Source organism: Amyelois transitella, chromosome 5 (genome assembly GCF_032362555.1).
Source record: "Amyelois transitella isolate CPQ chromosome 5, ilAmyTran1.1, whole genome shotgun sequence".
NCBI classification, from domain to species: Eukaryota; Metazoa; Arthropoda; class Insecta; order Lepidoptera; family Pyralidae; genus Amyelois; species Amyelois transitella.
Genome location: NC_083508.1, coordinates 143,805 through 387,597, shown reverse-complemented (window position 1 = coordinate 387,597; position 243,793 = coordinate 143,805). Strand labels below are relative to the sequence as shown.

Below are 243,793 nucleotides of genomic sequence, written 5' to 3'. Positions count from 1 at the left end.
GTATATTTAAAAAAAAACCTTTTCTTTAAAGTATTCGCCTCGTTTTTGCTAACGGTACAATACCGTCAGCCGCAGAAGCCGTCTTCCACCTGTCGGCGTTTCCGAGTAAAAACAGACAAACGAACACACACTTTGTTGTTGTTATCATTCAGACCGCATTTTGGCTGAATGTACGCAATTTGCGTAATCTGTACCCCGGTCTCGGGATCTTTGCATTATTTTGTCAAATTAGATTTGCTCCCGACTTCGCTCGTGTGTAAATATTGACTATTATTTATAATGATGGAATTGAGATTCAAATAGTACATATATATTTTTTAATATTAAAATCTCATATATTAATCTGAACAATGTATTCTCTCGTCCACATTCTATTCTAAATTTGGATGATTGTGAAGTTGACGTTGTTGAAGAAAATGCTGCAGTGCAATTTGTTACCGCTTCTTCTGCACTGACGCCTTGGAAGCAGCAGTAAACTTAGTTTTAAGTAATTTATTTGACGTCAACCAATGTTGTTAAACCATACGTTTTGATAATTATTAAGCGATATGAAGTATCCTATAATAATGATAAATGAATAACGACGGTTGTTAGCTGATGTACTTAGCTGTATTCAATAGATTATATGATAAGTTAAAAACGTTTTTAAGTAAGCAAGACTATGGAGTCGGAAACCATGAAACAAAACAACTTAAGATGTATTTAGATGAAGTTGAATGTGATTCTGTCTGTAAAAATTAAAGATTTAAAAGAAAATGCGATTGCGACGTTTTTTCAAGCCTAGATAGTTAACATAACCACCTGAAGCTATCATCATACATATCATTACGTGGCCTTTCAGTGGCCTTTTTTGCTCTGATTACCTCGTAAGGGAGAAAGACGTGATAAGTATCAGAAAAATCTGATCTGTATTCTGTCCTAGTTAGTCAAAATGTTTTTAACCAAGTATTATACTAAAGTTTTGAGGAGATGAAATTGGGAAAGCAACCCGAAGTATGCGAAATTACCGATACCCTTGAAGTCTAAAACCGATAATTTTTTAAATTGATTGTCTTCAAATTTCAGTTCGTATCTGAAAAGCGCCATAACAATAATTCACCATAATTTTGACACCCATACAATCTGAAACCGCAAATAAAAGAGAAATACCTCATTGAGCAAGAAAGTATAAATTAGGGATTCTTTTCAAACGGAACAGCTATCAATTTTTCGTTTTCATTGCAAATTTGTAGATATTTTCAGACGCCTATAAAGAACTCCCACGGAAGGGAACAAAAGCTCTCGATTAAACCTTTGTTGTAGTAAAAAAGGAAATTATTTGAGGAATTGGTACGAAACTGACGAGCTTGCATGAAGAGAGTTATGAATGTGGATGAAGCGAAAGAAGTATGCAGGGATCGTGGCAATTGGAAAGATGTGGTCTCTGCCTACCCCTCCGGGAAAGAGGCGTGATTTATGTATTGTATGCATTGTCATGAACTGAATTTGTTTTGTACTTAAAGTGGACATGTATGCGCGTATTGAGTTTTAGGATACAAAAAAATACAATACAATAACTCTTTTTGCACCACAATCAATTACAGCAAATATACAATCATCTATTAAAAACATAGCAGCAAAAGGCAACATTATCACTAAAAGCAATCTCTTTCAGGTAACCTGTAAATTGTGTATAAAACTTTACCCAGAGAAAATATAAGCAGGTGGCGCTGAGTTAACTTATAGCCTATTGTCAATATACCTACACAAATATGTTATTAATAATTATAAACCTACATGAACATACCTGAGATAAATCACATACCCAGGATGGAAACTGAACCAGAGTTGTGAGAAGTTACGAAGAAAGAAAATGACAAGATTTTTAAAGCTATTTAGGGTTTCCGCACGCCGAATAGGAATCGGTAAGGCATTCCAAAGCCGTATAGCTTGGGCCGTATAAGATAGGATAAGAAGAGAATTACCAAAAATAGCTACGAAATTCATATTAAGTGTGAACAAGTCTCGAACATGGGAACTTTGAAAGGAAAGATCTAGACGAACAGAACATACCTGTCAATCAGTCAGTTGTCTGGTCAGTTAAGAGTACCCTCAATCGACATAAGGCTCGCAAAAGGCAAGTTATGAATATGGAAGAAGGGAAAGAAGTATGAATTGATTGGACAAGTATGAAATGGTAGTCTGCCTATCTCTTTTGAAAAGAGGCGTGTTTTTTTTGTATGTATTTCGGATTATCATCCTCATGATTCTTTGCGTCTTTTTTGGATAGAAAACCTCCAATGAGCCTTTGGGAGTGAAAGAGCAGGCAATTAATTACGCGCGTAAAAATAGGTTCATTGTATTTAACGGCCTCTGTGTCGCAGCGGTAGTGCGCTTGTCTGTGACACAGGGGGTCCCGGGTTCGAATCCCGGCCAGGGCATGATGAGAAATAAACTTTCTCCGATTAACCTGGGTCTTGGATGTTTATCTATATAAGTATTTATTATAAAATATAGTATCACTGAGTTAGTATCTCGTAACACAAGTTTCGAACTTACTTCGAGGCTAACTCAATCTGTGTAATTTGTCCCGTATATATTTATTGTATTATTTATTGTAAAATATTTTTTTTTTCAGTGACTCACTAAATTTAAAAATAAGCTTTGTCTTCCTCCTCCGGTTACATCCTCACCACTCTGGAGAGCAGCCAGGGTTATGCCCATAAAAAAATCTATAGTATTGTATCACAAAACTACTCCCATCTTACCTTCGCAACTTTGCCGGGAAACCTAATCCATATTAGATCGATCGCGGTTACTCATCCAGTTTCCTGAATGCAAGTTTCATCACTATATTTTCCCTCACCGTAAAAGCATCGGTTAGCACTCAAACTAATGTACATAACTAAGAAAAGAGTTGGTACATCGCCGAGATAGGAATCAAATTTAAAAATAGCCCCCCACCGCAATTAAAAGCCAGTTTGCAAGATCAAAACAAACCGTTTTCTAATCGGTAAGCTACGAGGCGCTGTGAAAATTAAAACATCGTCTACGAGTCGTAGGCGTGCTACGAGCTACACGGTCGTAGCGACCCGTAGTCACTGATAGTCCGTGCTTCAGTCGGCGCGACGCGCTCCAACCGAGTGGATGTGTGGTCCTTGCCGATCTCCGCGCTGAAACTTTTCCGAATACGATTTCGTAAGGATTTTTTTTGTTTGTGAGTTGCATTGTTAGTTCTTTGGAGTTTATGGTGATGTGAGCGGTTTCGAGGAACATTGAGGTAAGTTTTGTTTTTAATTTCATGTATTTTTGAAATAAAGTAGGTATTTTATTAGTTAAAATAATTCTGTTGTGTCTTTCAACATATCTTAATAATTTATTCATCATTATTATTTGAAATGGCGTTCTCATAAAATAAATCTATTATTATATTAAAATATAAGGAAAATTTACCATAAAAGTTTTTCACTGTAACCGTTTAGTAAATCAGTGAATTTCACAACATTTATCTTATATAGCTCATATACTTTTGAAACACGAGAACATCTATTCAAAACAATGAAATAATTAATTCACGTGAACTTCATTCACGTGCAGATAGTATAGTGTTTGCTTGCACCTGTGCAACTATCTTATCAGGCATTAGTTTGTTAGTCGACTAACAATATTAGTCGACTAACATGCGCTGTTTAACTTGGATGGCAACGTGGGATTAGTTTGTTTACACATCTTCTGTCGACTTGATGAGTTTAAACTTTTATGCGGGTAGGACGCGATAACCTGTTCCATAATATTTCCTTTTGTATTTTGTATTTGTGCCGTGTGGTTCCCGGCACCAATATTAAAAAAGAATAGGACCACTCCATCACATTTTCCGTGGAAGTTGTAAGAGGCGACTAAGGGATAGGCTTATAAACTTGGGATTCTTATTTTAGACGATGGGCTAGCAACCTGTCATAATGTGAATCTCAATTCTATCATAAAGCCAAACAGCTGAATGTGGCCTGTCAGTCTCTTTAGGACTGTTGGCTCTGTCTACCGCAAGGCATAAAGACGTGACTATATGTATGTATGTATTTTGTATATCCAAATACACATAAATATATCACTTACGGGATAGATAGAGCCTACATTCGACAGGTAAGAAACTAAAAGGCCACATTTTTTGCATATACAAAGGATGAGACGATACTATTAATCTGACCGACTAACATATCAACACTCCACCCAAATAGACTCTTGTTTTTTTTTAAATTAGTCATGTTTATTTCATTTAAAATTGCACTAAGATGTTATTTTGCGGAACTCCCGTGAGAAGGGAGATTAACAGCATGATTTGCTTTACGCTGGTAATAAAATTATTAAATCGGAACAAATTAATTAATTCAAAAATAAATTGTAGCTATGAAGTTATTTGTAAGCATATAAATTTTCCTTTTCATGGGTGACGTAAAAGGCGACTAAAGAATAGGCTAATAAACTTGGAATTCTTCTTTCAATTATATCAAACTGAACGTGCCCTATCAATCTTTTCAAGACATTTGGCTCTGTCTACCCCGCAAGGGCTATACACGTGATTATATTTATTATAGAAATAAGGAGGCAGGAATATGAAAAGTAATGTATTTGGCAGCTGTCAAAGCAGGCTTATTATTTCTGAACGACTTCAGCGACACGCCGGCACTGAATATCTTTCGCAGATTTTTAATATCAGATTTCATAACAGTTATTGAATATTTTATATGTATAATATATGTGTGTACAATTGTACATATATCAATCAATTTATATATCACCGAAACCGCCAAGCTTTGCATAAAGAGAGTTATGTAATGTGGATGAAGCGAAAGAAGTGTGAAGAGATCGTGGTAATGGAAAGATGTAGTCTCTGCCTACCCCTTCGGGAAAAAGGTGTAATTATATGTATGTTTTCTATCACAGTATGGCTGCAATATACTCGTATTTCGATTGAAATTTTATTTTATAATCTAGTGAAAGATTTCGACAATAGGTAAGTTTTTTTGGAAATTCTCACAAATGATAAGAAATAAATTAGATCTTTATTTATTTATTTATGTACACAAAAATATATAGAAGAATTTACATAGAAATTGAAGTACAAAGGTGCTACTTATTTCAATAGAAATATCTTCTAGTAAACCCGTGACAGTATTTATTCTCGTATAAATGGTAAATTCTTTCACTTTATAATTTTGTCTCAAAACAAAGGTAATGAATATTTTCTACTTTAAACTCTACTTTATAAAAAAAATATATGGAATACTCCGTGCTGTTCCCGACACCAATAGAAAAAAATTTGAACACTTTCTTTCCCGTGGATGTCGTAAAAGGCGACTAAGATATTGTATTTTAAACAGCTGAACATTGCCTATTAGTTTATACAATAACACCGAAGCAGACAAATGTTCCTATTCACGGTCGTAAAAAAATAATATTTTATCTTTATGATAATAAACTGGAGCCGGCCTATCTTTACGACATATATTACGTGTATGTTTGTCTGCTAATCCGTCTATGCTCAAACCCTTCCCAAATAGGCTTACCTTCCGCTAAAGGATTATAGGGGTTTAGTAGGGGTACTTTTATTGAAAAATATGTATTAATAATTAATAAATCTAGGATACTAGTCGATCCATTCTTTCGCTTATTTATTTTGGGTATGGATAAACTCTTTCCTTCACAATGTATTCTCTCGTCCACATTCTATTTTAATTTGGATAATTGTGAAGTTGACGTTGTTGGAGAAAATGCTGCAGTGTAGTTTGTTACCGCTTCTACTGCACTGACGCCTTGGAAGCGGCAGTAAACTTAGTTTTAAGTAATTTATTTGACGTCAACCAATGTTGTGAAACCAAACGTTTTGACAATTATTAAGCGATATGAAGTATCCTATAATTATGAATAAAACTTTTGAATTTGAATTTTCATCGTAGTGTTGTCCTTAGCTGTAGCTAACTATCCCTTACATTGATATAATTCTTTCAGATACCTGTTGAGTGGAAGAAATTCCACCTAGGGATAAGTCCGCCGTTGTCCATTATTGCAATACTATGTTTTCCGTAACTTTGTTACGTACGATAAAGTATTTACAAACAAATACACATAGTGTATTTAAAGCCAGTTTGTAAATTAAGAAATTTTTGATGGACAAATCATACAGATGTTGCTTACCACAGAGTAAATTTAAGACTTGTGTTACGGAATCAAAACTAGCTTCTGCCTGCGCCATTGCTCGTGCACATTGTCATTTATCCTAAAACCTGTCACTATTTGAATCACAATTCTATCATTAAGACATACGGCTGAATTTAACATTTCAGTTTTTTTTTTGGAACTGTTGACTCTGTCACCATTCTATTATTGTATACTCCCCGCAATCTTCTTTCGCTTCATCTTCATTCAGTTATTCCATATCATACATACATACATATAATCACGTCTATATCCCTTGCGGGGTAGACAGAGCCAACGGTCCTGAGCGAACTGATAGGCCACGTTCAGCTATTTGGCTTTAATATGGAGTTGAGATTCGAATAGTGACAAGTTGCTAGCCTATGGCCTAAAAAAAGAATTTCAATTCTCATCCATGGGAAAAAGATGGAGTGGTCCTATTCTTTTTTGTATTGGTGCCGGAACCACACGGCACTGTATTGGTGCCGGGAACCACACGGCATATATTCCATATCAATTTACAAAATCCGCTTTATTTTATAAATAGCAGCAAATAGTATCAGACAAACACAGCAATATTCCTATAAATATCTCAGTTAAAACATATTTAATCCCTTTTGATCGACACATAGCATGCATGGGGCGACGCCGTGGGAGTGTGTCGAGCGGCTTACAATATCATATCTTTCATCACGTATTTCAAAAAATTAAAATATAACAGTACGTACTAGTAAAATAAACTGGATTTGTGAAATTAATTCTGATGTACTTGGGATTGTATGTGGCTTATGGTGTGTGGTTATAGTAGAGTAGATATATTTGTTTTTGTGTATTTCCCTATTAAAGGCGACTAAAGGATGAAATGTGAAAATATCTGATGACTAAGCTCTCGAAATTTCCTAGCCCGCAAGTTGAAAGACGTGATATGTGTATCCCACATTTACTTTTCAATACCTTCTACCTCCTATTCTTTTAGTATTGGTGCCGTGTGGTTCCCGGCACCAATAGCAAAAAGAATAGGACCACTCCATCTCTTTTCCGTGGATTTCGTAAAAGGCGACTAAGTGATAGGTTTATAAACTTGGGATTCTTCCTTTAGGCGGCAGGCTAGAAACCTGTCACTATTTGAATCTCAATTCTATCGTTAGGCCAAGCAGCCGAACGTGGCCTATTAGTCTTTTTAAGACTGTCGGCTCTGCCTACCCGCAAGGGACATAGACGTGATTATAAGTGTGTATGTATGTACCACGTCTTCAACAAGACTATAGACGTATTAATGTTTACGATTCAACGTGTCAACACCATAGCCCGACACAGCCGCGTCTGAGGGTGTAATGAGACCGCAATCGAGGTCGGCCCACCCTCTCATTCACAGCCCGTCCCGATTCCAATCATCCTGCCCTAATTTCATATATTGTGTGCCGGTGATCTAAGTGGAAATGTTGACAAACACTGGACAAGGATACAAGTTTAGGTATTCAGAAAAAAAATCGTTCTGAATTTGAAATATAATTGTAGGATTATTGCCGAATCGGGTCAGGAGTGTTTTTGTATAAAGTTATGTTCTGAATAATGAAGTCTGAAGATGAAAATCTCTTGTCCTTATTATTATTAAATTGAGTATTAGCCACAAAACAGATTAAGTCTTTCAAAATTTTATTGTGAGTAATTTTAGTGACCACTGTTTTAAGAAAGCTTCCATTTGGTGTATAGCGAAAAAAATATATAGAATGTGCCGGCTACTTCTTTTCCCGTGGGAATTGTAAGACTCAATCAAAAGGAAAGCTTAAAAAACTTGGAATTCTTCTTTTGGCATATAGCTGAACATGGTCATAGTCTATTCAAAAGTCTGTCAGCTCTATCTTCCCCATAAGACATAAAGACGTGATAATATGTATTTATAGCTTAAAATAAAGTTGCCGTGTGGTTCCCGGCACCAATACAAAAAAGAACCACTCCATCTCTTTCCCGTGGATGTCGCAAGAGGCGACTAAGGGATATGCTTACAAACTTGGGATTCTTTTTAAGGCGATGGGCTAGCAACCTGTCACTATTTGAATCTCAATTTTCTATCATTAAGCCAAATAGCTGAACGTGGCCATTCAGTCTTTTCAAGACTGTTGGCTCTGTCTACCCCGCAAGGAATATAGACGTGACCATATGTATGTATGTATGTAATAAAGTTATTCTACCTAAATGAAACGAATAACCTAAGTCTATATTTTTTCGTAAAAACTACATCGTTAACATAAAATCCCAGTGACATCATCACAAAACCCGAGGCGGCACTGTCTTAGCTGTTAGTTTAGGCCGCACTCCATCAACGTCGCCAAAATAACACGACACGCATCATAAGTCATATACTCTTATCTGTAGATGGGTTTAGTGTCTATGGGAATAGGGTGCATTTTGTTATGCGATAAAAACATGGATGTACGAGTATTGAGAGTAATCGTGATTTGTATTCGGATTAAACAAGAATTATGTGGTCCGTTTGATTCACAGCACTATGCGAATATTAACACTGCATCTTCTTCCTGTGAACTGATTACAAGGTTCATTAATAGTAGAAAAAAACGATCATTGAACTATATTTTAGGTGAAAAATATTTAGTGAAGTTTTATCTCAATAATTTTTGTAGAAAAAGAGAACCGACTTCAATCGAAATTAAATTAAATTTTTTTGAAGTCTGTTAAATTTCTAAAACGTTTTCTAAAGTGTAACATACACTTTCCTGAAACTGTTCATAGGTAGTTTCAAAACTTCTTTTACGAATTGACTTTTATTTCTTGGTGTAGTCTTGAAATGGCACGGTGTTTAGTTTTTTATCATATCGTAAAATTATAGTCTGAATTTATATATAGTTCAGGCTATAATTTTACGAGGATGTTTCTGCCAGGAGTCGAAGGTTGCTAATAAAATTTAAATTTTATTTCCATTTCCATAAAGTTGTTTTTTATCCTCACTTTCTAGTTATATTTACTAACTTTACGGCGGGTGGTATAAAACTCTAAACGAACTCATAATTCCGAGGTCCTCATATTCCGTGAAGTGACTATATGACAACAAAGACCATTTTTTCATGGCGTCATCAAAACTTTATTAATAAAAGTCGGACATATTGCATTTTATAGAGTAATAGGTAATTTTTTTAATTGTAGGTTCTTTTGGACCGAATTCCATGGGAATCATTTCTTTATAATTTAACGGCCTCTGTGGCGCAGCGGTAGTACGCTTCTCTGTGTCACCGGAGGTCCCGGGTTCGAATCCCGGCCAGGGCATGATGAGAAAAGAACTTTTTCTGATTGGCCTGGGTCTTGGATGTTTATTTATATAAGTATTTATTATAAAATATAGTTTCGTTGAGTTAGTATCTCGTAACACAAGTCTCGAACTTACTTCGAGGCTAACTCAATCTGTGCAATTTGTCAAGTATATATTTAAAAAAAAAAAAAATATTAGTCGAAAAAATAAAAACTGATGTTTTACTACAATCTGTTATCTCAATCAGAAAAACTGGTGTATGTCTGCCTGCATTACTGAATTTGTATGAAATAAGTTGACCCGTTGTAATTTATTGCAATTAAATTTCTGACACCTATAGAACGGTTATGAAAGAACTTCAACATACATACATACGTATGGTTAAGTCTATATCCCTTGCGGGGTAGACAGAGCCAAAAGACTGATAGGCCACGCTCAGCTACTTCAAAAACTTTAACTCGAGAGGCTGTTTGTTTAATCTCCAAAGGCCGTTTTATTCGTATGAACGCCGCTGAATAACTCCGAAACACGAAAGTAATCAAATCCGGCGTGTACCAAAGGTTTCCTTTCGGCGGACAGCGCCACGGTTTCGGAGATATTAAACTTGATTAAATGGCGGAAAATGGCGACTCAATACGGCTTCCGATTTTGTTTACATTGATGACATTGAGCGAAATATAAATGTAGGTATAACTCCGGCTAATTTTTTGAAACAAGATACTTCCCGTTCACGTTTAAAGTCGAAGTTTACTTAATACATACAAATGGTCACGTCTATATCCCTTGCGGGGTAGACAGAGCCATCAGTCTTGAAAATACTGAATGGCCACGTTCAGCTATTTGGCTTAATGATAGAATTGAGATTCAAATAGTGACAGGTTGCTAGCCCATCGCCTAAAAAAGAATCCCAAGTTTGTAAGCCTATCCCTTAATCGCCTTTTGCGACATCCATGGGAAAGAGATGGAATGGTCCTATTATTTTTTCACACTTTTTTCAAAGCCGTGAACCACATGGCAAGTTTACTTAATTGTCATTAATTTAATTGCACTTTATTTGAATTTGAACAGTCAAATTATAGGTTAGTCTATGTATGTACCACGAGTAATATTGTGGCGGACTGGGTTGCTGATTAATAGTAGGAGCTTAAAAAATAACACATTAATTCATTCATATGATCACGTCTTTGTACCTTACGGGGTTGACAGAGCCAACAGTCTTGAATTAAGGCCACGTTCAGCAGTATGGCTTTTTGGTGAAATTGAGATTCAAATAGTGGTAGGTTGCTAGCCCATCGCCTAAAAGAAGTATCCTAAAAATAACACAAACTGAAGAGTTGAAAATGTTTAAGAATAATCACGAAATTCTACAACGAAAGCTTAAGAAACATCTCGTTAAATAAATTAATTTTTACACACATTATTATTATGGCAGTTGGCATTTTCAACTCTTCACATATTAATTTGCTCAAGTCACAAAGCAATACCTAAATTACAATCGTGACAATGCGAATAATTAACAGGTTGTAATGAAGATTGGTTCACACGAACGACGGGTAATCAAACTGACACACGCATTGAATTGGTTCCGTTTTGGTGACTACTTGCCATTGGGTTATTTAGAAGGTACATATCCCTTGCGGGGTAGTCAAAGCCAACTAAAGACGTGATATAGATATAAATATATGATATAAAATGTTAGCCGTGTGGTTCCCGGCACCAATACAAAATAGAATAGGACCACTCCATCTCTTTCCCATGGATGTCGTAAAAGGCGACTAAGGGATAGGCTTACAAACTTCGGATTCTTTTTTAGGCGATGGGCTAGCAACCTGTCACTATTTGAATCTCATTTCCATCATAAAGCTAAACAGCTGAACGTGGCCATTCAGTCTTTTCAAAAAACTGTTGGCTTTATCTACACCGTAAATGATATAGACGTGACTATATGTTTGTATGTATGTTTGGATTAATTATTTTCATTTCCTTGGCCTGGCAGGGAATTAATCGCCATGTTTTAGGGCCTGTTCCCATGTCCCCATTACGGGTCGCACTATCCCGTAAATCTTGGCCCGTCTATCGGAAGCCAATTATATCGCCGCAGATTTATTTAGGACTCCTGAGAGATACAATCCAATTTTGCGGTTTCGGGAGTCGTGATTTGGGGCAGTATTCATCATGCACATGCTCTATCATTTGCCCGTAAGAGATGAGTAAAGGAATAGGCACTTCAGGCCTATGTCTAAGTGATATATAAAATTTATATACATAAAGGCACCAATATTAAAAAATAGCATCACTCCCCATCTCTTTCCCATAGATGTCGTAAAAGGCGACTAAGGGATAGGCTTATAAACTGAGGATTCTGCTTATAGGTGATGAGCTAGCAACCTCACTATTGCAACCTCACTATTTGAATCTCAATTCTATCAATAAGCCCAACAGCTGAACGTGGCCTGCCAGTCTTTTAAGACTGCTGGCTCTGTCTACCACTCAAGGGATATAGACGTAATTATATGAATGAATGATACACACATAGATCCTGACGACTATGTACTTTTCAGGGTTGTCAGAGCCTACAGCGTTGAAAAGACCAAAAGCCACGTTGGCCAAAGGAACAAACATTTACCCATCTTGAGAGTATTCAATGTACTAAATCTTCAGTCACCTCTGTTTTCTTTTCTTTTTTTTTTGTATATCCTATAAACAATATTCTCGTGTTACAATGTTCGTTCCCGTACTCCGCCGAAACGGCTTGACCAATCATGGCATTTTGTGAGCATATTGAGTTGCTCTGAGAATCGGCCAACATCTATTTTTCATACCTACATACATATAATCACGTCTTTATCCCTTGCGGGGTAGACAGAGGCAACAATCTTGTAAAGACTGATAGGCCACGTTCAGCTATTTGGCTTTAAGATAGAATTGAAATTCAAATAGTGACAGATTGCTAGCCCATCGCCTAAAAAAGAATCCCAAGTATGTAAGCCTATCCCTTAGTCGCGTTTTACGACATCCATGGGAAAGAGATGGAGTGGTCCCATTCTTTTTGTATTGGTGCCGGGAACCACACGGCATTTTTCATACCCCTTAGTGATAAAGGTTGTAACATTTTTTTTTAACTTGCATGATTTATAATCATACGCAGAAGCACTCTGAAGAATAAGGATAATCTCTGAGAGTAGCCGAGTTGACCAACCAAAAAAAGCGAACAAAGTAATCATATTTGCTCGCATTCCTAAATTCACTTACAGCTGAATAGCAAGTAATTACCGTTGGTACCGGATGCCATTTTTAATTTAGTAAGTGGCGCAACATTATTGGCTTTATATGGCGGCACAAATTAAAGATGGTAGCAGATGTTTTCCTTGTGCGACATATTATTATGTTCTATACACGAATATCTTAGGTGATTATTCTATTTTTTGTTTGTATCTCATATATACGTGTAATACATCAAACACGGGAGAGAACAGTCTAAAATGTGATTAGTACAATATACTTTTGTTCTAATCACCTTCAAACGATACAATAGATCTACATAGCTTTCAAACGAGAATTTATGTCTCTTATAGAGTGAATGAGGTCTTTCAATCTTACTAATATTATAAATACAAAAGTTTGTATGTCAGGATGGATGTTTGTTACTCTTTCACGCAAAAACTACTGAACTGAATACCATGGAATTTGGTATGTAGGTAGCTGAAGACCCAGAATAACATATAGACTATTTTTATCCCGGAGTTCCCGCGGGATTGATTCCACGCGGACGAAGTCGCGGGCGACCTCTAGTTATACATACATATGGTCACGTCTATATCCCTTGCGGGATAGACAGAGCCAACAGTCTTAAAAAGACTGAATGGCCACGTTCAGCTATTTGGCTTAATGATAGAATTGAGATTCAAATAGTGACAGGTTGCTAGCCCATTGCCTAAAAAAGAATCCCAAGTTGGTAAGCCTATCCCTTAGTCGCCTTTTACGACATCCATGGGAAATACATGGAGTGGTCCTACTCTTTTTTTCATTGGTGCCGAGAACCACACGGCTCTAGTTATATTCTCAAAATAAAGTCAGTGAGACAAAAGGTATAGTATTTCGTTGTAAGTCCGCACAAGTTTAATTTATTTATCGTCTAAATTGATGATATTACGTAAAATTATTTTATATTACATACATATTTTGTAACGATATATTAAATAAATGACTCCCTACTGCACCATTTATATTAAATAAAAGAAAATACAATACATACATAAAGTCACGTCTATACTATTTGCGGGGTAGACTAGAGCCAACAGACTCGAAAAGACTGGCCACGTACGGCTTAATGATGAATTTGAGATTCCAATAGTGACAGGTTGCTAGACCAACAAGAGGAATCCCAAGTTTTAAAGCCCATCCCTTGGCATCCCTCCCGTCGCCTTTTACGACAACCATGGGAAAGATATACTACTCTGTCAAGAAAGTAGCAGGAAAAGATCAATAATACACAAACTGTTTGTTATTCATCCAAATTTATTTTATCACCTTCAAAATATGCTCCTTTAGAAACGATACACTTACGCCAACGAATAATCCAATCATCAAAACATTTTTTAAACGTTGTTTCCGGAATTGAGGTCAGTTCTCGCCGCGAATTCTCTTTTATGTCTTCTACCGATTGAAAACGGGTGCCATGAAGTGGTAATTTGAGTTTAGGAAAAAGAAAAAAGTCGGCTGGAGCCATATCTGGTGAATATGGTGGTTGCTCGATGGTATTTGTTGAGTGTTTGGTTAAAAATTCGTTCACAATGATGGCCTTGTGCGAAGGTGCATTATCATGGTGCAAAATCCAAGAATTTTCTTTCCACAAATCTGGCCTTTTTCGTCGGATTTGCTCTCTTAAACGCCGCATAACACTCAAATAATATTCCTTATTTACCGTTTGACCTTCCGGCAAGAATTCCGAGTGCACAACACCGCGATAGTCAAAGAAAACAGTCAACATGACTTTGACTTTTGAACGACTTTGGCGTGGTTTTTTCGGTTTCGGTTCAGTTGGAAGGCGCCACTCCGAAGCTTGTTGACTAGTTTGCATGTCAAACTCGTAAACCCACGTCTCGTCACCAGTAACAATGCGTTTCATGAATGTTGGGTCGGAATTGACTCGTTCTAGCATGTCCTCAGCAACTCTCATGCGATTAAGTTTTTGAAAAAAAATCAGGTCTTTTGGGACTAGCCGAGCGGCAACATGTTTCATACCCAAATTATTAGTTAAAATGGTACGGATCGACTCGTGAGATACAGAAAGTTCGGTGGCTATCTCTCTCAAAGTTGAATGAGGATTTTCAGTCACTATTTCCTTCACTTTTGCGATGTTAACTTCAGTTGCAGACGTTGATGGCCTACCAGAGCGAGGCAAATCTTCCATCACATCTCGACCGCTTTTGAACGCTTTGTACCACTCATAAGCACGAGTTTTTGATAAAGTCGATTCACCGTAAGCCTTCTGTAACATTTTCAGTGACTCCGAACACGATATTCCATTGGCAATGCAAAATTTAAGACAAACTCTTTGTTCGATGTTTTTATCCATTATGAAATTAGCAATACACACTAGATATGATATAACTAAAAATAGCACTGTATTTAATGTAAACAACAGATGCAACTCAAACTCCGCGCCAAAATGGAAAACAGTTGTGCCAATCTAACAACAACAAAAAAAACAAAAATTTGAATTTGGAACCATAAATAAATAATCCATTCCCGATACTTTTCTGACTGAATGTAGAATGGTTCTATCCTAAAGGGCATAAAACGCACATTTTTTTCTTAAAGACATTACATTTAATTTTAAAGCTTTTAAACGATTTTTCCTAAATATGACCCTGAAACCTTTCCACCCCTGGCTCAATAGATAGCCCATTAACTTTTTACACCACCAACCTGCGCGTTATGAGTTTGTCCTCTCTTCATGGCCACATATTGAGATAGGCACTACTTTATTACCCGGAAAATTCGCGATGAAATGAGTTCAGATACTGATCTTGATGGGCATTCCATTCCGCATTCATTTTTGGCCGAATTAAAAAGAGGTGTGTGTTTATTTGGTAAATCAATTAAATGTAATTCAATATGTAGTCAAACTGTTAGATTACTTCAAGAACTACGTTTTCATTGCACCGTGAATTTAGTGCCACCCATAAAAAAATGTGTTTGCTGTGTAGTTCCCGGCACCAAAAAAAAGAATAGGACTACTCCATCTCGTTTCCGTGGATGTCGTAAAGGGCTTCTATAGGATATGCTTATAAACTTGGGATTCTTCCATTAGGCGATGGACTAGCAACCTGTCACTATTTGGTTGCTTCAAATAGTGACAAGTTGCTAGCCCATCGCGTGATTTCATTTTTTTTTCACAAAATTGTGAATACCTCAAAAAATCTTTAAAGATATACACAATGCCTTAAAAATTGTAAGTGTTCGCGAGCTTTTAGATCACGACAAATAACTTCTTCTTCTTAAATTTAAGAGCTGACTCATGTCGGTAGAGTTTAGTGGAGCTTTCTCCATTCATCTCTTTATCTGTTAATTTTTTTAACTTGTTGGTATGTTGTAACTAAACGAACAACTTTTTATATAGTACTTCTGGTGGACCTGACACGCTTCCTCCAAAACAAGGACACGATTAGGACTAAACTAATAAAAAATAAATTATTTTTTTTTGAGTCACTCCATAATGGGCTTCTTTACCATAATTTTACCGCAAATATGAATTTAAAATGCAAATATTTCCATGTTTTATAGCTTTTTAAAAATTCTAACGAGCTCAGCGTAACAAGCCTCCTGTAATGACTACAAATATTTTAATTTAGTGACATGCAAATAAATAATTTCACCGACAATGAAAAGCAGAAAATTTTCAAAGCTTTCATTTGCGTGTCTTGGGGCAGTTAAGTAATTAATTAATTCATTATTTTAATTGCTGAGAACAAAACTTTCCTATTAAAGAATTATATTATTAAGAAATAAATATTTATATATTTTTTTTCATTCAAATCGTCGGTGGTAGAATCGGTAAGGTGACGGTAAGGTTGAAATGGACGTTACGCATTAGCGCGCCGGTTCGAATCCCACCTCAGCCATGTACAAATGAAATATTGAATGAATTAATTATTAATATTTTAGAAATTATGTAGTTTGAATACTAACGAGTGTCGTGTGGTTCCCGGCACCAATAGAATAGGACCTCTCCATCTCTTTGTCTCATCATCATCAACCATGATCTATAACTGGTTTGGTTTAGACTTCTATGAAATCTCATCCCATCGGATGAGATTTCATAGAAGTCGTTTTCTTGAAAAGCTGACTCACTTTCTCCAAGATCCATGATCAGTAGCTTTTCCCCAGTTTCTCTTCTAAGTGGTGAGGATACAACCAAGACTATAACTAGAAAGAAGAAGGAGAACCTTATCCTCGCCAGGAAAAAGTAAACTTGGTCAATATCAAGTTCATAAATTGAATACAAAAGTGAGATTCGAACCTACAACGCTGTCGATGTCTAAGCCTAACTTTTATCTCTCTTATTTTATTTTCCCCAAATTATTCTCATATATAATGTACATATATTTACGTATAGTTGGAAACTTTTATTTTCCTGGTAATGAATAAGTGATACCCGCAATCCGGGGCGGGTGTGATGAATTGGAGGCACATTGAGTGATGTATACCCAGGACTTGGATAAATCACACTGGAACTTCGTAAGGTAATAATTAATTACTTTGTAGCTGTTGCAACTACTTGTATATTGACATACATACATATATATAATCACGTCTATATTCTATCTGTCGTTCTTTCTAATAAACCAAAGGATCAATTTGAATATAATTAGTATAGATATTTATCCGAGATTAGATTTTCGCTAATATTTTTAATTTTTATTCGGGAGCAATGTTTGAAATAAGCTAGTAAAAATAAAATTTAAGATTTAATTAATTATATCTTTGTCCTATAATTGTCTGTACGACATCTACAAGCAACGATTGGTTCCATTAAACTCTGATAACTAAAACTTTTTCAATTAAATAGGTAATATATACATACATACATAAAATCACGCCTCTTTCCCGGAGGGGTAGGCAGAGACTAACTCTTTCCACTTGCAACGATCTCTGCATACTTCCTTCGCTTCATCCACATTTCGGGTGCTTTTGACCACGGTTTCGGGTACTTTTGACCTGACCCTTTACCAGGAAGTCCATCGACGTCATAGGTAATAGCCATAAAATTCGTATATGTATATGTGTGAAGCCGGGACGAGAGAGTATGTGATGCAATAATTTTCAGGACATTCGTACGGACGTAATGAAGTTTTATTGAAGCGTTGCGGAGTCCTGATTTAATGAACATAATGCGACATTAACGTCTAAGAGATGATTATTAATGTAAATTAGTGAATGAACTATGACGTAAAATAAAAATAGTACAGATAAGTTGCAAAATGGCTTTTATTTTCAATGTATAGATAACTAGCGACGAGCACACATACCCATATAGTTTCGTTTCTCTATTCTCTACGGGACAGACAGAGCCAAGATAACAAGAAGTCCAAATATGAGTTCAAAGATATAAAAGAATATTATGGAATAAAAGGAAATATGAAAAAGATGGATACTATCAATTTCACTGCAAACATACGTAAAATAACATCTCTCTCCCGGGTGTATAGGCAGAGACTACATCTTTCTACTTGTCACGATCCCTATGTTCTATTGTTTCATACTAGCTTTAGAATACCTTTAACAGTCCACTGATTGAGCTAAAAAGTTTAATTCGTTAGTTTTTCAAAATCAAATAAACAAAGGTATTTGTAACGTAATCAAATTCAAAAGTACCTAATGTTCAAAATTTGATTTTATGTTCCTCAATACAAACTTAGGAACTTTTAAACCAAGAGTGAAAATTTGAGGTTGTATATACCTACTTAAGAGTTCATCTCGCTTACCATTATCTCATTGACGACAAACGCAACTTGTAACCTGAATTCCGTTCTACTGCCTCGTTATTTTGTGGCTACTATGATTATGAATGTTAATGATGTTAACTAGTCTAGTTCGCTAATGGTTTTCGTAGTGGCGAAAATGGTCTGTGAATAAATTAATCTAAATGTAAAATTTGATGATGAAATAAAATTGAGGATGCTGGCGGCTGGACCAATGCCGGAGGAAAAAGAAACTGATGCACACTTTGTTTTTTTTAAATACTCGTATATTTAAAAAAATAATGTTTATAATACTTTTTATGGTCACAAATAGTTGGATAAACTAGTGAGAAAAGAATTTAATGATCATCGTTTATCGGCTTTGAATCCATTGAATCCACTTCTAGAACTTGTGTCTAGACAGTATTAAAGACTAGGATAAGTTAAGCACCTGCGTAACGATCATGGACACGGAGAGATCTGGCGATTTCACATTTCGTATAAAGTTAAGTACGTGGCCTATCAGTCTCTTCAGGACTATTGGCTCTGTCTACCCTGCAAGGGATAAAGACGTGACTATATGTTTGCATGTATAAGGTTTAGTTAGATTGGTAAAATATTTTTATTTGGTCATAAGCGGGTCTTGGGCTCCTGTCGAGAGATGTGATGACGCAACTCTGTAATTATTTTATAATATACGTTTCGAGACTTCTTTTGTATCTACATCATTATATTTCACGCTCCCTAAACCAGGGCAAGACACCAATATTTATATTTTACGCAAACTTGTTGATTTAACTGGAGTTCGTTTGCCTTTGAAGCTATATAAACACGTGTGTATGAGTTTGCAGTTTGTATGCAAATGCAATTAGTGCTTGGATGAAATTACCACTCAACTAAATTACTAGAAAGCAACATACAGGTTAATTATAGATATAATATTTTATTATAGCTCCACGTCTTGTCGACGTCATTGGTGATAAAATTCACCAGCTCTTATCTTGCGCAAAGGATAGCGGTTCCCATCCAGCGCGGGATGTAGACGGAGTTTTTGGCAAAATGCCACAAAAGCACCACATTTTTATAGATTATATAGTAATTATTATTTTATTTTCTTTTTTTAAGATTAGTTTGGTTTTATAATTGGTTTTAATTCATTTTAATTAGTTTGTAATGATATTATTATATTATGACGCGAAACTATTACTGTTTAAGAAAAATGGCATCAGAATGTTATTTGGTTTGCAATTGAGATTTAAATCAAGTTTTACAAATTCCAAATTTCATTTAAATTATTCCTGCAGGACTTAACCTGATCTCGTAATATAAATACCTATAAAATATCGGTATCGTATTTTCAAGAGTTAAAAATTGATGCTAGCAAAAATTTGTAAGAACTGCATATACTACACTATAACCATATCTACTTAGTTCTCTGATCTGAGGACTGATAGATGGTGGTTGGACAATGACAAATGTCCCGGCGACGCGTTTTTCTGGACGTCCCGGGCAAAGTACCCGCACTCGGGAAACAGACCGTGATTCCAAGAGGCGTTGCTTGTGACAAAATGTTTAATGGAACTTGTAAAACTAAATTCTTTTTTTGGGGGAAACTCGTGCGCTAATGGGGAAAATTGCATAGTTCTTAGTATAAGCGCATGCGAAACTAATTGATTTGATCAGCTAAGTATCAGGTACAAAGACATTTCCAATTGACTGGATAACCATTACTATAGTATGCTATATATGATAGTATGGTAAATTTACAGTTTTGAATAAGTAGGTACATGTGTGGCACATTTTTCACTAAATAAAAATAAAGAAACAAAAGCCACTGATTTTTGTGATATACTCGGTGAATAAATTAAACCTAATATACATATATTTCATGTCATTTTCATTTTTTTTAACAGTTTATACCGGGATGGAAAATACGCTATATCCTTCTCCACACTCCCAATTATAACTCTTACATATGCAAAATTTAAAGAAAATTGGTTTAGTAAATAACTCGTGAAGAGAATATAAACCAATAAACTTGTTTTCGCATCTATAATATTAATGAAGTGATTGGGATGAATATTCCGAAATATAATAACATTTCCTCTAAAAATTATTCTTATTTAAACATTCCTTGTAATTATTAAACAGTTTGCTTTAAGTATCGCGAGTTGGACGTATAAAATGTTGTTAAAATTTTCTTACTCTCGTCGGAGGAAGCCCGAGTTGGCAGAGAAGCTCCACGAGTTCCATTGTTACATGTTCTTTATCATGTAAGAAAAGAGGAAATAGAATGCAATTGTTCTTGTCTGGAATACACGTATTTCAGAATAACACACAAACATATATATATATATGTGGGAATGGGGCTCAACTTGATGCAAACACTTTTCAAAAACTCACAATCTTTATTTTTTCTTCTTGACAAACCAACAACGACAAATCTTTCTTTCAGATCCTCTTTTGACATTGACATCTAGTCAGATGTCAATAGACATAATCATATCCGACATTGACAATTAACTTTAGTGTTGCTATACAAACTACTTAAGAATTACTACAAAAAAAAAACAAAAATAAATCATAATTATTCCCACACGGTCATCCTGTTATTCATCTGACTCAGATGAATCATCTTCGAGTGAGATCCAGGGCTTCATGTAATCTGCTGAGGAAGTTGTATTAAACGGACCTTCGCTGTTGCCAATCTTCCTAACAGAATAGCGATCGTTTTGATTTCTTTTAACAATCTCATACGGTCCTAAGTATTTTGGATATAGTTTACTTCCTTGTGCGAATTGGGTCCTCTTAATCGCGACCAAATCGCCTGGTTTATAGGTATTGGCTTTCTTTCGCTTCTTATTAAATGATTTCACATTTTCTTCCTGCGTTTTTCCAATGGATTCTTTTGCCTTCTGTCTGAGCTCTTGTCTTTTCTCGTTAAATATTTCTATATCTTCTTCATCTATTAATTTTTGCAGTTCTATGTCTTTATCCTTCATTTTTGTACCAAAAAGTAATTCGAACGGCGTCATTTTAATAGCTCTTTGATATGTTCCATTTAGACATCTTTGAACATTGGAGACATGGCGATACCATTTATTAGGATCATCAACACTTAGTTTGCTTAATACCGCTATTATGATCTGGTGTATACGCTCAACTTGACCGTTTCCTCTGGGTTGTCCAGTAGTAATCGTATAAAGTGCAATATTCTCCCTTTTGCAATATTCTTGGAAATCTTTTGATGTAAAAGCAGCGTTTCGATCCGTAATAATTCTTTCAGGTGCACCAAACGTTTGTTGTTGCAGCCTTAGTTTCTCTAGAGTCTCTTCAGTAGTCAGCGTCTTGACAGGATAAATCCATGTGAACTTCGTATACGCATCTACGACAGTTAAGATGCATTTATAATTTTTGGAAGTGGATGTCATTGGCCCCAAATGATCTACGTGATACGTCGACAATGGGACGTCTCCTTTGTCGATCGGATGTAAATACCCTTCCTTTTTACCAGCTTTGTGTGATAGAATAATGCATTCAACGCAATTATTTATTGTCTTTTTAACCTTTTCTGTTAAGTTATCTATAAAATATTCTCTTTTAATCAATTCTTCTGTTTTTACAGTTCCAAAGTGTCCTCTTTCATGATTCTTCCTTATTATTTCATATTGCATTTTCTTTGGCACAACAATCAGTCTGTTTCCATCTTTAATCTTATATAAAATTTCGTTTTGTAAAATATAGTCTTCGTAATTCTGTGTCTCTAAGATATTTTTTATTAGTCTTATATGGGCATCTTCATTCTGAGCTTTTCTAATACGGGCTGTAGTTTCAGTGAGTATAAGGCAAACAGGATTTCTGCTTAAGGCTGCTGCATGTTTCATCCTTGTTCCTGGTCGGTGTTCAATCTTGTAGTCATATTCTTCTAAGAGAAGCGCCCAGCGATCAACTCTCGGAGGTAAGTCCTTTACGTGTAGGAAGCCGTTTTTGAGGTCGAGGGAAGTGAAAACCTTTGCTTCCTTTAACTTATCAATCTGATCTTCTGTTGTTGGTAGTGGAAATCGTTCTTTAATCACTTTTAATCTTCGGTAATCAGTACACATTCGTCGAGAACCATCTTTCTTATCAGCCAAAACCACGGGACTGGCAAAATCAGATTTGCTAGGTTTGATTTTGCCACCATCTAGCCATTCGTTCACTTGCGCGTTAACAGCAGTCATCTCCAAAGGTGATAGTCGTCGAGGATTTTGATATACTGGATCTTCATTTGTTAATACTATTTTTAATTCAACTTTGCTTTCTTTCTTCATTTCATTTGGTCTATATTCTTCGCACATCTTATGAACTTTTTCTTTATATTTAGAATCTTCTATGTCGTAAATCCGGTCAGTGTGTTTTTCTTCTGTTAAAAGCGTAAGGTGGGTTATCTTTTCCATGAAAATTCCTTCTGGGGTAAAGCAGACTTTAAAATCATGTAAAATAGGGTTTCCAATTATTATGTTTACTGGTATATCATTATCCTTGACCACGTGAAACTTGATGTCTGTAAAGTATTGATCAATCTGTATATTAGCTACAAACATTCCTTCGGTATAAACTTTGTTTTTTGCTATTCCAGTTATGCACGTAGATTCAATCTTATAGTCTTTAACATCTTCTTTAATTTTCTCAAATTCTGATTCTTTAATTAGGTTTATGTCACTTCCGGTATCAATAAGGGCTATAACGTCTTTGCCTGTGATCTTTATATTTTTGTACGGAACTTTATCTTCTTTTTTATTTTGAATATTAAGAGTCTTTGTCTGTTTAAGGCATTCAGTAGATTTGTGGCCAAAGTCATTACATTTAAAACATTTTACTCCTTTCGAGCAATTGGATGACACATGATCTAAATCACCACAGTTATAGCATCTATGAACGCGAGTCTTCTTTTGAAATGAAGTATTTCCAGATGATTGGACAGTATTAGTTGAATTTACTGGCTTATTAGAACTCTTTTTTTTAAAGTCACTGTAAATTTCCAACTTCTTGCGAAATTCTTTTATGTCCGAGGCTCCATACAAAATAGCTTTATTAGTATCCAAGTCACGAATACCATCAATCACATATTCGATCAATGCGGCATCTTCAACCTTGCCATGAAGCGCCAATTCTTTCATAGACAGAAAGTACTGCTGATATGTCTCCTCATTTTTCATTTTCCGCGAAGCAAGTTTTTTATGCACCACTGCGCTATTAATCTTTGGGCCAAATTCTTCTTTGAGTGCCTTCTTTAAACCTGGATAATCTTTAACTCGTCCCAAAGAGCGTAAAAACAACTTCGCTGTTCCATCTAAAAGCCGCTTCGCATAGATTAACTTTTCAACTTTAGTCCACTTCATAATCTGTGCAGTATCTTCAAACTCATCAATAAATGTCTCAATCGGGTAGGTGTCATCTCCGGTAAAAATAGTCATAGATTTCTCCAAGTCCTTAAATGAAATCTTAACTTCATACTCCTGTTCTTCATCTTCACTTTCGTACTTATCATCTTTCTTCGGCGGCATTGTTGCTATCAAGCTAGAACTCTTCAAACTTGAATTGCTCTTTAAATTGCGTCTTCTCTTGGTAGTCGTGCAAAATGATGGCTTATTTGGACTCATTTAGTCTTTCGTCTTAAATAAATCTTTAATCCAAATTCCAAAAAAAACTACCATTTTAGTATAATTATTTTGTAGCTTGCAACATTTTGTTTGAAGTGAAGTCTGAACAGTTCGTAGGGTCGGTAAAACAGTAGAGGTGTGATTCGTACCTATGTTCAGTCCGGACCGGCAAAATTGTCGGTAAAACAGTCCGCGTCCACGGCGTGGCTTGCAATTTTTTAATCTCGTCTTGCGTCTTCGGCTAGCATCAAATTTTACACCATCCCGGACGAGCCCCCAAAAAAGATGTGGGAATGGGGCTCAACTTGATGCAAACACTTTTCAAAAACTCACAATCTTTATTTTTTCTTCTTGACAAACCAACAACGACAAATCTTTCTTTCAGATCCTCTTTTGACATTGACATCTAGTCAGATGTCAATAGACATAATCATATCCGACATTGACAATTAACTTTAGTGTTGCTATACAAACTACTTAAGAATTACTACAAAAAAAAAAACAAAAATAAATCATAATTATTCCCACATATATATACCTACGTATATAGGTTCCCTTGCAGACAAAGACAACAGTTTTAAAGACTGACAGGCCATGTTCAGCTGTTCGGCTTAATGATAGAATTGAGATTCAAATAGTGACAGGTTGCTAGCCCATCGCCTTAATGAAGATTCTCAAGTTTATAAGCCTATTCCTTAGTCGCCTTTTATGACATCCTTGGGAAAGAGATGGAGTGGTCTTTCTCTTTTGCTTTTGGTGCCGGGAACCATTCGGCACAATATTATTAGATGTATTGATATCATTAATGATACCTATTGTTAAAATAAATCTAATTCTATTGATATAATGTACTAAGGATAAATTATGTAGCTATCAAAAATTTGTAAGGTGGTAACAGCGAAAAAAGTATTTTTGACATAAATTATATATATATAGATTTTTAAAAAGGAATATGTCAAATACGTGTTCAGCATCAGTTAAAGAAGTAAGGTTCAGTTTCACGATTCGAAGTAAAATATTTGAAACTAATGAAAGCTTTCATTTCGTGAGCTTTGAGGTTGTAGCGCCACTTCACGGAGCTTGCGCGAGACGGGGCGCCTAATTAGTACTTTGGCGGCTTCAGACTTGCCCCGGACGCTGAGTCATTTGGATGGCCTCATCCAATTTTGGTATTAATACATATAATAAATAAGAGCTAGGTATTACAAACAAAAATGAAAGCCATTCAAAATGGCATTGCTGCCAGCCTTCTGGGCTCACTTCCGCAAATAGATGCAATGCAGGGACTGTACAATTTGTTATTTTTTTAATTTAAGTTCGTAATCATCTTTTTTTATAAGTAGTTTTATTTTGTTATTATTAAGATGTTTTATTAAATAATCTTATTGACTTTGACATAGGTAACATGCGTATTGAAATCATTAGACTAAGTGGATAATAAAAGCTTCAGAATAAAATGATATATTTGCTGTTTCGGTTAAAATAAGAGTTAGGAATGTCAATTCAGATTATGTTTCTCAATTTCACAAATCATTGGGTTATCCAACAACTTGTTTTGGGCAAAAGCACAATGGGCTCACAGGTGGAACAAACCTCAGCTTTTTAGCAATCCAAACGAGAGTGGATGTATAGATACATATATATCTATATATGTATTTGTATATATTTATCTTTTTTGTATTGGTGCCGGGTACCACACGGCACCAATACAAAAAAGATAAACTCACCACTCCATCTCTCTCCCATGGATGTCGTTAAAGGCGCTTAAGGGATAGGCTTACAAACTTGGTATTCTTTTTTAGGCGATGGTTTAGCAACTTGTCACTATTTGAATCTCAATTCTATCATTAAGCCAAATAGCTGAACGTGGCTATTCAGTCTTTTTCAAGACTGTTGCCTCTGTCTACTCTGCAAGCGATATAGACGTGACCATATGTATGTATTTGCAACTTAATGTTTATTCTTTTCAAAAACAACGATAAATTGACGCATTAATTTCAAAGCTAACACAACTTATATACTACATCACACTACTAGGGCGTGCCCTGAATGGGAACCACGCTAACTGTAGCTTTTATTGCTAACTGCCAGTTTTATGGAACTATAACGCGTCGGTTAAAAGGTAATCTTTGTTTTAGTGACGTGTTTTAATGGTTCCTCCTAGAGGCAATATGATTGACATTTACTATGTACGAGTACGTAAAAACATCGATTTTTTTTTCTGATTTTCCGTCTGTATGTATGTTTGTAATAGAAAAACGCGAAAACTACTGCTTTGATTCGAATGCTTCTTGAATGTGCAAGACTTGGTCCGATTCAGAAACTGGTTAACATAATAAAATAAAACCCTCTAAGGTGGAATACATACAAGCGAACGTTTACAGTGAACTTTCACGGCGAACGAACTCGCGGCCTAATAGAGAATAATAACTGTAGTGATTCCTTCTGAAGGGAACCCGAAATGTACAAAAGATATTATATGTACTCGATAGCAATAATTTGGATGAAGTAGGAATTGATTTTACTAAGAGCCCATATCAATAATCGAACAACCCTGTTATATAATCTGTGGCTCGGTGGATCAAAATAATATCCTTTGATGTGTAAGCTTTGATTATACCTTGATAACAGGCTTTCATCTTATTTGTGTTCTAAGTGGTCTAAAATCTTCTGAACGCAAAATATCAAAAAAATTGGTTAAAGTTATAACGCATGAAAAGATATAACAAACAAATAAATTTTATTATTTAGATACATATTTATAATATTAGTTGTGTTAAATGTTCCATAGTAATTAATTAATATTTTAATTTGAAGTAAGGTACCCGAGTCGAATATGGCCACCTTAAGGTTTAGAGTAATTTTTTTTAATGATTATGCGATAAAGGCCTGACTTTGCATATTTTCCTAAAAACCTTATCTATTTAGCTTTCATAACATAGAAAAAAAATTGCTAAATTATTGATCATTTCTATATAATATTCATTTTTTTAAAAAGGGGTAAATTGGCCATATTTCCGACCGTGTATGTAAATATGCCCACGGTGTGGCCATATTTACAGTATGGATAATTTTGTTATGAAATAAAATAAAATAATTTGTAAATTTCAAGTATTTTTATTAAACCAGTCCAGATATGTATTATCTTACGTTTAATAATCAAAAATCGTATAGGTACGAGTACTCTCTATAAAATATTTTAAGACAAATCTAGCGAAAAACAACAATATTTAAATTTCTGTGCTAAATGTATTGGCTCAGCCTGAGATCCATTTAATACCTATCTAAACTTATTCTAACATCAGTCTCTGACTTCAGTTCACAAAAATTAAAACAAAACACTTAAGAATTACTTGTCTTATTAATTAGATAAATTGGCTTGCTCTGAGATCAACTTAATTGTCAATAACAATAACAATAGAAGACTAAATCTGTGAGACATTAACTTCAAATCACATAAATTCTAAAGAGTGATAACTTAAATCTAGAGACAACATGCATGTGCATTAGACAATGCACAAAAGATACTTGAACGATCAATAAAGATACTTGAGTATCTTGTTTTTAATCATCATAACATTGGGGACATATAAAATTTTCTGTATCTTCGGCAGACAAACCAACGCACTCTTCATGGACATAGGAACCACATTTAAAACAAGATCGCATGTCAGTAACTCTATCTTGATCACAAACGAAGCAATACCAAGACTCACCAAGTTTTCTAGCTTTTCCTTTACCACTTTTCGGTTTTGAAGGAATCTTGTTTGATGAGGCTCTATTCCTTTTTGAAGGATCTTGTTTTCTTTTTGGTAAAGTAATGTTGGATGGTCCAGGAATATCATTCTTTTTTTGAGAGGCAGCTGAGGATGACTTTGATGTACTTTTCTTCTTTTTTGAAGTTTTATTCGATGACCCTGGCAAAGTGTTTCTTTTCTGAGAAGCTGCTCCGGACGGACCTGGCAATTTTTTTTGTACAAAAGTTGCTTTCGTTAGTTCTTGAGCCAGACTATTAATGGCTTTTGCCCTCGGAGCAGTCTTTGGGCTAGATGTTGTCTTTACCGGAGTTTTTAACATAGCACTGAAAGATTCATATGATTCATTAAGTAAATCCGAAACTGCCTTTACAGCTTCTATGTTCTGGCTGTTCTGTTTCAAGCTTGCTAATGGGACGTCATCGTCGCTATCGTCACCTTCAGTACGAATATTTTCACAGAGCTTAAGTTGATCATTTCTCGAAGGTGAAGAAGGTGCAGTAGCTATGTTATTATTGTCTTGTGACAAGGCACGTACTGGTGATTTAGCATTGGTGCCAGAGGGACCACTTTGAACTGGAGTGTAACGATCACCGCTGATGTTCAAATTAGGATGAGAACAAGCTAAAATACTTTCACTGTCAACACTTGAATCAGTAATATCATTAGGATCTTCATTTTCGTTTTGTCCAGTATTAGATTCAGTTATTGTGGGATCGTATGTTGGGATACTTGGAGCATACGCTTCTTCGGGAATCTTTTGCGGATCAAATGGAAAAATCCCAGTAGCCTCGAAACCAGCTCTGATATTTGCCGGCGTTGCAGCCTTGTCCCACACCTTTGAAAATATAATTCCAAATCTTTGTTTCGTTATTTTACGATCCTGGTTGATAGACCAGTACCTCAGAACCTCCTCATCCCAATAATACTCATACGAATGAAAAACCGATTTGTCCATCGGCTGCAGCTCATGTGTTGTGTTGCTGGGAAGACAGAAAAGTTTTATATTGAATTTCTCTGCAACTTCAACTATGGTATAGTCCAGATGGCATTTAGCACCGTCAAAGATAAGAACACAAGGTCCTGATAGTTTAAATTTGGCGAAGTGGTGTAACCAGTTCACGAACGTTTCAGTATTCATACTGCCTTTGGGAGTCATTTGAGCTATTGACCCTGTAGGTAAAGAATCAATCCATTCAGGTTTCATTCTTTTGCCCTTGAACAAAATCATTGGGGGGATAGCGTGGCCTAAAGCGCTGCCACATGAGACTACAGTCACATTTTCACCATGTTCCGGCGCCACTAGGTGTACTCTTTTTGTTCCACGTTCCGCTAAAACTTGTGGTGCTTTATGTAAATTAAGCTGACAGCCTTTCTCATCGACATTGAAAATTCTCTCAGGTTTATTCAAAACGTCGTTTTCTTCCATAGTCTTTTTTAATTTGGCAAAATAGTCAGCAACTACGACTTTATTCAGCTTTGCGGCGCGTGCCGGGTTCAGATTTTGAGATTTTCTTCTACTGATATTTTTATGTCGATTTAGAAAACCTCTTAGCCAATCTCGTCCAACCATTAAGCCTCGACTCGATACTGAAACATTGTTTTGAATGCAAAACGTCTTGACACAAGTGCGTAGTACCCGTTGTGTTAGCGGATACCCCACATGGCATAAACGGATAATACGGGAAGCCAAATCTCTCTCTTGTGCTTCGTTTAAAAGCGGCTTTCTGCCTAAAGTAGACTTCGTAGTCTTTTTCTCTAATAAATAACGTCTTAACGTGCGCCTTGGGATGTTATAGTTTTTGGCAGCCGTGTATATCTTCACACCACGTTTGACAGCGGCAATTGCTCATTTCATGTCATCTTCTGACCAATTACTCCGAATACCTTTACTTTTGTATCGCGGCATATCTAAAAAAGAAAATGTTACTAAGAATGAAAAAAATCATACATGCAATATGGCCAGTTGCTGGATATATTTTCAGTCATAGGATTTTTATGCTTAACCTCACTCTGACCAAAAACACATGGATACTTTCATAAATGACAAAGAAAATATCGAAATACGATAACTGTGCCACCTGACAACGTGAATAAATATGCACTAAATCGAAAAACTAAAGAAATATAGCAAAAAACTTACTTGCGATTTTTAAGAGCAGCGATGCACCTTTCCACTGTGATGCCCGTTGAGCGACTGTGGAGAGGGTGGGGCGCCCTGCGGGTGCGCCGTTCAAATACGACCTTGGGCCACCAACATGGCGCGCAACGATCAGATTCTAACTATGTTTCGTATTTGTAATATTAGGATGTGGCCATATTTTTCGGCTGGCCATATTCGACACAGGTACCTTATGTTTTAATCTTGTGTGTGTGTTGTGCCGTGTGGTTCCCGGCACCATTAGAAAAAAAGAATAGGACCACTCCATCTCGTTCCCATAGATGTCATAAAAGGCGACTAAGGGATATGCTTATAAACTTGGGATTTTCCTTTAAGGCGTTGGGCTAGCAATCTGTCACTATTTGAATGTCAATTCTTTCATCAAGCCAAAAAGCTGAACGTGGCTTATCAGTCTTTTTATGACTGTTGACTGTGTCTACCCCGCAAGGGATATAGACGTGATTATATGCATGTAGGCATGTATGTATAACCCATATTCTTACCTTACCTGAGGACACGAGCAGACTCGTATCAAATTATCGAAGCTCACACTTCGAACATTGTTCTCAGGTGAACTATTTATAAATTAATTTGTGAGTTTAATAATAACGCCGAGGCTGATATAGAGATTGATTGTCGAATATCTGTTTGACGGGGAAACTTCGCTGTATTTGATTAAACTCCGGTGTGGGAAGGTAGATTTATGGCACAACTTTGATATTCTACTCGTAGTTAAGAAATGTAACCGCTCTGCGAACAATGTGTTTGTTTATTTGTATCTTTATTGCACAGAAATTTACACAGTTAGGTACTAGAATAAGAAATAGTACATAGTTATAAAAGAAATAATAAATTAGTCTCTTCAAGACTGTTGACTCTGTCTACCCCGCAAGGTATATAGACGTGACTATATGTATGTAAGTATGTTGTTTATTCGGGTACATGTGATTCTAAAAAGCTCAACAATTTTTTGTACAAAGCAAGTTTTTCTATAGAAAATTCCGTTGTGGGATCCCGTATCGACTATGATTCAGATACTTTACGAAACATAGACATACATACATCGAATTTTGATGCCTTTTGAGGTTGACGAATTCGCAAAGTCAAAAGATTCGAAGGCTACGTTTAGCTAACAACATCTCCGCAAAAAAGATGAATTCCATACTCATCACCGTATATATTATATCTCATATTCCATATATTACATATCTCTGTCAATACGACATATAAATTTCAAATGGCGGTTATTGTAAAACTAAGTTGGCAATAACTGTAAAAGCTAAGCTACCTAGGTATCAACATTTGAAGCTCTGAATGAAATATTTCTAAAGATGGCGTCGTATAAATTCTTCTATTGGTCTTTCGCCAAGTAAAATATTGTAAAACTAAGTTGACAGCAGCAATGAAAGCCAGGTGACCGTATCAACATTACGGACTAACCGTTTAAGTTACCTGCTAGCGGTGAGCGCTGCCAACTTTTAAAACGCAATGGTCGGTGACTTCAATGAGCTATGTTACTAGAAGCGCTAAAGCAAATATATTTTATAAATAAATATATACGGGATAAATAACATAGATTGAGTTAGCCTCGAAGTAAGTTCGAGACTTGTGTTACGAGATACTGACTCAACGATACTATATTTTATAATAAATACGGTATATAGATAAACATCCAAAACCCAGGCCAATCAGAAAAAGTTCTTTTCTCATTATGGCCTGGCCGGGATTCGAACCCGGGACCTCCGGTGACACAGACAAGCGTACTACCGCTGCGCCACAGAGGCCGTCAAAAGTATAGACTGAAATTTAATTCAATTTAACAAAAGGGTGAGATTTGGTTTATGAGGCGTCGGCGATCGAATGGTTATGGTACCATAAGAAAACAGTGTGATGCTTCGTTCAAATCTTAGTTTTTCGCTAAAAACCCTTTTCGGAGTCACATATAAACTTTGATTGTTAATTAATGTGCCATGTGATTCCCGGCACCAATACAAAAAAGAATAGGACCGCTCCATCTCTTTCCCATGGATGTCGTAAAAGGCGACTAAGGGATAGACTTAAAAACTTGGGATTCTTTTTTAGGCGATGGGCTAGCAACCTGTCACTATTTGGATCTCAATTCTATCATTAAGCCAAATAGCTGAACGTGGCTGAACGTCTTTTCGAGACTGTTTGCTCTGTCTACCCCACGAAGAATATAGACGTGACCATATGTATGTATGCAAACGTCTTAAAATCGGGAGGTAAGCCTATGTGTGTATATATGTATGTATATGTGTATGTATATGTGTATATGTTAATTAATGCTCTTACAGCCAAACAAACCATCGTGAAACAAGCAAATTTAGGAAATTTAATTTGTAATGATCTTATACCTGCCTTTGTTTGTGATTTGGAATTCCCTCCCCGCATCTCTCTATCCCGTTACATACTCGTACAACTTAAATTTCAAGGCATAAGTGAATATGCACTATTTGAGCTTGTTACCTTAGGCCTCATCTTACCATCAAGCGGATTTAGGTCAAGCGCATTTTTATTACTTTAAAAAATTAATTTTATTTTTTAGCTAGGTCAAACTTTGACCAAGTTAAGAAAAAAGGTTGCGTCTTCACAAATACCACATCCAGTCGTGTGACATCTATTGCGTCATTGGCCCGTGTTTGCAAGCGCATCGTTGTAGAACTATTTTCTAATCTGGCGGTCACCCAAACAGCCATTGTCTGTTTTTGTTATTTATACATACATACATATGATCACGTCTATATCCCTTACGGGGTAGACAGAGCCAACAGTCTTGAAAAGACTGAATGGCCACGTTCGGCTATTTGGCTTAATGAAAGAATTGAGATTCAAATAGTGACAGGTTGCTCACCCATCGCCTAAAAAAGAATCCCAAGTTTGTAAGCCTATCCCTTAGTCGCCTTTTACGACATCCATGGGAAAGAGATGGAGTGGTCCTATTCTTTTTGTATTGATGCCGGGAACCACACGGCTGTTATTTATCAAAGTACATAAAAGTAGATTTTATTTGAGTGCCTAAGGAATGTTAAGAAAGCTGGATGTGTAACCATAGACTTCCTTACGAAGTTGAGGAGTTAAGACGGCAGTCGTTTCGTGTAAAAACCTGTAATGATTAAGCCATTTCGCGTCACAGACGTTTTTTATATAAAATTTGTGTTTGCTCGAAGTATCGCTAGGCCTTTGTTTGAGGCTAGCTCAGACTATGTGATTTTGTCTGGTTATATTAAATAGATAAATGTTTATATTATATGCCGTGCCGTGTGGTTCCCGGCAGTGCCGTGTGGTTCCCGGCACTAATACAAAAAAGAATAGGACCACTCCATCTCTTTCCCATGGATGTCGTAAAAGGCGACTAAGGGATAGGCTTACAAACTTGGGATTCTTTTTTTAGGCGATGGGCTAGCAACCTGTCACTATTTGAATCTCAATTCTATCATTAAGCCAAATAGCTGAACGTGGCCATTTAGTCTTCAAAACTGTTGGCTCTGTCTACCCCGCATGGGATATAGACGTGACCATATATACCATATGTATGTATGTATTAAATAGATAAATGTGTATATTATATGTACATCTTTTCCCGTAATCGACTTAGTTCAATCAGTTTTAATCTCTATCACAGCCCCTGACATAGTTTGCAATAAATACGCTGAGCGTACGATGCTTAGATTAAAGAAAATCTGCCCTAGTAAATGACAAGCGTGACGCCGTGCGCCTAAAACGGGACAGCGATAGTTTTTCGCGCGATAAAAACGGCATCGCGCGTGCTTTGCTACAGGGCTGCCCTTAAAATCCTACGGATGGTGAAACGATGAAAATAAAAATGAAAGAAACATATTTATTGGATACAAAATGTGACAGCGAAACCCTTTTAGGCATAATGTTATCCTGTGTCAGAGCTTTTTATATGTATATTAAGTTAGACAAAATCATAATTTCAGGGCTGTTAAAATAATCACGTTACAGTATATCCCGCGTCGGGTTTTTGTTCAGTTAATTGTTATAATAAAATTTAATTGTTGTTATGTCGTATTATACCGGTGGTGGGTCGCATTTTAGTAATTATGGCATATAACTATAATATATTATCTACATATATGAAGGTGTATAGAATACGAATATAATATTATACATACATACATATACATACAGGTATACATAAATACATATAATCACGTCTATATCTCTTGCGGATAGGCCACGTAGACGGACAATTTATAGTTTCATATGATATTTTCGGTAAAAGGTATAATAAAAAAAATGTTTATTTAGGTAACCAAAGGTAAGTTCATATCACAAGTTGTGGGAGTCTCCTTTTAAGCAAAATTTGCTTGTGCCAGGAGGCACCGCTCTTTCATAACATAGCAATTATTATTACTACTAAATAAACTGTTTACAAACTTAAGCTAAATAAAGGTTTGAAAGTACTTTGAACTTAATTAATTATAGGTATACTTGACCTGATCTTTAATCGGGAGGTAACCAATTCAAAGTCAAGTTTTTTCACGAAGCGAATTCCATCTGACCTTCGTTACCTTCACAGGGAAACCTTACACGTATTGGATCATTGTAACACATCATATTGTCAAAATGTGTAGCGTTTCTTTCATCGTAAAAGCATCGGATGCTGAATAATTATTCGAATTAACTCCGCAATCGTTAGTATACCGACGTGTGAGGAGTAGCACTCATTATCCCTCACTCTGGTTCCTAATTAATGAAGGGATATCGTGTTACACGATTCTCAGAACTATTGTGAGCGTGCTTTTGTTGGAAACGTTAAGGAATTGTTGTGTTTAACGGAGGAACGACCTCAGGTATTAAACTTTGAAGATTAAGAGCTGAGCACTTTTTCTGACTTACAAAAGAAGAATGGATAAAAAAGATCTTCTATCATACCATGGATGTTATAAAGGATATAAACTTGGAATTCTTCTTTTAGGCGATGGGCTTGCAATCTGACACTATTTCAATCTCAATTCTATCATTAAGCCAAACAGCTGAATGTGGCTTATCAGTCTTTTAAAGGCTGTTGGCTCTGTCTACCCCGCAAGGGATATAGACGTGATTATATGTATGTATGAATCATAAACATATTCAAATTTTAAAGGAAATAGTATAGTCACTAGGCATATTCATGAATATTTATAAAGAAAACAGCATTTGTATTTTGTTATTTTTGTATTTAGATTAAAGAACCAAAATGGAAATTCTCACAGCAGTGAAGTTTCGGGTAAACCTTAGCAATGTACCTCCATCATTGTTTATGCGGGCCATGATTCACCAAATTTTAATATCTATTAAATTAATACTACGTTAGATGTTTGAAATTCATATTGAGTACTGTGTTCAGCAATTTCTTCAATGTTTAAAGTATTCTGAAGAATTATCTCCTAATTTGACGGTGCGGTGAAAGTTCTGAGAAATTTGGCAGTAGAGAATTTACGGCATAAATTAATTTTGGATAATTTTCTTGGACGAAATTCGAAACTTTCTGATTATGTCGAGTTGATATTGTTACCGGGAATACGTGGAAGTTAATATGGATCCAAAATGGCGTTATAATTATTAATTAGCGGGGAATTGATAAATATTAAGTGAGATAATTATCTCGCTAACACAATGAATGTGTTTATGAGTTATGAATACACATACACAGCTTTTTTCATTAGATATAGCCGATGACGCGACTTGAAAAACGCTTAAGTACTGTGATTTAGACTTACGTTATTATTTAATTTTTATTCACATACAGATCCTAGCTATGAGCTATACTGGACCATATAGAGAATTGGACGAGATTTGTCAAACATCTGAGTCTATTAATGTGATTGGAAAAATAAAAAAATACTTGGTGACTACATTCTTCTGTAAAATTTACTCGCACAATGATCATTCCGTATGGTTCCCGGAACTAATAAAAAAAAGAATAGGAAGACTCCATATCTTTCCCATGGCTGTCGTAAACGGCGACGAAGGCAAGTTTAGGCTTATAAACTTATAATATAAAATACTATTTCAATCTCAATTATACGAATATCATAAAGCGAAACAATTGAACGTGGCCTATCAGTCTTTTCAAGACTTTTGGCTCTGTCTATCCCGAAAAGGCTAAAACCGTGATTCTATGTCTGATCACAGCATGCTCTATAAAAGCAAACTCAACTTAAACATCTCTTAAGTAAAATGTAACCCTAAAGAGAAGCAATAAGAGAAATGAGCAGGCTCTATGAATACTCCAGCAACTAAACATTAAAGTTTAAATGCAGTTCGTCAACTGAGCGTCGCGAAATCTATCCAAGGCTGTAACCCCCACCAGGCTGGGCCACGAAAACGACGGGGAAGTGAGGATTTTAACAAAATAGTGAATTTGGAAACGGTAGTAGTTATAATTAGATGTAGTGATGTGACGTCAATAAGTGATAACTTGTATCCAATTTTGAAAATAAATCTATTCTATTCTAATACGTTTAATGTGAGCTACATCTTTTTGTGCAAATTTTAGATGTGGCAATCCTAAAAATCAAAGCAATTCTTTGAATATTGAGATTCTTCTTTTGTAGGTGATGGACTGTTAACCTCAATTCAAATCGCAATCTATATTCTACATACATACATACATATGGTCACGTCTATATCCCTTGCGGGGTAGACAGAGCCAACGGTCTTGAAAAGACTGAATGCCCACGTTCAGCTATTTGGCTTAATGATAGAATTTAGATTCAAATAACAATCTGTATTCAATAAAGTTCAATTTCACCTTTGATTCTTGTGTTAATTACTAATTGGAATCTTTTTCCTCCTGATTCCGGTTACATCCTGATCTTCCTGGAGAGGTAAGCCTTAGATGTGATTCTGTGTTGGATTAGTCAGATTTTTACACGAAGCTGCGCGCTGTCAGACCTCCGCAACCTTTTCAATGAAAGGGAACCCAGTCCATATTGGATGATGGCTAATACATTTGCCTTATTGTGTGTGCGATTGTTTCCTCTTGTAGGCAACCTTCTTGGTATACGCCATAGCAACGGTTGCCATGGTTGCCATGTTAGTGAGTGAATGTCAAAAATAATTTTTATTATCAAATCTTAATTTTTACGTTGAATAATATAGACATTTTAAACTGATTATTTTCTCCCCTTTGCTCCTTCTATCTTCTGTAGGAATAAATAACTTAATAACTATACTTCCTACACCTCTCTAGGTTTTTCTTCACCATTCGAGCATCGGTATAAATATAAATCAAGTTCGCCGGTCTCGTGGCCGCACCGTGAGCGCCTGACGTTTGCCAAACAGAATGGCTAACTCGGGCAAGGCGGGCGAGCAATCGCGTCCTCAAATATTTGCGCCTCGTTGCCATGAATCCGATCGGATGTTATTATGTTGATATCCGAATAATCTGCACTAAGTATCGAGTTTAATGGTATTACACAAAAGTGTGCTATATTAAAAAACAGAGAGAGTATAAATAATACAGGTATTAAACGCGCACGTAACGTAAAAAGAGTATGTTTGTTGCATTAAGCCATCCAGTTTACTCTTAAGACGTGTTTGTTCTAGAAATTTGTTTTTTTTTTTTAATATATGTACTTTTGCCAATGTTTTTATCTCCGAAAAATAAAGTCCTGTAAGACTTGTGGCAAACAACTAACTAACTGCAGACGAGTGGAACTGCTTACCCATATAAGAAGGATAATTTTAGCCCGAGGGGGACATTGTTTCCAAAAACCTTACCTCTTTAATTGATTTTAAACTATCGCGTTGCATTATACATACCATTTATAAATAATACAGGTATTTAACTCGCACGTAACGTACCTTAAATTTTTCTAAGACGTTTCGAATCCTGTTACAATGATACCTGTATTATATTAAATGTCACGTTTTGCAAGTAAACTAGATTAATAGTTCTATCGATAAAACATGGTTAATCACAATAGTGGCATCGTTAGAATCGATATTATTATCATAGTTTAGCTGTTACTATCTCAAGGCTAACTGAACGATTATCGAAAGTTGGGAATTTTATCACAATTTAATACAAATGTCAGACAGATTTGATACGAGCGATGGCGTCAATGGCCACTATTATAAGGCTTGAAAATATTTACACAACTATTTTTCACCACTTTTTTTCTAGCCTCAGTTCTCAATCGGAAACAAAACTATCGTACCAAAAATAGAATTTATCGTTAAATCAGTCTACGAGCAGGAAAAAGTAAGATATTAGTGTCCCCTCGGTGTCATTAGTGTGCCTCAAATATTTGGCGGAATCCTAAACAAAGTCGGATTATTTTCATTGACTAGCTGATGCGTGTGTGCGTCAGCTAAATATATCCAGTCCAGCAAATATTGGAGCCTTGAAGTCCTTGAGACTGATGGAAATATAGAGATATACAAGTTTGATTTGTTCTTTTAAGCAGATATTGTTATTTGCATACGTTTTTTTTTTATTTAGTATTTAATCGTCTAAAGACTAAGGGATAGGCTTTTAAACTTGGAATTCCTCTTGTAGGCGATTGAAAAGCAACCTGTCACTATTTAAATCTACACAGCTGAACGTGGCCTTACAGTCCTTTAAAGGCTGTTGTGTGTGGGACTCTGTCTACCCTGAAAGAATAAAAACGTTATTTGTATGTACATAATAAAATTACTATAATTCTTGATTTTGATAGATATATTACCACTAGGGGCTTATATTATATATAATCCTGTGACCTGTAAATAACATTGCATTAAAACAAAAAGGATCCAAATTGACAATAAACATGGTTATAGTTTCCAGTTTAAAAAACGTTAATGTAAGCAAAATAAAACAGTAGAAAAATGCTAGGAGAGCGAGACGGCTCATTTGTGTTGCAAAGTTTCTGGGTTTTGCTTGCCGTGCCTGCCATTGAAGCGGTTCCAAACTGAATTAAACATCGGCCGATTAGTAATTTGAATTTAAAAAATAGTGTCCTTATGAGTTTGTCACTAGAATGGGCGCAATAAATAAATTAATAACTATACATACATACATATAGTCACGTCTATATCCCTTACGGGGTAGACAGAGCCAATAGTCCCGAAAAGACTGAATGGCCACGTTCAGCTGCTCGGCTTAATGACGGAATTGAGATCCAAATAGTGACAGGTTGCTAGCCCATCGCCTAAAAAGGGGATCGCAATTTTATAAGCCTATCCCTTTGTCGCCTTTTACGACATCCATAGGAAAGAGATTGAGTGGTCTTTTTTGTATTGATGCCGGGACCACACGGCACATTAATAAATATATACGTGACAATTGCACATATAGAGTTAAACTCGAAAGTATTGAATGTATTGAAGTATAGAATGAAAATGAAAAATTGCTTAAATTAAACAGATGAACTAATTAAATGTCCAAATATTCTTTATTTAGACATTTAATTAGTCCATCTATTTAACTTTCTCCTCTTAATAACGTGAGCGTAAGCTGAACGTGGTCTATCAGTATTTTCAAGACTGTTGGCTCTGTCTACCCCGCAAGGGATATAGACGTGATTATATATATGTATAAATAAAATAATATAAATATAAATAAATAAATATATACGGGACAAATTACACTATGTAGCATGTTTGCAGCTATGTATAAGCAGATCTCAAATTGATTACAATTGTGAAGTAAAATATGAGCGAAAATTAAGTGAGGCGATCCTGGAAAGTGGTAAAAATAGCGGCCTACCCCCAGGGACGGGGTGGATAACCAAGTAACGCAAAGATAATGGATTAAGGGGTGGGGGTAAAAAACGGGTGAACCAACAAAGATATGACGAAGTTTTGTGACGCCGAGCAAGTATAAGAAAAATATCACGCAGATAAGGAATGGCGAAAACAATAGGCGGAGACTGGAGTTAAGACTATTTCAAATGACTTCTTTTCACTATATGTAGTTTATTTCTTAAAAAACTTAATTCATACTAATTATAAAGCTATAATATTTGCATTTGTATATAAATAAATAAATATATATATGTATATACGGGACATATGACACAGATTGAGTTAGCCTCGAAGTAAGTTCGAAACTTGTGTTACGAAATACTAATTCAACGATACTTACTATATTTTGTAATAAATATTTTTATATACAAACATCCAAGACCCAGGCCAATCACAGAAAGTTCGATTCTCATCATGCCGGCTGGGATTCGAACCCGGGACCACACGCAAGCAAACTACCGCAGCGCCTTGTTTTAAGTAATTTATTTGGCGTCAACCAATGTTGTGAAACCAAAAGAAAGATATGACTGATGTTGAAGTGTCCCATAAATGAATAAAAGTTCTGAATTTGAATTTTTGAATTTTGTGAACATCATCGTTCTTTTTTTGAAATAACATATTTCATCTGCGCCGCCCGGTAATTCCCATTTAAAAGGATACAGATTAAAAAGGTATTTACTGTAATGTTTTGCGGCCGCCATAAATTTTGTTTGTAATTGTTTCAGCTGAGCCGAGTGGCCGCGGGGATTATCAGGTGAGTTCAATACCAAGTGGATTGTTATGAGGGTCTAGAGCAATTCCAGGGAAGTAGCCTTTTAGCCCATATATATTCTCATTTTCAATTTGAATACATTAAGGAAAGAAGTTAGTTTATAGGGTATTAAGTACACACTTAGAGTAGACCAAGGAGTTATTTATTTATTTTAACTATATGCACGTAAAATATACAACTATATAAAGCATAAAAAGCAAGTTAAATTCTATACTAGTAACACATTTTTTTTCACAGTCAATACGTCAATTCACCACCAAGTCTACTAAGATATTCCTTTTAATTCCTACTGGCTGATAATACTTCAAGTGTACCCACTAATTGACGGCCTCAGTGGTAGTGCGCTTGTCTGTGACACCGGAGGACCCGGGTTCGAATCCCGGCCAGGGCATGATGAGAAACGAACTTTCTCTGATTGGCCTGGGTCTTGGATGTTTATCTATATGAGTATTTATTATAAAATATAGTATCATTGAGTTAGTATCTCGTTACACAAGTCTCGAACTTACTTCGGGGCTAACTCAATCTGTGTAATTTGTCCCGTATATATTTATTTATATTTATTTACTAATACTTACAAAACCACGTACAACAGTTAGTCGTTTAACACAACACCTCGATTAAACTACAAATCGGTAATTTTCCGGGCCGCAATGCGATTTTATCAGTAAACAGTGCATTATTATGCAAGTGCACGTATGTTTGTCCTGCCTGTGTGCCGAATGCTGCAAACTTGCTTTCTATATCAAAGCCAAGGTCTATTTCTAGACTAGCCTTCGTCTCTGGCTTTGTCAATATGAAATCCATTGAAGATTTTTGAACCGGGAAAATGAAGTTAAATATCTTTTTTATAGTAAAAAGTCGAGTGCGTTTGACATCAATCTACCTGATGGTAAGTAAGATTAGGTCTAAGGTAGTACAATCAAGTTCAAATAATGCTTATTCACTCTTGCCTTGAACTTATCTAAATTGTAGGTATAGTTGTTAAGGATTACTCCATTTAAGAACGAAAACTATTCAGATTATATCTCAATTCTATCATTAAGCCAAATAGCTGAACGTGGCCTTTCAGTCTTTTCAAGACTGTTGGCTCTGTCTACCCCGTAAGGGATATAGACGTGATGATATGTATGTATGTATGTACTATTCAGATAGGATAGATTTTACTTACATACATAAATAAAATCACGCCTTGTTGCCGGAGGGGTAGGCAGATACTACATCTTTCTACTTGCCACGATCTCTGCATACTTCATTCGCTTCATCCACATTCGCAATTCTCTTCAAGCAAGCAATTCATAAGTATAATCTTAAAAAAGAAAATTTGCCTGCCACACAAATCATTGGCTGATTATACCTTTCTAATAACCTATATTTTTATCAAAACTGTAAAGTTGAAACTACTATGCAATGATACAAATACCACCTAGAAACCTCTAGACCACAGAGGCACAAAGAGCAGTTAGTAATATGTATTGCAGCCGAGAAGGGACTAGATTATTTGGCTCGGAATAATGTGATCTTTTACCACTGATATCAAATAATTGAATGTTACATTGTCCGAGAAACCAAAGGATCTAAGACTTTATCTTGATGTATTGTTCAATTCTGGTAGATTTTATTTTAGTCTGCTCCTCATCAATCTATAAATAACTAAATCTCTCATTACAGAGTGATTGAAAAACAATGTACTATCAGAACTATTTGAGAAGAATTTCAAAATTCGGAGGTTTTTTGTATTGTTCGGAACTGACTTTCTGAACTTATCCCTGCGCAAACGCAAATGGAAGGAAAGTACAATCATTAAGTTGGTTTGAAAAATTAGCATATACCTGTAGACCTCAGAAACCTCTTTCTTTTTAAGTCGTATGAAAAGATATACATATATATAAGCGAAAATTACTTTTATTCAGAATAGGAGAGAATAGAATAGATTTATTTCAAAAATCGGATACAACGTATCAGTTATTGACATTACGATTGGTGCGAATTGAAAGCTGGCGTCCCACAAGGCGGTATTTTGTCTCCTATTTTGTTCTCAGTTTTCATAAACTTGCTTTCATCATATATTAACTGTTTCTATCACTTCTATGCTGACGACTTGCAGCTTTATGTACAGACGAATATTGATAACATGAAACAGGCCATTGATTTGCTGAATCAAAACTTAAATGGAGTTCTAGACTGGTCTAATCGATTTGGCATTTCTGTTAATGTTAAAAAGTGTCAGGCTATAGTAGTTGGCAGTTTCTATCAGATTAATAATATTGACATTAACACTTTGCCACCGCTGATCTTTGACGGAACTATAATTGAATTTAGTACGACTGTTAAAAACCTTGGCTTACATATTGATACCAACTTACATTGGGATACACGTTGTTGCAACCAGTCGGAAAGTTTACAGTGTTCTGCATTATCTGCAACGCTTAAAACATTTTCTTCCAACAAAGACGAAGATTTTGCTTACCCATGCACTTCTTCTGCCTATAATTGATTATGCTGATGTGTGTTATCTGGATTTAACTGAAGAGCATCTCAACAAATTAGAACGTCTTCTAAACAATTGTATCAGGTTTGTTTTCTGCCTTCGGAAGTACGATCATATTTCTGAATACCGTTCTCAGCTAAAATGGCTCCCCATCCGTAACCGTAGAAATCTTCACATTTTATGTCAGCTCTATACCATTCTCAATAATCAGCTTGCCCCAGACTATCTTAAAAAAGACTTCCAACTATTAAGTTCTACTCACGAAAAAGTCCTACGTTCTTCAAATAAGTTAACTCTTACTATCCCTTTTCACCGTACAGGTATTGCCTCCAATTCTTTCGCCGTTATGGCTGTTAGGCTCTGGAATTCACTTCCTGAGTCCATCAGGACATCCCCAAGTCGTTCTAGTTTCAAATCGCGGGTATACAGGTTTTTCTTGAGTCGCGAGGGTATTTAATATCGCCTTTTCACTCATTTCGGTAATCGCTGCACCTATTTATTTATGTATATTGTTTATCTATTGTAGTTTTTATGTATATATATACTATATATACATATATATATATACTATATTATATTTATAATTACCTATTTTATTTTATTTTATATTTTGTGTAGGTATAAATATATTTATTTAGTTTAACCCCACATTAAGTTCTCTGTAAGACCCAATGGTTGACTGGTAGATAATGCTTCTAGCATTAAGTCCGCCAATTGTGCTATACATTTGTATTTTGTGCAATGAAGTTTAAATAAATAAATAAATAATAAATAAATCATTTAAATCTAATTATAACAACAAACAACAAAGCGGAATCAACTACACGGCAGTATTCACCGGACGTCAATTTACAAATATATGTAGATCTCATAAATCTAAATCTTAGACGAATGCATATTCTCTACATTACAAAAAATAGTGAATTTCTCTAAAATAAGCTTTCAAACGAGCGTCGAAACCAGTAAAAGATTTTTTACTGCTATAGAATGCAATTTGCTTGGCATCAAGTATCTACTGTACGTTTCGTGCATTTCTTTTCTCCAAAACTAGCATCGGAAATAAAATAAACAGAAGAAGAGAGAATTTAGTGCTGCGGTCGTAAAAAATAAATAGCCACTAGCAAAGACTCAATTCAGCAACGTTGGAACTGGCCTCGTCTGAAGAATCGCCCGCCCGGCCAACTAGCGCCATCCATTGCCAATGGATCTCGGGACGCCATTTTTAAATTTCTTTTTCAGACGAAAATGAAATCGTATTCGAGAATATTCTACTTTTGAAATCTATAGAATTTAAAGTTATTGATTGCAGAATTTTGAGTGAGCAGAAAATGATTTTAAACAGCATGAGATGGAAAAAGAAAGATTGAAAGAATGTTGGTCTTTCCAAAAAGTTTCAAACGTGTCAAATAATAAATTATTCTAACTAGCTTGTATTAAATAATAATCATGAACGTAATAAGAAAGTGAGATATAACTTCACTATTGAGATATAATTTGTAAATCTAAAAAGAAGGATTAAAGTATAAGAAAACAGAATTATCTTACTTTTCTGATACATATTGATTTTAAGACAAAAAATGCATCAATCTTAAATTAATGATTTGATGACAGAGCAGAATGACAACACTTTCACTTTCCACGTAAGCATATCATTTGAGGCAAATAGCAGTAAGACACTTACAAAAGAAATCAAAATGAAGAACCTGTACGCATTTAATTGTTCACGACATATCTGAGTAAAATAAAAATTTAACGTTCGCTTTAATCTTTGTTGACATTTGAAATGTTAAAGCATACTAAAAAACGTTGCTGCTCGTAAATTTTCAAGTGAATGGTGGATACAAGAATAGACTCCTATCGCCATTTGATATACGCCCGATACAAACCTCGTTTGATTTACACAGTCGTTTCACCCAGACTGACCGACAAAAAGCCAGACTGATCTCGAAGAGAACCTAGGACTTTGCACTGACTTCCACCAAAATGTACTAGAGAAATAATAAGTTCAAATAATTTTGAAATAGCTTAATTAATGTTAATGTTTTTACTTTTTCTCTTATTTTCTTATATTTCATTTTGTATTTTGAATAGATCGTTTGTGACATAGATCCAATAGTTTTAACTTAATAACCACAAACACTTATCACATTTTTATCCCTTAGGGGATAGACAGACTCAGTCTTCAGTTCGATGGCATTATGATAGAATTGAGATTCGGAATGGCAAGTTACCAAAGTGAAGCATTCCAATAAATAAATATATCTTTTCCTTCGCTTACAAACCATCGTAGAAAAAATGGGATTATAAATTGGAGATTCTTTTTTAAGGCGATGAGCTAGCAACCTGTCACTATTTGAATCTCAATTTTGTCATAAAACCAATCAGCTGAACGGTCTTTTCAAGATTGGCGGCTCTGTCTACCCCGCAAGGGATATAGACGTGTATATATGTATGTATACGTATAGAAAAAATGCAAACGCTCAATCTGCCAACAGACAGACGGCATCAACACAATGAATAGCTAACAATAAACAAATCTAATTGCTGCAGCTCATAATTTCAAAATATCTTTCAGCGATAAACAGTTATTTATGCAATTCCAGTGCATCGCGTGATTGTTCATCGTGTTGTTCGTGCCGGGAATGGAACCCGGCACATCGCGGAAGGAAACGAGACAATGCACGGCTCGAGCTGACGCGACAATTACTTGTTAAGTGACACGGGTAATTAAACTTGGCTAATGCCAATGACAGGTTAAAGGAAAATTAACTCAAGATTTTATGCTGTTGTAGACAAGCGTTGCAATATGAAAGTACAAGTTAGTAAAGTACAATAAAGTAGTTAGTTAATAATGTACAAGTTGTACGTTTGTTTGTGTCTTTGAAAAAAATATTGAATTACTATTTTTTGCACCCGGCTTCGTTCACCTAAACACTAGCTTGTTTGTTTGTTTGTTTGTAATATCTTTATTGCATAGAAATTTACACAGTAACAAGAAAAAAGTACAAAGTTATAAAATAAACAAATCACTAGCAATGGCGGACTTATCCCATAAAGGGATCTCTTCCAGTCAACCGGCAAAACAATAAAGGAACTAGATAATTCAGTAAAAAGCGGCAAGCCACTAGCTGTTTATCGAACACACAGAAAACGTATGCGGACGTAAATAAAGTATTTTTTCGAGTTGAAAAAAAGCTTTCGGTCGTTTCAAGACTGCTGGCTCTACTATCTATCTTAAGGCCCGTTATTATTTGTTATTGTCTACCCGGCAGGGGATAAAGACAGGTTGTCATTTGTTTGCCATTGTCTATTAGAGCTAGCCCATCGCTTAGTCGCTATTCACAACATCCATGTCCTAAGTGAATTATCTTTTTTATATTTATATCTCACGCGAATTCTCCGACTTGTATTATCATAATTGGCTCACGTATATACCTATAACTTCTCACAAACAGTGCTAAATCCTGATTTTATCATAATTATGATATGTTGTCGACAACAAGGGGTCACTGACCTGATTCTATTAATCTCCATCGGAAAGAGTTTACAGCGCAACTCAATTTCAATTTGTACGCGCTCAGAGATGCCGATTTATAGCAGCGCTACCATTGTTAATTTGATGGTACCTTGGTTTTATCGAGCGGATTGTTTATTTATATTTTCGTAGCTTATTGTATATTTAATATATAAAACAAAACAAATTATTTTTATTGTCAAAAAAATTGTTTATGTAGTAGAAACTTACATTAAGAAAATGTTGAGCAAAAGCGGACTTATCTAGGCGGAATTATATATTCCCTTCCAGCCAACCTTTGGGTAGTGAAAGGCAAAACATGGAATCGGGTACATACATCAAGTTACGATTTAGTTGAAGACCACGTGTAGCTGAATAGATTATTATATGGTCTTTGACTTTCAATGCATATAAAAAGATGTTTAGTTTCTGGAAACTAATAAGTGCTTAAGTACGTCTAAGAGATCTTGAAAAACATACATACATACATACATAAAATCACGCCTCTTTCCCGGAGGGGTAGGCAGAGACTACCTCTTTCCACTTGCCACGATCTCTGCATACTTCTTTCGCTTCGTCCACATTCATAACTCTCTTCATACAAGCTCGGCGGTTTCGGGTACTTTTGACCTGACCCTTTACCAGGACGTCCTTAATTTGATCAAGATACGTTCGTCTAGGTCTTCCCACTCCGACCTTTCCCTCCACACTCTCCTTGTATATCTGCTTAGTCAACCTGCTTTCATTCATCCTCTCCACATGACCGAACCATCTTAACATACCCTTTTCTATTCCTGTAACTACATCTTCTTTCACATCACAACATTCCCTTATCACGCTGTTCCTTATCCTGTCACTCAATTTCACACCCATCATACTCCTTAACGCTCTCATTTCCACTGCATTTATTCTGCTTTCATGCTTCTTTTGCCATACCCAACTTTCACTCCCATACATTAATGTCGGGACCAACACGCCCCTGTGCACAGCCAGTCGAGCCTTTTTGGATAGTTTCTGACTGCTCATAAAGGCATGCAAAGCTCCATTCACCATGTTCCCCGCGTTCACTCTCCTTTCAATATCACTATCATACTTGCCATCTGATGTAAACTTTGATCCTAGATATACAAACTCTTTCACTTGCTCCACTTTTTCTCCTCCAATCAAAATATTACATGCTGTCATTTCTTTCTCCATTTCAAAAACCAGTGTTTTAGTTTTACTTACGTTCACTTTCATTCCTTTCTCTTTTAAAGCTTCATGCATACAGTTTACCATCTCCTGTAACTCCTCCGCTGATGACGCCAGTATAACCTGATCGTCGGCATAGAGCAGACATTTGACGAGTAACTCATTCATCCTTAATCCACTTTTAGACTCTTTCAAATCTGTCAAACAGCTATCCATAAATAGGTTGAACAGCCACGGTGACGCAACACATCCTTGCCTAACGCCTTTCTCAATCTTAAACCACTCAGTGTGCGCTCCGTTTATCCTGACACAAGCACTCGAATCCTCATATAAGGATTTCAGTGCTCGTATTAAGAGACTGCTCACCCCATGCATAGAAAGTGCTGACCACAATTCATTCCTCTCAACTCTGTCATAGGCCTTTTCCAGATCTACGAATGTGCAATAGACTTTTTGACTCTTGGCCAAAAACTTTTCGGCTATGCACCGCAAGGAAAAGACCTGATCAGTACATCTCATTCCCTTTCGAAATCCCGCTTGAGCATCCCATATTTTGTCATCAGTTTCATTCCTGACTCTATTAATCAATACCTTAGCATACAATTTGCCGACGACGCTAAGCAGGCTTATACCACGATAATTTTTGCAGTCCAGCTGTGACCCTTTTCCTTTGTAAAGTGGCACGATAACAGCCTTACACCAATCTTTTGGTACTCGGCCGCTTCTCCAACACAAATTGAAAAGGCAGTACAACTGACTAGCTACTACGCCTTTTCCTGCTTTAAGCATCTCGACCGACACTCTATCACACCCAGCAGCCTTTCCCGCTTTCATACTCTTAAGTGCTTCCACAATTTCGAACATTTCAATTTCGCCTTCCATCTCATTCTCTTTTTCTTCGCTATAGCAGAAATCTTTCTTATTTCCTTCCTTTTTTTCAAATAAACTTTCAAAATAGTCCTTCCATATCTTTAGTACACATTCTTCTCCTTTCACAACGCTACCATCCTGGCATCTGATCCTAGTCAGCTCTCTGAATCTTGAAAAAAGGTCTTACAATCCATAAATTTCTAAAAAACGTTCATACACAACGGATTAAGATCAAGCGATCAAACTCCCAATCTCACTTAGCTCCACGAACTTAGTTACGAGTTTCAAGTGAGTATCATTCCGATAGTAGGCCCTTAGGGTAAGAATATGTGTGTCGGAGTAGTAGTAACTGAATTAAATGGAAGTCACGCGAGAGGCTGCAGTGTGCAATATTCTTGTTTTATCTACGAAGATGCAACGATAAACAGAATTATTAACAAGCTAGGCCCGTTATTACTTGTTATTATCAAATAGGTAGGTATGAATGCAGGTTTAAATTATTAATGCAAAAAAGGTCACTTAGTTCCGTGAAGGAAAATTATTAACATACATATAGTCACGTCTATATCCCTTGCGGGGCAGACAAAGCTAACAGTATTATTAAAATACATACATACATATAATCACGTCTATATGTCTTGCGGGGTAGACAGAGCCAACAGTCTTGTAAACACTGATAGTCTGTAACTGTATGTTATTAACATACATACATACATACATAAAATCACGCCTCTTTCCCGGAGGGGTAGGCAGAGACTACCTCTTTCCACTTGCCACGATCTCTGCATACTTCTTTCGCTTCGTCCACATTCATAACTCTCTTCATACAAGCTCGGCGGTTTCGGGTACTTTTGACCTGACCCTTTACCAGGACGTCCTTAATTTGATCAAGATACGTTCGTCTAGGTCTTCCCACTCCGACCTTTCCCTCCACACTCTCCTTGTATATCTGCTTAGTCAACCTGCTTTCATTCATCCTCTCCACATGACCGAACCATCTTAACATACCCTTTTCTATTCCTGTAACTACATCTTCTTTCACATCACAACATTCCCTTATCACGCTGTTCCTTATCCTGTCACTCAATTTCACACCCATCATACTCCTTAACGCTCTCATTTCCACTGCATTTATTCTGCTTTCATGCTTCTTTTGCCATACCCAACTTTCACTCCCATACATTAATGTCGGGACCAACACGCCCCTGTGCACAGCCAGTCGAGCCTTTTTGGATAGTTTCTGACTGCTCATAAAGGCATGCAAAGCTCCATTCACCATGTTCCCCGCGTTCACTCTCCTTTCAATATCACTATCATACTTGCCATCTGATGTAAACTTTGATCCTAGATATACAAACTCTTTCACTTGCTCCACTTTTTCTCCTCCAATCAAAATATTACATGCTGTCATTTCTTTCTCCATTTCAAAAACCAGTGTTTTAGTTTTACTTACGTTCACTTTCATTCCTTTCTCTTTTAAAGCTTCATGCATACAGTTTACCATCTCCTGTAACTCCTCCGCTGATGACGCCAGTATAACCTGATCGTCGGCATAGAGCAGACATTTGACGAGTAACTCATTCATCCTTAATCCACTTTTAGACTCTTTCAAATCTGTCAAACAGCTATCCATAAATAGGTTGAACAGCCACGGTGACGCAACACATCCTTGCCTAACGCCTTTCTCAATCTTAAACCACTCAGTGTGCGCTCCGTTTATCCTGACACAAGCACTCGAATCCTCATATAAGGATTTCAGTGCTCGTATTAAGAGACTGCTCACCCCATGCATAGAAAGTGCTGACCACAATTCATTCCTCTCAACTCTGTCTGATGTTATTAACATCTGTATCATTTATGTCTTCTGATGTATCATTATGTCTTCTATCTTTTAAAAGTGTTTTGTGCGAGTATTATATATAGTCTTCATTTAAGTAAGTATTTCATAACATAAGTTTTGGCCAGTTCCATCTAGAATTGTGGTGTCTAAGGTCGGGCATATAATTTCGCCTGTCGGTCAGTAACTGAAAATCGTTTTTATAAAAAAAAGAAAAACTACACATATGTATATCACGTCGTTTTCCACAACGGTGTACCGCAACCAGCCCGCATGATGCTGGATAAAAAATACATTTCATCAAGTATAGTACATATATGCTCCAATACAATAATTATCAATGAAATTACAATGAATATCGTAATACAGAAACGACTTAATATTTCCTTTGAAACTGCTTGCGTAATAGAACTCCTGCGACCATATATTCCTAGCTACAAGCTTTTGAGCTAGCACCAGTCAATTAAGATTTGTCGACGGAAATACGAGATTTGCAAATGGTCGTACATCCAGAAGCAATTCCCGCTCGCCATGTTGCGGGAACCGGGCGGGAACCGGGTGGGAATCGGGCGGGAACCGGACCGCAACCGGAACGTTTCCAGAGAGCGGCAACTTAGCTCCATGGGATGGGGTTTAAATTACACCATTGTGTTATTATGAGATTGGTCGGGTTTAAGTTAGAAGCTGATGGCATGAACTGACACTCGAAGTAGGTACTACCAAAATGAATTAGCTGGGATTAATTATTTATTTAGGTTAAACAAATAATAATTTAAATGGACTCACTAAAGCTAAAACTACTTATAAAAAAGAAGGAAAAAAAAGATAATTAAAGCGTGGATAAGTTTGTTGTGTATAATTCCACTTAGTGGGCAAAAAGACAGTGAATAGATATAAGAATAGCTTAAGGAACTTTTTGAAATTTAAAATCATTAATAATAATTTATTCGTTACATACTTATTTAAAACTAAATAACGCCACCTACGTAAATGAGAAATCTCGTTTCTTTTTGTACCCGTGGAATATCCTGCAATATCCTTTCTTCCTTACACGTCTTAGGATATATTAACACATCAAAACGTACACACGGTATTTATGAAAGAAAATAATGTTTATATCTGTTTAAAAAAATCTTCATTTTAAAAAGTGAACTTGATTCTAAAAGCATTATCTACTTGCTCTCTGTTAGTAGCTGAACCAAAAGACACGATATATTTTGCTGTAAGTATCTTTAGCAAACTATATGAGAGTCGAGCATAAATTTAATTATATCAAAATGCTGATTCCTCTGCCCGCTTATGACTTAGACTGTCTTTTCACAAGAAACCGCTCACTTGTTTGGAATGAATTAAATTCAGCGGCGATTACAAACGCGGTGATAAATCTGAGAGCCTGATGAACTCTGTTTATACAAGTCGCATAGAGTTAGATCTTATGATAAGAAGTCAAGTACAAGTACACAATGTATTTGAATGATAATGTTCATGTTTATATTTTGAATATATTAGCCGTGTTGAGTGTCATGATAAGGATTTACGATATAAAGGGACAGGATTATTTGAGTGAACACTTTCATTTATAAATGGTTTGGCCATGTAGAAAAGATGAATGAAAATTTCGTTGATTTGTCCATTTAAAAAATGTTGTCTCTGCCTGTTTGAATGGATTTTCAGCTATCATTATTACTTCAATATGCCATAAATTTCCTCAATCATTATAAATTCTTCCCACTTCACATTGGTTGCAAAATGTTTCCTATTTTCCGTTATCTGCGATCTCATTTCCATACCTCTGTTGTGACAATCTACCTACGGATCTCCTTAAAGCAACACTCCTCATCTTTATTGTGGGTTATTGTTACAAAGCCAAGCTTGTATTGTATTCGTTGAGCTGATGTTGTTTATATAATATTCGTGTCGTAGTTCTGGTTTCGAAATTATTTGTCATATTATGTCGTTATATATTATGTTATATAGTGCCGTGTGGTTCCCGGCACCAATACAAAAAAGAATAGGACCACTCCATCTCTTTCCTTTCTTTGGACGTCATAAAAGGTGACTAAGGGATAGGCTTACAAACTTGGGATTCTTTTTTAGGCGATGGGTTAACAACCTGTCACTATTTGAATCTCAATTCTATCATTAAGCCAAATAGCTGAACGTAGCCATTCAGTCTTTTCAAGACTGTTGGCTCTGTCTACCCCGCAAGGGATATAGACCGTGACCATATGTATGTATGTATGTAATTTATGTTCCTTTTAAAAGGTGAGAAATAATCAATGAAATAATTTTAAGAAATACCTACGTCTAGAAATACCATGTTAAGAAATACTGAGGAGCAACCTAACACAAGTAGTCCAACCTATCCATATCATAAGCAGCATATTATTATATTAGCATGAACGGTATAATCTAATGCAGCTTGCAATTTCACTTACGTTGTCATTGTTATTTTGTTATTGCATTAAATTCCAGTTGCGTAGTTTGACAGAACACACATTGAATTCATTCTACAATAATAAGTTATTCATAGCAATAATGTTTAATTAGTAATCATATTTGTAATCAAAATGCTATTGAATCCAAACCGAATAGCGAAACACAATCAGTATGGTGAATTGTGATTGATAATTTTGAAACATGTTTGAACACGTCTGTTTGATAAACCAGCCGTAGTTTGATTTGGAATTAATTGAAATTGATGGATTACTTAATCAAAAAGTAGATATAGTTAGTTATATTTGCATGTTTCTCACATAGGTTTCTCATCACGACAATTTTTTCTAGTCAAGGTCTTGTACTCTTAGAAGAATTGAGTTACTAAGTCTCGGAAAACGTTCTCAGGGACGTTGAGAATATACTGATGGCACTAAGAATGTTATCTTTTTACCCGCCTTAAAAATATGGTTCTCAGTTTGATCTGTATTTGTGTATGAATGTGGTTTTCAGGAAAGTGTTTGTTACACTAAAGAGATTGCGGAGTTACACTAAGTTGCGGAAATTAAAAACTTCAAAAAAAGGAAGATAAATAAGTTTTTAGTTGAAAGTTATTGGAGTTAATCAGGGAAAGATGATACCCATCATTATCTGAATCTCAATGTCATCATCAAGACATCCAAATAAACCTAAGTATTTTCGAGATATATTTCTTTTCTTTTATTATTAGAAAAATACAAGGAATTTTGGTAATAAACGAAGTTTCATGTAATCCTTTTTCATCCAAACGTCTCGAATTAAAATAGTCATCACACCTTTAAATATTATAATGTTTTAGTCGTCATACATCAACATAGATCTATTTACACTGAAATGCGACCATGCAGGTAATTGATTAAAAGACACCGTGCCGGCATAGACAAAGACTCCATAGAGCAGCCGCGCCCCGCTCTAAATACATAACAAACACATCACTTTCTGTTTAATCACATTGTTTTCATGGAATGAGCTGACAACTTAGATTGAGGACTTGTTAAGCTATGATTAATGGGCTAAGACCTACCTATATGATGTATAAAATGGTGTAGCGGGAGCGATGATTGGGGCTCGACCGCCACAAAGGAATTTTTTTTATAATGTGGTTGCTAAAATTATATGAAGATCAAAAAGATCAAAGAAGATCTTCAATATTTGCTCTTTGAAAGTGGTAATAGTTTCAATTTTAAGTTATGTTATCTCTCTCCGATAGATGTCGTAAAAGGCAGCTAAATAATAGGGTTATAAGCTTGGAATTCTTCAAATAGGCGATGGGCAAACTATCACTATTTGAATTCTAATTCTATAATTAAATCTTTTCAAGACTGTTGTTTCTGTCTACCCCGCAACGGATATAGACGTGATTATATGCATGTATGTAATGTTAATTTAAAATGGATAACTGGCAACAGGCACAACATTAATACCTAAACGAATTAAAATTTTAATTTGAAAGCCGTTGTAAGTGGTATTTATTTCGCTCGTATTTTGATTTCACATGTATAGTAATTTTGTGAAAGCATTCCATTTACATTTCGTATTTGTTGTATGGATAATTAATCAATATTATAATGTTTATATCTCTTATAATATTAAGAGCATAGAGTTGTTCTTGAAATGAGTAAGAATTGAGTTTGTAGTTAGATGTGAGAGAACAAACTGTTCATACTAACATGAACACTATCACTTACCTACCTACTACACACTTACAAGTCATATTCCTAATAATTTTTCTAACAAATAATCGTAAATAATACTGTACAAAGCCAAATAGAATTGAAAATATTTATCTCCGGTCAGATTTAATTACACACTAGGTCAGTTCTGTCTGCGGTGTGGAATTCATTGCTGGCCCAGTGAGGGACGACCTCGTGTTGTATTTGGAATATCCACTATCATTGTGCAAATTCCTATGGGCGAGATAATGTCATTGAGGTCATAAAACCGTGCCGTGTGGTTCCCGGCACCAATACAAAAAAGAATAGGACCACTCCATCTCTTTCCCATGGATGTCGTAAAAGGCGACTAAGGGATAGGCTTACAAAGTTGGGATCCTTTTTTAGGCGATGGGCTAGCAACCTGTCACTAGTTGAATCTCAATTCTATCATTAAGCCAAATAGCTGAACGTGGCCATTCAGTCTTTTCAAGACTGTTGGCTCTGTCTACCCCGCAAGGGATATAGACGTGACCATATGTATGTATGTAGGTCATAAAACCAATGACAAATCGAAAATGTATAGTGGTTGACTATACATTTACTACGAGTAACCATACATATATACATCACGCTTCTTTCCCGGAGGGGTAGGCAGAGACCACATCTTTCCACTTGCCACGATCCCTGCATACTTCTTTCGCTTCCTCCACATTCATAACTCTCTTCATGCAAGCTCGTCGGTTTCGGGTAACCATTTATTACGAACTCTACGGCGTGGTAATAAAGTCGAATTTACCAGTGAATTTGGAAAGATTTTATGCTGTTAACTGTATATATATATAGAAAGGCTATAGAAACGAAGGTGTAAAGAGGGGTGAAATGGAACAAAATTCATCACTTCTTTGGAGAGGAGCCTGGGTACCGTCTATGACGACAATCTGAATAGCATAATCATGCATAATATCATTACTATTAGTTATTTATAATCAGCCCTCACAAAAAAATCTAAGTAACAAATTCCACATTTTTATTATCAAAATAGATTAACTATCAGTTTTTAAACATACATACATATGGTAACGTCTATATCCCTTGTGGGCTAGACAGAGCCAACAGTCTTGAAAAGACTGAATGGTCACGTTCAGCTATTTGGCTTAATGATAGAATTGAGATTCAAATAGTGACAGGTTGCTAGCCCATCGGCTAAAAAAGGAATCCCAAGTTTGTAAGCCTATCCCTTAGTCGCCTTTTACGACATCCATGGGAAAGAGATGGAGTGGTCCTATTCTTTAAAATACGAGTTAAAAGCAGTTCCGCATTAAATCTGTTCCTATTACGGCACTATATGCTGTAACAGCGGAACAGATTTAATTACTAGGTCAGACTCCCCCGGGAACCCACGATTTATCGCGCCGGTCCTGTGAGGGACGACCTCATCGCGACTACTCTATTGGAAAATTATCTTCCCTTTTTTTTGCTTCGATTTTCTACTGTATTATTAGAGAGTTTAATGAGACTGAAGACTTGCTCTCTTTGACTGTTTCTTATATTTTTCGTTTATGCATAAAGTCACGACTCAGTTTGGGAGTAGTAGACAGAGACTACATCTTTCCACTTGCCACGATCTCTGTATATTTCTTTCATTCACATTCATAAGTCATTTTAAGAAAGCCTGTCGGTTTCAGGTACTCTTGACCTGACTTTTTGTCACCAGAGACGTATTTAAGACTGCAATACCTTAATTGGTTCATGCGATTCGCTAACCGTGGTTAAACATGATTATTATTCAATGTGCGTGTGAAAAGATTTTATAATGTTATTTGATTGAGTCAACAAGTTTTGGTAATGTACTCGTACATATAATATGTATGTCACGGCTCACCTTTGTATGATTTTCACAGATTACTATAGTATTTTACATACATACATATACTAATCACGTCTATATCCCTTTCGGGGTCGATAGAGTCAACAGTCTTGAAAAGACTGATGGGCCAGGTTTAGCTGGTAGGTTTGAGATAGAATTGAGATTTAAATACGAGTTGTGACAGGTGGCTAGCCCATTGCCTAAAAGAAAAATTTCACGTTTATAAGCCTATTCTTTAGTCGCCTTTTACGACTTCAACGATTCTTTTTTTTATCGTGCTGGGAACCACATGCCACTAGTTTTTTAGTTTTGGCAGATGGTATTTCAGTTTTGTTTTGTGTTTGAAATCACGACCTCTTTCCTAAGGGGGTAGGCAGAGTCACAAGAGACAGTCACAAGATTCAATGACCAAGTTCGACGGCTTAATGATAAAAAAAATAATTTCTATGTGAAAAAGACTTACTTCAAAATTTCTTTAAATTTTATTCAGATAACCAAACTAACACATTGCATTTGAAGTGAAAAATGCAATCAGCAATTTTATTTTGCGGACATTGTGAATGAAAGTGGCTGAACAAATTTAATTACACGCTAGGTCAGTGGTTGTGGTGCTGTAAATTTATTGCCTCCGATCGGTACGAGATGAGGCGCTGCTAGTCTATCGGAAAATTAGCTTCGCGATTTTCTTAGTATGGTCCCGTTTAAATGACCATGACCAAGAACATACATATAGTTACGTCTATATCCCTTGCGGGGTAGACAGAGCCAACAGTCTTGACTGAATGGCCACGTTCAGCTATTTGGCTTAGTGATAGAATTGAGAATCAAATAGTGACAGGTTGCTAGCCCCTCGCCTATAAAAAGAATCCCAAATTAATCTGCCTTTCCCTTAGTCGCCTTTACCGACATCCATGATACACGGCACACACAAAAAATCAGTGAAAGATAAAATATGTTACATCATAGATTAAATATCATGCTATCCCTTGGTAATAAGGATATCAAATCCTGCTAGAGATTCCCACACATCACTCGGGACGTAACGGGATTCATACAGGGGCGCTTATCCGGACAAACAGGAGTGAAATCCCCTGGAGTATCCGTCTGTGAAATCCTGTGACCAATTTTCGATTCAATAACGTGGAAATCTGTGTGCCGTGTGGTTCCCGGCACCAACAGAAAAAAGAATAGCCGCTTTTTTACGAACGACTAAGGAATCGGCTTACAGTATATCTCAGCGGTTTTTGAGGTATACTCACTATTTCGTTCATATAATCACGTCTATGTCCCTTGCGGGGTAGACAGAGCCAACAGTCTTGAAAAGACTGACAGTCCATGCAATACATATCTATACTCAAAAGATCAAATTTAATATTTATTCATTTTCTATGTCTATTTAATTCTGTTATCTGGGACACAACAAATAAAACCCTCTAACCGAGAAACTCTTCTGGAAGTGAATATCCGCGGAAACACTACTAGAAAGTTCGACAATCCGTTTTCCGACAATTAGATTGACGACGGATAGCAAATAGATCTAATCTTCTGATGTAATCCAGAAGAGTATGTTTGGCAAGATTAACTCGTAACGTTGTTATGAAGGAATCGGCGGTCGTAAGGCTTTTATATCCGTCGAAGAAAGCGTAATACGCAGGTGCAAATTCATTCATTCAAAAGAGAATCGGTGGCCGAATTGGTAAGGTGTCCGGTTAAAACGGAGATACGTATAAAGGCACCGGTTCGAATCCCAACGCGGTTATGTACCAATGACTATTTTCGAAGTTATGTACATTAGTTTGATTACTAACCCATGACCTTACAGTGAGGGAAAACATCGTGAGGAAACCTGCACATTCAAACAACTGGATGCATAACCATATGATCCAACACGGGTCAGATTTCAGACCCTCCTGGTATGATTTCAAGTAGGTATAAAGCCTCCTTAAACCAAATAATCTCGCCTCCATTTAAAATTAATTGGCAATAAGGAGCACTCACCTCGACTCGTTAAAAATTAATTGCCGTAGTAAACAGGCAGGTTAAGCTGTTCTGTGTAATATACACTTGCTGCGCACGAGCACAATGATAAGGACTTGTTAGCTGATCTCATTAAACCGGTGTAATGCAAACATATTCGTTTTCCGACGATTTTGACGGCCTCTGTGGCGCAGCGGTAGTGCGCTTGTATGTGATACCGGAGGTCCCGGGTTCGAATTCCGGTCAAGGCATGATGAGAAAAGAAGTTTTTCTGATTGGCCTGGGTCTTGGATGTTTATCTATATAAGTATTTATTATAAAATATAGTATCGTTGAGTTAGTATCTCGTAACACAAGTCTCGAACTTACTTCGAGGCTAACTCAATCTGTGTAATTTGTCCCGTATATATTTATTTATTATTTATTTATATTGATCATTAGAATTTTTCGCCTTAGACTTCGGTCCCGTTAAAATTCGTGAAAGAAATATGTGTACTATTTTTTCTGTGCGCCTATGTGGCATGAGGGCATATGTTGTTGTAATAGAGGGGAATACACAAAAAAAAAACATTAATATCACTAAACTTTTGTATAAAGTCCCAGATATAACTGCTGGGCGTGAGTATAAAGTAAATGGTGGAAATGGTGAATCGGAACTTGAGTGATGTACCAAGATATCTATAAATTCTCATAGGAATTGAAAATAAACGAGATTTTTGAGAGTACAATTAAACCGACGAACTTAAATACATATACATATATACATCACGTCTTTATTCCTGACGGGGTAGACAGATCCAACAGTCTTGCAAAGACTGGAAAGCCACGTTCAGCTGTATGGTTTCATTATAAAATTGAGCTTCAATTAGTGACAGGTTGCCAGCCCATCGCCTACAATAAGAATATTTTTGCATTTATTAGACATTGTTGCCTTATCAGCCATTCTCTAAGTCGCCTTTTACGACTGTTAACATTAAATCATTATCTACCGTTTCACCTTTGCGATAAAGGCTTATGGAGTATAGGCAGTCTAGTGTGAAATCTACAATAAAACAATTTTTTTACTACATCCATAGAAATTATATGGAGTAGTCCTATTCTGAAGTGTCCGGAACCACACGGCACCAGAAATACGGAAAGGGATGCAGGGATCGTGACAAGTAGAAGTATGTAATCTCTGCCTACCCCTATTAGATTTATATTTTAGCTTCTATAACTAACCTAACGCAGAATGCCTCCACTTCATTTCAATTAACGTTTACGATATTTTAAGATTTTTTTTATACACAGGAAATACTCAACAGTTTTTCCGAAATTTCCTAATTAATTAGCGAATTAAGGAACGGCGAAGTAATAACGAAGAATTTATAAAACCTTCGTCAAATACTGAATTATACAAAAGATTTACCGAGATCATAGGGATCTAAAAATAATTTTCAAAATGGCGGCGACAGGCTTTTTAACTGCCATTCCTTTAATCTACGGTTTCCAAGGTCTTATTTGAAGTGTGAACGAGAAGAGAGGAGGGGGTGGGGGGGGGGGGGATACTTCGAGAATGTCTAATAAGGCAACTATGTCCAGGAAAAGTTGGGAAAATCGTGCTGTGAATGCACAAATAACATGACAATGTGATACTTTACTAATTGGGTAAGGAAGTCATTACATAATTAAGTTTCTCTTATTATTAGTGAGTGACTCAGAAATAATTGAATTAGAGGTACCATTGAACGTGGATAGACAGAGGTGCGTATTCGAATTCTACAGACCTGTCGTTTATCAATTATATTTTTCGTTTCTTATCCTATACATAATTATATAATATATATACAATCATGTCTTTAACCCTTGCGGGGTAGGCAGAACCAATAGTTGAAAAGACTGATAGGCCACTGTCAGCTGTTAAGCCTATCCCTTGGTCGCCCTTTACGAAATCAATAGGAACTAGATGGAATTATCCTATTCTTTTTTGTATTGGTGCCGGGAACCACACGGCACCTTTAACTACCAAAATCCAGACCCCTAGGCTGAAATGTTCGTTTGAAAGGCGAGACTTGTTCAAAATTACAGCTTCGGAAAGCCTTACTTTGATTTATTGCGAAATAACGGCAGCGCTACTCCGCCATTTTGAATAATAACCGGTATTTTTCCTAAAAGAAATGAGATCATCTGAATTGGGCCTAATTAATCATTTTATCAAGTAATTACTCTCGAGGGTATTCATTATTTTTTGATTGTGAAAAACGAAACGTTTAATCTTGTAGCCTGAATAACAATACCTTATCAATTTTGAGTTAAAATTCAAGTTAACTATTGGCACTATAGCATTGTTGCGATAACTATTCATATAAATAACGTTTATGTAAATAATTAACGCAATTATAATTAACTAGAGGCCGCCGGCGACTTTGCCCGCGTGGAATCAATCCCGCGGGAACTCTGGGGTAAAAGTAGCATACATACATACATACATAAAATCACGCCTCTTTCCCGGAGGGGTAGGCAGAGACTACCTCTTTCCACTTGCCACGATCTCTGCATACTTCTTTCGCTTCGTCCACATTCATAACTCTCTTCATACAAGCTCGGCGGTTTCGGGTACTTTTGACCTGACCCTTTACCAGGACGTCCTTAATTTGATCAAGATACGTTCGTCTAGGTCTTCCCACTCCGACCTTTCCCTCCACACTCTCCTTGTATATCTGCTTAGTCAACCTGCTTTCATTCATCCTCTCCACATGACCGAACCATCTTAACATACCCTTTTCTATTCCTGTAACTACATCTTCTTTCACATCACAACATTCCCTTATCACGCTGTTCCTTATCCTGTCACTCAATTTCACACCCATCATACTCCTTAACGCTCTCATTTCCACTGCATTTATTCTGCTTTCATGCTTCTTTTGCCATACCCAACTTTCACTCCCATACATTAATGTCGGGACCAACACGCCCCTGTGCACAGCCAGTCGAGCCTTTTTGGATAGTTTCTGACTGCTCATAAAGGCATGCAAAGCTCCATTCACCATGTTCCCCGCGTTCACTCTCCTTTCAATATCACTATCATACTTGCCATCTGATGTAAACTTTGATCCTAGATATACAAACTCTTTCACTTGCTCCACTTTTTCTCCTCCAATCAAAATATTACATGCTGTCATTTCTTTCTCCATTTCAAAAACCAGTGTTTTAGTTTTACTTACGTTCACTTTCATTCCTTTCTCTTTTAAAGCTTCATGCATACAGTTTACCATCTCCTGTAACTCCTCCGCTGATGACGCCAGTATAACCTGATCGTCGGCATAGAGCAGACATTTGACGAGTAACTCATTCATCCTTACTCCACTTTTAGACTCTTTCAAATCTGTCAAGCAGCTATCCATAAATAGGTTGAACAGCCACGGTGACGCAACACATCCTTGCCTAACGCCTTTCTCAATCTTAAACCACTCAGTGTGCGCTCCGTTTATCCTGACACAAGCACTCGAATCCTCATATAAGGATTTCAGTGCTCGTATCAAGAGACTGCTCACCCCATGCATAGAAAGTGCTGACCACAATTCATTCCTCTCAACTCTGTCATAGGCCTTTTCCAGATCTACGAATGTGCAATAGACTTTTTGACTCTTGGCCAAAAACTTTTCGGCTATGCACCGCAAGGAAAAGACCTGATCAGTACATCCCATTCCCTTTCGAAATCCCGCTTGAGCATCCCATATTTTGTCATCAGTTTCATTCCTGACTCTATTAATCAATACCTTAGCATACAATTTGCCGACGACGCTAAGCAGGCTTATACCACGATAATTTTTGCAGTCCAGCTGTGACCCTTTTCCTTTGTAAAGTGGCACGATAACAGCCTTACACCAATCTTTTGGTACTCGGCCGCTTCTCCAACACAAATTGAAAAGGCAGTACAACTGACTAGCTACTACGCCTTTTCCTGCTTTAAGCATCTCGACCGACACTCTATCACACCCAGCAGCCTTTCCCGCTTTCATACTCTTAAGTGCTTCCACAATTTCGAACATTTCAATTTCGCCTTCCATCTCATTCTCTTTTTCTTCGCTATAGCAGAAATCTTTCTTATTTCCTTCCTTTTTTTTAAATAAACTTTCAAAATAGTCCTTCCATATCTTTAGTACACATTCTTCTCCTTTCACAACGCTACCATCCTGGCATCTGATCCTAGTCAGCTCTCTGGTTATAGTATTTCCTCGGGCTGACCTTACGGATTTCCAGAATACTTTCAGATTTGACTGAAAGTCTTCTGATAGCCTTTTATCAAAATCCTCTTTATACTCTTCTTTCTTTCTAATCACAGCTTTCTTAACCAAATCTTTCATTTTCTTATATTCCTTACGTGCTTCATTCACATCTTCATCTATAACCTCTTGCATTCTTAAGTTAGCTTTTGCTGCTAACAAATCCAGCCATGCTTTCTTCTTTAATCGCACAAGTTCTTGCACATCTTTACTCATCCACGCATTTTTGTGATTTTTTCCTTTCCTTCTTCTACTTACACCACACACTTCAAGAGCTACTTTCACAATTCTTTCTTTAAATTCCTTCCATCCATCTTCAATATCGCTCATTTCCTCTAAATCTTCAAATTCATCCTTCAGTCTATTAATATACTTCTTACCTACATCCATATCTTGCAAATTTTCTACTTTTACTCTTTCCAAAGCGCTGGTTTGCTCCCTTACCCTGTGCCGCCAGCGATTGAAGATACCCCTTATCCGGGATATCACCAGTAAATGGTCCGAGTCAATGCCAGCACCGCGATATGCACGGGTATCCAGCACTTTGTTCTTCAATCTTTCATCTACAATCACAAAGTCTATCATACTTTTTAAAATACCTTCCACTCTTGTGTAGGTGTGGATCTCTTTATGTTGAAACATTGAGTTCGACACAAAAAGATCCCACTCTAGACAAATTTCTAATACACTTCTTCCATTATCATTCACCTTTTCGTCACCAAACGCACCAAGCACCTTTTCATATCCATCACGCTTTACACCCACCCATCCATTAAAATCACCTAACATAATAATCTTCTCAGTAAAAGTAGCCTATATGTTATTCTGAGTCTTCAGCGACCTACATACCAAATTTCATCGCAATCGGTTAAGTCGTTTTTGCGTGAAAGAGTAACAAACATCCATACTGACATACTCAGTTTCGCATTTATAATATTAGTAGGATATAGCTGCTATGCTGATCTGGCAACAAAGAAATATATAGTGTCCGCCGACTGTTCTCATGCAGACTGTAAAAATCAATCAAGGGAGAAGCTTATAAATTTGGGATTATTCTTTTAGGCGATGGTTTACCGACCTGGGAAGACCTAGACGAACGTATCTTGATCAAATTAAGGACGTCCTGGTAAAGGGTCAGGCCAAGAGTACCCGAAACCGCCGAGCTTGCATGAAGACTGTTATGAATGTGGATGAAGCGAAGGAAGTATGCAGAGGTCGTGGCAAATGGAAAGGTAGTCTCTGCCTACCCCTCCGGGAAAGAGGCGTGATTTTATGTATGTATGTAAAGACACAGCTGTATATAATTTGAAGGAGCGTACTAAGGCAGCTCGCATCTCATTACGATGCGAAGTTCGCGCCGTATGTACGGATTCTAGCGAGTTCCCGACTGGGGCCATATGGATTACAGACTTAGATATTGCTGTTAGATGTGTATATTTTAACCCACGATCGAAATAGAGGTAATAATAAAATTGTTGAAAAAGCGTAATATTATGTTTATACTATAATAAACATAATATTACGCTTTTTCTCCGGAGTGGTAAGCAGAGTACATCTTTCCACTTGCCACGATAACTTTAATAAACTTAATTGTATTCTAGCTTACATTAAAAAAGTGATGGCAAATATGGATTTATTGTAATAAAATAAATTTGATGATTGATACTGATGGTCATTGTGATAGGATTGAATTAGAAACTCTGTTGAGCGAAGACAGTTATCTAAAACTTGTTATTTTAATTCTGAGAGCTCATTTAGTGTTGCATTGTAAAGTTACCATACATACGTCTATATCTCTTGCGGTGTAGACAGAGCCAACAGTCTTGAAAAGACTGATAGGCCACGCCATTTGGCTTTAAGCTAGAATTGAGATTCAAATTGTGACAGGTTGCTAGCCCATCCCCTAAAAGAAGAATCCCAAGTTTATAAGCCTACCCCTTAGTCGCCTTTTACGACATCCATGGGAGAGAGATGGAGCGGTCCTATTATTTTTTCTATTGGTGCCGAGAACCACACGGCGCCGATGCGATTTATTACAACAAACAAGGTGGAATTTATTAGGGGAGGCCTATGCTCAGCAGAGGACGTTCTACGGTCTAAATGAGATCTATTCCTTCAAGATATACTTTATAACTCGCGAATCTGTCGCAGATGACAATGTCAACATGATATCAAAAGGCTATCAGCTCGCAGCCGATCGATATGTGACTAATTGATAAAGTGACATAATCCAGGTCTGAAACGCGACTCCCACGCAACCTGGTGTTTTATCTCTACATGTGCTAATCTTGACAGATTTGTTTTGTTAGCTGATGAAACAATGTGCCAAATTTAGCGTGTTGTTTTAAATTAAGATTGCAATGAGTTATTCTCTTCTTCTGTGTCTAAATATCTATAGGAAGCGTAAAAAGACGTTGAGTGTATGAATAAGCCATGTAAAATGGTGAGTATGAGGCCAGGATACGTCTGACAAAACTTATCTGCTGATATTGTACGTCCATATGGGCAGGACACAGTGATACCTATAATTTTATTGTTGACCTATTTTTTTGTTTTTACCTGTGTTTCACAATAAAGATGTTTGATTTGATTTAACATCTGTAAATATGTTAGTAATAATTTACAATGCCGTCCTGAATTTTACTAGGACTGGTACCTGGGATGTTTATATCTTAACTAGTTTTCTCAACTTTTAGGATCTTAAATAAAACAATTTTAAACGATACCAAACAAACCATAAAAATTTGGTATATGTTTGACACAAAACTGTAAATATATTCGCACCAAAAGCCAGTAAATATGCCAAAAATCGGAAATCCGCCGTCCTAAAGAACCGCGAAATATTTGAGTTTGAACACGAAATAGCTTGTCAATTATAAACAAGCGTTGGAAAACAGCGGTGTTTATTTTACCGGTTGGTATTCTGCCAAGTCCTCTATTCTTTGTCGTTCTTCAGAGACCTGTTGAAATATTGTTTGATTTGCACTTTGCTGAACAATGGAAACGCGCTTTATCATGACAGAGTGGCAGATCGCACGCCGCCTCGGTCAAAAACATGTTTGTAAATATAAATACCTATTTGGATAACTCCTTTGTGTAGAAAGAGACAGAATGATAGGTACGTAAATTAAATTTAACTGGGTGTTTTTTTTTTTAATTCAGCAACACGTATAAATAAAATAGTTGTGTATTATGTTTTTTATATTCATTTGGTGCAATCAACACTAAGTACATATTTAATAAATTTTGATTTAAATTTTTCTCTAAGCCTATTTATTGCTACACATCTGTGGTAACACTTAGTCATCCCGTTCTATCAATCATCGACAGCATTCTTCTGACAATTTTTTATGCTATTTCGTACCGACATTGTTATTGAGTAGACTTTAACCGGCACTTAATTTCTCCATGATTCATATGATGCGTAATTAAGAATTTAGTGCTCGTGGCAAATAAAAAGATTTAGTCTCTGCCTACTCCGAGAATGAGACATGATTTTATGTATAATCCAATACAAACTGATTAACGACTTCCTACATTCTCTGTAATGCGAAACAAGAGAGTGATTCAATCCCATTGTTGGGAACCTACGTTAAAGTAAATACGTTAACAATAGGAATCTAGCATACAAATGTCGGATACGAAACATATTAGTGAAGTCCATTGTATTAGTAGTAATTAATCTTCTCAAAGAGCATTGTCCGTATTCATTCGTTTCTAACAATCCACTTCGACTGCTTGTATATAATAGGAACAATATGTAATTTATACATATATGAGAGATATGTCATAATGCCAGTGCCGTGTGGTTCCCGGCACAAATGCAAAACAAAAAAGAATAAGACCACTCCATCTCTTTCCCATGGATTTTGTAAAAGGCGACTAAGGGATAGGCTTATAAAATTGCGATCCTTTTTTTTGTAGGCGATGGGCTAGCGACCTGTCACTATTTGGATCTCAATTCCATCATTAAGCCGAGCAGCTGAACGTGGCCATTCAGTCTTTTCTTGACTATTGGCTCTGTCTACCCCGTAAGGGATATAGACGTGACTATATGTATGTATGTAGATATGTCATAATCCGGGTGAGGTTCTCCTGCATAGGTTGCGGAGAACAGACAGGAGTCGCTTCGTGTAAAAACCTGTCTCATCCAACGCAGTATCATGGTTAAAGGCGCAGGGCTCCACTCCAGAGAGGTGAGGATGTAACCTAATGCCAGGAGGTAGAAGAACAGCAATCTTCTTTGTGTAGTAAGTTTAGGAGAAGAGAATATAGCACACTTTAACTGTGGCACTATAACATTGTTACCCATAATATTGGCTTTCCAAGATCTCTGCAAGGAAGTGAGATTTTATTTATTTAAACTTCATTGCACAATATACAAATATAAAGCACTATATATATAGAAGCATTATCTACCAGTCAACCATTGGGTCTGACAGAGAACTTTATGTGGGGTCAAACTAAATAAATATATTTATACCTACACAAAATATAAAATAAAATAATTATTATATAGCATACTATCTACATCAAATCTTTTTTTATTTGGCAAGTTTTATCGATCGGAAACTAGAGAACATACCTACCCATACATAAAATCATGCCTCTGGGAGGGGTAGGCTGAGACTATATCGTTTCATACTTTTTTCGCTTATATAATATGTCCAAATGGACATTCAGCCTTGTCGACACTGCTGGCACTGTCTTATCCGTTTCGGATAAAGATGCCGTATATGTGGTTGTCGCTTATCGCGGCAGGAAGAATTAAACCCATTTTATACTTTCCGACAAAAACATGGTAAATTACATTTTGTCATTATTATTGTAAATGTACTCAATATTATTGTAGCGGCGTTTAAGCCTACCCAACATGCTTGCTCAACAAATTGGATGTACCTACATATGTAAATAGAGGTAATTTGTGAGGCACGAGCGTGGAGGCATTAAAAATGATCCTCTTTTCGTGTTCAGACACAATAAGCTCAAAGTTTTGTTTTGATAACAGCTTTCTAGAATATTAATACCGATGCCTACGCTTACAAGTTGATGATAAAAGCCTAAGATTTATTGTATACTAGCGATCTGTCCCAGCTTCGCACGGATAGCATTTATAGACATAAACCTTTCTCAGAAAACATTATTTCCAAAGTTCAAACAGGATAAAAATCCGGTTACAACTGTCTGAGATTAGCGCATACATACATTTTTTGGCGGATTTTATTATATGTAGTAAAGCGCTAATGATAATTTTTTAGATAATTATACCAATATGTATAGTATAGTAATAGGCACTTTATACTTTATACCTCACAATATCTGCAATTTAAGTTATTCATGGCAATTACAATTATAGTGCTTATTTATGTTCAAAAATGTTTCTAAGACGCCCTTTGTTTGAAGTTTTTATTAAATTACCTGCCTATCCCCCCGGGAAAGGGGCGTAATTATTTCTAAATCCTAAAGGAATTTTTTTTGGTTCCAATTTATCAGTAACTAAACGGCGTGGTTCCATTTTTGTAATTATATATTATCCACTTTTTAAAAATTAATGTATTAATTATAAAAATAAATCTTCTTTGATCCAGTTATGATACAGAAAAGAAAAATGGGAATTATTTTTCAAATTGATCAATTTCCTCGCATCCAAGTTCAAACAGAGAACGGTAAACCAACCCGCATATCGTTGCACCGGGATTTATACGCCGCTTGCGGGGATCACGCGGGATTGGCGGGATTGGCGGGATCGGGGGATTCCAGGAGATACGGCCGCCCTAGGCTGTGTTATGTGGCATCCGAAACAAATTGTACTGCAGAGGTATTTGGGGGTTAACCGTGGTTGCAATGAGGGATTAAGCGTGTTTGTGACGATTGATGCCAACTGTTTAAGACTGCCTACTACCATTTTGTTTATATTCCATGGTGATTACTGTTAGAAATTAGTCTGTCTGTTAAGGTTTGGCGCCTAAACCGCTTGAAAGAATTTTATGCAGCTTTGAATATATTAATGAATTATTTGAAATCAGGGAAATCCGTTTCCGGAAGCTAGTTGTATGATTATCTTTTATAATATTCTGTAGAACTAGACTAATTTTTTTTTTGCGATATTCCAAGAAGATTTTGCGCAAAAATGTGAAAATCAAACACTCTTTCTTTTTTAAATTATTAAGGATTGATATTATCAAACGCACGATTCACGTTTTTATTTCTTACGGGATAGACTGGAAATAATAGTCTCGAAGCGACTAGCGAAGTTACAAATTTATTTTAAATTCGCTTTTATATTTTCAGTTTTCAGACCATTCGTCAAACGAATAATCTTGCATCAGGACCTGACCGGGGTTCGAACCAAGCATTACTGCACCAAAAGACAAACCCACCAATTCACAGACGAAGTTAAAAAATATAAATTAAAAAAAACAATTATAAACTATTAGTTATTTTTAACGATGTTCCTTTTTCACGAATAGATACCGGATAAACATCGTTAAAATTTTATAATTGAAACATCACGGGAATAAAACAAGTCAGTGTAAAAATATAAGCTGCAGAGAATAAATAAATACCTACTGCTGTTACAAAAACTTTTTGTACAAGTGGTAAAAAAAACCGCAAAAATATATATTTAAATACAAAGTTTTAAGAAAGTTTATCAAAAGCCGCCTAGAATTACCGGAGATAACAGAACAGAAGAGATACAGCAAAGATATCTTGTTTCAAATTTAGGAAAAAACTAGGCTTAATAGACTTTTTCATTCATTTTGGTAACTGCATCACCTTATGTCTTGTGGTTCCCGGCACATACTACATACATAAAATCACGTCTTTTTCCCGGAGGGGTAGGCAGAGACTACATCTTTCCACTTGCCATGATCTCTGCATACTTCCTTCGCTTTTCATAACTCTATCTCTCATGCAAGCTCGGCGGTTTCGGGTACTCTTGACGTGACCCTTTGCCAGGACGGCACCGATAAAAAAAATAGGACCACTCCATCTCTTTTCCATGGATCTCGTAAAAGGCAACTAATGGATAGACTTTTTAACTTGGGATTCTTCTTGCGATGGGCTAGCCACCTGACACTATTTGAATATCATTTCTATCATTTAGCCAAACAGCTCATCGTGGCCTATTGGTTTTTCAAGTCTGTTGGCACCGTCTTCCCCGCAACGGATACAGACGTGATTGTATGTAGAATGCCAGATGCACCATAATAGATGAGTCACACAAAGTCGCGGGTAGCAGTTAGCATCACAACAACATCTGTTATGATGGTGGGCGTGTGCTCTCCGACTGTCTCTTATCAAAGATGATAAAACACTAATATTTGACAGACGTGTTATAAGGTCGTGTGGTTCCCGGCACCAATAAAAAAAGAATAGGACCACTCCATCTCGTTCCCATGGATGTCGTAAAAGGCGACTAATTGATAGGCTTAAAAACTTGGGATTCTTCTTTTAGGCGATGGGCTAGCAACCTGTCACTATTTGAATCTCAATTCTATCATTAAGCCCAATAGCTGAACGTGGTCTATCAGTCTTTTCAAGACTGTTGGCTCTGTCTACCCCGTAAGGGATAAAGACGTGATCATATGTATGTGTTATAAGGTCGCGTGATGTTAACATTAGTATAATAATTGTGCGTTATCGTTCAACGCATGTCTGTTTCATAATGAAACTACATGACGTGCGGGTTTTCATCTATGTATAGGTAAACGAACGTATCTTGATCAAATTAAGGACGTCCTGGTAAAGGGTCAGGTCAAAAGTACCCGAAACCGCCGAGCTTGCATGAAGAGAGTTATGAATGTGGATGAAGCGAAGGAAGTATGCAGAGATCGTGGCAAGTGGAAGGAAGTAGCCTCTGCCTACTCCTCCGGGAAAGAGGCGTGATTTTATGTATGTATGTATGTATGTATAGGTACATAGAGTCAACAACGCATTTAGAGTCGCAAATTTAATAAATGCTTTTATCAACATATTGAGCTTTATGAGCTTGAATGAATAGAATGATGAATGTGGATGAAGCCAAATAAATATTCAGGGATCGTGACAAGTGAAATGATGTAGTCATGATGACCCTGCCTACTGCTCCGAGTTATAGTTTTATGTAAATATGTTTATCGGAAGGTAATTCGTACTTCCACACTCGCTAATTATAAATTACGAAACTGTGTTTATTTCTTTGTCGTCTCTTCACAATTTACGGTCAAATAATTTGAGGAAATTGATCATTAGGAAATTTATTGAGAAACACCTCTATTCAAGTACCTATATCTATATTTGGCCTATATCTATATCTATTTTTGCCGTATGGTTACCGGCACGAATGGAAAAAAGAATAGGACCACTCCATCTCTTTCCCATGGATGTCGTAAAAGGCGACTAAGGGGTAGGCTTATAAACTTGGGTTTCTTCTTTTAGGCGATGGGCTAGCAACCTGTCACTATTTGAATCTCAATTCCATCTTAAAGCCAAACAGCTGAACGTGGCCTATTAGTCTATATAAGACTGTTGGCTCTGTCTACCCCGCAAGGGATATAGAGGTGATTATATGTATGTATATCTATATTTGGCAGACAAAATAAAATTGGTCTTCAGCTCTTAAGAATAGAACTGCCTCATATCTTTCCCATGGATGTCGTAAAAGGCGACTAAGGGATAGGCTTACAGACTGGGAATTTAAATCTCAATTCGATCATGAAACCATACAGCTGAACTTGGCCTTTCAGTCTTTACGAGACTGTCGATTCTGTCTTCCCGGCAAGGGATATAGACGTGACGTAATATATATATATATGTGACGTAAAATAAAAATGTATTTTGTGAACTGTGATAGTGAAACCGCGTAATAAAGCAAGCTGGCACGTAATTGCATGTTCAAACTTCTATGAATGGAACATTTAACCTCTTTGTGTTGCTGTTTGTTTGTTGCTAGCCAAGTGCTGGCCAGTTATAAAAACAATACTTCATTTATTATTTGATGCATGCCTTTTCATAGCTAATCTTGAATATGAGCGGAATTAATGTTGCTCAGCTGAATGTCGCTAGGTGACTCCCACAGATATTGACCACGCTAGATACCGCATCATCCATCTCTATAACAACCAAAGATGTCAAGTTCTTGCTGACTAATAAGAAGTTAAGTCCCTTTCAATCAAGTTTTTTTTAGTAATTTGTCTAAAAGGTAGTACAGCTTAATACGTTTTTCGATTAATGACAACCACGCTAGATATGAATATAGTACATTTTTTAAAAGGGGCTGGAATTTATGAACTTTTAACGACATAAATTAAAATTAGCGTTATAATTATTTTCTATAATTATCATCGTTTCACTTAACTTTACATAATACAGTAAGTAAATTTTTTGTGACCGAAATTTATGCTAAATAATGTTTTGTTTCAAATCTCAAATACATACACACATGCATATATACATAGGGTCACGTCTATATCCCTTGCGGGGTAGGCAGAGCCAACAAACTTGAAAAGACTGAATGGCCACGTTCAGCTATTTAGCTTAATGATAGAATTGAGATTCAAATAGTGACAGGTTGTTGACCCATCGCCTAAAAAAGAATCCCAAGTTTGTAAGCCTATCCCTTAGTCGCCTTTTACGACATCTGTGGGAAAGAGATGGAGTGATCCTATTCTTTTTTTTTATTGGTGCCGGGAAATAATTGTTTTAAAAGACATTCGTTACAATTTTGTCATGCGATTTTGTTTGAGTTGCAAAGTGCTTACACTCGCTGGGTCTAGCTAGACATTAGTCTTTGTTACTCGTACTAGTGGCTGGGATCAATTACATTTTACAGCTGCTCACGATTTTGGCTGGTGATTGGCTTCAGAATTGCTTTGCCCTGTGATGTGCGAATTTGATGGATAGACTTTAGCATTGTAATTAAAGATGTTTGAAACACAGTTCGGGGCTGTTTGTGTGTCTGTCAGTTACTTAATAAATGATTCGAGTTTGACTTTGGAGAAACTGTTTAGGTATATAAAAAGGTGACGTATATATCTTATAATGTATACCTGAATCTGATAAATAGAATGAATTTCAATTAACTAGTGGATCGCCGCGAACTTAGAAATTGCGAACACTTTCATTTAAAAAAATTGAAAATATCTCAAAAACTGCTTATCCGATTTTGTTTTTCCGCAAACATAAGAATTTATTAACTGATCCTACGTACTTTTTAAGTTTAACCAAATGAGACCTTTGGTTCAGAAGATATCGCGGTACAAATATGCAGTGGCGCTCATACGCTGAAACATCACAAAATAATAAATTACTCCGTTATTTTTATTAAAAAAAAAAAAAAAAATCTTTTATTGACTCATTTCAGCAACATATTATGTACATACATCGTTCATATACAAGGTATTAATACATTTTCTAATCTGGTCCAACGCTCAGCCATCCACCATCAAACTAAGAATAAACCTGTATCTTGATTGGTAGAAGAGATCACGGAAGATCCGGTAGGATGTAATGATGTTTGTTTATTTAAGTTGAAGTAAAATGTACACTGATTTAATAATTCCCAAACTAGACGAATCTGTATTCTGGGAATTATTTTGAGTTAACACAATAGTTAACTAAGGATAGAGTTTTATTAATATGTATAATTCAAGATAAACTTAAAACTATTGCAATAACGCTCTAGACCGCCTTGTGGTAACAATTTATGTACAACGATGTGAACATCGTATATATTAATAAGAAAAGATACGTGGACTAAGTATATTAAATAAATTTCATTAATTATTGATATTATTTAGGCAATAGATTTTCCGTGTCAGAGTAATTTAATGTCAAAAGCCACTCTTTAATTTTGAATTTGACAACACGTTTTGTGCAAGGGTATATTTTTAATATTTTATTGGCCTTATTATAAATAATACAGCTAATTACTTCAAAATGCCGTGCAGCAAAAACAGTCCTATGTGGTGGTGTAGAACATACTAGGTCCCATCTACGCTTTCGGGTATGTAGTGTCGGATCATACACCAACTGTGAGTGCTTACGAAGCAGCAACATGGAGATAAATAGTTGCCTGACTGTCATGATTGATATCTCTGAAAATAGTTGTTGAGTAGGGAACCGAAAAGGCTTTTTGATCATAACCTTAAGGACCGCTCTTTGCGCTCGCTCAAGCGGTAGCAGCGTTGTTTTTACAGCTCCACCCCATACTGCGATACAGTACGTTAAAATGGATTGGCATAGCGCAAAGTATACGACCTTAAGGGTACTTAAATCGGCAACAGAGTTTAAATTTCGGAAAACATAAATAAGTTTCCTTACTTTGTTTTTCAAAAAAGCAATATGTTGGTCCCACTTAAGATATTGATCTACAAATATTCCAAGATATTTAGCGGTTGTGGTCCTTGATATGACTGTGCATGTGCACAGGGAGTTATTATTGAATGCTCGGCATTTATGAGCTTTAAGTGAGAATTCATTATCTAAAGGTAGGGTAGAAGCATTTATAGCAAAGGTTATATAGTTGCTTTTGGCTAAGTTTAGAGTTAATAAATTTGAATCAAGCCAGGACATAACTGTGGACAGAGCAAAATCTGCATTTGAAAAGGCTTCACTCCAATCCCGACCGTTTATAACAAGTGCTGTGTCATCTGCATACGTGTATATTTGACAATTAGGTATGCTTAGTCTACAAAGGTCGTTAATATATACTAAAAAGAGGGTGGGACCGGGAATTGAGCCCTGCGGTACGCCGAAAACTAGTTCCTGTTGATCACTTACAATATCGTCTATTTTGACACATTGTGTACGATTTAGAAGGTAATCACGAAATATGGAGAGAGGGAGGCCACGTATTCCAATGCATTCCAGTTTTGTTAAGAGAAGTGGGATGGAAACGGTGTCGAATGCTTTCGAGAGATCGAGAAACACGCTGAGACATCTTTGCTGGTTATCTAAATATTTTATGACATTATTCAGTAAGCCATGCAAAGCGTCTTTTGTACTAAGGCCTCGTCTAAAACCAAATTGGTTATGCGCAATGATGTTTTTGGATTCCAGGTAGTTGACCAGTCGTTTATTTAGAACTTTCTCTAGTATTTTGGATAGAGTAGAAAGTACAGATATAGGTCGATAGTTTGAGACATCATCTACATCCCCGGACTTAAAGACAGGAGTAACTACTGCCCTCTTAAAGGCAGCTGGAAATACTCCTGATGATAAAGCAAGTTGGCAGATGTGTGTAACTACCGGAATAAAGATTTGTCGTGAATCTTGCAGAATTCTCGCAGATATGCCATCCCAGCCAACAGAACTGTCCCTACGAAGGCTTAATAATAAAAGTTCGATCTCGCCTTCATCGACGTCTGTTAGGAAAATTGAGTCGCTCTCATATTGAGTGGTTTTAGAGGTTTTAGGTGGCTGTCTGCTGAGTATTTTGTCTGCCAAATCCTTACCGATGTTTACAAAAAATCTATTTACCTTATTAACAGAGACTCTTGGGTCTAAATGCAGTTTTAGAAGCCGTCGTGCACCGGATTTAGATTTATTAATATTTGAAATTTCTTTAATAGCCGTCCATGTATTCTTGGGATTATTTTTCGCATCTTGTAAAATCTTTCTGTGATAATTAATTTTAGTAGTTTTAAGGAGCTTGTTAATAAAGTTTCTGTATCTCGCGTATGTCACTTTCAAAATGATGTTCTCTGGATCTCGCTTAAGTTGACTGTGCATTTTGTCACGGTTTCTTATACATCGGATCAAACCAGGCGTTACCCATGGCTTAATGTGTTTCTTACTACGTGTTATTTTAACTTTATGAGTATTTTGTTTAACAATGTAAGAGATAGTGGAGATGAGGTAACTAACGGCAACATTTACGTCTTGTGTAGAGAATAGAGGTGTAAAGTCTAATTGAGATATTGCAGCATTTATTGCGTTATAATTTACAATTGATCGTACATATTGAGAGCTTTGGTGTTTATAATTTAACTTCAAATACTAATATACAATGTTTGACGTCAAAGCTCAATAAAAATCTACAGATATAATAAGCTAGACTGTTTTCAATATTTTGCGGACAATAAGTAATTGAAAACCATTTTGTATGCTCGAGATTTGTATTACGGGGCCTAGATTTATTACTTTCCTCACTCCTCATGAAAAACCGGCTTGCGTATCCCCACTGCAAACTATATTTATGTCTTTTGCCAATATCCATGGAAAACATAACGCCCGCAGCCGCCCATCTGCCGAAGCACTCCATCTTTATAGCCTCGTGGCGTGTCACTCTCGTTCTGTTCCGCCATTTTACGACGTCCCTGGAAGCTGTGCGGTCATATCGGAAATCGTTCCCGGGGGAGAGTTAAAAATATTTCCCTCTTCCTTGTATGGAACTACGCCTGTATGCACACCATTTTATTTAAAAAAAAAAACAGTTAAGCACGATAAAATTTCAAGACTTATTTCTTACCTACGTTTCTACAAACATAGAATTACGTACACTTCCCATACGGGGTAGACAGGGCCACGAAAAAATAAGCAACTATAAAGACATTTCAGTTTTTTTATTTAAAAATTGATTTTTTGCCTTGACAACAAACTGATTATCTGATGCACTCGTTATTACTGCTTTTGTCATTTAGTTGATTTCTACAACTTCCATGCAAAAGATAGCAGATCCTTTTTTTGGACACTTCCAAAATCCACACGGCTTACTTTAATAACGATAACAATTCAAATAGAAGTTATTATTCCTCTGATAGAAGACATAAAACCCGAAGTCTTATTTTTACAACAGCACAACAGCCTTGAACTCGTAATTATGGCGTCGATACAAAATGAATATCCCCAACGCATAAAATCCTGTCCTTTGGGAACTGGCAGTAACTCTGTTATGAAAAAAAAACCATCTGAGAGAACACTAAGGACGGCGTAAAATGTTTATATTGATATTACGAGCCAGGAAATAATGGCAATCTGATGGGGGCGTCGCGGCACTAAAGATTTTATTCCTGTACTCTGCTTGAATAGTGATTTGTATGTTTTGTTCGAGACGAGACGCTATAGAATTATAGCGGATGAGTGGTTTAGGTAGTCAAGTCTGTAACTCTGCGGCAGTATACATTAAAATTAAAAAGTATTTTAATTTATTTTATAATTGACGCAAGTGCATTGATGGTAAGATGTAAAACATCGTGAAGAAATTTACATACACGTTCATTTAACATATACACTCTCAATTCTATCAGTAAGCCAAACAGCTGATCGTGGCCTATCAATATTTTCAAGACTACTATAGACGTCATTATATGTATGTATGTATGTATATACCCTTGCGAGGTAGCCCGAGTCAAGTCTTGAAAATACTGAAAGGCGACGTTTAGCTGTATAGCTTAATGAATTAAAAATCAAATAGTGACAGGACTAATAGGCCACGTTCGGTTGCTTGGCTTAACGATAGAATTGAGATTCAAATAGTGATAGGTTGCTAGAATGTCGCCTAAAGGAAGGATCCCAAGTTTGTTAGGCTTTCCCTTAGTCGCCTTTTATGACATCCATGGGAAAGAGATGGAGTGGTCCTATTCTTTTTCGTATTAGTGCCGGGAACCACACGGCTGGTAACAGACAGATAACCTTTTAATAAAATGATAAACTTAAAGAATTAAAAAAAATATAAAGCAATAAAAACAAAATGGCGACTGTTCAGCTGAAGCGCTCAACTCTTAAATTTAATATTTTATTATTCACAATTTGAACTGTTATATTATTGACGGCTTGCCGGCTGGGCCAAGATTACAAAGGGCAATATTTACATACATTTACTCAGCGATTTTTATCAAATCATTTGTGTTTCACAAAAGCTAAAGAGGACATTGTTATACAGAATTCCCATCGCGACATAATTTTCGAGGGGTTTCTAACAAAAGAGCTGAAAATGTCCGAACACAATAGTTTCGTATCTTTTTAGTCTGACAAGATATAAATATTTTTTATCTAGCCTTTGCTGCCAGGATGGCGCACACTACGTTTTAGTTTTATCTCATACATACATAAATCACGCCTCTTTCCCGGAGGGGTAGACAGAACCAACAGTCTTGAAAAGACTGCTAGGCCACGTTCAGCTTGTTTGGCTGAATGATAGAATTCTGATTCATATAGTAACCTGTCACAGGTTACTAGCCCATCGCCTAAAAGAAGTCGCTTTTTACAACATCCACGGGAACGATATGGATTGGTCTTATTCTTTTTTTTATTGGTGCCAGGAACCACACGGCACTAAATTACATTTGCGCTTAATTGAATCACAACTAATATTATAAATGCGAAAGTAATTATGTCTGTTTGTTTTTGACTTCTTAACGCGTTTTTAACTTAATCAATCTTCTATAAATTCTCATATATATAATTAAGTGTCCGGAGATGGACGAAGGGTATCTTGCACTCCATAAGATCTTCACAAGATATTCACAACTATGCATAAATTAATACTAAATATTAATAATAGTGCCGTGTGGTTCCCGGCACCAATACAAAAAAGATTAGGACCACTCCATCTCTTTCCCATGGATGTCGTAAAAGGCGACTAAGGGATAGGCTTACAAACTTGGGATTCTTTTTTAGACGATGGGCTAGCAACCTGTCACTATTTGAATCTCAATTCTATCATTAAGCCAAATAGCTGAAGGTGGCCATTCAGTCTTTTCAAGACTGTTGGCTCTGTCTACCCCGCAAGGGATATAGACGTGACCATATGTATGTATGTGTGTGTATGTAAATTCGCGGCGAACTTCTTAGTTATGTTGTTTGTCACGTCCTCAGCCACGGACCACCTCAACCATCGACCTTCACTCTCAGCCTTCTAATTACTGGAAATCAGGGTCGGCCCGCGATAAGATAGCGATTTAATTAGCGATGGGGCCTGGAGTGGGCAGCTCTCGATAGTGGGCGATTTGCGCTAATTGTATCGATGTGGGGGGATACCGCTGTGGACGATATAGCCTGATTGTTTGACTGTTCAATGACAGTAAACAGGCTCTGGTTTTATTGAGCATGTTGCGATATAAACAAGAATTACAGGCATGAGAGTGTATGTGGGTATATTGGTAATCTTGGAATAAATGAAGAAACTAAGGTTTCTCGCGTTGCCTTCAGGATAGTTAAGAAAGCCTACAAATTCACCCTCTTGCTTATATTCTCTTGCAGAGAGCTGCAATATTTAACACCTACAGAACTGTCAGAAAATTTCTTTCTCTTGACAAAAATTCTGCTCCTTGCTCCACTTATTTTTATTCAAAATTTTTGCTTGGCCAAAAGCCCGTAAAATTATTTGATTCCCCTGAAATGGGTGTAAAAAATTGCATAAAAACATAGTGACTGATTTGAGGGGCCCATTTAATGAGAGGCGAGTCACCACCTGCCACATAATAGTCACGTATTCATGATTATGGCAGGTGTCCGAACTTCTCCAGCAATAGCCCAGTTTAAATCCATCCAAACGTCAACTCCATAACCCATCATCCTTTTTCTTATTTTGTAATAGCTCCACCTGCTGCCGAGACCTGTTCATAGACATATTGTCTATTGATATGGCCGGGAACGGGTTTTGGCAGGAGAACAACATAACATCACCTTCTCCGAAGGGCCTCTACGTGTTGGATTTATATCCCCACGCAAGCCTCTCAAAAATCCGGGGTGTATAGACCCGTGAAATCCAAGAGGAGAAACATAATATTTGTAAAAATCCTTATGAGAAAAAATAAACTTTGTAAACACTTAGGTTTGGTCCATGAGGTTACCACCAGTTTTCTGAACGATTATTTGTTCCGATAGTTTTGACTACGAACAGACTTATAGCGATGAGTCTCGACCGTCATCTAGAGAGTCTCCTGCTTGGAAGTTGGGTCAAGGGTCAGATACAGAATGCAAGTAAGATAAGGTTCTCATTCTCGAGCTCTGAACACCGACAGTCAGGGTCATTACCTCCTGTTGATGGGTTTCCTTCTACAATATTTTAAAATGTTTTTTTTTTTTCATATATTAAATTTTTATTTTAAATATTGTAAAAAGGAAAATAAGCTGAATAAAGGAATAATATTCGTAATAGGAATATAATTAAGCACGTTAACAGAGACCCTTGAATATTACTTTCCATAAATCATTCTTGTGTATTTTTGTTAAGCAAACCCAATCAGCGCTAACAGTTATCTCTTCAACTAATACAGGCTACCTACTTATTAATTTGAAATATCCGTAAGCTTTGGTAAAAGCTGCCTTAAATAAAATGTGAATGTTATAATCGCAATTCAAATGTTATTTAGCGAAATCTCCAAATCCTTACAACCCATTAACAAACGGAATTAATTACACCGGCGAAAACAGACTGCTAATTACTAAATGAGGGTAAATGGAGGGTAAATTACGGGGTAGGCGACGTCCTGGCAGCGGTCCAGGAGGCCTAGAGTTCATTGCCGAGATACCTCGACCCCGTTAAGCGGAACTTGGCAACAATTTAAATACCTTTTGGTAATGAACAATTTTTAATTTGAAATTGGGCTTGTGATAAACGAATGCTGAGCATTAATAAATAAACTTTTCTCATCATGCCCTGGCCGGGATTCGAACCCGAGACCTTCGGTGTCACAGACAAGCGTACTACCGCTGCGCCACTGAGGCCGTCAAAGTATGAGCATTATGATTTTTGAGTGTCTATTAATTTAATTTAATTAAATTTGTTATTCGCTTTATTTACAGTAGTTTATATATTTTATACTTAAGCATTAAGAAGATATTAAATTTTATGTACGAAATTTTGTGTGATAACGCGCAATTTGTTTGATACAAATAAAGGCTTTGCTAATAACCACGTTTTGTCTCTATAAAATAGTAAATAACAAGACCAGTAAGATGTCCCACGGCTGGCAATTCCGTCTGCATACAAACAGTTTCATTAAGGCCCTGAGTTCAGGCCTGGCCTCAACTAAAAGACGTACTTAACGGAGGCTTAAGACAACGGCCGAGCCGGTCGCGCACTTAAATTGTAATTATGAGAACTTGAAGTTTGCCTCACGTCGCCTTGTAAGGATGGTTTTCGTTTCTTTAAATGATTTTATAAGTATAAAGGTGGGTTAAGTTGAAATGTTTCAATTGTTTAGAAGTTTATAATATCTTTCATTTTACATCATACATATAATCACGTCTATATCCCTTGCGGGGTAGACAGAGCCAACAGTCTTGAAGTGACTGATAGGCCACATTGAGCTATTTGCCTTAATGATAGGATTGAGATTCAAATAGTGACAGGTTGCTAGCCCGTCGCCTTAAAGAAGAATCCCAAGTTTGTAAGCCTATCCCTTAGTCGCCTTTTACGACATCCACGGGAACGGGATGGAGTGGTCCTATTCTTTATTTGTATTGGTGCCAGGAACCTCACGGCACTTTACGATTTTACATCATCATTCTTTCTTGATCATTGTTACATGATTCTAAAGGTAAAATAAAGGTACATTACGTTTTATACTTGTAGGTATTATTTTATAGATATTTATAATGCTACATACATACATATAGTCACGTCGTTATCCCTTGCAGGGTAGACAGAGCCGACAGTCTTGAAAAGACTGAAAAGCCACGTTCAGTATAATGTATGTTAAAATGATGGAATTGAGATTCAAATAGTGACAGGTTACTAGCCCATAGTCTTAAAGAAGAATTCTAAGTTTATACATTTTCATTCAACTTTTTTTCGATTTCATTTTCAAATGCCCCGTGAAGTATAAAGATATTATATAGGTATTATTATTTTGTGTGCCGTTATCTTGAACAAAAACATCTTAGGTATACCTAAGATGGATATAGGTGATACCTAAGATGTTTTTGTTCAAGATAACGGCACGAACTTTGATGTGAACTTTGATTTTATACAAACTGAGAGCGTGGGCAGCGATTTGGGTTTCTTACTTTGTCATGTCAAAGAGGTTTGTCGCCTCTGATTACTTAAAGTTGGAATTTTCTGAGAATATTTTGGGACTGGCTTTTTCCAGAAATATTTTGTTACTTCTAGAAATCTTTTGTGAAAGATAAATGTTTCAACTACATACTACTCTGTCAAGAAAGTAGCAGGAAAAGATCAATAATACACAAACTGTTTGTTATTCATCCAAATTTATTTTATCACCTTCAAAATATGCTCCTTTAGAAACGATACACTTACGCCAACGAATAATCCAATCATCAAAACATTTTTTAAACGCTGTTTCCGGAATTGAGGTCAGTTCTCGCCGCGAATTCTCTTTTATGTCTTCTACCGATTGAAAACGGGTGCCACGAAGTGGTAATTTGAGTTTAGGAAAAAGAAAAAAGTCGGCTGGAGCCATATCTGGTGAATATGGTGGTTGCTCGATGGTATTTGTTGAGTGTTTGATTAAAAATTCGTTCACAATGATGGCCTTGTGCGAAGGTGCATTATCATGGTGCAAAATCCAAGAATTTTCTTTCCACAAATCTGGCCTTTTTCGTCGGATTTGCTCTCTTAAACGCCGCATATCACTCAAATAATATTCCTTATTTACCGTTTGACCTTCCGGCAAGAATTCCGAGTGCACAACACCGCGATAGTCAAATAAAACAGTCAACATGACTTTGACTTTTGAACGACTTTGGCGTGGTTTTTTCGGTTTCGGTTCAGTTGGAAGGCGCCCCTCCGAAGCTTGTTGACTAGTTTGCATGTCAAACTCGTAAACCCACGTCTCGTCACCAGTAACAATGCGTTTCATGAATGTTGGGTCGGAATTGACTCGTTCTAGCATGTCCTCAGCGACTCTCATGCGATTGAGTTTTTGAAAAAAATTCAGGTCTTTTGGGACTAGCCGAGCGGCAACATGTTTCATACCCAAATTATTAGTTAAAATGGTACGGATCGACTCGTGAGATACAGAAAGTTCGGTGGCTATCTCTCTCAAAGTTGAATGAGGATTTTCAGTCACTATTTCCTTCACTTTTGCGATGTTAACTTCAGTTGCAGACGTTGATGGCCTACCAGAGCGAGGCAAATCTTCCATCACATCTCGACCGCTTTTGAACGCTTTGTACCACTCATAAGCACGAGTTTTTGATAAAGTCGATTCACCGTAAGCCTTCTGTAACATTTTCAGTGACTCCGAACACGATATTCCATTGGCAATGCAAAATTGAAGACAAACTCTTTGTTCGATGTTTTTATCCATTATGAAATTAGCAATACACACTAGATATGATATAACTAAAAATAGCACTGTATTTAATGTAAACAACAGATGCAACTCAAACTCCGCGCCAAAATGGAAAACAGTTGTGCCAATCTAACAACAACAAAAAAAACAAAAATTTGAATTTGGAACCATAAATAAATAATCCATTCCCGATACTTTTCTGACAGAATGTATATAAAAGCCAAATTTAAAAAAAATCTATAATATAATTAGAGCACGCTGACTTACTGACTCACTGGCTTATCAGCGCACAGCCGCAGCCGCTTGGGCTTGCGTTGAGTTAATTAATTTTATTTAACTAGCGAATATTCCGAAATTCCCGTTGGTGTAAAAAGTAATGAGAAATTAGTAAGAAATGTCTTTATTCTTAACAAGGTTATATAGATCGCAAAACCAACAGCCATGAGACTCGAAGTTCTATTTTCTTAACCTCCGACGGAAAAACAGGAGTGTTATAAGTTTGATGTGTCTGTATGTTTGTGTCATCATAGCTTACAAACGGATGAAGCTTTTTTTTTGGATAATAGACGATTTTTGTGTTCTTACGCATATTAAATATAGATTGAACTTGTTTAAAAGTGGTGGGAGTTAAAAGTGGTGAAAGAAAACCAAATAATAACTGAATCCTATTTATTTCACCGAAACCGTGGACGAATATATTGGAGAGTAAGCGCACTGATAGGGAATATTGATGATTTAATCTAGAGTGCTATTCGCTTAACAAGAGTGCACAACAGTAATGTGTTATGAATAAAATTTGTGACGGGCTAATTAATTTTTAATTTACTTTTAATGCAGTATAGGTTGCGAATCCATCACCTGAAATAATATACAAAGCTACATCGAAACAACTAACAAAATTTACTATAAAAAAAGCAAAAAGAAACTACAATACGTGTCTCGACGTTTAGCCTTCTTAAAATGCCACCAGCGCCCAAATCTGGCCCATAATTCACAGTTCATTGCAACAGACTTGTTCATGTCCCGGCCAAATGGCATTTTTTCCATCGTCTGAATTCGTAATACTAAATAGGTTGCGCGAACGAGGCTTGCTTGAGCTTCGAATAAGACACGACACGACTTAGTTCCACTGAACGTGGCCTTTCAGTCTTTTCAAGACTGCCACCTCTGACTATATCATGTTCACTACCATCATTGCTCTGTTAAAAGAATATGACAAAAAAAACAACACGCTCTAAAAAGTATGAAACAAGAAAATGGTCTCCGCTGAAATTATAATCTACTAACTGTTAACCCGCCGTGTGTTTCCCGGCACCAATACAAAAAAGAATAGGACCACTCCATCTTTTTCCCAGGGATGTAGTAAAAGGCGACTAAGGGATAGGCTTACAAACTTGGGATTATTTTTTAGGCGATTGGCTAGCAACCTGTCACTATTTGAATCTCAATTCTATCATTAAGCCAAATAGCTGAACGTGGCCATTCAGTCCTTTCAAGACTGTTGGCTCTGTCTACCCCGCAAGGGATATAGACGTGAACATATGTATGTATGTAACTGTTAATTATACGTCCTATTGACAGAGTTATGTTTAAAGAATAGTCGTGGTTGTATGATATGATGCCTAGAGGGCGCTGTAATCAATTTAAAGTGACGTTATGTAGTCTATAACCAGCGGCCGATGAAGCAATACCACATTTATCCAATGATAACTAGTTAAGACGTTATGAGAGAGCAGATGAACATACATACCAACAAACACACATACATAACCTTCCTTTTAGCTTTGTCGTAGTCGGGTAAACAGAAGAATGACTAATCAACGTTCGTAGGCTTTAAACTTTGGGTCATATATATCCTACTACTATTATAAAGGCGAAAGTTTGTATGGATGTTTGTTACTCTTTCACGCAAAAACTACTGAACCGATTACCATGAAATTTGGTATGTAGGTAGCTGAAGACCCAGAATAACACATAGGCTACTTTTTATCCCAGAGTTCCCGCGGGATTGATAGGGTTTCCATGCGGACGAAGTCGCGGGCGGCCTCTAGTCTTAAATGTTTTAAAACTTTAGCGTTAGGGGCCAAATTTAATCATCTATTGGAAAAAGGTAGTCTCTGTCTACTCCTCCGGGAAAGAGGCGTGATTTTATGTATGTATGTATGATGAACGGTAATGGGCGATGACGTCATGATCAGGTTCAGTGTTATTTTACTTATAAGTATTATTTGTTAGCTTTACTAACTGAGTCGCAAAGCGGCTTTCAGCAGACCGCATACCGCTCCCGCCGGGAACGAGACGTGATGGGGTGCGGACACCATCGCCGCCATTTAGGTGCTCTTTCAAAAAATTTGCATCCATGCGATTCCCACGAGACGCAAGGGAACAATTTTGTCCGCCCCAGCAGAGCCCCGCATGCCAGGGTAAGGCTAGCCATTACCTGGGGGTCGCCCAACCCCATGGCGGAAGTGGCACGCTCGAGACTAGGCTCGCCCCTAGCCATGCATCCATCGGCGCGGCAGACCTTAGATTGGCATAACCGCCGAGCTTGCATGAAGAGAGTTATGAATGTGGATGAAGCAAAGGAAGTATGCAGGGATCGTGGCAAGTGGAAAGAGGTAGTCTCTGCCTACCCCTCCGGAAAAGAGGCGTGAGTTTATGTATGTATGTATGTACTAACTGAAGAGCAACTGTGAAATTTTACACAAAATTGAATTAGAAACTTTGTTGAAAAATTTGTCAAACATTTTCATGAGGTAAGTAATCTAGAACCTGAATGTTAATTCAAGTAAGTAGGTTGTCTAGCGTCCAGCGGTAACGATCATAGAGTCAGCATAGCGTTGTTTTAGCGACAGTACGAGAGTGCGTTATATAAAAATTTCGAAAATTCTGTGCCAGAAATTTTAATATATTCGTGGAACATAAATTTAAATTTGGTCACTGTACGTATCAGTTGGGTGGAAAACCCTTCTGAATTTTGTCGTTAAGAACAACAGTAATACCTAAAGACCACATTAAAATAAAATAAAATTAAACATACATACATATGCTTACGGGGTAGACAGAGCCAACAGTCTTGAAAAGACTGAATGGCCACGTTCAACTATTTGGCTTAATGAATTGAGATTCAAATAGTGACAGGTTGCTAGCCTATCGCCTAAAAAAGAATCCCAAGTTTGTTAGCCTATCCCAAAGTCGCCTTTTACGGCATCCATGGGAAAGTGGTCCTATTATTTTTTGTATTGGTGCCGGGAACCACACGGCAATAAAAATAAAATTTGAATTAATTGATAAAAATAAGCGATGGTAAAAAGTCAATTCATCCCGTTACCACTGAGGATAGTTTAGAAAGCCAAGATAAAAATGCGCACTCTGTAAATTATTTCACCACTTTCTCTCAGTACTCTAGCATAGTTTATGATGCACTCTGAGGAAACGTTGCTTGTAGTAATGAGAAAATTTTAGCTTGTTCCATTTTTATTAAAATTAATACAAACGCAAAACCAGGTTAGACATTATCTAACTTTTGTGTTGCTTGTTGGTTAAAGAAATATATTAAGGAAGCGTAAAAGGGAACGTTGGAGTGGGGAGGCCTAGAAGAACGTTCTTTGATCAAATCGGCGACGTTCTGGTAAAAGGTCAGGTATACCCGAAACCGACGAGCTTATATGAAGAGAGTTATGAATGTGGATGAATCGTAAAAAGTATGCAGAGATCCACATTCATAACTCTCTTCATGTAAGCTTGTCGGTTTCAGGTTCTCATAACCCCGATCTTTATATACATTCAGTCAGAAAAGTATCGGGAATGGATTATTTATGTATGGTTCCAAATTCAAATTTTTGTTTTTTTTGTTGTTGTTAGATTGGCACAACTGTTTTCCATTTTGGCGCGGAGTTTGAGTTGCATCTGTTGTTTACATTAAATACAGTGCTATTTTTAGTTATATCATATCTAGTGTGTATTGCTAATTTCATAATGGATAAAAACATCGAACAAAGAGTTTGTCTTAAATTTTGCATTGCCAATGGAATATCGTGTTCGGAGTCACTGAAAATGTTACAGAAGGCTTACGGTGAATCGACTTTATCAAAAACTCGTGCTTATGAGTGGTACAAAGCGTTCAAAAGCGGTCGAGATGTGATGGAAGATTTGCCTCGCTCTGGTAGGCCATCAACGTCTGCAACTGAAGTTAACATCGCAAAAGTGAAGGAAATAGTGACTGAAAATCCTCATTCAACTTTGAGAGAGATAGCCACCGAACTTTCTGTATCTCACGAGTCGATCCGTACCATTTTAACTAATAATTTGGGTATGAAACATGTTGCCGCTCGGCTAGTCCCAAAAGACCTGAATTTTTTTCAAAAACTCAATCGCATGAGAGTCGCTGTGGACATGCTAGAACGAGTCAATTCCGACCCAACATTCATGAAAGGCATTGTTACTGGTGACGAGACGTGGGTTTACGAGTTTGACATGCAAACTAGTCAACAAGCTTCGGAGTGGCGCCTTCCAACTGAACCGAAACCGAAAAAACCACGCCAAAGTCGTTCAAAAGTCAAAGTCATGTTGACTGTTTTCTTTGACTATCGCGGTGTTGTGCACTCGGAATTCTTGCCGGAAGGTCAAACGGTAAATAAGGAATATTATTTGAGTGTTATGCGGCGTTTAAGAGAGCAAATCCGACGAAAAAGGCCAGATTTGTGGAAAGAAAATTCTTGGATTTTGCACCATGATAATGCACCTTCGCACAAGGCCATCATTGTGAACGAATTTTTAACCAAACACTCAACAAATACCATCGAGCAACCACCATATTCACCAGATATGGCTCCAGCCGACTTTTTTCTTTTTCCTAAACTCAAATTACCACTTCGTGGCACCTGTTTTCAATCGGTAGAAGACATAAAAGAGAATTCGCGGCGAGAACTGACCTCAATTCCGGAAACAGCGTTTAAAAAATGTTTTGATGATTGGATTATTCGTTGGCGTAAGTGTATCGTTTCTAAAGGAGCATATTTTGAAGGTGATAAAATAAATTTGGATGAATAACAAACAGTTTGTGTATTATTGATCTTTTCCTGCTACTTTCTTGACAGAGTAGTATAACTTATATGTATATGTATCATGTCATTATTCCCTATGGGGTAGACAGAGTAAACAAGCTCCAAAAAACTCAATGGAAAGGTCATTTCAATTGGATAGCTTAGTAATAATAATTGAGATTTAAGATTCACATAGTGACAGGATGTCTTTATATTAGGTATATAAGGTCGAGTTTATTAGTTTTATGGTGATTAATTTTAAATTTATACGTCTTATTAAATTAATCTCATATATAAAATTCTCGTTTCACAATGTTCGTTCCCGTACTCCTCCGGCTTGACCGATTCTCATGAAATTTTGTGAGCATTTCATGAGAATCGGTCAAGCCGTTTCGAATCGAGTAGGTCTGAGAATCGGCTAACATCGATTTTTCATACCCCTTAGTGATAAGGTCCACCCATCAAATTCTTTTTAACAGAATTTCCTTTAATAAATATTTATATGGTAAAACAACGTTTGCCGGGACAGCTAGTGTAATATAACAATATATTATTTCAGTCGACCAAATAATCAATTATACATTTTACAAGATCGACGAACGCCCGAAGTACCTATTGAATTTATATTGACTCTCTGCGCTTAATAATGCGTGTTCACATTAAATATATTTCAAAACAAGATTGAATCATGCAAAGCCTCATACCTACATATTGTGGCCTTATGAACCACCTGTGCTTTCAACCACAAAATTCATCATATATATTAATGACTATCCCATCGACGTTCCCAAGGATACGACAATGATATCTTTGGAAATAGATGACACACATGTAAGGATAGAAACATCTATTGGAGCTGAAATAGGCTCTGAAGGCATCGTAATTTGAGAATTGTGACTGGAGGCTTAATCTATAAAGAGGGGCTAGAAAGTGATATGTGTGTACAATATATTATAGTATTATGGTGCAATAAAGTGTTTTATCTATCTATATCATATTAAATCTATAATAGGTATTTAAGCAAACCAAATATTATAGATATAATGAGTTCATGGCGTGCCGTGTGGTTCCCGGCACCTACATATATAAAAAAGAAAAGCATCGCTCCATATCCTTCCCATGGATGTCGTAAAAGGCTACTAAGGGATAGGCTTAAAAATGTGTTCTTTAAGGCGATGGGCTAGCAACGTGTCACTATTTCAATCTATCTATAAGCCTTACAGCTGAACGTGACCTGTTAGTCTTTCAAGACTGATGCCTCTGTCTTCCCCGCGAAGGATATAGACGTTATTATATGAATGAGCTACGTGGCATTTGCCTTTAAAAAATATGTCCAGATACTTCTGCAAATAATTACATCACAGAAAAACATTTGTCAAAAACAAATTTGAATTCATTTAAATAACTACTTTGTACATCATATCTCGTATTTGTTTTAAATTATTTTCTATGCTTTTAATTACTGTCAAATCAAATTGAATAAATTCACATAATATTGTGCAGACTCTTGTATAGTCTTCTTAAATGTTGGTCTGTGAAACAAGTCGCTCGTGGTACGGAATTATTTGAAATCTAGGTTAGTGTCTGAACATACTTTATGACTGAAATTAATGATGTTCGTGTCTTCATAGCGCTTTCATTTCTACGACTGCTGTCATATTTAAATTAATAGATTAAGGACAACTACTAAAAAATCTGTGATTAATGTTGAATTCGAAATATGATATATTCTAAAACACATCACGTCTTTATCACTTACGGGTAAGACTGAAACAATAGTCATAAGCCTAATTGGGACCTTGAACTCGCCCATATGTCGTGTGGTTCCCAACACTTAAAAACAAGACCACTCCATCTACACCAAAGATGTCGTAAAAAGCGACTAAGGTTAAGGCGTATAAACTTGGGAATCTGTTTTGAAGCGGCGGGCTAGCAACCTGTCTCTATCTAAATCTCAATTTCATCATTAAGCCATTAAGTTGAAGGTGATCTTTTAATCTTTTCAAAACAAATAGGTATGTCTACCCCGGGAGGGATATAGACGTGATGATATGTATATATAGAACGTATTTAAGCTTATTTCATTACAAAAATGAGAGTTTCATTTACATTTGTTCAAAAAAGTAAGTAAAAACAAGATGTGAATCACCAGTTATTTTTGTGAATTTTGTTTTCAATCGGTTAATATTTTTCTCTTGTTAGTGTTATAACTGAGATACGGGTGTTTGGACAATGGAAAGCGAATTATGTCCTTGCGATTAGCTGTTCATTGAACTTCCAGAGTATATTCGAATGTATTTTATGCGCGGCAAATAGCCCTATTAGCAATATCGGCTCATAATATTTGGAATAGCATTACTATGTTACGCATTTCTCAGGAAAATAATAGATGGACATGACAACTATAAAAATAATAATGCTGTAGCGGGAGTGATGATTCGGCTCGACCGCAACAAAGGGATGATTTTCCGCTAGGCTAAGTGTTATGCTTGGGGAACCGCGGCTCCGACGATGATGTGTCGGAGGTTTTATATATAGCTCCAATCCGTGAAATCTTTGCTTGCGCGATTTAGGTTTTTCGCTGTTGATGACTGATAGCGTCGCGTGATTCTATTTTTTATTTTTGTAACTTGTTGCGTATAAATTTCGCCACAATACTTTCAATGATAGCGATGGTAAGACTAACTATAACTAAATCTGAATACTTTTCGAAAGCATTGGCTCCGTATATCCCGCTCAGGATGAAGTCGAGATAAATGTGTGTTACATACATAAAATCACGCCTTTTTCCCGGAGGAGTAGGCTTTTCACGTGCCACGATCTCTGCATACTTCTTTCGCTTCATCCGCATTCATAACTCTCTTCTTGCAAGCTCGGCGGTTTCGGGTATTCTAGACCTGACCTTTTGCCAGTTCGTTCATAATTTAATAAAATAACTGAATTATATATTATATTATATAATAACCTACGGGGCTTATTTATGACCATCGGCATTGTCGTACAAGTTTTGATTTGCATGCGATTTTCTCAAACGTGTTCGGCTAAGTCCAATTTATATTTATTTAATTTGACTATACAAAAAGTAGGTTATATAGGGGGTTATTTCTTTAAATACTTACACACAAAAGAATAGAATAGAATAGATTTATTTTCAAAGTTGGATACAAGGTTTCACTTATTGACGTCACATCACTTAAATCTAATTATAACCTACCGCTTCCAAAGCGCATGTGTAGAAGAAGCGGCGGAACAAACTACACTGCAGCATTTTCACCGGACGTCAATTTACAAATATAGATCTCTTAAATCTAAATCGGACGAATGCACGTTTTCTACATTTTAAAACATGAACTAATGTAAAACTAATTATTTCAATACGAATATTTTGTCAAATAAATAAACACTCTTAATGTAAACTACATAAATTCCACACGAATAAATTGCCTGCAACAGCTAGTCTTCAATAATAAAATTTTATATCACAGACCGGGTAGGTCTGTTGCATTTTTATGTCTATTTCCAAAACGGCCATTTTACACAGTGCACTGAACCGGACTTTATGGCGGCTGTAAACACGAAGCATGCTGCAATTGTCAAGTGAAACGCGAAAATATGAAAAAGTTGTAAATAGGGATGATGACTAGGTCTTAAAACATTATTTATTAGTGCATAACATGATAGAATACACGTAATTAAATACGTTATGTGAATTTTTAGTTATAATGTTGACGCCCTATATGTTTTATATTCATTCAAAGTACGATGGGAAAGTCCATTTAAAAAATTCAAAATTATTTAAAATAACTATGCCAGGAGTGAAAAAACAAAAATATGGAATAACTTTCATTAGGACATCATATCCATAAACGCAATAATTAAGGTAGCTGCCATACAAATAAAATTCATGACGCGAACAAGAAACTCAGTTGTGACGTCACACTTGAGAAGCGGTTTGTAAGGGGCGTTTTGGACTCGTCCAAATAATGTGTTATGTTACTTCGTATATCTCGGGTAGTTTATTGTTTATTGATGCCATTATTTGATCAATGTTTTAGTTGTTGTGAAACTAAATTAACACTAAAACAAAAAAGAATTGTCATCATGCCTATTGGAACATAAAACCACAGGTCGGGGACAACATGCGACACAACTGACAACTTATTGTCGGCTTGTCTCTGACATCGGAGGCCCCGGGTTCGAATCCCGGCCAGGGCATGATAAGAAAAGAGCTTTTTCTGATCATTTCATACATATGGTCATGTCTATATCCATTGCGGGGTAGACAGAGCCAACAGTCTTGAAAAGACTGAACGTTCAGCTATTTGGCTTAATGATTAAATTGAGATTCAAATACTGACAGGTTGCTAGCCCATCGCCTTAAAAAAGAATCCCAAGTTTGTAAACCTATAATTATATTTGTTTTGGATGTTTATCTATATAAGTATTTATTATAAAATATAGTATCGTTGAGTTAGTATCTCGTAACTCAAGTTTCGAACTTACTTCGAAAATAACTCAATCAGTGTAATTTGTCCCGTATATATTTACTAGCTGTGCCCGCGACTTTGTCCGCGTGGAATAGTTATTTTGGGCATCATATTTATTTTTGCAAACATCCTCCTCAGGCGGTCAGGCGGTCACGCGTATTAGAAAGAACGCTGGTTCGCCGTATAAAATGTTTCGCTGCAAAGTGCTTATAACGACTATATCTCAAAACCTATTCGTCTGATTTATATACTGTAAATGGCAATTTTAGTCTACATGAAAAGCCGAAAGTAATAAACATATTTATTTGGATAAGGAATAATACTGAATTAAAGAAAATTGGTTTCAAAATAACTTATGTTTATAATGAAAAAATAATCTTAAAAAATGAACATAAAAGTGGTTATTGTAAGTAAACCTTAAGAGATAGATATATGCTCTCGCGGACTTTTTTGTGGCAAAAAATGAGTACTTCACATCTTTAGTATATTGTTTTACTATATCTTTGTTGGCTTGCGCAGCGTTCGCGTGGAAAGCTCGCAGATGGCCGACTCATTCAACTTTCACCTGCATTGTTGACGTTTCCCGTAGGAAATCCGGGATAAAATGTAGCCTATAGCCTTCCTCGATAAATAGACTATCTAACAGTGAAAGAATTATTTAAATCGGTTCAGTAGTTTCTGAGATTAGCGCGTTTAAACAAACAAACAAACAAACAAAACAAACTCTTCAGCTTTATAATATTAGTATAGATTGATCTTTATTGTCACAATATTACACTGCTTTGAACTATAACCTTAATTTTTTACACGCCAGTGTGGCGGAATAGGCTGTGGTTTACAATACACGTATCTTAATTTTATACTTTCACTCATACTTACTCGCAAGTACATACATGAATCACGCCTCTTTCCCGGAGGGGTAGGCAGAGACGACAAGTAAGGATTTCATTATCGTTGAATAAGATTTTCAGTTGAATCTTCACAACTTCAATTTTCATTACATTCTTTAACCAAAGAAAAGCCCTTCTGCTCAAGCTCTTTGCTAATGATGTCAAGATATACAATACATACATTAAATCACGCCTCTTTCCCGGAGGAGTAGGCAGAGTATTCATTATTCCACTTCCCACGATCCCTGCATACTTGTTACGCTTCATCCACATTCATTTGTATGCAAAGAACGTGCAGTGTATGCACATGTATGCAAGGAACGTGGTAAAGTACAAAGGCAAGTGGTAAGATGCTCTCTGCCTACCCTTTAGGGAAAGAGACGAGATTTATGTATGTATGTATAAAAGAATTGTAAGTGCAGGACTGTTTTTTATTGTGATAGATTAAGGATGCCGTGTGGTTCCCGGCACCAATAACAGTAAGAATAGGACCACTCCTTCTATATTGCATGGGTGTCATAAAAGGCGACTAAGGGCTTATAAACTTGGGATTCTCTTAGGCGATGGGCTAGCAACCTCTTACTATTTGAATCTCAATTCTGTCATCAAGTCAAAAAGCTAGGCCTATCAGTCTTTTCGAGACTGTAAACTCTGTCTAACCCGCAAGGGGTATAGACGTGACTATATGTATGTATGTAGATAAAGAGTTTCCTTCATAACTTGCGCAAAAACTTTATTTATTTTCACTTAAAAAAACGCGTGTAAATATTTAAACTTTGAGTATCTATATCCGTCCCTCGCGACCTGTTTGTCTGTCTGTTTGTACAATACGAGTTAACTCACTCGACAGCGGGTGCGCAGTGTTTGTGGCGCGGATGTGTCGTTTACTGTTATTGTTGATTTTGCTAACTAGGTATATGCGTATATGATAGGGCGTATGTTTGCTCGAGGAAATATCTCGATTCTGAGACGAAATTTTATAAGGCAAAAAGAATAATGGAACGGTTCTCTAAAAAAAAAATTAAGAAAGACTTTTGAATTTTGTGACTGTGGACTTTGTAATATCTATAAAATCTATGAAAAACTAGTTCTGCCAGCGATTTCGTCCGCGTGGAACAGTTATTTCGGGCATCATTGAAGCCCTCAAGGATGAATAATTTTCCCCGTTTTTTTTTCACATATTCCATTATTTTTTTGCTCCTTATAGTTGCAGCGTGATGTTATACAGCCTAAAGCCTTCCTTGATAAATGGTCTATTCAACGCAAAAATAATTTTTCAATTCGAACCAGTAGTTCCTGAGATTAGTGCGTTCAAACAAACAAACTCTTCAGCTTTATAATATAAGTATAGATGAACAGAGAAAAACATGGATGGAGGACGCTCCACTTAACTCCACCGACAAGAGTTAGCTCTTATATTTATGAAGAAGGCTTTGTTCATTCGTTAGGGACAACGAATTGTGTGTGTGTATGTAACGTGTGATTATCGGCTATTTCTAACTCGTAAAGGATTAAGACTTGATAGTGTCAGTGATAATAAAATTTTGAATAAGTTGACGTTATTGAAACAAAATGCAGCAATATTTGAATCTCAATTCTATCATCAAGCCGAACAGCTGAACGTGGCCTATCAGTCTTTTCAAGTCTGTTGGCTCTGTCTACCCCGCAAGGGATATAGACGTGATTATATGTATGTATGTATGTGCAGCAATTCGTTACCGCTTCTTCTGCACTGATGCTTTGGAAGCGGCTGTTAATTTAGTTTTAGATAATTTATTTGACGTTAACCAAAAGATTTTGTGAAACCAAAAGATACGACAATTATTGAGTGATGTTTAAAATGTTCCATAATAATGAATAAAAATTTTGATGTTGAATGAAATTGATGCGTTGTAAGAACTTCTTTTCTTTGTCATAATCTTTGATAGATCGGCTATAATATTATCAGTCTCACTCTTTTTAGAGGTAGTTTACTTGAAAACCAGTACGTAGAAAAAAAAATACAAAAAAAAAACATTTACCGCCAAAATTGCGTTATCATTCGATGTCCACTCCACTACGATTCCGCGAGCCATTTATAGACACAATTGGGGATCATTTGTCTAACTGTCGGGTTTCGACAAGATCCAAAGCCGATCAGGGGATGTAACTATTTGGGTAAATTGCCCATTAGTAGCGCCCCCTGCCGCCGTTACAGGAATTACTGGGATGAAGAACATTGGATCTATTCGTTACTGACAAATGCATATTGAAAGTTATCTGAACTAGTTTTTGGCCTGGGATTTCATTCCCGTGAGTATGTTTTGAAATAAAAGTAACCTAAGTTATCAAAACAAATTCCTAAAATAAAAAAAGACTTAATTATTCTTGAAGATCTAGTCCATCACTGTGCTAAATTGTATTAAGATTAGTTCAGTAATTCTTAGTTTTTTTCGTTACAAACAAAATACAAATCTTTTCTCCCAATACACATTAATATATGTATTTCTAGTAAATAGTAGATGTGTCTAGTCTAGATTAAGGATATCTACAGAATGTTAACATCTGCGCAAGCGCAGCGAAATCGGAGACGTCCACCCGGGTGTGCGGAAGGGGTTGCCCGACATCGAGATCTTTCAATAGTTTATGCAAGCTTGTGGGTAGCTCTTACTAACTTTATATAACTGTTTTTAATAATATATTATCTTTATTTTCAGATTGCACGTGTCAATGGGGAATTAAAGGAAAATAAAATTACTTCTTCAAAGGTACGTACAAAAACTAAAAGCTTTGTCAAATACTCGTTCTGTTTTTTCCAACGAATGATACTTGAAAATGGGTGATAATATTAACTCTGTTTTGCTTTTGTAGCTTTCAAAAGGTGATTTTTCACAATATGATTCGATTTTTTGTTCGTTTGTAAACGCTCAACGGCCCGCGTCAATAGCTCTCGTGAAATATACCTACTCGAGAATCATTGACTGCAAAATAGACAGAACCAAATGCAGCACCGAAATACGTCGTATTTTTAACACAATTTATTGTGCCGTGTGGTTCCCGGCACCAATAGAAAAAAGAATAGGACTACTCCATAACTTTCCCATGGATATCGTAAAAGGCGACTAAGGGATTGGCTTATAAACTTGGAATTCTTCTTTTAGGCGACGGGCTAGCAACGTGTCTCTATTTGAATCTCAAATCTATCAATAAGTCATCCAGTGCACGTGGCCTTGGAGTCTTTGCGAGACTATTGAGTCTTTTTATCACGCAAGGAATTAACACGTAACGTATGTATCGTGTTCAATAGGTGCATTCAGTGTAATGGAGCTACAAAAGCCTGATTTAGCTACAGCTAAACGGCAGACAATAGCGTGTCGCGAAATGATAGCGCGCTCGGCGCGACCTGCAGATTGACACAAATTGTTAGTTGGCGGCGCGGTATTTTCCACAGTTAGCTAGATATTATAATATATCGAATCTTGCGCATAAGAAGAATTTCAATTGTGTCTTTTTTATTCATATTTTTATTTTTAAACCGTTTTACAACTAAATAATGATTAATTGATTAATTAAACTATTCGATTTAACTTTCGATATGTCCCAAAGTCAATTTAATGCCAGCGCATTACTTATGTAGTGTAATACAATACACACACAACACTACAGTCTCAAAATTTTGTGTAATAAACTGATATAAATGGATGAGTAATAAATGCTTCAACATAACTTTTCATCACAATGATTTTGACGTAAGCATCGGGCCTATTATTTGTATTAATGAAATGAATCAAATTATAAGATGTTCCCTTCCCTTTTCCCTAAAGGGAGGCAAACCAAGTAAACGAACAATCCCACAAATTGAAAGGTTTTGTTAATTTGTAATTCGCTAATTCAATATTATTATGTGCCTACTTTTAATCCTAATTAAATTAATTGAGTTTATTTTGAGTTAAACTTTGCGATTTCCCAATTAATGCTTTGTTTCAAAAATTAATTGAATATGTTAAGTATGCATCTTTGCTACAATTATACATATTATACATTCATCTCTTCACTTTCTACAGGTAGATAAACATTTCTTTTTCATGACCTTTCACCAACTAACCATAAACTTATATTTTTTTAAAGTGTAAAAGTAACAAACATTTTTAAAAAGCCAACGTCGAATAAAAACAAAAATATTCCACTAGCAATACACAGAAACAAAAACAAACCTGAAATATTTCAAACAACATTTTAAAAAATGCATCCGCATCCATTTTAGCTATCGCGACAAATACATCGGAGTTTGCAGGTTGGCGCGCAGTTTCAAAATACAATAAATATCTTCTGTTATCGGCGCGCGGCGCATCAAAAACGCATTTAACTGAGAGATATGGACGAAATAAAGTACGATTTTTTAAATGCTAGGCTTATTTTTGAAAGTATGAAATTTAAAAAGAATGTTTTGTCTATAACTATCTTAAACTCTAGAGAAAGAGTAATAATGATAATAGGTCAATGTATGTTTTGTTATATTTCTAGTTCTCTTTGTTATTGTGTCACAAAACGATGAAAACAAAAAGTTTACTTATCTTATATGTATCTAGTTATCGTGCCCATTACGGCGCCGATTCGCAATTAAAATCAATATTCAGATACTTACTCGTATCTAAGCAAAACTAATTAAATTGATTTTATGTCGAAATTTGTTAAAAAAAAAGAATAAGATCGATCTCGTTCCTATGGATGTCGTAAAAGGCGACTAAGGGATAGGCTTATAAATCTGGTGTTCTTCTTGTAGGCGATAGCCAAGCATGGATGAGCAACCTCTATGACTCTCATTTTCATCATCAAGCCAAACAACTGAACGCGGCCTTACAGCCTTTTCAAACATAGACATAAACGTTATTATTATTTCGTCACTTTGTTCGAAGATATAGATAAGGGAATATATGTGTTTTAATACATATATTAGTTTAATTGGTAGTCCTTTTATTGTTCGAGCAAATCGCACACTATTAAGATTTTTTTTTTTTTTTTTTTTTGTGTTGGTCACCCCATCTCGTTGTGCCCCACTCCGTGCCGCTGCGCCATCTTTAGCTCATTCTTTTATTGTGCGCGCAACGGAACGCACACGTCGTACTACTATTATTTTACGTCGAAAATGCAGAAGCGTAGTGCAGAGGATAGAATTGCACGTTATTCACGAAAAATTAAGAAGCTTCAAAATGAAGAAATTAAGCGCCGCAAACGTGTTATTATTTATTCTGATTCATCAGATGATGACAATATGTCGGGTAAGCAAATATTCATTCTTACATATTACCTTGAAACTTCAGAGTTAACCGTGAGTTAACCAAGAAGTTTATAAGAGCCCTAGAGTTAACCGTGAGTTAACCAAAGGGTATTTTTATCAATCGAGTTAACCGTGAGTTAACCTTATGTAAAAGTTCAGCGGATTTTATTCCTACCCTCATATTTTGTCTTGTTATTTTTAGATATCGAATATAATAAAAACGCTGACAATAACACTGCCAATATCGAACCAGAGGTTCCTGATCAGGCCGTGCCCTTGCCAGATGACCCTCAAACCGATGATCAGCCTTTGTCTTCATTAGATCCTGATATACTAATGGCATTAGGGGAACCCGCTCAAGAGGAAGTTGCGTATGGAGAGGACATTCACCCAGACTTAGCCCAAAGATGGGCTCCTCTTCTCCGTAAAGGCCTGGTTGAAAAGGAACAAAAAGATAAATTGTTAAAAGAATACGCAATTCCTAAAAATTGTAAACTATTTAGAGCCCCCCTTTTAAACCCAGAAATCAATGCTGCAGTCTCCGAATTTGCCCGCGCGCGGGATAAAAAGATTGAAAATGGTCAACAGCAACTAGGCATAGGTCTAACAGCCATAAATAGGGCAATGACGGTTTTGCTTACTTCCGATAACAAAATACAGGCTATAAAATATTTATCTGATGCCTGCAGAATCTTATCAGACCTTCACGCAGCTGAGTCCCAGACCCGTAAAAAGTCTCTAACCCAAGGTTTAGAAAAATCTTTCCTTAACCTCATCCAAGACACTGATCGCGACGAAACGTTATTCGGCGCTGATTTACCAGATAAGATTAAGGCGTCAAAAGCTATTGAGAAACAGGGTTCTCAAATAAAAAAAACCGGATAATAAACATGCACCAGGATCGTCTACCTCTCGTCCCACTAGATCTCAGGGAAACTCGAAAGGCCCCTCTCGCTCGGTGGCAAGCAGGGGGGGGCGCGGTACTTCCAGGAGGAATCCTTATACGACGAGATCCACGTCTGCACAGAGCAACTTCAACCCATCCAGGATTTGGAACAAGCCTCCTCGTGCAAGCCCTCGGACATAGAGGTACATTCAGGTCGATTACAATTTTTTTACAATTGTTGGTGTAATATTACCCAAAACAAACACGTCTTAAATTGGATTCGTTATGGTTTCAAAATTCCCTTTTGTAAAAAAGTAAAGATGATGACAGGTAGGCAGCCAAAGTGGCTACCACAAGAAAGGATAGAAATGTCTAAATCTATTAAAAAATTACTAGATCTTGGAGCCATATCCGTTTGTGAACCCTCTCAAAACCAATTTATTTCTAACATATTTTTGGTACCAAAACCCAATGGTTCTAGTAGATTTATTTTGAACCTAAAACCGTTCAATAAATTTGTAGAAAAATTGCATTTTAAAATGGAAGACTACAGAACTGCAGCCCTTTTGATTTCTCAAAACTGCTTCATGGCTACCATTGATTTGAAGGAATCATACTTATTAGTGCCAATTCATCATAGTCATAAAAAATATTTGCGATTCCAATTTGAAGAAAATTCTCAGCTAATTACTTATGAATTTAATGCCATGCCATATGGTCTTTCTGTGGCACCAAGAACCTTCACAAAGATTATGAAGGTAGTTGTAGGTTATCTAAGATACCGCGGTTTTAAATCAGTGGCATATCTTGATGATATTTTTTGCTTGGGACTTAGTCGGGAGGAATGCCAACAAAACGTGCTTGAAACATGTAGACTTTTAGAATGCCTCGGTTTTGTTATTAATTATGAAAAGAGTAACCTTCAACCCGTTACAAAATGCAAATATTTGGGTTTCGTTTTCGATTCTGTAGAAATGTCTATTAGTTTACCATTAGAAAAACAAAATTATATTTTTACCCTCCTTCAAAAATATTTATTGCTACCTAGATCTACTATACAAGAATTTGCACACTTAATTGGTGTACTGACAGCAGCTTGCCCAGCTATTTGTTATAGCTGGATGTATACAAAATCTCTAGAAAGAGAAAAGCATATAGCTTTACACAAACACAATAATAACTATAAGGCAAAATTTACTCCTTCGGAGAAAATCTTACCTGACCTACTCTGGTGGTCTCATAATATTTTTACCTCTAAAAATCAGTTGGAAAAACCCACTTTTCTTTTAGAGATCTTCTCCGATGCATCTAGACAAGGTTGGGGAGCATTTTGTAATAATACACGAACAGGGGGTAAATGGAAATCTGATGAAATACTTTTCCACATAAATTATTTAGAACTAAAAGCAGCTTTCCTTGCATTAAAAACCTTTGCCCGAGATTTGTATAATTGTGCCATTTTGCTACGATGTGACAATGTCACCGCTATAAGTTACATTAATCGTATGGGTGGAGTTCAGTTTCCACACTTAAATGAAATTTCCAAAGAAATTTGGCAGTGGTGCGAGAACCGAAAGATATGGCTTTATGCTTCCTATATCAACACTAAAGATAACATCGAGGCTGACCAAGAGTCCCGTAATAAAAATGTAGATACGGAATTAGAAATATCTAATACAACGTTTCGTAATATTTCTGATATTTTTGGTACACCTGACATAGACCTTTTCGCTTCTCGTGCCAATGCTAAATGTCAAATGTATGCGTCTTGGAAACAAGACCCAGATTCCCTCGCAGTCGATGCTTTTACTTTTACCTGGCAACCATATTATTTTTACGCATTTCCTCCATTTAGTCTCATACCGAAATGCCTAAATAAAATTAAAGCAGACAAAGCAGAAGGCATATTAGTTTTCCCCTACTGGCCTTCACAGCCATGGTTCCCATTTCTAAAAGACATGTGCATCTCCAGTATTTTGTATTTCAAAGCCGATGATCATCTCGTAAATTTCATTTACAGGAAACGACAACAATTCAAACTTACCCTGGGTGTAGCGAAGCTCTCCGGGAAGCTTTGTTAAGGAAAGGTACCCCGGACGAAGCTCTAGATATAATGTTGTCTTCATTAGCTCAAAATACTTTACAACAATATGGCTGCACATTTAAATTATGGTGGTCATATTGCAATGATTTAAATTTAAATCCTTATGACACTCCTTCAGAGTCTGTCATTTTGTCATTCCTTACAAAGGTTTATAATCAAGGTGCAGCTTACGGTTCACTCAATAGCCATAGATCTGCATTGAGTTTATTGTTAAATTGTGATTTAGGTAATTATAATCTTATTTCTAGGTTTTTTAAAGGAGTTTATAAACTGAGACCCACTGTCCCAAAATACATAGGAACGTGGGATCCCCAGTCAGTTTTAAATCATATAGCTCTGTGGAAACCACATAACGAAATTTCATTGGAAAAATTATCAAAGAAATTGGCAATTCTATTAGCAGTTTGTACAGCTCACCGAATACAAACGCTGTCATTAATCAAAATCCATAATATAAAAATTTGTTCTGACAATATTACAATAATCATTTCTGATATTATAAAAACTTCAGGCCCTGGTCGGTCTCAACCTTTGTTGATTCTCCCTTTTTTCCATGACAATAAGGACATATGTCCAGCTACCGCTATTAAAGATTACATTTCTAGAACTGAACAGTTAAGAAACGACAGTGTAAAAAACTTGTTATTGACGTTCAAGCCACCACACAAGCCAGCAACAAGCCAGACGATCGCGCGCTGGATCAAGCAGGTCCTAGCCGAGAGCGGGGTGGACGTGTCGATGTTCAGTGCGCACAGCACTCGGCACGCTTCCACCTCCGCGGCCAAGCGCGCGGGCGTCTCTCTTGATGTGATACGCAGGACGGCGGGTTGGACGTCAGCATCTAGTACATTTGCTAAGTTCTATGATCGACCACTAATCGATTCGAATAACTTTGCTCAATCAGTTTGTTTTCCTGGTCCACTTTCTTAACTGTTCGGTCTCTTATTAATTTTCTTGCATTTATATTAAATAATAAAAATGTATTAGTATTGTTATGAATATAACAGCACATTTTGATCTAAAAATAAGTTGATTATTTTAATTTGTGTTTACTTTCGGCAAAATATCTATCTCTAAACATCTACCAATTAAACTAATATATGTATTAAAACACATATATTCCCTTATCTATATCTTCGAACAAAGTGACGAAATAATAATACATGATCAAACGAACTTACAAGTGAAGTTCGATCAGTATTATATGAGTCACTTTTTCGAAGATATAGAAGCTCCCACCCAACCGCGCCCCATGTATAATTTTGCCAAAGATTGAGAAACTCTAAAGAATGAGCTAAAGATGGCGCAGCGGCACGGAGTGGGGCACAACGAGATGGGGTGACCAACACAAAAAAAAAAAAAAAAAATCTTAATAGTGTGCGATTTGCTCGAACAATAAAAGGACTACCAATTAAACTAATATATGTATTAAAACACATATATTCCCTTATCTATATCTTCGAAAAAGTGACTCATATAATACTGATCGAACTTCACTTGTAAGTTCGTTTGATCATGTATTATATGTTTGTATGTTTTTATTTCTTACTTACGACATTTTATAAAATATAAAACACAAACAAAACACAAGGTATCACCCGCACTTAGAAAGCGATTTATCAGCGCCTAGCAACGCGACCACGTAAATCTTCACAGCCTGATAAGGTCACAAAGAAGTGGCCGTAAAGTTGCAGAGATCCCGCGCGAGATACCTCACTGAGTGACAAAGTGTCTTATAATGCTTTTTATAATTCTCCTCATTATTTTCTTTGCCCCGATTTCAGATATAGCACGTAGAAAATTATGTTTTATTGCGCGGCCGTCTTCTGCTCACGAATTTTGTACGCATGGGTTTTAAAATAATCTCAAATTGCTTATATTTAGGGCTCAAAGCAGTGTGTTACATTGTGAAAAAATTACGTCATTCTTTTATATTTGCCTACCACGTTAATAACTGTCGTAATTACGCCCGTGTTGCCCAACAAATATTATATAAATGCAAAAGGAAATTTATTATTTTGTAACCTCCGCTCAGTTGGCGTGGCTCACAATGCGTGATGATTGTCTATTGAACCAATCTTTAAGAAATTTCGCGTGTATATAATAAAGAGACTGGAGAAGGACATAATCATCCCGGTAAAAACTATAGTTTCCGTGGGATTTGCAAAAATTAGTTGGTGGCGCTAAATTGGTGCGAGTGAAGCTGCAGTAAAAGCTAGTAGACCCATAATTTTGAATTTACTGACTTTAAAAGCGGGCACTTTTAGAAACATTTCACTCTTTTCTCCGGGAAATTAACAAAATTTTGATGCCCTTACAATATACACTTGAGATTTACAACAATATTGACAGTAATAAATAACAATTTCGCCTTAAATCAGTCTCTAAGCCACATGACGGGTACGAAGCATGTCATTAGATCATTCGGATTTAGACTTTATAACATGAGTTAAAGACTCTCTTTTGTTTACGCAAAGATAGAACCTAGGCCAAGTGTAATCCCTAGAACTTAGGTTCCACTAGTGTGTAAGTGGATGAACTTAGATTTATAGTTAGTACCTATCTGTTTTTTTAGAATTCAGTTTTATCAGCAAATATCTATTTGTGAATTGCAAATCTCAATCTCAATGTATAAGCCATGTAGGTATTTTTTATGCATTAGAATTAAAGTTGATAAACGGAATACTTTATTTGAGTGCCAAAAAATTGTATGTAAGTATATACAGCTGCGGTCATGCTCTAAAGTATAAAATAGGTATATTATTGATTTCTTTTTTGTATTAAAACTACCGATTCCTTAATTAACTTTCCTTTCATTTGTTTTATTGCTGAGAGTCACTTTTCAATTATTCATGAAACATCTAAAAATTACATTCAAGTTGATTGTATCTTGCCACCTTGTTTAATGAAAGGAATGAAACAAAAATAAATGAACGGCTTCTCAGTTAAATTTATTTTCAGTTAGTTTAGTCCGTTAAAAAAAGAAAATGTCAAGACTCGGCAAATACTCGTAGACGTTCATTTCGAAATTTAATTATTCCTTTTTCACGAAATAAGTCATGAGATTTTGTGTTAGCATAAGAAATTGACAAATTTCTCAGGTCTACCTACAGGTCCGTACCTTCAATGCAATATCATTTAGTCGTGGATTCACCGGCCGAGTGATCTCGATGGGCTAAACCCCACAAGTATTTTATAATTACGTTATAGTTATAATTGTGGAGTTGTAACCCAACGATTCCAATTTTTCTATTTAATAGTTTTCGAAGCGACTCCCGTCTGACCGCGTATTTTGCAGAGAAACCTTACCCATGTTGGACCAAGGCGCATTTAATTGTCTAAATGTCCAATTCCTCACTTTTTTTCCCTAACCATAAGAGTGTTGCTTAGCCATCCAACCAAATGTCCAGTTTAAACCAGAAAAATGCTTAGTACATACACGGTAGGATTCAAATCTGATTATTTTACCGCTCGATAATCGACGTCGAAAAAGATATTATTCCTAAGAAAATGATCCACTCAATTCAAACGGTAAACGTATTTATGAGCTAACATAATGAGTTCGCGCTCTATATTCAATGGTGTCGGATGAATAATTTATCCGGTGTCAGAAAAACAAGTCATTTGGAGACGAAATCTGAACTCGGCCCGCCGTTCTTGGAGTTAAAGTTATTATATTTAAGATTTACTTCCTTATTTCTCTACGTTTATAGTGTGGTGACTGTAAAATACGTGATATTTATACTACGTACAGTCACCGGCTCACTACCACACTAAGTACCAGTACACGTCTGTCTGCGATTATCGTTCGCACGCAACTGTCAACATACATATGATCACGTCTATATCCCTAGCGGGGTAGACAGAGCCACCAGTCTTGAAAAGACTGATAGGCCACGCTCAGCTGTTTGGCTTAGTGATAGAATTGAGATTCAAATAGTGTAATACCAAGTTTGTAAGCCTAACCCTTAGTCGCCTTTTACGAAATCCATGGGAAAGCGATGGAGTGGTCCTATTCTTTTTTGTATTGGTGCCGGGAACCACACGGCACAAATACAAATAAGTTATTAAGTATTTATTTATAGTACTTATAATAAATATAGGTACTAAAAATGCGCACGTAACGTACCTTTATCTCATCTCGTTACATGCAAGTTTAATACCTGTATTATTTATGCTCGTAAATAGTTTAAAGTTTAAAATCACTTATGTGATAATAGTATTTTGTTGTTATAACGCACAGGCGTCTTATGAAAATGATCTACTTTATAAATAACAACAATATTACATGTACGAGTCTGTTTCGAAGTATAGTGACCCCGACCATTGCAATCAGAAACAGGAAAATGATAATTATAGCATTTTCAACCGGAAAAATATGCTATCTATCACGTCACGCCTTGTGGAATATTTATGCTTGATTTTTTTAACGTTTGTGTTGTTTTTCATATTAATATTTTACTTTTGCCGTGTGGTTCCCGGCACCAACAAAAAAGAATAGGATCACTCCATCTCTTTCCCATTGGTGTCGTAAAAGGCGACTATGAGATAACCTTGCGATCCCTTTTTTAGGTGATGGGCTAGCAACCTGTCACTATTTAAATCTCAATTCGTCATTACAATTTATTATAATGATAGAATTGAGATATATTACAAAGCAATAAAATTATTGATGTTTTTTATTTCGTTCATATTTTGTTACGTCAAATCATTATTTTATGAAATTTTCGTTAAATTCCCATTAAGCTCGGACGGGCCAGAAGCCTCCCGACGCCGATCTCAGCCGAGGGTCGTAGGCGCAACTTTCATTAACTTCCAATGGAGCAACCAATTTATTTTTCCCCCACATCTAATTTTCCTCTCGTCTGTTTACTTTTGAAGTGGAAATATTGAATTTCATGAATGTTATTAATGAATTCAGTACAATATTTTATTCGTTTTAATTTCTTTCTTTACTGATGTAATTTTAGATTGGAACCTTGGGTGAGGGGGGATGGCTGTCTAGAAATGCTATAAATATGTAAAAAAGGGCCACTCCATCCCATAGACATCGTTAAAGGCGACCAAGGGATAGGCTTATAACAATACTTCTTACAACAACTAGATTGAGGTATTTACTAGTAGAAAACATAAGATAGGGTTATTAGCAGCGTATATCAGTTCCGTAGACAATCTACGAGTGGTCGCAGAGGGTCTACGAGTCATCGTAGAGGTTCTACGGAAAGCTCTACACATTATTAATTTAGTTTATTTCTAAATTCGATATAGTTTTTACACTTTTTAAGGAACATGTATCAACCAAATTTCAGTTTTGTTTTCCTAGTTGTTTCAATTATAATATCATATTTATTTTTTTACAAAAATACGCTCAAATAAATGGCAATCTCTTGCAATTTTTCTTCGCATAAAAATTATGAAGTTCTCGCAGTTTGTTAAGTTTTTCTCGTCAATAATTTCTAGGGCGAGTTGTTCACGTCAGCTCAACTGCTTCAACTCATTATAAACTGGAAATTAGTTGTTGACTGTGATCGATCAGACTCCGGCGGCTGACAACTACTACTACATCATCATATTATACTATCTATTATACGCCGATATAAGTCACGTTTTTATCTCTTACAGGGTAGACAGAAGCAAAAGTCACATTACCAGGGGGGCAGATTAGCTGGATAGTTGTTTATACATATATATAGTCACGTCTATATGCCTTGCGTGGTAGACAAAGTCAATGGTATTGAAAAACTGAAATGCCACGTTCAGCTGTTTGGCTTAATTGTAGTATGGAGATCTTCTACATAGTTGTTAATGCTCTCTGATACGTACTTTTTCAACGATACTATATTTTATACAAAAATACATATGGTCATGTCTATATCTCTTGCGGGGCAGACAAAGCCAATAGTCTTGAAAAGACTGAATGGCCATATTCAACTATTTGGCTTAATGATAGAATTGAGATCCAAATAGTGACAGGTTGATAACCCATCGCCTAAAAAAGAATCCCAAGTTTGTAAGCCTATCCCTTAGCGCCTTTTACGACATCCATGTGAAAGAGATGGAGTAGTCTTATTCTTTTTTGTATTGGTGCCAGGAACCACATATTTTATACTCGTAATAAAACCTTTTCGAACATCAAAGAAAATAGTCACATTTATCTAGAGCAAATTTTACCTGCAATGGTTGTGGAGGTCAGACTGGGGTCGCTCTGTGTAAAAACCTTACCTACCCAATGCAGTATGACGGTCAAAGGTGGTATGGGGTACTACCATTATAATCATACCATTAACTTTCGAAATACGTCAAAATCAGAACGTGCCAAAAACAATTGCGATATTTTTTTATAAAATTTGCGATATTTTTTTACAAAATTTGCGATATTTTTTACAAAATTTGCGATATTTTTTACAAAATTTGCGATATTTTTTGCAAATGTTTCTTACGAAAGTTCACGCCGGCTAATTCTTTACGCCAACTACAATGGAGTGAATTATCATAATTTCTTGCAACTCTTTCTTATCAGACAATCTACAAACGACTTCACAAAGCCTCCAACGTGAAATAAGACTTTATTTTTAATAGAATCAGAAAATCTAGTTAAATGCCACCGAGGTTTGAACAAATAGCTCAAGTTCGTTAGAATATTTCAAATGAAATATAAAATAATTTTTTTGGCGACGTGATTACGCCTTGAAATTTTATATTTCTTCAAAACTAATAATAAATTGATTTATCTTGCTATTTGAATATTTTAATAGTTTCATTAGTCTACTGCCTACCTAATGACTATAAATAAACCCGTACTAGCAGTGGATAAAATAAAGTTTTTTTTTCAAAAGTGAACGAATTGGACGTAGTAAAGAATAGGTTAATGTATTTTTTAAAGTGGTATTGTTATGTTTTTGAACCACAGATCACAGGTTTAATAACTAGTTTGGTAAAGCCACGAGAAACTTATTTTGACTGACGTAACATTAGTCTTAGATTAGTTAGTTCACATAAAAATTTCATATTATAAATTTTATTGAACAAAAAGTCGCAAAAGGCCAAAAAGTGTCTACTGTAATGTAGACGATGGGCTAGCAACCGGTCACTATTTAAATCTCAATTCCAACAAAGAGCCATACAGCTAAAAGTGGCCTTTTAATATTCAAGACAATTGGCTCTGTCTACCCCGCAAGGAAAATAGACGTGACTATGAGTATGTATGTATCAAAGTTCAATAGTTGCATACATTTTACATAATAACTATTACAAGATCAATGAACTCTGTCGGTACAAACAGTTGTATTGTAATATTCTTGATTGCTTTGCGTTTTGAGTATCTATTAGCAAATAAATATTGTTCTAAATGAGTCTGTTTGTTTAGGCTCCAATTCGTGCGGACCTCGGGAGGGCCCACCTTAATTGAAACATTATTTCTTAAATTCCCCGAACGAATGGAAATTGGATTTGGTTCAAGAACGAACGTTTTGGAAGCAATTAATTGGTCTCTTCAGGAAATTCTGGGTTTATAGCGTGATTATGAATGCAAAATATGTAAATTAAAAAGAAAGTAAGAAGAGAAGCATCATTTATTTAATATTTTCTTCATTAAAATCAGACTGGCGTGGAAAGATAAAATTTGATTTGAGTGAAATAAGTGATTAAATATTTAAATATATTAATTCAATGGGAATTTTAAGGAAAAGGCTTATGCTGTTCTTCTAGTAGCTTTTGAGTTTATGAGTTGCAAACAAAAATATTAACCTTTTCTCTATATACGAGTAATATGAGTTTGATTATATGAATTTCCCAAATTTAAGTGCCGTGTGGTTCCCGACATCAATAACAAAAGTAAGACCAGTCCATCCCTTACCCATAATCTCGTAAAGGCGGCTTAGGGATAGGATAATTCGATCTTTCTTTTAGGCGATGGGCCAGCAACCTGTTTCTATTTGAATCTCAATTCTATCATCAAGCCAAATAGCTGAACGTTTTTTCAAGACTTTTGGCTCTGTTCACCCCGCGAGTCGCAAATCACCCTCGTACGGTCACAAATAATCCATCAATCTTATAACTACAGACGTGAATATTCCAAAAAACATAAAAAAAACAAATATGTTCTTTTTCCATTTAAAGTTGTTTTTTTTTTAACATTTTGTTTTTACTATCATTTTGAGATCACATATTTTTCAAAACTTCAAATCTTTTTTATCTTTCTCCGTCAGTCGTCTGCTTCCGTCACTTACAACAAGTCCGTTGACTTTCATACGAGCCCTAGGTTCGGATAATAAATTAATTTTACAGATAATAATCCTCTCACCCAGCCAGTTGGAAGTGATAAAGCTAATTAAAAGCAATTTGAGCACAATGACCGTCACAATAATGGTCTATTTTGTGCCCACTTTCAACTTATAATATGCAGTAAATTGTTTTATCAATAGGAAGGGATTTTAGTACGAGGATATATTCCTAGAACATGTATAAAACTTTACTCTTTCTCAGAGGGTTAAACTACTCTAAAAAGTTATATATTTTCACTTACCACGATCTCTGTATACTTATTTGTTTACTTTGGTTTTGGGTATTCTTGACCTGATCATTCACTAGAACTTACTCGATTTGAGCAACATTGAATCATGTATAGTTTAAACTTATTAAGAAGAGATAAGTTGTCAATTTATTGTAACCATCGGCTTCGCCCGCGTGAATTTAACGCCATCAACAAAAAGCGACGAAATTAGCGCCACCTAAAAAAAAACAGTTTTTTCGCAAATCCCACGGGAACTTTAGTTTTTACCGGGATGAAAAGTACCTTTTTGTCTTTCTCCAGACTCTTTATTATATATATACGTTATATTTCAAGAAGACTAATTCAGAAGATAACCCGTGAAGAGGTAACAAACAAACAAATAAACTCACTTTCGCATTTATAATAGAAGTTGGAATACAATTCAAATTTCTACGGTGCTAACAAAAAATCAACACGTTGACTTGTCTATACGAGTAGAGGTCGCGAGTACCAGCTGCGACTATTCATACCGCCGGGTTTGTTTGATTGCTCCCGTTCCTTTGAGGCTGCCCGTCTGTCTGTGACTGTTGACAAACGGGAGGCTTTTTGACCCGAAAGGTAAAAATCATGGAAAAACTCTCATGTGCCGTTTGTGTGTTGTAAGCGATGGGCTAGCACCTTGTCGCTATTTGAATCTCATTTCTATCATTAAGCCAAACAGCTGAACGTGGCCTTTCAATCTTTGAGCACGCTGATGGCTCTGTCTGCCTTTAGACGCTAAATTGACGCGAATCAGCTAAAATCACAGTACCCACTATCACTCACGACACGTCATTACCAAGTAAAATACGTCATTACCATAATATCCGATCACTTTCCCGGCACAATGGAATAAATTAATGCTAATTCTGTGAGGGTTATCTATTTAATGCGGTGGGTCTATGAATATTATAGCTGCTCATTCATAGATACGGAAATTAAGTTGATAAAGGCTTGCGCAGACGATCAACCTATTTTGTCGTTTTTTTTTTCATGAAAATAAATTCAACGATAAGAATGCATTTTATAGTCCTTATTTTGACCAAATATATTGTTATTTACTTGTCTTGCGCGCGGCTCCTGTTACGAGTTAAAAAATGCCCTTTTCTATAATCCACATTATGGATTAAGGAAAATTTTATAGATAATATTAGTGCAGAAGTTATTTAGCATGTTTTTATTATATCGGTTAATGACGAACGTTACAATCATTGACTAAACAGTCTCGAAAAAGAACCAGTGGACAATATTTTCCCACACAATATAAAATGCGAAGTATATTCTACGATTTCGACTTTTTTCCGACTCCATTTTGATTATCTTTAGTAACTTACAAAAATATTTGAGAACTGTAAAATATTAATATAGTGTATATATAAATTTAAATAAATAATAAAAAGATTAAAAAGATTTGAGTTCTTTGTAACTTCTAAAATGGGGGCTGCTCTTCATATATTTTTTATATATTGCTTATTCTTGCATTTATAATAGTGCTATAAAAGACGAAACACTCTCATCTGCGCCTGCCTTAAAGCAATATAATATTTTGTTCTGATAGTTTCATAAATAAAAGGAAAACAAACCGTGTAAGAGTGTAATCTCGTGTAATGTATCATCGTAATGTGTTTCTGATATAACGTGTTAGTCGAGAAATAAGTAATAGAAAGATTTATCATTCTCGTGGGACTTTTGGGAAATTTTGTTTTTGCTCGATCATTAATCTTTTGATATTTTTTCTATTCTGTGTGCAGAATACTACTAAATATACTATACTCAATACGGCTAAGATGATGTTATGATGATGATGATTTTTACAGTTAACTGAGTTGAAATCCATCTAATCAATCGGCTGGACCCCAACGTTACGACTTACGACTCGAATATCGTTGTCTAAATATATATAAAAGTTTAAAGAAGTAGTTATTTTTAAACTAATTAACATTGGAGTTTGAGACACGTTCTAAAGTTCTTAAAATAGTTGATTTAATTGAATTAAACTGAATAGTATACGGAATAATAACTAGTGCAAATTATATTATCATGAACTGGTCATCCCCCAGGTATACTCCGGAAAATGGACGTCCATGGAATACAGATGAGGATGACCAGGCGCGCTCGTGACGAGGGTCCACTAACTTCTGCACTGGGGTATTAATTGTGGCTAAGGGTGGGATATTGAAATATTTTGTCGTAAAGCTAATATAATTAAATATATTAAAGAGCTATGGCAGATTTTTAGGTCAAGGTTTTAAAAGCGTCTATATATGTCGGCTATACCAAAAATCATAAAATATTTTTCAATAAATTATCAAAATATCAATACCATTTCACAACTAGCTAGATAAAAGAGTGATAATTAAAAATAGCTATTATGATACCTATTTGATTTTCTATAGAACTGGCCATTTGTTGTTGTCACAGTGTTGACAGCCTTAAAAATGTTTTTTGTGTGTATTACAATACATCAATATTATTTTTCTTGATTGAATGATTTAACAGATTTTCAATATAAACAAGTCTATTGTTTTTGCTTTTTATAAATTCATATTAGATAGCTTTGCAATGAAATGCAGCCATAATAAAGCCTCCTTGACCGTTGATGGACAGGAAGCTAGCTAAAAGGCTGCCAATCAGAGCTGTCAAAAAAAATGACATTTCTTTTCATTCTTTCCGATTTGAGTTTTCATTTCACACATCTCACTGCTTCTCATCTTCATTTGTAGTCACTGATACGAATGGTACCTAACCATAAGTGCTGTAGCTTAACATGCGTAATTGTGAATAATATGCCTTACTCAGTTTCCGTAGTAAAGTATTTGATACAACATAAACTAATATTAAGGTTGATGGTGACATAACCTACAAAACTTCAAAACAGTATATTTCAAAAACCTGAAGTCATACGGCTATATAGTTTTTTTCACCAAGATCCAGAAAATAAGCTCTATTAGGCAAGATATATTTCATTCGTAGACGCTAACTTTAGACATGACCTAAAATGATGTATGGGAAGCTGCCATAGCTCTTTAGGTAATGACCTCAATTCCATCATAGAGTCATACAGCTGAACGTGGCATTTCAGTCATTTCAAGAATGTTGGCCCTGTCTACCCCGCAAGGGATATAGACGTGACTATAAGTACATAATGACCACGTCTGTTTTTCCGTGGGGTAAGCAGAGACTTCTTACTTGCCACGATCCTTGCATACTTCTTTCGCTTCATCATTCATTTCACCATGCAATGGCATTCTTGACCTGACCTTTCACCAGAACGTTCTCGATTTGATCAGAGAAGACATATGTCTATGTTTTCCACGCTTGACATTCTGCTGATTAAAATAAAAAATAAAAAATATTCCAATACATACATAAGTCAGAAAAGTCCAATCGTAATGTCAAATTCAATGCAAAATATGGCTGGCACTTTTAATAATCATTTTACGAATTTCAGACATGAATCTCCAAATTACTTTACTAATTAAATAAATATATGTGATACATATTACAAGGATTGAGTTAGCCTCGAAGTAAGTTCGAGACTTGTGGAAAAATATTTTTTTTTTAAAGTTAGTGCCACAACTGATAGAAATTTACGTAATAAACATAAATTAGTCGTGCCGCTTAGCAGTCAGGAAATCATTTATGGGGAACTGTATACGATTTTATAATAGGTTGCCGGAGTCTTGTTCTTGATATGTCTAACCATAAATTCAAAGAGTATGTAAAGAAAGTACTTTGTGAGAAGGCTTATTATATGATGATCTATATATAGGATGATCATTACCCGAATGATGAAAACATCTGGCTTGCGCTTGGCACGGGACCCTCGTAAAGAAGCCTTCCCACTCCACCAGTCCCATTTACACTCCCTTTGTTTATTTGCTTAGTTAATCTACGTCCATTCATCCCCCCGACATGACCAAACCATATAAGCATTTATTTTTATTATTCTTTATTGGCATTATAGTTCCCTATCATTGTAAGTCAAATGCCTGTTTGAATGAACATATGTTGCCCAAATTGGGGAAGTCCTGGGGAAAGACACGAGGTAAAATAATGGTGGTAAGTGTAAGGGCCTTATTTCTGGGAAAGAAGCTGTTTTATTTGTGTATACAAGAGTATCGTAATGAATCTTAATGCTATTATTATGGATTATTTGAAGAACTGCCTATAATTTTAATTTCTAATATTAATTTATGAATTAGATCCGCAATAACAGCTATACCTATATTGTACGTTCTGTTAAGAATAGGACACATTGAAACATTTATTATTATATATTTAAGATCTATGTAAAACATGTGTACCACAATAAAGATGATTTGATTTGATTTGATTTTATAATTAGCCTCTTTGTTTCAAAACATAGGTGAAGAAGACGCGGCGTAACAAACTACAATGCAGCGTTTTTATCTACGACGTCACTTTAATCAGATCCTAAATGTAATCTCATCCATAACAGTCGGACCTCTCAATTATCGGAAGTCGGGTCAGGGTCACGTGGTCTGACCCTCATCAGGGCCATGTTCTGCTAATTAGATTCGTTTGTATTCGGACCACAGACTTCCTTATCGGAAATCGGGTTTATATGGTAACACAACGGAACTAAGGAGTCTACTTAGACCTATGAACTGCTGAATAAAGGATTTCGTTATTATCGGCTGGGGTCGCCAGAATATTTTTTATTTTATACTAGCTGTGCCCGCGACTCCGTCCGCGTGGAATAGTTATTTTCGGCATCATTAAAATACTCAAGGGTCCCCCCTTTTTTTTCACATTTTCCATTATTTCTTCGCTCCTAATAGTTGCAGTGTGATGTTATATAGCCTAAAGCCCTCCTCGATAAATGGTCTATTCAATACGATAAGAATTTTTCAATTCAAACCAGTCGTTCCTTAGATAAGCGCGTTCAAACAAACAAACTCTTCAGCTCTAAAATATTAGTATAGAATCTACTAGATATTAACTTTATATCTTTCAAACATCGGATAAAACTACCGGGCAACTATTCAACAAAGCGGTACTAAATAATGGTCCAGGAGTCCCAATATCGTAAATCTGAGATCCCACGTAAGCCCAATAAGCAATTACCGTGGTGTACTGTACATGCCCATAACAATTAGTTACCGATGATTAGGATAGGCGCCCAAACAAACACTAGTGTGTTTGGTGTACGCCATAATGAGCGGCCCGATATCCCGGCTCGGCGTTTACGTTATCGACAGGCACGCTAGGCTGATAACAGAAGCTATATAGCTATATATCGTTTGTAAGATTTATTTTATAATGTTAACTCTTCACAAACGGAACGTTTTGTTTCATGTATTTATATATATTGTTATAATTAATATAAAATCTTAAAATTAAACTAAAATGAACCTAAATAAAACTAATTAAAGAAAATTAATATAAATTTGCACATTATGAATTATCCAATAATCGAATTTTGAGAACATGAGGTTATTATAAATAATAGTGATTGATAATTATTTAATTACAAAATGTTCTACGTAACTATTTCAACAAAGTGCTTTGAATTGCATTTTTTAATTACTACAACTAATACCAAACACATCATGTTATTATAACAAAAAAATAAACAAAATATTGAAAAATAATCATTTCGGTATATTATGTTAATATTGTCACGTAGAGCCTAACCTTGTGTATTGTGTATTTTGTAAAATTTATACAAATACGTTGATATCATCACAATACAACGCTGGTTGAATATTGATGCTCGCGTTCCCGATTTATAGAATTGAGTCGACTTTAGTCCTGATTTCCACTACATTTAACAACAAGCGAAGCTTCATTTGATGAAATAGCAGTTATTAACCAAAATCTTTCGCTTAAGAGCTTTCACGGAACAAAAATACATCCATTACATAGCATACAATACATCTATACATTAATACATGCATATACTCACAAACAAATCCACAAACTTATGTTTTTACATTTTTGTAAATTTAATTTCTAAACTTATGTACACATGAAAAAAAAAACAATAATTTACTTCTGCTTCTAATGTTTTACTTAACGTATACTGTGGAGGTCACGTTATGTTATTCAACTCGTAAATTTTTGAATCTAATGCCATATACAGTAAAGATGAGCGGAGCCTCCTGGCACATGCAACTTTAATAGCCAAAAAGGTGACTCCAAGACCTAGTTCTAAGACTTTTATTCTGTTAATAAAGTAAATAAAGTATTTTGTTTTATATTTTATTAGTTTATAGAGGCCTAGGTTGATTTTAACAAAATAACATAGCTATGAATGGAGTCGTTATTACGCGCGCCGTGTACGCAAGGCTTTATGTTTAATCAAATACATGGGAATGTGATGAATCTTGTTTCAGGGCTCAATTCTGCGTTATATACTCTGATTACGGAAATTTGTTTATTAAATTTTAACGTGAGATAATGACATTATTTTTTGAAAGTGAATAAAATAATTATCTTTTTATTAAGTTCGTATGATCATGATCAATACCGTTAAAAGAGTAAGACAGTAAAAGGAGTAAAGGATAAATGTACAAAATCAATAAGTACACATGACGGAATTGAATTATAGCGATAGTGGCATAACTTTTACACCTAAAGAGATGCAATTGACATACACTATGTTTCGTTTTTGCTGTAAGACGAGCACTTCATCTTCTTCACACATAATTTTTGTAGTAAAAAACACGTACATAATCGTTTTATTAAGAATTCACATTTTTGTTTAACATCCTCTTTTTAAAGGAATGAGTTAATGAGAAAAGACGTTAGAAAAATTGTTCACAACATGTTAGCAGTTAAAGGGAGTTCTACTATCTGTTTCTTTATATGTCAAGGTTACTGCAGACCCCAAACCCTTTACCTGAACACGGCGTAATTGAATGCCTCAATGCAGGTATATCATGGCAAGGTAGCCCTGACATCCAGCTCGAGGTAACAGCCATGATTTGTAACATCACATTCGGTGTATGATGCATCCAAGGTGATTTGTTTTATCTGTGCTATGCTCAATTTGCTTGCGCGTTTCTCGGGACAAAGGGATGAAGGGCTGACGATGAGAGGCTGAGGTAATCTAGCAGAAGGGATTCGGTATACAGATATGGATGTAATGGTACAATGTGTCGATGTGTTATGGGTATCGGTATTGTATGTAGCTAGCGAAATTTAATAGAAAAGAAGGAAGCGGGAGAGGTGTGTAAGGATCTTAGCAAGTGCTGATCCTTAGTTCCTGCCCACCTCGACGGGAAGCAGGCGTGATGGTATGCATGTTTGTATGAAGTTTGATAACAGCACGTCACTATACAGATGCGTGATTTTCTGCATTAGTAGGTAATTAAAAGTTGTTCATGTTTTATCACATAAAGAAATTATTATAATAAATTAATTTTTTTTTTTTTAATTTATGATAATAATTTCTTTATTAACTTTGTTAAACGTTATTGTTCTTTTTTTCTTTGACTTAATGTAAACATAATATAACAAGCTAATAATAGAACTGGCAAATGCCGTCATCAGCAACCGCTTAGACTTGGGGCTATTGTTAAGTTTTACATAGCCAAGTTTAAAAAGTCAAAAATATTATTCCACTCAGATACAGAAGGCTACATAATAAAGCATGTTTGATAAGTCTACAATATGAAGGTCTTTTTCTATGTATCACACTGTAAACAGGCACTTTTAAACTTAAAAATAAGATTCACTCTCAATGAAATATGATGCGAAATTTGCAAAAAATAAAAAGAATGTTTCAGTCCACCCGTGTCCAAAAAATCTGTGTGTGCGTCTTTCAGCGTTGATTGTGGCTCAAATAACCGAATCAGTGGATTTTTTCGCTGACACCACGCTGTGGAGGCGGGGCGTCTATTTTTATTTATGCTGGATTTTTTATTCACACCCCCGTATGGATGCGCAAAATTGAACGGACATTTTTAGTCGCGCTGAGAAATATTGCACAATTTGCTGTATGCTAATAGAGGTTGTCTACTTTTTATAGCGACAGATTTTAAAAATAGAATGTTAGATTTTGTTAAAGAGAGAATATTCTTTAGTGGACAAAAGATGTGTACACCGTGTATTTGATATAAAAAACTAGGCACAGATAAAAATTTCAAAATTTATATGTAGAACAGTCTGCCCTGCACACTTTCACACAGTATGAATCAACAAAAAGAATTGGATAAACATTCATAGTCACGTCTATATCCATTGCAGTTGACAGAGCCAAAAGTCTCAAAAAGTCTGAAAGGCTACGTTGAGCTGTATGCCTTCATGGTGGAATTGAGATAATGCTAGGTTGCTAGCCCAAGGAGGAATCCCAAGTTTATGAGCCTATCTTAAAGCCAAATAGCTGAATGTGGCCAATCAGTCTTTCCAAGACTGTTGGCTCTGTCTACCCCACAAGGGATATAGACGTGACCGTACGTATGTATGTTTATTTCTAATCAAATTCTTTTGGTTTTCGACACTTTAGAATAGAACCACTCCCTCGCATTCATGGTCGCGTAAAAGGCGACTAACGCATTGGCTTTTAAACTTGAGATTCTTCTTCAAGACGATGGGCTAGCAACCTGTCACTATTTGAATCTCAATTCTACCATTAAACCAAACAGCTGAACATGGCCAATCAGCCTTTATAAGACTGTTGGCTCTGTCTGATAGACGTGAATATATATATAGGATATATATGTTGGTACATTGCGCTCGTTAATACGTGGTCGTTATTCTAGAACATTCCTGTACCATACTACGCAGATCTAGACTGCTTTAGAAGTAAACTTCGTTAAGATCACGAATTGATTGGTCAAGGCCAAGTACTGACGCAATGCTTCCTTACAACGTGCGTAAACATGTGTGTTTAACGTATGTTTGCAAACAATAAATCATATGAAGAATCTCTGGCAAGTTTTTTATACTAGAAAGTACGAGTACACTTCTGTAGCAGAGGAGGTTTCAAGGCTGTCGGCTCTGTTTACCCCGCAAGAGATTAAGATGTGATTATATGATTGTATATATATCAGTAAGTGTGTTTATTATATATTGTCACTCACACAAAGGTTCTCTGCTTAAACCAATGGTATACTGTAAGATAGTGCTGTCATAAGATAAACTAGCATTAAGTCCGCCAATTGTAATTACAAAACTGTAAATGTTACAATAAACAATAAATAAATAAAACTCCAATTCAGACAACTAAAGATACCTGTACATTGCGTATAACTATCGACTTCTGTAAAAATCTGGCTCACCCTCCAGAATTCTAGATCCTTATTTTATTATTCCTACAATAAGACCTTTAACATCAGGGATTACAATATTTAGTAGCTTTTCACGACCCAACTGAAGTCTCCACGTCTGTATTTGATTGAATGTTAATTAAAAATGTCAAAAATTATCAACAGCGTACACGTTTCAGGGCACGTTGCAATAAATCAATCGCATGATCGGGACAGGTTAACGAATTTGCGACATTGATGAATTGTGTCGAATTGGACCGCGATCGTACCGTGTGCTTCCCGGCACCAATAGAAAAAAGAATAGGACCACTCCAACTTCTTCCCATGGATGTCGTAAAAGACGATTAAGGGATATGCTTATTAACTTGATTCTTGTTTTAGGTGATGGGCTAGCAACCCGTCACTTTATTTGAATCTCAATTATATCAGTAAGCCAAACAGCTGAACGTGGCCTATCCGTATTTTCAAGACTATTGGCTCTGTCTACCCCGCAAGGGATATGATAGACGTGGTTATATGTATGTATGTATGTATGGACTGCGGCCACGTGGCGTTTAATTACCGCCACGCTGGGACCATCGAATATGCATTCAAGTTTAATTAATCTCTGATGGTCGCCCATTGTTCTGATTATATACCTAGAATTAATGTTATTAAGGCTACCAAATTGAAGGGTCTGTTTTGTGATTTCACGGTTGGTTTTATAAAATACCGCTATAAATTAAAAGTGATAAATTAAGAGTGCCGTGTGGTTCCCGGCACCAATACAAAAAAGAATAGGACCACTCCATCTCTATCACATGGATGTCGTAAAAGGCGACTAAGGGATAGGCTTAAAAACTTGGGATTCTTTTTTTAGGCGATGGGCTAGCAACCTTTCACTATTTGAATCTCAATTCAGTCTTTTCAAGACTGTTTACTCTGTCTACCCCGCAAGGGATATAGACGTGACCATATGTAGTGAAGTTTTTCTACTTCCGGGTTAACGCTAACCCTGGATCTTCGCTTGCCTTACCAGCTGAACAATACGGTATCTTTTCCTCTCCAAAATATTGCAGACTCTTACTCTTTGATACAATTCAGGCACTACCAACTTTTTAATTACATTGTTGTGAATATGGTAAAGCGAACTGAACTTCACAGAATATGTTGAGTCACAAAGCGTTTGCGATCTCACCACGGAGACGCTTTTAAGCTGCATATTACTGCAACCGCCAAATATTAAGTTGGACACAAGCTTTCCCACAACTACATATATATAATAACTTAAAAATACGTATGGCATTTGCCCGGATACCTAGTATGACATAAAATTTTAAAAATTAGAGCCTGTGGTTCCCGGCACCAATACAAAAAAGAATAGGACCACTTCATCTCTTTCCCATGGATGTCGTAAAAGGCGACTAAGGGATTGGCTTACAAATTTGGGATTCTTTTGTAGGCGATGGGCTAGCAACCTGTCACTATTTGAATCTCAATTCTATCACGAAACCAAATAGCTGAACGTGGACATTCAGTCTTTTCAAGACTGTTGGCTCTGTCTACCCCGCAAGGGATATAGACGTGACCAAATGTATGTATGTATGTACTAAAAGCACATGCCCGACCATGCAGATTTTTATTTTTATTTTTGGACTAGTAAAGATTGCCTTAAGGCATTGAGTCCACTTATTGTTTATTATTTTAGGTGCAAGAAAATTTTAACAAAAAAAATATATACTTGTTGAGCTGGCCCAAAACTAGGTACTAGTTATTATAATTATATATATATATACTAGTTATTATAATTATATGTTATCAGATTGATAGTTACTACGTTCATTTTAATACATATATATTAATTAGGAGAGTGTGGAGGGAAAGGTTGGAGTGGGGAGACCTAGACGAACGTATCTTGATCAAATTAAGGACGTCCGGGTAAAGGGTCAGGTCAAAAGTACCCGAAACCGCCGAGCTTGTATGAAGAGAGTTATGAATGTGGATGAAGCGGAGTAAGTATGCAGAGATCGTGGCAAGTGGAAAGAGGTAGTCTCTGCCTACTCCTCCGGGAAAGAGGCGTGATTTTATGATGATGATGATGATATTATAACGCGTTATTAAATTTAAGTATTAAATTAAACATAAATATAAAAAAAACATATTTACACATGCAAAGGATATCATATGAAGGTAAACAACATTTGGAAACGTATATAGGTCGGACGTTAAGTCCAGTTCGCCGCTGGGAAATCAAGAGCTAGGATGATGTCGCGCGAATTTTGGACACGTCTCCTACCTCATTCAGAATCCGGCACTGTCACTCAAAAGGCACGACTATTTAATATGTGTATAGTAACTTTCCTTGTATGTGTTAACTTACATACGTACAAAATATAATCACTCTTTATTTCTAAGAGAGTAGGCATCCAACAGTTTCGAAAAGACAGAAAAGCCACGTTCAGCTGCTTGGCTTAATGATGGAATTGAGATTTAAATAGTGACAGGTTGCCAAACCATGGACTTAAAGAAGAATAACATGACATAACAAAACATGTAATGTTTTACATATTTCATTATTTCTTCGCTCCTAATAGTTCAGCGTGATGTTATAAAGCATAAAGCCTTCCTCGCTAAATGGTCTACTAAACACAAAAAGAATTTTTCAATTCGAACCAATAGTTCCTGAGATTGATTTTTTCAATTCGAGACAAAAGTTCCTGAGATGAGATCCATTTTCTTAAAACTGGGTTTAATTTTATATGTCCACAATTTTTTTTTATTCAGAATAAAGAAAAAATGTTTAAATTGTTTTGAATATGGCTTTATTATATTAATAACAAACTAGAATAAGACTTTTTATTGCCTTTGATTATAATCAAAACTATTTAAATAACCTCCGTATATTTACAAAAATAAACTACCACTGCTATACTTTCAAGCTTACAGAATGGCTGTAATAAAGAGCGGACATACGGACGTGACGAAACGATAAGAGATAATTTCTTGCGATTTAAAAACCTTAAAATTTGCTGAAAGTCGCTGTTTCGATTTTTATTATGACTTGAAACAGGACAGCGATAGATTTTCGCTCGATAAATATGGCGTCGCGCGTGCCTTTCTATGGGGGCAGTAATCGTTTGTACTATAACACTAGCTGTGCCCTTGACTTCGTCCACGTGGAATAGTTTTTTTGGACATAGGTAATTGAAGACCTCAAGGATGAATAATTTTCCCCGTTTTTTTACATAATCCATTATTTCTTCGCTCCTCATAAATGCAGTGTGATGATAAATAGCCTAAAACCTTCCTCGCTAAATGGTCTACTAAACACAAAAAGAATTTTTCAATTCGAACCAATAGTTCCTGAGATTAGCGCGTTCAAACTAACAAACAAACAAACAAATTCTTCAGCTTAATAAGATTAGTATAGATATAATGTAAGAAGGCGGTCTTATTGCATAATGCAATTTCTTCCAGGTCACACAAATTTAGTCGAAATGCAATCCTAAAATTGCTTAGAAGATATTGCATACGAGGCCAAATAATAATTCAATAGATAGTTAGTAGTGTCATAATTCATTTACTTGCTACATACGACTATAACAATTATGCCCATTGTCTAATACAAGTTTATCGTAACTATATATTGTTTTGGTCCTAACATTGAATCACTTAATTAGAAATTAGCTTTTGCTAGGATCTCTCCCGGAATTTTCAGAAAAATGCCTACGGTTTAATCTCGAGTGATTGTCTATGTCTATTCAAAATTTTGGGAAAATTAGTCCAGCAATTTAGTCATATTATATTAAAGAACAAAAAAAGAGTTAAGTAATTTTGTACAAATAACATTTCTACTGACCGTGAAACTTCCATGAAATCTGAATTTCCACAGCAAATATCGCGATCAAATCTCCAAAAGTTTCATACATAATTTCCAGGAAGTAAATACATAAATCTGCTCCACAACATGAATATAATATGAGTATAATACGAAACTCCGGGAATAAGCCACAACAACTTACTAAAGACAAACTTCATCATAACTAAAGTCTTCACCGCTGAGACTGTGGTTGAGAATCACTGGTCTTTTGTTTTGTAACTTCTCCTTTCGTAATAAATTGTGATCCTCAAACAAATAGATGCATATGTTTGACGTCGGATTTCAAACAATGCGAGCAGTTTCATTTGAGGGTTGATTGTTAAAGTTTCTTCGGTACAGAGTGCTTGTGTTATAACTACAGTGGAATGGGAATTGTTTTACTGAATATTTGTTAAAGTTTAGCTTTAAACATTAAATGAGATCCATTTTCTTAAAACTGGGTTTAATTTTATATGTCCACAATTTTTTTTTATTCAGAATAAAGAAAAAATGTTTAAATTGTTTTGAATATGGCTTTATTATATTAATAACAAACTAGAATAAGACTTTTTATTGCCTTTGATTATAATCAAAACTATTTAAATAACCTCCGTATATTTACAAAAATAAACTACCACTGCTATACTTTCAAGCTTACAGAATGGCTGTAATAAAGAGCGGACATACGGACGTGACGAAACGATAAGAGATAATTTCTTGCGATTTAAAAACCTTAAAATTTGCTGAAAGTCGCTGTTTCGATTTTTATTATGACTTGAAACAGGACAGCGATAGATTTTCGCTCGATAAATATGGCGTCGCGCGTGCCTTTCTATGGGGGCAGTAATCGTTTGTACTATAACACTAGCTGTGCCCTTGACTTCGTCCACGTGGAATAGTTTTTTTGGACATAGGTAATTGAAGACCTCAAGGATGAATAATTTTCCCCGTTTTTTTACATAATCCATTATTTCTTCGCTCCTCATAAATGCAGTGTGATGATAAATAGCCTAAAACCTTCCTCGCTAAATGGTCTACTAAACACAAAAAGAATTTTTCAATTCGAACCAATAGTTCCTGAGATTAGCGCGTTCAAACTAACAAACAGACAAACAAACTCTTCAGCTTTATAATATTAGTAAAGATGTTCATCCACCATCCTCCCGCCATAGTGTAAACATTTTAGCAAAGTTTAATCATCAACTGCAAAGTAATTCAGGTCAACGAAGCAGACTGCGTACAATGTCTGCTTTACGACGGACTTAGAGGATAGATCGTACAATGTTGCTGCTCTATAAAATCGAGGTGTATATTTCTTGTGGAATTAGGTCATCTTTTAAACTATCTTTTTGCTTACTTTAAACCTAGAGTACGTTCGCTTTGGCTATTCCCCATTTATTTTTCAGGTATGTGGTATTTCCACAAGAGCATAAGTTTATTAAAAAAAAACAACATTGTAATAAGTGATTTTAAACTTTTCCGTAATAATTAGAGTAAGATCTGGTCATATTCCATCAAGAAAATTTACTTATTTAATTTAAAAAACTAACTCGCCTAATGGTGAAAATTGTGGTAATGAGGACATATTTCATCTCTTGATGGAAAGTGAACAGAACCAAACAGCAAGAAAGATTTTTGTAGTTAAATTTAAGATTAATAAGCTTGATGTAGGTTTGCTCAGAATACATTGTATGTATTCTCCTTCTGATGCTTCCTTGTGTGGGTTATTGTACAATTGATAATAATCCACACAAGTATCAAACCTGTATGTGATGTAATTTACGATTCTATAGGGATATAGACGTGATTATATGTATGTATGTATGAATAAAATAAGGTACGTTACGTACGCGTTCAATACCTGTATTATTTATAAACATTGTTATGCATTTGTTGTGAAACATTCTATCCTGTAGGTACAATAACGCATACTCAATGCGATTTGCTATGGGACTAGCAAAATTCGTGTTTCAGCCGTAATAACCGAAAATTACGCCACACAATGAAAATTCCAAAGTCATGTCGAAAAGTACGAGTGAGTGACAGACAAACCTTATTCATTTCATTTCGATCTCTCATTGTGTAGACTTATAAACGAAAGAGACACGCCAAAGAGGATAAATAATGAAATGGAGTATTTATGACATTTTCACTTAAGTATTTTGTCTGTCCTTGATTCTCATCGTGTTTATGTTACATACATACATACATAAAATCACGCCTCTTTCCCGGAGGGGTAGGCGGAGACAAACTCTTTCACTTGCTCAACTTTTCTCCTCCAATCAAAATATTACATGCTGTCATTTCTTTCTCCATTTCAAAAACCATTGTGTTTATATTAACAACCATGGTTATATTAATCTTATATAAACCTTTAGTTTAAATCCATTCTAAACCATGATTTTTTTTCTGATTCGAAAACGATCAATGTACTATTGTATAGTTAAGGTGTGAAGCAAATATTTCTATATATGAAGTAATTCTGTCTGTCTGTCTGTTACGTTTTTACACCTAAACAACTAAATAGATTTTAATGAAATTTGGTACAGAGAAAGAGTTAGCTTTGAGGAAGCACATAGGCTTTTTTATTGCGAAAAACAAACTACGTGGACGAAGTTGACAGCAAAAGCTAGTACATACATATATAAAATCAGGCCTTTTCCCGGAGGGGTAGGCAGAGACTACATCTTTCCACTTGCCACAATCTTTGCATACTTCCTTCGTTTCATCCACATTCATAACTCTTTAGCTATAAAAGTTCTAATAATAAATAATTTATGCCTACAGTTTGGTAAAGAACGAAATTTATTTGCATTTCAATTCGACAAGAATAGATTTATGTGTGTGTGATAAAGTTTCACCAAATAAATAAAACATGTCGTCTTTGTTCACCCCGTCGTTGTCGGCGAAGCAATTCCAAAGTGGACAAAGTACCATTTATGCCGTAAGTATTATTATGTGGACAAAGTAACTATTTCACCTGGATGATATGGGTGAAATAAGGACCATGACAAAGTCTAAACTGGAATAAAAAATTACCTTCAACTTTTTTGCCAAAAGTTGCACTTTTTTAAATGTCTTGTCTGTTACCATTATAAGTCTGTGGACGAATTGGATGTAACTGTTGATATAGCCCCTGGGAACAGCGAAATAACTGTAATTTCAATAAAGACTCCAACTTAGAACAAGCTGACAGCCAACTGGTACTCTCGAACGCTCAAAGTTTCAATATTTATTCGGTTGAAGAAGCTTCATTGAAAAATACTGTGTTTTACGACGTTCGAGAATTACACTGTAACTTTCAAAGTGGTGAATTGTGGAGTATGTTGGATGTGTCGTTGTCACGTAGAAACTAGTAGTTTTGGCATGATCTGTTTAAATTTGAGAAATTTAATCAAACTTGAACAACTTAAAATGCTTAGATACTTAGTTTGGTCGTAAACTAATACGAGTAATAAGACTATATGCAACTAACTGCCTAATACGTTTATAACGGTTTAACAACTTTTTTCTTTATAATATATGTATATTAGCTCAATCTAAGTTACTTGTCTACTAATTTATCTTAGGCCGTGCAAAATCGGGAAGAGACTATCACAGGTATATCAACAAAGCCGATACATAAATCTGTATTCATGGGTCCGCAAAATTTGTATAATGTCTATGAAATTGAATATTTAGTCACCTGTTTGGGATTCCAGCGTAAAATGACAATGTCCCATTATCCCGCCTGGCAGCCGCCAGTAATTAGGGCGGCCATTTTGTGGAAGCGCTGACACGAAATGGCGGCTAGTTGGATTATGATTACTTATTTTTTAATTAATATTGTAATAGAATATTATACATATATTATGTTATAATAAGTTATCCTACACGATAACTACACACACACACACATATATAGTCACGTCCACATCACCGCAGGGTAAATAGAGCCACGTTCAGCTGTATGGCTTCATAATGGAATTGAGATTCAAATAATGACAGGTTGTGAGCCCATCACCTACAAGAGGAATCTCAAGTTTATAAGCCTATCCTTTAGTCGTATTTTATTATTAATTAGTAAGGCATATAAAGTAGGCTTATAAAGTGCATTTAGACTGTATTTCTCTTTAAAGAAGACCATATAAACAGGCTGTATATGACAATTCCGGGATGGTCTATAATTTGTTAGAAAAGAATGTTTATTTGTCGTTGGAATCATAAAATACAATATCAAGTAAAAGTATTAATAAAGTATTATTTTCATTTCTCATAATGCACTATTGTTGTTGAACTTTCTTTTTAACCGACTTAAAAAAAAAGAACGTGCTCAAATCGACAGAATTTTTTTAAGTATAAAGTAATGTTAAGAAAGTTTAGTATCCCTTGGAGACAGGCGCTTCAACCGGTTTGAAGTATAGAACTGAAACATTGTACATTTTAAATATAGATCAACTACATAAGGTACAAAGTCTCACAATTTCTAACTGAAAATACTGTAATAACAGCGTGGCCCGAAAACACGAGTGGTTGTAGAGGTAATGAAAAGCGACGGCCCTCCGCGGGTAATGGCGGCGAAGTGTTTGTGGTTTCGAGTGCGGCTGGCAAACTCGCTGTCACCTTTCCGTAAGCCTTGTCACATTAGTTGGAAAACATTATATAAATACCAATGTTAAATAAGCAATTTAACAAATAAACGAAATTACGAATACACGTACAGTCGAACTATAATTAGAGGTCATTACTTCAGAAAGTTTTATTTTTAATAAATGCCTACGTATTATAACGTCTATATCACTTAAGGGATAGTCAGAGCTAACAGCCTCGCAAAGACCGGAGAATGACGTTTAGAAGTATTACGGCTTATTGATGGAATTGAGATTGAAATAGTGACAGGTTGCAAGCACATTCCCTTAAAGAAGATTAAATTATAAAAATAATAAAAATAACGCAGAGGCACAAAAAATTAGGCACGTTTGGTTCATTGTGCGCGGACCAAGACAGGATTCCAATTTTAAAATTGGCGCGATCATTCTGAACCATAAACAAACAGTAATTACTTTTTTTTTTTATAAAGTTACAAATGTATTTTTTTTATTAAACTTAACAATAAATATACAAAATTGAATACACTTCAAGCTTAATTAAGCTAACATTATTTTCAAAAGAAGACCGATGTGTGCGCATCGCTAAAAAAATGTTTGAATGAATTATCCATGGAAACTGCTAATTTTATGAAGAAAAATATTGCCATTTTTGTCCTTAAAAATTTAATAGAATGTTACTTCTTTCTTTCTTTTTTCTCAGCTGGTGCAAATAAACGAAACTTATTAATTTGTTGGCAAAAAGAACACGCAGCAATATAATGCCCATTATTAAGCACAAAGTTCCGTGTGCGCCAGCCGTGGGTCGCGACAGCTTGCATTTTAGAGTGCATACGAAACTATCCGTACTGCTTGTAAGCAAAAACTGATATTAGGAAGATCTTTGCATGACTGATTGTTTTGCTCTGCTACCTTTCTCTTCCTCGATAAATGGTCTATTCAACGCAAAAATATTTTTTTAATTCGAACCAGTAGTTCCTGAGATTAGCGCAATTTTCTTTTCTTTCTCGGAATTTTAAACAAACAAACAAATTCTTCAGCTTAATAAGATTAGTATAGATATAATGTAAGAAGGCGGTCTTATTGCATAATGCAATTTCTTCCAGGTCACACAAATTTAGTCGAAATGCAATCCTAAAATTGCTTAGAAGATATTGCATACGAGGCCAAATAATAATTCAATAGATAGTTACTAGTGTCATAATTCATTTACTTGCTACATACGAGTACAACAATTATGCCCATTGTCTAATACAAGTTTATCGTAACTATATATTGTTTTGGTCCTTACATTGAATCACTTAATTACTAGCTTATGCAAGGATCTCTCTCGGAATTTTCAGAAAAATGCCTACGGTTTAATCTCGAGTGATTGTCTATGTCTATACACAATTTCGTGAAAATCAGTCCAGCAATTTAGTTGTGAATATTTCAGAACAAAAAAAGAGTTAAGTAATTTTGTATAAAAAACATTTCTACTGACCGTGAAACTTCCATGAAATCTGAATTTCCACAGCAAATATCGCGATCAAATCTACAAAAGTTTCATACATTATTTCCAGGAAGTAAATACATAAATCTGCTCCACAACATGAATATAATATGAGTATAATACGAAACTCCGGGAATAAGCCACAACAACTTACTAAAGACAAACTTCATCATAACTAAAGTCTTCACCGCTGAGACTGTGGTTGAGAATCACTGGTCTTTTGTTTTGTAACTTCTCCTTTCGTAATAAATTGTGATCCTCATACAAATAGATGCATATGTTTGACGTCGGATTTCAAACAATGTGAGCAGTTTCATTTGAGGGTTGATTGATAAAGTTTCTTCGGTACAGAGTGCTTGTGTTATAACTACGGTGGAATGGGAATTGTTTTACTGAATATTTGTTAAAGTTTAGCTTTAAACATTAAATGAGATCTATTTTCTTAAAACTGAGTTTAACTTTATCTGTTCACAATGTTTTTTTATTCAGTAAATTTCTTAATTGTTTTGTATATGGCTTTATTATATTAACAACATACTAGTATAAGACTTTTTATTGCTTTTAATTATAACATAACATAACATAAGATCACGCCTCTTTCCTGGAGGGGTAGGCAGAGACTACATCTTTCCACTTGCCACGATGCCGTTTAATTATAATCAAGACTATTTAAATAACCTCCGTAATATTTACAAAAATAAACTACCACTGCTATATTTTCCAGCTTACAAAATGGCGTTGATAAAGAACGGACATACAGACCTGACAAAACATTAAAGGATGCATTTTTGCGATTTACAAAACCTAAAAATGCGATAAAAGTAGCTGTTTCGATTTTTATTATGACGAGGAACAGGACAGCGATAGATTTTCGCTCGATAAATATGGCGTCGCGCGTGCCTTTCTATGGGGGCAGTAATCGTTTATATAACACTAGCTGTGCCCTTGACTTCGTCCGCGTGGAATAGTTTTTTTGGGCATAATTGAAGACCTCAAGGATGAATAATTTTCCCCGTTTTTTTACATAATCCATTATTTCTTCGCTCCTGGTCTACTAAACACAAAAATAATTTTTCAATTCGAAGCAGTAGTTCCTGAGATTAGCGCGTTCAAACAAACAAACAGACAAACAAACTTTTCAGCTTTATAATATTAGTATAGATGTTCATTCACCGTCCTCCCGCCATAGTGTAAACATTTTAGCAAAGTTTAATCATCAACTGCAAAGTAATTCAGGTCAACGAAGCAGACTGCGTACAATGTCTGCTTTACGACGGACTTAGAGGATAGATCGTACAATGTTGCTGCTCTATAAAATCGAGGTGTATATTTCTTGTGGAATTAGGTCATCTTTTAAGCTATCTTTTTGCTTACTGTAAACCTAGAGTACGTTCGCTTTGGCTATTCCCCATTTTCAGGTATGTGGCATTTTCACAAGAGCATAACTTTATTAAAAAAAAACAACATTGTAATAAGTGATTTTAAACTTTTCCGCAATTATAAGAGTAAGATCTGGTCATATCCCATCAAGAAAATTTACATATTTAATTGAAAAAACTAACTCGCCTAATGGTGAAAATTGTGGTAATGAGGACATATTTCATCTCTTGATGGAATGTGAACAGAACCAAACAGCAAGAAAGATTTTTGTAGTTAAATTTAAGATTAATAAGCTTGATGTAGGTTTGCTCAGAATACATTGTATGTATTCTCCTTCTGATGCTTCCTTGTGTGGGTTATTGGACTTTTGATAATAATCCACACAAGTATCAAACCTGTATTTAATGTAATTTACGATTCTATAGGGATATAGACGTGATTATATGTATGTATAAAATAAAGGTACGTTACTTGCGCGTTCAATACCTGTATTATTTATAAACATTGTTATGCATTTGTTGTGAAACATTCTATCCTGTAGGTACAATAACGCATACTCAATGCGATTTGCTATGGGACTAGCAAAATTCGTGTTTCAGCCGTAATAACCGAAAATTACGCCACACAATGAAAATTCCAAAGTCATGTCGAAAAGTACGAGTGAGTGACAGACAAACCTTATTCATTTCATTTCGATCTCTCATTGCGTAGACTTATAAACGAAAGAGACACGCCAAAGAGGATAAATAATGAAATGGAGTATTTATGACATTTTCACTTAAGTATTTTGTCTGTCCTTGATTCTCATCGTGTTTATGTTACATACATACCTACATACATAAAATCACGCCTCTTTCCCGGAGGGGTAGGCGGAGACAAACTCTTTCACTTGCTCAACTTTTCTCCTCCAATCAAAATATTACATGCTGTCATTTCTTTCTCCATTTCAAAAACCATTGTGTTTATATTAACAACCATGGTTATATTAATCTTATATAAACCTTTAGTTTAAATCCAATCTTAACCATGATTTTTTTTCTGATTTGAAAATGTATCAATGTACTATTCTATAGTTAAGGTGTGAAGCAAATATTCCTATTTTCCTATTAGTAAAGAAACTCTGTCTGTCTGTTACGCTTTTACACCTAAACTACTGAATAGATTTTAATGAAATTTGCGAAAAACAAACTACGTGGACGAAGTTGACGGCCAAAGCTAGTACATACATATATAAAATCAGGCCTTTTCCCGGAGGGCTAGGCAGAGCATCACACATCTTTCCACTTGCCACAATCTTTGCATACTTCCTTCGTTTCATCCTCATTCATAACTCTCTAGATAAAAAAGTTCTAGTAATAAATAATTTATATGTACAGTTTGGTAAAGAACGAAATTTATTTGCATTTCAATTCGACAAGAATGGATTTATGTGTGTGTGAAGTTTCACCAAATAAATAAAACATGTCGTCTATGTTCACCCCGGTGAAGCAATTCCATGGTGGACAAGGTACACCATTTATGCCGAACTATTTCACCTGGATGATATGGGTGAAATAAGGACCATGACAAAGTCTAAACTGGAATAAAAAAAATAACTTTCTGCCTTCTACTTTTTTGGCAAAATTTACACTTTTTTAAATGTCTTGTCTGTTATCATTATAAGTCTGTGGACGAATTGGATGTAACTGTTGATATAGCCCCTGGGAACAGCGAAATAACTGTAATTTCAATAAAGACTCCAACTTAGAACAAGCTGACAGCCAATTGGTACTCTCGAACGCTCAAAGTTTCAATATTTATTCGGTTGAAGAAGCTTCATTGAAAAATTCTGTATTTTACGACGTTCGAGAATTACACTGTAACTTTCAAAGTGGTGAATTATGGGCTATGTTGGATGTGTCGATGTCACGTAGAAACTAGTAGTTTTGGCATGATCTGTTTAAATTTGAGAAATTTAATCAAACTTGAACAACTTAAAATGCTTAGATACTTAGTTTGGTCGTGAACTAATAGTAAGACTATATGCAACTAACTGCCTAATATATTTGTAACAATTCAGTGTAGTTTGTTCCGCCGCTTCTTCTACACGTGCGCTTTAAAAGCGGTAATACTTAGTTTTAATTAGATTTAAGTGATGTGATGTCAATAAGTGATACCTTGTATAAAACTTTGAAAATAAATCTATTCTATTCTATTAGCTCAATCTAAGTCACTTGTCTACTAATTTATCTTAGACCGTGCAAAATCGGGAAGAGACTATCACAGGTAGGTATATCAACAAAGCCGATACATAAATCTGTATTCATGGGTCCGCAAAATTTGTATAATGTCTATGAAATTGAATATTTAGTCACCTGTTTGGGAGTCCAGCGTAAAATGCCAATGTCCCATTATCCCGCCTGGCAGCCGCCAGTAATTAGGGCGGCCATTTTGTGGAAGCGCTGATACGAAATGGCGGCTAGTTGGATTATGATTACTTATTTTTTAATTAATATTGTAATAGAATATTATACATATATTATGTTATAATAAGTTATCCTACACGATAACTATATAAGATATATACAATATTGTCAATTACACATACACAAGTCACGTCCACATCACCGCAGGGTAAATAGAGCCCCGTTCAGCTGTATGGCTTCATAATGGAATTGAGATTCAAATAATGACAGGTTGTGAGCCCATCACCTACAAGAGGAATCTCAAGTTTATAAGCCTATCCTTTAGTCGTATTTTATTATTAATTAGTAAGGCATATAAAGTAGGCTTATAAAGTGCATTTAGACTGTATTTCTCTTTAAAGAAGACCATATAAGCAGGCTGTATATGACAATTCCGGGATGGTCTATAATTTGTTAGAAAAGAATGTTTATTTGTCGTTGGAATCATAAAATACAATATCAAGTAAAAGTATTAATAAAGTATTATTTTCATTTCTCATAATGCACTATTGTTGTTGAACTTTCTTTTTAACCGACTTAAAAAAAAAGAACGTGCTCAAATCGACAGAATTTTTTTAAGTATAAAGTAATGTTAAGAAAGTTTAGTATCCCTTGGAGACAGGCGCTTCAACCGGTTTGAAGTATAGAACTGAAACATTGTACATTTTAAATATAGATCAACTACATAAGGTACAAAGTCTCACAATTTCTAACTGAAAATACTGTAATAACAGCGTGGCCCGAAAACACGAGTGGTTGTAGAGGTAATGAAAAGCGACGGCCCTCCGCGGGTAATGGCGGCGAAGTGTTTGTGGTTTCGAGTGCGGCTGGCAAACTCGCTGTCACCTTTCCGTAAGCCTTGTCACATTAGTTGGAAAACATAATATAAATACCAATGTTAAATAAGCAATTTAACAAATAAACGAAATTACGAATACACGTACAGTCGAACTATAATTAGAGGTCATTACTTCAGAAAGTTTTATTTTTAATAAATGCCTACGTATTATAACGTCTATATCACTTAAGGGATAGTCAGAGCTAACAGCCTCGCAAAGACCGGAGAATGACGTTTAGAAGTATTACGGCTTATTGATGGAATTGAGATTGAAATAGTGACAGGTTGCAAGCACATTCCCTTAAAGAAGATTAAATTATAAAAATAATAAAAATAACGCAGAGGCACAAAAAATTAGGCACGTTTGGTTCATTGTGCGCGGACCAAGACAGGATTCCAATTTTAAAATTGGCGCGATCATTCTGAACCATAAACAAACAGTAATTACTTTTTTTTTATAAAGTTACAAATGTATTTTTTTATTAAACTTAACAATAAATATACAAAATTGAATACACTTCAAGCTTAATTAAGCTAACATTATTTTCAAAAGAAGACCGATGTGTGCGCATCGCTAAAAAAATGTTTGAATGAATTATCCATGGAAACTGCTAATTTTATGAAGAAAAATATTGCCATTTTTGTCCTTAAAAATTTAATAGAATGTTACTTCTTTCTTTCTTTTTTCTCAGCTGGTGCAAATAAACGAAACTTATTAATTTGTTGACAAAAAGAACACGCAGCAATATAATGCCCATTATTAAGCACAAAGTTCCGTGTGCGCCAGCCGTGGGTCGCGTCAGCTTGCATTTTAGAGTGCATACGAAACTATCCAAAGCAGTAAGCAAAAACTGATATTAAGAACATTTTTGCATGACTCGTACAAAAAATAATAAAAATAATTTTAAAAACATGCCAACAACTTTCGTCAAACAAGAACTTAATTCAAGTTGCCTATAAAGTCTCATCTGAAACGGCGATTATATTAGTTTTATTTTTTAAATCAAGTTCCAACCGATTTTTATGTATCTTTTAAGGTTTTATAAAATTCATAGGTATAGTCCCCGTTTGTATGGATTGAAAGTCACGTTCCTGTTGATATCTGTACATTTTCGACGACATTTTTTTTTATTAAATATATTTTGTATTGGCATAAATTAGGTTATGAATAAAATTTTAATGGAAAACTAAAACATGGAATCAAATTTTGCTTTCTAAATAACATAGCTAAAAATATATATTGAATAAGATGTTTAAATAATTTAATTTAGACAGCTATCAATATGGATAAAAATATCCAATTGCTTAGACTAACTTATCATATTTTCTTTTTCCAAAACTACTCTCAGAATAAATTAGAGGACGGGTCTGGGATTTGGTTATTATTGAAAAATTATTTTTTTCTTAATGAGCGACACAAAGATTAAACAACGCCTTGTTATACTCGGCACTAGAAGAAAAAAGAAAAGGACAACTCCGTCTCTTTTCCATGGATGTCGTAAAAGCAACTTAGGGATAGGCTTACATACTTGTAATTATTTTAGCGATGGGCTAGCAACCTGTCACTATTACAATTCCAACATAAAGCCATACATCTGAACTCGTGGCTTTTTAGTCTTTTTAAGTCTTTTGGCTCTGTCCACCTTGCACGAGATATAGATAACATAACATATAAACACGTCTGCAAGAGGAATACCAAGTTTATAAGCCTATTCCTTAGTCCAGATATGGAGTGGTTCCATTCTTAAGTGCCGCACTAACCATAAATTATGATTGTTGTAAAAATCCGTATGGTTTTGCGTTTTATCCCAACTAATATCATAAATGCGAAAGTAAGTTTATTGGCTTCCTAATGAATTGATGAATGTAAAAACTAGTACAATGTAGGTGAAGTAGCGGGCGTACACTAGCTGTAAATAAAATGAGCCATGAAATCACAGATCTTTTACAATAGCGACGCGGGCGGCGCGCGGACGTCCGCAGTGTGCCCGCGTCCTTACTGCCGCGTATATTTCTTCTTTATTGTGCCATTCGGAAGGATTTCGGTCGGTTCGGGCGCATATTTCAGAAGTAAGCCGCCGCTGCAATGTATATGTTTACACTGGAATCAAATATAATGGTTCTCTTTGATTCACAATAATTTAATAAAAACGAATGGATTAAGAAGATTTTAAAGATAAATAAATGAATACAAAAGTAACAATTTATACTGATGGAATAGCCCCAAAGTAAGCTCAAAACTTATGTTTTAATATACCAACTTATACAAACATTTTTATAATAAGAATTAACTATTAAGGGACAGAAACACTAGACTAAACAAAATATAATAAAGCATTTATATGTTCATCTGTAACAGACACGTGCAATTTCTTTTTAATTTAAACTTACTTTTCTGTATCGCTAGCCAGAACTTAAAGATCAACAGAAAAACATGTGAGCTTTAGAAAATATAATTATAGTACCTATACAAAGTACTACAATTTTATCAAAGTATTCTCATCAGTCGAGTTCAACGCAAAAACATAACATAAAACAGAATGGACAGACACCCATTCCGATGCCTTGTTATTTAAGACGATTGTCTGATTCTGATGCTTGTTAGGGCGGCGTTCCATCGAACTGTAACAATAAGTACAAAAACTATATCAAAGAGTCAAAACAAATGAAAACATCAAAACCCACCTAGAAAAAAAAACAAAAATAATCCATCCACGGATCGAAACTAGGCAGTTCCGTTTGGTGAACCAAACGCTCAGCGCTCGCCAACTGAGTCATCACGTATAGTGATGAAGGTGCCAAAATTTTCGATCTCTAGCTAAAGTAAAAAAGAATTTTACCAGACATAGGACCTAGCTAAATCGATTTCTTACCCTCGTATGCACCTGTGTATCTAGAGATGCATAGTAAGTGTAATTTTAAAGTTATTAAAGGGACAGACCATTGAACTTGGGAAGGCAAGCAAACTATTAGGTACTGTCTAAATAATATGCGTGATAAAAAAACGTTCATAAATGACGTCTTTATCCCCTTAACATGGATTCTTATAAAGATCTAATAATAACTATCTTTTTAATCTTACATTAAATTCATTCGGCCAAATACTAAATTGATCTAAAAAAATCTGAAACTTACACTAAGGTGGTAAAAATCGTAACGAGTAGATTGGCAAACATCGCGTATCTATGCTAAGAAATAAATGGACGCCCAGCCTAAATCTCCAGCCTGAAGAAGCATAAAAACCAGCTGATGCGAGATTTCAATAAGTCTGACAGTCTCCTTATTATTGCAACGGATGCATGAATTTTATTGGACGGTTCGATCCAAAATCTTACATCGGAATATGCGTTCATATTTGGATCACATCACGAGGCTTTCAAAATTGGACTTTGATTTTATTGAGTAGATTTCAATTTACTGATTTCACGTTATTGAGAAGTGATTTAAAACAAAGGCTGTAACAGCCTGAATAGACGCCTGGGGTCGTTGACCTCGGTTTATAACTCCAAAACTCTCGTTTACAGGGCATAGCCCTACGCGTTATCTATTCAAAAGTTACGACGGTATAAACATACGGGTTTAGTGCGCGTATAGTATGCAAAATTAGTTTTAAGTAACCATATGCCTAGACGATGAATTTGCTATGTAGTTGAATTATTCATACACAAGATGAAAACAGAATGCAAGCATCTCTTTATTTCCCAAATATTGTGAAAATGACACATACCTACATATTGGCACGTCTATATCCCTTTCGGGGTAGACAGAACCAACAGTCTTGAAGAGACTTATAGGCCATGTTCAGCTGTTCGGCTTCATGGTAGAATTGAGATTCAAATAGTGACAGGTTGCTAGCCCATCGCCTAAAAGAAGAATCCTAAGTTTACACGCCTAGCCCCTGAGTCGCCTTTTACGACATCCAGAAAAGAGATGGAGGGGTCCGATTATTTTTCTTTTGGTGTCGGAAACCACACGGCAATGGGAAAATTACAGTGAGTTTTTCATTTATAATCTTATTAACATCAAACAAATATACAAAGTTACATCAAAATAAGAATAATTATAATACCTTTGTACTAAAATCATACACACTACACATATATTTACCTAACAAATTGAATATAAATGCTAATAATAAATGAACAATAAAATTAACACTAACAAATGAATTAAAGATTCCAACGCCTTGTCGCGAGGCAGGGTGCCCAGTAAGCTGGCAGCAAGTTTTATGCCAAGGTTTTTATGCCTTGCAATTTGATCAACCAATCAATTTTATTAAGACGTCATTAGCGATCGCTGATTCTAATATTTTGTTCAGATCTCTGGACTAAATTAAATTAAAAAAACAGTAGTAACGACATTGCGTCTAGGAACAATGAGAAACGTAGTCAAGTTTTACAATAATAGATGCCTATAACTGTAAAAGTTAATAAGATAGCCGGTGTTCGTTAAATCTTAATTGAGATTGAAACAAACAAAATGAAACTGTCTGGTGGGTCTGTGAAACGGCTGTGAAAAAAAATTGTTCGTCAAGTTGTATTGACTAACTTATGTTTTGTCTTGTCAAAAAAAGTCGAATTTTTAAATTTTTTTACAGCTTCAGTCCATTGAATTGTAATTATAGTCAACTCTAACATACAATACATACATACATTCATAAATCATGCCTCGTTCCCGGACGGGTAGGCAGAGAGCCAGAGAGGCGGGGTTTGAATGCCGACCAGGGCATGATGAAAAACGATTTCTCTCTGATTGGGTTTTGGATGTTTATCTACAAGTATTTATTATACTAATATATAGTATCGCTCAGTTAGCATCTCGTTAACACAAATCAAAAAAATGCTTCAAGGCTAACTCAATCTGTGTAATCCGTCTCTTATATTATATTTATTAATTTTTATATTTGACATCTGTCGAAGAGATCTAGCTGTGTTTCACATGTAATTGCAGGGTCTATAATTGTGGAAAAATCTCCAAATTCGATTTTAAATATAACTAGATTCGGTTTAGAATTTGATTGACTATTCAGAAACAAAATTGAGAGTAGAAACAAATTGACAAACACCGCCATTTTAATTGAACTGTGATATTTTCCAATTTACAGAGAACAGTGTTACGCCCTGCGGTGCTGCTTTCAATAAATTTAATGGCAGTCGGCTACAAAGGGCGGGAAATGATTCGTGGTCGCAACAAATTCATTTGTTTTTCAACACTGTTTGTTCGACGCTTTTAAAAATATCTTTATTTAAAGTTGACTGGATCATGAAGATATACTTTTTACTAGCAATTTTCAAAATGTTTTAACGAGCTTGCATGAAAAGGTGGACGAATATTGATGAAGCGAAATAATTATGTAGGGAATTGGCAAGTGAAAAGATGTTTTTTTTTATTCGAGAACTTGACCTGTAGGAAACGAATCTTAATAAAAAATACCTAACTAAATAAGATTTAATTCACAAACTTCACCTGGAATTTGAAATTGGAATAGCTCTGATTTCAAGCAATTTATAAATTCAAATTCAAAAATTTTATTCATTATTATAGGATACTATATATCGCTTAATAATTGTCGTATGGTTTAACAACATTGGTTGACGTCAAATAAATTACTTAAAAACTAAGTTTACTGCCGCTTCCAAGGCGTCAGTGCAGAAGAAGCGGTAACAACAGCAAAATCTGAAACACATACCAGTTTTTAAGTTGAACGTCAGGAATACAACTTTGGAAATAGCTTCAAATTTCAGTCAAAAGTTTTTTCGTATTGCGATGTAAATAAATTACGTCTAAAAATAAAACTTTGGCTTCAATTGATTCTATAAATTAGCGCCATACATTTTGTTTATCTTGGTAAGCTCAACATGGAAACAATGAAATAGACACGAATATTAAGTTAGATGGCCTAATTTAAGTTATAAGTTATATTCACCCGAAGAGTGAGAAGGCCTTGCCTGACGTACCTTGATGAAATCGGAGACGACATGGCAAATGGTCAGGTCATGAGTGCCCGTAGCCGAGGAACATGCAAGAGGGGGAGTTATGAACGTGAATGAAGCGAAAGAAGGGCTCTGTCTACCCCACAAGGGATATAGGCGTGACCATATGTATGTATGAAGCGAAAGAATGATTGTGGCAAGTGGAGGGAATGAGGCGGGATTCAATGTATGTATGTATGTATAATTATTCAAGCTATATTACAACTCAAAGAAATGCTGATATCACGCGGTTAGCTCTCGCATAAATACTTCTTACCAAAATTACCCGCTAATGCGATATTTTCAGTACATTAGTTTAAGCGTACGCTGGCTCGGGTTTCCCAGCCTAATTACTTTCACACCTCGCCCTTATTTAATTGCGCTTATTAATTACTGCATAATCTGTGCGGTTTCTTTTATTAAGATGAATTTTAAGTGGCATCTTATCAACTTTTGTAATGTTGAAAACTGACAAAACGTTTTCAGACCTTTTTGTTTGTTTAACGTGAATTTGATATCTTCCGCATTTTTTGTACGGGTTCGCTAAAATAAGAGTTATAAGAAAGCCATTGCAAACATTGCGTTGTCCCTCTTTTGCTTTAAGCTAAAGTATGCCATTGTTTCAACTTTACAGATTCTTATTTCTCCAAATTGTCCCACTATAGGACTACTAAAAGTACCCGAAACCGCCGAGCTTGCATGAGTTTTGAGTGTCCTCTTTTATGTATACTTAGAAAGAGTAATTGAGTTAGGAACTGACACCACTCTTGAACAAATTTTGGGGTGAACTCAAACTGCGTGTCTTATCCCGTATTTTTATATAGGTATTTTAATCATGAGTAGCTGACCGCAGTCCGGGAGTGACCATCAGCCCCGCCCTTTGTGGATTCAATGTAATGATGACTGATGGAATCACTCGGGTACACGCGATATTGAATGTCAGCTGAAAATTAATGCACTCGAAATGTCCTTATTCAAACACATTTGGTCGACGTGGTCTTAAAATTTATATCAACCTTTGAACTAGTGCAATAAGAATTTATTCCAATTTATTAAAAATATATATTGCTTTCCCTTGTATGTAAGTAATATCATTAAAATTACTTTAAACAAAATAAAATTATATATTCGACTGCTACTTGACGTCATATTATTATCTTAAAATATTTAAGCCCTACTTATCAAGACTCCACTTATCGTCTCAACGTGACAACGTGAAGCTTTTACGAGACTGACAGCGTGACACGTCAGATGATGTCACTGAAGTTACTATCGAGTTACGACGCCTAATTGGCTGTTAATTTTTATTTAGTCAGTGCTTTCTTCATGGTCTACTTCTAATATAGGACTATAGATTTCTGTAATTAATACGGACTGTAAAGTATATGCTATTTATACTACGTACAGTCACCGGCTCACTACCACACCAAGTACCAGTACACGTCTGTCTGCGATTGCCGCTCGCACGCAACTGTCAACTTGACTTTATAATACCGACTTGTGTGTGTGAGACAGCGTCTTGTATCCATTACTAGATACAAACACTACACGGACGATTTGAGTATATTTATTTATTTAGATAAATAAGTATATATAAATTTCGTTTTATTGTATGTATATACAAAATTGATACAAAGAGTGGACTTAATGCTAAATGCATTATCTGATAGTCAACATTTGGGAAATTTAATAGGTGTTGAATAAAGTAATAATCAGTAAACCTACATAACATAAAGCCTTACTAATTAAGACTTGACGTATAGTCTCAGCGTGAAGCTATTATGAGACTGACAGCGTGACACGACAGATGACGTCACTGAGATACCTGACGTCACTCCAGTTGCGATGCTTAATTGACTCGGCTGTAAAATTTTACAGAATCAGAACTTAATTCATGTTAACAGACAATTTGCACGTTAAGCACTACCTCATCATCGTGTCACTACCTCATCATCGTGTCATAAACACTCCAGTCACTTGCTAAACACTCATACACACACACGAACACTTCCTCTAATTCCCCTTCCATTTTCTATCTCCGGTCCCTCATCAATTCGTCCTATTATATTCTACCTTTCCTAAGTACGTAGGTACCTATTTAGTTAATTCTCCCTAGATTTAAGACATTACTCCTAGCGTATACTTATATCCGAGGAGGAGGCCTAGCTACCTGTAGCACGCAAGGTTCAGCAGGTTGCAGGTTCACAAGACCCTAACTAAGGAACTAACTAACTAACTAACTAACTAAGGATTAGCTCCTCCTCAAGGATTGATGTAACATGCCAACTTAGCTGAGTACTAGCATTAAGAAACCGTGTTCAATCTTTGTTAACTGAGGAAATAAACGATATTTTATTATTTATTTTTAAGCACAGTTCTGCTAAGCACATTAAAATGTTTTAGTCGTCAGTAACAAATAAACTTATATGTTTTGGTTTGTTGTGACAAGAGGTGTGTGGTGAAAATTGTTGACTATATGATGAATGATATACGTTCGGACTTCAACCCATAGTAGCTGAACCCTAAGAAGACTAGATTTTAGAAGAATATAAGGTGGCATGAAAAAAACTGCGAGACAAGTTAACGAAGTCACATTTTCCGAAAAACTGCAAGCTACCAAAATGTCAGGCCATGCCACTACAAAATAATAGAAAACGTTAAAAAAAGTACACAAAACTAATTTAAATTTCAGTATTAAAATGAGTAGAAATAAATTATACCTGTGTTGTCGGATTGAGCAATCATAAAGTTGAACTACACACATCAAAGTTAATTTTATCCGGCTGTAATGCGAGGTAATTTGGGGAAATAACGTTGTCGTTATTTTGCTGTTCCGAAATAACGCGCGACGACGCTAATGGCCGTGCATTTCGCGTTGGCATTTTATTCGTCAGTTTAAACCTTATCCCTTTCGTGTTTATATTCCTGGATGCTTTTGATCTCAATTTCTATTTGAGGCAATCATAGGGATGCTGTGTGGTTCCTAGCGCATAATATAGGTCTTTATATCTTCATTCAAATGGTGTTTAAGACATTACTCAAGTCACGAAAAAATTTTTAAACTTTGGATTTTGATTCACTAACTGTCTGTCATAATTTGAATCTCAGTTCCATCATTAATCCATACAGCTGAATGTGACCTTCGAGTGTTAAAATTGTATGTGTGTTTCTAGGGAACTCAAATAACGTATCACGGCCACGGTTTAATATCACGCCGCTTGTGTAATATCACAAGTTGATAATGTTTGATCATACAACCATGGCCGCTATTTCGCGGCTCGCTAGATCCCAAAACATGTCGGTTAGAAATCAGGTCAGGATGATGTTATTCCAGGATATAACAGGAATTTGTAGCTCGTTTAATTTCTCATGTATGTACAAACATATTTTCTGGATATCCCTTGCAGGGTAGACAGAGCTTAAAATTTTTGAAAGACTGAAAGGCCACGTTCAGCTGTATGACTTTATGATGGAATTGAGATTTAAATAGTAACAAGTTGTTAGCCTACAAGAGGCCTTAGTTGCCTTTTACGACATCCATAGAATAGATGGAATGGTTCTTTTCTTATGTGCCTGGTGCTAAGCAAAATGAGGCATAAAGTGGTGTACGCAAGCTCAAATATTCACTCTTGTTTTGGAAATCTCCAAGTTGTCTGTAACGGAAAATAGAGATGCGGTAATTCCATACCACAGCGGTTCGCATGATAAAAAATTGTCGAATCGCGAGGTGCGAGGTGTGGGATTACATTAATTGTATCTAATTAAAAGAAGATTTGCTGAAAGCTTAGATGCTGAGGTACCTTTTCCGGAACACCATCCTACCTGTCTTTTTGTTACTTTAACCTGTTTATTTGTTTTTATGTTTTTTAGCAATGGTGTTTTACGAATAAATTCTTTTTACTTTTACTCAACTATTTAGTACCAGTACACTAATGCAACAACATAATGCAATAATGCACCACACTTAACAATATAGGTACTATGTTAGTTGGTTATTTCATTGGCGTCAGTCTGTTTGTTTGTCTTTATTTCCTCGTATTGTGTTAGTTCTGCGATCGCGCGCCGTGTGCGCAATTGTTGTTTATTCCGGGGTTTGATTTTAACTGCGCCAAAGATAGATTAGAATGGCATGATCAGACTAGAATGAACGGATTATTTGGGGAGGTGTGGAATGATTTATAGCGAATCCTGGGGAATATCCACTATATTTTTCACTCACTATATCTATACTATATATCACTATATACTACTTCTCTACGTAAAATTTACTTACTGCAAATGCAAAAGTCTGTGTGTTAGGTACCGTTCATGGCTAAACCGCTAGATCGATTTTGATTGAAAAATGGCAATATATGTGGTTCCCTTCTTCCTTGTGATATCTCATGTTCTATCTGTCATATATGCATCCTATTTTAGCAAGCAAATAAATAAGTAATTATGAATTTTTATTAAATTTAAAATCAATCCGATATATTTTCTCGAGTAATTTCCACGGACAGAAGCCCCGGATAAAAGATTGTATAGTCTAACTTTAGCCAATTGATAGATACGAGTACGACATTTAAAAATTGTTTCTTGTTTACGCTAATAATGTTTTTCTTTTGTTACAGATCCTGATTATGTGACTCCAAACTCAAGAGGCGTGCAAAATATAGGTAATTCAAATAATAATCCTACAATTATTTATATTTTAATAATTTTAATTCGTGTATTTTTATCATTTGATATACAGCTGACATGTTCAGCTGTATATCAAATGATGCCTTTCAGTCTTTGCGAGACTGTCGCCCCGCGAGGGACGGACGTGACTATATGTATGTATATAAGATATAAATTAAATCATTATGTCTATGGCACAAAAGTGATTTAACGAAATTTGACCGCCGGGTTGAATTCCTACGGCGAACAACAATTTATATTTATTTTTATACAAAATCTCTAAAAAATAATCACCAAAAGAAAGTAAAGTTTCTGCATGTAGTTCTGGGCTTAAGACTTGATGAAGACTTCCATGTGTGGCATGTTCTATATTTGCTCACTCACCACCAACAGTAACAGAAGCTCATACTAGTTGTATTATATGTTAGTATCATATATAATGTAGGGAGTGATGGATGCACGTTGTTGCACTCAACCAGTCTAATGCACCGCGGCGCGGCTGAGTGCAATGTGCATTACTCAAATTGCGCGTTTCCACTGATTACTATACCCCATTATTCGTGTTGTGGGTTATTCATATGTCTTCAGGAAACGTTATTATTATTATATTGATTACTATTGGTGTCTGCAACTTGCGCATCGATTTAAAATAAAGAAAAACGGTTTTATTTCTGTATTATACGTACCATACCTTAAAGTATGTGTTTTTAGGAACTTTAGTGCCGTCTGGTTCCCGGCAACAAATATGAACACTTCATTTCTTTCCTATAGATGTCGTAAAAGGCGAGTAGGTTTATAAACTTGGGATTCTTCTTATAGGCAATGGGCAACTATGTCACTATTTAAATCTCAATTCTATCGCTGAATGTGGCCTATCATTCTGCTGGCTTTGTCTACCCCGCACGGCATGATTCTATGAATAATTGAATGAATTTAAAAGCAAAATATATATTTATATTTACAAAATAAAGTGTCGTAATCTAATCATGGATGTCCAAGTAAAAGGTTAGATCCAGGGTACTTTAAACCAATTAGTTTAATAAAGAGAGTTATGTTAATGAATCGAAAGAAGTATTTAGAAATAACCAGCCAGCGGAAATATATACGTTCCGCGAAAAAGGCGATAATTTGTCTGTAACTACGTGATCATAAATCTCCAATTTTAGCTGCTGCCACTGTCGGAGAGAAATGCAAAATTTCCCATAATAACTGTTGTATTGGCAGGTTTTAATTACAGTAGTCGCTTGTAGCAGACGAGCTTCTCAGAACCGGTAGCAATGGCGGCTACTGCCCCTGTAATTGGCTTGTCGGTTTTCAAGTCTTGCTGGTGATTGTCCAATCAAAATGTTTATAATAGGTATAATAATAAAGAAATTTGAATGAAAAAGTTCATACTTTTGATATATGTATTTTTCTCTTTTCATACCTTTTTTGTTTAATTGTCGTGTGTGAGCGGTCAGCACTGGTGTTGAACTTTTCAGTCGCCTAAAGGCATTTTCCATGGATTTCAGTGCCGTGTGGTTCCCGGCACCATTACAAAAAAGAATAGGACCACTCCATCTCTTTCCCACGGATGTCGTAAAAGGCGACTAAGGGATAGGCTTATAAACTTGGGATTCTCTCTTAGGCGATTTTAGGCGATGGGCTAGCAACCTGTCACTATTTGAATCTCAATTCTATCACTAAGCCAAACAGCTGAGCGTGGCTTATCAGTCTTTTCAAGACTGGTGGCTCTGTCTACCCCGCTAGGGATAAAGACGTGATCATATGTATGTACATATGTGTGTATGGATTTACGACTGCCATCTAGTGATGACTGCCTTTCGAAGCACGCAGGGGCTTGAAAAATGTTTGTGTGACTTCAAACGCAACGCTAGTTAGGTAACCCGGCTAATATATGATGTTAAGATAAAAATAGAAAGAAGATAAGGCGCATGCCTAATTAATTAATTTATTTATTTATTTCGGAACGTGTGGAACAAAGATGTAGTCTCTGCCTACCCCTCCGGGGAAGCGGTGTGATTTTATGAATGTGGAGCCTTTAATGTTAATATTCATTGAAACTTTTTAAAGAAATAGAGTTTCCTTTGAGCGGTAACAATTATTATAAATGAACGTTACCCTTATTCGGATAACAAGTTACATTATAAACTGAAAACAAGTTTGTTAATTATATAAATTTCATTAAAACTACAAACATTATGCGAAATTGGCCCCGTTTTCAGATTAAATATTAATTTAGTTACTGAAACTAAACAATAAGTAAAATCAAGCTAAACTTAACTAGTAATACTAAGCTTTATTTCCAAAACTGTGCTCACAAGAAGATAATACTATATTCAATATACAAAGGAATATTCCGAGACAAATTGTCTCAAAACGATAAGTCTACTCTCTTTTGTTGCTCACGGCATTGATGAACAATTGTATAGACTCCTAACTTTATAAACTTTTTTTTTTTTACGGAATATAAAAGATTTTTTCGAGATTTTTAAATTTAATATTGAAAAATCCTTTATCAATTTGAATGAAATCAGGACTGGCACCACAAAAAGCAATAAATAAACTGATTGAAGTCCCGAAACTTTTATTTCATCTTTTATTATTAACCAGCAGTTTTCCTGATTCCATTCCCATGGGGAAATCTAGAAAAAAAATTACTCCCCTTCAGGGAGTGATTTGAGTCCGATTTAAATTCACAATTTTCTTATGGAAGAATTGATAAGACCATGATCCTGGAAAGACTGAGTTAGGTTTTTACACAATGTGACTCTTTTTACCAATATACAAAAATATTATTATCTTTTCTTTCAAACTAAATCATTCCTTTTCTATCTACATACATTATAAGTATTATAAATTCATGGTGATCGCATGACTGTCATGTAAATTTAAAATACTTTACTAATATACCTAATCTATGTAAAATATGCACAAGAAGTCAATGGTTTGCCGAAAAATTGTTATAGGGAAGCCAGTATACGATGTAAATCAAATATGTGATTCATAGGCGAGATGTGTGAAAGATGGTAGTTATTCTGATCGTGATAAACAAACAGCCACATCTCACGTAGTTCTATTGTGAAACTGTTATGAATCATCAATGTTTTGCTTTCAATGTTTGGGTTTTGTGTGTAAGATGAGTGGTGAAATGGCTCGGCGGCAAAAGCTTACCACACATACCACGTGAAAATGCGTTTGGTTTCAGATATTCGGCGCCTACAGTTAAGATAACATTGTAATAGATAAATAGATAGCTATTTATATTTGTTTATATAATATACTAGAGGCCGCCCGCGACTTCGTCCGCGTGATATCAATCCCGCGGGAACTCCGGGATAAAAAGCCTAAATGTTATTCTGGGTTTTTAGTTACCTACATACCAAATTTCATCGTAATCGGTTCAGTAGTTTTTGCGTGAAAGAGTAACAAACATTTATACTGACATCCTGACATACCCACAAACTTTCGCATTTATAATATTAGTAGGATAATACTATGCTAAGGCGGTGCCCTTTCGGGAAGTCCATTTATTATTGTACCTTTAATTGTATTTTTAAGTTTGTTTCGTTTTTTCTATAGCGTTCGTCGAATAAATACTTTTTACTTTACTTTAAAGACTAATTAACAAGATTAACCGGGCCAAGTCATTACACCACATGTATCTAAGCCTTATCACAGCATGTACGATACATCTTGAAAGTGCTTGAAAATTTCCAAAGAATTTAGTTGTGTTTGAAAAAGCACAAATGACCATCTATAAGATAGAGTAGCAGTAGGTATTTGTATTATTTCTTCTAATAATAAATAGTTGGTGAAGTTTGATCTACACACATACATCCATAAAATCACGATTCTTTCCGGGAGGGGTAGGCAGATACTACCTCTTTCCACTTGCCACGATCTCTGCATATTTCCTTCGCTTCATCCACATTCATAACTCTTCATGCAAGCTCGGCGGTTTCGGAAACTTTTGACCTGACCCTGAAGTTTGATCTCATAACACAAATACTGAAATATTGCCTAAAAATTTAGTATTTTCATGAAAGTCCCTAAGTTTTACGAAAACCTCGTTTTTGTATTCAGATAAAATAAAACAAAAAACAACAACAACAAACGCTTTCTTTGGCGCGAAAATTTTACTCATAATGGAAATGGCCACTAGATAATTAACGTTTTAAAATTTCGTAAGTTTAAGTTTATAAATCTGATTGGAAATAAATAAAGCGTCCATTGTAGGAATTTTGACATTTTCCGGGCTAGCGGCCCTCGCCGGCGGCGGCGTGTTAATGAATTCGGTCACATTGTTACGGTCAAGCTGACCTATATTTAGTCGAAGAGGGTGGAATTTGTGTTCGATTACCACGAAAAGGAATGTGATGTGTTGAAAATTAAACGTGAGAATTTTTTTCACGTTCATATTAATTTTAATTAAGCGTTTATTGCTTTAATTATTGAATGTCGTCGTGATGCACAGGTTTAAATCCTGCGGCAGCCACGTACTAATGACTCGTTTTTTAATTAAATAAGGGTTGGATTTCTGCAAGATTCAGTTCGGTTCGGAGTTCAGACGTGAGTCGCTTCTTGTAAGAACCTGACTTATCGAATCCAGTATTGACTCTAGGAATATCATTTGCTTCATCCAGACTCATAACTCTCTTAATGCAAGTTGGTTTATTATATTAGTAAACAATAATTTCGCTAGCGACAGTGTAATCTGCGAACACTCGATGCCAGTCGCTACATGCTAATAATCGCTGATTGGATTTCAGAGGACGGCCGTGTCTATCCTACACTAATCCAGAAATTGAAATGACATTTGTTGGTGTAATGGTAGTCTATTACAGTAGGAATCAAAGTAAATTACTTGCACATTTGATAGTTGCATTTAAAAATATCAGTCAACCAATATAATCTTTATTATTGAATAAAGTAAAAGTTACAAATGATACAGTTTTATTCATCGCTATTAATCGGGAAATGATAGCGAAATTTGAATCAAATTTTTTATTTGCTTGAATCAGCGTTCAGGTAAAAAATCTTGTAATTACGAGTAGACCAAACTATTTCTAATCAAATAAATGATTAAAAGAAAAAGTAACCAGTAATTTTACCAGGAATAAGGATATATAAAGATTATGAAGAGCAATGTATCACGCGACCAGTTTCGCGAGGAAAGCTGTTTTCATTCATGTTGAGCTCGGATCATATCTCCCTGTCACGTATTCCGCTGCCAGGCAACATGTTTTCATGGAATATCAATCTTTCTAGTTGAAAAATGAACTATAAAATTAATGTGTGCTGTGGATACTAAATCATTTTTCCTACTTTATTACAATGTTAGAAAATCTGGTTAGTTATAGAACGCATTCAAATTAAAAAAAGACTTTTCCGAATTTTTCAAATGAATGTCAAATTTGTATTTCATATGAAAACTTTGTTATTAAAAAAATTCGTTTTTTGAGCAAAGTTGAGTTTAACTCTCTTTATAAATCAACACGGAGGACAACGTTGGAATAGTTTATGTAAAATGTTACATATAACTGATTTTAAACTTTTGCGTTGCATTATACTATTTCGCATTATATTATGTTGAGTCTCTCGGAGACCACGGATCATTGTATCATGATTCGAAACGTCCAAGCAATATATGGAAGGTATGTTACGTGCGAATATAATTATTTGTGAACCTGTATTACTAAGAATAATATTACTTATATTCAAAGTTACTCAAAAGTATAGTAATACTAGAGGCCGCCCGCGACTTCGTCCGCATGGAAACCCTATCAATCCCGCGGGAACTCTGGGATAAAAAGCCATAGCCATAGCCATAGCCTATGTGTTATTCTGGATCTTCAGCTACCTACATACCAAATTTCATGGTAATCGGTTCAGTAGTTTTTGCGTGAAAGAGTAACAAACATCCATACATCCATACAAACTTTCGCCTTTATAATAGTAGTAGGATAACGATTCCAAAGCGTAACTGAGGAAGCAGAACAAACCGGTTTTACAAATATAGATAACACAAAGGCCCAAATAGATTTTTATCACAGCCAAAGTTCGTGGTCCATACAACTATGACACAATAAATAACGAACCTTGTCAGACTGACACAAATCGGAATCACCAGACGGGTGGATGAGACAGTAAATCAATACACGCGGCGAGACAAGATTCCCAGAGACAAAAGACAAATAAATGGTTTCCCGACTTCGGTCTATGAAACTATAACATCAGATTCTATATAAACAGAGGTATTGTTGTGTGCTGTCTGTAAGCTACCTATGTTTTGTCTTATGCTTTTCTTAAAAATCATTATCTTCATATGCTCATAACATAGTATTATGTACAAATTGGTATGTTAGAGGTTAGCACATTAATTATACAAACAAAATACATCTGCAGCAATAGAATGAATAAAATCTAATCTTAAGGAGGTATGTTTCATTGACTCATTTCTGAATTATCTCCACTTGTTTACTAACCGGTCTCTAAAAAATAGGGATATCCGGTTAGGTTTACCTTGTAAAGGTTGCGGAGGTCAGACGGCAGTCGCTTCATGTCAAAACCTGACTGACCCAATCGTAGTCACAGACTCGGGCTCTTCTGATTCCTCCCGAAGAATGATGAGGATAAATTAATCTACACCAATGTGCAATTGTGCATAGGTACCAACTGAAAAGCTCAAAAAACACTACATTACTTGTTGATAGGTATCTAAGCCCGAAAGGCGACTAAGGGTAGCCTTGTAAACTTGGGATTCTTCTTTTAGGCGATAGGATGCAACCTGTCACTGGTTGAATCTCAAATCTATCATTATGTCTATGTGTGTGGCCTATCACTCTTTCGAGACTGGTGGCTCTGTCTACCGCGCAAGGGATACAAACGTGATCATATGAATGACTAGCCCGAAATTGGTATCTGAACTCAATTTATCTTTGTTACAGATTTGCGTCCGGCGTGTGTTACAAAACCATTGCATTGGAGAAAACATGTAAGTATTGAATTTATAGCTGACTCAATTTGGGAATGTCTCATAATAAAATAACTTTATGTCGCCGTTTTCTCCTCCCCGGGTGAGAGCCGTGGTTTTATGTGTATGTTTAAAAGACGCCTTTATTTAAATTTGTTTTCAATTTAGGTCCTTCCGATCAAAGCTTTTGAATGTATTCATTCAAGATAAATATCACAAATGTAAAGTACCCTGTGGTTCCTCACACGTAAGAATACTTTAATACTCCATATCTTTCCCATGGATGTCGTAAAGGTGACTTAGGGAAAGACTTATTATATAAGCTGGGGATCCTTCTTGAAGGCCGTGGGCTAGCAACCTGACACTATTTAGAACTCAACCATCATTAAGCCATACAGGCTAAACGGGGTCTTTCAGTCTTTTTAAGACTGGCTCTGTCTACTCCCCAAGAGATGGACGAAATTATAAGTGGCATTCAAGAAAAATAATTTTGTCCCAATTATTGTTCCATGTTTTAAGAAGTTAGAACATTTCTAACTGTAGATTGTTTGTTCACAGGTAAACATCGCTTCTGACGAGAGTTATTTCCTTCTGCGATACAGTTAATAGTCGACCATGGAGTTAGAAGACGTGGAGATGTTAGGTCATGGGAACCTGACCTACCCGTACTTCAACGGCACCTACAACGGAACCTACGAGAACTGCCCCAACAACAACTTGCCTGTAGTCTACGTCGTCACCCAAGTGCTCTACGCTCTCGTCTGTGTCGTGGGCCTTCTGGGCAACACGCTGGTCATCTATGTAGTTCTACGCTATTCCAAAATGCAAACAGTCACCAACATGTACATTGTCAATCTAGCCATCGCTGACGAATGCTTCCTCATTGGTATACCGTTCCTCATCATAACGATGTCACTACGTTCCTGGCCGTTCGGAAGTTTCATGTGCAAGGCTTATATGATCTCAACCGGAATCAACCAGTTCACCAGCAGCATATTCCTGTGCATCATGAGCGCTGACCGGTACATAGCTGTGTGTCACCCGATAGCCGCGCCCAGGCTGCGGACGCCGCTCGTGTCGCGCGTCGTCTCGGCCGCCGCCTGGACCGCCTCTGCTCTCGTCATGACGCCAATTTTTATGTACACTACCCTCATACCAACGGAGAACGGCCTATCATGTAACATTGTATGGCCCGAACAAGAGTCCAGTAAAGGCCAGACGTCCTTCACGCTATACTCCTTCGCTTTGGGATTTGCTGCTCCTCTGACATTGATTTTCGTCTTCTACTGCCTCGTTATTCGTAAACTGAAGACTGTGGGTCCAAAGAATAAGTCCAAAGAAAAGAAACGATCTCATAGAAAAGTAACAAAATTGGTGCTGACCGTAATCGCTGTATACGTGCTTTGCTGGCTACCTTATTGGGCATTCCAGGTTGCCTTGATATACTCGCCACCCACTGAATGTGCCAGCCGCATAACCGTCACGATTTTCCTAGTCGCCGCATGTTTCAGCTACAGCAACTCTGCCATGAATCCTATTCTGTACGCATTCCTATCGGATAACTTTAAGAAGAGTTTCTTGAAGGCGTGCACCTGCGCTGCTGGTAAAGATGTGAATGCAACTTTGCACGTTGAGAACAGTGTGATACCTAGGAAGAGAGGAGCGCAGGCGCGTGCGCAGGCTCGGGCAGCGGAGTCTAGAGGCGGTTTGTCGACGGCGTGTGGCATTGCTGGAGGCTCCAGATCCGAAGCTTCTACCGCTTTGACGTCGCGGTCAGTGGCCGTAAGTGAAGCCTTACCTCTGGAGGCTCGGCCGGCTACATTGGCACCTTTGATAGCGCCAAATGGGCTGTCGCACTCGCGTCTTTGAGTGCGGGCCTCGCGCACTGGTCGGAAGACTTCCAGTGCCCTGATAGAAGAGGACACTCTGATAGTGTCCATCGATTAGAATTGTGAGACTTTGAAGTGAAATTATTGTGTCCAAAAAACTTGTACCTTTAGAGATTACACCTTCACACATCATTGCACCTGATGAATGTATATGATACAATGTGAATCGCTAGTTTTATGTTGATTTACGTCCAGCATTCCTTTAGTGTAAATTAGCAAACATCATCAAGAAAGTTAAGTAAGATTTCTTTAGATCTGTATTTTTGGTTTTCTGTGTAAACTTTGCAAGGTATGAGGTTTTCATGCCCGACAGGTCTCGGAGACGCGAGCCCAGTCCCCGCCGGCCTGTCGGAGCTTCAGCCGAATTAGGTCCTCTGCCGACGACCAAGCCTGCTGTAATATAACCTGAGTTCTTCGTGTTTGTACAAATTGTGAATGGGGTTAATTCGGCCTAGGGTTGTAACGATGAATTTATTAAAATATAATTTTTTATCGCCTAGCGAATCTAAGATTTACTGTTTGTATACCTTATTATAATTATTCTGTATAAATGTACATATCGTGTAAATATTCATACAATTGTCATAATGTCTGAGTTGTAATAAAATTACGTTCATGAATTGTGTTTCTTTTTTGCTTCTTTGTAATTACGATGACATGTTGTGTTGTGTTCAGAATGTCTTTTCTTCGTGATAGTATAATAAAAAAATCAAGAAAAAATGGTACATTACGTGATTAATGTTATCCTTATGAGCTACATTGTGTTGTTAGCTAGAGCAGAACAATTTTATCAAAGTAATTGAAATTCATAGCAAGGAAATCTTACTCCAAACAGTACAAAGAAATCTTATCTGGAACAACGCAAGAGTCAGTGAATAAGAGGATATTTTTTATGATATTGTTTATTATATTCTAAAAATATACAATGTATATTTTTTATAAAATTGCAGCAACTAACCATGCATTTCAGAATACTTCGTGATGAGAAGAATTTGAATATTCTTCTACTGCGTGCGGTTCATTAGAGCGACAGCACCGAGTATTTTTATTGGCCTGGCAACGGGAATCAGGCCGGGATTCAAAGAAGCGTAAATTTCCCTGTATCGTCGTTATCTGCGCATTGAGGCGTGATCGCAGGCTGCGGAGATTTCACTCATATTTACAGTTTATTTCTTGTTCCTTGTTATGTGAATCAGAGTTTAGGTTGAAATCAAAAACTTAAACAATTCGGATAATAGATCTTTAATACCACTTTATTAGACCATTCTATCTCTTTCCCTTGGCGAAAGGCGACTAAGGGCTAGGCTACTAAACTTGGGATTCGTCTTGTAGGCGATATACTAGCAACCTGTCATTATTTGAATCTCAATTCCATTACAAAGCCATACAGCTGAATGTGGCGTATCAGTATTGGCTCTTGCGGGGTAGCAAGGGATATAATCGTGACTATATGTATATTTTTTTTTTAAATAAATGAATTTCATCCTTGCGAAATGTTAGATCAAAGGTATCCATCTACTAATAATCTATTAAAAAAGGAGTTCGTGTCTAGTGGGCTGTTATATTTCCGCTTGCTTCTTAGAAAGAGACAACACACAATTGTAATCACGTCTTTATACGCACGGAGTAGAGAGAGAAAACTGTCTTGAAACTGTTACTTTACAAAGTTAAGTATGCGTCAAGTTAGAAACACCCTCGTCGGTTAAAAAGATCCAATATTTTCCACCCGCCCGCTTCCTTGGTGATCCTTTACCCGAGTTTACGATCCCCGACGTTGGGATCCATAACACTTCAGTACACTACTCGTATCGTGATCTCAACATTCCTTGGAAACTTCCGCTCAATACACCGGCAATAGACACGATATGTCATTGACTTAGATATAAATAGGCTTTAAATATTATTTACATAAAAACATATATATAAACCACCAATCAGATGGACGGACGATCTGGTCAAGATTGCTGGAAGGAGGTGGATGAGAAAAGCACAAAACCGTGGAGAATGGCGTGCATTACTAGAGGCCTACATCCAGCAATGGATAAATATGGGCTGAAGAAGAAGAAGATTATTTAACTTTTTATGCTAATTTTGGGAGTCTTCTTGTAGGCGATGGGCTAGAAACCTGTCACTATTTGAATCTCAATTCTATCACTAAGCGAAACAGCTGAAAATGGCCTATCAGTATTTTCAAGACTGTTGACTCTGTCTACCCTGTATGGGATATAGACGTGATTATATGTATGTATGTTAACCATTTATTTGGCAAGTAAATCAAACCGATTGAGACGAAATTGTGCACATCGTTTGATACTAAATAAACTAAGTGTGGATAGCATAGTCTCGACTTGGTTATAGTTCACAGCAGACTTTAGGTGCCGGTAAAGTTAATAATGATGTCAATAGAATGATACGTTTAGGCAGTTTAATTACCGCTTTGATAAATTAATTAGTAAAGCCGCTGCTAAGTTTTTCTAATTCAAGAATTTTATTTTCTTCTTCTTCGAAAGTTTAACTACATTCAAATATAATCTTTAATTTCCTTCAATTATTTATGAAGGTTCTGTTCATTAAAAATCTTGTAAGTTTATGTTTAGCAGGCCATTAAGATCAACGTACAAACTAATAGTTAACATTTATTTAACGACAAAAAAGTTTCTTAATCCGTAAATGAAAAAAGTATAGTGATAGGTTAGAAAAAATGTTTGCTAAGTAAATTAAATTCAATCGTAGTCTAATTCTTAGTACATCTGTGAGTGATATAGTCTGAAACGCAATATCGACCTATTGAGGATGCCGTAAAGGCGCGCATCCATCATCGGTGACGTTCAACAGACAAGTTTAGAGCGAACTTCTCCCGAGGGATCAGTTTCAGATCTACAACGCACATTTGCATAATATTATGGTAAATACTTCCTACTTTACACGGCGTAGTAAACTGTTTATAAGCTTTTTACTTTAAGGAAGGACTGGTGGTAGAGTATTGAAGGTAAGCGAATCATAAGCGTGAATGTAGGGTAGGATTCGAATCTCACTGAGGCTTTGTACTCGTATCCAGGACTTTTACTGAATTCCATTAGTTTGTGTGTGATGGCGGCAGAGTGCTAACGGCAGAGAAGAACGTATGGTTTACAGGTGTATGTACACCATGCCTAACGCGTCCTTATTTAAATCTGTGTAACCTTATAATAGAAGTTTATTAGGTTGATGAACTAAGATATTGAGGTCACAGATAGGCGTGTACAGCCGGAGATATCGCAATGAAATTATGGGACCATCCTACTTTTGGGTCCATCATAGGCTCACCCTGGACTACTTCTCAGGGATTTTTTTTCAGTAGTTTACTCCTAAACCAGAAAAACTGAGATCATCGTTGTGAAATAGTGTCTAATTGTGCTAAAATTGTGTGTCTAATGTGGTAAATAATTTCTTATAACTCATTAGAAGTGGACACGCATCGATATGTATTGACCGCATTGTAGTTCCACTGATTTGCACTAGATGGCATTGTTATGATTTTACCGATACGCCCTGTATTTATACATAATGCATTTTCGAATCTAATCCTATGTAAAAAGATTCTGAAATAAACATGGAGACGACTTACCTACGCTCTTAGTTTCTATCTTCATAAATAGCCAAGAACTTGCTTGGCTTTTCTTTTGGTATTTAAGGTCAGTCCACATCGGCGACGAGACACAATGCAACATTTTAAGAGCGACTCAAAATTTAACTTATCTTTTCATTTTCGCTGCACTATGCGACTTCTCGTGACACCAATCGTTCAATTAAAAAGTCTCGTCTCCATATGAACTGACCCTAATGCTAAAAGGTGCCGAAAGCCACATTATCAATTGCAAAAACCCCCGCGGTTTGGGAACGAGGGTGAGCTCGGAAATTGAGTCGGCGGTTCACTTCCTGACCCACTTATTTGACTGCGACACATTTACATGCGGTGAGCTCTGATAAATACATAGGTGACGAATTTTTTTGTTCTGTACGGTTAGATAAACGGTTTTATGTCATAAAAATCTGAAAATTGCTTTTGAATTAGTACATCATCTGTCATATCTATATAATAGAAAAGAATAACACAAAATAAGATAATAGAAAAGAATAGGACCACTCCCACTCATAGGGATAAGCGTATAAACTTGAGATACTTTTTTTAGGCGATGGGCTAGCAACCTATCACTATTTGAATCTCAATTCTATCATAAAGCCAAACAGCTGAACGTAGCAGAGCCAAACAGTATGTTCAAGACTGTTGGATTCGTCAACCCCGCAAGAGATATAGACATGATTATATGTATGTATTTACAAAATAAAAACAGTAAAATATTTTACTTCCATTGATTTAAATTCAAAACGAGTCCAAAAATAAATCCTTTCTACTTACAAGTACCTAATAATCAATTGTAACGAACGCACGAGTAGGCTCTTAGAATTTGAAGGCGGCTGATTTCGGTCGCAGGTGGGCGTCGGATTCGGGGGTCACGTGACCTCGCAACGTGACCGACACGTGGCCGAGACGAGGTGATTGGACAATTTCCATATAAATCGGATCGCTGACAAGAGTGCGGACCGGTGACGAATTGACGTGATGCGGGCCTATCGAAAATATTGATGTGTATTGTACACATTACATGTGACAAGTTGTAATAACTATGATATGTCTTAACATGTTTTCTCAGTAAAGTGGGTTGCGCGTTTTAAGTATGGGCTATTCCACAGTTTGATTGCTGTCAGATGGTCTTACGGCGGGAGAAAACATCGTAAAGCAATTCGCGCTTTCAGGCAACCGGGTTCCTTGATTCTGAACTGATTGAATATGTGGTGCTTACTTGTATCTGTAAGCATTGGCGGAAAACGGCAAGTCAGGATCTCACTTGAAGCTCAATTATCTCTTTTCATTATTGTATATTAGTTTAAAATTTTTATATAACATGCCCAAATTTTTTTTATCTTTTTCGTCTTTAAGGTCATCATAGACCCTTCCTGTTCTCTTTAAGACTGTTCCATTAAATTTCTTATACACATTTTAAGTCTTCTAGAATCTCAAGAATTCGTTCTAAAGAAACAAATTATCAGGTAGCCACAGCAATAACTCAACAAGCAGATAAGACCGGCCGCATGCAATGCGTCACTGTCCGGCGCCGGACGGCGCGCAATGTGTCCGGCCGTCCGGCAGCCGTGTCCGGCCGTCCGGCAGCCGTGTCCGGGCCGCACGGACGCGTCATTCCTCATTATAGAGAGCTAGTCACCGTGGTATCAATCGTTGATCGTGAATAAGTAAACAATGAGAAAGTTTTTGTTGTGAAAAATTTTGATGCACTATGAGGGTAGGCACATATAAGCTAGTCTGTTAAGGAAGAAATTACTTCCCGCGGGGATTTAATTGTAAGGTCTAACAAGGCGAAGGCTTCCTAATTTTAGTATTCCCCAAAAAACATTCGAACTTAATTACATTATTAAGATATTTAGCAAAACGTGAACTTTAAATCGTCTGACTATTGGGATAAAGACGTGATATGTGCGTATATATTTGTTATATATAAATTTCATCATTAACAAACCCAGAAAATAATAATAGCTCTTCTTGCAACCTTAGAGGATTTATCCCCATAAGCATAAAGATGTGATCATACAAATATTACTCAATATTACTCCTAAATTCCAAACAGTTATTGAACAAACGCCTTTCCAATCCGAGCGGAATTGCACAGAGCAAACACTAATCTCGTACAAGATGTTCCCAAACCGCAACTAGCTGAACTGCGATTCTCGGCAACTGCACCACAGACATGCTGACGACATCCCTACGCTGGCGGTATACAATTATACCACCTATTTAATTATAACTGATTGTGTGAAATAAATATGAACAAGTAAATGAGTGAATGAGTACCTAAACGAGTGAATAAGTTAATAGGTAAATAAGTAATCTCATTTTAATAATAAATAAATTTCATCTCATAATAATCATCATAGTAAATATGATTCCTAGCATTAATTTCGGATAGGTTTTTATATGGAGCGGCTCCGCGACTACGTTTGACCTCGTTTACTTTTGCAGGGGGCCGTAGGGTACCTAATACCAACAAAACAAAACTTGTGTTTATTAATAAATACATATATGTATATGTCATGTTATATAAAATAACAAGAAGTTTATCTTCTGGTGACAAAATGATAAACATCCAAAACCCAGGGCGATCAGAAGTTCGTTTCTCATTATGCCCTGGCCAGGATTCTTGCCCAGGACATACCGTGGCACTGACGAGCGCACTATCTATCTACTGTGCAACAAAGGCCGTCAAAAGATTTAGCAAAATAACCAACCCGACTACTCAACAACCTTGCGATGCATTGAGGATAATATACTGCACATCGCGCTGAAACTTGTTAGGTCAGCGCATCGCATATGTAAATTAACGATGGCTACATGAGGTTTCATCCAAGAGCGATTTATTTGCTGAGTTTAAAATAGCTATGGCGAGATATATCGACAAATTGGCGATATATCGACATATATCGTCGATACGTGGGAGCTCCTCGCATCGCTCACTATCGACGTCGGATAAATCAGTGTATTCATCAACTACAAGTAAGTACTATAAACTACAAGCATGTAATTAATAAGACTATAGAAGCAGTATATATTGGTTAATGTGAAAGTCGAGCTGAGTCACGAGCGTAGTTTTCAGTATTATATAATTTAATAGAAGTTTGTAAAAAGTGCGGTGGTGCGTGTGGTTCCCGGCACCAGTACAAAAAAGAATAGGACCACTCCATCTCTTTCCCATGGATGTCGTAAAAGGCGACTAAGGGATAGGCTTACAAACTTGAGATTCCATTTTAGGCGATGGGCTAGCAACCTGTCACTAATTGAATCTCAATTCTATCATTAAGCCAAATAGCTGAGCGTGGCCTATCAGTCTTTTCAAGACTGTTGGCTCTGTCTACCCCACAAGGGACGTAGACGTGACCATATGTACATATGTATGTATGTAAGTTTGTAAAACCTTAACGTTTTCAAATGCATCTTAAAAGAAACAAACCTAAAGTGTAACAAGTAAAACAAATTAAAAAAAAAATACTGGGATGTTTTGACAACAAGCTATGTATATAAGTATATCCACTAGCTGCTGCCCGCGACTTCGTCCTCTTCCATAATTTTTAACCGAATATAATACTTCTATGTTTAAACTATGTTACTGAAACGTTTCATGAAAATGTGTGCAGTAAATAGTTCCTCCATGAATTTGATGATTACCATTGTTGTAAAAGGCGGCTAAGAGATAGGCTTATAAACTTGGGATTTTTCTTAAAGGCGATGGGCTAGCAACCTGTTACTATTTGAATACCAATTCTGTCATTAAGCCAAACAGCTGAACGTGGCCTATCAGTATTTTCAAGACTGTTGGCTCTGCCTACCCAACAAGGGATATAGACGTGATTATATGTACGTATGTATGTTATTCCGATCTTTTTCCCAGATAGATTATTTTTGGCGTGTTGTTGACAGGCTACAAGTATATTTATTTATAAAACTAACGTGGCATGAAGGCGTGTGTGGAGAATGATGAGTTATGGAAGTGACTGCGTAGGAAGAGGAATTGAATTGGTTTTGTCCCGTATTAGGGTTCCGTGGTAAAGATATAGTTACGCATTGACTTTCTATAAGTGCTTAATCTGTTTAAAAGCTAAATTTGTATCCAACTTCTAAGTGAATATTTTTTTTATACATGCTCGTCTATATCCGATTGAGTTAGCCTCGAAGTTAGTTCGAGACTTGTGTTACAAGATACTAACTCAACGATACTATATTTTATGATAAATACTTATAATAATCATAATTATATAATTATTTACGGGACAAATTACACTGATTGCGTTATCCTCGAAGTAAGTTCGAGACATATGTTACTAACTCAACGATACTATAATATATAATAAATACTTATACATACATACATATGATCACATCACGTCTTTATCCCTCACGGGGATTATAGATATAATCAGACCCAGGCTAATCAGAAAAAGTTCTTCTCTCATCATGCCCTGGCCGGGATTTGAACCCGGGACCTCCGGTGTCACAGACAAGCGTACTACCGCTGCGCCACAGTGGCCGTCATATCATGCTAGTTACATTTTAGGTTAATTTTTCTGTGATAGACAAAAAGAAAATTTATTATGGTGGGCGAGCGGTCTCGACTGACCGGACCGTAGTCGAGTGGTCCTTCAAACTTCGATAGCAGCTATTTTCGGACATTTATTAATTAACGAGATAGCCCTCAAGATAAGACAGTTATCGTGAGAGTACCAATAATGAAAAATCAATTTATTTTGCTTTTGTTTAAATAAAATTAACTATTAAGCTAATCTCAATTCTATCATTAAGCCAAATAGCTGAACGTGGCCATTCAGTCTTTTCAAGATTGTTGGCTCTGTCTACCCCGCAAGGTATATAGACGTGACCATATGTATGTATGTATGTATTAAGCTAATGAAGCTGCACGAAAAAAAGAGTAGGACAACTCCATCTCGTTCCCATGGTTGTCGTTAAAGGCGAATAAGGGGTAGGCTTATAAACTTAGGATTCTTCTTTTAGGCGATGGGCTAGCAACCTGTCACTATTGAATCTCAAATCTATCATTAAGCCAAATAGCTGAACGTGGCCATTCAGTCTTTTCAAGACTGTTGGCTCTGTCTACCCCGCAAGGGATATAGACATGACCATATGTATGTATGTATGTAAGAAACGACTTAATCTGTTTTATGTTAATTATCGTGCCCCGTAGCATGACACGCGCAACGCAGTCTTTATCGCGCAAAAAATTATACCTGTCCCTTTCAACGTCATAATGAAAAGCGAAACGGCGCGGCGATAGGTTTTCGCGCGATGTAAAAAGCGTCGCGCGTGTCTTACGAAAGGGGTAGGATTGCTGTCTGCCGGATTTAAATCTCTCGATAACACAAAGAAGGCATGCATGTAACAGCTATGTTTCATGCGTTATGCATTGAAATCTATACTAATATTAAAAAGCTGAAAAGTTTGTTTTTTTAAACGCGCTAATTCAGGAACTACTGATTCGAATTGAATTCTTTTTGCGTTGAATAGACCATTTATCGAGGAAGGCTTTAGGCTATATAACAACACGCTGCAACTTTAAGGAGCAAAGAAATAATGGAATATGTGAAAAGAAATCGGGAAAATTATTCATCCTTGAGGGCTTCATTGATGCCCAAAATTACTATTCCACGCGGACGAAGTCGCGGGCACACCTAGTTATTTATAATGGTTACTAGTGTTGGTTCTCTGCGTAAAACGAATTTATTCTATATACTTTATCACGGAAGTTCATATTACAATAACATTTTATACGGATGCCTTTTTAAGTAACTTCTTTAAAACAAAATTATCTTAAGGAGCAGCGAAATGAGAAATCGAAGCCCACTGATTGAATAATTGCCTTAAACTTCAACACTAAGGGTTCGGACATACACAGTTAGTTAGTAAGTAAGTAAATGCTTTATTGTTCCCTAAAGGAGTCATAAACTTTCATTCAGATTTTTTATGTAGACAATGTGCATTCGTCCACGATTAAGATTTAAGAGATCTATATTTGTAAATTGACGTCCGGTGTAAATGCTGCAGTGTAGTTTGTTCCGCCGCTTCTTCTACATATGCGCTTTGGAAGCGGTAGTGGTTACAATTAGATTTAAGTGATGTGACGTCAATAAGTGATACCTTGTATCCAATTTTGAAAATAAATCTAATCTATTCTATTCTGGAGTAGGTACATTGCAAATATATAACAGTAGTACAGTACAAAGGCGGGCTTATCCCTGAGTAGGATCTCAGTCACAGTCTGTCTGGCACATAGTCATATTATAAGTATTGGGAAAATGTTCTACTTTAGCATATTTCAACGATCTTGGTGTACGCTTCGTTCAATTTGTATGAAGATGTCAAATCGGAAAATTAAATGCTTGAAAACAACGACCAATCACCAGAGGTCTAGTGTACGACATCGAGGCGCGCAAATCATACGCCGTGTGGTTCCCGGCACAAATATAAAAAAAGAATAGGACCATTCCATACCTTTCCCATGGATGTCGTAAAAGACAACTAAGGGATAGGCTCATAAACTTGATTCTTCATTTAGGCGATGGGCTAGCAACCTGTCACTATTTGAATCTCAATTCTATCATTAAGCCAAACATCTGGACGTGCCTTTTCTGTTCAAGACTGGGGGTTTTGTCTACCCCGTAAGGGATAAAGACGTGAACATATGAATGTATGTAGGAGCGCAAAATTAATATGATCGTCAAATCAAAATTATAAAAGCGACAGGTAATAGAAACAAAGGTGAACTGCAGGTCAAGAGTGAACTAAAAAGAAAGCCCGCTAAATCTATGGCCCTTCGAATCGATGATTTGAGTGGATATGATATATAGGGAATCGAAAGTACATTCGCCTTTAAGAAACTTGACCTATAACGCTGTTCGTACAAACAGCATTAACAGTGGATAATATTTGTCTCTGGATCGTACATACATACATACATATGGTCACGTCTATATCCCTTACGGGGTAGACAGAGCCAATAGTCTTGAAAAGACTGAGTGGCCACGTTCAGCTGTTTGGCTTAATGATAGAATTGAGATTCAAATAGTGACAGGTTGCTAGCCCATCGCCTAAAAAAGAATCCCAAGTTTGTAAGCCTATCCCTTAGTCGCCTTTTACGACATCCATGGGAAAGAGATGGAGTGGTCCTATTCTTTTTTGTATTGGTGCCGGGAGGCACACAGCACAAGAAACTTGACCTTTAACGCTTTTAATACAAACAGTGGATCATATTTCTCTCTGGATCATTTCACATAATTATCCCAACACGAAAAAAAAAAGTTAATTTCCCACAGTGTAACACAGACCTTACATTGTTGGTGGCTGATCTGGGTACAAGAGAGGCGTGAGTCGCGCCGATGAAGAATCAATTAAAACTTTGGAATGAAAAGTTGGGCATTCAATACCGAACACAAATTCACGAAGCCCTTTGGCGACTTCCCAGTTTTGCTTTGCAAGATAGCTTGGAAGGATTCGTTTAATTAAATTTTTTTGTGGAACACGAGCAACAATGAAAAATGAATTAGATACTTAGCGGGTAACCGAGACAGTATAAAGAATTAGATAATTCCAGCCAATGTGTGAGATGTGTGTCTTGAGATAATAGTGAGTTAAAAATTTCGCATAAGTGCATAAATTCAAATCAAAAACTTTTATGGGACATTTCAATATTACTTAATAATTATTTTATCTTTTGGTAACACAACATTGGTTGCATCAGTGCCGAAGAGGCGGTCAAAACTGCACTGCAGCATTTTTTTCAATAACGCCAACTTCACAATTATCCACACTTTGTATAGAAATGTGGACGAATTTGTCTTAAATAACTCGTTTTATCTTATGGCATAGGAGTCATTTGGCCCTCGTTATTAAATAAACAAATATATTCTTACGGGAAAGGTTATATTAAGTCCAAAGTCTTTAAAACTTTACATATTAACAATAAAAACTAGTTTAAATCTTACTCCTACGTATTACCTTAACTCCGTTAAACTTGCACCTAATAAATAATCTAGATAGGTCCAAAATATAGTTCTAGCAAGTAGCCGAAACTGTGCAAGTTGGACTGTTTATTTGGGAGTTGGAAACTGGAGAGAAGGCGGCAGACAACTCGGGATCATATCTCAGATAGCTCTCATTAGTCGCACAGTTCGAGCTGCAAATGTGTGTTTAATAGTTTGACTTACATACCTAGGTTTGGATCATAACGTTTCTCATGATAGCGATATCGATTGCATTGTCAGCTGTTGACTCTAAAACTTGTTATAAGTTATATTTAACTAGCCTTTGTCTACAGCTCCACCCACGAGAATTTAGCGCCACCTTCAAAATGTTATATTTTGTAGGTGGGGCTTTATTTCGCGTAAAGAGGTAACAAACAAAAAACTCACTTTCACATTTTTACTAATTGGAATAAGCTGAGAAAATGTTTTCATGGTCTGCTTTACAACTATATACTTTGTAGAATTTTTGGTAATGTTACTGTATTGGTACTATACGGTACTATACGGTGTTGGTAGGTACTATTTATTAAAATCGACCAAAAAATTATGATCGTCGTATAGGAGCCCCTCATTAATGATTACTTTATTGTTATATAATTATTTATTTTGAAAGATAATATACAAGTAAATATTCCGTAATAATTTTAAGCGTCTACCTGATACTGTTATAAATATTAAGGAAAAATACGAAACAAAGTCCCGGTTATTATATGGAGACCCCACGTAATATTTTGTTTAGCTCTCATAATTTGTGAAAATTTCAGCATTCTAGCCACCATGGTTTATGAGATACAACGTGGCGACAGACAGACAGATGGAGGGTCAGACAGAGGAAACTCGGTACCTTTCTTTAACTACCGAACCCTTAAAAATGCATCAAATCACTTAATTAGAAATTGACTAGTATTAAAATGAAATAAATAACAGCTGGAAATAAACTCACTTCATTAAAAATATATGAGCAAATACCAGAGCTAAATTTAACCAAAAAAATCTTTTAATATTGTTTGTTTGTACTTATTTTGATGTCTGTATTTCTTCAAATTGAGAAATTGTATCTTTTTTTAGATTGCCAGTGATTTCGTAGAAAATTTTGTGATTGCGAGGAGGGCGGTCACTAAGTTAGATAATTAGAATTTTCATTTCACTAGAGTATACCCCAAACTTCGCCCGAGTAAAACGATGTGATACCTTCTTTTAGTGATACTTAAGGCTTCATAAAAAACTACACCAAAATATGAAATCCTTAAACTCAGCATATGTGCTGTTTTTAGATATGTCAATCAGTATTATAAAATATGAGTGCTGTGCAGTTCTGGGCACTTCAGAATAGAACCACTTCATATATTCCCATGGATGTCGTAAAAATCGACTAAGAAAAGGCTCATAAACTTAAGATTCTCCTCGTAGGCGATGGGCTAGCAATCTATCACTATTTGAATTTCAATTCTATATCTAAGGCATACAGCTGAACTTAGCCTCTCAGTATTTTCAAGACAGTTGGCTCTGTCTACCCCGCAAGAGATATAGATGGAAATATGAGTGAAATCTTCCCAGTCTGCGATCTCATTTCGATGTTAAGATAACGATTTTACAAGAAATTACGCTTATTTAATCCCTTATCTGATTTACGTTGCTAGGCCAATAAGCTTCCATGCTGGAACGATTCTCTTCTCGTGCATATTGTTAAAGTCAATTAAGGGAAATGCTTAAAATCTTGGGATGCTTTTAGGCTAACAATTTGTCACTATTTGAATCTCAATTCTACTATTAAGCTTAAGAAATGAACGTGGCCTTCCGTTGGCTCTGTCTACCCTGTAAGGGCTAAAGACGTGATTATAATGTATATCGGTATTTGCAAATTATAGCATGTCATATACAGCATAATGCCATATAGCTGAACGTGGCATTTTAGTCTTTTCAAGACTGCTGGCTCTGTCTACCCCGCAATGGATATAGACGTGACTATATGTATGTATGTATTCTCAGGCAGATTTTCATAGGGCGAAATTTAAAAACAAATGTAGGTAGATAGTATATGATACCAACATTGTGCGCCTGCGCCTACCCTCTTCTCCACTCGTCCGAAGCTCTTTCGTTTCTACGCGACAGCGAACCTGCGCGCACGCTTATTAGTTTCGTGAATAATTATGCGCGTGACCGTGTGACGTTATTTTGGTTATGGACTCGTATTTTTTTATATAAAAAAGAAATCTTCTACGCAGCTTACATAGTGTTGAATTTTTTATCAACTCACGTGCCGTACACTGTATCAGCGATTATATTTTCATATACTTTACGAGAAATATAAGTGTTGATGGAGTGGACCACTGATTCAGTATGAAGGCGTTCAAGGCAGAGTCTAATTATAGCATATATTTGCAGCTAAGCGGGTTTGATCATAAGGTAAGGCATTCATTATTAATACCGATAGATATATAATATAAATAATAAATAATTTTTAGCATTTCCCTTAATTGACTTTAACAATATGCACGATAAGAGAACCGATCCAGCATGGAAGCTTATTGGCCTGACAACGTAAATCAGGTAAGGGATTACATAAGCGTAATTCCTTGTACCGTTATCTAAACATCGAAATATGATCGCAGACTGGGAAGATTTCACTCATATTTCCATCTATATCCCTTGCGGGGTAGACAGAGCCAACATTCTCGGAAAGGCTGAAGGGTCACGTTCAGCTCTATGATAAGTGCGAATTTCCATTCAAATAGTGACAGGTTGCTAACCCATCGCCTAAAATAGAATCCCAAGTTTATAAGCCTGTCCCTTAGTCGCCTTTAACGACATCCATGGAAAAGAAAAAATGGACTGGTCTATTCTCTTTTTATTTATACCGGGAACCACACGGCACTGTTTGTATTATAAATATAGTACAAGAAAATGTTATATAGTATTTATTATCGCAAACAAAATTATAACGTGTAGACTTTTCGCTCAAAGCTTAGAAATCCGACGCGATCCGTCTAATCTGAAAAGCCGCATGCATTGTGAGATAATGCCTCGCGAACAACGCATAATAATGAGATTGGCGCTTATGTACGGGACTCAGACGCCTACTCGCACTCAGCCGAATACAATTCGAAATAGTAAATAGATAAACATATAAAAATATATGTATATCATAATTAAGCCAAACAGCTGAACGCGGTCTATCAGTCTTTTCAAGACTGTTGGCTCTGTCCACCCCGCAAGGGATGTAGACGTGGCTATATGTATGTATGTACAGCAAATACTTCCTAAATACTACTTGATAATACCTAGTAAATAGATGGTAGTAGTTTTTGATAACTAGAAGATTTATTTTCATCATCATCATATCAAACGTAGGACGTCCACTGCTATACTTAGACCTCAATCAATAAGAAGTATAATTATTTTCTTAATGCTTAATGCGAATTTATTTTGTTATATAAATGATTTGTTATAAATTGATAATTTTAACCTACATACATACATATGGTCACGTCTATATCCCTTGTGGGGTAGACAGAGCCAACAGTCTTGAAAAGACTGATCGGCCACGTTCAGCTATTTGGCTTAATGATAGAATTTAGTGCATAATTTCAATGTTTTTATTTATATACTACATACATACAGCCGTGTGGTTACACCAATAAAAAAGAAGAATAGGGCCACTCCGTCTCATTCCCATGGATGTCGTAAAAGGCGACTAAGGGATAAGCTTGTAAACTTGAGATTCCTCTTTTAGGCGATGGGCTAGCAACCTGTCACTATTGGAATATCAATTCTATCATTAAGCCAAACAGCTAAACGTGGCATGTCAGTCTTCAAGACTGTCGGATAAAGACGTGATTATAATGTATGTAATGTATTTATACATCCAGTTGATATTTTTTTACAATGGATAAAGCGGTTTAGACATATATTTCTTCTCTCTTATGCAAATGAAGTGACCGACAAGTAATTATGACATAATTGTGTAATTGTTTGTCCTCTTCATAAGTCCACGGGCGGTGAAGGAGAAATGAGGAAAGTTTGACGACGCTCATGAATACTAATACCTGTCGCCTAAAATCCACTGAATTTCAGTAAATTTGGTTACAAAGGAGGAACTTTCTCTTGTAACTGGTTGAAAGATAGCTTAACCGTTCGCTTATTATTTAATTATGTAGTTGTTAACGTGTGCCGTGTGGTTCCATTCGCAGTCCGCCAATTGTGCTGTAAATTTTTATTTAAATTATAAATAAATAATAAAATAAATTTAATGTCTGAATCATCTTACTTTACAAAGTCAAACAAAAAGAATTCAAAACTTTTATTTACTATTATGGGATACTTGATATCACATAATAATTGTCATATCTTTTGGTTTCACAACATTGGTTGACGTCAAATAACTTACTTAAAACTAAGTTTACTGCCGCTTCCAAAGCGGCATTGCAGAAGAAGCGGTAACAAACTGCACTGCAGCATTTTCTTTAACAACGTCAACTTCACAACTATCTAAACTTAGAACTCCTCGTAGCACCCACGCTACGAGCTACGACGCGTAGCACCCACGCTACGATGCGTAGACAACTGCCAATTGCTTACAAATCAATGTTTTACAAACAGTCTCCTACGCACATACCGATGATATTTTCCCGTGAACTCTCATTATTTTCCCTAATTAAGATGTTCCCCCGGGGAAACCGGAAAACAAATAGTCTAAAATTACTTTTTTGAAAATGTCAAAAAAGAATAACATGGTCCCCTTGGCGGTTTGCCTTCCAATCACTGTTTTACAACAGAATATAGAACCTTCTATTTCTATCAGGGTTCAAAACAAATAAACAACCTAGTTTTTCATCACACAGTTACGAACTCGGCACTGAATCATTACGCGTTTATTGTGGACCTCCGCGACCCCATACAGCTTTATTCCGTATGGATCCAGGTGATTTGAGCTGAGTAAACAAAGTATACTATTTTGATTGCCTGCCCCTGTAGCATGTAAAAAAAGAAAGAAAGAAATGTGCGACGCTGTTTTTATAGCGCTAAAAACTATCACTGTTTCGCTTTTTATTATTACGTAAAAGGGAAAGCGATAGTTTTTTGCGCGGGCTGAATTTACTTTGGAAATATTGCGTCACTCCGGTAACACTTGCCATGTGAAATAATTTTACATATAAAGTAGAGGACTTTGTTCACCTTTTCATATGCACATCGGAGTGATGAAAAACGATATTTGTAACTCATTTAATGGACATGTATTATCCAAAGAAAAAGTATGTATTTTTTAAATACGGAATAACTAGGCGCATAAAAAAGATTTACTAATTGAAAATAAAGTATAAATATGATTATAAAAATCCCCTTAATTTGTAAAAAAAATCACTCAGTGATGATTTCATTGTTATTAATTTCTGATTAACTCATTGCAGAAATTTCAGCTCTGTTTACTTATTGCCTTACTATATACCTAATTGTTTAGACGTTTACTTGTAAAGCAAAAAAATATGCCGTGTGGTTCCCGGCACCAATAAAAAGAAGAATAGGACCACTCCGTCTCTTTCCCATGGATGTCGTAAAAGGCGACTAAGGGATAGGCTTACAAACTTGGGATCCTTTTTTAGGCGACAGGCTAGCAACCTGTCATTACTTGAATCTCAATTCTATCATTAAGCCAAATAGCTGAACGTGGCCTTTCAGTCTTTTCAAGACTGTTGGCTTTGTCTGCCCCGTAAGGGATCTAGACGTGATGATATGTATGTATGTATGTATGCAAAAAAATAATTTCCCCTTAAACTAAGTGTGAATTGTTACTTATCCCTGTAAATAAATAAATATATTTTTTCATCTGGCGAATATCACTGACACCTTTATATATTAAGTCAAAATAATGTAATAGGTGATAACCACCTAGTACATAGTGGAATAAACCCTCATATGCCCCCATAACCGCGGATATTGTCCGAACACCTGCTACGAATCACCCATTATTAGATCCTATTCAGAATCTTTAGGTGGACAAGTTTTTATGTTTACCGAAAACTTCCGTATTTTATGAAGATATTGATGTGCCAATTTATTACGTTCATACATATAATCAAGTCTATATCCCTTACGGGTTAGGCCGTGTGGTTTCCGGCACCAATACAAAAAAGAATAGGACCACTCCATCTCTTTCCCATGGATGTCGTAAAAGGCGACTATGGGATAGGCTTACGAACTTGAGATTCTTTTTTTAGGCGATAGGCTAGCAACTTGTCACTATTCGAATCTCAATTCTATCTTAAAGCCAAATAGCTGAACGTGGCCTATCTGTCCGCTCAGGTCTGTTGGCTCTGTCTACCCCGCAAGGGATATAGACGTGATTATATGTATGTATGTATGTTAGACAGAGCGAAGAGTCGCCTGATAGGTGGTTTAGTCTATTTTTCTATTGGTTATTGGTGGTTTTATTGGCTGGTTAGTTAATAAACATAATTTTGATATTGTACATTATTTCTCATATTACGCACCTAAATATAAAAAATCACGCTTTTTTCCCGGAGGGGTAGGCAGAGATTACATCTTTCCACTTGCCACGATCCCTTCTTAGTTTATTCGCTCTATCCACATTCATATGTCTTTTCATGCAAACTCGAAAATTTAGGGTACCTACTTGACCTGACCTCTCGCCAGTACGACTCCAATTTGATCAAGTTACATTCGTCTAGACATTCTCAGTCGAACTGTTTCATTCACACTCTCCTTGTGAGTTTGTCCAACCCATTTTCATTACCAAAACATCTGCATTCCCAAAATGTAAAGGAAATTGTTCTATTGATTGGTTCATATAAAATTCGCTAAACCTTCTACTATGAACTATTGGCCCAGTGACCTTACGAGCCAGCGTGTTACGAGGTCAGTGGCCTGTGGCCTGATAACCTTTGACGTAACATTTCGTTTAATTTCGCTATCGGAAACACTTTTATAGATAGTAATTTGAATTGAGAATAATTTTCAGAAGGTACAGTTTTATTAGGTTAGTTATTAGCTACGCCCCTGGGTTTTATTTGCGTTGGAATTCATACACATTCAGAATAGAATAGAATAGATTTATATTCAATATTGGATACAAGGTATCACTTATTGACGTCACATCACTTAAATCTAATTATAACTACTACCGCTTCCAAAGCGCATGTGTAGAAGAAGCGGCGGAACAAACTACACTGCAGCATTTTCATCGGACGTCAATTTTTAAATATCTCTTAAATCTAAATCGTGGACGAATGCACATTTTCTTAATTAAAAATCATGAATGAATGTAGAACTAATTATGTCAATACGAATATTTCGTTAAATAAATAAAGATAAAATAAAATATGTACACACTGTACAAATTATGTATGCATACATATATTCACGTCTATAACCTTTGCGGAGTAGACAGAGCCGACAGCCTGAAAAGATTGAAGGGTCGCGTTTGGGTAGGAAAGAGACGTGATCAAATGTCAGTTTATAGAATAGAACCCATGTGATTTGTCGGTCTTTGGTGGCGCTGTGGTTAAGTGTATGTATGTATGTATTCAGATTCATCAATCTAATTTTATAGTTAATACATTTTCCAAAATGAATGAAACGCTAATGCGCTATTACAGTGATCACAAACAGACATGACGGTGTCCAAATAAAACATTGAAGCCATTCCAGTAATTAAGGATTTCTATTCTAATTTAGATCCAACCGATAAACCATTTCAGGTCCCATTTAGAATTAAACCGTTACTCCACTGCCGAACAAGATATTTCCTTGCTACGCTATTATAGTTTGACCAGAAAAATAGTATAAGTTCCTACCTCGCCATTTCCGAATTAAAAGGAAACAGGTTTTGTCGCCGTGTGGTTCCCGGCACCAATACAAAAAGGAATAGGACCACTCCATCTCTTTCCCATGGATGTCGTAAAAGGCGACTAAGGGATAGGCTTACAAGCTTGGGATTCTTTTTTAGGCGATGGGCTAGCAACCTGTCACTATTTGAATCTCAATTCTATCATTAAGTCAAATAGCTGAACGTGGCCATTCAGTCTTTTCAAGACTATTGGCTCTGTCTATCCCGCAAGGGATATAGACGTGACCATATGTATGTATGTATGTAGGTTTTGTCGCAATTCCCGCGTGAACTCTAGTTTTTACAGGAATGAAAGGTAAAAAACCGTATGCCCTTCTCTGCACTCCACGCTATATGTTTGCAAAATTTCTTGGATCTGTTCAGTGGTTTAGCTGTGAAGAGTTACAAACAAACTCACTTCCGCATTTGTAATATTAGCACGGTTATGAATATGGATAAGTGTGGATGAATTGTTTTAGCACATAGCATGTTCACGTAATTTTCTATGCATTTGTTAATCTGTATGGCGATGGGCAATAATAAAGATGCATGAGTTAATAAATATAAATAAATAAAGATCTGTAAATAACTAAACAAATTCTGCGCATAAAGAAGTGAGTATTATTACGTGGCCATGTGGTTCCCGGCACCAATAGAAAAAAGAATAGGACCACTCCATCTCTCTCCCATGGATGTCGTAAAAGGCGACTAAGGGATAGGCTTACAAACTTGGGATTCTTCTTTTAGGCGATGTGCTAGCAACCTGTCACTATTGGAATCTCAATTCTATCGTTAAGCCAAACAGCTGAACGCGGCATACCAGTATTTTCAAGACTGTTGGCTCTGTTTACCCCGCGAGGGATATAGACATGATTATGTATTGTTAATCTGTGTGTACATACAAAAAGTGTATTTCATCCCAATTTGATAAGTAACCCTCACTCGCTCAGTCAACATATATATTTTTGTATCAGTGAAAAGCAGCGGACAGACGGCCTAAAAGGTCGTTAATTTTAATACGAACTAATTCAGCTGTGACCGACAGGAATTAGCGAACACCACACGCGGCGCCGGCTATTATTTTTGATTGACGGTCTATTATTTAATTTGTACGCTGTAGATAAATAAAGAAATTATTATTTTATTAATTTCTAGGATACATAATACGTGTGTGTCTATTATGAGCTAGACAGCGCCAACAGTCACAAAGACTTGCTTGATGATTTAATGCTTGAATCGATATTATCAGCTTTAATTCTGTCTGTCAGAAGTTCTGCTGTTATTGAGATGGGAAACGTTGGTTTATTGCTCATCAAATTTTTGGAATAAACTAAGAAATAGTGTAGAACCATGTGTATCGTGTGATTCCCGGCACCTTAAAAAAATAATAGGACAACTTCGTCTTATTTCCATAGATGTCGTAAACGACGACTAAGGGATATAACTTTGAGATTCTTCTTTTAGGCGATGGGCTAGCAACCTGTCACTATTTGAATCTCAATTCTATCATTAAGCCAAATAGCTGAACGTGGCCATTCAGTCTTTTCAAGACTGTTGGCTCTGTCTACCCCACAAGGGATATAGACGTGACCATTGAAGGGGATGTTAACTTATCAAAATAAATAAATTAATATCTTTAAATTTACCCCCGTTTCGAGACATCTCATAGTCAAAACGAATGCGATGCAAACGTTTACAACACAACATTCCATTTTAAATGTTTATAACACTGTTTTATTTCATACCAACAAACAAATTCAGCTTGTGATTCAGCAACATTATGTCCACATGGAACGCGGTGGAAACCAAATGGATTGGTCCGGCCTTTGTGTCGCGAGCGCAGGCGATAATGGCCGATTCCTAATTTCGAGTTATTCGGACGACCCACTTTGTGGTCGGACACGGGAATGACATAATGACGTGGCATGAAGTTTAATTTTTGCTAAGTGCATGTATGGTCAGTCATAATTATGTTGGGCGGAGTGTCAAAAGTAAATAAAGAGAGGGGTGTTAAAAGTGATAGGATATTGATGATGTGAATTGTTCCACTTGAATCACCTGGCTGAAGAACCCATATGCTTTAATTCTACTTTTTGGTGTACCTAAAGCACCTGGGTTGGGTGTCACAAGTGTACCACAAATTTTATGAAAATTAGTTCACTTAATGCACTCCAAGCACACCTAGGTGCTTTAACTCCAACCATAAACATTTGGCACATACACACATACATACATATAATCACGTCTATATGCCTTGCGGGGTAGACAGAGCCAACAATCTTGAAAAGACTGATAGGCCACGTTCAGCTGTTTGGGTTAATGATAGAATTTAGGGTCAAATAATGACAGGTTGCCAGCCCATCCCCTAAAAGAAGAATCCCAAGTTTATAAGCCTACCCCTTAGTCGCCTTTTACGACATCCATGGGAGAGACATGGAGTGGTCCTATTCTTTTTTCTGTTGGTGCCGGGAACCACACGGCACTTGACGCAATATTTATTTTCTCCATAAAGCATTGTCTATTCTTAAACAGAATCTTACTACATTTTAAAATAAAATAAAATTTTACATACATGATAAAGTTAAAAGAGACATAAACTATTTCAAAATTAATGCTATGTATTTAGCAGTGGGAAGTATGCGCAGCCGGCGTTTGGCCGCGTCTAGACGGAGGGCTTAGTGCCACTAAGCCGAATTAATATCTTAGTGTGACCGGCCGCGACATTGTTTTACTGTGTCGCTATGGAAGAGTCTTGTTTTAAATTTTGTAATAGTTATCTTTATTATCGTGGGCCGTATGGTTCCCGGCTGTTTAGAATTTGATCACTTCACATCTTACCCGTAATGTCTATGTCGTAAAAGGCGACTGAGGTTAAGGCTAACATGAGATTTTTCTTGTAGACGATGATGAGGGCTTGCAACCTGTCACTATTTGAATCTCAATCCCATCATTAAGCACGTGGCCTTTCAGTCTTTTCAAGACTGTTGGCTCTGTCCACCCAAGAAGTGGAACAGAACATAACTATATGTTTGTATGTATGTGAGGCACGATTTCACGACTGAACCGAAGTTTGATATAATATTATATGTATAATGTAAATTAGCCGACATCAAACGTAGGCTTCTTTTATTCTAAGAATTGGTTTGGGAACTAGACATTAATTATTTTTGTAAAATGCGGACGTATGTATTTGCGGCAAAACTAGTAAAATAAAACGTCTGTTTATAAAACTATAATCGTTTATTAACTAAGACTGTCGGCCCTGTCTACCGCGTTAAGAATAAAGACGTGATTATATGTATGTGTGTATGTTAACTAATATTATTAATATATAAACGACATCATTCCCGCCATGCCATCGAATATATCTTCTTTAATCAAAGAATATAAGTAGCGATTATTGAGTTAACGAGTACTTATTTCTTTCTATCTTATATATACATATATATATATATGTATATATATATAAATATATTATATATTTACCTATTATGAAGCTTAATATACTGTAACAAAACATAATATGCATCGAAGTTTTGATTAACACGTAGACTAACTTGCGAAACATTTTCAATTTAACTTATTTATCTAAAAAGTTGTCACGGTATCGTGGGACAGTTTGCTTTCATGTAACTATGTCATGTATTATATTATTCATTGTGTATTTTACTGGAAATAGTTAAAAGCAATTAAGTCCGCCATTGCAAGTGATTTGTTTCTTTTATAACTATGTACATACTATTTTCTTTTTACTGTGTAAATTTCTATGCAATGAAGATATTACAAATAAACAAACAAGCAATTTATTTTCCTATTATTAAATATCGTCGTATAACTATATAAATACTAGCAATAATCTAATAACGCCCACGTTACTCAACTATGTAAAAATATGTACTCACTCAAAAATATGAATGTGGATGAAGCGAAGGAAATATGCAGAGATCGTGGCAAGTGGAAAGAGGTAGTCTCTGCCTACCCCTCCGGGAAAGAGGCGTGATTTTATGTATGTATGTATGTACTCACTCACATGCTTTGAATACCACGTTCTGGTAACAATGATGTATCACTTATCAAACATTATAGAAGCGTCGCTATGTATTGTCAGGCGCCATGTTACATAATTCAAACACATATTAAGATAAGAAGACTCTGCTTATGAAGAATAACACATTTTTATGTCTTAATCTATAGTATGCTATAATCAAACTTTCAAAGGACAAGAGAAACAAAACATCTGGCTTGAGCTTAGCACAGGAGCTTCGTAAAGAATTGTATTTTGATTTGAACCTAAATCAAAATTCAGTACACTCTGTACTTAAATCTATTTAAAATTGCCAATCCAATAAGAAAAAATATTATTTTTTTTATAATTAAAATCTTATTTAAATCAATTAATCTGAACAATGTATTCTCTTGTCCACATTTCTATTCTAAGTTTGTATTATTGTGAGGTTGACGTTGTTGAAGAAAATGCAGTGCAGTTTGTTTCTTCTGCACTAACGCTTTGGAAACGGCAATAAACTTAGTTTTAAGTAATTTTGAAAAGTAGAAGAAGCGGCGGGCCGCCTTACATTTAAAAATCAAGCTTGTAGGCTAACCCACAGCTCAATAATGTAGGTATCACCCTACATTATTGAGCTGTGGGTGCACAACATTGCGACATGCAGGAAACCAGGAAAATGGACAGGGATATTGGTTTGTGGGCTCCCCGGCAAACCGCTTGCATCCCGGGAATATTGGGAATGTGTGAGACTGCGACTTGAGACTTACAATTAGTTTGTTGTTGTGAACATAAAAAAAAATATAACACATTACAAAATTTTTATTGGATTTAGAGGAATATGTACAATGGCAGACTTATCCTACTCGGGATTTCTTAAGTTTTTGCTAATTAAACCTTATATTAATGTCTATTGTTTAAAGACAAAGTCTAAGGCTTTATACTTATGAGCGTTCCAATAGAATCACTTACGATCATTTGCTGAAAACGCGCATGACACGCGCAAAGACGTTTTTGCTTGTAATTTATGTATTGAGATTAGTACGTTAGGCTAAGCGTTTTGAAACGGTGAAATGGGACGGTCATTTCAATCAGCGGTAGAATAGAATAGAATAGATTTATTTTCAAAATTGGATACAAGGTTTCACTTATTATCATCACTTAAATGTAATTATAACTACTGCCGCTTCCAAAGCGCATGTGTAAAAGAAGCGGCGGAACAAACTACACTGCAGCATTTTCATCGGACGTCAGTTTATAAATATAGATCTCTTAAATCTAAATCGTGGACAAATGCACATTGTCTACATTAAAAAACGTGAATGAATGTAGAACTAGTAGTTTATCGCGAGAAAAAATGTCGACACGCGTGCCATCCAAGCCCCGTCGGAGGAGCATAAAATTCAGGAAACTTCCCTAATTTTTGTTTTCGATTTCCAAAATGATTTTTTACGTTCCCCGCGTGCGGACCTATGGCGTATTCTTGTTATTGTTGCATTGCATATAACCGTATCAACCTGCGAACAGAATTACTTGTCAAAAATATATTTTTTTGAACGCGCCCGTCCAACTGGTATTTGAAATTGGGAAAATCCGCTGTCAAAAATATCTGCGAACCGAGGCACTATCGGCGGGAACATGAAAAAGTTGTTAATTTTTCGCGTGGCTTCCGCTCCGTGAAAGCTGCCCTCCCCCCGCGCGCCGCCCCCCCGCCCTCGCCTAACTACATTATATTAGGGTATAAAAGCATTGGGTTTTCATATTTTTTTGAAAAAGCGAAGGGATTAAAGGCTATAATATGATTGCTATATTTGAATTGCCGGATGATGTTTGAGATTATTAAGTTGGCCATTAATCGAAATTCGTAATTTAGTAAGTATGTATATTTCAAAATCATTGAAATAAGCATAATGTGCCTGTTCATAAAAAAAAATATTGTCTAATTTCTCTCTTATCAACTTTCTTAAGACATTCGTCTTTAGTTTCAAGACTCAGGGTCTAGTCCTATCATGCTATGAAAGATTTGGATAAACTTAATATAACTTAATAAATAACTTAGTAATAATAAGCACTCAGCCTTTGTTTTTTAAATAAACATTTTTATTTTATTATACAATGTAACTTCGTCCACGATTTAGATTTAAGAGATCAATATTTGTAAACTGACGTCCGGTGAAACCGTTGCAGTGTAGTTGTTCCGTCGCATCTTTTACACATGCGTTTTATAAGCAGTAGTAGATATAATAAGATGAAAATTATGTGACGTCAATAAGTGATACATACATACATAAAATCACGCCTCTTTTCCGGAGGGGTAGGCAGAGACTACCTCTTTCCACTTGATACCTTGTATCAAGTGGAAAGAGAATCAGTGATACCTTGTATCCAATTTGAAAATAAATCTATTCTACACTTATACTTTCAAAACCGTACAGAAAATTATTAGCATTTTAATATGTTAAAAGCTAGAATACTCGCACGCTAATAAACAACAACATTTCAAAATAAAACACGGACGCAGATGGAGGACACATAAAATACGGGCATCGTTATCTAAAGGCACCTCTCCATACATAAATCATTGAGAGGAGCGTTTATTAACTCTAGTATGGATATTTTATTGCTTCGAGTGAGTACCTGTTTTCAAAACAACTCAACTCGATTGCTATTCAGGACCCAAATGTGGGACTGAATGCCTGAATTCAATTGTAATTAGCATGCTATAGGATTCAAAGTAATCTTGCAAATATTCTCTCTGAATAAAGCTTTAAGAATGATGATTTGTACTTATTTTCCTTTCCAGGCACTTTCCAATGGATGTCGTAGAAGGCGACTAAGGGAATAGACTGATAAATTTATATTCTTTTACGCATCCTATTTGGAGTGCTGGAAATATATAGAAAATTTATAAATACACAGGTAACGTTATCTACTTTTATTTTATCTCGGATTTTACTCGGACGTCAGTAGCACGTGGACCACAGATCATTGTAACATGATCTGAAATGTTCATCTCGAATGAAACGTTAAGTGGGCGTTAAATACCTATATTTTTAAATAGTATAATGCAACGCGAAAGTTTAAAATCAATTACTGAGAACGTTTTAGTGTTTATTATATTCATTGAGAGTTACTGTTTGAGATTTTTCTAGAAGATCCGTATTTCCGCGGCTACACTAGCGTTAAATGCATCTTTTAGTACACTCCTAGATTATAACAAAGAACCTTAATGTCATATCTCTAAACCTCGCGGTTTGCGCTATGGGTTGTCTGTCAGTCAGTCAATCGCTTAGTAACGCAAAAGCTTTATATAAAGATTTATAATACAATAACACTCTCAATCAACACAAACAAACAGATGCTCAAGACATTCTGAACAAAAGGGTTTCCGGGAATCCATCTCTTTAAGCGGCTCGAAAGCTGTCACTTATCGCACAAACGGAATACTTAAGGAATATTACAAGAAATAATATTCCAAAATAAAATAATTCTAAATACTGCTTGCTCTGTCTACTCCGCAAGGGATTTAGACGTTACTATGTGTATGTATTTATAGAGATATAAGGGATAGGTTTATAAACTTGGGATTCTTCTTTTAGGCGATGGGCTAGCAACCTGTCACTATTTGAATCTCAATTCTATCATTAAGCCAAATAGCTGAACGTGGCCATTTAGTCTTCAAGACTGTTGGCTCTGTCTACCCCGCATGGGATATAGACGTGACCATATGTATTTATGTATGTATTTTTTTAAACAATATTTCATTAAAGAAACACGTAAAAATGAGACAATTCCAGACTGTTTCACATACATTTTATTGAGAACAAACACACATTATAGTAACACTCTATATCGTGATGGTGGTTAAACTTGTCGATCTATCAGTATAACATCTAGGTCAACACAATTACAATAAGCAGGCAATCTAGCCTGTAATCTGCATAATATTGTCAGCGCGTCACTCGGCGTGAGTGTCTTCGGCGAGGCAGGCGGGGCTTCACTCACAGCGATCTTTGTTGTAAGTGGTCATGTTTGTATTATAAATAGACATTGTTATGTATTAAAATGTAACTAGAATAGCTATTAAGTTTTTAAGTAACTTTCGTAAAAAAAAGGATCAGCTCCAATCGATATCCCAATTTTTAGAAGTCTGTTAATTTTCTAAAACTATCTTAGTGTAACGAACACGAACCTATGAAAACCCCATCAAAATCGGTTCAACGAAACACGAGATAATCGCGGACAAACTGAAAATACCTTTTTTTTCTCCATGCTCTCGTGCCCCAACACAATGTGATATTAGTAAAAACAACAACAATGCATTTTTATTGTTCATTTAGATGTAGTCAATTTTTCTGAATGTTTTATATTCATATTTCATCAATTTGTTTATTGTAAAAAACGCAAAAATCTATTCGACAGCAAAAAGTAACCGCTTTATTTGAATCTGATACGCGGTGCTGCATACCGTCTAACGAGAATACAAAGTATTTATTTAATTCACTTTTTAAATATTCCACATTTAAAACATGTAAAAATAGTAAACGAATGGATAATACGTATTATATATTTTAAAAAGTATCGTGTGATTCCCGGCACCAATAGAAAAAAGAAAAGCACCGTGTGGTTCGCGGCACCAAAAGAAAAAAGAATAGGACCACTCCAACTCTCTCCCATGCATGCCGTAAAAGGGGTAGGCTTATAAACTTGGGATTCTTCTTTTAGGCGATGCGCTAGCAACCTGTCACTATTTGAATCTCAATTCTATCTTAAAGCCAAAAAGCTGAACGTGGCCTGTGAGTCTAAACAAGACTGTTGACTCTGTCTACCCCGCAAGGGATATAGACGTGATTATATGTATGTATGTTTATTTTAAAATTCTGATGAAAGTCGCTCATAAACAGGCCCCGCCCTATCACTTGGCCGCTGACGAGCTGTCCCGGCCAGCCCGCCGCGCTCCGCTGCACATTGCTACAGATTGCTCGCTATTACCTGTACCTGTACTGAGGTGTATTGTCCTATAAGGCGATTGTTGTCGCTATAATTTCGAATTGATTGGCACTTTTGTTCTGATTTTCACCTGTAATGTACCCACAACAAATTCTCTTTTAATCAGATATTAAAAAGGAACGATTCGATTGGTTTTAGAACTACCTTCAATTAGATTAAGATATTTTTCTATATTTGAATCAAAGAAATCATCTACACGTGCGAATTTAGCGCCACTTACCAAAGATACAGTATTTTCGCAAATCAAAGTTGGTTCAGTTGATATCGCGTGAAGAACAAAAAAATAATTTACTTTCGAATTAATATTAGTTGGGATAAAAACATAGAATCGTGCCTCTTTCCTAGAAGAGCTGGCTAACACTAAATAATACAGTTTCTTAGAACGTCTTTGATTAATTTTTTAGTCTCTTTGACCCTCAAACTCTCAGTAAAGAGAATGCCTACTTAGAATTTGTCGTCGAATTTTGTTTCGCATCATTTAGATCGCACCTCATCAAGTATGCGACGAGGAAGTGGATCTACTCCATATTGACGAGACCGGTTTTGGGATTTTCAAAGGTTGTTATTTTACCGATTTTCCCGATCAACTGATGTTTAAGCTTAGAAGGACAAAGAGAAATTTCAAGCAGAATGAATTTATTAATGTTTTATTAATCTGTGAGTGTGTTCTTTCTATGACCATAAATTTTTAAACCAAATAAAATTATCTTTCTTAACTTTACTAGATCTATCTTAAAGGAAACTACCTGACGGATCGATCAACTTAGTAGGCATTAGTTAAAATAATATGTGAAAATCTGTATTTTGTCCTATAATCTTAGGGGAATTGGTCGCAGTACTAAGGGAGAATCCAATTGACCAAACGGTATTTTGCGTGTAATACTACTAGAGTCATAAAAACCGTATCACTCAAATTTCACTGAGAAATTGAAAATGGAATCCGTAATTAACATTTCTATTCCATATATTGTGACAGTATTCAATATCTATTGTGAATATAGAAATAATTCAAGTTATGGCTACCCTGACAGTGACAAGCCGCGCGGTAACCGCTCACCGGGGTTTGAACCGGGAACGAGTTATACAATCAAGATGAGATTAGATCTGTTTTGTTCATATTTTTAGATGTAAACAATTTTATATAAGAAAATAAGATAAGCTCATCTGGTTCATTCATTTACTCGTTCATGAAATCAAATCTTTATCCCTTGTGGGGTAGACGGACTTTTTTGCCGAAGCAGTTTTGAAAAACTGACAGGCTACGTTCAGCTTAAGCTTGATGATAGAATTGAGATTCAAATAGTGACAGGTTGCTAGCCCATCGCCTAAAAGAGGAATCCCAAGTATATAAGCCTATCTTTTAGTCGCCTTTTACCACGTCCATGTGAAAGAGATGGAGAGGTCCTGTTCTTTTTATGTTGGTGCCGAGAACCACACGGCACTTATCTGGTAGCGAATAATAAAGGTGTCAGCTGATTTATTTCCCCTTAAATAAATTAAGTACTCAAACAAGGGAAAGTTCTGTTTTGTGGATTAGACGAAGACGGCTTAGAAACATGCAAGCCAGAACTGACTAAAAGTTTTAACATAGTTTTACATACATACATATGGTCACGTCTATATCCCTTGCAGGGTAGACAGAGCCAACAGTCTCGAATAGACTGAATGGCCACGTTCAGCTTTTTGGCTTAATGATAGAATTGAGATTCAAATAGTGACAGGTTGCTAGCCCATCGCCTAAAAAAGAATCCCAAGTTTATAAGCCTAGCCCTTAGTCGCCTTTTACGACATCCATGGGAGTCAGTCATCGTTCGTAGCTCGCACCGCGTGCGCACGTCACACATTTAACTCGCGTAAGCGGTCGGTATCTCAGATTTTTATTATCATTGTTTACGTCTTGACGTTATTATCTAAACTTACTAACATGAGTTCCGGAAAGTGTGGCCAATGTGACGAGCTACTCACGGAAGGAGTACACTGCGCTGCTTGCGATGCGGATTTGCATTTCCATTGTGCCGGAGTGACTGAGGTAGGATATCGAAAGCTGGGAGACAGGAGATCAACTTTTCGTTGTCAAAAATGTAAGCAGACGGGTAATAGGGCACTATCTCCGACTCCGGTACCCTCTGCGGCTGCTACTGACGCAAATTATTCTACACTTCTTATGGAAATTAGGCAAATAGCTAAGAAGATGGAGCCCTTGGAGAAGGTGGCTGAGAATGTGGCAGCCTTGAGGCAAGAAATCTCTGAGCTGAAGACATCAGTTGCTGAATCCAGAAGTGAAGTAAAAGCTTGCAATGAGAGGGTTACGAAAGTTGAAATCCACCTGGAGAGGATAGACATGGATATCCACGAGCGTGATCAGTGGTCCCGCATGAATAACGTTGAGGTAAAAGGAGTACCGCAAGGTAAAAATGAAAACCTCTTCAATATCATGAAGACTTTGGGGGATAAGATTAATTACAAGATAGATAAAAGTTATTTTAACTTTTATACTCGAGTCCAGTCTATGGATCCAAAAAATCCTAAGCCCATCATTGCGTGCTTCCATAGTAGGTACGTCAAAGAGGATTTTATAGCTGCAGCAAGGTTATACATGAAGAGTTCACCTTTGGCGTCATCGGACTTGGGACTCGCCGGAAACTCGAGGATATTCGTGAACGATCACCTGACGGCTCGAAACAAGGATCTTTTAGCAAAAGCCAAAAAGGCGGCCCGGGAAATGGACTTCAAGTATATATGGGTGAAGCATACAAAAATATTCTTGCGGAAAACCGATACCTCACCTATATTAAACATAAAATCGGAAAAGGATCTTCTCAAAATTGTTTAGGGGCTAGTTTTGTTTTGTTTTTGTTTGTTAAACCTTTAATAAATGCACAATTTCATAATTACCTTACGATATTTTTATTTATTGCGGAACAGTGGAGGGTAGATTGGATGGTACTGGATATTACCTGCATATTTAGTATGAAAATAGTTTTTATTTGTTTAACAGTAAGTTACATTTTACTTTGTCTTTTGTTGAGGAGTTGGGCTCAATATTCAATGATAACGTCTTTTGTGTTGACTAATAGGATTCTATTGTTAATGTATCCCAAGCAAATACTGATTATCATTTGCTTGAATAGATATAGTTATTGTAGGCTGACATATATTTTGCATGATTATTCATTTTTTCTTATTAAATTATTCACTGTTTCTATAGCTATTTATAAAAGTGCTTGCACTTAATTTATTTTATCAGAACGTTCGTGGCCTTCGAACTAAGACAAATACTTTTTTAAGGAATGTTTATTTAAATAATTACGATGTAGTCGCGATTACTGAGAGCTGGTTGGTAGATAGTATTGTAAGCTCAGAATTATTTGATTCGAGGTATTTAGTGTGGCGGCGGGATCGCGACTACTCGAGAACTAACCAGACTATGGGCGGTGGGGTACTCGTGGCCGTGAGACGAGATTTTGTGGCAGCGGAAAGGTTACATTGGCGTAGCTCAGCCGAGGATATTTGGATAACGCTTTCTTTACGTAATAAAAGTTCGAATATTATTAGGATACATATATGTACAGTGTATTTATGCGATGAGAATATGGGGAATTCACATAGAACTCAATTAGAAAATTTTATGTTTAAATTGCACGATAATATTATGTCTTGTCCTCAGGATAAATTTATTATTCTAGGTGATTTTAATTTAAGTAATCTCGTTACTTGGGTAAGTGGTTGTGACGTGTCTTTCCTTCGACCGACTAGTGTGTCTGGGGAACATATAATAAATCTTATTGATACTTTGAATGTTTGTAATCTCGATCAATATAATAGCTTTGAAAACTGCAACGGACGAATCTTAGATCTGGTTTTAAGTAATGAATCCGTAAAGTTGAACTCTTGTAGAGTACCTTTGGTTCCAGAGGATCCTCAACACAGATCTTTCTGCATCGAATTAGATTTACGTGACATTGAAGTATTACAGGATCAGGCGCGTAGAAAATTTCAGTATTTTAAAGGCGATTACACATCTATATGTACCAAGCTTGATGATATTGATTGGCATTCCCTGTTCCTTAACAGCGCACTAGAAAATTGTATATCTTTGTTTTATGAGAAGTTATATGAGTTGAGGGATCGATACGTTCCGACTAAACTAGTTTCGTCAACCCAGAGCCCACCTTGGTTTAGTTCTGCACTTTTAAAAATATTCAAAGAAAAGTATAAATACCATCGTAGGTTCAAACGTTATGGAAATCTTGCAGATTACCATACTTTTTCTTTTCTGAGGAAACGTGCAATTGAAATTGAAAACAAATGCTATCAGTATTACATGAAAAAAGTTCAGGATTCTATTGTTAACAACCCTAGAGCATTTTGGTCGTACGTTAAAAGTAAAAATAAACCATCAGCGTTGCCATCTTCAATGGTGTATGACGGTAAAGTTGCTGATTCAGGTCAAGATATAAGCAATTTATTTGCTGATTATTTTCAGTCCACCTTTTTGGACAGCTCTGCTACTGGTTCAATCGGTGTGGGTTCTGCTCAGCATGTGGATATTCCTTCCACGTGTAAAATTTCCTCAATCGAAATTTGCCCGAATGAATTGCTTAAATTATTGCAGTCACTTGATGTTAACAAATCTGGTGGTCCAGATGAAATTCCTCCTATTTTCATAGTCCGTTGCTGTAAACAATTGGTAGTACCGCTTTTAATATTATTTCGTCGTTCTCTGTCGGAGGGCGTTGTGCCGAAGTTGTGGAAATCCGCCTTCATTACGCCAATTCATAAAAAGGGGGATAAGAATGACGTAAGAAATTATAGACAGGTCTCCAAATTATGCCAATTTGCGAAAATATTTGAAAGAGTAGTTTATAATCAATTGTACGAGGTTCTTAAGTGCTTTTTTACCGAGAATCAGCATGGCTTTTTGAGGCAACGGTCAACTACGTCAAACCTTCTGCTAGCCACTGACTTTATCACTGAGGGAATGGATAATCTGGCCCAGATAGACGTAGTATATACCGACTACAGCAAATGTTTTGATAGGATTGATCATGATTTGCTTATCAATAAATTATCTCTTGCCGGTATCCACGGAGATTTACTTCGGTGGTTTATGTCATATATTGACAATCGTTCTCAAGCGGTGGTTCTCCAAGGCTACATGTCCAAATGGTTAGCGATCCCCTCTGGAGTACCTCAGGGTTCACTGTTAGGTCCTCTCTTATTCGTCATTTTCATAAACGATGTTGGAAAGTGCTTCCTGAACGCAAAAGTGTTACTTTATGCTGATGTTATGAAAGTACTTAAAGTTATAAATAATATTGAGGATATATATAAACTACAGGAAGATCTCAATCGGTTTGAGATTTTTTGTAAAGAAAACAAATTGGACCTTAACATATCAAAATGTTTTTATATCTCATTCATTAGGAAGTCAACAATTTTAGATATTGGTTATATATTAAATAATACTAAAATTACAAAAGTCAATGCTATTACCGACTTAGGTGTAAAATTCGATAGCAAATTACTGTTTGACGAACACGTGGATTATATAGTATCTAAAGCATCTAAAGCACTTGGATTTATTATGAGAGTCTGTTCAGACTTTCATGACATTAAATGTATTAAAGTGCTATATTGCTCTTTTGTCCGAAGTCACCTCGAATATGCCTCGCAGGTGTGGAACCCTCAATATAACGCCTATAAAGATCGCATTGAGGGTATCCAAAAGAAATTTTTGAGATACTTGGACTACAAGGCCCGAACTAGTTCACACGGTTATGAACAAAGATGTAGGCGTTATCACTTCCTTCCACTTGAAATCAGACGTGTAATCAATGATGTCGGTTTCTTGATTGGAATAGCCAAAGGCTCAGTGGACTGCCCGGAGCTCCTCTCCAAAATTCAACTTAGAACTGACTTATTTCATTATAGACAACGACCGCTACTTCGCGTTCCATTTAGTAGGACTAAATATAGACAGAACTCCTTCTCTGTACGTGCTGCTAAGCACTTCAATAAATACTCCCATCGGCTCGACCTGTTCCACAGTAGTAAAAAAACAGTTAGTTGTTTACTGAGTGGATCCTTTTTCAATGATATTTAATAAGAATGTTGCTTTTATCTGTTCTTTTACTTTATGTTCATTTATACATTTATCTATGTACATATGTCATGACGCAGTTTTTGTAAATCTTTCCATGGTAGCAATTCTACTTGTGAGGTCTTGTAATTAGCAATCGCAATATATTATTACTACTTATATATCATATAAATTAGACTGTAAGACTTCCATTAATAAATAAAATAAAATAAAAATAAATAAAATAAAGAGATGGAGTGGTCCTATTCTTTTTTGTATTGGTGCCGGGAACCACACGGCACATAGTTTTATCTAAATTTTATGTATAGTTGTATGTGGCAACGACATATAATAAATACATTTTTAAAAATGCCAGCACAAACCGATAAGACGAAAGGCATAAAAATAAAAAGATTGATATAGTATGAGACAACCTCGGCGCGACGCGTGTGTAGCGGACTGAAATCCTCTCAGTCTGGTCTTCGCGGTCGATTGGGGCTGGAGTGGCTTCGGGTGTTTGGAGGTGGATTTGAACATAAATATCACAGTGCAATGAAAATTGGCGTGAATATGAACAACTAGCTTTTACTCGCTGCCTCGCCCGCGCATGTTAGATGATACACCATTTATTAATAATTCAAAATATACATACATACATTTAATTACGTCTCACGTCACCTTGCGGGGTAGGCAGAGCCAACAGTCTTGAAAAGACTGATAGACCACGTTCAGCTGTTTGGCTTAATAATAGAATTAAGATTCAAATAGTGACAGGCTGCTAGCCCATCGCCTAAAAGAAAAATCCCAAGTTTAAAAGGCTATTCCTTAGTCGCTTTTAACGACATCCATGGGAATGAGATGGAGTGATCCTATTTTTTTATTTGTACCGGGAACCACACGGCAATTATAATTAGATAGATATAGATATTCTGCGATCTATACGTGCGAATTTAGCAGCTCCTACAAAAGAATACTATTTACCTATTAAATGTAATCGATAAGAGATCTGTAAAACCTCCATGATTTCAGGGAAATGTAACTCGTACTGGATCGTTTGGTCAATTTTACTGTCATTATCGCTTATATTACCGGCAAATATTGTCAATACTCATTTGCCCGCGATAAACGAAAGCTTTAACATTTAATTAAAAGCATAACTTGTAAATCGTTTAACATGGCCACCGCATATTTGCACCCGCTAACGACCCCTCATTACCCGCCGGACTGTCAACATGCAATCACGGGTAATCGCGACACAAGTAAAATTCGTGGTCAGAAAATTATCCATATTACTTTCTCAACCAACATAAATTTGTTCCTTTTTTGTGTTTTACATCCGCACTTAAATTCAATCAGTTTTTAAAATAAAGTAGATTATGTATCATTTCTTAAAAAAAAAACGAAAAAAAAAACAAATACGAGTACTGTTGTGAACTAGCATGAATTTCTTTTTTGCTCTTCACACAGCCAAAATTTTTAGCTGTACCGTTTAATGTCAGTCAGTTAATTTCCCATTATCATTCAGACACAGAAGAGTTCGTGTATTATTGGAAAACTTATTTTTTATCTACTAAATATAAAATGACTGTGAATTAATAACATGAACTTCTGCATATAAAAGAATTAGAGCACGCACGCAGCTCTAACTGTTTAAAACTAAAAATCCCGCATATTTCCGTTCCCGCGGGAATTGCATCCTTTCTTAGCTGTTGCCAAATAGCTCGATCAATGCAGAACTATGGGTTGTGCGTTGATGGTAATTGGATCAGTCAGCAATCAGTCAGTCAACTTTGAATTTTTACTAACCTCAAAAATGAGGATATCGATTCGACTGTATTTTTTATGTAACGTTATGTTATGTTACGAGATATGTGTGATATTTATAAACTGATATGAAAAATTATTTTAGCATTAGAAAGTAGTACCTAATGTTCATGTGGTCCCATAGAAAATTGGTTAAGGTCATTAATGTAGAAGATTCCAAGGGACGCTTCAAAAATCAACAGAAAGCTCTGCACTTCATTTTTTATGTAAATAAATAAATTTCTGCAGCATTAGCACCTATGCCAACTCACTAATCGCTAGATACTACGTATTGTTAGTTAAGTTTTCAATTATTTTCAAGTTTTTACTATGTTTGGAAGTCTGTTAAATTGAATTTTTAATTATTTGTTGTACACATATTTATAGAAGAGGAGATAAATAGATATTAGTTAGAAGTCATAAATAAGTAGTTTCTCGTCACTCGTCTTTCGATCTATTTCATAGTCAAGTCATGATTAAGCTGAGCGTATAATTTCTACGTTAAACTATGAATAAAATGATTCGAGTAACCACAACTATTCACTTCACATACTTTTCATTGACAATATACATCCTGTGACATCTCATTTGGCACGCAAAATATTGGCTAGCCACGTATAGCTTCTTAACAATAAGCAGCTATCAATAGAATGTGTATGAAGTATGCACGGCGGCTAAGGGCTGAAGAGTGCCAAGTCTACAATACCTACTTCAGTGGAGGCTTTCGAGGTGACTATGCGGATAAATATGTGTATAGAATTTTTATTGAATGGTTTATATAGTTTTGAGCCGTATGTTTTCCGGTACCTAATGTGGAATAGTACCACTCCATATCTTTCCCATGGATGGCGTAAAAGGTTATTAAAGGATAGGTTTATAAACTTGGGATTCCTATTGCAGCCGATGGGCTAGCAACCTGTTACAAATTGAATTTCTATCAAATTAAAAAAAAATTCAATAAGCCTTGCTGCTGTACTTTTCAGTCTTTTCAAGACTATGTGTCTCTCTTTCTCGCCTAGAGAATATTTACTAGTTTTTAACATTCTTTATCCTACGTAAAGTTTATATTTTAAGTCTAAAATATTTTTCCACCCTTCGTATTGAATTGTTTTATTAATTACAAATGTAGGCGACAAAGCCGGTATCGAATAAGTTAGCTCGTTAAAACTCCGGCGAGCCTTGGTTCGCGTGACGTCACACCATATCTCTCAGTGTCACCGACTCACACAATACAGTTCGTGGATATACAAGAAAAAATATTTTGTTATTCATTTAATAGAAAAACTAGTATGTAAAGTTATTTGTTGGAGTTTTAGCTTGTTATGATCTTGGTGGGTTGATTAAATGCTGCTAATCAATATTATAAACTAATATTTTGCGCGGGGATAAGTTACTGGAGAATGCTTGGGAAAATATAAATCAGTTATTTCTGAAAGTCCTGTCCACTTTTGTGTCGAATTTCATCAATTAGTATCATCATTCAGTAGTTTCCGAGTTAATGTATCACTTACTTATAACTCGCCAAAATATAAAAATACAAATATTAGCTTCTAGAATTTTGCGTCTCAGAGGGACAAATAAATAACTTACATAATTCAACATCTTTTTACCAAAGCTTATTATTCGAAAAAACGGTTCATTTTATCGTGTTAACAGACGTTTTCCGCAATTCTTACCACCAGAATACGATACTAACATTTCATACAGGGAAAGCTGAAATTAACTTATACTGAAATTCATATTTTTAAGTAAGTTTTAATGTTACATCATGGTCTCGTCGTGTACCGAACATTTTCAGACATAACCTTTATCGAAGCTCTTCCTGTGTTAATGTAACATCTATCCTGATGATTGAAGGCTGGCACATTAGTCTTTGTCGGCGTTCTGAGGAAGCTTTGTGGGAGCTTGTAAAGGCGCTTTATCCGGAGCTTTTTTAACAAAACGCTAGTAATCTACTGATTCATTCTCCTCATATTTTTCCTTACTTTCATTTTAAGTATTTGTTATTTTTTGAGTAAACGTTGTGATAAGAAGGATGTGCTGATAATAAAACGTAAGGGAATCAGATGATTTGACTATGTTGTAAGGTCATTACTCAACTTGCAACTTAAAAATCTGGTAAAAAGTTTAGCAGATATTCTTATACATGACGCGTATAAATGGAAACGTTACAAGTGGAACGCTAAGACGAACTAAAATATTAGCCTCTGCCTACTCCTGCGGGCGATAGGCATAATTAAATGTATGTAAGTAAGTACCTATGAACTACATGCCTGAACAGTTGTTCAATTAATCAAATTAAGTACGAGAAACTTCCCTCTAATTCGCGTTAAAGTTAAATTTTCAAGTTCAAGAATGTTTGGCGTTGTTCGCTGAAACTTGGCGAGAAACACAGAAATCGAAATTACTCAGATTCTATGGTGAGAAACGAACAACTTGTGAGTTTGTGTGAAAGGGGAATAACTATATTTAGCACTGTGTTTATAGTTGTTGCCCGCAGCTACGCTCGGATAAATAAAAAATCAATCTCATAAAGATTTCGGAAAATTAGTTAGTGCTTTTCTTATTCCTTGAATAATATTATGCCAAATAAAAAGACAAATCAAAAATTCTTACACATAACTTTTATAACGAAGTCATTTAAAGTAAGCCAACTATGGTACAAATTGTTTTTATTATATACATTAAAACAACTACATACTAGACTACATCGTTCCACTGAGTGTGATACCTGACCACGAAAAGAGATCCACCGAATACCACGTCCCCATAAGTTTACAATCGCTTAACAATGAATACACGACAAAATATTTTATTTATTTATTTATTAATATATCCTGTTACCCTGTCATAACGATCCTGTAATCCTTCGCTTTATTCTCATTCTCTAATTATTTTCATGCAAGCTTTACAATTTAGGGTACAATTGTCCTGACCTTTAACTAGGACGTCCCCGATGTTAGCTACGTAATATTAAAGTTATCACAGAATTGTGCAATAAATTAACTGTGGACGTTACCTTAGTTGTAGAACAATTAAACTTTTATCGAACGAGCATAAATCGCGGGAAGCCACCGCGGGCGGCGCCGGGGCACGCAGTTACTATGATTTACTATACGACACGTCTCGCATTAAGATCTAGAAGGCTGATAATTGTACGTACAACGGTGAAAAGATTGTGCTACAATAAAAACGAGGTAAACATACATACATTTAATCACATCTATATCCTTTGCGGGGTAAACAGAGCCCAGAGACTTGAAAAAAAATGTTCTCTGATATGACTTACTGAAAAATGTTTTTTAACATTTGCTGGGGTACAAATAGATTTTAATACTAAGAAATCGATATATTTATTCAGTACAGCCATCTTCTGTACATATAAATATACTGATTGATTCACTGATCGATTAATGCACAGACCAATTTACTAGACCAATCGAGCTAACATTTAGCATGCGGATAATTGCTAAAAATATATCGTCGCGGGAACGATCACGGAATTTTTCGTTTTATGCGGGCGGATCCGCGGGCACTAACAAAAACAATATATTAACAAATTAAAACAACAAATACTTACAAACTCTAACAACTTCATTACAAAGCTCACGACAAAAGCAACTCGTATTTTCAAGATCTCATCGTATGTTTTCTGTAACGCAATCAGGTTGCGACTCTCCCGGCTCTTAGCGGAGGTTTAACTTTGTACCAACGGTAATGAAGTTAGGACTCCGTTTAGTAGTTTATGATTCTTTGGGATACCTCTTGGTCAGATGGGCATGGGCAACCTGTCACTATTTTAGAATGAAATTTGAATCTTAATTCTATTATAAAGCCATATAGCTGAACGTGGCATTTCAATCTTTTCAAGACGGTTGGCTTTGTCTACCCCGCAACAGATTTAGACGTAACTATATGTATGTTTGTATTTACGAGATTTCGTTATTGGGGAGTAATTGGTATATTTTTAGCGTTCTATTTAATGCTATTTTCGTGAATGGAAGTGTTGTAAGGTTCATATAAGCTTCACTTAGCCAGGTATCCCATTCTAAATACAACAACTTGATGTTGAAAGATGCCCTGAGATAACTGTGCAAGAACTAGGATTCGCCCGCGGGTCCGCGTAAAATCAAATTCTCGTTTTTCCAGATCTAGTAGGAAAAAGTAATGTCTGTCCTTTTTCAAGTTTAAATTAAGTTTGTACCAAGTTTTATCAATCGGTTCAGTGATTTAACCGTAAATAGTTTGCCGTGTGGTTCCCGGCACCAATACAAAAAAGAATAGGACCACTCCATCTCTTTCCCATGGAAGTCGTAAAAGGCGACTTAGGGATAGGCTTACAAACTTCGGATTCTTTTTAGGCGATGGGCTAGCAACCTGTCACTATTTGAATCTCAATTCTATCATTAAGCCAAATGCTGCAATAAAGCTGAACGTGGCCATTCAGTCTTTTCAAGACTGTTGGCTTTGTCTACCCCGCAAGGGATATAGACGTGACCATATGTATGTATATATGTTGAATTGGAATAATTGGGACAGAATGCTTCCTTATGAACATAAATTATTTTTTGATAAGTGTGTTTTCGTAGCTACCGCCGTAGCACAGGTCTGCGTCGTAGCACGAGCTACGACTTAACCGTAGTCGATCTATACAGAGTCCCAAGGCAGTCGTTAACCACGACAGTAGGAAAAAGAGATGGAAAAACATTTTCACAAATTTGTTGCCACTTGTCATAAAGATATTCATCCCTTAGGCCTTGTTTTGTTCATGTTATTATTATAAAAAATGCAAAAAAAGAAGTTGACAGTAATTATAACCGCGTAAGCAACTTAATTGAGTTATTACGGAAACAGACAATCAGTTTTACAAAACAATGTAAATTTGAATCTAACAGAATAATTATATCGGAACATTTGTACAAAGCATGGGCTGAGGAACGTTTGATGTTACTGATAACAAATGTATTGAATATTGCCTATTTGTAGTACACGGGTACGAGAAATGTATTGTTATCAAAAGAGGCTTCGTTTGATCTCATAGCTGTTGTTTTTGTTATTATAAATATTGATGAATCCTTCAAAAACAAAGAACAAACAATGTGAAGTAAACAGGTTTGTTTATTTTTGCGTATTTCTATTCTAACTTTTAAATTTTCTTACATCTTTCGATGTTTTTTCTACGGAACTTTTTCTTACGCTTTACTTAATATTTTTTTATCAAAAAGTCTCATTTAATATTATATTTTACGTAAAGAGTATAAAATTATTCACACGGTACACCAAAACAAGCAAATGTATCTAAACTACAAGTTTTCTTATTGTCTCTATGAAATATGATTAATTTATTAAATGAAGTTTTTATGTACTGGCCAGATTAAAAAAAATAAATGATTCTGAAAAAATAATTCTGTTATTCATTAAATCCAAAAGCACAAATTGTTTGCACTAAATGTGTGATGTCAAAACTAGAAATATTTCCCTGATTTATGTTATGCTAAAAGTGTGAAATATTGAAAAATTTTATAAATAAACACGGGACAGAATTTATGTTTCTCAATATTTTGATATCATAAGTGCCTGTTGTATTTCTGAGGATTTATTCTCAATTCTATCATTAAGCCATACAACTGTATGTGTCATTTAGTATTTTCAAGACTGTACTAGTAGTGCTCTCAAGACGTGATTGTATATATAAGTAAGGTTTTTTATTTATTTATAAGGATTTATTTTTAATTTATTTATCACAAAAGTCGATGCGTATTCCTCTCCATAAAAGTAGTGTACAATCTTCCACCTCAGCACTCATAAATATTCCCATTAACGTCAACTTACTATGTTGCTATATTCTTGCCTAAGCACATACACTATAGTTGGAAGGATGTAAAAATTTAGTATTGTAGTTAATATTATATGATTATGAGTCGTAAAGAGTGTGCGTTCCCTCGGGCTCTCGTAAATATGTTTACGCCCATGTTACAGCTCTTGTGATATTCTAATACCAGGTAATTTGGGAACAAAATTAGTTTTGCCAATGTTTTGAGGAAATATTAGCTGGTTAATAAAAACCGGCCAAGAGCGAGCCGGTCTCGGGCTCGCTCCGTGCCATCATCACGTATGTTAGGTACCTTAATATTTATTATTATATTAATTTTCTACTTGTTCATTTAAATCGACCAAAAATTGATTAAAAATTACGTTTGTTGTATGGGATCCCTTTAATAATTACTTTATTGTTATTTAATTATTTATTCTTAATGGTCATATACAAATTAACGTTCTGTGAAAACTTTAGGCTCTGTTATCTGTTGCCATTATGAATATTAAGCAAAAATACGAAAAACATATTTATTGTACGGTACCTACTGTACAACTGCCATCAACTGCTAATAATAAAACTACACACATTAATGACTATGTCAACTGTTTAATAAGGTACTCGTAGTTAGGTTCATGGGGTAAATCTCTGGTTCATTGAGTCGCACCGTATGGTTTTTTGGTTATTTATAACAAAACTTATTTAATAAATTAACTACAAAGTTAAATCCGTGTCACACAAAGTAGCTTATGCTTAACCTCGAATAATTAACTTTATTCAAATTTCTATATATGTATTTAGTTAATATATATGAGAATGCATGTTGAGAATAATATTCGACTGACTATTTTATGATTACTCAGGAGAACAAATGCTTTTCTAGAAATTGTATGTACATTACATTTATACCTATTTTATTTATTTAGTCATAATCTTATGGCCTTATGTAGTAAAATAAAAAATATTATTACAATAATACACGTCAAAATCACCCATAACATACACGTAAATAACTTAATTACAACGTTTATAATAGGCCACATCCAGTGTCACCTTCAAATCCCGGCTGTCCTATTTGTGGGGTCTATGGAGCCGAGCCTATTAATTAACATCATAGGATCAAAGCAAAATATCGCCTCTAAATAAGACCCACCTATATATGTATATGGGACTGTTTAGGCTGATTTCAGAACGAACCGGTAAGACGCGCCGTTTCTATGCGTTTTTAAATGCGCGTTTGTCGTAAGAACTGACATATATATAATCAAGAACGTTGACAAATATCTTATTTTTTTTTATGAAATGTCTTAATTTTGTGTAGCGTTATGTGTAAATTAATAAAAATAAAGATATAACATACAAATGTATAGCGACCTTAACAAACAACTCGTGCGCTGATTAAATTCTCGCAAAGCCTGCGAGTTTAAGTAGTGTGAGGATCAGCTGACAGCGCCGGCGGTGGAGGCAGAGACTAGTAGACTTAGTAGACTCCACAATGTGTGTACATCGCTTTTATATTGACAATGTAATCGCCTACAATACTATAAAAATATCTATTCTTTGCAATGTTAATCCATATATTATTTACATAGAAAAAGCTGATTAAATAGAAATAAAATAGAAAAAAATTCAAATGAAGAATTTATTTTATACTGATATAAGATAACTTACAATGAAGTGGTATAGCCAACAAAGTTTCCAGATTAATTCTTTATTTCTTCTTATTATTTTGTTCAAATTGTTTATGTCGTTTCATCTATCTTGTTAAATCTATTTGTTAATGCGTCAACGATAAAGAATATTACGTTGTTGCGGAGTCCCATCCTGACAGGTCTGACTCCTTCATTAACTTTCTAACTTATTTATGTACACATGCTCTGCTATTGCACATTTTTGTTGAGTCTGTCAAGAAAGAAATATAAAGTGTATTTTCAAAACCAATTTATTTCTAAGCTGATAGTACTGACTTAGACAATACTTTTCTTGAAAGTGTTCGGTGTTGAAACTTAAGAAAATGTTTTATTTTAATCAATACACGCTGCTGTGTGGAAAATGTTGCAATGACATGTTAAATCCTTATTAATTAAGAAGTGACGTTTATTTAAGAAGAACTCTATTTTTAATTTCAAGAGAGATATGAAAACGAATTTACTTAAATAAAGTCTGGAATATTAAAATTTTAAATTCATATTTGAAACTAAAGCCAAAACATTTTAAAGGCATGAAATGAGAAAGTTTTCATAATCTGAGCGCTGCTCACAGAGGTTGAAAATATCACTTGAGCCGCCCCGCTCGTGTCGGCATAAGCTGAGGGCCGGCGTCGGGAGGCGTATTTGTAAATGCTGTTTCAATGTGTTGTTTATTTATACAGATTAGAATACCAGTTTTTATTCGTGTGGATAGCTGACGTTTGCCTCTCCCGCCATGAGGTGCCGGACGGTTTGTATGTCATGTTAATAGAAGCAAAGATATTTGAAGCATAAGGCAGGCGGGCGACCAATTATAAATTTATGGGTAAATCGCAAGCGGAGGCTAGTGAAAATTACGACAATATTAAAATAAACAGTATTCTGTTATCTGAGTTTGACACTTCCTTCAAAGTGTATTAATTACAAACCCACGAGTAAAACTGACTTACTGCAGTAATTTTACACCAACATTTAATTCCTAGTGGAGTTTCAGCATACGCCTCCGGGCGTATCTACGGCAACCGGCGGGCATGTCCCGCGGGCCTGACAGCCCAGCCGGGCGGGCTGCGGCCGGCGACACGGCAGCCGTGCGGCAATGCGGTACCAGATCTTTTAAGTCGTTCGCTGGAAATTCGAGATGGAAATTCTGAATTCGAATCAACGTTACAGCTTTTCAAATAGAATTTTATTTTACAGAGAATACTTGAGTGTTATTAAATTGTCGATCGTTTATGGGTCTTGTCGTGGTTTTAAGTTTCGTGAACTTAAAAATTCAGAAACAGAAATAGTAGTTGTGTTTGGTTGTTTGCTTTTACAGTTTCAAGCCAAATCTAATCAAATCGTACTACTGCTTGGATCAAAATAAATACTCTGTAAAAAATATTTTAGAAAAAATATGACAATGACAAATTAAGAATTTTTTAAAGCAATTTATTGAAAGAAAATATTCTAGTTCCCAATTTAATTCTGAAAGGGTAGCATAAACATTGGTTGTTAATGTCGGGCAAAACATCATAAGTATATCAGCTGTGCACTTTGCTCGGCCGTCGTAAGTTCTCGCAATGGTGACCACAGTACAACTTTTTAAGTAAGTAAACTTTCACACTTTTTTAATGCGAATTTGACACACATCACACACCATTACGAATGGTTCCATGAATACAATCACAATTATCCTCTCAACGCTTTTTCTGCTATCGTCCTCCCCAAGAGAAGAGACCAGGTAATTATAGTTAAATTGAAGTTAACAAATAAACAATTAAAAGATCTTTCATCATTTTTAAGATGAAGAGGAGACATTTTTCAAATTGTTTTAACTAAACATTAAAAATTCATATAAGGAGCTTAAATCGGAATCACCCATTTAATAACTGTCATTATTATGGTGGATATTTTACAAATCTTTACGAAAACTTTTTTGAATCTTTATGAAAAAATTGCGGTGTAACAAAAGATCCAATCTTAAAATCCAGAACGGAGAAGAAAACCTAACCAGATTGGTTGAACAAGGCTTACGATGATAAAAACCTACAGATATAATAATTGTCATAGTTATTAATGTAGCTTTTATCTGATGTATCATAGTTACCCTACTAAATACTAACACTAACTATGGTTGCACTTAGCGCGCCGTCGTACATTCCTGTGATCACAAGTTGGCACCGCGGCCAACTGCAGCGATGCAAATGCAGGCTATTGCCATTTCGTGTATATTACGTACGTTTACAGACAGAATACCCAATTTGTAGAAAGATAAATAATATATTTGCTCAGTGATATACGAATTCTCATAGATATTGCTATTTGCGATAATGATTGATGACAATGATAAAATTCCTAGGCGCATTTGCACACTATTGAGTACAGTTCCCGCGAGAATTTTAATAATCTTTCTTAGCGAATGCGTCTTAGTAGCGATTGCGTCCTAGTTAAAATCTATCTTTCTGCCAAATTTCATCATTATTGGCTCAATAGTTTTTGAGATTTCGTGATCAGTGAGTAATTGAATGACTGATTATTTTTCGCTTTTATACCTATATATCTATAAAGATATAGATAGACATTTGATATTTTGATGAAATGATTTGAATAGTAGCACGGTATCGGCCGGTGAAAGTTTCTCGAACTACGCGCGCCAGCTCACCTAATCATAGCCTAGACATAGATCTAGCTAGACCCTGCAAGTTACTTTGCGTGACAAATCGCGTGGCATAATCTTTCAAACCCGAATAGAAGTAGTACCTAAACAAAATATTAAAAACTACTATCATGCTGTATTGAGCTATATATTAATAAAGTTACCCAAAACAAATTTGATCCTTTACTATGCCGATTTCCCGAGATTAAAAAATAAGTCTAAATTAAGTCAAGTCAAGTCTCAAATAAACCACGTACAGTTTGGCTGGCTTTAGCCTAAGTAAAAAGAAGTATTGACACAATTGATTTTCATAATGATAATCTAGCGGTGTCTAACTATATGTATGTCTGTGTCCACGTGCATCCAACAACTCCATTACGGCAATACTCGTCTTACTTCGATATCATCTCCAATTCAACTTTCCTTGTATATGACCACGCGTAGTTTGAGCTGCAGGATTATAAGAGAGAATTTACAATTGCAAAAGTGACAATAGATGATTATTATGATTTTGAGAGCAAAATTTAATATTAAAATTTATGATTAACAATACCCTTGTGACCGTAACCTTCAAATGTATAAATCGACCAAAGTATAAATACGATTTGAACAGTCAGTTTAACTGATATAAAAATTAGGCTACCGACTAGTATTGCCGATCCAAAAATCCAGTTCCAAATTCAATTTTGTTTTTTATTCATTGTTATAGGACATTTCAAACATAACTTAAAAATTGTCAAATCTTTTGGTTTCACAACAATGGTTAACGTCAAATGAATTACTTAAAACTAAGTTTACTGCCGCTTCCAAAACGTCAGTGCAGAAGACGCGGTTACAAACTGCACTGCAGCATTTTGCTCAACAACGTCACGTCTACGAATAGAAATGTGGACGAGAGAATACATTGTTACCACGACTATAGATAGGTTATCGATTGTATCGATAGCACAGTTACTGTAAATACTTTTGTAAGTATATTTTTAGATAACCTGATTTATATAGTTTAGAGTTATGTAAATCAGGTGTAAATATTATATCCAACACTGTACTTATTACTGTAGAATAGAAATTCTTAAAATTGAAATTTCCCTTTGGCGTGTTTGAACAAAAACACATGTTTTGTCTCATGCATGATCGACGCAAAAATAAGCGGTATGAGATGCAAATGAATTGCATGGAGCGCGCAGCGACTGACGTGCCGTGTTGTGCAAATTGCATTATGTGCATGGACCTTTATAACGTGGAATTAAAATAATGATATTAAAACATTTTAATATTTATTTATCTATAAAATATCTAGTACCTACATATTTTTTCAAAGATGACTTTTAAAATTACATTATTATTTCCAAACTAAATCAATAAGGAGTGAAATTAAAATCGATGTATTAAAATATTTATCCCCTTTGTTATTTTCATTGCTTTTTAATATTTATTATTTTTTGAAAAACAATAGGAAAACTCAACGCCTGGCGTTCAAGTCATTATTTTCTTAAAAATTAAGTCGTCATAAAAATAATTGGTATTATAACTCTTTTTATCAGTAACTTAACACTCAAAGCGCTGCCACAAAGTCCGTCACCTAGTCTAGTCCCTAGACATCGCTTAGTAATCATTGGCGACGCGACGTTGCCGTTCTCCCTACATGCTCAGCTCAGTAGCATAAACGATGAACCGGATTTACCCGACACTGCCTCCTCTCTGATAGATTTCGTGACGCGCTCGTTTCTCTCCACTCAGCGTGAAAAGTTGATCCAATTTATTGATAAAATTGAACAGAATTGAACTTGAAAGCTATCTGCTACTTTAAAAGCTGAGGCTTTAAAATCTTTAGATTTAAAGCTGACTCGAGTGACTTACGACGTATTTCAGGTGACACATGCGGTGTCTGAAACGGTCTGAATTGATAAAACTTTAAGTGTAAAAAAGTAGGAGTTGACTGAATTCAGCGCCCCTAAATAAATCAGTAAAACTTGAGGTCTGAATAAAATAATGGATTGCTGTGAGTAAAATCAAGACGCGGCCGTACCATCTTTATTATCAAAGCAATTTCAGTCGTTGTGCCTTTGTTGTGGATAAAGAGAGCTTATTTCCCAGTGAGAGCCAAGTAACAGGCATTAACGTTTGCAATAGAAAATTAGGCTTTTGGCGCCCGTGTTGGCTTTTGCCAAGATAACATTTGTACATACTAAATCGAAATCCATTGGGAACATTTTTGCGCACATTTTTTTTTTATTACTTTTGTATAACTGTCGATGCCACTTTTATTTCTTTCTCAACTCATCTTGGCGTATAGTTGCACTATGCTCCAGGACCTGGGGTGCGCTTTCCTACTTTCTCTTCACGCTTTTTTCGCTTGACCGAGTCTTCAGTTCTACTCGTAAGACCACTGACATTCATATCATCTTTCGAGACGTAAAAATCGCAACTTGTATTTTTTATAACTTAATACCTTCTCAAGGTACAAGATTTGCCCCAACTTGATAACTTGTAACTCAAAAAGTGGGTGAAAGACGGCGAGCATCTTACAATCTGTATCGTACTACTAACTCCGAGTCAATAGCCAGTCAAGTATTCATATTGCAAGGGTTATTGCTTTCACTATTTACTGTTTCTAAGTAAAATCTGTTGCTTTGCAAGTGGAATATTCTTCAAATATGAATAGACACGTCACTAAAGGGGTAAGTAAGTAAGTAAAGGGGTCTTAGATACATATGTCTTAGATTGAAATGGAATGTTTATAAAATAAGGGAAGTCTAAAGGAAAACATATGCAATGTTATTACATCACAGCGTAAGCAAAATATCACTTTGTGATTCTTACGATTATCAATAAATTGAACTTTAGTGAATGAAATATCATAATGAAATCAAGTTGAAATTTAGTAGTCTATTAAGGAATTAGCCCAGAAAGCTGTATAATATATATTTTTATGAACAGTAAATTCGTCTTTTATTAGTGGTGGCAAAGTGGAGATATCGACGGTTAATAGTTTCGATAAACTTAAAGTTATTTAACTTATTAAAGATATAAATTTATTTGCATATGTTGTTTTTATTTAAATAATAATGCCTTAACCAACTAATTTAATAATTTAGTATTCCTTATTATCGCTGTGAACAAGAACCTAGTTATTTTATACCATCACCTAAATGAGCGTTACCGTTACTTTCAAAAACGTTACGTTGAACAGTGTACTACCTCGGTCTCCGCCGGGCTCTTCCAATCGCATGATAGTTACCGTGTGATTGGAGCAGAACCTTTTTAAATGCAAATGCGCGCCGACATCGAGCCACCATTAACTTCACCTCCCGAACACTAATTCTGATTTTGCCGTAAAAATAACGCGGTACGTTTAATGATTATGGTACGGAACTGTTTATTGGGTAATTTTACTTAGAATTTTTTTACGTTTGTATTTTTTATAATAAGATTTCCGAACAAATGCATTTGTGGATAACCCGTTTTGCTTGCAGCGAATAAATTAAAAACTGCGGTAGCAAAGAGCAAGTACAAAGATTCCATACCACCAAGAGTACCATTTCGGAGCTGCAATGTGTAGGAATTACTATGTGGTATTTTTTTGGTTGGATAAGCATAGGAATAACTTGATTGTTAACGCAACATGAAATGGTGACTTGACTTCATCTGTATGTATTTCTGTAACGCTTTAACAGTTAACCATTTAGAATCATTTAGATTAAATTTTGGTAATTATTTGTTTATAAAATATAGATAATTATCCAAGGCTACTTTTTCTAGAAATTTCAGAAGTATCCGTCAAACGGCAATTTTTGTTAATACGGGCGGACCTATAATAAAAGCTAGGATGAAATTAACAAATTTTTGTCTTGTTTAACAGTTATAAATCGTATATCAGGCGCGTCAGACAGTGTAGGCGTAATGACAAATAGGCCCCCATTTCACCCCGGTCTCTCACTAATTCTCGCGCACATTCATACGCAAAACGAAACGCCGGCGATAATATGACTATATATTTCAGCGGGACAATAATAAGAAGATCGCGTCGGAGGCTTTTTGTCACGTATCTCAGCAATCAATCTCTGGGCCGGCACGCGGCTGCCATACTGATAGCATTACAATATTTCACAATATACTTTTGCATTGTTTACATTTTAACTAGCTTTTTTCCCGAGCTTCATTATTATATAAGGAATTAAACGCATTTGTGTAATGTGTTATTGGTTGAATCAGAGATATTGATATGTTGCTAACGCACATCATTTATGGCATCCAATGGAAAGATTTTGAGTCCTATTCTGTGTCAAAAATTATATTAAAAATATATTTCTAATATTGAACATTCCTTGATCAAAATTAAGAACGTCCTGGCAAAAGCTCAGGTCAAGAGTATTCAAAACCGCGGAACTTGCATGAAGAGAGTTATGCATATGGATGAAGCGAAAGAAGTATGCAGAGATCATGGCAAGTGGAAAGATTTATTTTCTGCCTACCCCTCTAAGATAAAAAGGCGTGATTTTATGTATGTATGAAAGAAATTAATTTAGAAAGCATTCTATATTCATTCTTGATGTTGCACTCGTATTTACCTTGCAAAAAATACTATATGTAAATACCGCCTAACTTCACTCGCTTACTGAAGCCTCTGTCAGCATATGTTAGCATAATCTGCGAGTGCTGGCTTTCAGGCTATCGCCACACTCTACCATTATCAAGAGCTTCTGTGCACTAACGAGAGGTACAAAGCTGTGATCATTCTCCTGGCGTTTGTCCTGATTGCGTCCTCTTGGGGGAGCCCAAGGTCCGCTTTTAAATGCAATCCCAGAGTGGGCAAATGAAATCTCTATCTGTGGCAAAGATGGATTTTGTCGCTAAGTTTCAGTGCAAAAAAGTAGGTAGAATTTGTGACCAGTAAAAAGATACAGCCTCTGACTAAAGGGGTCCTGCCTCAGAGATATCTCTGGGAAAAGACCTGATTTTATTTCACAGTTGTTAAGACATTTTTATCTCATAATTTTATATAAACAATGTGGTTGACTGGTGGAAACCCCTCCTAAATATAAGTCCGCGTTTATGCATTTTTTTGTCATACTATATACTTCTCACGTTTGTTATGTACACTAATATAATAATGTATTTACAAACAAACAATCAAACAAAAGTTGCTTAAATCCAAGAGAAGCTGGCCGGGGTCGCTAGTGGATGATAAAGAAAATTCAGGAAAAAGGTAGATAGTGTAGATTGGTAACCATTAGCTCTATATGCACCGTAAAGGATAAAGACGTGATTATATGTATGTAGACAAAGAGTCATAAGAAATAAAATTTCAACTTACAAAGAAAATGGAATAGAATTTCCGTTTAGAACGAAACAATGCTAAATCTAGCATAGACGCGGAGCCGCAGCCCTATTCATGCTGAACCGGCAATATCTCAGAATTCCAGTTTCCAGATATTAAGATTCCTGCAAACTTTTATTGCGGAATCCAGGTGAATTGAATGCAAAGTGTTTCGTTCCTCGCGGATGCGCGCTGCATCTGCATGGGCACTAAGTGGCTTTGGATTTACGATCTGTTACAACTTGTGCTAAAGCGAAGTGGTTCAACGTAGTTACGTATTCGCGGCTCTACTGCTGATTTTGAAGCAGAAACCGTATAACTGATTTTTTAACTTTCGCTTTGCATTTTAATATTTATAAATACTACAGGTATTAAACGCGCGCAAATATTCAATCTCCTAGTTTCAGATAGCGACACAAAAGAGACAAGAATGGTAGTAATACTTACAAGAATAAAGGAATAGTTAGATTTATTTATTACTTCATTCATTCGATTCAATTAGGGCTAACATTTGAATTGAATTTTCAAGGTTATACAAATCTTAAGGTTATCTTAATGAGTACATGTGCTTACGTATTTATAAGTGTGTATTTATGACTAACATACATACACTATTGAAATTTTTACGAACGCGTGTCTTTCCATTTTTTCTTGATAATTTACAGTAAATCTTTCACAATGTACATTCAAACATAATAATGTTTATTTGTTTTATTTATATACTTATGAACACGTATATCAAGGAAAAAATTATGAATAGAACTTAAACTAAAGAGAATTTTTAGAAAGGGCACTCCTTCTAGAGAAATTTCTTCCAGTAGGTCCATGACAAAAAAATGTAAAGAAAGGCATAATAGTGAAATTTTTCATGACTTCTGAAAGATATCCTATATTCCAAATAATTCAATGAATTAGCAACCGATCAGTATTTAATCATCATTAAGCCATACAACTGAACGTGGTTCAGACGTTTCTAGCTTTATCTACCCCGTAAGTGATAAAGACGTAATTATATGTATAAATGAACAGCACTAGCACAACTTGCACATTACGGCGCAGTCGTTATGAAGCTAAGTGTGTGTGCGAGCTGATGCGGGCTACTGCACTGTGCCATACACCAGGTGGGTACAGAAATCAAACTGATGTAGGTATTATGTCGTTCAGATTTATATATACTCAGCTATAGCTGAACGTGGCCATTCAGTCTTTCCAAGACTGTTGGCTCTGTCTACTGATATAGACGTGACCATATGAATGTATGTTTATATATCGTACTGGGTTGTCAATACGAAATCTTCTTAGTAGATTTTAAAACTTCTTATTGGATTTTAATAGTTTTGCTTTGTCCTTTTAAGACTTAAAACTTTTCAATAATTTTCAGGGAAAACAGTCATGAACTGGAGGCAATTTACAAAGAAATGTTACTCCGTTGGATCTCTGAACCTTTACTTGTTTTATGATTTTTCGCAGATGTGCGGCTGTATCTCACTGATAACGCGTTCACGACTGCTTTGTTAGTTATCTAAATAACCCATTCCGTATAAAATAGAGCCCATTCCATTGACACCCTTTGGATTGAGTTCTGCACCTATCTGTTCTGTGCCTATAGACTGCGGTAATGCACCTCTCTGGGCCGCGACGTGACCGTGTATAGTTCGCGCTCACCTAGCCATCGGCTACTATTGCTGCATTTATGTCCAACTGATGAAGTAAAAGGCGACTTGTATTGGCAACAACACACAATGTACTGATGAAGATATTTCACAGAATTATGGTGTATTATTTATTTTGATAAAAACATATAAATAAAACTTTAAGTAATAATATAAATATAGAAAAGCCTTTGATAACCATGAAGTAGGCCTAAAAAAGCCGAAATTGGCACGAAATAAGAGCCCCAAAAGTATAAGGCAATTTATTATTCTAATATTTATTATGCTCTTATTTCGTGCCAATTTTATTTCCCACAAAAACGGGAAAGTCAATAAAATAAAGCAAACTTACCAAGTCACAACATATATATCGTCAAAAATTCAGTAGAAATATTTATATGATCCGCTTTAAAAGTGCCACATTACATTTGGACGTGAAGTACTAAAACAAGACTTAATGAAAAACTTTAAAATCCGCGCGTTGGCGATAAACAACTTCCAAAGCGATATGAAAATATAATTTTGAAAATTTAATTTGCAACCGCCATTACCAGCGTCTCATTGCGAATGCAGAACTAGTTGAAAATAACTGCACGGTGCATACACATGTGTCCTGCAAGTTCTTTTATTTATAAAAGTTAAAATGAAAGCTTTCCTCCGTGAAAATGAAACGGACGAAAACGCTCCACGTGTTTGTATGGAAATCTTGTACATATTTCACTTATAAAAGTGACCGTATATCCACATACTAACTTAGATAAGGGTGTTTGTATTCTAAGTGTTAAAATAAACAAATACAATTTATTTGGAACTAGATTTTGTCTGCGGATTTCCTATTGTTGGAAATTTAGAAGTTAAGTCTCTATCTATATGAAATTTAAGAGTCGACTCTTAAATTTCATCAGTTAATTAATTCAATTAATAATCAACATTAAATCAATCTGATATGACTATTGTTAACTAGGTCAGTAATAATCTCAATATCAGTTTTACTTACAGAAGTTAAGAAAATAATACATTTTTTTTTTAATTTCGATGCACCCTTCATGGGTAGGACCCGAATTTCGCCTCTGACCATGGCTCAAGGATGGGGTGTTTCAGTTATATCAAAAACAAACCCCGGGCTCCACAATAATAAGAGAGATTCTAATACGATAGATAGGTTCCACTCGCTCACGAGTCATTTACCAGAATCGCCAACCGCCCATCCAGCGATGGTCTAAATTTTGTTCGAAAAGTTACAATTTCCTCTCATAACGAGTCGCGTAACTTAATAACTTCGTTACCGAATTCAAAACGGAATGTACAGCCGTTTTGTAGTGGACCGCTTGCAGGGTTTCCGAATCGGTGGAAATTTCCAGCTGTTCTGAACTGGTGGCGATGTTCCAAACTAATTTCCGTTTCGTGGAAAACCTGATTAGTCCTTTGTACTCGCACCTTACGAGATAACTTTCAAGTCTTTATTTTGAAAATGAATTTCTTGTAATGGCCCAATTCACCCATGTTAATTTTAGATTAATTTTCAGCTCAAAATCCTGCAATAGTAGATATTACCAAAAAAAATCTTTTAAATTTCAACCTGAACTTTACAATTACACCTAACACTCACGAAAAAAATTCTTAGTGCCATTATAAAAATTGATTAATTCAAATGCAATATACAAACGGTTTATAAACAATACAAACAAAAATGTCATTATACAATGAATCATGTCCTGTTTTCAACAACAGAACGCAATTAGAACCTAATACCTCCGTTAGGCGGATGCGGGGCTCCGAACTAGTGTCTGAGCGGCAAGTTTGACTCACACCTATATTGAACATCCTCCGAGCGTATGGTACTCGTATACAGAACAGATTTAATTACGGCGCGGGTGAATGTGAAAACTTTTGGTGCAACTGCATTCATCGCTCATATGAGTACTAACTCGTATATTTATTTCATTGGACTATAGACGAAACCATCTTCGTCAATGTAAAATGTATTGGCATCTTTTGTAACGTATTTTGTAATAAGTCTTTTATTTGCCGTTTCTTCATTTGAAATTCGTCAAATAAATAATAAACACTTTTTTACTCTTACTGTAATTAAGTAGTACCTAAATTACTATCAGTGTGATTTTACGTAAAATTAATTTCTTCCAAATTTATTTCTCACATTGAATAATAGAGAGATTGTTAGGTTAAAAACGACCGGCGTGACACAAGCAGCCTCCAGCGTCTCCGAGCGCCAACGAATACACAAAATAGGCAACTTCTAGTCCTTGTGATGGCGGGCAGTGCGCCTTAATCTTACTAAAAGCCCGTATTTATCGGAGTTTTTCAAAATACAGAAATTTATATTTAGGATTTTCATGTAAAGATTTTCTTTCCCAACAATCAACTGAGCCTTGAAAGCTAAATTTTCATATAAATTACATTCTTAATTTCGCAGACACTCTAAAAATTTTCACTACATGTGAATTTGACTTAAAAAATTTTTGATGTTCAAATTTAAGAAGCTTACCTTTAAAGTCCGTAATGATTACCTCCTTAGAACGACAGTTTCTGGAAGAAAACCTATTTTCTATAAGTGCTTACCTATCAGTCCTCAACATGAAAGTTGTAGAACTACAACAAAACTATTTCCGTTGAAGGGGATCCAATATCATTCATGGCCAGTGCCGACTATTTGAGTAGGCGACTGACCTCAGCGCTAAATGAGTTTCACAAGACATTATTTACATCGTGACCCACAAAACAAAAACCTCTTCTATACCTATTATATTTCTGAACATAGTAATATTTATACATACATACATACATATGATCACGTCTATATTCCTAGCGGGGTAGATAGAGCCACCAGTCTTGAAAATACTGATAGGCCACGCTCACCTGTTTGGCTTAGTGATAGAATTGAGATTCAAATAGTGACAGGTTGCTAGCCCATCGCCTAAAAGAGGAATCCCAAGTTTATAAGTCTATCCCTTAGTCGCCTTTTACGACATCCGTGGGAAAGATATGAAGTGGTCCTATTCATTTTTGTAATGGTGCCGGGAACCACATGGCACTAATGTTAATAGGAGGTGCCTATTGATTCTATTGTGAAAAAAAATTCACAAATACAGTGGTATTTTTAATATAATAAGTTTCATGTGAGATAAAATGTTTTTAAAATATATAAATAATATAAAGCACAAACTGAAGAATTAAAGTAAATTCAATCTTCTTAATGTTTTGAGTATGTTGAAGAAATTAACCGGCTCCTTATACATAAAATTATAATTCCTAAATGACTTTGCATTTAAAAATAATCTTTTGAAGGAATAAAATGTGGGGCCTGCTGTAAACAAATAGACACATCGGGCCACGCTGAAAACGATGCAGTGCGTTATCTGTGATCCAAACCCTGATTAATTACTGCGATCGGAGAACATCTCCAACAACAATGTGCGATATTTCGGCCAGAACCAATCTTTCTTCATCACATCGACCTCCTTTTTTCATAATTACATTCAGCTGAATTAATGTTCGCCATCAATTTCAATAAAGATATTTTTGATATGTTATCAAATTATCTTGACTTAAAAATCACATCAAGGCGTATGTACGGAATAAAGTGTTTTAAAAGTAATAAAATTTATTATTATATAATTATTTATTTTTATATATAGCCAAAAGTAAGAAACGATCGACAATACTTTCAAAACAAACACATTATCAATCTACAAAAAGATAATGCATATTTACTTAACAGATTGACCAATAAACATCGAGTCTAGCCCTCATGAAGATTAATTGCGTAGATGATCAACCGGCAATTCAGCGTAATGCCCGCTTCGGCAGGCGGCTCACGAGGGCTGCAGCATAAAGCGCTTTTATCATTAGTTTGACGGGTGTCATTCGTCGGGCGAGTAAGGCGCACTTCGGATCCCCGCACAGAGCACAGTTGTGAAGTAATGACGGATGGCAGTTGGTTTGAAATAAAAATAGGTATATTTTATTTCGGGGCGCGCAAAGCTCTGTATCTATGCATATATTCTGACAAAAAGGCTTGCTAGGACTGTAGGAAAGCAGGATCTTTCGCGAATAAAGCGGCCAAGTGTTAATAACACAGGTGAGGTAAAATTATTATTTGCTTTCTCTTCATAATGTTAATCTTTTAAAAAGATTTCAAAAATTTTCAAAAATCCTGTCAAAAAAATCTCTTAAAAATCCACCACATTATCCGTACTAATATTATAATTGCGAAAGTGAGGAGATTTTTACCTCTTTTCAATTAAACCTCTGAACCGATTTTGATAAATATCGTGTGGACTACGGATAAGGACATAGGGTACCTAACACCGCGGTAAAAACTATAGACCCCGCGAGACTTGCGAAAAAACCTGTATTTTTTTTAGGTGGCGCAAAATTATAGTTCTCTTTAATCGTGATCGGAACTGTACCTTTCGTGATGAAATGCCAAGGGACGGAAGGTCGGCCCTAAACCCCGTGAGGAATGAGGTCACCACATCACGCACGCACCGATGGATTTCAAAACGGTTTCACTTTTATGGATACGTACAAACATACATATATACAGTCATTTATCCCGGGCTAGACTCGAATAGAATCGGTCAAATACAAGGCTTAAAATGGTGGAATTGATAATCAGATTCAGTAAGTGATAGGTCGTTGCCCCTCTGCCTAATAGAAGAAGCCCAAATTATAAGCCTCTTCCTTCATTAAATTTAAGATCTGCGCGGAAAGAGAAACAGTTTGAAGGTTGTATTTATACAGATTTTTTTCATTTATTTTTATATTTTTAATTTCAAGTGAATAATCAGTTTTTACCCAAAAGCTGAATTAAAAAATACAAGAATTATTTTCCAAATATACTAGAGTATTAAATTTAGGAAATGACACAAGTTTTATTTCTAGAATATATTCTGGCAACAAAATATGCTTTATTCATGCAAACATTTTTATGGCAGGATGAATAAACCGATATCTATAAAAAAACTATAAATCATGAATATCGCATGAACACGAGTAAAAATTTCAATAACCGGTGTCAGCGTGCATCGTGTCGCCGCGTCACACGGGATTATATTGTTTCTTCATAAAGTCTATGTGTGATTAAACATATAAACAAACTTTAGGTTACATTGTCACTTCTCAGGTGGTAAACTAGTGCTCCTAGACCATGACACGGCAGACTATGGCTGTCTCGCTTTTTATTATGACGTGAAACGGGACAGCGGTAGTTTATCGCGCGAAAACATCGAGGTCGCGCGTGTGATTGTTAGTATGTACGAGTATGTAAGGATGTTTGTAACTTTTTCACGCAAATACTACTGAACCGATTAGGATGCAATTTTGTATATAGAGGTAGCTGAAGACTCAGAACATAGGCTATTCTCCTGCTATATATCCTGGAGTTCCAGCGGGATTGATTGTTACGTTGCGATAGGGTGTCCCCGCGGACGAAGTCGCGGGCGGCGTCTAGTCATTTATACAATACAAGTACATTCTTTTGTTATCCAACTACATTGTATCATGTTATAAATAAAGAAATATAGGTACTTTTAATAGAAATAAAATATTTCAACGATGCAAGACACGAGAAAAACGTTAGTTTCTCGGAATGATATGTTGAAGCATTCTAAGTATTCTTTTACTTTTTCTGCCGGCTTCAAAAAAAGCATTCTTATTTCCAATGTACCATTGCAATATTGCACAGTTTTTAATTAAAAATGTTTTATTATGAATGGTGAATTTCCCTATTTTTTTTTTTTAGATTTTGCTTAAGAGAATCAGGAAAGTAAGGAGGACACAAAATAAAACTAAAAAATAAATACTGTTATCTGGATTACTATGCACGCTTAATAAATTTAATATTAATGAATCATATAAAGATTTTTTAGATGAAGGAATATCTAAAGGAAAACCTAAATATATCTTAAGAAACATTGAACGAAGTTTTAAAGTTGGACAATTTAGCCTTGCAGATGATTCTTGATTTTTAATTTGCAGAGGATACATTAGATTTTCATAAAAATACATTCAAATCTGGGCTTCTAACAATTTCCTTTATTATGCATCTTCGTCGAACGTAAGAAGTTGCAATTCCTATAATTATACGAGAATTTTTTTTGTTCATATTATAACCAGTAATATAAGTTCCAAATAAGTTGCTAGGCTATGTTAATTGTATTTTTCTAATGTCATTAGAAACCAAACCATCGTCAAATTATTCAATAAGTATCTCTATACTTTAAGTTGAAAACATCGAGCTCTACGACTCGCCCAGGTAATAGTAGTAACTTACAGGCTAGATCCTAGTGTTTAGTTGACATACAAATCACTTATCTGGATCTGCTATATTCATACGCGACTCATGGAAACTTTATTCCTCCGATAAAGCCTTATTTTTATCGCCATAAATTTTACGGCCGCCATAAAAAGGGTTCAAAACGTTCTACTTTTACGGCGCGTTCTATCGTTGTTTTATGAAAGTTAGGAGCTTATAAAAGCTATTTTTTGCAATAATTATTAAAATTATGCTGATGGGTTGCAGGCCGTCGTTGTATTATTACTTAACTGGTATTTGATGATATACATAAAAAAGTATTTTTAAGTATTTATTAGTTAAGACTTTTTTAATATGGTAATTTTGTGAACAGTTAATTAACTTAAAACTATTAATGTGGGATTTACGATTTTTTCAAAGTTTTTAAGTTTCAAAATTATTTTTAAAATAAGACCACTTCCAGATTTCACCTAGTTTTATTTTACAGCTTGTCCATCCGATAGAAATTTGTATCTGAGATTTCGTAGCCCGCTCGTAGTCGCCTACGAAACTCCGTAGCACCTGCTACGATCAGCAGCCACGTATTATTTACACGTTCATTTTACTTTCAAAGTGACCTTATTGCTTTGAAGTGTCCATTTTATATGTATAGTATATATTTACAATTAATTATTTTCGGCTTTTATAACTAATAATAATACAAATTATTTCCAACAATTTTACCTGTGTAATATTTAAAAATATAGTAAATATATTTCGAAGCTGCCTAAAATTAATTATTTAATCGGTTTTGTAGAATTTTATATATATCCAAATTATGAATCTTTAATTTCATTATACACTATAAGCTGATTAGTGTAAAGTTACCACGTTAGCGCGTGAGAGCTCGCACAGGGTGAGTTCGGTGTTGGTCTGACCCGTGTTACTTAATTAACTTGACTCGTGATATAGAGTGAGCAGCACATTTTACATAAATGGAGCGCGTAGTACCGAATGTGTATATTGTTTTGTTATGTGCAAAAAATAAATTTATATTTAGCCGCTTACGACGTTTTGTTAGTGATTCCCAAGAATTATTTTTTTTTTCGGAATAAAAATAATACAAAAATATATAAGGTTAGCTCTCAAATAAGTTAGTATTAAATTTATTTCCTACGCCTCAGCTGGCTTAGTATGTTTGACAATTTATTTACTGACAGTTCCTCTATTCAGATATTTAAAAGGCATAAATTAATTTGAATTTCACATTTGTACGCTATTTAGTTTGTATAAAAGAACTAAATGAATCATACCAATATTTTCATTCCCAGAAATAACAACATTCGATCTCAATAATTTAAAATAGTCACGACTTCATTTCCTATGGGTGGACAGTGTCAATAGTCGAAAAGACTGAAAGGCCATATTTAATATTACATATTAAAAACGTTTCTCTTTATTTCCTTCTTATATAATTAAAAAGCATTTATATGGCTTAATAGTATACACGAAGGAAAATATGCCACTTTACTGCCTATCACAGTTTTTCAGCTACACTTACTCAGTTTATCAAGGATTCCCGAGCCAAAGCGCACTCTTACCGTAACGGCGACTCTATAGTTACAGCGTGCGCGGCCGCCGCAGCTGTATTGATACACACAATTTGCTGAAACTTCGCCAACACTCGGGGCTGACGCTAAATTCAATAACAACCAAAATTTAAGAACATACAGTGAAATCAAATTGAACACCTGCGTACAGTCTTTTACTTGAAAATTATAAGGTTATTTTTACGGCAGACAAAATAAAATAAATATTAATTCCTTTCCTGCATACAGTATATTTTTCTTATTAATCTATATAAAAATATACGTAAGAAACTCCAAAATATTTGTCTTTTGGCTCTGTCTACCCCGCAGAGGATAAAGACGTTATTATATGTACGTGTATAACTCCAAAGTTAGCTAAAGACTTGTTATGGGAAACCTTTTTAGCATTAATGTTTAATTACAGACGCTTATACAAACAGAGCGTCGATGGTCGAGTCGGTAAGGTGCCTGGTTAAAATGAGTGGTGCGCAGAAAGGCACAGGTTTGAATCCCACCTCAGCCAACCATTGACTATTTGAGTACATTAGTTTGTATTCTAACCGATGATCTTAAGGTGAGGGAAAACGTCGTGAGGAAACCTGCACATTCAGGCGACTGAATGTGTAACCATGATCGATCCAATATGGGTTAGGTTTACCTGAAAACTTGACTTACCCAATCTAGGATTCATCGCCAAAGGCACACCCCGGGCTCTTCTCCAGAGTGGTGAGGATGCAACCGGGACTTAAGCCAGGAGGAACAGCGTATACAGACATATTGTTATTTGACTTTGAAACCAACCCCGAATATTGACATCTAGATATCATTTTCCAGTAAATTTGACCCCCCGTCATGCAAAATTGAATTTCATCCACAGTCCAATATTTATTACATCTAGTGGTTCATAGATTCGTATCGTAATAGAGTTAAGGCTTTCAGGTATCGCTTTCATTTCATTAGCCCGGGATCGCCTGTTAATTTCATAGATATCGCTCGAGGTCAAATATCCTTAATTTGCAAAAAGGTTATCTGGTATCTGTGAAAGTAGAATTATTTCTATTAATTCCATAACTATGAAACTTCAAATTTATTTGGGCAGTAGTTTTGTTCACAAGATACTAATCTGAAATTACTTATATATAATACAAACAACGTGCTCAGTGTATTGCACTCGGCCCCACGGAAAAGTATTTACTACCATAAGAATGCATTCTTTTCTCGCAATGAAAAAAAGCCTATGTCCTTTTCCAGTTCACAAACTGTCTTCGTATCATATATTAATCTGAGTAGATTACTTAGAAAATGACTGTATGGATTTTTATATTTGTTTTCAATAAGTCATTTAAGTTAATTCTTTGACTAAGGTGAAAAATCTTGACCAATTTACCATCTGACTACAGAAGCTAAATGTTACGATTGCTCAAATGTTTGATTTTCAATAAAAATAAAATTCACTAAAATTGACGAAAAATATATCTGTAAGTGTCCTTAGTTCAAATATATATCAAGAGCTCTAGTAAAACAAAATAAAATCGTTATAATCATGGCTGTTTAGTCAAAATTCCCTTAATTCCCCGAGCCGTCCTGACGCGAGCTCGCACCAAGCGCCGAGTTACGATGTTTTCCGCCGCGCGCTCGTAAACCTGTCGCTGCGTCCCCTCATACATCCGATTGTACTCCTCCTAGCTAGTAACACAGCGGCGTTTATTCGTTTGTAACGCTAATGCGTGCTAATCAACCAGCGTAGGGTGGGATACCCTGAAAATATATGATGGTATTTTTGGAAATCTGTTAAAACGTAAAATTATAGTAAGAACCTAATTATTATTAAATTATCAACTTGGAAGCAATAGAACGACGCTCACCAAAATGTTCTCATTTATAAACTACATACATACATATAGAGGAAAGAGGCGTGATTTTATGTATGTATGTACATACATATAATCACGTCTGGTATATCCCTTGCGGGATAGACAAGCCGAAGTCTTAAAAAGACTGATAAGCAACGTTCAGCTGTTTATAAACTGCAAAATAGAAATCAAATCTTCTGCTTTATCTTGGTGTTAAAAACTCGATGTACCTATTGACTATGTTCCTTAATTAATCTAAATAATTAGGATAGTAATCCTACCACCGCCCATAGCTTTACCAACCTTCCGGTCGTCGCCGAATCATGTCCGGAGCGCGCTGCTCTCGCGTTTCTCTCTGACAACGCATCCTTTCTTGACCCTCTACAAAATCTTATTAGTGTCTTTCAGTTGTGTTTATGATCCCGAATTCGATAAATCAGGCTTCGCACCGAATGACCTTGATTCAAACAATACAATGAACACAGTAATCAAACACACGATAACATTATAAACAAGCTATCAGTCGTTGCCGGGTTAATGCGGAGTAAGGGCGCGCGCACACGCCACTCTTGTTTTATCGCCAATCATGTTTATCGCGGAGTTATGGCAACGCGACATAAATCCGCCTCATCTCGTCAGCACACATTGCGACCTACTGTAGCGACATCGTCGTACATACAATCAGCACATAACCAGATAAGGCACACTATAAGATAAAGTTTAGAGATTAAGTTAGATAGCAAAACGCACGTCCTTTATTAGTATATAAGCAACCGATATATGTAAAATAGACACACTTAAAACCATTACGTGTTTCACTACATCTCCTTGCCGGACCATCGGCAAATTGGTGACCCCGACGAACAGCAAGCAACTGACCAAGAAGAAAATTCGTCAAAACAAAATGTACACCTTGGCACAATCACCCTGCAAATCAAGCAACAACGCACAAGAAACCTTCACACCTTCTATGTAAGATGCGAGTGCTGAGTAAGGAAAATCGGCGACGACACCATAAAACTCCTATGGTTGAGGCTTTTACCGCCATCCGTAACCACGGTCCTGGCTGTCACAGAAAACATGGACGTCAACAAAATGAGCGAGATCGCCGACAAAATATTAGCAAACTCACAGATTACAGAAGTATCAGCCGTGAATCAAAACAAAACAAATGACGACACAATGACGTGCATATTAGCGCAATTAGCAAATATGCGAGTAGAACTGAATGCAATTCAGCAAGGTCATCGACGCAGCGGTCAAGATTATTACAATCGTCAGCATTATCCATTAAGGTCAAGACCAAGAACAAACAGACGGGAAAGAAGACACCTTTGTTTCTATCACGAAAAATTCAGAAAATACGCGAAGAAATGCGTAAAATCTTGTGATAGGAAACAGGAAACTAACTCAGGAAATCAGGGAAACTAATTCAAGCATCCGCTGTTTAATTTAATTAATTTTAATTATATAGCGATTAATCAGTGGCGCCATCTCTACGCCACTCGCTTCTCCATCATCATCATCTCCAATCCTCAGCCATCACTCCTCACTCTGCAAGCAGTCTCACAGCAAGCCAGCAACTGGGTATCGCAGCAGGTCCATCGCAGCCGACTCACCGAGCTTCCTGGTCCTGTCTCCACCCGCACTCACTCTAATCGACTTCAGCGACCGACGCATCGACCGCAGCCCACGCCTGGATCTCTTCGACGGCCGCTCTTCTCTCCAGCGTGGCAGCTCTGCACGACTTCTACCGGCGCCAACAAGTCGACTTCGCTCTCTACTGTCTCGACTCACCGCAGACTACGAGCAACGCAACGGCTCACTCCTGACTCACTAGGACTTCGAGCAACTTCCGACTCACTGGAAGACAACTGGCACTCATGACGGACGCCAGCGCTACCTGTGTTGGCGCAGTTCTACAACAAAAAAAGGGACGCATTTGGGAACCATTAGGATTTTTTTTCAAGGAAACTAAGTGATGCACAACAGAAATATTCAACGTTCGATAGAGAATTACTCGGTATATATATGGCAGTCAAACATTTTCAAAGATTGATCGAAGGAAGAGAATTCACGATTTTTACGGATCATCGACCTTTGACTTACGTATTCTCTCGAAAATCTTCACCTAACGATACACCACGAAGAATACGTCAATTAGATTTTATTTCACAGTATTCTACCAATATTCAACACATAAGTGGACGTGACAATATTGTCGCGGACACATTATCACGTATAGAGCAGATAGATATGCCATCACCAATCAATTACGCTGAATTAGCAAAATGTCAACTCAGCGACCAAGAATTAATAAGACTTCGTGACAATAAGAAATTATTATTCAGAAACATCAAACTTCCGGGTTCTACGGAAAACATCAGTTGCGACGTATCTACTGGAAGGAATCGGAAGGAAGACGGTAGACAAAAGAATACGATCAGCAACAAAAAAATAATCAGCATAAGTGCATCGGGTGACAACAAACATTTTTTATCAAGGGGGGAGTATATGTAGCGACATCGTCGTACATACAATCAGCACATAACCAGATAAGGCACACTATAAGATAAAGTTTAGAGATTAAGTTAGATAGCAAAACGCACGTCCTTTATTAGTATATAAGCAACCGATATATGTAAAATAGACACACTTAAAACCATTACGTGTTTCACTACATCTCCTTGCCGGACCATCGGCAAACCTACAATCACATTGGATTTGCTGAGTTTTAAACCATAACCATTAAGCCATACAGCTGAACGTGGCCTTTTATTTTTAAGACTGTTGGCTCTGTCTACTCTGTCTGATAAAGAAGTGATTATAGCTAGCTATGTATGAGTTTTAAACCTGTGTTTTTGTTTTTAATTGAATTTAATTGTATAAGACTAGGGATCAAAATCATTTTGAAAAAGTTTTAAGATTTTTATAAAGATTTGGAGATTAACATTCATTGATTTCTAAGTTAAATGCATCATATAAAACATAGTGATATGATCATGCGTCATTGCCGGAGCGGTAGGCAGAGACAATTTTATATTTTTAAATTTAGCTTAAGTAAGAAATTCCGTAAATTCGAAAATCATTGCGAAATTGTTTCAGTTGTTTTCATGCATGTGTAAAAGAAAAAAGAAATACAACTACGAATATTTTTTTTATTATTAGAATTTACTAACATTTTGTCGTTTAAAGCTATCGCTATCGATACTAGGCACTAAAACCAGTAGTTTCTCTATAACCCGACAGGTACAAATCCAGTAGCGTCGAGTCTGACAACTAACAACTCGAGTATCGTAGCTCTCAACTCGTATAATGCGGGAAGTTTCGATCGTTGGTGCAATACTAATGCGAGCAACCTTGTTGTATTGACGCAGATCACACGTCTTGTTCGGCAACGAGATGTTTAAAGTTTCATCTGGATTAAGTATATATATATTTGTATATATTTTACAACTACCCGCTTCAAACCCAAGGGTCTGCAAAAGGTATAAGCATACGAAAGTAAGCCAGCGGCTCCGAATGAGTCACCCCGCTTAATTTCATTACAGTCAATTCTTCAGTAATTGTACTCTTTTATAATATTGTTACTTTGAATTCAGCGATCTCTTAACTAATTAGGCTGCATGCAACTAACCATACTTGGAAACTTACAATCCCAATCCATAATTCACCCCAATATTCCATTAGGATGTATCAAGGGTATTATTTTTTACAACTTTGTCGTAAATAATTTTACCTTTTTGAGTAACGGCAAAATAAATATATTTTTACTCTCGCGCTTTCTAATTCAATCAGTTTCATGTTCTAACTTTGACCGAGTTTAGGTGTGAGTATAATATAATTTTATATCAAAATAACTTTGTTGAGTATCGGAATGATGTGACGCGGTACGAGTAACTTGTATTTAAAGTAAAGAGAGTACAGATGTGTCCGTCAAAATGTATATTTTTAATCCCGATGTTCTTGAAACCTTTGGCTTTATTTTGATATTATTACTTATTACAATATAGTACAATTTTTTTTCTTTAAAAATGCGTTTAATTTATAGTAATCATTTATTCTTCTTCTTTTTCATAAGTCTAACAAAACCATGTTTTTCTCTGTGGTGTAGTACGTTTATTTTTAATTTTACTTACATAAATTTTACTTTATTTACGAACTGGGACCCATACGGCAGTGCTTGTACATGAGTTTCTCTTCTGTTTTTCTTTAATCTGTGCCCACGCCTCGTTAAAAGTTGTTTGTAATTGAACAAATATCGAGTTTTATCAGCGTCATAACATATCACGCTATAACATCTCCTTTCAAATGAAATGTTTGTACAATTTGTTTGAAGAGAGGTAATATAATATCAAATGTAACAATGAGAATTCACAAAACGACTTATTTATAAGATTTAATTTTGTTTGTTTGTTTGTAATATCTTTATTGCACAGTTTAAATAGTTTCAAGAAATAGGTAGTGCATAGATATGAAAAACAATGGCGGACTTATCTCATGAAGGGATCTCTTCTAGTCAACTGGCATAATGTTTTATATTAATCTGTAATAGAGAAAATTGATCGATTGAGTGACAATAAGCTAAGATACAAATCATAATGTAAGAACTGGTGTGATCCAAAAGAGAATTTTCCATAATTCTCGAAGGAATGAAATCTAATGAGATTATTACACGGGAGTTTAATTGATTTATATAGCCATGTAAACACAGGTCACTATCACTTGTTATTTTATTAACCCAGTCAAAACAGTTAATACAGAGTTAAATATGCAAAGAGCTACCATAAAGTTGTATCAAGTCAGGTCTTACCTTGGGATTTCCCGCGGGACCCCGGCCCGTGTAATATGCATGTGGGTTGCAATTTACTTAAAGCCACGTATTCTTGACCTTAATTATAACGGTGTTTCCCCTCGACTTCGACCAAACCAGCGGTGATTATTTTCAGTCAGTCAATCAATTAGTCAGCATTTTCATGTGACCGCAAGTTCGCCTCCGTTATTCTTAAATCCCGTTCTGCTTAAAAATTCCAAGAAAATATATATTATTGTGTCTGATTGAAATTGTTTGTGAGATTGTGGGATCATTTTCGGTTGCTTGCTTTACACCAAAAGTGTGTAAGAAAATGATTATGCAAATATTTTGTCATTATTTTATCACTTTCTACGACATCCGAAAGAACGTTGAAACCTTTTTCTATTCTGCTGGAAACCACAAAGCTTCATTGTTTATTCTGTGTGCTACTTCCATGTTCTTGATCTCAAATGTAATTTGCACGGGCTTTACGTTTAATTTACACATACCTTTGTCTAGTCCATGTTACGGTCGCCGTGTGAAATAAGTCACTTTGCTAATTACTCACAGCACTCGGCCACAAGGCAACACTAATAATCTACCTTAAATCAAAATGTCAAACTGATTTAAAACTTTCGCGTTGCATTATATTATACTGTCTATAAATGATACAGGTATTAAAATTATACCACGTATTAGACGTATTACCACGTCTACATACCTTGCAGGGTAGACAGAGCCAACAGTCTTGAAAAGACCAAAAGGAATTGCGATTCAAATAGAGACAGGTTGCTGGCCTACAAGAATCTCAAGTTTACAGCCTATCTTTTAGTCGCCTTTTACGACATCCATGGGGAAGAGATGGAGTGTCCCTATTATAAGTGGATTTAAATTATCTGTGAAATTATTTGCTTATACCATAAACAGGTAAATGATTGTTGTCAATTGTGAACAATCTTGAATCTCCTGCAGTCACTCCAAATATATAGTTTAGGTTAAAGAAAGCATAGCCCCCATGGGTGGGGTCCCTTCCGGCCCGAATGAAACGCATAAAATCCGGTGTTTACGTCTTTCTGGGGCCATTTTGTGCCCAAGCGGTCAACAAATTTTGCACTTAACAAACATTCGCAACCAATTGTCCTTTGTTTTGGTCTCGTAAGTGGAGAATCTAGATTTTTATCTAGTTTTAAGCAAAAATGTAAACAGTAAGTACATATTGCGAGAAAAATGAAGAAGTATAAACAAACGCTAATGATAAGATGTAGATTTTTGTGCGTACATATTCACATTTAATCGCGTCTTCAGGGGTAGACGGAGCGTACAGACTCTGAAAGGCCACGTTTAGCTATAAAGTTTTGGTCACAAGATCAATTTTCTTTTTATTTTTACATCATTCCACCTAATGCTTCTAAACTTTCTTAGCTAATATACAAACAAAGAAACAGAAGAAATGATCTTTATAAACATTTCATTTGGCGAAAAAGAATTTAATCATAATTGTAGAAAATCATCAATAATCTCATACTTCTTCAAGTCGGCGATATCGATAATCTGAATTTAAAACTGAATAACAAAAAAGCCGCTTTAAAATTGGTAAACAAAAATCCTTCCAGAGAGTTTTTATCTGAAATAATTTCTGTATAAATATTTTAAAATTTTCCTCCCGCAAAAGAATAGTGCATTTGGTATATGAAAGTATTCATCCGATAAGTTTTTGTACGCGGCGGCGGGAGATGCGCGCCGCGGGAGAGATAATCCGAATGTTCGTTTTTAATTTCCTCATACGGCAAAAGGAATATTCGAATGCTAAAATGAAACTACAAATCGTAGACCTTTTATTACTTAGAATAGTCTGTGTAAATCATTTCTTTTTCGTTTGAAAATTTGTTGACCTCTCATGTTGACATGGCAAAGAACCAGTCGATGAAACTCACTCTAATGTCACTTCTTTAAGAAGAAAATATAAACAATACAACGACAACAATAAAAATCTTTTCTGAATATAACATTAAAGTAAATCTCCATTTTTCGTGGTTTAATTACTGCTATTCACAGGTAGACGGGTATCCAATCAGCAGTAAAGTAGAGACATACAATGTATTATTTTTGAGATTAACTATTCTTTTCTCCATGGTCAGCCTTGTTTATGGTCTATGCCAGTGCAATCGCGTCCAGCTAATAACTACACGCCCGAAAGTGTCATAAACCTGCCTCCACTGCCACACAACTAGCGACTTTATTGCCCAGCAATAAACTGCATTATCACTCCCCTGGGCGCTGTCGGTGTCGCGAGCTCTTGTTCCACCTAATTCAATTTAAATGGTATTTCGTTATTTGTTCGAGAAATTAGAGATTCGCACTGAAATTCTCATAAATATGGAAGTAAGTGAAAGAAAATTACAGCGTGTTTGTATTTCTAAACCAGCTAACAAGTGGTCATGTGATCATGTTCAATTTGTAACAGACTTACCTTCGCACAAAAGAAAACAATGACAAGGGCTTATAAATATTTGTGACAGACTATCACTATTCTTAAGTCGACAAAATACGCAATTAACCAATTCCCACCACATAACATAAAATTATGTGGCCGTGTCTTCCCGTGCCGAGCGCCGTGTGGTTCCCGGCACCAATAAAAAAAAGAATAGGACCACTTCATCTCGTTCCCATGGATGTCGTAAAAGGCGACTAAGGGATAGGCTTATAAACTTGGGATTCTTCTTTTAGGCGATGGGCTAGCAACCCGTCACTATTTGAATCTCAATTCTATCATTAAGCCAAACAGCTGAACGTGGCCTATCAGTCTTTTCAAGACTGCTGGCTCTGTCTACCCCGTAAGGGATAAAGACGTGATCATATGTATGTATGTATGTAACATAAAATTAACTTTTGAAGACGGTTGATCTCCAATTTCTTTTTTGCGACTCCTTCAAAATTATCTTTTATTTATGGTTAAAAACTATAGAATCGTAAGTATTAGCATCTTGAATAATAGAAGACTTGGTATTCAAGTTCACAAATCAAAATACGTCTCTTAATTTATGTACGCAAACTCATCTCTAGACCTCGCAGCGGCGGCGTACGCGGCTCAAGGCGGCCTTATTACATTTCGCTCGTTTAATTCTGTAGTCCTGCACAAAGCTAGGTCAAACAGCTTGTCTGCGAGACCTAGATATTGAAACGTTATGAAACTTCTTCAGGGTGCTATGTAAGCGGTTACTGATGTTTTGTTAAAATTTCTATATCTTTTCATTTGCTTTCAATATCAATAATTTGTTGATTTTCTTAAGGAGGTCCTCTATGGCGGATTTCATAGTTCGGATGTGAATGTGCGTATCTCAATCTCACATTAATTATTTTTGGAAACCTAATCGCGATTCCTTGGTTCACTGACTCAGTTTGAAATGTGCGTAGAATTATGATTAAGTACAATACAAATATTTTTAAGTGCCACCAATTAAGAAAAGAGCATTGTGATACTAAATTTGTGTTGTGGCTTCAATAAATACCTATGTTGTATAATAAATGTATTTGATTCGATTTAGAATTTTTGTGACATTGTCATACGGTATACATATATCTATGAGATTTATTATACGGTATATATCCATACTGGATACATTTTTTAATGAATGAGTCCATGGTTCAGAATCTCACGGCATAATGCAATATCAAAGAGCACCATTATATTGCACAATGGCCGTTAGCTGGCGAGCGGGGATTGCTGTACAGTGCGGGCTTAATTTGAAGTGGCGCGAAGTGGTGCCGTGCGCGGCCGCTCTACTCCGCCGCCGTCCGCCGCCGGCCTCGTGACCACTCATTATGTTTCCATTTAGACATTATAAGAGAAATGCGGAGTTTGGTCTCGCAGGAGTTTCCAAAAATCTTTCTTTAAGGGTCCCGTTTGTACAATTTCATCTATGTTCGGTTGATGCAAGAAAACTGAACAAAGATGAAATTTTACGTGTCAGTCAGTCACCCTAATTTCGCGATAATTATTAATTTTTCACTCTGTCTCTTTGCCGTGGATGTCGTAAAAGGTGTCGACTAAGCGATAGGCTTATATACTTGGGATTCCTTTTTTTGGTTTCAACCTTTCACTATTTGAATCTCAATTCTATCATTAAGCCGAACAGATAAGCGTAGCCTTTCGTTTTCGTGGATATAGACGTGATTATGTTTTGTTATATTTGCTTTAGTAAACACCTAATTAATTTTCATACGTAGATTAAAAGATAAGAAGTAATATTGTTCATAATCAAATCTCTACGTACTAAGTTCGTATAATTGTACCCAGCTTGAGTTTCTAGTCGAAATCATTATTAAAGTGTAGATAATAAAAATATTCTAGAACGAGCCGTCTTTATTTAATTTGAGGTGTTAATGAAGCTGCTAATGAATGTCTGATGAAGATTCTATTAGATCCCAGTCCGTGGAAACCAAGGGTTGCCAGTCACTGAAGTAATTTTACTTAAATTAAGTTTTATTTTTACCCAGGCCTTAACATGTGAGGTTTTTAAGTCCAAGTAAGTTTTTAAGTGAAGATATATACACCTGTCCTGTGAAGATAACTGTGACATTATTACTACAGTACTAGAAAATGTAAAAATTCTATTTAGTAGAAGGGTGCTAGGGGATATAATCAGTTAAAAATGTAACTTGATTCACACCGAGTAAAAATTTGGCTTTATTTATTCATTCATATTGTCACGTCTATATCTAATAAATCAAATTCCATAAAAATATATATATAAAAACTCTCCAAGTCTTTTAAAAGTAATTTTATCGGGAACCCATTTTAATCGGATGAAAACCCTAGTTTCACAAAGTTAAGTATAACTTGTTTCATTAAAAAGTTATCAACACGCTTTGTGTGGAAAAATTACAAGTTAAACTAGAAATTTATAGCAAGTTTAATAGCACAAAGGTTCTGTAATATTAACGGATGTCTAACAGAGTTCAACTTACCAACAAGACACAAACAGCGTTGAAATTTTGTAAAAGAAAATTAAAGAAAAGGTGATTTCATTAATACGATTTACAATGGATTTAAACAGATAATTATCCGTAACCGGCTTACAAATATGATTGCGTGGTATTTACCACTGAGTGGATAAACACTAAAGAGTGTTTCTGACTTGCCAACACTATGTATAACATGTTCACTCATGTTGTCGTGTTTCTGTTGCAGCCTCAGTTAATAAACAACGGAATCTCGAAAAAGCTATTTAAAACTAATTTTTCATTACCAATATTCTTGTGATATTGACGTTACAGTATTGTTCTTAAACTAAGTTAATAAAGTTACTTTCAATGTCTTCTCATAGAGTCAATATAGTACGATCTAGACGCGACGTCTACAAAGTTGTAAGTGATAAGTTTGAAACTAGGTAATAAGAAATTATCGACGTGTTATCTAGAAGTGCCGGCTAAAATCCGCTCTTTCTATTCATAAGCCGCTAAATATGAAGATGTTACATTAAAAAGTCCCTCGCTAGTTCCACGAAGAGAGAAAGTTAGCTCGCATTTAACTTTGTCGGATAACTTTAACTAAAAGATTTACGAGAAAATGCAACATCTGTTTTTTCTTCCTTCGGTCATAGGCACTCAAATCAAGATTATGGTATTTATGTTTTTTAATTTTGTATATCAAATTCTACCTAACTATTTATATTGTTTTTCTTTGGTCGCATTTTACTAACACGCTCGTTTACGTGTTTATATCTACGCTGAAATTTCTGTTTTTAAAAATCTTTATTTTACTTGTACGTTGTTAAGAAATCTTGCAACTTTTGACCAACTTCCCAAAATATATTTTCCGATAGAAGGTAAACTAATTTAGTCTGCCTTTTGTACTGAACCAGTTTTAAATGTTACAATAAACAATAAATGAATAAAAAACATTTTGCACTCTTACTTATTATACTACTCATCATACTCTTCCTCTCGGAATACCAGGCGCACATTTTTGTATAATGTTATAACTTATATGTTTTAAGTAGTGGCTTCAGGAAATAAATCTTGAAGTCCAAACCGTCTCCACTATTAAAAAGGCCATTCCTTCTTTATGTGCTTACAACGGGCGCATCATATTTTATGGGCAATTTCGCCGTTTTATTGAGGTCATTAAACTTAGGTTCCTCTGCTCGCGAGCCAATGGACGGGGCCGTATGGAAGACGTCTTGGTCCCCCTAGGGATATACAAATATTTATTTATTTATCTCTAAATGGCCTTAGGTAAAGTTCTACAGTTTATTAAATAATAAGGTACGTTACCTTATTATTCAATAAGGTAACGTTAGAAATGAAGACGGCCACTTAGAGATGAAATACCAACTTGTATTTCCTGCTATTTTCTCGTAGTTCGTTGGTTTATTTTTTTGTAGGTATATTTCAAGCCTACAACAGCCTGGAATTTTGCGTTATCAATTAGGCCACCTTTTATGTAGGTACTCAGTATATTTTTTTGTTTATGTTCTATGTGTTTCTCATTTGGAAAATGTTTTACTAAAACGTGATGAAAATTCATTTCATAAAAGCGAGATCTCGAGTGCTCCTCATAATAATTCTGATACTCAAACAATCAGCGCGATATTTACGAATGTCTCCCAATTTTTCCAGCATTAGTTTCAGTCGATTTGAGCAATTATTTGAACTCACTGAATGCTGGCAATAAAACGAGAGACGTCATTGTTTTCGGCTCATAACCTCTCGCTGAAAGTTCAGAAATCACAATTATTTATGGATGAATAATTGTTCTAGACGCATCCATGAATTCACAAGACAAAGGGTTGTTGCACCGACAGAAACTTTAGATGCCTGATAAAAATGTACTAATCCAAACAAATATCTTCAATATTAATAGGTATATATATATTAAAGAATTTAAGTTGTCAAAGTTATAAACTATGTACACCAACATTATAAACTATAAGAAACGCTAAATGAATTTAAGAAAAAAATTATATTAATTAACAACTTAATTTATAAAGTGCACATTTCCAGAAGTCATACGTTTTCAATATAATTTTGTGGGATTGTGTGGCAAAATAAACGAAAGCTTTTTATTTTAATTTTATTTAAAGAGATCAACTTAAACCCGTGCGTTGTGAATATCGAAATAGCCAATATATCTTCTGTCTCTCTCGCACACGTACTTCCTTGCGTTCCATTATTTTGACAATTATTATAAACGCATTCATAATTTGTAGTAAATCACAGTCAATTGGAATTAACGCATAATGTGTGTGAGTGGGTTCTCGACTTTACTCCTGTAATATTATTATTTTTTTTACTCTGTTATCAGAACTAATCTCGCATTTAATATCTCTAACATCGCCCACTTTCTTGACTTCCGACATATTTTTGGTTTCCCTTTATGTCTATATGACATTCTTTAATTCTAACTATCGAGTTGATGTTAGGTCCAATCCTAACGCTGTGAGTTCTTCCTCCTAGCGTTAGTCCTGGTTATATCCTCACCACTCTGAAGAGGAGCCCGGGGTACTCACGCTTCCCTATGTATTAATGAGATCAAAGCTGATTATCTACGTGACCTCGGAGACAGGCCGAGTACTGAGGGCTAATTGCGTTTGTCCTGTCCCGCCACAAATCGAATTATAACTTGACGTGTGTGTCTAGTTATCAGCTACCGGTGAGCATAAGGACTTCATATGTTGATGACTTTATTATTGTAGGTATTAGTGAATTTCGGACTAATCCTGAAAGCCAAAATTGGCTGTCGATCCGGCTTTCTCGATTTTGCAACATTTGATTTATTTTTATATACCACTAGATGTAATGGTAAGTTTTATTTAATTTTTTTTTTTCACAAACTAATATTGAGCTCATCATAAGTTTGAAAATTTTCTGATATCATTACCCCCAAAAATTTTACCATCTCAAATCAAAACCAAAGGTTTGAATGTAACACTAAACGGCATCTTAATATAATGCATGTTTCAATGTTCTGAAAGACTAAGAACAAGGTCAGACAAACATTACAAGGACAGAATAGATAAAACGTAAACAGCGCAGGTCCTAAAGTCGTCCCTTGCGGCGCACGTTTCTCTGATGCTTGTTTGAACGGTGTGAGAACAACTGTACTAACATCAAAACTTCGGCAGCTGTTCTAGCGTCTCAGGGACATGTTATAATAATATTTGAAACCATCTCTCGACTTCCAATGATAATTAAAAGTTATGATCTTGAAAAACATTTTTGTTATATTTTAACAACACCATTGTACAAATATTTTTCGAGTAGGTACATACGTTCTTGTAAAAACGTCGATTACATTCCTCATCTCTTTCTTTACCACCTTACCATAAGCCATTTAGGCTAAATGGGCATTGTCGAAAAGTGTCGTTAAATTCTTCTCTTCACATACAGAGTTGGTAACACTAAACTAGCGATTGCGGTAATTTAGACATTTGAACACCATCTCCTCTCTTTTTCAATGAGGAAAAATAAAATTGATTGCTTAAAATGATTATACTTAACTATGTCTGTTTATTTCTGCCAATATTTTGGTTAACATTATTAAGTTTTTAAAAAAACTATATAAGACTTTTTCCCGGAATTTCCCTTTTGTTGTGGTAGAGGTAAGTATTTTATTTATTAAACTTACTAACAACTATAATTTTACTGCATATTTCACTTTTAGTTACCTTAAAGGCACTTAATTAAAACAAAGCGAAGGCCCACGTGCCTTTATAACCGAATATCAGAATTACCAGCTCAAACATTCACTACACATTACCCCTTTCAGCTTACTCTGAACTCGCTAACTTTATATAAAACAAGCAAAACAAAACCTTAAAGTCAGGGTAACAAATCTCATTATTTATTCTAAAATAACCAACAAGTCTTAGATTTTCCAGATGGGTCTACTTCAAAACGTGTCTTATGACGTGTGGCGAAAATTGAATGTCGATTGTAGATTAGATTTCAATTTTCAAAGACGATGTTTACCGTCTGGCGCGGTGGCCGTCGTGATGAAGAAATAATGGACTCCGCTCAACTAATATTATTACAGGGCAGTAATCCGAGTTGCTGGAAACTGCACAAATACTGCAGGATTATTCATGGCAAGCTGAATAGAAACTACTTCGGAACTACAATAGAACTGCACTTTTGAAGCACTCAAATAACAGGGAAATAAGTCGGTTCTGTAGTTTTTGAGTTTATTCATTTCAGATTAAATTGCAAATCTTTTCTCTTTAAGTACGGTACGTATTAGTATTTATACAAATTTTGCTTCCTGTAACTAAATATAAACTGTCGTGTGATACTATGCTCCTTGAATTTGTCTCATCTTCGCATTTCTATTTAACAAACAATTACAACGAGTTTTTTCTGAAATAAATCTGTTCGGGAGGCAATACAACGAAGTCAATGAAATCAAATCTTCGCTTAAATACCAAAGATCAATTACTCAACTATAATATACATACATACATATGTAATCACGTATATATCCCTCGCCGGGTAGACAGAGCTAACCGTCTTGGAAACCGATAGGCCACGTTCAGCTGTTTGGCTTAATGATAGAATTGAGATTCGAATAGTGACAGGTTGCTAGGTCATCACCTAAAAGAAGAGTCTATTTCATTTAGTCTTATATGTATAATAAGTACATATAATAGTGAAAAGTTACAAATCCTGTACGATACCCGATCACCACATCTAATAACTTAACTAAAACTAAGTTAAAAGGTGTTTCTAATCGACTCACTAGTAGAACTTGTTCCTTGCCTTCCAAAGCCTTAAAAGTTTCAGGTCCAACAGAGCGACTTGTTTGGAACACTTCCACGGGTACCTTAACTTTAGCATTGTCTTTTAAATTATCAGTCTGCGAATAGTCTAGACTTTTCAGTAATCTCTCTACTATATCTGAATGTCGCCTTAAAATCTCGGTGCCATGGGGCGGGGGATTATTTTTCATTAACATGTACCACGTACGTGGAGTAAAATCTTGTCAAATGGTATGTCTGTAGCAAATTAAGATGTATAGACTGCCAAGGGTGAGAGCAATATCAATTTATTACTAAGTTATAAATTGGAACCGCGAAATGACATGAAAATTACAGAAAAATTGTGGTTAAAAAACATTTGTAAATTGAATTACTTTAAACCGATGACAATCGAATGAATTCAGCGACCAGTGTGCGTATATGGACCATTGAGCGACGGAGGCCATTATAAAATGATCATTACAAACAATCTTCGTGTGTAACAAAAACAAGAGACAAATTTCATAACTATTAAAGTTTAAGGTTACCCTTTTTTTAAACAGACAAGAAATAAACATACATATATTCCAATCAGAACTAAGCGATCAGCGAAGCTTATTAAACTAAACATTTAATCACGGAAATCATCTATTACATTGATGATATACAATGATCAAATGTAGGTTACTCTTGATACTAACAAACATACTCGTAGAAGAGGATCCTGTGCTGAATCGATTTCAAATAAAAAGGCCCCATTGACGGCCTGCGTCGGGACCCAGTTCTGCCATTAATGCCATTCAACTCATTAATTTCCTCGTTTTTCCCACTTGTTTCGGCTTTTACATTGAAACGCCAGATAAATTAACGATAAATGACGCTCTACAAGAAAAAGGTCACTTTTAATGAGGGCATGCTAGTCTTGTTGATTTATGTAAATACTAACAAATAATATAAATGCGAATGTAAGTTGGTATGTTTGTTACCTCTTCATAGCTAAACCACTGAACCTCCATGAAATTTAGCAAACATTTATGATGAAGTATAAAATTGGACATAGGTTGCGCGTGAGTAGCTGCGAGCTAAAGCTTGTAGAAGATTTCAGTTCGATTCCCAGCTCAGGCAGGTATTTGTACTTAGCAAATAACTGATTTCATTGGAATTGAAAAAAATTGATGGAAAAAAAATGTTGTATTGAATACAATAATAAAGAAGTGTAACGCTGCCACGTGCCAATTTTTGTAGTGGTGATACAAACTTGAAATAAAAGCCACTCCGATCCAACGTATTGAGAGGTTTCCTGACTTTCAAGGAGCGGAAGTCAATTGCCCTCCTCTCCATTGAAAAGAAACCAGGACAGGAAGTGATGTGTCTCAGTTTGCAACTACACTAAACCACCGGAAATGACGATTTTGTGTTCTTCGCGAGGTAAACAACACTTGAGAGGGGAATACAGATAGATATGCCTTATTTCGTGTCCCACATAGCAACTTTTTAAAAGTTTCTGTAGAAAAAATAGGTCGAAAAACAACAGCCGGCATAATACCCGAACTAATATTATAAATAAGAAACAAGTTTTGTAACCTTTTCACAGTAAAATCACTAAATCGATTATACATTACATTATATTTACACATACCTCTAGTGTGTCAAAAGCTCTTGCTGTAGAGCCTAAATATTATTCCTTATTTAAGTCATTATTATAATTCGTAGAGGCGCTTTTGAACCGAACTTATTAAATCATATTTCGGTATATTCAGAAAATCTTTAAGCAATGTAATTTAACGATCTAGATATCATTACCCATTATCTTTACCTGCCGGAAACCCAAGTACAAAAGCAAGTGGGATAGCGGAAAAACAATTATGTAGGTCGCTGGATTTTTGGTAGAGTGAATATTGTGAAAGGAAGAAACGGGAAGCGGGAGTGCACAACACGTACCTTAATTTCTCGTATATTGGCTTCTTGGGCCCTGGCCAGGGTTCTTCTTGTTTCAAAGATGCGCACTTTTTCTATTTTTATTATATGAGCGGAGCGGTCAATTTGCGGCCATATTTTTTCTTCAATCACTAGTTTTCAAATTTGAATTGAAATGTTCTATGGCTCCATTCGTAAGCCGTCGAGTGTTGTCGAGCTCCGAAGAAACCACATATGCTGTCACTATCGTATTGTGCGGAATGAAAAGGGATAGGAACAGTAAAATAAAGCGGCGCGTTCATCCTCCGGCGCCTTGAGAAACATCGCTTTCTCAAAAGAAAAATAAAAGGAAATCACTCATAGAGTAGCGTAAATAGTAGTGGATTTTAATATTAACTAAAGCGGAAAAAATAATATAATAAGATTCATAAAGTAAGAAATTATTAAGAAAATGCGGTATTGTTATTGCGACGGCAATGGACTTAATTTAACGATTGGTCTTTTAAGAAAACCATTTTGAGTTTTAACTAAAGCTACTCTCACAGTACCGTCTGCACCTGGATAAGTCTTTTCAATGATTCCCATTGGCCATCGTAATGGGGGAACATTATCTTCATGTATCAACACTACAGTACCAATTTTGACGTTCGTTACATCTTTCAACCATTTCTGACGAACCTGTAAATTATTCAAGTACTCTAAATGCCATCTTTTCCAATATGAGCGAATCATTTGATCCAGTAGCGATTTACGTGTAACTAGCGGCGTAGAAGATACAGGTGCGAGTGGCAAGTAGTGTAGTGGAGAAGCCATAATAAAGTGCGCGGGAGTTAAAGGCTCAAGATGCGGTTCTTCCTGTAGTACGCAGAGTGGTCGTGAATTCATTATTGTTTCAATCTGTGTTAATACTGTTAAAAGCTCTTCATATGTAAGTAGTTGATTGCCAATAATGCGGTACAAATGAGTCTTCAAACTTTTTATATTTGACTCCCAAATTCCTCCAAAATGCGGAGCGCGGGGAGGAGACATATGCCATTCTATGCGGCGATTTACAAGCTCGCTCGAGAGCAAATTATTATAATCTGAAGAAAGTAAAAAATTATAAAGCTCATTCAAATGAGACTTAGCGCCAACGAAATTAGTTCCATTATCGGAATATAGATGGGAAACTGGACCCCTACGGGATATAAATCTCTTAAACGCAGAAAGAAATGTAATAGAAGATAAATCTGAGGCAAGTTCAATATGAACGGCTTTCGTCACTAAACAAATAAATAGGCAAATGTATGCCTTTTGACTTCGCTGACCACGACGTCTACAAATAGTGATGTTAATAGGCCCAGCGTAATCCACGCCAGTATGAACGAAAGCTTTTGTCTCTTGAACACGAAATGCGGGTAAATTCGCCATTTTAGGAGTTGGATGCGAAGGAGAATTTTTAAAACAAAAATTACAATTATGTACTCGTTGCCGTACAACAGATCGAGATGATATTATCCAATATTTTTGGCGAATCAAAGAGCTAAGAAGAGCGGCACCAGTATGACAATGTACGCGGTGAAAATAGTCTATGATCAAGTAAGTAACATTATCATGTTTAGGAAGTAAAATAGGATGTTTCGCTTCAAACGGTAAGTTTGAATTAGCTAATCGACCTCCTATTCTGATTAATTTATCTTCCGATATAAATAAGTCTAATTTATTAAGCGGGGCAGAAGGTATATTACCCTTTTTCAAATCTTTTATGACATGTGTAAAATGAGCGATTTGAACTGATCGAAGCAAATAGTTTTCAGCGGTAATTATATGAGAGGTCTCTAACCTTTTAGAGCGGGGCAATAATCTTACAAAGCGTAAAATATATACAATTATTCTTAACAGTTTATTCCATGAAGAAACTTTGCACGATAGAGAGCAAAAAGGAGACAGTTCTACACCACGAGAAGCGGTTGCTACAAGCGTTTTACTGTTAAATTCTGGCAAGTCTTCACATTTTTCAGGCTGAAAAGATTCTATTGGCCACTGAGGTACAGGCGTAATTAACCATTCAGGACCGTTCCACCATAATTTGTGCGTGAGTAATTGTTCAGGTAATAAACCTCTCGACAGACAGTCTGCGGGATTCTGAACTCCGGCGACGTGGTAGAAGTTTTTAGGCTCTAGATTCTCGTGACATTTGGCAACACGATTGCTGACAAAAATATTCCACCGATGTGGAGATGAATGAATCCACGAAAGAGCTATTTTTGAGTCTGAAAAAGCATAAACATTATCTATAGGCGTGCGCGCTGAATAAGTATCGTAGACCAATTTGGTTAGCTTGGACATTATGACGGCAGCACAGAGCTCCAAGCGTGCAAGTGAAATTACTTTGACTGGCGCAACCTTTGACTTTGCACACACCAAGCGGACACATATGTTACCAGTAGGATCGGTAACATGTAAGAAAACAACACAGCCATACGCTTTCATACTAGCGTCAGCGAAAGCAACTATATTAACCCTAGAACCCTGAGCTACAGCCAGATGGCGGGGAATTTTTAAATTAGCAAGAAGTGGCAATTGTTCTCTAAATTTAATAAACATAGCGGATATATTTGTCGGAGGTGTTTCATCCCATCCAACCTTCTGAAGCCAAAGTTCTTTAATTAGAAGTTTAGCATAAACAATTACAGGCGCGGCAAAACCTAACACGTCCCATAAGCGGGCGATTGAAGAAAGTATAGAACGTTTGGTACAAGAGCGATTATCGTTATTTATTTTAAAAACAAATGTGTCACTCTCCGGCTGCCATTCCAGCCCTAATATTTTAAGAGAAGCGAATTTATCAAATTCTACTTGTTGTGAAAGTCTTAGCGGTAGCGGAATATTATCAAGTACCATTTTAGAGTTACTCGACCATTTAACTAAATCAAAACCACCTGATTTAAACATTTTAATCAACTGCGTAGAAGCTTCGACAGCATCTGATTCATTTAAAATTGAACTAGCTAAATCATCCATATAGAGCTCCTTTTCAGCTATAGCTGCTGCTACAGGAAAATTAGAACGTTCATCATTACAAAGTTGACGTACTGTGCGCATTGCAACAAATGGGCTGGACCTAAGTCCAAACGTCACTCTGTTGAACTTGAACATACGAATCGGTTCAGAAGGGTCAAATCGAAAGAGTATTTTTTGATATTTTTGATGTTCCTCAGTTACAAGTATCTGAAGATACATCTGCCTTATATCTGCAGTTAAAGCTACTGGAAATAAACGAAAATTAAGTAATAATAAAAATAAATCAGCTTGAAGATTAGGTCCAGTGTGTAAAATATCATTGAGAGATACACCATTATGACATTGAGCACTCGCGTCCAAAACAATCCTGACTTTAGTAGTCTGTTTGTCCAATCTGACAACTGGGTGGTGAGGAATTATATAACCTCCATTAGACTCGTCCGATGGTAACACTGGATCTAAGTATTTGTTATTTATGTAATCCATGATAGCGGCGTTATAGCTCACACGTAAATCTGTGTCGCTAAGTCTGCGTTCCAGTGCCAATAAACGGCGATGAGCAACAGTGTACGAGTTCCCTAAGCTACTGGGATCCTTAGCAAATGGTAACACGGTGCAATAGCGACCAGATGAGTCGCGAGAGACTGTAGAAGCGTAAATTTGTTCACATTCTTCATCAGCACGACTAAGAAATTTATTCACAGAAACTTCCTCTAATTCCCAGAATTTAGAAAGAGAGGCATCTATACTTTTTTCAAAAGAAGTAAGAAATGAAGCGGAAGATGAAGATGGAATTGCGGTTATATCGCCAATGACTGACGAAGCGGTATTAGCAGCGGCGTCACCCATGAAAACAAATCCAAAAACAGTTTCAATAGCGGGCGGAGCTGGCGGTGCAATGACTTTTCCACTAAGAAGTAAGAATGGGAATAACTTTGCTCCTAGGACAATTTCGATTTCTCCAGGAATATGCCAGAATGGATCTGCAAGCGGTATGTTTACCAGATGCCTAACAATAGATGTGTCAATATAATCTATAGGAAGACGATCGGTAATACAATCTATGACTAATGCGGTTAAGTTAAAAGTTTGTTTATTATTTTTCACAGAAATCGTAAAATTAGCATACCCTATAACAGGCCGGGAAGTCAAACCAACACCCTTTAAAGTCGAATTTGACAGCGGAATAATTTTCAAATTAAGTTTTTTGCAACAGTTTAGAGTAATCAAATTGTTCTGTGAAGCATTATCAATAAGACATCGAACAGTTTCTTTTATATTCTTATCATTATTATACGCGTAAATACTGGCGGTAGAAAGAAGCACTTCAGATCGGTTATGACAAGTTAACGTGGTACAGGGAAGAACATTCGTTAGGTCAGGTGAGCGAGCGCAAAGCGATACGTGCTCGCGATCTTTGCTAATAACGGGCATTGATGCCGCGGAGGTGGAGGCGCAATTCTCTGTACCAGTTTCAGCCGAAGCAGCGCTGTCTTGTATGGTTGTCCTAGTGAACGAATCTCGAAATGACGCAGAAGGTGAGTTTTTATTTGAGGATGAATCTAAATGTAATAAAGAATGATGACTTTTACCACATTGTCTACATTTATACTTCGAATTACATTTTGACACGGAATGTGTCAAGCTAAGGCAGTTTACACACCCTACTTTCGATTTAATAAATTCAAGGCGATTTTTCGGTGACAAAGATTTAAATGCGGGGCAAGTATAAAGCTGAAAGTGTTCAGACGTATTACACATCGTACATACAGAGCGGTTATCGATATTATTATTATTACGGGTTACGAACGAATGGACTGTATGGCGGGAGCGGTTGGAATTATTAATAATAGCATTGTTATTTTGATTAATGCGGTTGAATGAATTATTATTAGTAGTGCGATCTAAGATTTTTACTTGACTTTTAATAAATTCAACTAAATCTGAATAACTCGGAATTATTTTATCTCTAGCAGTCATTTCAAACGCCTGAGCGGTACTTGAATCTAATTTGCGGAATGCTAAATTAAATAAAATAAAATCATAAGTATCTTCAATTTTTAATTGATTTAGTGCAGCGGTAGCAGCGTCAAATGTATCTATGAAATTATTTAATGCGACCGAGTTATTTGAAGCGGCTTTAATATTAAGCAACGTGGAAACATAATACGAACCTAGGGCTCTCTTATCCTGATATTTCTTTGTTAAACTGTCCCAAATGGACTTATAGTTTTCGCCAGAAGGAATCACGCCTGCTATAATTTTTAATGCATTTCCGGTGAGCCTTCCAACTAAATATTGAATTCTATGAGAATCTGTTAAATCTGGATTACAATGTATATTAGCTTTAAAAGATTCATAGAAAACGGGCCAATTTTCAATTTTTCCGTCAAAGCTAGGAATATTAAGCGGAGCTAGTTTGAAGGGAGCCTTATTCGTTGTTTGCGGAACTGCACTCGAAGAAACGGATTTACCTTTTAGATTTACACGAAACCTTACAACACGAGCATAAATATCTTCAAATGATGAAAGTGACTTATAACTTGGTTGGAATTTGGGATCTAATTCCATGTGTAATAGGTTAATTTCATCCAAAGTTTGCATGAAATCATTACGCAATATGTCTACAGTTTGACTATCGGACATAAAAGTCTCAATCGAGCGCAATTCGGTAGTAGATGGAGACAAATTTTTGCCTACCTCGTATAATTTAGAAAGACGTTCAAATCGAACCTTATTTTTCTCTTGTAACAACTTGAGCTTAGATTCCATGGTAAAAGATGGCGGATAGAGGTATTTTACGAAATAAAACACTTAATACCAAAATCTTATTCAAAATAAGCGGTGAGCGGTGTGAGAGTACTGTGAGCGGACGTTTTTATTTAATTGTGTAGGTAGATTCTACACAGAAGCCGGCCGAATGTCGGCGCAATGCGGTTATGATTACTTACAGAAAATCGCGGTTTTAAACAAATCTCGTCAATAACAATACGCATGAAGCGGGTTTGAAGCGGGTTTTATCCGGCTCGAAGGACCACAAAATGGGATAGCGGAAAAACAATTATGTAGGTCGCTGGATTTTTGGTAGAGTGAATATTGTGAAAGGAAGAAACGGGAAGCGGGAGTGCACAACACGTACCTTAATTTCTCGTATATTGGCTTCTTGGGCCCTGGCCAGGGTTCTTCTTGTTTCAAAGATGCGCACTTTTTCTATTTTTATTATATGAGCGGAGCGGTCAATTTGCGGCCATATTTTTTCTTCAATCACTAGTTTTCAAATTTGAATTGAAATGTTCTATGGCTCCATTCGTAAGCCGTCGAGTGTTGTCGAGCTCCGAAGAAACCACATATGCTGTCACTATCGTATTGTGCGGAATGAAAAGGGATAGGAACAGTAAAATAAAGCGGCGCGTTCAGCAAGTTTTCTTACGGAAAGAGAATGTTTAAAGAACAATTTTTTCAACGTAATTGAAACGTTGAGCAGAAGCGTTAAAATACCAACAAAGGACTCCCCCCACTCCGAGCCTAAAACTTTTTAATTGTACGAGATAAAGCGGGCGAAGAGGGAAATTCTTGAATAGCGAATACCTGGCATTGTTGGCGAATTGATGCCGGTTATATTTAACCGGTTAACGTCGCAAATCCTGTGATCCAAGGTTGCGATTTGTAATTAAGTGCGAATTAATCAGGAGACTTGGTTTTCTAATTGGCTACGCGGAGTGCGGCGATGAGCACTGTCTCGGTAGATAACGAGCTTGTGGTTTTATAGCACCACGCAAGTAGCAGAGAAAAATCTACGTGAGGAATGGACAACACAACCATGTGACTATTTTTTCCTAAAATAATTTAAGTGATACTGTTCTCTCAAGAAGAAATTTTCAGCTTTACGAATATTAAACATTATAAAATCATCATCATGAAATTCGACAATTATACGAACCATTTTTTTATTTTAAATGCATCCCATTTATACATGTAATAAGTTCCCATTTATACATTTAAAAGTATCTTTAGGAAGAATAATAAAAAAACATGACAATTGTATTTTTGCTAGATAAGGTAAGTAGGTAACAACTGCTTTCTATGGAGGGTGCAACCGGAAACACGCAGAGATGAGAGAGAGACAGAGAAACAAGGTTTGAAATCTATTCAAATATAAACATCTGTGTTGTTCTCAATCGCAAGTAATTAATTCGTCCGGAATCAGCGCCGCCTTCAACTTTGTTTTTCACGTGAAAAGTAATTTTCGTGGAACAAAATATAGAAATTTATCGTCAAATATAATTTCAATGTCTATTCTGACTGCCACACCCAGACAAACCTGCACATTTAAGCAACTGAATGCGTAACCATAACCAAAGCGGGTAAGCTTCCTTTGTTAACGCTGTCATGGAGGTCAAACGGTCACTCCGTATAAATTTACCTGAATAACGCAATTCTACCACCAAAACTACTGGGTTAACTACTAGGCGCAAACAACTAATATTATATACTTTTATTAAATAATTTAAATTTCAATTAGTAAATATATTCTTTGTTAGTTGTCCTAATCACAAAATCAATGCGATTTTTGTGCATGGAACTGTAAATAGTAGACACGATGGAATTTGAAAAGTATCGATAGAAAATCCGTACTTGAAGTAGGTATCTCCCGCCAAGTTTTGTATCGAGTCAGTGATCGCACAGACAGACCGCGTGTTCCGCATTTGCCGCTCGGTAAACCGCTGTAATGAAGTTTCGGTTCAAACCCGTCTGTCTGCTGATTAATGATCGATGGTGATGTCGGATTCGCGAGATGAGTTGATTTATCCATATAAAAAGTATTGATCAATTCGAGAAGTTTCTAGTGACAGGTCAGGTCAAAAGTACCCTCAGCCAATGATATTGCGTGAAAAAATGATGAATTTAAACGTATTTAAAAATATGTAAGGATAGTGCAAGTAGAAAAATTTAGTTTCTACCTAGTTCTCCGGGTAAATACGTAGTGCAACTATGTTAGAAAATTGCTAGAATTTAATTTGTTGAATGACCTTTCTCTGATTTGAAGAAAAAATGCACATTTCAATTAATTTACAACAAATGTAGTTCTGAAAGTACCTACGTATGTGCGTTCTTAACATCTGCATGTCACTTGACTTTTAAAAACTTCTTTTAAAAACCCGCAAAAGGATTACTGAAAATGCCTTTAAAACATTATGAAGAAACTTACTCTAAATAAATCTTGGAAACCCTTTCAGTCAAGGATTATTTTTCAAGCATTCAACTTCTTGCGATGTAAGGAGTCTATTGAGAAGTATTTCCGACGAGGCTTTGTCCGCGCCGTAATGAGGGGCTCTCGTGCATTCAGCTGCCGCGAACTTACAAGGGCCCTTGGCCACTACTTATATCACTCATTCAAATCCATAAAACTCTATATTTATATGTAACAGTATAAAATGTTCAATATTTTGCTGTTTTGAAATAGTTAGCTCCAGTGGCGCAGTCGTAATTTTCTTGGGTCGCAATTAGTGTTCAATCCCAAGAGCTAGGTTTCCCCGCAAAAGCTTCAAGCTTTGAGCAAAAACATGGCTTACTAAATCCACGATCGTCATAGGAGGTGACGCCACAGGGAACGAAGCCGTCGACTCGCCTTAAATTTAATCTCATATTTAACCAAATTACATTTCATGCTATTACACTTAGCTATTCATGGGAAAGTTCAAAACAAATTCAAGATTCATAAGTCTTCCTTCACATACAATATCAAGCGTGTTTTACAAACGACATGTTCGGTGTCTAGTTAGCGACATTTTCCTGTGTCGCCGTCGCAAACGATTGTGATTCCGAAAATAACGTTCATTCGGGGACTTATCTACTTTATTCTATTTTTTCATTTTTTGCATCGAGCCATTTACAAAAGTTTTAAGCCTGTACGACCCGAAAACATATTAATTATTTAAAGAACACGCTCGATTCGATGTAATTTATTTATTTATTTTGTATTTTGCTCGAATATGAACTGTTTACTGGTTTCATTTCACGTAAATGACTTTCAAAAGGTTAATTTAATCGATAGGTCTCTTTAAATAAACTTCTTATAAAAACATCGAAACCATGACTTATACGATCACTTTTAATTTTGGCAATGTTCAAGTTATGATTAATTCTAACTATATTAATTTCTCTAAGCTGAATTACAACTTTTTGTTAACTATTAGCAAAAAACCTTACTTTGATAACATTTCTGGAAATTCTGAAAATTTTTGGCGAAATCTTTTTCGAATAAAAAATTTACTTCATAATGTTTATAAATATTTAATTTCATACAAATTAGACATGCGTATAGGCAAACGTGATTTAGCACCTCAAACAAGCCCGATCCGTCCAGCGGGCTTTGAAGCCGGGTCCGCAGGAAATTGACAATTTCCCCGCCGGACCACCGCCGCATTTAATTACCAGCTCTATAGGTATTTGTACAGGTGGTTTTAACAGTTATACGGTAAATACATATAATTATACAAAACTCGTATTATTTCCATTTAGAAAAGGTATAATTTATATCAGGGCCGACATGACTACCGGATATACTACAAATGCTGAAATAGGTGTACCATAAAAATATTAAAACAGTTACCTACATCGGATATTCATCCTTTCCGGGGTAGACAAATGTTATAGTTACACAACTCGAAAAACCACGTTTCGCCCGATTTATGTCATGGCATTTGTTATTAAGTTATAGGTTGCTACTTGTAAGCCATCGCCTTAAGGTTTTTTTAACGTATGTAAAGACCTTCGTGTACGTCCGGTTACGGGAAGCCGGACGGGTTGAACCCACCAAAACCACACGGTGCCATCGCCTACCGCTTTGGTGCCGGGAGCGAGGGCTACCCTCACTACCTTAACCCTTCTTTTGATTAACATTTAGAATGCATACGGGCAGTTGGCATTGACACACAATATGTTTCATCGCTTGCGAACCAACATGAAATCACATTAGAATTAACCTTCTAATGTGGTTCCCGACACCAATAGCAATCGTAGACTCAAATCCCTTGGATTTCGTAAAAGGCGACTAAGGAAAAGCCTTATAAACTTGGGATTCTTCTTTTAAGCGATGGGCTAGCAACCTGTCACTGTATGAATCTCAATTCTATCTTCAGGCTAAAACAGCTGAACGTGGTATATCAGTCTTTCAAGAATGTTGGCTCTGTCCACACTGCAAGGGATGTAGACGTGATTATGTGTGTGTGTGTCTACAAATGTGTACTAAGCTATCACTTGACAAGTATCTCGCTCAGCTGAAAGAGCAAGTGTTCACAAACAACACAGTAATGTGTTTATGTTTACACGGCTCGGAGCGTTGAGAAACGTTGTTAAAATAAATACGTTGTATTTTTGCACTATTGTCAGGCGGAAAATTATTTTTGACAGTTTATAGCACAAACTTTTGAACGCTACTTGTAAAACTAATATTCTACTGCCACTGCTACTAGCTACATATGGGTAACAGCTAAAAACACTGTTTAAAAAAAATTTAACTATACTCAGACCAGATCAGACTCTATAGCAAAAATATGTTTAAAAAAAATAGGTAAAAAAACTTTTAAAGTTAAACGGTTTTATGTTAAACATACATTGCAATGTTTAATATAAATGTACTAAAAACCAAAAAATAATAAAATAGATACAGTCGTGGGAATTATAAACATATGCATAGACTAGACTAAAATAAAACCGTGGGGCACGCCAATTGTCTACAAATTATAGACTTAATGTGCGATAGAAGAATCGTTTAATTCGTCGTTAGGCAGTTGGCCCGCAGACGGTGCGCAA

At 35.9% G+C, this 243,793-nt stretch overlaps 3 protein-coding genes and 1 pseudogene across 5 annotated transcripts; 3 read left to right on the top strand and 1 right to left on the bottom strand.

Moving 5' to 3' along the window:
• Positions 1–3,111: 3,111 nt before the first annotated feature.
• Positions 3,112–153,927, top strand: LOC106140415 (somatostatin receptor type 2). Of its 3 annotated transcripts, XM_060944503.1 has the most exons (6): positions 3,112–3,259; positions 40,448–40,476; positions 95,944–95,994; positions 144,424–144,468; positions 151,423–151,469; positions 152,007–153,927. In XM_060944503.1, the coding sequence occupies exon 6, from the start codon at positions 152,064–152,066 to the stop codon at positions 153,315–153,317; it is 1,254 nt and encodes a 417-aa protein (XP_060800486.1). In that variant the 5' UTR covers positions 3,112–3,259; positions 40,448–40,476; positions 95,944–95,994; positions 144,424–144,468; positions 151,423–151,469; positions 152,007–152,063; the 3' UTR covers positions 153,318–153,927. The 3 variants fall into 3 exon arrangements, with proteins under 3 accessions (XP_060800486.1, XP_060800488.1, XP_060800489.1); XM_060944505.1 differs by lacking the exon at positions 40,448–40,476; XM_060944506.1 differs by lacking the exon at positions 95,944–95,994.
• On the bottom strand, positions 27,244–29,988 carry LOC106135303 (uncharacterized). Its single transcript, XM_060954825.1, has 3 exons — positions 29,943–29,988; positions 27,761–29,710; positions 27,244–27,254 (listed from the first exon to the last, which is right to left on the bottom strand). The coding sequence occupies exons 2-3, from the start codon at positions 29,370–29,372 to the stop codon at positions 27,244–27,246; spliced, it is 1,623 nt and encodes a 540-aa protein (XP_060810808.1). The 5' UTR covers positions 29,373–29,710; positions 29,943–29,988.
• Positions 98,373–99,591, top strand: LOC132901805 (uncharacterized; annotated as a pseudogene).
• A 30,097-nt stretch (positions 153,928–184,024) lies between the features above and the next one.
• LOC106140478 (uncharacterized) lies at positions 184,025–184,666 on the top strand. The gene has a single exon (XM_013342073.1). The coding sequence runs from the start codon at positions 184,025–184,027 to the stop codon at positions 184,664–184,666; it is 642 nt and encodes a 213-aa protein (XP_013197527.1).
• The last annotated feature ends 59,127 nt before the right edge of the window (positions 184,667–243,793 follow it).

What these genes read in the sequence shown, in the direction of transcription:
- LOC106135303 (XM_060954825.1), bottom strand. Translation starts at nt 29,372, where the DNA reads ATGGTTGGACGAGATTGGCTAAGAGGTTTTCTAAATCGACATAAAAAT.
- LOC106140415 (XM_060944505.1), top strand. Translation starts at nt 152,064, where the DNA reads ATGGAGTTAGAAGACGTGGAGATGTTAGGTCATGGGAACCTGACCTAC.
- LOC106140478 (XM_013342073.1), top strand. Translation starts at nt 184,025, where the DNA reads ATGGAGCCCTTGGAGAAGGTGGCTGAGAATGTGGCAGCCTTGAGGCAA.